The sequence below is a fragment of the Stegostoma tigrinum genome, chromosome 29, assembly GCF_030684315.1.
Source record: "Stegostoma tigrinum isolate sSteTig4 chromosome 29, sSteTig4.hap1, whole genome shotgun sequence".
In the NCBI taxonomy this organism is placed as follows: Eukaryota; Metazoa; Chordata; class Chondrichthyes; order Orectolobiformes; family Stegostomatidae; genus Stegostoma; species Stegostoma tigrinum.
In genome coordinates, this window is record NC_081382.1 from 35,637,194 (window position 1) to 35,849,247 (window position 212,054).

General features: G+C 40.1%; 1 protein-coding gene across 2 annotated transcripts; it reads right to left on the reverse strand.

The window, feature by feature from the left end:
- Positions 1-69,992: 69,992 nt before the first annotated feature.
- Positions 69,993-211,852, reverse strand: ass1 (argininosuccinate synthase 1). 2 transcript variants are annotated; one of them, XM_048559123.2, is made up of 15 exons: positions 211,718-211,852; positions 199,932-200,044; positions 190,902-190,970; positions 187,329-187,517; positions 174,544-174,600; positions 171,301-171,375; positions 152,467-152,537; positions 152,102-152,132; positions 137,186-137,276; positions 133,679-133,763; positions 124,054-124,118; positions 95,551-95,682; positions 86,419-86,575; positions 74,767-74,832; positions 69,993-70,174 (listed from the first exon to the last, which is right to left on the reverse strand). In XM_048559123.2, the coding sequence occupies exons 2-15, from the start codon at positions 200,037-200,039 to the stop codon at positions 70,123-70,125; spliced, it is 1,248 nt and encodes a 415-aa protein (XP_048415080.1). In that variant the 5' UTR covers positions 200,040-200,044; positions 211,718-211,852; the 3' UTR covers positions 69,993-70,122. The 2 variants fall into 2 exon arrangements, with proteins under 2 accessions (XP_048415080.1, XP_048415081.1); XM_048559124.2 differs by having other exon boundaries at positions 211,673-211,802.
- Positions 211,853-212,054: the final 202 nt, after the last annotated feature.

The window sequence follows — 212,054 nt, forward strand, 5'->3', positions numbered from 1 at the left end:
GGGATTCTATGATCTTAATTCTTAATTCATTGGAGATAAAATTTGGAAAATAATAAATAAACATAATTTACATCCCTCTTTCTGAAGGTGTTGCCAAATTTTAGAATCCATCCCCTCATACAAATTTAACCCTCAGTGCATAGCCCATTTTGATATTCTTTGTCAGCCTAGTTTTCATGTTCCACAACTGGTCTATATGTAATTTCATGTTGTTATATAGTGTTGAACATATTAAAATGAGTGATGGAAATTTTGATCCATGAGCTAGCTTTGGTGGAGTGGCTCAAAGGAGAAGTAAGATACAAAGTAGTTTAGGGAAGATATTTAACGGATTGTGTCATAGAAACCTGAAAACATTATTACTAATGCAAAAGGAACCAGAATTGGACACACACAGGTGTCTCAGAGCATTGCAGAGCTGCAGGAAGTTCTGTAAATTAGAAGGAATGTGAACAGAATGCTGAGAATAATGGCATTAAGGTATTGGTGAATGGAAGTCAGTGCAGGTCACCAAACACAGAGGGAATGACTAAGTCGGATTTAGTGTTAGTTAGCATACAGGCAGTGGAGTTTTAGATGAGCTAAAGCTTGTAAAGGATAGAAAATGGGAAGTTGACAAAGAATGAATTGGAATATTTGGATCTGGATGTAGTAAAAGCATTGATAGAGAAAGTAAGCAATTGATGCCTGATTCAGGGATGAAGACAGGTGATGTCACAATAGTGAAGGCCTTTATGGTACAAATGATATGGGGTCAGCAGCTCAGCTCTGACCCAAATAGGATGCCTGGATGATGGACAATGTGGCCTGAAGTGGTGGCCAGAAAGAAGGATATGATTAGTGCCTGCAGAATAAACATTGAGCTGGAGACATTGGAATAAAATAATGATGCCACCAACATTTTATGGGAGGAAATTCCAGCTACTGCAGGACATGATGTAGGACATTCAGTTTGATGGCAACAGTACATTAACAACTTTCATTTGTAAAACACTATTACAGTAGTAAAATGTCCCCAAGATATTTATTAAAATGGATTTGACACTAAGACACGTGAAGATATATTACAACAGTTGTCTAAAATCTTAGCCAATGTAAAAGTTTTAAGGACTACCTTAAAGGAAAATTTTCAGGGTTTAGTGTCTAGGTTGCTGAAAACATGGGCCATTCTTGCTGGAGCAATCAATTATGAGGATGCACAATAGACCAGAATTTGAGGAAATGGAAGGCTGAAAATGATCAGTAGGGATGAGGCTACAGATGGATTTGAAAAAAAAGATGAGAATTTTAAAAATTTGGCTTTGACAGAGCAAGAACCTACATGGGTCAGTGAGGCTGATAGGAGAAGATGTCTTATTAAGGACTAGGACATCAAATATAGAGGTGAGTGCATGGCTGAGAACATTATTAGCTACTGAAATATCATGGTGATTGGGGGGGCATATCAGATTCAAAACATTAACTTTGTTTTTCTCTCTATAATTGCTGCCAGACCCGCTGAGGTTTCTGGCTTTTTGTTATATTAGGGGAAATAGAACTTGGTCTCATTATGGCATAGGCAGCAATGTTTTGGACGAGCTTATGTTTAGGGACAGTACCAGTACAGGGGCCAGGAAAAAATTTTGATGATTTCAGTTGCTAAAAGATATCGATAAGGATCTCAATGGCTGAGCTGACACAAGGACAGACACATGACAGAGATGGAAACAGGTGGTTTTAGTCACGGGCTGCTATGTTCAAAGGGATAATTTTAACTAATCTGGCCTGCTGGGTAGATTTCTAAAGCATGCAGATCTTAGAAGACAAAGTTTACCCATGGACTGTGTTGTCTCACTGATAGGTCAAGACATCAGTCTGTGTGAAGGCTTTGCTTCCAAGCAGTGAGATAAGGAGCAGTAAAGAGGAGGCCACCTGTGTGGATAGCTTTATAACATAAAGAGTAGGTATGGGGAGAAGAAAAATGAGAGGTCTTCTCCCCTGAACCCAACAGGTATGTGCTCTGGCCCTGAGGTTGGGAGTCAAATCCTGTGTACCAGGCCACATTGGAAGACTGCATGGATATCAACAAACAGCGTGTCAACCAATTGGATGACAGTGGAGAGGCATTGGAAGAGGATGTGAGACAGCTTGAGAAGGCTAATAGATACAGCTTACCCCAGTCACAGTCAGACACAAGATGTCACCTGTGGCTTGATAAAGACTGTTTCAGTAGTCTGGAGGGACAGATGAAAACAGGTTTGGGAGGCAACAAAATGTTTAAGAACTTTGTAAAGGAAATGGATTTTGAAAATGGAATGATCAGTTGCAAGGAGAAAGATATCAAAAGTTTTTTTTAAGGTGAGGCATTTTGAAGGCAGATTTGAAGGGAAGAAGTATGTGAAGACACGAGATGTTGTGAGCGACTTGTAGTTATCAAAGCAGCAGTAAAGGAAATGAAAAAGGTGTCACTGAGATAGAGCTGATGTCATCAGTGTACAATTGGAAACTGATGTCATGCATTTGGCTGATCTCACGGACGGACAGCGTATAGGCAAGGAATAGGAAGGCAACAGGTTGTAGGTACTTATCCGACTCGGGGTTGGTGTGAGGTAAGCATTTAATCCAACCTGATTCTGTACCATTCTGATGTTGGTATAGATTTTCTCTCCAGCAGAGACCATAAGTTATTGATCTATAATGAGAAATCAAATTAATTGTTCCTTCCCTAAACACTGGAGAGTAAGGCTAATGATAACATCGCATCCTCACTTGCACCAACAATTCTGCCAATAGGAAGAATTTTGAAATCAATAAATGCTATCATTAACTCAAGTTTCTTCCAATGTGTGTACATTCAATTCATTCCATAATATTGGACTATGTCTCTCCTTGCTACATTAATTTCTGCCTAAAATGCATTGGGATTGATTTTCAACTTGCTGCCCAGGTTATGCCTATCTGCACTGTAAATTCTCCGCTTTGTTATTGAAACTATTCAATTTTCTTTCTGATAACAATACACAGAAGCATATGAAAATAATTCAAAAAGGATGTTAAATAAACTCATGTTTCTCTTTCACAAGAGGTAGTTTAATGGATTTGCTGAAGATGCCCTCTGTAAAAATACAGTACAAAGCCTGCCAAGTCTTGTTTATTCAGGATTATTTTCCAACTTTGTGCTACCCATGAGGAATCTCTCTCACAGTTGCTCATACTGGAAACTGGGGCATAAATTCCTTGCTGGACCAACTCAGAAAAGCTGACAAGATGGGTTAAAATCACCACAGAATGCCATCGGTAATTCCTGCACATCCTGAATGCTGCCAGGTATGGTGATGTGTTTGAACCTGGGGAAAGCTGGAAGTGGCTGTCATGGTTACGGTGGAGAAATACAGATTTTCACTACTCACTGGAGTAGCACACTTGAAATCAAGCCCCACTATTCATGGGATTGTTACAGAAGTTAAATATTTTAAAATAAGCACACAAACTCACTCAATTTACCTCATTTTCCAGATTCAGATTCATAGAATGCATGGGCCAGCCTTCTGTGCTTAAGAAGAACCATTATTCATTACAAATAATTAAATGGTAATTGTTGGTAAATGGTTGCAAATGTTACACACACACACACACACACACACACACACACACACACACACACACACACACACACACACACACACACACACACACACACACACAACATTGTTGCTCAATTGTCTTTCTCTTGATTCTTCCACCGGTTTTCAATACACACATCGTGACTTGTTCATTTACAAACGGTTGCATTTTTTAATAACTTTTACTGTACATTCTGCCCTTATCTCTCCTGTTCCTCCCTAAGACATTGATTTGGTAAATATCTGTCAAGACAATGACATTTGGAATGCAGTGAGTGGCATACATCTTCTGTAGGGCTCTTACAAATATTTTAGTATTCGTTTATGTCAGTGTTTAAACCTGAATCCATCTTGCCTAATAATCAAACAAGATGAGGTGTAAATGTCATTCATACATAAACAGGTCCATGCCCAAATGGGCCCACGGTAATTCCGGAAGTTCTGTATGAATGACAGCTTCCTGCCATTCACTACTGGTATTATACATGTGTTACAATAGATGACAAGGTCATCCAAATGTTTTGAACTCAAAGGCACAGTTACACAAGCAACTGCTCTGCATTTGGTTATGCAAAAATGCCCTTGGTGAATCTATTGAAGAATGTAATTCTGCAATGATTGAAGAATTACCAGTTACTCATTGATATCCAGCAAACTCTTGACAACAGAAAAGTGCTGTCCCTGTTTGAAGTAAGTCTTCAAGGCATGAAGTGGGAAAGGAGACCTGTTGAAACTTGGATGAAGCTTTTGCATACCATAATGCACCTAGAATCTTTCATTTGTTCTTTCTTGATGATATTAGGTTTGTCTGTCTAGGCCAGCCAAGATAACATGGTTGCCTGATGTAAGAGTGTACCTCAGCCCCAAAGGTGTATTGTTATATGTGAGTACATAGAGCATCAGCTTACATCAGATACTTGCCTTAGAAATGTTGACCCCCATAAGAAAATCTTACAAGTCTGAGTTGAAACCATTATATGTGAGGAGGCAATTTTAAAAAATATCTTTCTCCAGCAAGATGAGGCCCAAAGTGTAATCAGAAAGTTTCTCACAGCCCATTATAACCACTAAAGCCTCTTCCCCAATGATAGTGTATTGGTTTTCCATGTACAATAATGCCCCTGATGTTTAATATATGGGCCTTCAAAATCCTTCGGTTGTTACTGAGAATAAATCATTCCAATGCCTGTGGCAGAGACATGCATGGTAGTAATTGTGGGATGTGGTGGATTTTTATGAGACTTCAGTAGAAGTCAGCATGCCCTTAGTCCTCTCAAAGGCCATGTTTGTGGCTTTTTCAATAGATTTCTCAGGGTTTCTGTAACAGAGGCAAAATGTGTAAAGACTGAGATAACAAAGTGTGGAGCTGGATGAACACAGCAGGCCAAGCAGCATCTTAGGAGCACAAAAGCTGACGTTTCAGGCCTAGAACCTTCATCAGAGAAGGGGGATCGGGAGAGGGTTCTGAAATAAATAGGGAGAGAGGGGGAAGGTGGAGCGAAGATGGATAGAGGAGAAGATAGATTAGATTAGATTAGATTAGATTCCCTACAGAGTGGAAACAGGCCCTTCAGCCCAACAAGTCCACACCACCCCTTGATATATCCCACCCAGACCCATCCCCCTACAACCTTCACACCCCTGAATACTACGGGCAATTTAGCAATGCCAATCCACCTAATCTGCACAATTTTGGACTGTGGGAGGAAACTGGAGCACCCAGAGGAAGAAGAGGAGAGGAAACAGACAAGTTAAAGGGGTTGGGATGGAGCCCGTAGAGGTGAGTATAGGTGGGGAGGTAGGGAGGGGATGGGTCAGTCCAGGGAGGACAGACAGGTCAAGGGGGAGGCATGAGGTTTGTAGGTAGGAAATGGAGGTGCGGCTTGAGGTGGAGGAGGGTATAGGTGAGAACAAGAACAGGTTAGGGAGGCGGGAACAAGCTGGGCTGGTTTTGGGATGCAGTGGGTGGAGGGGACGAACTGGGCTGGTTTTGGGATGCAGTGGGGGAAGGGGAGATTTTGAAGCTGGTGAAGTCCACATTGATACCATTGGGCTGCAGGGTTCCCAAGTGGAGTATGAGTTGCTGTTGCTCCAACCTTTGGGTGGCATCATTGTGGCACTGCAGGAGGCCCATGATGGACATGTCATTCTAAAGAATGGGAGGGGGAGTGGAAATGGTTTGCGACTGGGAGGTGCAGTTGTTTATTGTGAACCAAGCGGAGGTGTTCTGCAAAGCGGTCCCCAAGCCTCCGCTTGGTTTCCCCAGTGTAGAGGAAGCCACAACAGGTACAGCAGATGCAGTATACCACATTGGCAGATATTCAGGTAAACATCCACTTGATGTGGAAAGTCTTCTTGGGGCCTGGAATGTGGGTGAGGGAGGAGGTGTGGGAGCAAGTGGTTGCAGGGAAAAGTGCCGGGAGTGGTGGGGTTGGAGGGAAGTGTGGGCCAGACAAGGGAGTCCCGGAGAGAGTGGTCTCTCCGGAAAGCAGACATGGGTGGAGGTGGGAAAGTGTCTTTAGTGGTGGGGTTGGATTGTAGATGGCGGAAGTGACCAAGGATGCTGCATTGTATCTGGAGATTGATGGGGTGGTATGTGAGGACGAGGGGTTTCTCTTTTGGTGGTTTTTGCAGGGACGGGGTGTGAGGGATGAGTTACGGGAAATGCAGGAGACACAGTCGAAGGCGTTCTCGACCACTGCGGGGGGGAAGTTGTGGTCCTTGAAGAATGAGGACATCTGGGATGTATAGGAGTGGTTATCCAATTGATTCGCAGTAATCAGAAACCATTGCAGATCATGCACCTACTTTGGAGTTGAGAAGTCACTGACTGACTTTGTTTTCTGGGGATCAGCTTTTATTCCATCCTTGCTGACAACGTGACTTTGGATCATAAGACTGTAAGACATAGGAGCAGAAAACCATACAGCCCAATGAGTCTACTCCATGTTTCAATGAGATAATGGTGATCTGATAATCTTCAATTGCAACTTCCTGGCTTTTCCCTATAGCCTTTGATTCCTTTGCTGATTAAAAATCTGTATTTCCAGTCCTTGAATATACTGAACAATCCCCTTGACAGTCCTCTGCTAAATAACTCCACAGATTCATTAGCCTCTAAGAGAAGAAATTCCTCCTCATTTCTGTTTTAAATGGATGACCCCCAACTCTGAGATTATGTCCTCTAGCCCTAGACTGTCCCACAAGGGGAAACAACCTTTCCAGAACTATCCTGTTAAGCCAACCAATGTCCATCTATTAATGGTCCCTATTGTCAGCTTTTCTTTCTTCCTGGCTCACCATTACGTATGGTATGGACTTTGTCTGTCTAACTGGTGTCCTCTGTCTCTGGGCTCCATCTCCACCTATTACATTTACCCCTCTTCACACCCTACCCATCCCCTGTCCTCAGCATATATATCACCTTTTAAAAGTTACTATTAGCTCTGAAGAAAGGTCACTAACCTGAATTGTTAATACTGCTTTCTCTCCATAGATGCTGGCAGAATTGCTGAGTTTCTCCAGCAATTTCTGTTTTATTTCAGGTTTCCAGCATTCCCATTCTTTTTTAACCCTGTTAAGTCCCCTAAGAATCTTGTATGTTTCAGTAAGATCACTTCAAATGCTTCCAAACCCCAATGAACACAGGCCCAACCAACTCAACTTCTGCTCATAAAACAGTCTGTCCATACCTAGAATTAGCCTACTGAACTTCTCCAAACCGTGCCCAACTCTGGTATTTCTTTTCTTTGGTACAGGGCACAAAAATGTTCGTGGTATTTCAGTGTGGCCTGTATAGTTTGAACAAGACTTCACCATTTTATACTCCACTCCCTTTGAAATATTGTCAATTTTGCTTTGCTATCTTTTGCTGAATTTGTATGCTAGTTTTCTGAGATATATGCATAAGGACTCCCTTCTGTGCTGTAGATCTCTGCAGTCTTTTCCCTTTCAAATAATATTCATCTCCTTTATTCTTCCTGCCAAAGAGCAAAACTTCACATTTCCTCACATTATATTTTATCTCCCAATTTTTTTCCCATGTGCTTAACATAATGTTTGTTCTCAAGAAGGTCACTTGACTCAAAACCTTAACACTGTTTCTCTATCCACAGATGCTGACAGATTTGTTGAATTTCCTCAATAATTTCTGCTGGGTTGGGAATAATTTGATTTTTGTTACTTGTGTTCTTCATCCTATAGTGCATCTTAGTTTCGTCTCTGCTAATGTGAGGTTTTGGAATCAAACCATGATAAAATACTGTAGCATGAGATTTCTTTGGATTTTGTTGTCACATGTGATATATTATTCATATGATAGCACCGTTTCCTCTGATCAGACAGTTTTTTGTGCTTTAATCAACATGCCTTAAAGAATGTTTCGTATTAAATGGAACTTTGCTGCTAAATGCTTCTTGAACAATTTTATAGACTGTGTATCCACTGCCACTTGGACTACCCATTCTACAGTAAGTTCTTCTTTTGATTGAAGAAGCCCAGTAATTGGTTTATCCAAGAGACATTGATAATACAGTTGTAAATTATCTCTTGCTATAAACTTCTGCATGGTTCAGACAGTACATACAGGTCATTAATTAAACTATTTTCAAATATTCTTGGAAGTTGATACCTGCTAATGAAGTATGGCCACACCAGTGTCCTGTTTGTTGTTAAGATGAAATAATGATCCAAAACTGTTAAGAGGCTATCATATGTAATTTGATTATTATGGATTCATGTCTATGTAACACATAATATGATGTTTTTCCCACCTGTAGAGAAATTGCTAAACTGCTCAGTATTGGATTTGATTTAGTGTTCAATCCAGAAATTCAATTTTTTGGAATTGGGCTTTCCACACACACCTGTCAATTCACTAATCTATGAAATGGATCCGAAAGCTGAAATTTTTCTGGTGACAAGATGGGTATAGGCAATTTCTGTTACGTTGTTTGATTGCTGATATGCATTTGAAATTGTTGATTGTTTTATTGACTTGGAAAGATGTTGCTAAGATTGTGATCTTTTAGTACTGTACTCATTCTATTGTTTTGTTATCATAATTTGAGTAAAGTTGTTGAATCCATCCTGTGGTAGAAGTTGTGTATATCTAAAACTGAAAATTGTTAAAGTTTCTGCAATTCTAAATATTGTTTTCAATGTAAAAAGTTACATTCCTTTGCCAATACTGTGTACCATTAGAAATAAATAAACTAGCTGAAGGACTTTCAAAGGATCTGTGTGCAAAACGTTCCCTAGGCTTCACTGAATAAGATTACATGATTTTTTTGATTATATCAGGTCTGCCATGGTGTCACTTGAGCTGCATTTTCTGCATTCAAGCTGTTTTTGTGTTAAATTTGACATAATGTGATCAGATTCGTATTTGTTTTCTTTATTTGAATTTTTGGATTTTAATGAATAAAGTTGAAAAAATTTAGTAATCATATAACACCTTGAATTTGTTGTTTTGCCCATTAAAATGATAAAGATTTCACAAACTTCATTGTCAGGATTCAGATACTTCAAATTGCAATAAAGATTTTTTCACTGTTTTGTCTTTTCCTATTTTTCAATGAATGTTCTTTAAATCTGTATCCAAATTATTATTTTAACTTGCTGTCATCATTAAGTGAATAATTCCGAAATTTGTTAACTCATTGTAATAAGGCTTAAGTGTGCTCCTCAGCAGCATACCATCTAACTTTCTTACTGGCTACGCAAGTCTCTCAGGCCCATGTGCAGTAGTGACTTCTGAAACTGTAATGAGCATGCCAAAGACAATTGCTGTGTGGAGAACATCATAGAATCCTTACAATGAGTAAAGAGGCTGTTCTACCCATTATGTCTATACTAACTCTCCGAAGAGCATCCCACTTAAACCCATCCCATCCCTATAACCCTGCATTTCCCATGGCTAGTCTACCTAGCCTGCACACTATTGGCAATTTTGCATGGCCACTCCACCTAACCTGCATATCTTTGAACTGTGGGAGAAAACAAGAGCACCTGGAGAAAACCCGGACCTGGGGAGAATATACAAACTCCACACAGATAGGGGCTGTGCATGCAGCCATATAGCTTAAAGGAAATGTTGCTCCTTAGTCTAGACTTTCAGCTGGAAATGAAACAGTAAGTCTCCCCAAGGGATCAAATTTGCTTGGAGTGTGCAGTAAACAGTGTCTTTTTTGCAGGCACTCAATCCAGAATTATCCCTTTAGCTGCTGATGGGCAGCTTTTTAAAAAGCTTGGTTCCTCTATTATTGGCTGCAAAAGGCTTTTGAGATTTACAGTATTCTGGTGGCTTCTCTGGAAGAGATGCTTCCCTCAGCAGCTGTTCTGCTGTGTGGTTTTTCTGGCACTTACGAAGTCTTAAAGCCACTGACAATTTCTTGAAAAAGATTTTTTGAATCCTTCTCATCTCTAGATGATCTCAGGTTTATTTCTCAATCTACACCACTACCACACTTGTCTAGGCATTGGATCTGTCACAGCAGCCATCTTTTACCATTTGCTTGATGCCGCACTATAAGTTTGGGAATTTTACACATTGTTTAAGAAGAAAACAAAATCGGGGACTGTCTTCAGGATTAGACGTCAAAGCAACCTTATTTGTCATACATGAATAAGAAATGCTGCTAAATAAGGCTTTGATCTTCAAGTTACATTAGGTGAGGACTAACCCACCTTCTTTTCATCTTCATGTCCATGTGCTATTAAGTCTCTCAAAGATCTGGTCTCATGTATTATAGCCTAATCAAGTTTGGTCTGATATAAATCTTTTTCTCTAACGTTCCATCCATACTCTGGTATTTATGCTCAATTATCAGAAGCTCTGTGACATCATTGCAAGGCTGCTCCAGGGTCTTGAAGCCCTAATACAACACTTGTTAGTCAAGAAACTATTCGCCTCTGCCCTAAAAGTATTTCATGACCCCACCTCCATTATTGTCAGGGGAAGAGAATTCCATAAGCTAACAACCATACAAAAGAAAAAAAACAGTCCCCATCTCCCTCTTAATTGGGAGTACCTGTTGACAGATGATTAGAGTTAACGAAAGTTAGTGGAGTTCTGAAGAAGAGTTACATTGGACACAAAATTTTAATTTTAATCCACAGATACTGCCAGACTTATTGAGTTCCTCCATCATGTTCTGTTTTTATTTCAACTTCTTCAATCTCTCTACATAATTAAACTGTGAGGAGTTCAGCATGGAACTCTGAAAGGACACTGGAAAGATTGGGTGGTTTGGGTGGATAGCTGCAGATGAGATTCCCTAGAGATATGTGAGGTGATGTACTTTGGTCAGAAGAACATTAAAAGATAATATAAAGTAGGGGTAAAATTCTAAAGAAGGTGAAGGAGCAGAGGGACCTCGCTGTTATTTGTATATAGATCATTGAAAGTGGCAAGACAGATGAAGAGAGCAGTTAATATAGCATACAATATTCTCAGCTTTATTATTAGGGGCATAGAGCACAAGAGCAAGGAGGTGATTTGAATTTTTACAAGACACATGTCACATTTCACCTGGAATATTGTAAATTGTACTGGGTGCAACATTAAAGGATGTTAACACATTGGAGAGAAATAATTTACAAGGATGGTTCCAGGTCTAAGGATATCATAGAATTCCTACAGTGTGGAGGCAGGCCATTTGGCCCATCGAGTCCACGCCAACACCCTGAAAAGCATTCCTACCAGACTCACACCTCCATCCTATCCCTGTAACCCTGCATTTCCCATGGCTAATCCACCTCACCATCACATCCCTGGACACTATGGACAACTTAGTTCGCCCATCCCACCTAATCTGCACATCTTTAGACTGAGAGAGGAAACCGGAGCACTGGGAAGAAACCCTAACAGAACCTATATTGAAAACGTTGGGACTATTCTTCCTGGAGAGAAGGCTCAGAAGAGATTTGATAGGAGTTTACAAAATGTAGGCTGAATAGAGTAGGTAAGGAGAAGTTGTTCCCACTCATTAAAGAAAAAAGAATGAGAGGGAATAGATTTAAAGTAAACTGGTGACATAAGGAAAAAATACTTTTTCACACAGGGAGTGGTTAGGCTAGGAACACACTGTCTGGAAATGTGGTGGAAGCAGGATTCAACAGAGACATTCAAGAGAGCATTGGATAATTACGTGGACAGAAATGGTAATCAGAAGTTTGTGAAAAAGACAGGTGATTGACACTAAGTAATAGAGCTGATACAGGCACAATGGGCTGAATGGCCTCCTTCTGCACTGTAACATTTCTGTGATTCTGTGAACTGTGCTATCATTGGTAGCTTCCAGGTAATCTCTGCTGTACTCTAATCTTCATAAAATGTGGTACCCTGTCAAGCCCTAGGCATGGCCAGCAGTCAATGCAATAGTTGTTTCCAGATCATTCAGGGAAAGCTGAACTAATTCTAAATGTGGCACTTACTTTGTCTCTCTATCATTCTTTCCAATGTTCTTAAAATATCTCCTGAAATTGTGCCCATGCTTATTTCCATAAGCACTGCCCATTCCCCACTCAACAGTCAAGTAGCCTTCTTCAGGCAAGCTTTGCTAGAGGATCTTGGTAAGCTGACTGGTTTGGGAACAATGCAGTTGAGCCTAATCTTGTGAGAGATAATGGGAACTGCAGATGCTGGAGAATCCAAGATAATAAAATGTGAGGCTGGATGAACACAGCAAGCCAAGCAACATCTCAGGAGCACTAAAGCTGACGTTTCGGGCCTAGACCCTTCATCAGAGAGGGGGATGGGGTGAGGGTTCTGGAATAAATAGGGAGAGAGGGGGAGGCGGACCGAAGATGGAGAGAAAAGAAGATAGGTGGAGAGAGTATAGGTGGGGAGGTAGGGAGGGGATAGGTCAGTCCAGGGAAGACGGACAGGTCAAGGAGGTGGGATGAGGTTAGTAGGTAGATGGGGGTGCAGCTTGGGGTGGGAGGAAGGGATGGGTGAGAGGAAGAACAGGTTAGGGAGGCAGAGACAGGTTGACAGGCAAGGGACCGCTTTGCAGAACACCTCCGCTCAGTCTGCAACAAACAACTGCACCTCCCAGTCGCAAACCATTTCCACTCCCCCTCCCATTCTTTAGATGACATGTCCATCATGGGCCTCCTGCAGTGCCACAATGATGCCATCCAAAGGTTGCAGGAACAGCAACTCATATTCCGCCTGGGAACCCTGCAGCCTAATGGTATCAATGTGGACTTCACCAGTTTCAAAATCTCCCCTTCCCCCACAGCATCCCTAAACCAGCCCAGTTTGTCCCCTCCCCCCACTGCACCACACAACCAGCCCAGCTCTTCCCCTCCACCCACTGCATCCCAAAACCAGTCCAACCTGTCTCTGCCTCCCTAACCTGTTCTTCCTCTCACCCATCCCTTCCTCCCACCCCAAGCCGCACCCCCATCTACCTACTAACCTCATCCCACCTCCTTGAACTGTCCGTCTTCCCTGGACTGACCTATCCCCTCCCTACCTCCCCACCTATACTCTCTCCACCTATCTTCTTTTCTCTCCATCTTCGGTCCGCCTCCCCCTCTCTCCCTATTTATTCCAGAACCCTCACCCCATCCCCCTCTCTGATGAAGGGTCTAGGCCCGAAACGTCAGCTTTTGTGCTCCTGAGATGCTGCTTGGCCTGCTGTGTTCATCCAGCCTCACATTTTATCTTGGAGCCTAATCTTGTGTTTGTCTGACACTACCAGAGCAAAGGTACTGACTAGAGAATGGATTTGGACTCAGATGTATTGTTTCCATGTTAAAATGGCTTGCTGGCCTTTGCTCTGGCTCATTATGTTGAATGTTATTGTCACCAAAATATAAGGCCAGAGAGGAGAAAGACAATCAGAGGGGAAGAGAGAAATGAGGGCCAGAAAGAGGGAAATGAGGGGTGGCACTGTGGCTCAATGGTTAGCACTGCTGCCTCACAGGGACTTGGGCTTGATTCCAGCCTCGCGTGACTGTTTTCATGTTCTTCCCGTGTATGCGTGGGTTTCCTCTAGGCCCTCTGGTTTCCTTCCACAATCCAAAGATGTGGAGGTCAAGTGGATTGGCCATGGGAAATGCAAGGTTACAGGAAGAGGGTAGGGGGATGGATCTGGGTGGGATGTTCTTTAGAGGGTCAATGTAGACTTGATGTGCCAAATGGCCTGCTTCTACACTGTAGGAATTCCATGAATGGAATTTTTCTTAAATTACTTTTTAGGGGGACCACCAGCATTAGAATCCTTCAACTCTGTTTGTACAAGTTTACTATCTAAACTTTTCTGCAAAGTGTCTTTGTTCCATGACCTCTGCTGTTCGCACTATTTGTTGTGGAATGATTTCCTGATATTTTCTCGGCCCTAGGAAGTATATTGATAGGCTTGTAATTAAAGGGTATTTAGTCACACTGACATGCTCATTGAGCACTGGGAGAGCAGATACAACCAGCAACTCAAAACTTGCTGAAACCCTATCCCTGAAACCAGACCTTCCTCCAATTGTCTGACAAAATAAGTCACTGAATCCTGCTGTTTCCTGAAGTTTTTTACATTAGGTTATCCCACAGGCTTCTCACTGTTTTCCAGAGGCCTGAGTGTCAGCAACCTCTTGACATTAGTAGGTACGCTCCATTTCATCTACATACCTGTTATTGGCTAATCTCTATAATTTTAAGAGAAAGGAGAGATGGGGATATAGACACTGTCTAAATATTAGCACTCAGTTGAAGAATGAATATCCTTTAGCAACACCAAGATGCCACCATTTTTAGTTTCATAAACCTTCTTGTGAACACTCAACCAGGCAGTGGGCAGCTTCCAGCTTCTTTATTTGCTCTTGGGATGTCAGCATTGCTGGCTGGGCCAGTATTCGTTGTCTGCCCTACTGGTCTTGAAAAGGTACTGGTCAGCAGCTTTCTTGAACCACTGCAGTCCACTTATGTATTACATTTGTGATGCTGTTAGAGGGGAGATTGCAAGATTTTGATCTAGCCATAGTGAAGAGACAGCGATGTAGTTCTGATTACCAATAGTGTGTGACTTGGAGAGAAATTTGCTGGTGGATCTGTTTTCATTTATCCACAGCCCATGCCTTTCTAAGTGGGAGTGATCATGGGTTTGGAAAATATTACTGAAGGAACCTTTGTGAATTGCTGCGCTGCACTTCGAGATGGTGAACACTGCAGTCACCGTGCTTTGCTGATGTCGGCAGTATATTGGTGGTGGATGGGGGTTGCTAATCAAGAGGCAGCTTTGCCCTGGATGGAGTTTAGTTTGTGGAGTGTTGTTGGAGTTGCAGTTAGCCAGGCAGATGGAATATATTCTGCTACAAACTTGAACTTGCAATTGTAGATGGTGGACAGGCTTTGGGGAGTAAAGAGGTGAGTTCCTCACTTCAGCAGTCCCAGCCACTGACCTGCTCTTGAGCCACAGTGATTCTTTATATGGCTGATCTAAATCGGTTTCTGATCAATGATAACTCCCAAGATGTTAATGCTAACCAACTTAACCCATATCATCTCAAATTGCAAGACAGTGAGTGATTTTTCACCCATGAATTGTCAATCATTTTGCAGTTCAGCTCTACTAATCTGCTCCAAAAATCCTAATTCAATGCTTCAACACCTCATCAAAATACTCCTGTAATAATACTTTTTCTTCACATTGTTTTTCGGGATGATATTCCCCAGTTAATCCAATCTTCATCCTCTGCCACTCCTGTTCTATGTGACAATTTGGAAACTTGACACAGTGGTAATGCTATTTCCCCAGAATTAGAGGTCACATGTTCAAGCACCACTCCAGAGCTCAATTGCATCGTGCAGATCTGATATTTAGTTCAGTGCTGAAGGACTGCTGCAATGTTGGAGGTCCCATCTTGTCTTTCAGATGTTCAGAGGGAGACAATGGTCTAGAGGTATAAGAATGGACTGTTAATCCACAGACTCAGGTCAAGCTCTGGGGACCGGGGCTTGAATCCTGCCGTGGCAGAAGGTGGGATTTGAATTCAACAAATATCTGGAATTAAGAGTGTAATGATAACCATGAATCCACTGCCGATAGTCAGGAAAGCCCATCTGGTTCATTATTGTCCTTTAGGGAACGAAACAGCCATCCTTCACTGGCCTGGCCTATATGTGACTCCAGACTTATAGCAATGTAGTTGACTGCATGGGCAATTAAGCATGGGCAATAAATACTGGCCTAGACAGCGATGACCTCATCCTGTGAATGAATTTAAAATGAAGGATTATTTCTGAACATTCATGCGGAGGCTGAAAGATCGACTGGGATCATGTGAACGAAAATGTTGACAGTGTCCTGCTTTCAACATTTCCATTTCACCCAACAGCATCAGAACTCTAGCCATTCATCTCCTTAACTCTGTGTGGGACTTTGGTGTGCCCCCTATTCGCTGTTGTGTGAAGCTATGGCGTTTAACAGTGTTTTCATAATCTGCTGCTTGCAAGTGCTTTCAAGACATTCCAGTGATGTGTCAAAATATGGAATTAATTTTCTCACAGAGTTGTTACAGCATGAAACGTGGCCATTCAGCCAACTGTGTCTATGTTGACTCTCAAAATGATTACTTAATATAATGCCATACTCCAGCCACCTCCATGTAACCCTTCACATTGTTCTTTTTCAAAGAAAAGCCAAACTCCCTCTTCAATAAATATAAGTCCTTTCAGATTATCCCTGCTCCCCACACTTCACCAATGGACTGAGTTCAACCATAGCTCATTAACCACTGCGGCTCTGTCTAAAATCAATAATGCAGTGGAGTTGAAGGCATAGCTCCCTTGCAGTGTCTCCACTCAACATCACTGTTCACATAAAGCTTACAATTTGATTTGATAGAAAGCTGGTGTGGAAAGGTCAGGTCCTTTAAAGATAAAGGTTATTGTGTGAAAAGAAATGGACAGTATTGAAGGACAGGACAGAATCATTGGACATAGTGTGAGCTTCTCTCACAGAACTGAATGCGTTTATTGATTGAACAGGAGCAGGGAAGCAACACTGTGAATGAAAGCCAGGTTAATGACCTGCATCAAACAGCAAACAACCAGGACGAGCGTTGTGATTGATTTTGCTCTGTCCCTTCCACTTGCTTTAACTGGTACCTGTAGTGTAATTACTTATTCAGAATGTTAAAAAAAAAGTTCATTCAGTTAAGAGCTGCTTAAAATCCACCTCTTTAACCAAATGTTTGCTCATATATCCTTATGCCTCCTTCTTTGACTCTCTGTCATTTTATTTTTCTCCATGCAATGCACATGATGCTTATTTCTGTAAAAGTTCTATATTCAAGTTGTTTAATGCTTGCATGTTACAGTGTGTTCTTCACACAATGACAAAGTGAACTTTGAGGTCACCTCAGAGTGGCTTGATAAATAAATAGCTCATCCTGGGATAGAGTTGAACCAATCAGATTGCAAGGTTTTATTTCCTACCGTTAAGACATTGGGAAAATTTCTTTCTGTGTTATTTTAATACAATTAATCCATTTATACTGAAATGATTAATAACTGGACAAAACAGCTTGTGAACAAACTCTTCAACTAGTTCATTGACAGAGATATAAAATCAAAGAAATCTTACAGGTTAGGCTTACAATCTTCAGAGCTTGGAAGGCTCTTATTGGAACATTGAAGATTCTGAGTGAGTTTGATAGGGTAGATTTTCTTTTGTGGGAAAATCTAAAACCAGGGAATTCAGTTTCAAAATAAGTGGTTCCCCCATTTATGATGGGCAGAGAATTTCTCTGTCAGAAGGTCATTAGTTTTTGGAATACTCTTCCTCAGAGGGCAGTGGATTATTACATCATTGAATATTTTCAAGGATCAGTTAGACGCATTTTTGATCATGAAGGGGGTCAAAGAATGGAGATGTCAGGCTGGAAAGCGGAATTTAGATCACAGTCAGATCAACCATGATCTTATTGAATGCAGAACAGGCTTGATGGACTAAATGGCCTACTCCTGCTTCTATTTCATATGCTCTTAGCCTTGGCTCTGGGTACTGGTCTCAGTTTGGGCAAGTGTTTGGAGTGTTATCTGTATGCTTCATTTCTTTACATTTCCTGCACAAATATTCTGTCCCATCTACACTTTCTGATATTTTTCAAAAATGAGAAACTCTCTCAGACTTCCTCTGAAATGGCCATGATGCATGTGCAAGGCTTGAGAGTGAATTCCAGTAGGCCACGTGACTACAAAGAACAACTTCACAGGCTGAGCATGAAGCTGATCCAAGGTATACAGGCACACACTTTCTATCAGGGGTCAACGTTTCCTGAGCAGGATCCCAGTTCTCGGGGACCTACCCCGACATCACTCTGGGGTGATGATGTTAACTTTAACATCCCAAAGTGGTATCTGTTAAGGCCTGGCCTACATGCATAATTCTACTGAAAATTGGATCAACTCACCAAGCCACCAACAAACTTCAAAATGAGCATTTTATGTTAATTTTTGTTTTGTCTGAAAATGCTCGGAGTTACTGCCTCCAGGAGGTGAGGGAAGAAGATGACCTTAAAATTTTCTGCAACTCAGTGGGTCCCCATTTAACATTGCAACAGATACATGAGAATTAACTCCTACATGTTGATCAAAGCAGCGAGTATTGCAGGGTCAGAGATATGAACCGTGTTTTTCTAGAAGGGGGATGGGTTTTGAGCACTTAACATCTGCACATCTGAATAAGGTAGGCCGAGGGGCTGAGAGCAAGGTAACTCTATAGTCATTTAGACCAGCTGTGTGCTATTTAGCTGCTGTAATGTCCAGGTGCCCTTGTAATGCATTCTCCCTAGGAGGGATCCCCTGCAGCAATATTTCTTGCAAAGATTTAACTCCTTCCTGGCCCATTGAGATTCTTTGAAAGTGCTGGCCAGGAATGTTTGGGATGTGAAAGATACAGAACTTAAACATTGGTAAAAGGAGACAGGAAGTTGAAGCTTCTCGTTTTGTACTTATCAGAACTGGGGTGAAAGAAACAGACTCAAAAGAAAGAGAGCCCATTTTGCACAAAATGAAATGAAGGCGATGGCTGGTTAGGCCATCATTGAGATGGAGATGAGTTCCATTTCAAGTGTGACATCAGTCATGAGGTTGTACCATCAATAACTGGCAGAACCTATGAAACAACACAACCCATTGACCATTTACAATGCGTGCTCAACCAACCTGCGTATGTAAGTCTCAGAAAAGGATAATTACCATTGGATATGATTCTGCTGTTTGCAATTATTCATTAGATCATCCAGACTGTGCTGAGATTACACTGGACATCAATTTAATACCATCGGCTGGGCCCACGATCTGATGCATTTGTGGTGCTTAGAGGCTACATATATAAATACACTGGACGCTGTTATATACAGGAAAAGTAATGTGGACATGCATTGCAACTTTTTCAAGAAACGAGTCATGGACATATCTAACCTCTACTGCATCCCCTTGGCAACACCCTGATCAATGAGATCAACTGCCTGGTCTGAGATTAAGATCGACAGTTAGCTGCTCCTGCTGCATCTTTGTGCCAAGGATGGCCCAACCAATCAGCACCTTCTTCCCACGCTGTGTAAAATGGTGTCCCTTTTTTGCAAGTCTCTTGTATCCTAGTCCTGATAAGCATAAGCCAAAAAGATCCAATTCTGAGTCTCCTTTTCACAATGTTTAAGTTCAGTGAACCTCAATTGAGATACCTGTCAGGAGTTGGGAATGTCCTGATAATCAATGTTCCATATTTGAATATATATAGAATAGAACAGAAATTTATTGTCACACGTACTTTTACATGAAGAATACAGTGAAATGTTTTAAAAGTTGCCATACCATGGCACCTATATAAATGACAGAAGTCTTACATAATATTTAAAAAAAGTAAAATTAATACAAAGTTCATCACAGTTCAATTAACAGCTCTTGGGTTCAGGAAAAGCTGGTTAAGGAACTATGGAATACCTGGAAGACACAGCCAGGAGAAGACTGGCATTCTGGGAGGAGACCATTTCAATGGGTAGCCAGAATTCTGGGTTGGAAGGCTCCACCAAAGAAGACTGCCATGCTGGGCCGAGGTCACCACTCCTGGATGTGACTACCTGCCGGGCTGCTGGAAAGCCTGGAAACCGATGCCGAAAGAGATCTCCACATGAGACCACCATTCCAGGACAAGACACTGGGAGGCTGCCACACCAGGTCGCTGGAAGAAACCTTGTAGCTGTGCCAGGACAAGACTTCCACCAAAGCCATTAGAAGGAGTTAAGGTGAATCTTGATAATAACTGATAAGTGGAAGCAATAAAAAAAGTAGTGAAATATAAAAAAGTAAAAGCAGACAAGGTAGGTAACCTCCAAGCTCCAGGGCTAAGAAACCCATACGCTGTGTTGCTCCTCTGCTGTCATCTTGTACTATATAATCTAGCAACCAAAAGGAACATGAACATCTCTGTGATCAGAGATAATGGGAACTGCAGATGCTGGAGAATCTGAGATAACAAAGTATGAAGATGGAAAAACACAGCAGGCCAAGCAGCATCTCAGGAGCACAAAAGCTGACGTTTCAGGCCTAGACTCTTCATCAGAGGAAGAAGAAGCATCAGGATCTGATGAAATGTCTAGGCCCGAAATGTCAACTTTTGTGCTCCTGAGATGCTGCTTGGCCTCCTGTGTTCATCCAGCTTCATACTTTGTTATCTTGAACATCTCTGTGCTAATATTCACTGCTATCCTCATGAAAGACTTTGATGTCCACTGATTTATTATTTCACTGGACAGAAAGCTTTTAGTTGGCCACATTTCACAGGTGATCAACAGCTAGTAGTCATAAAGCACCTTTTAGGTAATTAAACTTTCCAAGGCACTGTGGGAAAGAATGGAGGGTTGGCACCAATGGTGGAGTAATGATCAATAGAGGAGAGCAGTTGTCTCACAGGGCTGTGGTGCTGCCAGAGATTACAGAGGAAGTGAAAGGGTGGCCATGGATGGGTTTGAAATCAAGGATGAGAATTTTAAAATAGAGGCATTGCTTAATCATGCACCAACATGGGTCATGGGTTGGTAGAAAGTATTCAGCTATAGGAAATCCTTGCTGTGACCTGATACCAATACACGTATATGCCAGTTCAGGATCACTGGAGACTGAGTACTAGAGAAGTGGGTCAACAGAAGTAGATATTTATTTTTTGATGAAATTCCCTCCATTTTTCATTCTGCACCGTAGACAATTTTTATGGAAGTCAAAGGAAGGCTCCTATGAACTCTATGAACAGAGAAAGGTCTACGTAAAAGAGGGTTCAAGAGCCAAGTATTGGGTGTCATTCCAACCTGCCACCTCTGCCAGAAAAGAGTTGTCAGTTTACCATTTCTGTTGGTATTACCGTTCCTCCAGTGTTGCTGGATCAAACTCCTGATACTCCCTCCCTACCAACATTGCTGAAGTACCTACACCAATGGGCTGCTGAGTGTTTCTGCCTTGTCTCTCTTGGTCCAATCACTGCCCCAACTCCTTCAGCCACTTTCCCCCTCGTTCTCCTAGAATTCTCTCCCTTAACCTCACGTGCCACCCGTCATCTCCAGAATCCTCCTTAAAGCTGACTTCTTTGACAGAAGAGTATCTCTCTAAACTTCTTCCCACACGGAATGAAGGGCATATCTGATGAGGAGAGTTTGGTCAGGTTTGGTCTGTATCCATTGGAGTATGAGAGCCAATCTTACTGAATCTGATAACATACTGAAGGGGCTTGAGAGGGTGGATGCTGTGGAGTGACTAGAGCTGGACACTTTAGTGGGGTCTTCCAGTTAGGTAAAAAAAACTGCAAGGTACAGGAGCAGAGGTAGACCAAACAAGCCAAACAAGGTGTTCAATGAGATCGTGGTTGATCTGATAATCCTCAACTTTGCTTTCCTGCCTTTCCCAATAATCCTTGATTTCTTTACTGATTAAAATCTACCTCAGCCTTGATTAAGCTTAATGACCCAGCCTCAATAACTCTCTGCAACAAAGAACTCCACAGATTCACTACCCTCTGAGAGAAATATTCCACCTCATCTCTGTCTTAAATGGGTGACCCTTTATTCTGAGGTTATGTCCTCTGGTCCTAGAACCTTCCACAAGGGGAAGCAACCTTTCCACATAGACTCTGTCAGGTCCTTTAAGAATCTTGTATGATTCAATAAGGTCACCCCTCATTCTACTGTTTTCCAATGTGTGCAGGCCCAGCCGACTCAACCTGTATTAGTAACACAATTCCTCCATGCTTAGGATCAGCCTAGTGAACATTCTCTGGACTTCATATCTTTCCTTTGATAAGGAGACCAAAGCCATTCACAGTATTCCAAATGTGGTTTTACGAGTACTTTGTACAGTTTTAGCAAAACGATCTGCTTTTTCATGCCATTCCCTATGAAGTAAAGGCCAATATTCCATTTGCCTTCTCTATTATCCATTGAACTCGAATGTTAGCTTCAACATAGTGTGGAGCTGGGGGAACACAGCAAATCAGGCAGCATCAGCTCCCACGAAGAGCTTGATCAGTTCATCAACCTTACTAACATCTTTCATCCCAAAATTAAATTCACCTGGGCCATCTCTGATATCTCCCTCCCCTTCCTGGACCTCTCCATCATGATCTCTGGTAACTGCCTTGATTTCTATTTCAAGCCGCTTAACTCCCGTAGCTACCTAGACCCCACCTCCTCTCACCCACCTTCCTGCAAGAATGTGATCCCCTACTCTTAATTTCTCTGCGTCCTCCAAGCATTCCACTCCTGGACACCCCATATATCCTCTCATTTCAAAGGCTGCAACATCCCCCCTCCGGTGATCAAAAATGCCCTCACAGCATCGCTTGCATTTCCTACACTTCTGCTCTCAAATCCCCTCCGATCAATAAAAATAAAGACAGAATCCCCATTATCTCATTATCTTCATGTATCACCCCATCAACCTCCGCATCCAGTGTATCATTCTCCTCCACTTCCGCCACCTACAGTCCCACGACCAAAGAGATATTTCCGTCCCCATCTCTATCGGCGTTTCGTAGGGACCCACTCAATCTGCAACTCCCTCGTCCTCTCCACACTCCCCACCAACCCCACCACAGTGGGCACCTTTCCCTGCAACCACAGGAAGTGCTACACCTGCCTCTACACCTCCAACTCTCACCTCCATCCAAGGCCCAAAACAAACCTTTCATATCAAACACGGTTTCACCTGCACATCTGTCAACTTGGTCCACTGTACCTGCAGTTCCCAATGTGGCCTCCTCTACATCGGTGAGACCAAGCATACACTTGGAGGTCATTTCAAAGAGCATCTGTGCTCTGTTCACAACAAACGATAACACCTTCACCCACCATTTTAACTCCCCCTCCCTCTCCCTGGGTGACATGTCCATCCTGGGCCTCCTCCAGTCCCACAATGACAGCACATGCAAACTGGAGGAGCAACACCTCATATTCTGCCTCAGGAGCCTCTTGCCTGATGGCTTAAACATGGAATTCACCAGTTTTAAAATCTTACACACGACACCCCCCACACCCCACCCCAGCCTCATCCCATGTCCAACCCTCCCTCTTATCCCCACCTCCTTGACCTGACACACTGGTGCTGTCTGGCCTGCTGTGTTCCTCCAGCTCCACACTGTGTTGTCTCTGACTCCAGCATCTGCAGTTCTCGCTATCTTTGGATGTTAGCTTTTTGTGATTTTTACACAGAACTCTCAAATCCCTCTCTGCTGTAGATTTTTATATAATTAAAATGTTAAAAAATAAACTAATATCCAATTCCTCTATTTTTCCTGCCAAAGTGCATAGCCTCACATTTTGCCACATTATATTCCATTTGCCAAGTCTTTGCCTGCTCACTTAATCTGTCGATATCTTTTTCACAGATTTGTTGTGTCATCCTCACCACTTGCTTTTCCACCTATTTTGTGTCATTTGGAAACTTGCTATTTCCTCATCCAAGTCATTAATCCATATTGTAACTAATTTAAAATGAACATGAAAATGTTTTCCTACCAGAGGAACTTATTGTATGGAATTTGTTTCCCCAGAGAGTATTGAAGGGAATACCACTGAATATTTTTAATGCTGGGTTAGATAGAATCTAGACTGATGAGAGAGTCAAAGGATGTGGGTCGGACTTGAGAGTAGAGGCCAACATCTAAATCCTTTTCAAATGGCAGAGCAGGCTCAACAGGTTTATGAGAAAGGGTCCCGACCCTAAACGTCAACTTCCCTGATCCTCTGATGCTGCCTAGCCTGTTGTGTTCCTCCAGCTCCACACTGAGTTATCTCTGACTCCAGCACCTGAAGTCCTTACTACCTCTGTTTGAATGGCCTACTGTTCTGAAGAAGGGTCAATGGACTCAAAAGGTTTACTTTGCTTTCTCTCCACAGATGTCACCAGACCTGCTGAGATTCTCCAACAATTTCGGTTTTTGCTTGTTATTAATTTGTATGTTTGTTTGTTCATACATCCTCTTGGATAACTCCACCTTTCTTTACAAATACACATTACTTTGTGATTGGAACCATCCACATATATATGGCAATTATAAACAATTAATTGTCGTCTTTGTTATTGAATTGGTGCAAGTACTTATTCTCTGGATATTTTCAGCCAATGTTTCCAAGATTAATCAGCCCATTTTTATTGCTACAACTTCCTTGTAGTTACACTGTGATGAGAGTATATTATAATCAGTAGAGCTCATAATATAGTTGATTTATTCTTGTTAGAAGCAACACACATTCAGATGCAGGTGCCTATTGTCTACAAATAAAATAAGCATGTTCAAGCCCTGAGCTATTTTTGAATTACCCTGGAGTTTGAGGAGCCTATGGTTTCCTGTTACTTTCACCATGACAATGCCTCAGCTTGCTAATGTATCAGCATCCTTTTCTCCTGCAGTATAAATTACAGCGATTTTTTGAAATTTGGTTTATTGCATTTGTCTTGATGAGTGAAAGACAAAACACTTGACTTACATGTCTATCTATTCAGCAATATTCAAGTGTAACCGTTGTGTAAAGTGGTTAAGTCAGCTGAACATTGTGCAACACCAACAACTAGCATTAATATGACACCTTTAACTTTGATGGCTGAGTCATGGTTATTATTAATGGAGGGAAGGAAATAAGGAATATGGGAGAGATCAGTCAGATGCACATAGGGTTCTACAGGACATTAGGAAGCCTGTAGGTACCGGGGTAATATAATTTTAGAATTGAAGTATGAGTAAACCGGGTTTCAATGTGGGGCAGCAAGTACATAGGTGTTGGATGAATTACCCCTCCTCAAGCCAACTAGGGATGGATAGTCAATGCTGGCCTTGCCATTGATGCTTACATCCCATTGAAGAATCAGAACAAAAATAAACTGGAGAGAGTTATATAATGGACAGCAGAGTTGTGCAGCAAAACATTCCCTGCTGTGTAGAATACTTATGGAGCAGGTAGGCCATGAGTTTAATTCTCATCCCTGTGCTCAGCCGGTGTTGGTAAACTCGCTACACATTAATATTCAGTCAATGTCCTTGCTCCAGTCAAGTGTCAGTAATTCATATGAACATCAGGACCTGAAATAGACGATTCGGTCCCTCTAGCTTGCTTCAACATTCGATAAGATCATGATTAGCCTGACTGTGGTCTCAACTCTACTTCTCTCCCAACTCCACTTCCCTTCCTAACAAAGGGTGTCATGCTTTGCCTCCCTTGTTAGTCAAGAATCATTCTACCTCTGCCTTAAAAATATTCAAAGACGTGGCCTCCTCTTCTCTCCAGGGAAGAGAATTTCTGAAATATGACCATTTGAGAGGAAATGAATTTTTTCTTATCTCTGGCTGAAATGGAAGATTCCTTATGTTTAAATTGTGTCTCCAGATCCTCGTGTTTCTCACAAGGGGATCTTATATCTTTCAAATAAGATCGCCTAAACTCGGTGAATATAGGCCCAATCCGGCCAACCCTTCCTCATAAATTTTTCATGCTCTAAGTGAACTTCCTATGAGCTGCTTCCAATGCAATTTTGTCCTTTCTAAAATAAGATGACCAAAACTGTACTAGGTATTTCCCATGTGGCCTAAGCAATGTTGGAAGGTATATTAAGGCTGCCATTTCTGGTTGGCCATGTCCTACCCACTTCCAATTGTTCAGGCCCCAGGCTCCCACCATTGGTTTTCTGAGCTGCCCATTGTCACGGCAACTTTTCTTTCAAAGGCAACTGAAAAGATAGCAGATCCTTTATTATCTTATTGGATAATTCTTCACTGTTGGACAAATAGCCTTCTCTTCACCATCTGCAACACCACCCCCTGCAAGTTCCTGTCCAAGTCGCGTACCATCCTTACTTGGAAATATATTGCTGTTCCTTCAGTGTTTCTGGGTCAAAATCCTGGAATTCCCTCTGTTATGACCTTGAGGGTCAATCCACAGCAGGTGGACTGCAGCGGTTCAAGAAGGCAACTCACCACCACCTTCTCAAAGGCAACTCAGAACGAGGTGGGACTGAAAAGCAAACAAGAGATTTTATTTTAATCTGCAGAGATATAATGCACCATCTGTCAGGGAGATGGAAACAGGAACTTTCAAAAGGAGTATTGGCCATATATGTGAAAAGTATTACTCTGCAGGGTTATGAGGAAGAGGAAGAGCAGTGGAACAATTGGATAGCTCTGTCAAAAATCTAGAACAGGAATGATGGGCCAATTGGTTTCCTTCTATGCTGTATGAATCCTTGAGTCTCCCACTAATGGAGAAGCACCCATCCAATCAGATGGTAATCTGTTATTGTAAATTCATATTTACCATATATCTCCCCCTTCTTCCTTTTGCCCCCTGACTCTTTGCTGGTTACAGCTCCAGTAACACCACTCCCCCTCCCGAGTAAGGCTGTTCTGGCTCATTCATATTTGAATCTAGACAGTTTGGGCTGCTGCTAAACAAAGGGGGCATTGTAGACAGTGATCTTATCTAGAATCCACGCAGACCTGGTTTACAGCAGGGTCGCTGGGGATGAACTGCAGGGCCGGAACTCAGGTCCTGATGTCACTGCCTTAATGAAGGGAACCAAAGGAGTGGTGAAGATTTCCCATGTGTGCTGTTTACAATGAAATTAGAGACCTATTCTTAATAAGTAGGTTTACCAGTTCATTAAACACTGGAGGGAACAGCTCTCCTGGTGTTCATTAAAAGGGCCCACTCTGCCTTATATTGAACACAGCTCCCTCAGTATTGTGTCTGAAATGCTGGAATTGAAGTCTGTGCCACTGAGAACAACACAGATACTAGTAAATGGTAAATGTGTGAATCTGACAGAACAGGCAATGAGTTGCTGCAACAGTTAAGGACTGAATGTGCAACTGGGGCCTTTAAACACTTGCAGAAACAAATTTTTCCATGTTTAAAAAAAAATGTTTCTTAAACGGGGGTGGGAGGGAGGGGGATTAAAATTGGAAGATCTAATTTAGTTTTGACAGTTCAAAAATTGAATTGAGTTGTCAAAACTGGTGAAGGCGGCAGTAGAAAAAAAAGATTTCATATCCTGCTGGGTCTAAATATTCAAGAGAAGGCCTGGTTTGCCCTTCTTGGGTTTCAGGTTTTCTTTATACTAGTGCCTGCTGATAGTTTTTTTGATTCTCTCCCTTTTTCTTTTTTTTAACAAATAGCCCAATTACAGTCATCCCCATGGTGATAATCACAGATGTTTTCCAGTATTTTTCTGGCTTTTTTTGGACAACAGCAACTTCACTTTTAACATGATAAAGGCGCTGGCTTTCAAATCTCTTGACGATTATGCTGTGTCTCGCTGAGCGAGTGAGTAATAGGTAAATTGGTTTTCTTGTGCAATCATTAGAATATCGCCTGACAGAGTTATACCTCCGTGTTCTGGTTGTAATCACATCTTGTGATGTTTCCACATTTAAGCTACAGAAAGGAATAATTAAACAGAATCCATCAAATGTATTTGACAGGCCAAAGGGGGGTGAAACTATTCTCTGTCAGCAGTATGAAAGGAGCTCAGACCAAACTGGCAGATGATTTTTCACCATACTAGTCTTTATTTTCCATTGATTTGGAGAATATCGCCAAAGTTTTTATGATCAACCCAAGCAGAATTGACAATGAGATGAGGAAATAAGCCTGGAGGAAGAGTTTGAACAAGCCTTCACAAATGAAGATTGAGTTCAGTGAAAAAAAATTGACTGAAAATTCGATATGTGCTGGTTTCATGTTAGTCATATAGACCAATTTCACTTCCCCAACCCCCTCGAATCTCTTGCAAGCACAAAGTTCACGCTCACACGCAAATATATGGACTCACGCACAGATACACGCAAATTCACCCACATACAGACTCACTTTCATATAGACTCACACAGTCAAACATTCACAGATTCACACATGAACACAAGCACAGACATACAAACATGCACAAACACATACACACTATGAGTTGACTCACTTTTATGTATTAACATAGGCAAACCCAGGCTCACTTCTACATTGTCAGCCCTAGTCATACAGACTCATACTTACACTCACAAATATACATGCATTCTCACATATACAAGCAAGCACACACACAGATTCACATATACACAGACTTCACATTTTACTTCTGGTCTACTCGTATTAAGCCTCACAAGAGACTCATCGGAAGGCAGTGGTAATGCTTTAGGGATGTCCTCAAAGTATCTTTTAAGAAATTAAGTATCCTCACAATCAAGTCAAATCACAAGATGTGACGACAACCAGAATACAGAGGTATAACACGGTAAAGCAATATCCAAATGAACACACAAGGAAACCAATTTGCCCTTTACTCACTCACTCAGTGAGGGAATGGCTGATTCACATGGATAATGTGTATCAGGAAGGCACCAAACACATCAGGAACAGGCAGAGATGAATAGAGGCATTGGAGGGGAAGCACCAACTGTCCAGCATGTGGCAGAGTCTGTGGGTGGACTTAACTCCCATCTTAGAACCTATCAAACTGGAATGGAAGCAAGTTGCCCTGAAACCTGATGGAATCCCTAACAGAAGCAAAACCTGTACTGTGTAGTCCCAATCAGCCACAGTCTTTCTAGATTGGACTAGAAAGAAATTATCCAGGTTCCCAGTCTTCAATCTGAACCAGCAATGTTGTATTAGAAAGTGTTAATGTGTCTGGCCTTGTTGTATTATGGTGTCCCCTCCTCTAAGTGATGGTTGTGGGTTCAAGTTACCTCCCTATCCCTTCAGGAAACCTAGACTAAGGAACTTTTGAATGTGCTAGTTGTTGGATAAGGGGCAGGTTCCAAAAGTGTTAGTGTTGGAGACTGTATTAAGCTGCTCTGCACATAGACATCTGATGATGACATAAGGTTCTTTGGTGAGGAAATGAGCTTCTGATGGAATCAAATGTGCCATCATCTTCTTATTACATCCAGCTGATCAATATAATGTTCCTATTGCCACCACACAATAGCTGACATCTTATTGATACATGCCACTTATTAAGACTCGCGCAGGATTCATCGTCTAACATTGTTAACCAAATAGGACCTTAGACCTGATAAGGAAAGGAAGATTGAGAGCACCACTCTATCCCCGCTATTAGGTGGTAGTGATTGGTTCTACAATAAATACAAGGCTATAGCCAAAAATCTTTTTCAAAATTTTGTGGAGAAACCCCAAGTTAGCAGGACAGAAATACAGCTTTGGTACAATTCAGAATTGAATGCTTTAAAATAATAAAAATACAATTGTATTGGCATACTAGATACCAGAAAAGGCGCAAAATTAAGAAAAAGTAAACAGCTTTGCCAACTTGTGGTAAGAGAAGTCTTCTTAAAAAAAGATTAATTCAGCTTTAATTCAATAAAGAATTAAAAGCTTTAAATCCAAAAGTACAGCAATATTTAGATTGTACAAAAGTTAATACCACTTTAAATGAAGAAGAATACTTTAGGAAACAGAGGAAAAATAACACTGTTTCAGAAATTTAATATCAGAGATGAGCCACATAGAACACAGGATTGGACACGTTGGAGAAAACTGTTCTCGAGACACAGCAACCACCAAAACATGAAAGAAGACACAGATGGTTTTGAAGAATTTCAACAAAGTTTTAACAAATACTTTAACCTGAAAACAAACATAATTCTTGAAAGGACAAGATGTAACAGAAGAGTACAGTAACCAGGAGAATCCATAGATAATTTAATTAATAATCCCCACAGATTAATGAAAAGCTGTGACTATGCACCTTTGAAATAAGGAACATAATTCCTGTTTAAATTATTGAGTCTTTTTCAGACTATTATAGTCCAAAGAAAACTTGACTTTGGAGAAAGCTACTCAAATTGTTTTGGAAGAAAAATCAAAAAGACTCACAAACTAATCAAGAGGAAAGGATAACTTTCTTATTGGAAAGCAACAGAATCCATCTACTTTATGAGGTAAAAACATTTTAAAAGAGAGACGTGACAAGTCAACACAAAGATTAGGTGAAGGATCTGATTCTAAGAGTCACTGTCAGTGTTGTGGAATGTAAAGAAAACCTGACAGGTAAAGTGAGTGACAAAGGTAATACTGCATCTGTAAGCTACGGATCACTTTCACAGATGCGCATAAGCAGACATAATTCTGAGCATCAAAAAGCCAAATACTCATTCATACAAGCATATTCACTCATAGTACAATCACCATTAGGAAAGATATTTGTGGCATTCCAAGGGGAAATTGCTAAGGCAACTGACTCAAGTATGCCCGAACCTGTCTATGTTAATTGACATCTCATTGAATATATCAGAGGTAATGGGAACTGCAGATGCTGGAGAATCCAAGATAATAAAATGTGAGGCTGGATGAACACAGCAGGCCAAGCAGCATCTCAGGAGCACAAAAGCTGACATTTCGGGCCTAGACCCTTCATCAGAGAGGGGGATGGGGAGAGGGTTCTGGAATAAATAGGGAGAGGGGGGAGGCGGACCGAAAATGGAGAGAAAAGAAGATAGGTGGAGTGAGTATAGGTGGGGAGGTAGGGAGGGGATAGGTCAGTCCAGGGAAGACAGACAGGCCAAGGAGGTGGGATGAGGTTAGTAGGTAGGAGATGGGGGTGCGGCTTGGGGTGGGAGGAAGGGATGGGTGAGAGGAAGAACAGGTTAGGGAGGCAGAGACAGGTTGGACTGGTTTTGGGATGCAGTGGGTGGAGGGGAAGAGCTGGGCTGGTTGTGTGGTGCAGTGGGGGGAGGGGATGAACTGGGCTGGTTTTGGAATGCAGTGGGGGAAGGGGAGATTTTGAAGCTGGTGAAGTCCACGTTGATGTCATTGGCCTCTCTGATGAAGGGTCTAGGCCCGAAACGTCAGCTTTTGTGCTCCTGAGATGCTGCTTGGCCTGCTGTGTTCATCCAGCCTCACATTCTATTATCTCATTGAATATAAGCTTGATACAGGGCCATGTATCACTGTCCTAAGAGATGAAGTGTCATAGCCAAAGAAACCAAAACTACAGCCCACAGAGATTAACCCAAATGGTATAACTGGAATAACAGTTTACATTAAGGGTGTGCTGCTAGTAAAACTGCAACACAAAGAGTGAAATGGGGTTGAAAATGTATGCATAATTCGCAATAAATACTGAAATAACAAGGTGCAGAGCTGGGTGAGCACAACAGGCCAAGCAGCATCAGAGGAGCAGGAAGGCTGATGTTTCAGGCCTAGACCCTTCGTCACAAATCTTCACAATAAATACTGCTCACTTTGATCCTGGGCTCATTTCTTGATTCCAACATCCTTGAGTGAGCAGAAGGAGTTCGAATAATTCTAAGGGAACAGCTGGTCCAGGATTAATTCATCGTCAACCAACCAGTCAAGGGGCAACTGGCAGATGATGTTTTTTTGAAATTTTAATCCTCATCATGTCACCCAAAAAAGACATAAAAGAGCCAATTATCTATGTTGGCAGAAAAGAAATGTTTCATGACCTGAATTGCCAGCAAGCCAAAGGGAGCTCAAGAAAATTCAACAAGGACAAAAGAATAACCAAGACTGTGCTACCAAACCGCCATCTTTCAAGGGGTCATGTGGTAAAGTGGTAGTGTTCCTATCTCTGATCCTGGAGGTTTGGGTTCAAGTCCCAACTGCCCAAGAGGTGTGTAATAATATCTCAGAGCAGGTTGATTAGAGAGTATCTACAATACCCTCTTTTAGTGGAATTGTGAGTGAGAAGTGAGAAGCCATCTACCTCTTGGGCGGATGTAAAAGATCCTGTGATGTCATTTAAAAGGAGGGTCAGGGTATTTGTTTTGGGTACTAGTCAATATTTATCACCAAATTAGCAGCACAAAAAATACTTAGGGTATCTACTCATTAACTTCGCAGTTTGTTGGAGTTTGCTGTGCACAAATTGGTAGACCAACAAAGTCATCAGGGAGGAAGTTCAGGATTTTGACTCAATGACACCGAAGGAACAGCGACCTATTTCCAATTCTGGACAGTGAATGATTTGGAGAGAAAACAGCAAGAGGTGGTGTTTCCTGTGTAACCTCCGCACTTGTCCCTTTAGATGGGAGTAAATGTGGGTTTCAAAGGTGTTGTCTAATGAGCCTCGATGAATTTTTGCAGTGTATCTTGTAGATGGTACACATTGCAAATACTGAGCATCGATGCTGAAGTGAATGAAGCTGGGGGTTGGGATGCCAATCAAGGAAACTGCTATGTGGTGTTGAGTTCACTGGTAGCTCTCTGAAGCTCGCTAATAGAAGGTCCCATCATTCTGGAGTCCTGAACATTTACCATGTGTTGATTTTTAGTTTGGACAGGCAGCCTGTCATTTTATTAGTTCTGCTCTCCTGTTAGAGACTGCTTGCATGGCTTTGTCCATTTAGCAATCTAACAATGACTGAAGGAAAGGAACATCTCCACTCACACTGTATCATTACAGAATCTTCCAAGAGAAAGGTCACATCAGGGTTAATTCCAGCCATCCACTGTGACAGCAATGGCCTGTTTTATCCGTCAGTTTCTCCCAGAACTGCAGTATATTACTCAGTGGGTTCAAAGGGGCCTTAGCCCCCTTATAATTGGCATTTCTGTCTGTCCCTGTGGATTTAACACCCAAGATTTCAAACCATGTCCCCAGCTGCAGTATAAAGTAAAACTTGTTTTAATTCCCCATTCCTTGGGTGTCTCTGAAATGCTCTTTGCCATCACTTTGACTGACAGGTCACCACCATATTCTGTTGGCTCAATCATTTCCTTTTGATGGGTGTCAGTGGGGGACAATGGGAGACTTTGTATGTTTCAGGGGCCTCTGACCGGGAGTTTCAGGTCAGTTATGGCAAAGGCTAACGTAGAAACCTGATGACCCAGATACAGTGCACAGAGAGGTGTAGAGACAGGTGACTTTTATAATCAGGCAACATTAGATTTAACTCCCAAGAGGTAAATATGTTCAGCATTGATACATCTCAGTTCTGTGCCTGACACATGAAGCCTGCAATCCTATTCTAATGTATCATTGGAAAAGACCTTACTTCCTGAACCTTTGATCTTCGTTCGACAGCCATACCTCTCACCCATTTTTTTTTTCTCTCCCCCATCCTGGCTGTGTGAACCAGTGATAGAATTTATCCTTAGGTATTAGGAGCTCCTGTTTCTTCTCATGTGTGGGCCTTCATATGTGGGTCAGTAAGCTGTTGAACTACAGAAGGCATTACGGATGAGTCTCATGCTGACCTTTTCCAACAACCTCTCATCGTGCTTCCCACCTTTATCTAATGGGCCAATGGGAACTTTCCCATATGTTGTTTGTTTGAATACATCGAAGGCTGCACTGTGAGGAGGTAATCGTAACCCCTTATGCCTGCGCTCCCTGAATTAACTTTCTAACTGGCCCCACCTCCTCTGCCTTCTCACCGTTACGCTTGCAAATCCTTACTTTCCAATAATATCTCCCATTTATATTCTACTTATGCCACTATTGATCTATATTTTAACTGGAAACAAATCAATGTCAACCACTTTGCTGTGGGTCTGGAGTCACATGTGGGCCAGAACATGTAAGAGTGGCTGATTTCCTTCCTTAGTGCACTAGATGAGTTTCTTTTAAAGCAACAATTCACCATGGTTACAGTAATAGTTTGTTGAATCCAGTTTTTTTAAAAATTGAATTCAAACCCATGTGACACAGGGAGATTTGAACTGATGGACAGTAACCCAGAATTCTGAATTACTAGTCCAGCGATACTGACATTACCACTTCACCATCGCCACCTCCTCCCTTTTTTTTACTTCTGCACCTTGCAATCCCAGAAGTATACTCCTGTATAGGATGATCCCAGTAGAATGGTCTTGATCAAAATATTTCTATTTGTTTGTACATGAGATGTGATATGGGGAGACGGTGGCAGAATGGTACTGTCAGTGGGTGAGTAATCCAGTGACCTGGGCTAATGGCTTGAAGATAGTGGTTTAATTACCAATGTGTGGGCAATTAAATTGCATTTGTTTCAATTTGAGAAGCCTGACAGGTAAAGCAGATGAACTCTGGGCATGGTTGGGAACATGGGGCTGGGATATCATAGCGTTTGTAGAAATGTGGTCCAGGGATGGACAGGACTGGCAGCTTAATGTTCCAGGGTATAGATGATATAAGAAGGATTGAAAGGGGGTGCCAAGATAGGAGGGGGAGTGGCAATTTTGATTAGGGACAACAGGACAGCAGTACTTAGGAAGGATATTCCTAGGACTATATCCAGGTAAGTTATTTGGGTAAAAACTAAGAAAAAGAATGGGATGATCACCTCATTGGGATTTTACCCCACACTACCCAGTAATCAGCAGGAAATTGAGATGCAAATTTGTAAAGAGTTTTCAGTTATCTGTGAGAATAATAGGGTAGTCATGGCAGGGGATTTTAATTTTCCAAACAGAGACTGGAACTGTCATAGTGTTAAGGGCTTGGATTGAGAGGCATCTGTTGAGTGCGTACAAGGCCATTTTCAAATTCAGTACGTGGATGTACCCATTGGAGAAGGAGCAAAAGAAGGTGGTGCAGGACATCTTAAAATGCATAAAGGTGGATAAATCCCCAGGACCTGTTTAGGTGTACTCTAGAGCTCTGTGGGAGGCTAGGGAAGTGCTTGCTGGGGCCCTCGCTGAAATACTTGTATCATCGATAGCTGCAAATGAGGTGCCAGAAGGCTGAAGATTGGCTAATGTGATGCCACTATTTGGGAAAGATGGTAAGGAAAAGCCAGGGAATACTCAGGTGAGCCTGACATCAAGTTGTTGCAGGGAATCCTGACAGACAGGATTTACATGTATTTGGAAAAGCATGGACTGATTAGGGATAGTCAACATGGCTTTGTTTGTCGAAAATTGTGTCTCAGCAACTTCATTGAGTTTTTTGAAGAAGTAACAAAGCAGATTAATAAGGGCAGAGAGGCGGGCATGATCAATATGGATTTCAGAAAGGCACTTCTCAAGGTACTGCATGGTATACTGTTTAGCAACGTTAGATCACATGGAATACAGGGAGAACTATTTGGATACAGAACTGGCTTGAAGGTAGGAGACAGAAGGTGATGGAGGTTAGCTTTCCAGATTGGACTCCTGTAACCAGTAGTGTGCTGCAAAGATCGGTACTGTATCCACTGCTCTTCGTCATTTATATAAATGATTTGGATGTGAACATAGGAGATATGGTTAGTAAGTTTGCAGATGGCACCAAAATTGGATGTGCAGGGCACAGCGAAGAAGGTTACCTCAGTGTACAATGTGAGATGCTACATTTTGGAAAGAAAATCAGGGCAGGATGTGTACTCTTAATGGTAATTTCCTTGGAAGTGTTGCTGAACAAAGAGACATTGGAGTGCAGGTTCATAGTTTCTTGCAAATAGAATTGCTGGTAGACAGGATAGTGAAGAAGGCGTTTCTTATGCTTGCCTCTGTTGGTCAGTGCATTGAGTGCAGGAGTTGAGAGATCATGTTGCAGCTGTACAGGGTTTTGGTTAGGCCACTTTTGGAATATTGCTTTCAATTCTGGTCTCCCTGCTATCGGAAGGATGCTGTGAAACTAGAAAGAGATCAGAAAAGATTTACAAGGATGTTACCAGGATTGGAGAGTTTAAGCTATAGGGAGAGGCTAAATTGGCTGGGGCTACTTTTCCTGGAGTGTCAGAGGCTGAGAGATGGTCATATAAAATCATGAGGGGCATGGTAAAGGCAAATAGGCAAGGTCTTTTCCCCAGAGTGAGGGAGTCTAAAACTAGAGATTAAACTAGGTTTAAGATGAGAGGGGAAAGATTTAAAGAGCTCCTAAGGAACAACTTATTCATGCAAGAGGGTGTTGTGTGTATGGAATGAGCTGCACAGGAAGTGGTGCAGGCTGGTACAATTACAACATTTAAAAGGCATTTGGATGGGTACTTGAACAGGAAGAGTTTAGAGGGATCTGGGCCAAATGTTCGCAAATGGGACTAGATTAATTTAGGATATCTGGTCAGCATGGACGATTTGGGCCAAAGGGTCTGTTTCCTTGCTGTACAGTGTCAGCTGAGGAATTTAAATTCAATAACCAATAATTCTGGAATTGAAAGCTAGTCTCAGGAATGGTGACCATGAAGCTAACATTAATTGCTGCAGAGTGCTGTCTGGATCACTTTTTTAAAGGAAGGAAATCTGTCGTTCTGACCTACATGTGACCCCAGATCCACAGAAATATGGTCGGTTCTCAACTGCCCTCCATAAGGACACTTACAGAATGGCAACAAATGCCAACTTTGCCATCAGCACCCATGTCCCATGAAAGAAGAGTTTTAACAAAAGCATTGTTGGCAAGACTAACATTTATTGCCCATCCCTAACGGCCCTGAAGAAGGTGGTGGTGAGCTGCCTTTTTGTACTGCGGCAGTCCGTGGAGGATTCAGGGTTATTCCTACTGCAGGGAGGGCAGGAGTTCTAGAATTTTGACCCAGCAACATTGAAGTTCCCTATCCGATGGGCTGCTGGTTGAAAGCTGTATGGGGTGAGGTTGCAAGAAACTCTTGTTACAAAATACACTCCATTGCTTCCTCCTGGCCAAAGAAAAATTTATAATTGTATTGGGTTTTAGTGAAGCCATTTACAGGATGCGTATCTGAACTCTTGCACACAAGAACTGTGCTAGGCTTGAGGGAAAGGAATAAAATATAAAGCTAACTGGTTCTACTTGCAAGCTGCAGAAATAATCTGGCCTTGCAAGCATAGGAGATGAGAGTTCAAAGCTTGAAGTAAGTACAGGACTCAGATTGGCTACCTTTACTGGGAGAGCTCTAAAGTGTATATTTCCCTCAATAACAGACTGGTTTGACAGGAAGAGAAATTCTCCATGATTTTTTTTGTTCTAATGGAGTTTTAATGTTAGGGAGCGAGCTATGCCAGTTTAGTCAGTAGTTACTGAGCTATCTTGGTGACAGATGGGCAGCTCCCATAACAACAGTAATCCTTGCACTTCCTTTTAAAACCATGGACAGATTAACTCTTTCCTGATCAGAAATTGTGCCAGTCTTACTTACAAATTTCTGAGCCCTGGATTCCACTTCAGCGGAAGAACTTGCATTTCTATAGCACCTTTCATGACCACAGGATGTACCAAATTGTTTTACAGCCAATGAAACACTTTGGGAGGGGGGAGCAGTCACCATCACGCAGCAGTCAAATTCACATCCGGCAAACTCCCACAAACAGCAATGTGATATTAACCGGAAAATCTACCCTGGTGATGTTGGATAAGCTATCGAAGGAAAACCACAGGGAAAGGGTTTCAGCACAGAAAAGGCCATTTGGCCCATCATGCCAAGTACCAGCTCTTCAAGTGAGTGCCAATTTCCTGTTTTGTTGCCACATCTTTGTACATTATTTCATCTCGCTTTATGAGCCTGAGCATTAAATGTTGTTTGATAACTGCGTTTTTGAAGCATTGTAGATGTTTATATTGATGGCACTATATAAATGCAAGTTGTGGTTGCCCAGCCAGATGGTAACAGCTTTGTTTCCCAAAAGGACAGCAGTGAACCAACTGGGGTTTTTAAAACAGCATGACACCTTTGTGGATCCTTTCACTGATATTAGTTTTATCTTTCCCAATATTTTAAGTTGGGTTCAGATTCTCAAGCTGTCAAGGTAGGAATTGTAACATCATTTGTTGGACTGTTAGTGCAGTGACATAACCAAGTAGCTGGGGCGCACTTGCCCTTGTGGAGTTACAAACTCGATGGAAAGAGCCTGTTCAGGCTTGGTACTACAGACTGGTGTAGAATGACAGACCACTTTGTAGGCCCTTGTCTTGAGGAGGCAATCTTTCAGCTTTGATCATTTAGCTATTCTTCACCAAATGGAACTGTTGGACTATTCAACAACAAAAGTAATCACAGCTGAAACTGTTTGTTCCCTTACTGACTGTACAGTGATGCACTGCTTGTGTGGGTGTCATCCACAACAATGGAGTAGGAAATTCTGTGCAATGTGTCCATGTGTGGCGTACACTGGTGTCTATATTTGTGGGTCTGTGAGTGTGTATTCATGATTTAAAACTGAAACGCATTGTGTATCATTCCCACCCCTCCAACTGGGCATCATGGGTGGGATGACTCAACCTATTGGCAGGTCAGTCAAAGCAAGGAAGCCTCTGGCTAGATAAACATTTATTGCCCATCCCTAAATGCCCTAGGGAAAGTGATGGTGAGGTAGTTTCTGGAACCACTGTGGTCCATGTAACACAGGGACACCCACAATTCTGTTAGGGAGGGAGCTCTAGGTTTTTGACATAGCCACAGAGACAGAACAGTGATATATTTCCAAGTCAGGATGGTGAAGGGGTGGGAGGGGAATTTGCAGGGGTAGGTGTTCCCATGTATCTGCTGCCCTTGACTTTCTCGATGGGAGTAGTTGTGAGTTTAGAAGGTGCTGCCAGAGGACACTTGCTGATTTGCTGTAGTGCATCCTGCAGCTGGTACACACTGCTGCTACTGAGCATCAGTGTTGGACGGGGATGAGAAGATGGCGAATATGGTGATGGTCACTAGGCTTATATTGTCCTGGATGGTGCTGAATTTCTTCACTGCTGTCGACAACTATATTCAATTGCTAACTGCTTGTCATGATTGAAAATAATTGTATCAAAGGAGTCAACCAAGAGACAAATCGTAAACAAATAGTTATTAAAGTGCAGAAATCAGAAACCCTGAAAGAGTTAATATGATCTGGTTGAAGAGTGGGTATAAAATCTGTTCATTAATTTTAACTCTGGCCCATACAAATAAATATAGACCAATTACAGAGCCTCCAAAAGAAGTCATAGAGGCTAGGACAATTACAACATTTAAAAAGCATCTGGATGCGTCCATGAATAGGAAGGGTTTAGAGGGAAAGGGCCAAATGCTGGAAAACAGGACTAGATTTGTTTAGATATCTGGTCAACATGGACAAATTGGACTGAAGGGTCTGTCTGTATTCAAGAGGCACTTGCTTGTAGTCAAGATATGCCACTTGGGGTGGATGGGATCAAAGGTTATGGGGAGAAAGCAGGATTAGGCTATTGAGTTGGACAATCAGCCATTATCATGAAGAATGGTGGATCCAGCTCAAAGGGTCAAATGGCCTCCTCCTGCTCCTATCTTCTACGTTTCTATGTGTCTGTACTGTACCTGTCTATGACTTTGACTCTATGGCAGTGTCCATAGAGCAGTGACATAAACAGAAGTTGCTGGAAAAGCTCAGCTGTTCTGGCAGCATCTGTGAAGAAAAAAATCAGAGTTAATGTTTTAGGTCCAGTGACCGGGCCCAAAACGTTTACTCTGAGTTTTCCTTCACAGGTGCTGCCAGACCTGCTGAGCTTTTCCAGCAACTTCTGTTTTTGTTCCTGATTCACAGCATCGCTGTTCTTTCGGTTTTTCATAAAACAGTGGTTCTGCCCTCTAGTGGCATGAGTTACATGTACACCAATCAGAATTGATTTAAGAGGCAAGCAATGAGCACAATTCAGGGTTCACACTGTGCACACAAACAACTGCTTTTAGGAAATGATTCTTCTTTTGAATCTCATATTTCCTTATCAGCATACAAATGTTACAATTTGAACAACCTCGAAGTAAATCAGCCCAAGCACCAAAATGCAAAGTTTAGCAAGGCAGTACCAACATAAAGAAGGTCTTATATTTATGTAGCAACTTCGGGGTGTCTCGAAGCACTTCACAGCCGTTGAAGTAATTGGAAATGTAGCTGCTATAAAATATAGTTAAACCTAGCTGGTATACGCACAAATCAGCTCCCCCACACCGCAATGTGATAATAATCAGATTTTTAAAAATACGTTGTTTAAGAGATAAATATTGAGCAGGGTACAGAAGATAGTTTCCCCTTCCTTTCTTCAAAATAATGCTATTTTTGCATCTGCCTAAGAGGCCCTCAGTTTAATGCTTATTCTGAAAGACAGCACCTCTGACAGTGCAGCACTCTCTCAGTGCCATGCAGCAGCACCAGTCTCGATTCTTGTGCTGAAGTACTGGTATGGTCAGCAGCAGACAGATACTCAGGCATCATGTTATACTGTTGGGAAGTTGCTGAAATGTAGATGTGTCAGTCTTATTCTTTGTTAACTCACGAGCCAGAGTTACAAGGTCAAAGCAATCTGAAATAAGGAACACTGAACAGTAGAAGGCTGCTGATGAGCTGTTTCATCTGCTTTCCTAAATGTGTACCTGTTTAAATGCAATCTTTCACCAATCTGTTTTCAAAGGGATTTATGTTTATTTTGAAAACCACATTTTCATACGCTACTTGTGAAATCTAAATTTGGAAAGACAGGAGTCTTAGACACAATTCCTGCTGTTCATGTTGTTAGTCTGCCTGGAGTTCTCATTGTGATGTGGGCAAAGTGAAGGAGTGATACATGCAGGAATTTATTCAATCACTTTGGCCAGTGCACTAATGAACCAAGGTCATGAATGAGAAGCAACAACATTACAGAAACAGAGATACTGGCATCGGTTCATCTATGTAAGAGCTATGATTGAAGCTCTATTAAGCTACTATTAAAGGCGAGGTGCTGGCCTGGTGGCATTATTGCTGGACTGTTAATCCAGACACTCAGATGATGTTCTGGGGACCCAAGTTTGAATCCTGCCATGGCAGATGGTAGAATTTGAATTCAATAAATATCTGGAAGTAACAGTCAAATGATGACTGTGAACCCATTGTTGATTGTCAGGAAAAGCCCATTTGGTTCACTAATGTCATTTAAGGAAGGGAACTGCCCTCCTTACCTGGACTGGCCTGCATATGTCTCCAGACCCACAGCAATGCCCTCTGGGCAATTAGGGATGGGGTAATAAATGCTGGCCTAGACAGCAATGCCCTCAACCTGTGAATGAATAACAGAAAAAGAGCATGTTGGGGCACATGAAACACTTACTTTCTAATCTCACTAACCTGTTGCCCTTCACGTTACTCCAACTGGGAGATATCTGCACTCTTCTAATTCTGCATCCTTCATTTTAACCATTCCATCACTGGAACCTTTAATTCTGTACCTCTCTTTCCTCCCTTAAGACACCATTTTAAACTTACCTTATTCACTTAAACTTTTCTCACTTGAACGAAAATCTTATGTGATTCGTGTTGTACTTTGTTTTATAATACTACTGTTCATTTTATTACAGGCACTACAGAAATAAAACTTGTTGCTGTTGAGTATTCAGGGTGATGTAGTGTTCACTGAAGGATAACAAAAACAAAAGAAACAATTGGCAGGTAGTACGAACCTAATGTCCACAAATGAAGAAAGGTGACTCAGTTTCTCCAGGTTTCAGGCTCAGGCCATGATGCTGGAATCCTGTTACATGAAACACCCAGTTCCTGATTACGCAGGCAGAGGGAGCCCTCCCTGATACAGCAAGAGAGATTGTGAGAGCTGCAAGTCTCTGAATACAGGGAAAGAAAGAATGTTCCCAGCTCCTGGTACAGAGAGGGAGGGAATGCTCCCAGTTCTTGGATACAGGGAGAGAGGGAATGCTCCCAGCCCCTAAATGCAAAGATAGAGAGAATGCTCTGACTCCATGGGTACAGGGAGAAAGAGAATGTTTCCAACTTGTGGTCAGTCTTTAATAGAAAAGTCCAGAGCATCTTCCTTGGTGCTTTGTAAAACCAACACTCTCAAAGTAATAGGATGGAGAACCTTCATCACAGTGACTGCAATGGGAGTGAAAGCAATCCCTTTCCTCACTTTCTCAATGCCATTTAGGACTCGGCATTAACTGCTGATCCAATTAGTGATGTTCAGATCTTCAGAATGACTGAGAATGAAAATATACTTGACGTGTGGAGCTGTGGCACGTAAACAAGAAAAATATCAGGTTGACACCGAATGAACTGATTGGACTGGTGGGGACGATGTTGTCAATGGCCTCAGCATTTCCTCAGGCTATGGAGAAAGACCAAGCTACTCGATCCCTCCTGATTGATATCTACTGAGCCTGTGGAATTATAACGCAATTTGTAGCTCAGGACCAGGCCACTCAGCCTTATGGTCCATTTATGGTCCAGGCAATCCTCTGCTCTCCTACTGCATCCTATCAACATCTTCCTATCTCTCTCTTATGGATATCTAACCTCAGTTTAGCATCTATGCTAATAATCTTAAGTACTCCCTGTGGTTGTGAGTTTGAAATTTTAACCATTCAGTCTGATTAGCCAGCAGATTTATAAGAGATTTACGACTTCTAATTCTGGTGCCCCTGCAAATGGAAACATCTTCTCTACTTCAGCCCAATCAAACCCTTGCATGACCTTACAAATCACTATTTAATCACTGCTCTGTCTTCTAAAGAAGGGTCTCCAGCCTATTTAGCCTTTTCTATTAGTTTTAGCCTCCCAGTTTCCTATTGCAAAGTGCAAGTATTTTAGCATCAGGTATGATACTCAGCTGAAAGAATTGAGCAATATTTCATGTCATGGGCATATAGAAGTTCTCCCTTAGATAAGAGCCTCCTACAACTGCAGAGTTGACCCAATCCCAGTCAGTGACTTCTTTCGAGAAATTGGGGGAAGCGTGGGACAACTGGACAAAAATTGGGAGAGATAATGGGCTTCATTGCACTTGCAAGGTACATTTTGAAGCAATGACTTGGAAGAGTAAGTTTCAAACTCACACACCCATCAAAATGAGCTTTGGGAGAGAGAGACCTGTTGGTCAGTGAAGCATGAAGCTCTTTCATCTCTCAACTCTGAGCTCACACTGAATGCAGGCCACATAAATTAAAGGTTCTATTTGCTTTAGTGACTGTTCTTACTAAGAGATTTGGTCTGGATCAACTGGGGATTGCCATTTATTTTAAGAAACATTTGTTCACCACATGCAACGTGATGATATAAATGGCATGGAAACATAACACAGGCTGGTGACCTCCTGACACTATGAGGATCAAAATAACATAAAATTTAACTGTTTTTCCCATAAAATAAACACCCTCAAAATTTGCAATTTTGTTTTCAGAAAGGGAGCATAGCTTTACAATTCAGGGTGAACTGAGCTCAGAAAGCTATCACAAATAAGAGTTAAAAAGAATTATCACATGAAATAGAGGAAACAAATTGAGGTTAGTAGTTCAACTGAAAAACTTCTATCTCCCGGAGCTCAGAATGTCCTGATACACTCACAAGGAATTTAGGCTCCTGACTGGTGGCACAATGGATACATAGTTTGACTCTAGCCTTGGGTGACTGTGAGGAGTTTGCACATTCTCCCTGTATCTGCGTGGGTTTCCTCCCACAGTGCAAAGATGTGCAGGTTAGGTGGATTGGCCATGATAAATTGCCCAGAGTGTCCAAGGAATTGCAGGCTGGGTGGATTAGTCATAGGAAATCAGGGTTACAGGGATAGGGCAGGGGTTGGATCTGAGTGGGATGCTCTGTGGAGGGTCAGTGTGGACTTGATGGACCAAATGGCATGTTTCCACACTGTAGGGATTCTAAGACTCTGAGGCTGGACTGAGAACATGAGGTGAAACATTAAACAGAGGAAGGGAGAACAGAACCTTTAACAGACAGGAAAGAATCATCATTGTCTAACAGCCCCAGATGTCCCTTATGTAGACACCGAAGAATTTTCCAACATATGTTGATTCAGGTGGATGGCACAACGGGGAATAAATAATTCTCCAAAAAGCTCACTGGAATAATGTATCTTTTTTGAAATAAGACTAAATTTCACATACTCAAAGTTTTAACGTCATGTTCTGGAAACATGAAACATTAGCTATAACTTGCATTATAGAGGGTCTTCAAGCATCCTCGAGGGGCATCAGGAGTGTTATTGAGCAAAATATAACACTGAGTCAAAGAAAGACATTAATCTGCAGTCAAAAAGCATAGGTTTTGGAGTTTCTTAAAACTGGAGACAGATAACCATAAAGAATTAGAGAGGGAATTTCAGTGCTCGGCCAGGGCATCAGGAAACATGAATGTCAATAGTGGAGCTTGTAAAATCATGGGCATAGAAATGGGAAACTGCAGGAACAAAATCCAAAATCCTGGAATGGTTTGCATAGATAGGGAGGGGTGTGTTATAAAGGAATTTGCTAAACAATGATGAGAATATCACATTGAGGCATTCCTAATTGTAGGTCAATGAGGACCGGAGCTCTCTTTGTTTTTCATAGAATCCCTACAGAGAGGCAGCGGCGCTGTCTAATGGGTCACTGTGCTGGCCATTTGTTCACGGGATGTGGACATCTCTATCTGGGGCAGTAATTATTACTGCTCCCTAGTTGCCCTTAAGAAGGTGGTGCTGAGCTGTTTTCATGCAAGTACCCACAGTAATATTAGGAATGGTGTTCCAGGATTTGGACACAGCCACGGCAATGCAGAAAAGGTGAAATAATAATAGTGGGTGAGCTGGAATTTGTGTTAGGACCCAGCCAGCAGAATGTTGAATCTTAACAGGAGTGACAGTAAATGGAACTGACTGCTAACTAACAAGATTTTCTTGAATCTTGTTCGGAAAGTTTTGAAAAGTCCTCCCAGATATGGAAATGGATCATAAGTCTGGGGTGAATTAAAGTGAGTTATTGAAGCAGGAGAAAAAGAAGCTTCAAACAAAGGATAAAACAAAATATTTTGGAGCTTGAATGAACTACGGATGTTGTAAATTGGAAACAAAACCAAAAATTACTGGAAAAGCTCAGCAAATCTGGCAGCATCCAGGCAGAGAAATCAGAGTTAATGTTTTGGGTTGAGTGACCCTTTGTCAGAACTCATACTTCTGAGTAATGGTCACTTGACTTAAAACATTAACTCTGATTTCTCTTCACAGATGCTGCTAGATCTGCTGATCTTTTCCAGTGATTTCTGTTTTTGAATATATTTTGGGGCTGCTTTAGACCAGAGTGGTTAATAAACCGAGCTGAAGGTCATGGTTTGAATTCACAATCTTAAGAGATGGCAGTGATTGATCTGAGATTGGTGAGGCTACAAGTTCTGGCACATCATATTCTTCGCCTTTGATAATGGAGCTGTGATATAAGTCAGAAATATGTTCTGCCATGTCTCCACTCAACTCTTCAGCAACTTCCCAGAGACTGGTTTATATTGAGAATGTATTAAATTTGACACATATGGTCACTGATATTTTTCCCACTGTGGACAACATAAGATAAAAAGGGATGTCAGTTCATTCCCGATGACTGGAGTAATGATGCTGGTGGATGGAAGGAGGGCTATGTACTTCCACTCCAGTAAGTGTGTGCTGGGTCACAGTCTGGGAGCAATTCTCGTTCTTAAATTCCCATTTGTAGTGAACTGTCCTGACTGCACTTCATGCTTTAGGGACTGTGGAGCACTTCTGGACACCCTGAGGTGGCAAAAGGTGCTACATAAATGCAAATTCCATTATTACAAGGAGCGATCCCAGATGTCTGAGTATTATCACAACGCTGAAAAATTAGCCAGGGTGGCAGAAAACAGAAAATAAATCAAGGTACTGCTGAACTGTCAGAGAGTTTGGCTTAGGATGAAATATTAGACAGAAGTCCCACACATGCTCTCAGGTGGACACAAAGGTTACACACAAAAAAGGAAATTGGGTGAATACTTTAAAAGAGGAATAAAATTACACAGTGAAGCAGCAAGAGCTCAGAATTGGGATCAGTTGATTGTTGGGCTGAATGGCCTCATTCTGTGATTTTAACAATGGTGGTGGTAATGATTTTTCTATCTCTGCTACGGCCTGTGTTAGTAACTTTAAAGATTTGAAAGATTTGCATTATTTCATTGAAGAAGATACTTTGCTACTTTGTATTAGGTTGAGGAAGTTCTGATGGCATCAGCAATGATGAAGTTTAATGAGGCACACTAGACAGGTTCAGAAGGTGCTGACAAGGAGTAAGTAGCAAAGGAAAGGACAAGGGAGCTGCCAAACCAAATCTGTCTGCAGCATTATATAAGACAGACCACTTTGTTTAAACCCAAACATAAAAGATGTATAGTAAAATTTTAATAGCTCTGTATTGATACCCCACATATTCAATTACCCTTGAAGGAAAAAGAAGGCTTATCCCATTGTGTTTTTAAAGTCTTCCTTTGGACAATAGAGGACTTAGACTTAGTGAATTCATTAGATTTTGACTGTTACTTGTTAAAAAATACACACTCACAGAGACGTGCACACAGATGGTCACACACACACACACACACAAATGCACACGCAAAGATACACACACACACGCACACACGAATGCACACACAAAGATACACACACACACAGATGGTCACACACACACACACACACGAATGCACACACAAAGATACACACACACACACATACACACATGCACACACGAATGCACACACAAAGATACACACACACACACACACACACACACACACACACACGAATGCACACACAAAGATACACACACACACAAATGCACACACAAAGATACACACACACTCACAGATAGTCACAAACACAGACACATAGATACACACACTTTGACAGACTGGCATACATACAAACAGGCACACACATACACACATACACGTACGCAAAGATGCAGACATATAGACGTACATACATGCACATACAGATAGAGACACACACATGTGCATGACTGCATTAGAAGAGACTGGAGGATTGGGAGGGGGAAGTGGAATTGCTCAAAGGGGTTTTAATGATTTTAAATGGATGGAACCATCTGCCCCCTGAAACTCTCAGAGGTAAAAGTGAGACCTGACCAGCCATTAATAAGAGAATGCTTAAAAACACACTGCACACAGGAAATCTTCCAGACCTGTAATACAGCAGTTTGCTTTGACCAGTTGTTCAATTAAGCGCCTGATTTCAACATCCCCCCTCCCCCCATTGTATGTATCTTTTAAGCTTTAATGGAAGTTAATGTACTCAAACTGTCTTTATATCTGCCATAGAATTGTTATATCCCTCCCATCACCCTCACCCACCTCACTCTCTCATACTTTCTCTCTTAAAGGGATTTTGACATCAATATAAACCATTATGTTCCAATAGAAGAACCAGAGTGGAAGCTATACACGTGGGCCATCTGTTACAAATGTAAAGTACACACAAGGCTATTTTAAAAATAATTATTACTGCCCATTCAGAACAGACAAGATGTAAATATTTTACTTCTGCTTTTAAATATTAAGAGGCTGTGAATGCTTGTTGAGCATTATTGTGAAGCCAATAAAACAATCCCTTTAAATTGGCCTACTTCTGCCCTTGAGTGGTCCTGAGCGAGAATGCATTTAATAAACCAGAGTCGATTTAGCACAAGGTGTACCAGTCCTCAGAACAGGTTTATTGTGTTGTTATTATTGTGAGCAACAATTCTTTACTGAGCAAAGCATGCAGACTTCTCTTTTGCTTGGAGCTCGTAGAGATGGGGTGGGGGAGGGGGAGGGGTTGGGGGTATGCTATTGGGTGGTAGGAGAAGGAAAATTATTGTATGTTGCTCCCCATTAAAAGCACATTTGCTTGTAGTGTCTGTATATCTCCCTTTCTTTTCCTCTCAACGGTAAGAATGTCAGCTGTTTGGAAATTGCGTGCTTTAAAGCCAATGCATTCTCCATTGTCTGACTGACTCTCAACGTTCCACACACTTAAAACCCACTTAAGAAACACCAACCTAGCTCCATACAAACCATGTTTTTATAGACAGATTTTCCATTTGTAAATTGCAAATGGCCGCTCTGATTTATTTAGCTTAAATCACATTAGGCCTTTATCACTGAACTGTCCATCTATACTATCATATGTGCATTCTGTATTAGCAATGATGTGCTACGATGAATAAGAAAACAAAGTCTGGCATTTACTTAGTACCTTTTACAAACATCAGCTATCTCAAAACACCTAACAACCATAGAAAAACTTTAAAAGTGTAATTTAGAAAACAGAGCATTCAATTTGCACACAGCAAGCTCCACAAACATCAATTTTACAATGACCAGGTAATCTGTTTTTAATTATACTTACCTGCTTTTATTTTATCTTAATTTCTTTAACAGTTTCTCATTAGATTACTGAGCTTTTCATGAAATCCAAGAACTGGGGCAGGATTCAGTACTGTCCCCTGTGATATGATTTGGTGACAGAAGGGGTGTTCTATTGGATGGGAAATTGGTATGTGGGAATCCTGTAGCCTTCCTATCACCACCTAGATTAACTCCATGGCAGAAAAGTGTTTATGCGGACTTCTCAGCCTAATACTAATTGATAGTCCTTAAATGGGCAACTGATGCCTACCTAAGGGGCTCTTCTTACACAGGGCTTGCCTGAAAGGGGCCGACACTGGTGTGGGGTGGGACTCGGCCACAGGTTAGTGTTGTACCAGTGGCAGTTACCACATGGTGGCACTGTTGTTCAATAGAGCTACCAGTTTCTGATTGGCTGGCAGCTTTTGGTAGGTGGGACCTCTCCCCCAAAGACCTTTATCCCAGGGAAGCCCCCTATTTTGTTGAGTATCACCTAAATTGGCAGCCCTTCCCTAACAAACCGTGTACATACTGTTGCCTCCATTAACACCAACCCTTGGAATTTCAAAGAATGGCAGGTGATTGCATTCAGACATTTGGATTCTTAAGGGGCTTGGTAGGGTAAATGCTGAGAGGATGTTTTGCCTCGTGGAAGAATCTGAGAACAGAGATCATTGTCTCAGAACAAAGAGCCACCAATTTAAGACTGAGATAAGGAGGAATTCCTTCTCCCAGAGAAATATGAGTTTTTGGAGCTGCTTGCCACAGAGGGCAGAGTCCTTGTGTATATTTAGGGCTGAAATAGACAAGTTCTTGAACATTGGGGGAATCAAGAGTTATGAGGAAAAGGCAGGAAAGTGAACGTGAGGATTGTCGGATCAGCCACGTTCCTGTTGAATGGAGGAACAGGCTTGAGGGGCTGAACAGCCTACTCCTGTTTTTATTTCTTATAGCTTCCGGGTGTCCTGACATGTCTTTTCTCTTGGAGTTTGTCCCACACAAAATGAGATATTCCTTCTCCTTTGAGAAAAATCTAACAGGACAAAAATTGTCCACCAACACTTTTTGATGGCATGTAGCAGCTCCGCCCTAATAAGTGAAATTAACATCATGGAATAAATTCTGGATACATGTTTTTGTAATCATCCATCCACTTACATCCTACTGTGCAGATAACTGGAGCTCCAAGCTTTTCAATTCTTTGTTCAATTAAGCTTTTTCCATTATTAATACTTTAACCAGCATCATGAGTCCCCACAATGCTCCTTTACAGTATAGACCTCAACAAATGATGATCTTAACGGGGTCAAAAAGTCACAAGCAACAGCCGGGGCCTAATCTTTTATCACCCTCACTTTAGCACTTTGGCAAAACCTCTTGAGGAATATTGAGATTCGGAGATGAGTTCACCATCTCTCTAAAAACAAACTTGGAGACTGCCATCCTGGTCAATATTTAAAAAGTGAAGAGCAGGCTGTAAGCAGATGGCCACTGTTTCCTAAGTACAATCGCGTTATCCTCCTATGCCTTAGAGGCTATTAAGAATTCAGTTTACCTCAATCAATATTTCCCCCCAAGGTGTCTTTCTGTTCCCAGTGGTGTGAGATTTGTTTTAAACCAGTAGCCAACCTCACAGTGTCCACAAACAATTTGCTTCACTTACTAGACAAAACATAATGGTGGTGGTGGGGGTGGGGAATTTGGTTTTGCTTACCACACAGAAAGAGAGCATTTATTTTTACACTTCTTCACCCATCCCCCCATGCTTTACCGTGTGCAGAATGCAGTTACCCTTTCTAATACGCTCTGTGATATAATATCTTTAAAGCCTCCCTGCCTTGCAATGTAAGCTCAAATGATACAATAACATTGTTCCCACCCTCACACAACATTGTTCAGTAAGCACCATAATAACGAATCCTTTGAGGACTCCAATGCCTTTTCTTTTCCAAATAAGGTTATATCTTTATCTTTTTCTTACTGAGGAATGCATTAGATCATTGCTTCTCTGAACTCCTCTTTTTTATCCTTCTAAACTCTAACAGACATCTGCCCCTAATTGCCTTCTTACTGCGTTGAAATCAGGACTTGCCATTCTATTCTATCTTCTTTATCCCTATAAGGCTGGAAAAACCATTACTTCTTGTTCTAAGAACCAAAAGAACAGCAGATGCTGTAAATCAGGAACAAAAACAAAGTTGCTGGAAAATCTTAGCAGGTTTGGCAGCATCTGTGGAGGAGAAAACAGAGTTAACGTTTCGGGTCATTGCATTATTACGCTATTACGTCATTACGGACATTTATTATGTCATTACAAACATTATGTTCTGAGGAAGGGTCACAGTACACAAAACATTAACTCTGTTTTCTCCTCCACAGATGCTGCCAGGCCTGCTGAGCTTTTCCAGCAACTTTGTTTTTGTACTTCTTGTTCTATTTTGTTATTTCTCCTAGTCAACCTTGGAGTTAAACCTAAATTATGAATTGGTCATTTTCAACAGTGTTCTCAATAAAATAATCTCCACAAGTCTCTTGATAAAGGTCAACATGCAATCACACAGATTTAGGTTTAATCCTGGCCTGTGTTAAGATTTTTGATCTCATCTAACATTGTGGCAGAAGTGACAGAATTAATCTCATTGCTCCTGGCACACGGTGAGGTCAGACTATGAACATTCCTGTTCTTGCTCCAGATTCAGTAGCTGGGGGCCGTACAGATATCGAAACCATTGAGAACAGGATCACTGTCACTGGTATATTCTCAAAATCCACCTGTGAATTGTCGGCATCACTGGCAAATCCGGGCACTTACTGACCGTCCCTGATTGGTTTTGAGAACGCAGAAAATCAATGCAGAAGCAGGGCCATTCAGCTCTTTAAGCCTGTTCCTGAATTCAGTAAGGTTATAGCTGATCTTCTGGCTCAATCAACTCCATCTTCCCTTGTATTCCTCGACTCCCCTAATATCACAGAATCTGGTCACCTTGAATGTACCCAAAGTCTGAGTGTCCAAAAGTTCACAAAGCTTTAAGTAATAAGATTTCCCCTCAGTTGCATTCTCTGAGTCCTTTGCTCTGAGACACTTCCCCTCCACCCTGAGCCCTAGTGTTCTAGACTCCCCATTGCAAGAAAGAACCTCTAAGCATCTTTCCCAATGATCCCCTTTACAATGAGAAGCTTCAAGTTCATTCTTCTGAACTCTAGGAAACATTGGCTAAGTATCCTCACTCATTAGCCCCTCGTCCCAGAAGATGGTAGTGGCATTTTGTGAACTGCTGCAGTGCTCAAGGGGAAGTCGCTTCCATGTTGTGTGATTGGCTAGAAGGATCCAGGTTTGTACCCAGTGAGAATAAGAGATACTCACATGTCTAAGCTGAGGTTGTGTGTGACTTGTAGAAGGTTGTCCCCCTCCCTTCTGGGTTTGTGAGTTCAAGCCTCAATGAGCTGCTGGAGACACTAACACAAATGCCCTCTGTTTGAAACCAGGCCAAGCGAGTGGGACATCATTAAACCTTATCTTCAGCAGGGATGGGATGGAAAAGAAAGACATTTATATTGTATCTTAGCTCACTAAAATCCTCCAAAACAATGCACATATTCTGAGTAATTTTGGAGTGCAATGAGGTTGTGCACAATGAGGTGGATGAGATGAATGACAGGCTAATCTGTTTACCCAGATACATTCATTTAAATCTGGAATCTTGAAAAAAACCCAATTTTAATCCCTCCAACATCAGTTGCCATGCCTTGACCTGCCTGGGCCTTAAGATCTGAAATTCCCACTCAAAACCTCTCTAACTCTCTCCTCTCCGTTAACATGCCTTTTAAGATCTGCACCTGAACAAGTTTTTAGTCATCTGCACTATGTTGATTGTTGTCAACATTTTCCCTCGGCATTTTAGGCAGTCTGATTATGTTTAAGGCTCTGTGTTTGTTGCTTTTGATGATGGTGATTGGAGAAATAAAGGGACAAAAGAAAACAAACTAAGAGAAGGTGAGAGATGGAGTCGCTATCCTTGAAACCTGATTTAAATAGGAACCCATTTTTGTCATTTTGCCAAATTTGGTCCAAAATCGTTCCTGTAAGATGGTACTTATCACTCAGCACAAGGGGTTAAAAAAGACCTTTGAGGCATTCAGGAGCATCTTAAGACAAACTATTGTCTAGGTGCAAATATTCGATTTTCTGGAAAGTATTTTAAAATATAGCTTCAGTCAAAGAAAGAAAGGGAAGAGAAACAACATTGCTTTGATACAACCTCCATTCAACACAATGTGTCAAATCACAACAGGGTTGTCAGGACCTTCAAAGGCAAAAATATAGACATAAAATAAAAATTAAAACAATTCACACTGACTGCTTGAGAGAGAGGTGTATCTAAGAAGCCTGAAATAGCAGCCTGCTTCCCAGACATCGGCAAGCAACAATTTCATCAACAAATAACCCTGGGAGGGTGACAGCTGTAGCAGGAGAAATTACCAGAGAGGTAATTCTGACACACAGGGACCTGCCAGTTACCACTTTGGTAATGATGGTAATTATACTGCTGGTGGGTTAGGCTGCAGTAATAGCCAAAACAAGAAATGAATCACCGGCTTCAGTACAGAGCTCGATTCGTCTGTCAAATGAGGCAGGCTGAGAGGGTCTCTATCTGAATAATTCCCCCCGTGTTATGATAATCCCACTAGTATTTTAGTCTTTTGTCCTCTCCTTAGATTACTCATTCCCTCTTTAAACACATCAACCATTTATTTTCTAGTGCCTTCTGTTGTCTCTGTCCTGAGTTCAATCATTACAGATTTGCAATTTTTATTTTCTCTCTGGAAGTTCTGAGGTTGGGGACCCACACCCACTGCCCAGACCCTGCAACCTCACCTGTCATTTCATGTTCAATCACAGGTAGGGAGTGTTGGCAGGGAGTTCGATCACAAGGGCATCATATTAGAGGTTGCAGAACCTTTTTAGGCAGGAAGTTTGGTTCCCAGGAAGGATCCAGATTGGTAGAAAATCAGAAGGGAGAGGTGTGAAATGAGGGAGAATATGCTGATGCACTGAATTGTTCTGATTTCGATCATACATTGCCTGAAAACAGATTCAGTTTGTATCTTCCCAGGAGAAATTGGATGAATAATCAGGAACCATGAATAGGCTTACGGCTAAGATTGGGACTACTGCAATTTATTAGTCCTTTCTGTGACCTGCTCTCAGAGCCACTCAATGTATGTGACTAGTGCTGTTCAATTTCGGGTGAATGATAACCCTCCCCCCACGAGAATACTGATAAGGGGGCATTTAGTGATGGTACTACCACTGAATGTCAAGGTACAATAGTTAGATTCTTTCTTGCTGGAGATGGATATTGACTGGCACTAATGTGGCACAAGCATTACTTCTAACTTGTCAGCCCAAGCCTGGATATTGTCCCGATCTTGTCGCATTTGAACATGGACTGTTTCAGCACATGAGGAGTGGCAATTGATGTTAAATATTGTGGAATCATTGGCGAATATCCCCACTTCTGACCTGACAATGAAGTGAAAGTCATTGATGAAGCAGCGGAAGATGGTTGGGGGTAGGACGCTACCCTGAGGAACTCCTGCTGAGATATTCTAGAACTGAGATGACCTACCTCCAACAACCACAACCCTCTTCTTAAGTGCCAGGTATGACTCCAACCAGAGGAAAATTTGCCTCTAATACCTGTTGATTCCAGTTTTGCTAGGGCTCCTTGCTGCCACGTTCAGTCAAATGTGGCCTTGATGTTGAGATCTATCACTCTCACCTCACCTCTGGAATTCAGCCGTTTTATCTATGCTTGAACTAAGGCTGTAGTCAGGGCAGGAGCTGAGTGGCCCTAAAAAACTCAAACTGAGGGTCAGTGAGCAGGCTATTAGTGAGCATGTGCTGCTTGATGGCACTATTGATGACACCTTCTACCACATTACCGATCACCAGGAGGCTGATGGGGCAGTGAGTGGCAGGTTGGATTTGTCCTGCTTTTTATGCACAAGACAGAGCTGGGCAATTTTCCACTTTGTCAGGGAGATGCCAGTGCTGTAACTGTGCTGGAAGAGCTTGGTCGGGGTGGGGGTTTGGGGGGGGGGGGGTGCGGTGGGCAGTGGCACAAGTCTTCAGTACTATCGCTGGAATGCTGGTACTTTAGCCCTATTCCCAACCTTTGCAGTATCCAGTGCCTCCAACCATTTCTTGATATCACACGGAGCGAACCAAATTGGCTAAAGGCTGACCTCTGATGTTGGGAATCACTGGAGGAGGCTGAGATAGATCATCCACTCAGCAATTCTGGCTGAAGGTAGCTGAAAACGCTTCTACTTTCTCTTTTGCACCACTGAGCTGGGAACCCTCATTATTGAGGATGGAACCTCCTTCTCCAGTGAGTTGTTTAATTGTCCACCACAATTAATGACTGGGTGTGGCAGGATGGCAGAGGTTAGGTCGGATCCATTGGTTATTGGATCACTTAGCTCAGTCTACCACTTGCTGCTTATGCTGCTTAAGATGCAAATCATCTTAACTAGGTTGGCACCTCATTCTCAGATACACCAGGAGGCAGGAGGGCTGCTTGTGGTAATTTGCAGGAGGTTTATTTGCTCATATTTGGCCTGAAGCCATGAGACTTCATGGGGCCTGGAGTGAATGTTGAGAACTCCCAAGGCAACTACATCCTCACCATGCCTCCTCCTCTGCCAGGTCTGTCCTACCAGGGCAAAAGACATATCAGGGGATGGTGATGGTGTCCAGGGACATTGTCGGCAATGTTTAGCCATGCCAGATTGTTATTTTGCCAATCTAGACAGTTCTTCCAACTTTGGCATGATCTCCTAGGTGGTAGTAAAAAGAACGCTGAGAGGATTCAGTTTGTCATTGTAATTTCTGGTGTCCGGGTTGATGTCAGGAGGCCTGTCCAGTTTCATCCTGTTCTGTGATTCTGTGTGAGTAGTTTTACAATTTGCCAACTTGGTGTGAAAGGAGTTTCTATGGTTTGGCCATCCAAAAGAATTGAATTCAAACAGGGTGTTGATCGATGCTACCAAATTCATTTCCAGGCAACCGGTCAAAAACTTACTCCAGGCACTCTCCTGCATAGCCTCAATATGATAACATGGAGCAGAGCAGAAACTCTGACCATTCTAGCTCAGTATTACACAAAAGAATTATTTTCTAGTTGCAATCAATTAGAATATAGACAGTGCACTGTTTGTAAAAATGGACTTGGCTCTCTGTTATATGTTCATGCTGAACTGTTTTCTTTTAAATAATGACGATGCTATTTTATAAATTACGAACAAGGATCCTATTCACTATAATTTGGGCTCACCATTTGCCTTGGGACTTCTGCCCTAAAATTAGGGACAATTACTCTATCTACCTGTGCTAAGGCCTCAGGCACTGCACCATCTGTTGTCTTTAGCAATGTGGTTTGTTTGGTCAATAATCAAATAGGACGTTGATTTTGTAGTTTTCTGTGAATGAAATGGAGCCTGATTCACTGCTTGTTGTACTGTTTATATGGCCCACTTTGTAGCCCCATGGCCACTGGGGTCAAGTCTTACTTCAGGCTTTGAGCCTTAAAATCAAGGCAGATAGTTCACTTTGGTGCTGAAAGCGTGCTGCACTGTTGCAAGAGCTGCATTTCCAGATGAGACATTAAACCAAGCCTCGACAGAAGGAAGCAAAAAATTCCATGGCACAATTTCAAAGAAGCAAAGTTATGCCTGGTGCCCTACTCAAACTTATCCATCTATCAACGTTAAACCATCACACTGCTGTTTGGGGCAGGGGGCTTGTGTGTGCAAACTGGCTCCCGCAGTTTTTTCAACAATGTCTCCATTTCAAAAGTAATTCACTGGTTGTAAATTCATTTGACACATCTGGTGGTTCTGAAAAGTCCTATATAAAAGAAAATCTTTCTATATGTTAGTTGCAACTATTAAATAGACTGAGGCACTGAACTGTGCTGAGGAAAGGGTTAAAACATTAGCTGAAGCACATCATTCCATGAAGTTTAGCATAGCTCGTCACCCATTGTGTTGCCTGAAAAATCTAATTTTTAAAAGAATGCACTTACAATGCAATATGTTTCAAATTCTCAAAAGCACTTTTTTTTTCAGAAGTGGTATTTAGGCAGAAGTCATCAATACAGGGTTATTGTCCAATTCTTCCATTAAATGGCAAGAGATCTTTTCATTGGAGTCAGGAATCGATTAGAAAATCTACAATTCACAAAAGCTTCGTTCAGGGCAAGGCCAGTACTTTCATACAGAGCAGTCTCCTTTCCTGCATCTTTAAAAGACATGACCATTAACCCCTTTTCCTAACACATTTCTTTCTATTGAAAAGGATTCGGTGTAGCTCCAAGTCCCATCTTGTGTTATGTTGCTAAGTAGAAGTTCTTTGATATTCTTTATTTTCTTTTTAAAACATCCTTTTAAAATTGTTTATTGAAATGAAACAGATTATATTCCCTGGTTTTCCTAAATCATTTTATTTCTTTCTCTGGTCTTCCAATGAAATGTCATTATAATGAGTTTTATCAGGTAGGGTCTAAACTGATCTGTGTGTTTTGGGGTGGATGTCTACTTGTAAGGAGCTGTAGAAGGTTAAGTCTAAGTGAGATTAATCATAAGACCAGATATCAGACTGCCAGTAATTTTTACAGTCACAACCCATTTGAGCTCCGAGATGACCACAGTGGTGGAAGCCATGGAAAATAACTCTGATTTTAGATTCTGTTCAAATTCAAGTCTCACCTTTAGAGCCTTGTGCACACAGTTCAGGCTGACATCTGAGTTCTGATGGACTGCTGCACTGCCAGAGGTGCGAAGCTAAAAGCTAAAAAACTCATGGAATCACATGCCCGTTTTGGCATGTGCAATTTACAAATGCCTGTTCGGATTAATGCAAACAGAGCATAAATTTTGTGATGTTTTGAATGATAGTGGCTTGCAGCCAGCCCTGTGTGCACTGTGGCTTAGCAGGGGGCCCTGGTTCCCGTGAGACCAGTGCCACCTAGACACCTCTCAGCTTACACCTGTTAGAGGAAATATGCACTCTGACTACAACAGGTCCTGGAAGTTTGTTGGAGTTTGACCCACAGGAGGAAGGTGGATATTGCAACATGAGCAAGCTCCCACATAGGGTTAGCTACCCTACAGTGAGATCATTTGATTCAGTGAATGAGGCCAGGCTGCAGGAAGTGGAGAGAGAAGATATGTACTATTACCACAATTGGTCAGAAGGCCATCCAGGTAAGTGCTTGAAAAGAATGGAAAGGTAACCACAGAAGTCAACGCGAATGGTGTTACATTGGAAACCAACATGTCGTTCTGCATTCAATGATCACACACATGAATGGTCAAGGCCAGTGAATTCATCTGCCAATGCCACAGCAGTGCATATCGGAGGTTGGGTAGAATTTTGATAAACAGAACCTCTGGTTTACTTCCAGAGCCAAGTTCTAATGAGGGAAGGAATAACAGGATAGGGCAGTCAAATCAATGGCTGAAGAGGTGGTGCAATGTGCAGGGATTCAGATTCCTGGATCATTGGGATCTCTTCTGGGGAGAAAGATTACAAAGAGATCCTGATCAACGTCAATGGATTGAGGAGTGGCAGATGGAGTTGAATTTGGATAAATGCGGGGTATTGCATTTTCGTAAAACAAACAAGGGCAGGATTTATACAATTAATGGTACAACACTGGATAGTGTTATAGAACAGAGACCAAGTGGTTCAGATATGTAATTCTTCAAAATTTGCTTCACAGGTAGACAGGGTGATAAAAAGATGTTTAACACGCTTAACTTCATTGCTCAGACCTGAGTATAGGAGTTGGGTATAGATGTTGAGCTTGTACAGGTCATTGGTGATGTCTTTTCTGGAGTACTGTGTATGATTCTAGTCACACGGTTATAGGAAGGATATTATTAAGCTGGAGAGCGTTCAGAAAAGACTTAACAGGATGTTGCCAGGAATGGCGGGTTTGAGTTATAAGGGTAGGCTTTCTTCTCTGGGCCATAAGAGTTTGAGGGTGACCTCACAGAGGTTTATAAATTCATTAGCACATAGATAAGGTGAATTGCAAAGTTCCATTCCCTAAGGTGGGAGAGTTCAAAACTGAGGGAACATTTTTAAGGTGAGAGGAGAAAGATTTAAAAAGGATATGTGGGGCAAGAGAATGGTTAGTGTGTGGAATGAACTGCCAGAAGACGTGGAGGATGCAGGTACAGTCACAATGTTTACTAGACATTGGGATAAATTCAAGAATAGGAAAGGCTTGGAGGGATATAGGCCAAATACAGGCAGGTGGGACTAGTTTAGTTTGTAAACATGGTCAGTGTGTTGGACTGAAGGGTCTGTTTCCATGTTGTATGTCTCTTTGATTCTGTGAGCCTATGCCTGAAAGAAGTAGCAGAGTTCTGTGACAAGCAGAAACAATTCACACACCATTCCTAGTGTGGGTGAGGGTGAGAGAAATGCTCCTGGAAAATGATAGGTACATGAGCCCCCTCCTTTTATGGGCAACTTCTCTGTTTTTTTTACCTGCCTCTGCTCCAGCTCCCTCTCATACTGCAATGGCTTGGTGCATATCCAGCCTTTTGAATGTGCAGTAGGTGTCCGAACCTCATGACACAACTACTAGCTTCTCTTCATTCTCCCTGGCCTTTAACAACTTATAGCCAGCTGTGCAAACCCACCAGCACTTCCACAAACTCAGCCAGTGCAGATAGATTAACTTGACCAAACCTGAGATTGGTCAGTGTTTCCTTTAAATAGCACCGTTTTGAAGTGGGAGCTTGTGGTGCTGTCCCTCCCACTGCTCAATGCATTTTCACTCCTGAGTGTTGGAGAAAGTTTCTGGGCTGGAATGATTAAGTCAAAAAGCAATAACAGATGATGCCTGACACTACAACCAGCCTACAACACATTCTTCTGACCTATCACCTCATGCCCACATTAATGGCCTCACCTAGATACCATTTTTTGAGTGGCTGTCAGGAATGTACACCATTTTGGTGCTAACACGACACCGATAGTGGCAAAACTACTGAGCCATATCTAGCTGCAGCTGTGTTTTAGAATTTAATAGAACAGAATAGAAATTTATTGTCATGTGCACTTTTACATGAAAAACAGTGAAATGTTTTATGAGTTGTCACACCATGGCACCTATATTACTGACAAAAGTTATGCATAACAATAAAAAAAGTAAAGTTAAGACAAATTCCATCACAGTTCAGTTAACAGCTCCTGGCCTGGGTAAGCCAATGAAGGAATGCCGGAGTACCCTGAAGGTGGATCCAGGCCGCTGGAATACTGGTCTGGAAGCCTCTGCTGAAGATGATAGCCACTCTGGAGTGCTGGAAGCTACCTCGTCGCCGGACCAGAAGAAGCCTCCTGCCCCCTGTCCAACACTCCTCTTGCCACTGCTACTGATCCGCCATCTGTCCTTTTCACCGATGCGTCTGCTCCTTCGGGCACCCGGGCCTAGCTGCAGAACCTGGAGCCTCAGCCCACTCTGTGTGTCCAGGCCAGGGAAGTCATCCCGGGGCTTGGTCCTTGCTCACCGGGAGACCCCAGGGTGGGGTGGAGCTATGTCCTGGCATTGCTGCTACTGCTGCTGGAGGCCTCCTCCTTCACCCACCGATCTCCAGGCTTTAAAGAAAACTAAAAAAAACCCAGCATGGGTAAAATAAAGAGAAAAGAAGCGAAAGAAAGCCGATGGGAGCGGATGAGCCTTGGGTTCAGCTCCCCTGCTGCACTGCCATCTTGTTTGAAATGATGTAACACTGAACCTCAGATGAATGGAATGGAATGGAATTCAGTACGTATCTTAACTCCATCAGTTGCCTTTGCAACATGATCCTTAACACCTTTAGGTGGAAACAAATCTCACAAATCTCAGATTTAAATGTATTGACTGAGCCAGCATTTGGGTACATTTTGTGGGACAGTACCCGATTGTCCTAACCCACCCATTGCTTGAAGAAAAGCACCTTCTCTCCTAATTGGTTCAGCACTAATGTTAGGTTTTCATGCTATTATGCAGTAATTTAAGTACCATACTGCAGATTGAAGCATTTGAAATTGGAGGGAGTGAAGGGAAGTCGGATTAAACAAAAAGTCACAAACTCTCAGTGGTTAAAACATGAACAGACTGCTTACCCTGGGAAGATCAGTTAAGCTCTGTTATTGCATATTCCCAGGCTGAGCATTTGCTCAGGCGTTCAGATCGCTACCTGGGAAAAGGTGCTCCCTGAGGTCCTGCAGCCTGATACCATCCTGGCCAAACATGACAATTCTCAGCCACTAGGTCACAGAGGTCACTGCACTGTTATTATCCTAAATCTGTTCTGCATGGCTTGCATATCAGGGGTCCGCAGAGGGATGTGAATAGTCAGTGGTTTTGAATTTCTAAAGTCCACTGCAGTCACCTGTTCCTCCCCAGCCCGCGGCCCATGACTGCAGCTCATTCACCTTCCCTTTTTGTATTGTTGAATGCGGCCTTTTCAGATTGTCCACTCTGTAAAGCCAAGTAGTGGAATGGCCAGCAGGGTCACTGACCATTATTTTTTTGACCAGATGGGATTGCACTTTTAGAGCACTATTTGGTTTAGTTTTTTTTTGCTTTAGCTACATCAGTCTCCACTATCTGTCCCCTCAGGCCAAATGTCTTTTCCACCTCTGTGATCTGGGTTAAAGAGGGTCTAAGCCTCAGCCTGTGTATCAGAGAAAAATATAATGTTACCTTTCAACTTACAATGAAGCTGGGTCATAAAAACCGAGCAGAACAGGGGAAGGAACGACTATTTTGTACTTAGAAATGGTCTTACCTGTAAATAAAGGGTAATGGATAAGACCCACATAAGGCACTTTCTTACCTTGATGACTTATAGAAACCCTTATTGTATAAAACTCCTTCCTTAATTACCATAGTGCACTGAAGTACAAACAGGCTGTCGTACGTGGAGGGATTTGCCAAAATTAGTGTTAATGATTTTGCAACGTATAAATTAATAGCAATGTTCTGACCACTGCTACAACTGAATACTGGGTTTTATAACATTTAGTACACTTTGAGCAATGAGATTAATAGTTACATCACCACTACAATGAACAAAAATGTATAGTTTACTGAAATCAGGCTGTAGCTTGACAATAACTGAACTGAACCTCCATATGGTCAATTCTGGCAGCCTTCTGTCCTGTGAGACAATAGCTTGAGCCCCGGTGGTCCCTTTAGTGGCAGCAGTGTCTCAGGACCCCAGTCCTGTGTGTGACAGACCCTACTGCATTCACTGCAGAGGAAGACTGGGGGCTGAGAAGGTGCATAACTTACAGGTCTCTGTTTTCACGGTTGAACTTCCCATTTCCAACTCTGTTTCTCTCTCGACAGATACTGCCAGACCTGCTGAGTTTCTCCAGCACTTTCTGTGTTTAAGCTTTCGTCTTTCTAAACAAAGAGTGATTTGCCTCTTTCCAAAAACCTTCCAAACTGTCAGCTTCCTGAGGTCACAGATGTCAGCGTCTGTCTTCCAGTTGTCAGTATCAATATCCTCCACTTTTATACCTTGCTTGCTGCCATCCTTGCAGCAGAGGTTTGAAAGCTCAGGCAGTCATGGTGTAATGCCCAACTTCACATATATGGCCATTATCCACCCAATGAACAAGGCTGAGTAATAGAACCTAATAATATCACTCACAGTGGCAGAGGCTAGAGCAACATGAGGTACCTCGAGGCCTAATGGCTGTGACACTGTTCATTCAAATTACAGAAAGGATGTCATGCCAGTTGGCAGTGATATTTTCTGATTTCCAAATGTTTGAAATAATCACACCTTGTTTCAAAAGATGAGAGCTCTTTTGCTTAATTAAAACTTGCCATGTTGCCTGGCTCAGATTGATCACCACAGTAACAAACAGAAAATGCTGGAGAAACTCAGCAGTTCTCAGTATCTGTCAAGAGAGAAGCAGAGCTAATATTTCAAGTCCAGTATAACTATTTCTCAGAATGGTTGATTGGACTGGTGCATTTTTTTAAAATGACTTATTTTTCTAATCAAGCTATTTAGAGATGTTATCTCACACATCTGGAGGTGGTGGGACTTGAACCTGGACCACTCAGTGTAGGGTTGGGGAACACTGCCACTGACAAGAGCTTACAAGAGCTCCTTGTAAGGTCCTAACTCAACAGTGCAGCCATGAACGTAACCCCACTGGAACACTTTCACATTCAATTGGTTGATGGATGTTTAGTACCTAGTTATTGAGGGTAACACATTGTGTATTGATTAGTTAATAATCATTCCACTTCAACATGTAAAGGTTTGTTTTGTGACAAATGGGCACATCTGGAGTTGGGATGTCTTATTAACTCTTCTATTGACATTTTTTGTGATGAAAGATTTTCTAAATTTCCCTTGCTTGTCAAAAAAATAAATTAAGCCACAGCACTCCCTAGGGGCTGTATTATTTTGTTTACACTTGGTTCATTTGGTTTCATGCCGCGAGTGACTAAATATGGTAACTGGTGGGACCTACAATAGCTGGGGTGCCTTATTACCCCTTCTGAGGACACTTTGATTTCTCCAACTTTCTTTAAAAATATTGATTTATGTTCTGGTGCCCTTATGGGCTGATTTACTTTGCTTTTATTTGATTAATTTAACCTTCCCAAATGAATACCTAGATGTGGATATAAAGTGAAGCCAGCCAACCCGAGGGGGATTGTTTATAAAGTGGAAATGTAAACTCTGTGACAAGCAATAAACAGTTTTCCTGAAAGCATTCTACTCTTGGTATGTGCTTCACAAATGGCTTCGAACAAATTTCTGGCTAATTAGTTCCTAACTCTTTATACGCAATACAACATAAAACATGTGGCTAAAGTGGTCTGTAAAACTGTCTGTCCTTTGCATGCATTACACCTTCTTCACTGGCAAATTAGGGTTCATATAATGTGCATAAAACATAATTTTATAACCCCCACGTGCTGGGGCTTTTGCCTTAGTGACAGTGAAATTTGAGTGAGGATTTGGGATCATGTGTGGTCTCAGTGTGGAGGGAAAAAATGTTTAAATACAAAAAAAAATTTAAAACACCCAAATTGAAATCTCTCCCTGAATGGGAATACATTGCAGTGTGCTATATACATGTTAACACAAGCAGATAAGGAGGATGTTGTCATTTGCTCCTTTGAAGTTGCTCTGATGTTCAATGCAATGGTTTTCAACCTAAACTCCACCTTTTTTCTCTATCCCCTTAACCCTTGACCCCCTTTGCATTCAAAAGCAAATGATATGGTCATTAGCTCATTGCCCATTTGTGGGATCTTGCTGTGCATAAATGGGCCACTGCATTTCCTATGTTAAAAGACTGAATACACTTCAGAACACACTTCATTTGATGTAATGTACTTTGGAATTAACGTGAGTGCACAAAAATGTTGCATAGATGGAAGTTATCGTTTTGATCTGCTTGCTGAGCACACGCATCAGGGGACTGCATATCAGGTTGACAGTTTATACAAATTTGGTGGCAAACACCAAATCCAGATGCTGAAATAAAAATCCAGGACCAGGGCTCATTGTAAATCAACATAATTTTTAGAATAAAAAGATGTCCTGGCTCAGAAAATAATTTCTGTGTAAAGAGGCTTCAATCAAAAAATGAGCTGACTAAAATGTTTCCTACATTGCATAAAGAGTCATACAGTTGTACAGCATGGAAACACACACTTTGGTCCAATTTGTCTATGCCGAACAGATACCTAAATTAATCTACTCCCACTTGCCAGCATTTGGCCCTTATCCCTCAAAACCTTTCCTATTCATATACCCATCCAGATGGCTTTTAAATGTTGTAACTGTACCAGCCTCCACCACTTCCTCTGGCAGCTCATTCCATACACGCACCACCCTCTGTGTGAAAATGTTGCCCCTTTAAAATCTTTTCCCTCGAAACATATGGCCTCTAGTTTTGGAGTCCCTTGCCCTGAGGAAAAGACCTTAGCTATTCACCCTATCAATGCTCCTCATGATTTTTTGAATGTTGAGACGTTCACCTTTCAGTCTCCAATGCTCCAGGGAAAATAACCCCGGCCAATTCAGCCTCTTCGTACAGCTCAACCCTCTACCCCTGGCAGTATTCTCATAAATCTTCTTGAACCTTTTAAAGTATCACAACACCCTTCCTATAGCAGGGAGACAGAATTGAATGCAATATTCCAGAAGTGGCCTAACTGATGTCCTGTACAGCCGTAATGACCTCTCAGCTTCCATACTCAATGCATTGACCAATAAAGACGAGCATACCAAATACCTTCTTCACCACCCTGTCTACCTGCAGCTCCACTATCAACCAACTACGTACCCGTACTCCAAAACCTCTCTGTTCAGCAACACTCCCCATGACCTTATGTGTTTAAGTCCCACCCTGATTTGCATTTTCAAAATGTAGCACCTCACATTTACCTAAATTAAACTCCATCTGCCACTTCTCGGCCCATTGGCGCATCTGATCAGGATCCCATTGTACTCTGAGGTTTGTTGTCCACTACACCTCCAGTTTTGGTGTCATCTGTGAACTTAATAACCACTACCTCCCATGTTCACATCCAAATCATTTATATAAATGACAAAAAGCAGTGGGCACAGCACCGATCCTCATGGCACATTGCTGGTCACAGGCTTCTAGTCTAAAAAGCATTCTTCTACCACCACCCTACACCTCCCACCTTTGAGCCAATTCTGTATCCAAATGGCTAGTTCTCTCTTCATCACTGCTCAATTCAATTCTATATAGCTGATAGTAGACAGACAGTTAGCTCAGTTGTCTAAATGGCATGCAGAATGATGGTACAGGTTCAATTCCTGGTGCAGCCATGTGGTAGCTCACGGAGGGCTTGTACCTTCATCTGTTGCCCATTCCTAGTTGCCCTTGAGGAGGTGGTGGTGAGCTGCCTTCTTGAACTACTCTGGCCCATCGGTGGTAGAAAGACCCACAATGTCATTGGGGGACGGATTTTCAGGATTTTGACCCAGTGACATTGAAGGAACAGCGATATATTTCCAAGTCAGGACGGTGTGGGGCTTGGAGGGGAGCTTGCAGGTGGTGGTGTTTCCGTATAGCTGCTTCCCACTGTCCTTCTAGATAGTAGCAGTCGTAGGTTTGGAAGGTGCTATCTAAGGAGTCTTGTTGAATTTCTGCAGTGTATCTTATAGGTGGCAAATGCTGCTGTTACTGAATATTGGTAGTGGAGGGACCGAATGTTTGTGGATGTGGTGCCAATCAAGTGGGTTGCTTGTCCCGGATAGTACTACCTTCTTGAGTGTTGTTGGAGCTGCTCTCATCCAGACAAGTAGGGAGTGTTCCATCACACTCCAGACTTGTGTTTTGTAGATGGTGACCAGGCTTTGGGGAGCCAGGAGGTGACTTACTCACTGCAGAACTGTAGGCTCTAATTTCAATGAACGTATGGATATCACAACATTTTGGGAGTGTGTCCTAATAGCTAGCCCCTCTATTGCAAGATATTTTACCACAAATGTGAAAATTTACATAAAATTATGAAAAATCCCAATTTGCCTGATTGATTGCTACCGAAGGCAAAAACAAATCACTCAAGGTGTTGTTTGGTTAAAATAGCTCCATTTATCACAACATACCTAACTTTAACCATTTGAAGACACACACACACACAAAGATAAACAGACAGGACATAAAATATTATGAATAGAGAAAATATTAGTGAAATACAGACCCATATCATAGAATCCCTACGGTGTGGGGGCAGGCCCTTTGGCCCAACAAGCCCACACTGAACCACAGAGCATCCCACCCAGTCCCATTCCCCAATAACCCTCACATCACTGAACACTGTGGGCAATTTAGCACAGCCACTCCACCCTAACCTGCACAACTTTGGACTGTGGGAGGGAACCCATGCAGACACAGGAAAACGTGCAAACTCCACACAGACAGTCACCTCAGGCTGGAATTGAACCCACGTCCCTGATGTTGTGAGGCAGCAGCACTAACCCCTGTGCCACTCTCTATTGTTGGTCCAGATCACAGAAATTGGATCAGTTTCATTTCACCATGTCTGTTTTTTCCATATTTTCAGGCAGCAGTCCAAGATTTTAAAAAGGGGTCTCTTATCCTGAGCACGTGGCTAAAATTGACTGCCATGCTGCCTATGTTACTGTAGTGGCTGCACTTCAAAAGTATTTAATTAGCTGTAAGAAAGTTTGGGATGACATGAAAGGTGCTATATAAGTGCAAACTCTTTCTCTTCTTTCTGAGAAGATTGGGAAATTATCAGCATTAAGCATCAAACCTGACCTACTGTCTTCCGCAAACCTGAGACCTTGGACTGAAAGGAAGCAAAATTCTGACTGAAACACACTTGGTACAATGTTTATTCAACGATGAACAAGACCCTGAACACAGTCCACATATCCATACTCTCAGAGGATGCTTCAGCTTTTAAAAAAATGTCAGTGCTCGTAGCCATAAAGCTGGTGTTATCCATGCATACCTGCTGGGTGACAGTAGGTCTGGCAGAGATTACCCTGCTTCATGACTGGAGTCATTAAAGGCCTCGAATTGATCATCACTTCCGCTATAAGACTCAGTAGATTAGTTATTGATTCTGACGACCTGCAGGAGTCCCTAATAGTCAGCCAGGGGCCTCTACACATTAGTAACTCTTTGCACTGTGGCAACTGCTGGGTTAAGTCTTTCAAAATAGAATAGTGGTCAATATATGATTACTTTGAAGCTCTTCTGGTCTTGGGTTATCCTAACTGACCTCCTTCTTGCTGAGTTTCTAACATTATAAAAATTGGGGTCATACTAACTTGCCCCAAAGGATACATGGCTCTGACAAGGGGATTCAATCAAATTTTTTTCACTGCAGTGTACCACATGCTGGTTTGTCATTATTGTGCTTCAAAAGTTAATTTGAAACTTTCTGAACAAAATCATTAAACTTCAGAATATCGTATTTGAACAAAAATCAGACGTTTGATTCATTCATTGGTTCTCTTCAGTTCAGGTACTCCTGGTTTTGTTCTTTTAAATAACCACCACTAGCCCAAAGATCTGGAAGGTGCACTTACCTCACCTGCTACATATTAGCTAAATCACCCTAATCCAAATGACTAGATCCTACATGCAATATCTTCAATCAGAGAAAGTGCAGGCAAATCAAATTTTTACAAAATTGAGTTGAGTGTGTTCAGGTTAATCACTGCCCACTCTGACTGTCCATGCGAAGCCAGTGGTGAAGACACCTAACTTCCTGACTATCCATTAGCTTGCCTGGTCATTCGGAAGGCAGTTATGAGTCAACCACTTTTCTGTGGGACTGGAAATCACATGCTGGCCAGACCAAGTAAACACGATTATTTTCTCTTAAAAACATAATCTTGATAGCTACATTGTCGCAATTACCAATACATAATTTTTAATCTTCAGATTTTTCTAATCGACTAAATTTGTTTCACAACTGCTATGGTGGCATTTGAACAAAGGTAACCAAATGAATAGTCCAAAAGTACTAAATTACTAATCCCATAACATGTCACCATTATCTTATGCAGTACATCAAGTGCACTTATCAGACAAACATGAATCTGAACATGGCATCCATAAACACCAAATGGATTGGAACAAGGTAACCTCAAACATATAAGTTAGGGGCAAGAGAAGCCATTTAGTCCCTCATGCCTGCTCTGCATTCGAGAAGATCATGGCTGATCTGACCATCCCAGTCAAATCTATTTTCTTACAAAACTTTTTAAATCTTCTCTTTCTCATTTTTGAGGAGAAACTGAATCCTCTGCACCCATCTATGTTCCTGGATCCAGAGAATAAGACTTTTGGGATTTGGATGATCAAGGTTCAAATTTCATTTTTTTCACCGGTAGAATCTAAGATGGTGTCTCACCCACCAGGAGCGAAATATTTCTGAGGGAGAATATAGGGTTTTTGGTAAATTTAGTCTGAGCAGCATTCTAAACAAGCCTCAAAGGGTTGTGGGTCGGGATGATTGTTCAAGATTAGTCACCAGTGAACAAATATCTCCCAGCTAAAGCACTTTAAAGTGAATAATAGTGGGATGAAATTAATTTATTTCAGTATGGGTTCCTTTTTAAGGCTGCAGTTAACTTGCTATTGAGATAAGCATGTGTGCTTTACAAGCACAAGCTCTTATATGCAGATGGATGGAATATTTTGGCATTATTTAACATGGCAGACAAGAAGTTTCTGGTCAGTCTTCTTGGCCATTTTTTGGCTTCTCAATGGTACATAGCACCATAAAATTTGGCACTCCCTGAGCTAATCTAACCTTCTTGATTTCCATTGGTGGTAAATTTAAGTAAACCACTATGACAGGACTAATACATATTTTGGTAGTTTGTATTGTATCTGGATCTGAGAGGTTAATAATGCAGAATGCCATAAGCACCACCCACTAACATTCCCTGTAATTTTGCTTGCTGCTTTGCCTCTTAGGTCCCATTGTAATAAATACTTCTTACTCAATATATGAGCCTCCATTAGTTGAAATCTTCTATAAAGGTCATGGCTCTGAATGTTTGTGGATGTAGTGCCTGTCAAGTGAACTGGTGTGTTCTGGATGGTGCCAATCTTCTTGAATGTTGTCAGAGCTGTAGTCATCCAGGTAAGCAGTGAGTATTCTATCAAACTCTGGCTCGTACATTATAGATGAAAGACATTGAGGAATTAGGAGTTAAGATCCTGCTGCAGAATTCCTATACTCTAATTTACTCTTGTAGCTACTGTACTTATACGGATAGTCTTGTTCAGTTTCTGGTCAATGGTAATGTCCAGAGAAAATGGGGAATTCAGCAATATCACTGATTTAATCTTTGAAGTTCTGGTACAGTCCAAAACATCAAGTAGATATTTAGAGTCCTGAATTGAATATAAACAGTGAGGCTAAAGTCTAATTCAAGTTTTATACTGATGTAGCAGGACATTCAATCATTTGTATTCTAGTCATTTAGAATTAAAGAAAATTACTCCATTAGCCTGCAATCAGAGCTGTACCCACAGTTCTTGATGGCACTATAGGGAGCTGACAGCTGCTAGCCATCTGATTGTCCAGTAGTTTGCAGGGAAGGTATTCCTCCCAGGTGTGGTACAAGATTTGCCCTGAGCCTATTAATGATTTGGTGGACATAAACTTGGAGGAGGCAACCCTGCTAAGTGAATGTTGGCTCACCCCTGACTTTTTAAAATCAGGACTGCGACTGTTGCCTGTGTGTAAAATTCTGGTCCAAGTCAACAATTTGTCTTTACTTTCACGAGTTTCAACTTTAGCCAACAGTTTCTTATGAGGGACTAGACCAAATGCCTTTTAGAAGGAAAAAAAAATTCAGAGACTTTTTCATTTCCACTACTTTAGTGGCCTTTTCAAAAGCTGTAAACATCTTCATCAGGCATGGCCTATTCTTTTAAAATTCCATGCAAGACTTCTATCTTTCCTCCTTCTTACAACCTTCACCTTATAAAAAAAACCAGGGTGCCATTTTCTTTTTTGCACTTCAACAGTAAACTGTGTTATGGGTCTTAGACCTTTATTTAAGCTTATCGTAACATTAATCAAAATAATGTAACAAGTATATTTAAAACTATAAAATGTAATGACTTAAAACACGTTTAAGAGTTCTGAAAAAAAAAATCACTCAAAGTATTAACTTTAATTCTGTCTCCAAAGATACTGCCAGATCTGTTGCATTTTTTCAAATACTTTGTTTTTATTTAAGAAACTTCATCCTTAATTGTTACTTAAAGAAAACCACACAGAACCAAGTCAACCCTAATAGTTTTGTGTTCAATATGATTTATTTTATTTAAACTAAAACCAGTAATATACAGGGGAAATCCACACTTTGCTTTCAGAAAGTTTCATATCCTGTAAAATTCAAACATGTTGATGTCAAAGCTCAACCTCATTCACTCAGATTTTGGAATCGTGGAACTCTGGAGGCGATGGTATTCCTTCAGTCTGTTTGAAAACACAATGGGATCCTTAGCTTTTTATGTTAAAACAGAGAAACATCAAAAATGTAGAAATTTGGCTTTATACAGATAAACAGAAATCCACAAACTTCCACTCAAAACTCTTGCCAGTTCTTTCAAAAAGGCATGCCTGAATCCATTATTGGAGCTTTTTGATGTGAGCATGCTGTATACAACAAGGCTACACAGCTTGACTGATGTGATATGCTCTACTTTTGCACTATAATGGTGTAGTGACTGTAACAGGGTCAGCCAAGTGAACTCCACAGGATATGAGTTCCCAGACTGGGGTGTTAATCTGGTCCAAGTAGGAAGCCCTGGCTAACTAATAAAGAACAGGATTGCCAGTTTCTCTCCACGTGTAAATAAAGGGTGACCACATGATGGAATATTGGCCTCTGTGGAGGTATTTCAGTGGCAATGAGAGAAAAGCACACTCCTGAAGAAAATCGCTCAGGCAATTGTTTTTGAGTTGGGGCGAGCATTTCTGGCCATTATTTGGGAAGTTTGACTTATTCAATCCTGCCATCAAAAATTGGGCCTAGTACACGGAAAGAGAAAATTGGAACTGCAGATGCTGGAGAATCCGAGGTAGCAAAGTGTGGAGCTGGATGAACACAGCGGGCCAAGCAGCATATTAGGAGCACAAAAGCTGTCATTTCGGGCCTAGACCCTCCATCAGAAAAGTTTCTGAGGTACTAGACACTAAAATCTTTCAACACGTGATGAATTTAGACAAGGGATATTACAACTCTAAACCATCTCTAATTCTGAGATAACAAGGTGTATAGCTGGATGAACACTACAGGCCAAGCAGTATCAGAGGAGCAAGGTGACTGATGTTTTGGGCCTAGACCCTTCTAAAGGGTCTAGGCCCAAAACGTCAGCCTTCCTGCTCCTCTGATGCTACTTGGCCTGCTGTGTTTATCCAGCTCTACACCTTGTTATCTCAGATTCGCCAGCACCTGCAGTTCCTACTATCTCTAATTCTGAGATGCTATCAGTATTACCCGACAATTTGGGAACCAAGGGAATCTGTATTGAGATTTCTAACTAGGTTAAGACAACAGGCAGAGGCATGTGACTGGTTTAACTCTTAATAAGATACTGAGAGATGATTTGGAATGTGGGATTAATGATGTAACCATGAAAGTGCCTTCTGGCTGAAGCCTAGGGGCTTCAAACAAGCACTTTAACTGCCTTGGCACTGGAAAATGCAGCAAGTGGAGCATATGAGTTGCACGCTATTCTGATGAAAGTAGACACACTCACCAGTCCAACTGAGTTTGGGGAACACTATTTACGTGAAGGCAATTACATAGCCTGACTTAGGATATAACCTGAATTCAGGGATTCTAGGTCAGCCAACAGCAAAACCCCAAAACAAAGCCAAGCTTCGGCCAAACAGTTAAGTTTCTTTAGGATCTGGCTTGGCAATCTATCATAGCTGTTGCTGGTATGTGAACTTGAGATGGCAAAAAGAGAGTCCCAAAGACCAAAACTGAGCAGGACAACTCAGACCAGTATCCACAAGAACGCACACCCTGGAGCGTCCACCTACATCTGGTTTGGAACAGTTAAATTGCTTAGCAACATTCAAATCAAAACCAATCAAAATAAATGTCTGGTTAAATGGTCACCTAGTTCTAATGGAGGTTGATGCCGACCTGGCTGGTTCAGTGATTGCTGAACCAGTCTTTCTTGATGATCTGCTAATGTGATGGAAGATGTCATCAACAGCATTATCAAGCAGCACCTGCTCAGCAATAACCTGCTCAGTGATGTCCAGTTTGGGTTCTGTCAGGGTTACCCAGCTCCTGACTTCATTACAGCCTTGGTTCAAACATGGACAGAAGAGCTGAATTCCAGAGATAAGGTTGACATCAATGTTGTAATTGACCGAGTGTAGCATCAAGGAGTCCAAGCAAAATTGGAATCATTGGGTATCAGGGGCAAACTCACTGGTGGTTAAAGTCACACCTGGCACAAAGGAAGATTGTTGTGGTTACTGGAGATCAGTCATCATGGCCCCAGGACATCTCTGCATGAGTCCCTCAGGGTAGTGTCCTTTGACCAACCATCTTTAGATGCCTCATCGATGGCCTTTCCTCCATCGTAAGGTCGGAGGTGGGGATGTTCACAGATGATTGCACAATGTTTAGCACCATTCATGGCTCCTCAGATACTGAAGTAGTCCATGTTCAAATGCAACAAGATCTGGACAATATCCAGGCTTGGGGTGACAAGTGACAAGTAACTTTCATGCCATACAAATGCCAAACTATGACCATCACCAATAAGAAATGATTTAACCATGGCCCCTTGACATTCAATTGTGCTACCATCACTGAAACCCCACTATCAACATCCTTGGGGTTATTGCTCACATCCCACAGATAAATATGAAAATAATCGCTCTGGACTTCAACCCTTAAGTTTGTGCAAGGCCTCAGCTAGACTGAGAATCTGTACCGGGAAGCCTTTACAGATCAAATGTATAACTTCAGTTCTGGTCTCTTATAAGAAGCAGCTGGTTCAGTTACCACTAATTGTGGTAAAAGATCAGGCTCATGCTTGATGTTCATAAATCTTTCAAACTATAATATGCAAATTCTAAACTTTGTTTAGTGGCACATACTGCCCCTGGCTACTGACTGATGATAGTGGGGGAAGTGAATATTTGTGGACATGGTGCCAATGAGTGGGCCGCTTTGTATCAGATTATATCAACCTTCGTGAGTATAGCTGTAGTTGCACTCATCCAGGTAAGTAGGGAGTTGGAAAATAAGAACAGGAACAGGCTCTTCAACCCCTCAATCCTATTCCACCATTCAATATGATCATGGCTGATCTGTGGCCTAACTCGAGATAACTGCCTTCACCTATATCCCCTAATACCTTTGTTTAACAAACAAATGATCTCTCAGATTGCAATAACTGTTCTAGCATTCACTGCTATTTGTGGGAGAGAGTTCAAAGCTCTAACATCCTTTGATTTGTTTATTAGTTAACAGACAAGGGCATTGCTGGGTAAGCAGCATTTATTGGCCATCCGTATTTTACTAGATGGCAGTTCAGAGTCAACCACATTGTTGTGGATGTTGAGTCACATGTAGGCCAGACCAGGTAAGGGTGGCAGATTCCTTCCCTCAAGGATATTCGTAAGCCAGATGGGTATTTCCAACAATTGACAAATGATTTATGGTCACCATTAGATTGTTAATTCCAGATATTTAGTGAATTCAAATTCCACCGTCTGTCGTGGTGGTGTAGAAGTGCTTCCTAACATCTCTTCTGAATGATCTAGCCCTAATTTTAAAACTATACCGCCTGGGTCTAGAATCCCCAACCAGTAGAAATAGTTTATCTCTATCTACACTGTCTTCTTCTGTTAATATCTTGAAGACTTCAATCAGATCGCCCTTTAACCTTCTAAACTCTAGAGAAAACAGGCCTGATCTGTATAATTTCTCCTCATAACAGGCTGCAAGGACTCAGTAAGTGGATTATTTAGTACAGGATTTCTTCCATCTGAACTGTTCTTGATGCCACTGTTTTATATGGTTGGTACAGGTCAGTTTCTGGAAAGTGGTAACACTCAGGATCTTGATAGTGTGGAATTCAGTGATGGTAACATCACTGAATGTAAAGCGGCAATGGTTTATTTGAGTCTTGTTGAATATGATCATTGTCTGGCATTTGTGGAGAGTGTGTGTATGGTTCTTCCCCCTTGTCAGCTCAAACCTAGATATTGTTCAGGTCTGGATGCATTTGAATATATGAGCTGCTTCAGTATTGAAAGAGTTACTAATGTGCTGAACATTGTGCAATCATCAGTGACTATTCCCACTTCTGACCTTATCAGTCAAATTCAGCCTTGATGTCAAGGGCAGCTACTCTCACCTCTGAAATTCAGCTCTTTTGTCAATGTTCAAACTAAGGCTGTAATCAGTCAGGCGGTAAGTGGCTGTAAAATCCCAAACGGAGGAGTGTCAGTGAGCCGGTTATTGTTCAACAAATGCTGCTTGATATCACTGTTGATGAAATAATTCCATCACTTTTTACTGATGAGCAGGAGTAGACCGATGGGATAGTAACTGGCTGGGTTGGACTTGCCCTGCTTTTTGCTCACAGGACATAACTTGGCAACTTTCTACATTGCGAGATGTAACTGAACTGAAACAGGTTGGCTACAGGCATGACAAGTGCTAGAGCATACATCTTTAAACACTACTGCCAGAATGTTGTCAGGGCTCATAGCCTTTACAGTAACAGTGTCTCCAACCATTTTTGATATCATATAGAGTGAATAGAATTGGCTAAAGACTGGCATCAGTGATGCTGGGGACCAGTGGAGGAGGCCGAGATGGATCATCTGCTCAGCACATCTACACTAAGAAAATACAGACAGACAAGTCATATTTGTATCCAACCATTGGCTAGTAAGCTTTTCAAACCTTTGGCTCATAATTTATAATCATATCCCGACCATAAAAGAAAAATGAGAAACAACTATTGATATCATAAAATACCTGGGGTAGAAGTTCCACTTTTTAAAAAAATTATAACGTCACTCACCTCAAAGAGCAAATCTTGATAAACCCGCCTGCATCAGTTGGGTTATAGTCACCCTGCACGTTCATGCTAAAAAAGGAAAAAAAAATTAATAAAACACATTTATCAACTGTTAGTATTCTTTTGCTACATTTTAGAACATTTAAGTCATGTCAGTGGGCCTTTGCCCAAAACAAAAGGACCTTCAGTCATCACCTGCTGATGCTGTATCCTAAGCGGTTTGACTGGCAATTTTCTTTTATATAAGTTGTAATTTTCCACTGCCTTCCACTCTCAGGGACAGGACAAAGAATAACGCTATTGAACCCTTTCCATTTGAGTTATTCTAAACCACACATGAGCTATTTAGCCAATTGAACTAACCAGCATCCCCATTCAAGTGTTTTTGTGAAATCCAAATGTAACCACTACTTTAATGCAGTATCCCACCACATTGTTAAAGGTTTGATCTCTCCACCAAGCTCATTTTGAGGCATTTAGGAGAACAAAGTGCTGTACTTGGAAGAACATAATGGAAGTTTATATCAGTCATTTCCCTACATACTAAACTTTAATCTTTGCTCCATTGAGATGGGCTGGCAAACAACAGCAAAAATGTGTGTTGCAACAATGCATTTAAATATATCCAATGGTGTTTTAGATAAAACCAGGCACTGGCATTGTGGTTAAGGGAGTGTTAATGAATATTTTCTATCAAATGCCTTCTGGAAGTTCACAGCATACTGCAGAAAAAATAATTAAAAAATGAAACAGCACAGAATTCTAGGTATTCTCATTAACATGGGTTGATTAGGTAGGATACAGAGAGGTATTGATAAAAGGAATGTTATCCCAGTTACAGGTTGTGATAAGTAATGTTTCCAGGATCTGCACTAGGGCCATAATATACATTTGTAACATCTGACATAAAGGATCAGAGAGTTAGGAGTCCAAATTTGCACACGACACTAAGGAGGTAGCTAAGTTATTTTGATGGGTGCGCAAGAAAAAAAGGACAGAGATCAGGTGAATAAATAAACACACACATCAAATTCAAATCAATATGTGGGGAAGCTTGAGGTCATCCGGTGTGGATCAAAGAAAGGTAAATTACAACATTTTCCTGATGGCAAGTGACCAAGAACTATATTTTGGATATTCACATACTTGCATTTTTAAAGATTAATGGTCCTATAGAAATGTAATCAATGAAATATTTGGAAAGGAGGGTCAGTTAGAATGCAAACATGTGAGAACATGATGCTTTACTTGTAAATTAGCTTGGTTAGCCATCATTAGGAGTTCGGCATTCCATTTTGGACACTTCACCTGAGCAAAGACATGTGTCCTTAGTTGTGCCCATTCATTCACCAGAATTTTGGGCTTAAATGGAAAATTATGGTGACAAGTTAATTTATTTGTACTCCCATTGGTGTAGCAGGTTGAAGGGTGCTTTGATTGAAGTCTTAAGAATGATTGAGATTCGCTGCAGTTGGGGAGACTATTTTCTCTGGAGAGGAATCCAGAAAATAAATAAAAATTCTTACAATTAGGGTCAAAACATTTTGGAATTAAGTCTGGAGGCATTTATCACTCAGAGGATAGTAGGAATCTGAAATTCCATCTCCCAAAGAAAGATGTGGTTTCTGGACTAATTGCAACTTTCAACATTGGGATTAATATTAATTAGATGGGGACAAAAGTTGGGTTAGCATCATTTGAGATGGTAGGGTCAGGTGGGGTGGGGTTTGGGGAATTAAATGTAACCAGAGGTACAGAGTAATCTTGATCTAGGTGAATGGTCTGTCCCCTTGTTCTGAGATGACTGAATCAGACTTATCAGTATTGAAGAAAAATGGGAAAATATTCATAAGGAAGAGATGGGTGTTCATAGCCTTGCAAGAAAGGTTATAGGATTTGAAGTAGTAGCAAAGACTTTAAACCAAGGCCAAGAAGATACAAGGAATCAATGCAAATTAGTTAGGACAGGGGTGAGAGGTAAGTGGGAGTTATTATGGAAAATGAAAAATGCTAGAATTTTGGATGAGTTGATGTTTATGTAGATTGGAGGATGGGAGGACTCAGGATAGTACTGAAAGAGTCAAGTTTGAAGGCAGTGCAAATGTGAATGTGCATTTAAACAGTAGAATGAATCAATTAGGTGCTGAAATAGTCACTGATATATCAACAGAATTCAGGTGAAACTTCTTTACTCAGAGTAGTTAGAATGTGTCACTTTGGACTAGTTAAGGTAACACAGGTACCCTTAAGGGAAAGTTATATTAGTAAATGAGGGAGGCAAGAACAAAATTTTCAGGTTGAGTTAGGTGAAATAGGATACAGCAAAACCATATGCAAATACTAGTTAGGCTAAATACAGTAGTCTGTTTCTATACATTAAATTCTATGCAATTCCATTTAACATTATTAAGTGATATCATACATCTTTGTGATGGAAAGGATTCAGGATTGGGAGCTCATTTTGAGATTGATTTGGACTGTAAGATTATGAAAAGTTTAAGATAATGAATGAAGGAAGAATGGTTTGGAAGTAACCAGATCAGGTGGTAAGTAGCTAAATCAGTTTGTGCCAGGAACATTTCAAGTGTGTGTCCGTTGCACCTGAGGAAGCAAAGGCTTTGTTAGGGACAAAGTCAACGATAGAGGTTAAAGAAAGTTTGAGCAGATTGAGGGCTGCAGAAACAAAGTACGAAGAGAGGCTCAAAGGCTAAGTAGTTGAAAGTTTCTAGATATAGTTGTGATATGGAGAAAGAGTTTCTTACCAGGCAGGTGCAGAAAGAATGTTGGTTGGAAGATTTGTGGAAGATGTTACTAGTGAGATGGGTAAAAGGAATGCTTGGAGATTATACTGACATGATCTTGATCACAAATGAGGCTCATGCGAGAATATATTCCCTTGTAGATAGTTACACTGGGAAATTGGTAGAAATTTGTAGACCTATGTGCAAAAATAACTTTGAGGGGGAAGAATGGCTCTCCCTCCCAAGTTTTAGTGAATGAAACTGTAACGTTACCATGAATTTTTACATTTTACCATTATTTACACTGCGTAACCATCAGTGCATATTAGACAGAAAATTATAAACTAATATTTCAGTAGCAGTAAATGATACAGTGAATTATTCACTTAGCAAGCATGCACACTTCACTACACAGGTGAACTCAAGTGGTTTACAATGCATGCAGTGCTACAAAATACAATGTAATGAGCAAACCCATTGCTTATTTTAAAAGCTACATTTAACTTCTCTTGCCATGAATACCATATGAGCAAATTGATGATGTGCGTAACTCTCCAGGGTACCTAAACTCCTATGGTATCTACTGTTTACTAAAGAGTGTTTTTTATCCAAGGTTTTGCCTACATTAATATATCAATCTGTTCTACCCTTGCTAAATGTTGGGTCAATTGCTTCAACAGATAAATCAGGATCAATAAATGGTTCAAGGATAATGTAGGTTGACAGCAACATGTCCATGAAACATGCATCACATTAATTTTACTCTTCAGACCTTTATTATAGTCTGTTAGAAGTCATGTCTAAAAAGCCACAGCATATTGACACAGCCTTTTCAATGGAAAACATTTGTTCAACAAATTGATTTTTTTTATTATTCTTTGACACTCAGGGGCAATAAAATGAAATCTCTCAGTTAAACCACCAGAGTTTTACTTTAAAAAGAAAAATTAAAAAGCCAAGTTATTGTTCTTTTGTTGACCTAGAGTATGCAAGCTGCACTGAACGCCTTCGTACAATGGGAACTTAACAACTAGAGAACATTATCAAAAGCAGCTCTGGTTGCTAGTTGTAACCTGACAATGTCAAGCATGTAGAGAACCATCAAGGCGACCTGGCCAATTAAATACACACACAAAATAAACTAGATTCTGAGTGCATGAGTAGTACAAAAATATATAACTTTTATATATAGGCAAGGTATCACTTCACCATTCAATATAATTAAAAACTAATTAGGTCACATGGTTGGTACAGTAGTCCTGCATCTCAAGCTAAAGTACATAACAAAACACTCACTTAGGTGTTTAACAAAGTAAAAAAATGCAGGAGAATCCTGCCAGGTCACACTAACACACCTACAAGTGGCTGCTGGAGCACCACTGGCATTGATCTGGTTTCAGATTGCCTATTCATACTGACAGCTGCAGATTTTCACAATAAAAATACATGCTCTAAACTAAAGTACTCTTACACTGACCACACAGTCCAATTACCACAATTTACTTCTGTAGGATAAATTTAATACCTTAGAAATCAGTTCTCAGTACAACAAACTATGGAACAATGTATTTCTGTCGCAGGATGGTGAGGCAAAAGTGTGAGGAGGAATGGAAGGAAAATATACAATTCTTCAAGATGAATAAAAATTGCTAGTGGAAATACTTCTATTGGTGTTGAAGAAAGCAGAGTTAATGGATGGAATTTAATGGTTTCTCCTAAGGCAATTTGGAAGTAGGTGACATTTAGAACAAAGAATAGTACAGCACACAGGAACAGGCCCTTTGAACATCCAAGCCTGCGCTGACACATTTTGCTCTTCCAGACTAAAACTGCATTCACTTAGAGGATCCGCATCCCTCTATTCCCTTCTTATTCATGTATTCATTCAGGTATTTCTTGAAATGCTGTTATTGCAATATCATTACTCTACCAACTCCTCTGGCTGCACGTATCAGGTACTCACCACCCTTTGTGTGAAAAACTCACCTTGCATATCTCTTTTAAACTTCTCCCCCTGCATCTTCAGCCCATGTCCCCTCATAATGGACCCCTCCGCCCTGGGAAAAACCCTCATACTTTCCACTTTATCTATGCCATTCACAATCTTATAACTTCTATCAGGTCGCCCCCTCAACCTCCTGTGTCCAGTGAAGACAAACCCAGACCATCCAACCTTTCATCATAGCTAAAACCCCCGTACCAGGCATCGTCCTGGTGAACCTTTCTGTTCTGTCTCCAAATCATCCACATCCATCTGGTGGTGTGGTGACCACACCGTACACAATGTTCCAAGAGTGGGTTAACTTTCTATAAAGCTGCAGCATAACTTACCCATGCTTATACTGAATGCCCCTTCCAATGAAGGCAAGCATGCCACAGGCCTGTTTTACATCCTTAACTACCTGCACCGCCACCTTCAGTGATCTGTGGACCTGGACACCCAGATCCCTCTAAATATCAATACTCCTAAGGGTTTTCTGCATTCACTGTACAATTTTCACCTGCACTTGACCTTCCAAAATGCGTCACCTCACATTTGTTCAGATTAATCTCCATCTGCCATTTGCTGGCCCTTGCCTCCAACAGACCTATATCCTGTTGTATCCTCTGACAATCCTTCTCACTATTTGCAACTCCACCAATCTTGGCATCATGTGCAAACTTACTAATTAGGCCAGCTATATTTTCCTCCAAATCATTTATGCAGATCACAAACAGCAGAGGTCCTAGCATTGATCTCTGCGGAATACTGTTAGTCAGAACCATCCATTCTGAACAGCATCCTTCCACTGCTCTGAAGAAGGTTCCCGACCAGAAACATCAACTTTTCTACTTCTCTGATGCTGCCTGACGTGCTGTGTTCCTCCAGGTCCACACTAGTTGACTCTGACTCCAGAATCTGCAGTTCTCAGTATCTTCGATCCTTCTACCACTACCCTCTGTCTCCTAGTTACCCTGTGACTAAGCCAGTTTTGCATCCATCTTGCCAGCTTACCCAGATATTATATGACTTCACCTTTTGTACCAGACTGCCATGAGGTACCATGTCAAAGGTTTTACTGTGGATAACATCAACCTCAATCATCTTCATCACCTCAAAAAACTCAATCAAGTTAGAGAGGCACAACCTCCCCACAAACAACCATTTTGTCTATCACTAAAGTCCATTTGTTTCTAAATACATATAGATCTTGTCCCTGACAATCTTTTCCAATAATTTCCCTACCACTGATGTGAAGCTCACAGGCCTGTAATTTCCTGGATTATCCCTGCTACCTTTCTTAAAGAATGGGACAACTTTGGCTATGCTCCAAACCTCTGGGTCCTTAAATGTGGCCAAAGGGGATGCAAAGATGTCTGTCAATGCTCCAATTTGTTTTTTTGCCTCCCTCAATATTCTGGGATAGATCCCAGAATTTAATTATTTAAGAGGATGTAAAATGGAAATCCCTTCATTTTTTAATATTAATCTGGTGCAGCAAGCAGCTAGACACCCTTCCCACTGTTATTCAAGCAGTGAGGAGTGAGGAAACAGTCACCACATTAAAAAGCTCCCAGGAGTTGGGGTGGATCTGATTGATAATAAAGGGAAGTGGAGATTATAAGGAGAGTTACCTCCTTGGTCTTTCTTTTAAAACCTGTGCCCTCTAGCCAATGAGCCCTTGTCCAATCCTCACTCACATTTTGCTGCAGTCACTTGTTGATTCTGGGCCTTTGGTGATATATCCAGGCTCCTCTGAACAATAACATTTACAAATTTTATGGTATATTACAATTTTTTAGATTTTTACGGTAATACCTCTCACTACCCACCATCTATCAAATTGCTGTTTACCTACTCAACCTCTTTACAACCTATTTGTGTCCATCTCACAGCTTGCATTCTCACCTAGCTTTGGATCACCAGAAATCTTAGATGCATTACTCTCCATCTCTGTTGAAATCATTAACTCTGATTGTAAATAGCTGAGGTCTGTGCATTTAGGTGTACAAGGTAACAAGAGGCATGGATAGAGTCGATAGCCAGAGACTTTTCCCCAGGGCAGGACTGACTGCCACGAGGGGTCATAGTTTTAAGGTGTTAGGAGGAAGGTATAGAAGAGATGTCAGAGGGAGATTCTTCACCCACAGAGTTATGAGCGCATGGAATAGTTTACCAGTGGTAGTCATGGAAGCAGAGTCATTAGTGACATTTAAGCGACTGCTGGACATGCACATGGACAGCAGTGAATTGAGGGGAATTAGGTTAGGTTATTTTATTTTTGGATTAGGATTAATCCACGGCACAACATCGTGGGCTGAAGGGCCTGTACTGTGCTGTACTTTTCTATGTTCTATCAATCCTTGCAACACTCCACTAGTTACAGACTGCCAACTTGAAAATGTCCTTTAATCCCCAGTCTTTGTCTCCTTTCTGTTAACCAACCTTTTATTCATGTCAATGTATTACTCCCAACTTCATGAGTCCTTACCTTATGTCTAAACTTTGCATGGCAGCTTTCTGAATGCCTTTAGGAAATCAAAAGTGTAATTGGATTCCCTTTACTTACCCTACAAGTTATATTCTCAAAAACTCTAACAATGCCACACAGTAGCACCAGTTCGTAGAGATCAGAAGACATTCAGTTTTATTCCTAACTTGTGTATATATCACTAAGGCAGTTGCTGGGGAGGGGGTGTTTCAGTGGGTGTCAGTGTTTTTGGACTGAAGAGTAAGTTATGTATCCACAGATATCAATGAGAAAGGAGTAGATGCAGATATTATTCTGGATGTGAGTTTGTTCACTGAGCTGGAAGGTTAGTTTTCAGACGTTTCGTCACCATTCTAGGTAACATCATCAGTGAGCCTCCGACAAAGCGCTGGTGTTATGTCCCGCTTTCTATTTATCTGGTTAGGTTTCCTTGGGTTGGTGATGTCATTTCCTGTTCTTTTTCTCAGGGGATGGTAGATTGGCTCCAAGTCAATGTGTTTGTTGATGGAATTCCGGTTGGAATGCCATGCTTCTAGGAATTCTCGCAGATATTGTGTAAGACTGGGTCTGGTGATCCCTCCCAAATGATGTAGCCTGACAATGCTCACTATCTAGGCTACTGCATGTAAATTGGACAATTGGATGAGGTGTCAAGATAATTGTAATACTGACAAACACACAATGTAAACGTCAAGAGAGGATGGAAGAAACCCAAAAACTAAAATTAATACTAATCTGTCACATCTCACACATTGCCCCTACAAGCTATCCAGTCTTGCTCATTTAAGAGCATATTCTCTCCATAATGGCTCACTGTTGTGCACCCTCTGTTCAAAGTATAAAAATTGCTTCTGACAACTCTGTACATTATTACACTCTGCAGTAGCTGACATCAGAACCAATCACAGGTCTGATGAGCAAAAGAAGTATTTATATTTACAGGGGAGTATTTCCATTGAGCACTACCAAAGGAAAAACTGTAAATGCACACTTTATACTTCAATAGCTAACAAATGAAATCTTCTGTCCAGTTTTGCTCTATTTTAAATAAAACAAATAAGAGGCAAAAACAAAAGAACGTGATTGGCTCCAGTTTATTAAGGATGTGTAAATATTGTAGGCACCAGTCCCCAAAGTGTTTAATACAGATGGTGAATGGGATACAACCTCATTTAAATAAACATTTCTAGAATCCTGTCTGACACCTATTTCTAACAATGGTCTCACCTCTCACCTAATCACATTCCCCTATCCCCTGGTGCTTCAAACTTATACCAGTTCCTGGATAATCAATTTAAAATTTTCATGCCTGATTTCAAATCCTTCCATATCCTAATTCCACTGTATTTTGGTAATCTCTTCCTTCCATCCCTCAGTTCAGGGGTTGTCTAAGACCGGTTGCAAATGCATTCCCAATTATCATTGCTCCATCATCAATGGGCATAGGCTCTAACATCTGGAATACCACTCCTACAACTCACTTATCTCTATCAAGATATTTGACCAGGTTTTTGGTCAACTGACCTAAAATCTCGTGTGTCTTGGTGTCAAACTTGGGTCTGTGGGGATGTGAGCTCAGAGCAAAAGTGATCCAAGACTTCCTTAACCAAATCAAGCTTGTCTGTTCCTCTTGGCTGCCGAGAACTTCCAAAACTCTGCAACACATGAACTGACTCTTGACAGTTTTCACCTGGCAGGATGACACTGCTTCAAAGTTGGGCTTCCAACTATAATTGAAGATCTGGTCCTGATAACATAATTGGATTGAATTTTTATATTTGAAACGAGATCACAATGCTTTTCTATTGATATTATACCCTATTCATCTGCTCAAACATCAAGACATGTAATGAATGCCTTGGCTTTTAAACAAGTTGGAGTGTTACTGGGTCACGAATTTTGAGAAACTACCTCATTGACTCTTATAAATCATATTACTGTAAGTTGGTGATAATCAAGTGCCGTATAATGAAATTAAAATTATCATGTGGAAATATTCTTGTTAGTCATGCCTTTCTAACAATCATTGCCCAGCAAAAAAAAAACTATTTTGATTTGTAGAGCTGATTTTTGTATTTCATTTTCACATGACATCTTGAGCTACATTATGAGTTATATACTATTTAGGCCTGGTTTCCCTAGTGTTGTGCAATTAATACAGAACCAAAAACCTCTCCTCCTAATTAGAGCTGCTTAACACATTGGAGCACAAGCACCAAAATGTTTGGTACATGTTTAAAGCTACATCTTGTTTTGGAAGTACTGAACTGAATTCTGACACCCTGCTCTCACAGGAATGCAAACAAGGTAAAAAGATTGTTGCAAAAATCCTTATATAGATCTCTTAGCAGCAATAGACCTGTACTGGTAATGGCTCAGGAGAAGGTCATCTCAGCTCTCAGTAGTACATATCCAGAAAAACTAAACAGAGCAAATTCAGAAAAATACCCTAATTTAATTCTTTAATTGTATTTTTTCCCCCGTTTTAAACTTATGCTTTTAGATTTTCTGCTTCTTAGTTTCCCTCCACATAGGTTTCAAAACACCACAGCAGTTACCATCCATGGGATTGATGAATTATTTGCGAGAATAAAAAAACAAGCAATTTGGAAGAATTTACAATGGTGCTGGATGTCTCTCCAGAATTCCATGCCTTTATTTTTGTGCAGTCGAGTGGGCTGTATGCCGTATAATTACATTACTTTATACCTACTGTGACCAGTCACTTCCAGCCTCCTGTACTGCTTACTGCTATTCTTTTATTAGTATGATTCCATCATCATTCAAACATTTTAAAGGCACTGATGTAGAAATTGAAAGAGAAATCACTTTGGAACTGACAGGGAATAAATGCTCCTGATTACTTTTACTTTATTCATTTAGCTCCTTCTGTGACTGTAAGCCATAAAGAAGGGGATTATTAAGGGTTACTCTGCACACATTTTGCCTACAAAAGAGATAAATCAACTGAGGTATTTATCCTACCCGATACCTTTTTTCTCAGGGATAAAAACATTTCAACGTCTTTACAATTGCAAAACGTAGCTTTGAATAAGAAAGTAAACTGCATGTGTAACACAATACCATTCTAACTCTGCATGAGTAATTGTATTTACTTATTTAAAAACAAGGATAAAGGACACTGTTTGTTGCCTTTTGAGTGGACTACAAGAAACTTAACACAGATTTGTATTCATCCACTGAATGGTACTATGGGTTATTGATCTGTATGTGTTATTGTTATCTTTTGTGTTATTGTAATTGGTGGATTAAAATCAATAAAGATTACAACATTGTAATATGTGCATCAGATGTGGACATTTTGAGTCATGAGACCGTCAATAACGATTTTCACTGTACCAAGAGCATTGCATTGCCTTTCCATACAAAACATCAACCTCAATACTGCAAACAGATTTTTTTCTGCTTGTAATATCTAATATTATACATTGTACACAGCAAATGTATGGATGAATGAGTCAGAGTTAAAGGAAATAATTTCATCTGAAGGGTCAGGGTAGCAATATAAACCCCAAAAGCCTGTAACTGCTTGACACGAAATGTTACTTCTTTTAAAACTCAATCCTAAGTATAGTATATTCCCATTAATCAATATATTTCATTGAGAGAAACCAAAGGAATAAGAAACAACTCACTTTGCCAGTTTTCATGTACTATGCAGTTATAAAAGCTTCAGAGAACTCAATCAACAGTTGCGCATCGAAAGCTTCAGTATGCTTCATACAACTTTTCTTCCAATCATATCAGAAGAATGGGATTTAAAGATTCTAATCCAAAGTTTAAAGTCCCTTTTATATCATGTAATATTGTGTTGTGAAAATGAAGTTTATGAATGAGATTTCAGACAAGTAAATCCACCAATTTTGGCGATTTAAAAATATGATCTCAAGATGCTCAGAATGAACTTCAAGTCAGTTTGCATCTGTGGCACCCTTCCACTAGAAATCAAGTGCTTAAACTGTTAAGAGACCTTTTAAGAGGAGCTCTGTTCTGATGTGACCTAACACATAAGGAATTTCCATTTTATCTTTCACAGCAATTACAAATTTACAGTGACATGATTTCTAGCTGATCTTCTTAGCTAAAGATACAAATCTTCTGCCACAATTGTATTGCTCTTATTTTAATACTTGGTTTCTTATTTTGGCATCATCTTCAAACTTGGCACACTTTGCTCAATATACACTAACGAATCATGTCTTTAATATCCGAAATGGCCTGACAGGAAGAATTACTCGGGTCCTAGATTTCTGAGAATAAAAAGCTAGATTTTGATTTCGAAATATCTTGTGGTGGGCATTTTGGAATGCAACCAAAAAGAATGAAGAATCTTAAATCAGCTGAGCTGACCTTATGGCAGGAGTTTTCACACTATCGAAACAAATTGGAGATCAGTTAGTGAGGAATGTGATGGTACATACCTGACAAGATCCTGGTTGTACAAGGAAGTAGGTGATTCACGGCCAAGAATGTAAACGTGCCCCTTAAAGACAGATATTTGAACTTTCCCTGCAACATGTTCCTGTGATTTGTTGATGCAGTGTCGTACAAATTGACACTCAGGGCTGTCCCAAAAACCTATCAAAACATGAAGAATGAAATTTAAACAAGGGAACAAATATTGAGTAAATAATCTGAAATGGTTGCAAAAGAGTAGTTTCATTGGTTAAGAAAACATCATAAACCATGATGACAATAATCATGCAATTCATAAATACCACCCAAATCTCAAAGATGTACATAACACAAACAAATTCAAGTTCACTTTGAAGATGCAAATGTATCTGCGCTGCACTCTGAGGTAGTGAAATGATAAGGCTCCAATCCACACAACACACCAACTATGGTGCCAAATATCTAACAAAATGTTTTAATGATCTGGTTATTGCTACATTTAGAAAGCTATGAGTTTATTTCCATGATTTTTAAATACATCAATGTTCACTCTTCTCCGAAAGTCCTCACGCTCAAAGCAAAGTTCATGCAAAGCTCTCTGATTAATAGACAAAGCTAATTTTCATGGTTCCAATGTATCAGCAGTAAGAACGATTGCAATAAAAAAAAATCTAGGTTTTTTTCATCCAAAGTAAATCATGATCTCTGGACTTGCAACTGTTTTCTACCAAAAGACAACATTTGTGATCATATAATAATGTTGCAGCATTAAAGTATCACCCATACCAGGTATGATATGAAATGAGAACACAAAGTCTAACACCACTAATAAAAGCTGGTGTCCGTAAACTTAGAGCGTCTACATTTTTCTCTATGAATATTGTAACATGTCGTGCATAGTTAATCAAAGCCAAAATTCCTTACTTGCTCGGTTGTTACTACAATGAACAGTGTAAGAAGTTCCAGCATAAACACTCAAAGCTAAATGGAGGAACCATGCAGTTATGGAGTTGCTCACTGGTGCCAACATGCATTTTCCTGCATGGTTACAGGGAGATGTCAGTCTGCAGTGTTTTTTAAATTCATTAACGGGATGACGCCTTGTTGGCCAGGCAGCATTTATTGCCCAGCCCTAATTGCCCAGAGGGCAGTTCAGAGTCAACCACTGCTATGGTCTAGAGCCACATTTATACCGGATCAGGTAAGGATGGCAGTTTCCTTCCTTAAAAGGACATGAGTGAACCAGATGGGTTTTTTGACAATTGACAATGGATTCATGGACATCATTAGATTCTTAATTCCGGATATTTATTGAATTCAAATTCTACCATTTGCCGTGGCAGGATTCGAACTTGGGTCCCCAGAACATTATCCTCTCCACTGTTTAACTATAGCAAAAAAAAAGTGATAAACTCAGGGATAATGTGACGCTAAGTCACAAACACAGGCTATCTTGTAGAGCCAGTAACATGTTGCAATAAGATTCAATTTTTAAAAGAGGTGTACAGTTGAATACTACTGTAACTCTTACAATTGGGCTTGCATAATACATTCCATCTAGATCAAGTATTCACAAACAAACAGCTTCATGCTGACTTCAGAGCTCAATAGGTACAACTAACCTGATTTATAGATAAAATGAGAATTAACCAGGAAACAGAATAAGGTAACTTGCAAGATTTAGATTTTCCAATCCATTTGGCACAAATTGGAAAGGCAGGCACAGTGGCACATTGGTTACTACTGCCACCTCCCTCTTGAAAGTTTCTCGATCAAACTAGGAAATGCTGGAAGAACTCAGCAAGTCTGACAGCATGTGTGGCAAGAGAAACAGTGTTAACGCTTCGAGTCTGAAGAAGATGATTCCTATCATACTCAAAACATGTGTCTTCATTCACTAATAAACCAGAATCTTTTCATTTAGTTTAAACAAACACTAATTATTGTGCAACTTGAACCAGCTATTTGAATCCATTATTTTCAACATGTTTCATTTTAAATTATTTATACTTTTTATTTACATTTCTGAGGTGGGGGTTACATTTGTTAGAAATGACACAAGAAAAAAAATTCATAACCTGTAGCATTTCGAAGTCATTACAAGGAGAGCCTCTCAAGAAAGAAAGGGCTGAAAAATGGCTTCTTTCAACATTATAAAGTCCTACCACCCCGAACAATGAATGAAGTCACAAAGGCAGTTCAAATTCATCCTGCAGCCCTTTGAGCTCCAAATGAACAGCCTGGCTTGGCCTCCTGAACAGTCCCATAAGGGGCTTCCCAGACCTTCTAGTAAATCTAACTGAATAGCTGAGACCTGACCCAGTATTTATCAGGATTGGAATCAAAGGTCCATATGTTTCATTCTGAAACATGCACGTTTTTGTTGCAGCTCACTGGTACTCTCTTTCCAAAATAAGATCTCTAATCAAAGCTCAAAAGAACTGACAGTCTCCAATTTCTCTCTTTTTTTTCTCTCCCTCTGTACAAGAAGCTGTCACTGTCAGATCGGTCTATTTATCTGGCTCAAGTACACCTTGGTAATGTATTCTCTAGTGTTCAGCTCCCTAGAGGCAGAGACAATGCAATTTGTTTTTCGTAATATCATAGAAACATCAGACAATGCTAACAATTATTCTGAGCAAGACCATAGTTTTCACATGTTATCTTTGATGCCACACTTCCCATTAAAAAGCAGTAAATAGATTAACAATGACCTAGGTATTTCTCATTTAAGCTAAAATGGATTTCTACCTTGGAAAGGGTTCTGCTGATAATGGTGGGAAAATCCATCCACAACTTTCAATAAACTAAATGTAAAACTCACTTTTGTTTTGCACTCAAATTGAGGAATGTTCATGCTGGGAATAGAACAATTTCTATTCTTCTCATCCATCAAGCACTTTTATAGCAGTTACATGCAAATACAAGTTAAAATTAAGTTCAAAACAACAACATTTACTTAGCTAGTGTGAGATTTCAATTTCCCACATCACCTATCATTCTGATTGGAGTAAAATTGACAAACTGTTTTGTGTTACAGACACAGGACCAGTAAGGGAAATGATTATAAATTATTTCACTTAAGACTTTAGAGCTTGGAGAACTACAGCAGTTTCTTCTCAGTAGGATCATTATTCAAGCTCAAAACCTAAAGCAAATGACATTGTGCTTCACATCAGGTGAACTCATTTAATGCAGAGTGACAAACCAAATTCTACCACTCTCGGGTTCCAAGTTATATTAACATGGTGCCTTTATTAAACAGTTAAGTTTCAGTTGACCACAGCAAAAGATAACAATTGTTTTTGTGACTTAAACCTTAGTTTTCTATAGTTTTGACCCTGCTCCTAAGTAGAAACACTGGTTAGACTGAACAGGGAATCTCTGACAAAGAGTCTACAGAGGCAGAACATTAACCAGAGTACATTCCATACACCTGTAAACACCATTCCTGTCCAGTCTGCTGTTACTAATGGAGAAAAGTAATTAGGTATTTAGTGTTCTTTAGATAATAAAGGTATGCAAGGTGCTGCCATTCAACTAACCTCTCATATCCTTCAATGACCCACTTAACCTTTAGAAATCATGACATAACCTTTTCCTTTCATTGTTTTCCACAAAGGGGAAAAAGAAGCCAATGTGTATCAGCTTAGTGCAGTTGAAATCCAGGTAAGTCTCCAACTCTTGGCTAAATAAATATGGGACTGTCTCAACTCAAAACCTGAGCTTGGTGTCCAGTGCAACAGGCCCCAGGTATTGACAGAAAATCTGTAATTTCAAGCACAGATCCTCTGCTAAATGAAAGAAACTCAACGATGTAGTGCAGATATAATGCTAAGCATGGGTTTATCAGGAAAGGGCAAAAGAGTTTATTTTACACAATTTTGTACTGAATATCAAAATGGAGAAAAGTTTTATTTCCCAACAATAGCAATTATAAGGACCCAAAAGGTATTTAATCTTTTGCAAACAAAAAAAAATGTTAAAATTAAACTAATGAAAACACTGCACTATTTTTTGACAATGAAAATGAAAAGAACTTGCAACCGAAAAACAAACTTTGGGCCAAGGATACTGGGCGGTGCTTTTGACATCAAGTGAATCATGCGGGGGGAAACAAGGAAACCTTCTAATTATCACTGACAGCTCTACATTGAATTATAACCAATGTTTCTCAATGCGGAACATAGACAAGAGAGCTGAAGAGTGAATTTGGCAGAGTGCTGTGGCACAAAGCCTTTGTATAACTGAATTCAACAGGTGTAAGGAGGAAACTCTTCACTGGTGGGACTGATACCTAGTGCAGAGGAAGATGGTTGAGATTGTTGATGGTTCATCACAGTCCCTAGACATCTTCTAGTCAACTTGTTCAGAGACGTTATGACACACATCTGCTGCAAATGGGTGTTGAACTCAGGTCTCCAGGCTCACAGGTAGGGATACAACTGCTGCACGACAACATCCCTAAAGTGTATGTCCCTGGATTGTCTCAAACCACTAACTTATCGATTAATAGCTGAATGTGCTGACCAATTGTGCCACAGAGACTGTCATGAGTTCCTCAGGGTAGATTTTTAAACCAACTTGTTCAGACATATTAAGATACAACCCTGGGACCAGGATGGTCTTGAACCTTGACTTCGGCTCAGAGGTAGGGACACTTTCACTGAACCAAAAGAGCCCCATAGTCCCTCAATGTAAAAGTCTAAAGTCCAACCATCTTCACAAGCTTCAAAAATAATCCTTCATTCTACTTGAGGGTTAGGAGTTGGAATATTCACTTACAGGATTCAATACTATTTGTAGTTCCTCAGATACACAGTCTGTGCCTGCATGCACACAACCTGAACAACATTCAGACCTGGACTGATGTGGCATAAAATGTTCCCTGCCATTTAAGTGCTCGTTATTGGCAACCTCAAAGAAGTGAGAATCTGCCAATCTCCTCTTGACATTCACAGGCAATACTATGCTGGATTCTCTACCATCAACATCCTGGCGGTTACCATTGACCAGAATTTAATTGATCCAACAACATAAAAACAGTGGCTACAAAACCTGATGAGACAATAACTCGCTTCTTGATTTCCCAAAGCACATTCACTGTCTACAAGGCAGAATATTTCCACTTGCAGTGCAGCTCCAATAGCAACTGAGATGTTTGTTACCCAATTGAAAACAAAGCAGCCTGCTTGATTGGCATTCTATTCACACTCTAAGGAGAGTCACACTCTTCATCATTGTTGCACAGTAGCAACAGTTTGCACCATTTACAATATGTATTACTGTACCTTGTCAAAGCTTCTTCAAAAGCACTTGTCAAAACTATGACCCTTACTAGCTAGAAGAACACAGGCAACAGGCAAACGGTTACACTATCACTTGTAAGTTCCTTCCAAATCTCTCACTATCTGGACTTCGAATCATACGATGTTAGTTCAGTGTCTCTGGCTCTAGATCCTGGAACGCTTTCTCTAACAATACTGAAATGTACCTACACCAGACGGACTGCAGCAGTTCAAGATGGCGGCTTATCATTGTCCTCAAGGGCAACTTGGAATGGGTGTTAAATGTTGATTTTCCTTGTTACACTAGCATTGCATGAATAAATAAGAAAAAGTGTATAGGTTGTGAGGCTGATGCATGAGAATATTTAACTTTGTGAGGAGATGCTACCTCTCAAGGTTGTACAAGCCTTTATCAACTACCCAGAAGCAGGATAGGGCACAAGATTAATCCATCGACATTATATCATGACTTTACAAATGTCTTAAAGAAAAGTCATTTCTCTTGGATTATTATTCCCCCAGCAAGAACATAGAGCAGTAGCAGCTCACTGCAGTAGAATGATTGCTTCATTATAATGAAAATTGTGGAGGTGGGGGGTGTGTGTGGCTTATTTACAGGTACGGAGATTATGTTCCTTTTGTCTCCAGGTCTAAACAAGTTATTTCTAATTATGATCTCACCTTTCTTTTCCGAGACTCGTGCTATTTCTTTGTAACCAACATCCAAACATTAATAAAAATAAATCCTATTAACTTCAAGCAGCTCTTTAAAAGACAATAGGATTAAACACCTCAGCTAAACCCTAGAAGGAGGATTTACCAGTTTAAAGCTTTTCAAATTATTCACTTCAAAAACAGGGAGCACTGACAAAAGCAAATAATCCTTGAACTAAGAAGTAAATTGTGGCATTTTAAAAAATTTTCTCGTGGGACGTGGAAGTCGCTGACTGAGCCAGCATTTACTGCCCGTCCCTAGTTGCCTTTGAGAAGGTAATGGTAAGCTGCCTTCTTGAACCACTGCAGTATATTTGCTGTCGGTAGACCCACAATGCCGTTAGGGTGGATATTCCAGGATATTGACTCGGCAGCAGTGAATAAATGGCAAGTTCAGGATGGTGAGTGGTTTGGAGGAGAACTTGCAGATGTTGGCGTTTTATGCATCTGCTGCTCTTGTCCATCTAGATGGAAGTGGTCGTGGGATTGGAAGGTGCTGTCTAAGGATCTTTGGCAAATTTCTTCAATGCATCTTGTAGATAATGTGCTTCTTTTCTCATCTTGCCACAAAACGGACAATCTCACATTTTCCCACTTTATACTCCATTTGCTACATTTTTGCCCACTCATTTAATCTATCCATATCCCTTTGTAACCTCCTTATTCCTCCTTCACAACTCACTTTCCTATCTATTTTTTTGTAATCAGCACATTCAGCAACCATGCATTTAGTCCCTTTATCCAATTCATTTATATAAATTGTGACAAGTTGTGGTCCCAGCACTGACCCCAAGGGTACACTTTCATCACATCTGGCCAACCTGAAATTTGTACATATAGGCTTACTGTCTGTCTCCTGTAGCCAGCCAATCATCTATCCATGCCAATATTTTACACTCTACTTGATTTTTATTTTCCACTATAAATTTTGATGCAGCATCTTATCAAATTATTTATTCTTTTGTGGGATATGGGTGCCACTGGCAAGTTGGGTACTGGGTGTGCATGCCATATTGCCCTGGAGTCAGAATGGCTTGCTAGACCATTTCAGAGGGCAGTTATGAGTCAACCATGTCACCAAGAGTCTGGGGTCACATGTAAACCAGTTCCAGTCAAGACAGAAGACCTCCGTCCCAAAAGGAAATATGCAAAATCAAAGGTTTTCTAAAAAAAAATTGAGATGGCATCATGTTTACCATTATTACCACTCATTTTTATATTTCAGCTGCCATGGTCAGATTTGAATCCATGTCCCAGGAGCAGTGGGAGAAATCAAAAACTGCTGTTGCTGGATTCAGAGACAACACAGTGGGGAGCTGGAGGAACTCGGCAGGTCACGCAGCAGCAGAGGAGCAGGAAAGTCGACATTTCAGGTCAGAAAGTTCTGAAGAAAAGTCCCAGCCCAAAACATCAACTTTCCTACTCCTCTGGTGCTGCTTGACCTGTTGTGCTCCTCTAGCTCCACACTACATTATCTCCCAGGAGCAGTGGCCTGGCTTTCAGATTACTAGTCCAGTGACATGAGCATCACACCAGCAGATTGCCATAACTCTTCTGAAATGCCTTCTTGTAATATGTAAATTCACTGATTCCTCTTTATCCACAGGACATGTTACTTCTTCAACGTTCTGACATGTGTTGGATGATGGATTTTAGGAGGTCTAATTAGACAGATTTTTCATATATAAAACTGCTTATCTTCCTGTTGTGAGGGTACCACTCTGAGCTATTCTAGGCCAATTTTTTTTTAAAATATGAAAAACATGGAGAGGAAAAGAAATGTGCAAATATTCTTCCACTAAAATTCCAAGTCACCACTCAGTGTCTTCATAAGATTATTGCACTGCTTAAGGCCAGAACTGACACATGGGCTAGGATTTTAAAATTAAATGGGATCCATATCAAGGGCAGGCAGGCTCAAAATTTGGTGCAATCTGCCTCTGTGATGGTTCACTGCCATGATCCCCACCCTGAGCTAATTTCCATGAGGGCAACTGAGGTCAATTTTTGACAGTTACTGCGCAATTCAAGCCCATCTCTCATGCTAACTTAGATTCTCAATTGGCAATGGTCCAGACATCATCGTCCAGATCAATGTGATGAGCTCAGGCCAAGAAGGGAGAAGGATCACCTGAGGGAACCAATGTCCACTTTTGATCAACCATGCACCCATAATTTTATTTGGGCTTCCTCCGTTTCTTCACCACCTCCCCATCTTCACTTCAGAAACTTCCAGCTCAGCTGGTCGGACAGCTAATCAAAGCCTCTCACTGCCTGTTACATTCATGGAGTATTTCCTGCATTTTCTATGTTTATTTCAGATTTGCACCATTTGCAGTATTTTTGTCTTAGCTGCTTTCCTCTCCTTGACAATAAAACATTCTGTTCACAACCTTATCATATTTGACCTCAAGATGTAATCTGAGCATACATACACATTCTGTCTAAAAATGTTCAACTCGTCTCTGTAATATTGCCCAATTTCACCCCTCTTTCAGCTTATTTGCAACCAAAATCCTCATTTGTGTTTCTGTTACCTCCAGCCTAGAATACTCCAATGTACTCACAAATTAAACTCCACATAAACTTGAAATGACTCAAAATTCTACCATCTTATCATGTCTTGATTTACAACAAGTTATAATCCTATCACCGATATTCATTGTCCTTCACTGGCTCCCGGTCAAACAATTCTCATCCTTCAATTCATCCATGGACTTGCCCCACACTATCTCTAATCTCTTCCAATCAAGTTATCTACGTTTCTCTAAGTGTGGCCTCTTCAGCATCCCTGAATTGAAATACGCCCCTACGTTAGGTTGCCTTGGCCCCAAGGTCTTAATTACCCTTCTTATAACCCCCCATCTCACTACTTTTTACTCCTTCTTTCAAAGACTCATTATGACCTCTCGCTTTCAACAAGCTTTTGATCATCTGACCTGATATGTCCTTATTCAGTTGTATTTGTGTGTGCATATGGTGCGCACATGTGAGACAAACTCTGAATTCTATTTCCTTTGCATTTCCACTTGAATCTCTCAAATAGATTTCAGAAAAAAATACATATCAACAGAACTGAGATTCAAGCAGCTTGACTAGTCTCAAAAGACTTCCAGCCCTTAAATTCAGTGATTTTCCACAATTTTCCGTGCTTACCATTGTACAGCTGCTCAGAAAACTTCAGTGACAGTTGCTGCTTGATTTTCCTCACTTCCTTGTCCATGGCGAAGGCCTCAATGTCCACATGAGCTTCATGCAGAATCATCCCACCTGGGGTCTCATAGACACCTAACCATTTACCGAGAGAAGAAAAAAGAAAAACAGCACAAAAAAATTATTGTTGAGTGACAAAAATAATCACTTTTCTGACAGAAACAGAGTTAGGCACCATTCAGTCCCAGCTTGCTCTAAAATGCATCTGTCATTATCTGCTCACTGGGACTCAGACAGTCCACTTCACACCTTGCAGTGAAAATTTCCAGATTCCTTGTTCTATCTGCACTCATTCTGACTAAATGACAGGGTTTAAGCACTGATCCCCTCAATGTATGCCCAGTGGCCTCCCTGAAAGCCTGTAATTAAACAACTGCCAGTGAGCAGAGAGAAACTCAGCTGTGAAAATTAAGCTGTCACCAAGTCCTCAGAGCAGGATTTCCTCTTTATCCGTTCAAAGGGAAAGCTCTTGGAAAAATCTGATTAGGTTTGTAAAATACAGCTCTAAACTCCTTCCTATGTTTGCAGTCAGTAGTGGATAAGGAGATAAAACAAAACCAAGCAGTTTTATCTCTTGGTATGGAAAGTTGTGACAATACCATTTATTTAATTACCTTAAATACTTACCAGGTGCAAAAGTATAAAAATATTTTTCTGCTCTTTTCAATCCTGATGCTCATGATTTAAATATAAAAATATGTTTACATCCCACATATCAATCTGTTAACTTTTGGAAACTCCTTTTGATATTTCTCAACATTCTTGTATATTCTTACTAATAAAATATTAACTGCATTACAACTAAAGTTCCTGAGCTTGTTTTTGATCATAACTTTTTATTTCTGGCAGGTTCACTATTGTTTGTTTATAATTAAAGGATTTTTAAATGGCAAGACGACTATTACACCAGTGTATAGGTTGTCATAGATAAAGGATTCATTACAAATTTCAAAACCAGACAGGATTTTTAACCCCAACCTAAAGTTATTGGCTTCTTGTTGAGATATACTTTGATTACAACCAGTTCTATGATATCTCACCCAACTGACCATTCAATGTGCGTGAACTTCATTTGATAGTGTCAGCATAATATTCAACTGTGTAAAGCATCACCAATATGTACATTTCTGTCCTCATTCACACTCATACATTACCAACAAAATCAACTGTGCATCGTCAGGAACAAGCTTTGCAGAAGTAACAACATATAGTGTCAAACATTTTCAATTCAGATCACAGTCACCTTTACTACCCTTTATCCCAATGAAGGCAGAAAAGGGGAAATAAAGAAACACAAGCTAGAATAAATGCTTGGGACTGGCTCTAACACAAAATTCACATTCTATGTTCATTCTCAAAGCCGATATTTAAAAAAAAAGAGAGCTACCTTGCCTATGTCCACTTGGTAATGAGGATATTGTTATTATTATTTAGAAATTTGATTGTTCACTTGATAAATAGCACAGAAAATTTAAATGCAGTAAGTACATTGCTGCCTAGTTTACAGTGAACCAGTTTCCTTTGCGTGTCTTAAACGTGAAACAAACACTAGCATAACCAAGCCTAAAAGCTATTTTGTGCAATTCTAGGGATGCTTTAACCACATTGAACTGTTGTGAATGTCGACATATTTTTGATGATCAAAACCAGAAGTTACTGGAAAAGCTCAGCAGGCCTGGCAGCACCTGTGAAGAGAAATCAGAGTTAACGTTTCCGGTCTGGTTCCAAGGAAGGGTCATCGGATTTTGACTTCTCTTCACAGATGCTGCCAGACCTGCTGAGCTTTTCCAGTAACTTCTGGTTTTGTTCCTGATTTACAGCACCAGCAGTTATTTTGGTTTTTATTTAGTGTTTTTGACGATGTTTGGATCTGTGACATTGGATTCCTAAATTAAATCTTACCGTACCAGGTTTTCTCCAAGACAACAAATGCAATGAAATTCAATTTGAACACATTGAATTCAGATACCCTAATAAAATGGACTATGTTGTCATGACTCAAAAGTGGTCACGGCATTAATTTAAATTTTTCAAATATCCCAATATTTCAAAGATTCAGGAGGGTTAACATGATGCTGATGATAAATTATGCAACATAGAATCACATTCTATAAGCTACAGTAAGAAACAATCAAACAGTCGAAACTCAAATTGGCAGAACAGTGGGCGATCCTCACTTACAGTGGGACTTTATAAACTGTGATTCATTGTACAATGCAAATTGGATCCTCTCCTACTATTATTTACAATTGTAAGTGTTACTTCATAACCACTTTGTCTTTTCAAGCTGAGACCTCTGGGGGCTTGAAAGCTTCTGCATAATACAGGAAATGTTAGCTTAATAGAAAGGTAACACTTTCATGATAACTGTATGTTATTTATAACCAACACTGCAAAGACTTTAACATTTTCAGCCCATTAAGTGGGAGGTGTATAAGGTGCTGCTCCATGGCGCTGAAACGCAGGTCATCAAAGACTGACCTACAACTCAACAAAAAAAAATCTAAAAAAAGTGACTTGTAAAATGATTTGTAAAGTACTATTTCTATAATAATCATGTTTCAAATTTTTTTTAAAATTCTATTTGAAAATGCATTATTCTCCCCCTGATGTAGGAAGATTTCATACATAGCAAAATCACAAGCCAGTTAAATTTGTTTACAATTTCATGACACACAGCACAGGAGGAATTCATCCCCACAGATTTTAAGTCCCCTCCTTCACAACCCACATTCTCTGTCTGAGAGCATATTCAGTCTGACAGCCTGCTCTCAAGATAGAGGGATATCTTTGTAATCTCTCTGAGACTGGCAATTTAGTGCCAATTTTGTACTGAATTATAGGCAGTTTTGCAACGTGGACCAGTAAGTACAAGGAACTGTGCCGAGACAGCCCAAACTCATTTCATAAAGGACACTTACAGCCAGGTCAATGAGGAAATTTTCTTCTTTTTGATCTGTAGTCAATTCATACCAGAAGGCCACACACCAGGAGTGAAATTGGTATATGCTTAGTAACACAAAGTGGGCAGATAGCGAATTGGCAGCCACCATGATGCTTTTCCATTTCCATCACACAATCAATAATCAGTCTTAGGAACGGCCTCCTGAATAAGGTAGTGAAATTGGAAACCTTCAACTCACTCATAGCAATAGGAATAGGCCAATCAGCCCCTCAAGCCTGTTTCACCATCCCTAATCTCATATACCTGCCTTTATACCAAAAAAACAGTCAGTCAGTCAGTCAGTCAGTCATATTGGTACAATGGGCCTGAGGAGATTGATAGTGTTGCACAATTTTAAGAAAGAGAGAGTGTTAGAATATTACTTGCCCTAAATCTGGCCACATGACTGAAGAGTGCATATGACTGATATAGAGGGTGGGAATTAATGAATGCCATGGGGGTCCTGCCCACTGGCTGGAGAGCAAGAAAGAGCCCTGTCTCTTTCTTTGGCAATTACATGGCCAGCAGCAGGCCTATCCCAGGATTAAAGATCCTGGAGTTAGATGGCCTACCGGCAAAAAATTTCCAATAAAACAGACCCTGGCATCTCTTCAAGATTGATTGTGCCTTTGGGAAGGTGGTGTCTGCTACTGATGTTATACTAATCTTAGGTCTAGGACGACCACAGATCCAAACACAGGTGAGTTGTAGAAAGGTGGTCAAATGGTGGGAGATTTGGTTGTCAGCAGAAACGGCATGGGGTGGATCCCGCTGAGCCCTCCTTCCTGATGCTTCTTAGAAGTCTGCAAGTAAACATGCCAAGTTTTGCTTTTTGGATTTCTCACTTGGAGTGATCCCCCAGTAGATATTAATTCCCACAGACCTCACCTGCAGAGGCAGGAAGGTGACATGGTAGCAAGGTACCCATCCGCGCCCTCCTGCCAAGTGTCCCTCACCACCAAATCTGCCAGAAGGGACAGTATCCACTTCCACCCAGATTCACCAAACTTGAAAAGTCTTTCATTCAAAATGGCATCCATTTCCCTGATGAGCATAATAAATTCAAAAGTCTTAAAACAATGGGACTTACTGTGGCTTTGACAGGTGAGGCAGCAATGCCATATATAAAAGTTTTTAAAAAGTACATGCTTTCCTAATATCAGTCTTATCTAACACTACAAATTGGGGTGAATCACTGTAGATATACACTAAAGACAGTCAAACATTCTAGGAAGAAAATCATTTGTGTGAGATTGTTTGTTTTTGAGTTTCATTATAATATGCTGAAAGAATTATTATAAGCTAGTGCAAATAATTTTCCAACTGATCTTTTTACCTGGAATTCCAAATATTATGTTTCAGGCTGAATATTTTTCACATACTAGTAATGCTTTGTAAAATCAATTATTAGTTATGGGTTGAAATCCAATACTGTGTTAAGGCTTAAAGATTGTGCCAGAGACAATCAATTCAAGGTATTATTCCTTCATTGCAATACTGGAGTTCTTTTAAAATAACCTTTTCAGTTAAGGATAGTTTGGTCTGACAACTGGGGAATATCTAAATGAAGCTTACCAGGCACTCAGACTCTAACAGAATATTATTCAGAAAGGCAACATGAGTTAGTAGAGAATGGAAGCAGATTGAAGGCAGTCATTGGAAAATGCCATCATTTGGAAGAACTAGAATTTATTTTCCATTTCCTTCCAATTTAAAAAAAATTTCTTTAATGCTTAGAAGGGAAAATTCTGCCAACTGCCATAGTAGCAATTGTTTAAGCAGTTTTCAGCCAAATTTGTCACATCTATCACAGTTGACAGAGCATAAACAATTAATATTCTATTAAATTGTAGTTTTCTTACCCATTACACTGAATGAATCTGACAATTATTGGTGGATAAACAAAAAAAAGACATAGATAAGTAAACTTTGGAAGCTTGTAATCTTCCTACATTTCAGTCTAAAGTATATGAATTCTAGCCTTCCATCAGGAAATGAAGGATGACACGTGTAAAAATTAAGTAATTGCCTGTCAGAACCAAGTCAAATAATCTGTTCACTTCATGCTGATAGGCAGTCAGCTTTATTGCAGATTTGATGCACTGCAGGTCCCTAATGTTCTCTAATGAGCAAGAATATAGTTAGACACCAAAAGCTACTAGAATAGTACCTAGTTTCACTCAATTTTTCTTAAGGAAATAATTCATTAAATTCATAATTTTGGCCAGGGAAACAGAAGAAATTGATTCAGAAATATAACAACTAATCTGCTTCAAATGCCTCTCCTGTCGCATGAAATTTAATGATCTTTGAAAAAAATAAATGTGCAAGGCCAGCATTTGTTGCTCGTCTCTAATTGCTTTTGAACAGGTAATAATAAGCTGCTTTTGAGCTGTTACACTTTGGTTAAGCAATCAAGCATGCCAATAGTCAAGTCCGCTTCTTTTTTTTCCTCCACAGTTTGAGTGAAACATATTTTCACCTTCTCAATCAAGACAATACATCTGCTTGACCATTTTTAAACATTAAATTAATAAGAAATATTGCACTTTTTACTTTCACAACAAATAATTATGCAAACACTTGTGTGTGTAAATATGTCAGCAAATGTCAACCATATTGCAGTCACATGCAAGGCAGGTAAGCAGATTTGCTTCCCTCAGGCCATTAGTGAACCAGATGGGTTTTTATGATATCAGTACATGGTCACCATTAGACTAGATTTTTAATGCACAAATTCATTGAAATCAAATTTGACCATTTGCCATGGTATGATTCCAATCCTCGTCCTCCAATGACATCACCAATATGGTGCCAACTCCACATTATTAAACCAACGAATATAGTGAAAATAACAACTCATAAGGTTGACCTGACTAGGAAATGTGAAATCTATACTAAAGATACACCTCATACAGCAAAGCATTATTCAAGACTTTAAAAAAGTTTGTACTTTTATTTTCAGAATCCACTTTTTTCTCTTCACAAACTTTTGTACTGATCTCAATTTTTGGATGTGGCCAGCTCTTTTCTGTACCTTATTTCTTTGTCCTCTGAAGCTCCTACATTGCTATCTATTCAGTTTCTCATATTAACTTGATTTCCAATACCCTGATATTTTCTCTGCTCTTTCAGGTGTACTGGGGCTGTGGAATTGGGATTCTTGATATGGAAAAATAATCTGATTGTTTTGATTTCTGAAAGGAGTATACTAAGTACAAAAATGTCCAGATAAGGTCTCACTAAAGAAACTGAGCTAAAATGTCTGACTGAATCAATGCAAGGGTAACAGAAAACCTGATCTGTTCACGTGCCTGTTTATCTTCCTTGGGAGGATGGAAGTTGCAATTAAGATGCATCATTAGGGGGATCTTGACATCAACCCTGCATTGACAAATGTGATCAGGGTATCTTAAACACTGGTAACAAATCTCACTACAGCAAAACGCAGAAGGAAATGTTTCCATATAATAGGTTCCTATGGTTAATGATGTTATACATTCACATCATGAAAACTGTGCAGTTTAGCTAAATTTATATTGAACTATAGTTAAACCCATTTACCATTTATTGGAGAGTACACTTTTCTGATTTAATGACTGAAATTAAGCCTGGACACACGACTAATTTTATCAGAGATGTTGACATACGGAATTAAAGAAATTAAATAAATATGGAAGATTACATGTGAAATTAAGATAAATGTAATAATTGAAAGAAGGTAAATGATCGTTGGTAGATTTAATTCAATGCAGAAAAAAAAGAAGTTTTTTAAAAAGATGGTAAGATTCAGAATGTAAGATTACAGAAACTAAAGCTATAAAGAATATGTTTTGAAGTACAGGTAGAAAAACACATACAAGTACATTGTCCCTTACTCTTGAGCAGCAAAAATAAAGGAATGAAATTATGTTGCATTTGTACAAAAGATTGGCAATATCATTGTGGGAAATTGTGTAGAGCTATAGGCACTCTATTGTAGAAAAGATAAGTATTCCAAGTTATAACTATGAAGAGAATTTATGTTTTCTTTCCACAGCAACAAAGAAAGTAAAAAAAAGGAAAAATTAAGAGGTTTTCAAAGTTACAAATAATTTTTCCAAGAATAAATAATGAAAGATTTGGTAGTGTTTTAACAATTGATAGTAACATCAAAGGAAGAAGCTTGAAGTGGGTTCACACAGGCTGTTATTAGAATACGGGATGTTTTACCAGGAGTGGCTGCAGGAGCTCAGCAGAGGGCATTTAAAAGGAATTTGTGCAAGTACTTGAAAAAAAGTAAATGAAATGATGCATGAGAGAAATGGAATTAGAGTAGATAACTCCAATTTGAGGAACTAGCACCAGCAGAGACACAATGACCTCCTTCTGTGCTGCAATTTCTATGACTTCTAAATTGAAGTATTAAATTAAGTATAGCAGAATTAAGCTAAATATCATAATAATGCTAAATTCTATGGTTTTGCAATACTAGTCCCTAGTCAGGGATAGGGATCAGGATGTAGGCACATTTTGCTTTGACAGGGTTTGATGCTGAAAGCTTGTGGATACAAATCTGACTAGTGAATACAGGGCTGCAAAGGCAAAGTGTTGGCAACTGCTTATCTGCCTCGTAGATGAAATGAAGTCTGACATTTCAAGGATCTTTTGCCCTCCTGTTTATAAGAACTCAGAACAACAGCGACAGCTCTTAAACCACAGGTACAGACAGCAGATGCCCCCTTGGTAACAATCTACCTATTGTTCATAAAGACCTGTTTTATTGGTTTACCTTTTTAGATCATGCATCACTACTTGCCATTCTAAACAAATTAGTGTTTAAGTATTAAGAAATTCTTGAAAAAAATCCCAATACATGTAAGCAATTCCTGCTCTAATATTGGAAACGTGGCTTTTAATTTGATTATCTTACAAACAGCATTGGCATAAATGATCAGACAATCTGATTTGGTTTTGGGATAAATGTTGACTGGTTTTTTGGTGCTTAGTATCAGAAGTTCTTTAAAGAATAAGTTTTGCCAGCAAATACTAGTCAACTAAAAAGTTGCCTCTTTTGCATTTTATGAATTTCTATCATGGCCTGCATCTGTTATCTTCTGAAAATATATAGTTTTTATTTCTCACTTGATCATGGGTGTGCTTTACAAACTGCCAGTCAAATAGCGGTCATGACAATATTCAAACATCATTGTGCCTGTGTTTTAATGCAGCTCATAATTATCTGCACAAACTCAAACAAAAGCTCCAACAAAAATCAATATGTGACTATTATTTTCCAAAGTAGCCTTGGAACATCAGAATATCTCCCTATCCACAAATCTTGTGTTTGTCAATTAACAATTATCTATAATGGGCCTAACAATTCTTTGATAATCCTGACACAATGTATTCATAGATGCATTTTATATGAAGTGAATTTATCTTTATTAAATGAATGATGCATCAAGTTTTAAAGTGAGGTTGCAGATAAAAAGCTTTTTAATTAGGGCTTTTGTTTGACTGGCACACAATGAAAGAACTCTGAAGCCTGAGGTGTTAATGCTAATTTTTGGATTTGTTCACAATTTCCTTTTTTTCTAATCCAGGAAAGAACAGGAGTAAGGAATACAAAACAAAATAAATTGAATACAAAATATTTTGTTTTAAATGTCATGCCTGTGTAAACAAAAGCACAGGCGATTAAAATGTTAATAAACACAGAAACTCATTTATGACATTGTTTGTCTATTCACAACTGCATAACAATTTGGCAAAAGGTTTAAATGGGACTGTTTACACAAACCTCACTTCAATTGTAACAAAGGAAAGCTATCAACAGTTTCACCTGGCTTTCTCATTCCTTTCCTGGGTTCACGTCTATGTGGTACTTGTTTTTTTTTTAAAATAGTCCATTTATTTATAGCTGGTCCTGCTTAAAAGTCAGAAAGAAATTGTTAATGTGAATAACCACAACTAAAATGGACAGTTTTTCTTTCTGCTTCTCTAGCTACCTTGAATAGTAACATAAATGCCAAATGGTTTGCTGTCAGAAGTAGTCAATATGTCCAAAAGGGCGGTCGAGTGACCACTGTGACTTTATCAGTTTCTGTAAAGGGTAGGAAATCCTTTTTATGTCACTGCTTTTACAGATCCCTCACTGCCTTCGATAATTGTTGTGATATTGAACAAAGTATTCACTATTTAAAACTTTGTGGGAATTGCAAATGCATTGTGATTGAGTTACTGAAAAGTTACTACAGTATGACAAAAGGTAGGATTAGGAACCAACATTATAAAAAACTGTTCCAGGAAGTATTCCATAAATGGAAATATCAGCATGATTAAATGTTTTGCTGGCCAGTCTTCTTCCTACTTCGCTTGTCCTGATGCCAACAACTCCTAGCTGAAATATGGTTCAATGCTGCCTACCTGCCCAAGTAATCATTATTCATGAGTAAGGGCCAGCCTTCAGCTGGTTAGGTTATTCATCAGTTTGCAGGGTGTTTGAGCAAGGTTTGATTGATATATATTTGCATCCTAGGACAAGTGTCCTAGCTGACTTTCTTCCTCCTTGCTTTGGTCAATTGTAGCATCCTGACCCAAACCCAACAACTTCCTGGTTTTCTGGCACAAGTCATGCAATCAGCCAAAGGATCTCTTCAGGAATGAAGGGGTGCACAAAGAAAGCATTGTGTAGGCACCACAATAACTTGTCAAAACTCCTTGAAAAGCATCTATATTATCTACGAAACAAGGGCAGTAGAACACCACAACATGCAAGTTAACCTCCAAATCTCTCACACCAGCCCTACTTGGAACTGCACTGTCATAGCCTCATTGTTGCTAGATCAAAAAGTTAGAATGCCCTCTTAATATCATGTGAATGTACTGCATCACATAGAATGTTGCAGTTCAAGATGGCAGCACACCACTGCCCGTTGGAAGGCAATTACAGAAGGACAACTGATACTGGTCTTACCAGTGGGGTCATATCTTAACCAAATAAAGAAACAATTGACTATCTTTGATGCCTTTTCTATGTAGACTAGTATCTCATTCTTTCACTACAATCTTTCCATCTCTTTCAATTTAAAAACGTGATGCTACAATGTCAATAGATCTCAAACTTTCTTTAATAGTTCACCCTTAGCTGCACATACATCTGCTTACACACACTTCCTCTTACATTGATTAGGTTGACTAGTGAGCTATCTGGTATAAAATTTTTTCTTTGTACCTCCAAAATGTGAAACTCTTCATTTTTGAACTTCCTTTCCCTTAAAAATTTTAACCTTTGGCTTGGTATTACTCATTGAATACTTCCTCTTACATCCAATTTTCTTTCCTCCTGCTTTCAACTTTGACAGTGCCTTGTTCAACCCCTCATTTGATTTCCTCAAATGAATAGAAAAAAGTTCCTTAGTTCATTTTTCAAAGATCATCACCAAGAATATTTCCATAGCTAGCCCTATTATCCTTTGAGAGTGTGACTACCCATCCTTTTTTTTACTCCCATTGTTTTACTTTCTCTGATTAAAAAAGAATGGCTCACAAAATGCAGCTCATTATGCTTAGTATACAATTAATGGGACTTATGAAGGGATGTAAATTATCCCATTAGGTCTTAAGAAGCTTTGAGAGACAGTTAATTATGGTTTTCACAGTTGTTATTGGATTTCTATTTAGCTCTGATTACTAGTTAAATTATTTCAAACTCAGGGCCCAGAAGTATAATCAGCTGCTCTTATTTACTCTAGTTCTATAACAAACATTCCCAAAATAAAACAAACATTCCTTCCTATTTTTTCCTCATCTTTGGGGTTATTGCATGGCCTTTAACAGGCTTTGCATGTAAATCAATCAAGAGGAACACGGGTGATTTGGCAATGGTAGTTAATAGATGAAAAATATCACAGGTGATTTGATGGTGAGTAAAAAGCCATGTGGTCATTTGTGATAACAATTCTAGATATAAAAGAAAATAACCAAACATCCTTTGTGCAACATGTCATATTATTCTATTACAATTTCATGTAATTTTTTTTTACAAAAACAGATAATGCAGTTTGACTCTAGTCTCAGAAGAATTCTAATTGGCTGGAATTGAATTATCCATATTAGGGACTGGAATTTTTCTCTGGAACCAGGAAGAGAAATTGAGTTTCCGGATCCTGAACCTGTCCTTATGGGGGCAGTCACTTATTGGCTCCAATTTTCACTGGGTTCTCCCTTAATTGGCCCAGAGATGGGTTTGGCAAACAAATAAGGGTGGGCTTTTGAACTTGAAGAACTAATACTCCAGCTTAAAAGGAACAATAGATGATCAGTAAAGGAGAACTGAAATGTCTTGTATTACAATGGGTAGCGTCATTCTCTCTCAACTAGATGTTCTGAGTTTGAATCCTACTTCAAGGCTTGATGGCCAAGGCAGGTGTGTTCATAATAGGGCTTAATTGGTCGTGTGTCAACCTACAAACTCTTCCCTCACACCAATGGTAAATGCAGCAGAAATTCCTGATCAGCCACATAACAGAATGAAAGTTGGAACATCTACTGTCGTTATTTATAAATCTGAACTACCATAAGAAGGCTTCTTTTTTTATTTACTCACGGAATGTGGCTGTTGTTGGCATTAATTGCCCATTCCTAATTGCCCTTGACAGGGTGGCAGTCTTCTTCAGCAGCTGCAATCTATTTGGTGCAAATACATACACAATGCTGTCAGGGAGGTGTTGCAAAGTTTCAGAGCGAGCAATATATTTGAATGGAAGGAATGGCAATATATTTCCAAGTCAGTATAGCAGGTGGCTTAGATGGAAACTGGCAGATGGTGGTGCTCCCCTGTATCTGCACTATTGCAGTAGCGGCTGTAGGTTTGGCGGGTGCTATCTAGGAAGCCTTAGTGAATGTTTGCATTGCATCTTTTAGATGGCACACATGGCTGCCATAAATGTTCATGAATGCAGTGTCAATCAAACAGTTTGCTTTGTCCTGGATGGTCTTAGAATTCCTAGTGTGGCAATAGGCCCTTCAGCCCAGCCAGTCCATAACGATCCTCTGAACAGCATCTCACCCAGACCCATCCCCTTACCCTACCCCCGTAACTCTGCATTTCCCACTGCTAACCTACACATCCCTGAACACAATGGGTAATTTAGCCTAGCCAATCCACCTAATTTGTAAAGTTTTGGACTGTGGAAGGAAACCTGAGCACCCGGCAGAAACCCTTGTAGACACAAGGAGAATGTACGAACTTCACACAGTTGCTCAAGAGTGGAATCGAACCTGGGTCCCTGGTGTTGTAAGGCAGCAGTACTAACCACTGAGCCACCAGTTTCTTATACATTAACAGAGATGCACTCATTCAGGGTAGTGGGGAGGATTCCATCACAGTCCTAACTAGTCCACATAGATGATGGACTGGCTTTGGGGAGTCAGGAAGTGAGTTATACACTGCAGGTTTCTTAGCCTCTAACGTGTGCTTGTAGCCATAGTATTTATATGGCTAGTCCAGTTCAGTTTTTGGTCAATGGTAACCCTCAGGATGCTGATACCAGAAGAATCAATGATGGTGATGATGTTGAATGTCAAGGGGCATTTGTTAGAATCTCTCTTGTGGGAAATGGTCAATACCTGGCACGTGTATCCTACAAACGTTATTTGCCACTTGTCAGCCCAAACCTGGACATTTTTCAGGTCTTGCTGCATTTAAACATGGACTGCTTCAGTATCTGAGGAATTGTGAATGTTGCTGAATGTTGTGAATACACCAGTGAACATCCCTACTTCTGACCTTGTGATGGAGGGATGCTCATTGATGAAGCAGTTGAAGATGGTTGGGGAATTCCTGCAGACATATCCTTGAGCTTAAATGTTTTATTTCCAAGAACCACAATCATCTTCCTTAATGCCAGACGACATGTCTCTAACAGTTTCTCCCCTAATTCTCATTGACTCCAGTTTTTCTAGCACTCCTTGATGCCACAGTTGGTCAAATGTGGCCTTGAAGTCAAAGATAGTCACCACTGCTGAACCTCTGTAATTCAGTTCTAAATATTTGTACTAAGGCTATATTGAAGTTATGAATTGATTGGGCCTGGAAGAATCCAAACTGAGGTTCAGGCTGCATAGACTATTTGGTCCATCAAATCTACTCTGCCATTCAATGATAATACTCAACTCCACTTTACTGCTTTTCCGCATAACCCATGAACCTCTGATTTAAAGCTTAAATCTTAAAACTCCATCTTAAATATACTTAATGACACACTCTCTCTGCTAATGAGCTCTACAGCTTCACTGAAGTGCAAAAAGAGACCTGGGATTCTAGTCCAAAACTCTCTCAAGGTAAACTTGCAGGTTGAGTCAGGAGTAAGGAAGGCAAATGCAACGTTGGCATTTATTTTGAGAGGAATGAATATAAAAGCAGAGATGTACTACTAAGGCTTTATAAAGGCCCTGGTCAGGCCACATTGGGAGTATTGTGTGCAGATTTTGGGCCCCATATCTCAGGAAGGATGTATTGGCCCTGGAGTAGGTTCACAGGAGGTTCACGAGAATAGCCCCAGGAATGAAAAGCTTAACATATGAGGAATGTTTGCGGGCTCTGGGACTATACTTATTGGAATTTAGAAGGTGGGGGGGAATCTAATCGAAACTTACAGAATACTGAATAGCCTGGACTCAGTGGATGTTGGGAAGATGCTTCTATTGGTTGGACAGACTTGGGCTCGAGGGCACAACCATAGAGTAAAGAGAAAACCTTTTAGAATGGGGATAAGGAGAAACTTCTTCAGCAAAAAAGTGGTGAATCTATGGAATTCACTGCTAGAGAAGGCCGTAGAGGCCAATTCATTGAGTACATTTAAGGCTGAGATAGATAGGTTCTTGATTATCAGGGGGATCAAGGGTTAGGGGGAGAAAGCAGGAGAATGGAGTTGAGGAACTTATAAGCCATGATTGAATGGCAGCGCGGTCTCAACAGGCCAAATAGCCTAATTTCTGCTCCTATGTCTTATGGTCTTACCCTCTGAGAAGAAATTCTTCTCACCTTCATCAAAACTGAGTGATCCCTTACTGTGAGATCCTGCCCTGTGGTCCTAGACTCTCCACAATGGGAAACAACATGCATGGGACTAGAACATGCATCTTTGCTCAGCAAATCTGAAATCTTCAGTAATGAAGGTCAGTGGGCTGAATGGCTGACATGGATCAGAGTGATGCCAACAGCATTGAGTAGTTGAAGGGGGTTTGGGACTTAATGCCTCGTCCCAATAATGATTGAACTTGCAGCATTTTGTGTAGGATTTGCCTTCAGGGAAAGAACACAGGCAACTCGCTAAATTTTTTGAAGTTAAGACATTAAGTTACGACATAGTTAAGACACAGTTTTTGTAGCCAATTCACCATTATAGTGAGGGCATGAGATCCATTATAAGGGCTTCCAGGCTTTCTGCAGCTGTTCCCCAGTCTGCAACATTCAGTGTGCTTCCTTTACTTGGTCTCAATAGGTTCCTAACAAGCAGTAAATTGAAAGCAAAGTATAATGGATGCTGAAGATCTGAAACAAAAACAGGAAATGCTGGAGAAACTCAGCAGGCCTGGCAACGAACCAAATCAAACGTTTCAAATCTAATGGTCAGGTAATCTTACTACACCCCATCCAGGGCTGGTATGAACTGGGAACTAGCACACTGGGGCTATTTCTCATGCCCAACTGCCTGAGCCCTAAATTTCAACAAATATTTCTTCCTACATATATAAATTATTAAAGAAATATTGAGATGAATGTTGCCATGAAGTGAGTGCAGACACATTTGGAGGCACGTGGCACTCAGACAAACAGGGACTTGGAACAGCTCTCTGGTCTATCCTGCCTCTGGGAAAGTTTCCCAGTGACAGGCTGACATGGGGATTGGTAATTTCTTCCACCGAGGCAAGCAGCCAATTAAGGTTACTCTTAAGGGCCATTTCCCAAACCTACCAGCATTTTCCTGTCACTGGATCAAACATCTGCTGAGGCCAGAAACTAGAAATGTGGCGAGGTCTTCCAGCAGAAGGTTGGACAGCCATGCATGATTCCTCTCACTGGCCCAACTTACGAGGTACAGTATGAAAAGGCCACAACCACGGCCACGGCCACACCATTCCAGTAGGCTTTCTTCAGTTTTAAATTTATAGCAGGTTTCTAAGAACTCCCTGCACTTACTTTTCTATCCTCAGTAGTGCCTGTTGCTCCCAATGGTTTACTGAATGGCCAGTGCTTGGAGTCCTCTGAATTTCAATTTAGGAGGCCCACTCACCTTAATTGGATGGCAGGTGCCGAGAGATCCACTTAGGAACCTGCTTCATGAAGTTGTGCTGCTGCTGGTCTTAATGAAAGTTGTAGGGTCAGGACCCATATTTGACTGTGATCTGAGCTTCCCACTACTATGGGGAAAATTCAACCAGTAAATCTAAGTTGAGCAGATTGAAGACCCCGCTAACTGTTCTGCACCATGGACCAATGCATACCAATAACGTAACATCTATGTTTCTTCTCAATTGACTCACCTGACACATTACCTGAAAAGAAAATTTATGAAGAGATGTCTGCCTTGCAACCTAATGGAAGCTATTATGGAGGTTACTTTACACAGAAATGAAATTTATAATTGTGGATGTCTTATAGACATGTGACATTTTAATAACGGATAAGGTAACCATTACAGTTCAACTGGTTCACTACATGTCACTGCACAGCTGCACTGGTGTTAATGAAAAGTTAACATTCCCTGCTGTATTAATAGGAATCAAATAGCATACATCATTTCCACTGAGAAATTCATACAACTGGTCTTCAAACTATTCTGTCATGGAATGATCAAAAACATTGAGAGACACAATGGAGCTTACATTAAATGCCACCAACAGGATAGACTAATTAGTGGTTGAATATTAACCACAATTTACTGAGGTTTTCTTCTATCAGCTGTTTACAACAACATTAAAAGATCCCAGCTATTATCAGTTTAAAACCACATTTGTTTGTTGAAACAAGCCAACAAATTAAAATTCCAGCTCCTGTCTGGTGCCCATCAGCTGGGCCTCCATTAATGTTTTGGCTGCAAATCCTCATTCACTGCCAAGAAGTGCTGTGTTCGTATCTGTACTATTTGTAAAGTATGGAAAATTGAAACAGCTTTTTGTTCAAAGCTGAAATTGTGAAATTCAATGACAGCAGTATATTTCTTGAACCAGAAGTGGATAACACAAATCACTGACGAGAAACAGACACTCCCAAGCCCTCCAGTAGCCTAGTATCAGACCCAATGGATACTGAGGCCAAGAACAAATTTATTTGATTCTAAAACTTGTACTGCTCCCAATGAAAGCACATAGTCATAATACACAAAACCAGATTTTACAGTGCATTTTCCCCCCATGAATTACACTAAAATCTACAGTAGGTTCATAAAAAATGTGAACAGATACCTAGGAATTTAAAAACATGCTCACGCTATGACTTCAAACAAATATAAAATCTGAAATCATTCAATATTAATGGCGTTTTAACCAATTGCAGAAAACAAAACAAAGGGTAATGTTTTTAGTCCTTTGATGCATTTGAAACAAATGGTGATTAAATAAAATTCTCTGTGAAACATAAAATGTATTCAATTGCAATAATTCTGGACAGTGTATGGTTGTGAAGTTGAAATTCCAGTAGGCAAACTTTCACTTCAATTGAGGCACAGTGTTCCAGAAGGTGTATGTGTGTTGAAGGAAATAATGTAGCTTTATTAAAAGTTGAGGGGATTCCAGCGAACGCTTTGGGCTGGATTTTTGCTTCAGTGGAAGGTAGATCAAGTTGGGAAACTTCCCATCTTGGCAGATCCATTTCAGTCTCAAGTGATCCATTAGACTAATTTTTGCTGCAGGAGGTGAGGGCAGATTGGGTTGGGTCTACTGACTACAGAAGCAAAGCTTTGGTGGATACAGGTGTGAAGAAGTGCTAAGGCAACTGGTTAGAAGTCCCCCCAATTTGGTTTAGAGATACGACCAATTCCAGTTGGTTTAGATATACTCTAGCTGTCAAGCTTCACACATGCTTTCTCTGTCCTTTGACTCCTCCATTCTAACATCCCACACTCACTCCTGTGCCTTTTCAATACCCCAATAATATCTTCATACTAATTCATAGCCCCTGTCCCCTTTCATTCCCATCGCCAATCAATCACTCTGTGTCACCATAAGCAAATCTCAGGAGCATATGAAGATGGCAGAAAGTAAACTTTTAGCAATCCAATCTAGTTCTAATTCCTACACACCTGACAGTGTTAAAAAAAAAACTATCATCATTTAAGAAACCCATTCAAATCTGAAGTGATAGATCTCTTACAAAAAAACAAACTTACAATTGTCAATCTGTCTTTGGTATGATTTCTAAGAGTCTACTGAAGGAGTCTATCAAACTGTGAACTAGAAATCCCTGCTTAGCCAAGCATTCATAATGGCATGATAATACCCTCTGAGGAAACAGCTATAAAAACTCTAATGAAACTGCATGACCCAATGGAAATTCTTTTCCTAACCTACACCAGATGGGGTATCAATTGAAACGTCCAGCAGAGGGATTTATTTTATTCTTATTGATGTATAACTGCTCTATTCGGAAGGGAGGAACAAAACATTAAATTGCAGACCAGTCAGATTGATGTTTGTCATGGGAGATACATTGGAATTAAACATTACAGCAATTATGGTTGAGCATTTAAAGACACTGAGTAATCAGGCAGAGTCAGTATGGCTTTGACAAAGGAAAATCATATTTTACTGTAGGAGCTCTTTGAATAAAGAGGATGAGAATAAAGTGGAGCCTGCAGGCATACTGTACTTAGATTTCCACAAGGCATTTTTTAAAGATGCAAGCTGAAAGGTTTTTGTGGAAAATAAAAACACATGGGACGAAGTGTACCATATCAGCATAGAGAGAGGATTGGGTGCTGGCAGAAAACAGATAGTATGCATAAATGAGTTTTTGTTTGATTGGCCAGACGTGATGAGAGGAGTTGTGGAGGAGGCTGTGCTGAAGCGTCAACTTCTTACAATTTATATCAATGACTTAGATAAGTGGAGCAAAGGCTTTGTAACTAAATTCACAGATGACAACAAGATAGGTAGAATGCATGTTGTGAAGAAGATACATGGAAGTTGCAGATGAATGCAAAAGGATTGAGTCAATTGGCAAAAATCTGGCAAGTGGAATATAACTTGGGAAAACGTGAACCTGTTCACTTCGGCAGGAAGGATGAAAATGAAGAAAATTATACAAATAGAAAACGACAGAATTCCAAGGTACAGAAGGATTTTGGTTTTCAAGGAGTGACTTGATTGAAGTGTATAAGGTCCTGAAGGGACTTGGCAAGGTGAATGTAGAAAGAATGTTTCCTCTTGTGGGTCAATCCAGATTGGGGCACTGTTTCAAAATTAAGGGCTGCCCTTTCAGGGCAAATGAGGAGAAACCTTTTGTGCAACTATGAAACTCTCTGTCCCAAAAGGTGGAGAAGGAAGGTTATTAACATTTTAAGGTAGAGGTGTATTGATTCTTGTCAAGTAGAGGGATCAAAGATTATTGAGGACAGTTGGAAATATGGAACCAAAAGCACAAGCAGATCAACCATTATGTCATTGAATGGTGGAAAATGCTTGATAGGCCAGATGTTCCACTTACGCTCCTATTTTGAATGTTTGTAGGTTGACAGTATGAGACTGTTCTTATTGTGCTGAAAAGCAGGGACTGGAAAAATCTCAGATGATAATACATAACCTTATCCACACTCAGAGTATTTAAATCTACTTCATCAATTAGTGACTTCCACATCGTGGTAAGGGCCTTACAACATCAAAACTGAGGTCTGTTTGCACTCAATATTAAGTCCAAATGGGTCTGTTAGATTTAGCTTCCCCTCGTGTGATTCACGTTCAATTTCTTTCCTCTTGTTAGAATGCTGCAGCAATTTCTTTTTATTTATTAACCTTTCCCTTTTCTGTAAATATTTGTTAATCTATTTCCTGATATTAGCAATAAGCACTGACAAATAGCCACCAACTTCCACTTGTTTTTGTTCAGATGTTTCATCATCATGCTAGGTCACATCATCAGTACAGCTTCAGGAAGCGATGTTATTCTACTACACTTGGAATTTATACCGTCCGGTCTGTTATGGTGAGTACTGTCATTGCCTCTAGGAATTCCCATTGTGTCTATGTTTGGCTTGGGCTACCAAGCCTGTGCATTGCTGAGCGCAGGGCCGTATTTCACACTGCGGGGCAGTACCTGGTTTAAAGTAACCACAGTAACCCAAGCCATACATAGACATGATGGGAATTCCTAGAGACATGGTTCTCCACCCATACTTCAATCAACAAACATAGAATTGGACCTCAAATATTAACTCATACAGATCAAAATCAGAAATGACATACGCCATAGCGGACCGGACAGTATAAATTCCAAGTGGAGTAGAATAACATCGCTTCATTTGGAGGCTCCACTGATGATGGCACCTAGCGTGGTGACAAAACATTTGAACAAAAACAAGCCAGCTCGGTGAGCAAGTCAACAAACTCATCCACAATCCAAGCTACAGATCTTTGCTAAAACTTTAAATTAATTCATAGTTTCAAAATAATTAAGTATTATAAAAATGTAAATACTTTAAATATATTTGATGTAATAGTTTTCCAGAATCATTGTTCAGTGTTCATCGCTAGCTCCCTTACCATTATACACAATGCAGAGAGGGGACAAGTATCAGTGATGTCAACATTGTATCATTGTATCAGCCTATGATGGTACACATAATGCATATGGCCATGTAAAAGCTTCCTTAAGGCAGTATTATTCTCTATATAATCAGTTAACCAACATCATGCACTTACTCAAACATTAAAATGTATGATGTCTGCTAACACATATCTGGATGAGTTAAGTCGAGAAAAAAAAGATTAATTACATCTGATTACAAGACGGAGACTCAAAATAGACACTGTAAATCAAACAAATTTCTAGAAATACATTGCAGATCTGCAAATACTTAAAAAGAAAAACTAAACAAGCTAATATTTCAGGAATATAAAATGCTTAGACAGTTAAGTGGTCTTAGATCTTTACTGACAAGTCCTCAAGTATTTTCCTCCATTTTCTGACTTACTTTAAATCACAGATTTTAGGATTTTTTTTCTGTTTTCCACTTATTCACGGTTTGGATAAAAATAGAGAGGAAGGTCACACTGATAGCTCACACTCTGTCTGAAATAAGAGCAGCAGATCAGACAACCTTGCAGCCTACTGAAAGATACATTGGATTGAATTCTTATAGAGTTGGGCTGACTCTACAAATCTTTAAAAAGTGTTGTATGGAACATGATTCCTGGATACCCAGCACAAGCAATTTTTTTTCCAATAAGAGATATGGGTGCAGACAGCCATCTTGCACTTTTAAACAGGACAGGTCCATAGGCAGGGATAGGTATATCAGACCACTTTCACAATTTTCATGGATTTGGGCTAGCTTCAAGGAGACTTGGTTCATGCCCCAAAGAATAGTCATGAGTATACTCCGAATTCAGGAATCTTTTGAAATATGGAGTTGTTGATTGGTTTTCGTGCAAACTTAATCTTGTCCAAATAAACATACAGATACAGGGCGGAAGACAGGGCAAAGAAAGGGCAACTTATTCTGCGAACTGTAACAACAGAAACAGATGGTAGTATAATTGTCTCTCCAGATGATCATGTCATGAATACATACACAAAAGCATACACTGGGTTTAAGCTATCGGGCTCAAGTGAATCCCTAGATGACTATAAAAAGTGTAGGAGCACACTTAGCAGGAAAATCAGAAGAGCAAAAAGAGGGTGTAGGATGGATTTGACGGATAAGGTTAAAGATAATCCCAACAGGTTCTATATCTAAATGAAGAGTAAGAGGGTGGCTAGGGACAGAATAAGTCCCCTTAAAGATTAGCATGGCAGTCTGTGTGATGAGCCACTGGAGATGGGGGAGATTTTTAATGAATATTTCTCTTCAGTGTTTACCAAGGAGAGAACCATGGCTGCTAAGGAAATAAGGGAAACAAGTGGGGATGCTTTGGACCACATACGTATTACCAGGGAAGAGGTGTTTGTAGCCTTAAATTGTGTAACAGTGGATAATTCCCCTGGGCCTGATCAAATCCATCCTTGGACGTTGTGAGAGGCTAGGGAAGAAATTGCAGTGCCCTTGCAGAGATTTTTGCTTCATCCTTAGCCGCTGGTGAAGTTCCAGAAGACTGGAGGGTAGTTAATGTTGTTCTATTGTTTAAGAAAGGTAGCAAAGACAAGCCAGGGAAGTATAGGCCAGCGAGCCTGACTGCAGTGGTAGGCAGGTTATTGGAGAGGATATTGAGGGACAGGATCACCCAACATTTGGATAGTGAAGGTCTGATTAAGAATAGTCAGCATGGACTTGTGCAGAGAAAATCACGTCTGACAAATCTTTTAGTTTTTTTTCAAGAGGACAGATGAAAGTAGGGCAGTGAATGTTCTCTGTATGGACTTTAGTAAGGTCTTTGACAAGGTCTCACATGGCAGGCTAATCATGAAGGCTAGATCACATGGGATTCAGGGAGAGATAACTAATCAGGTTCAGAATTGGCTCAATAGTAGGAAGCAGAGAGTGCTGGTTGAAGGTTGTCTCTTGTAATGGAGGTCTGTGACTAGTGGTGTGTGCCACAGGGGTCAGTGCTGGGAACTTTGTTATCTGTTATTTATATAAATGATCTGGATGTGAATGTACAAGGCATGATTAGTAAGTTTCTAAATGATACAAAATTAAGGGGTATCATTGATGGCAAAGAAGGTTATCAAAAATTACAGAGGGGCCTTGATTAGATAGTAAAGTGGGCTGAGGATTGACAAATGCAATTCAATACAGATGTGTGTGAGGTTTAGCACTTTGTAAAGTCAAACCAAGGTAGGACTTTCCAGTAAATGGTAAGGTCCTGAGGAATGCTGTGGAACAGAGGGACCTAGGAGTACAAGTACATGGTTTGTTGAAAGTGGCGCCACAGGTATACAGGATGATGAAGATGGCATTTAGCTCGCAGGCCTTCATCGATCGAGGCACTGGGTATAGGAGTGGGGATATTATGTTACTGTTGTAAAAGTCGTTGGTGAGGCCCCACTTGGAATATTGTGTACGGTTTCAGTCACTCTGTCATAGGAAAGACAGTTAAACTAGAAAGTGTGCAAAGATTTATGAGGATGTTGCCAGGACTAGTAGGCCTGACCTACAAAAGGAGAGGTTGGCCAGGATAGGATTTTATTCCTTGGATCGTGGGAGAATGAGGTATGAAGTTATTGTGGTGTATAAAATCATGACGGGCATAGAAAGGATGAATGCATATAGTCTTTCTACTAGGAATGAGGGATTGAAAACCAGAGGGCAGAGGGCATCGGTTTCAGGTAAGAGGGGAAAGATTTTAAAAAGGGCCTGAGGAGCAACCTCTTCACGCTGAGAGTGCTGCATATATGGAATGGGCTGCCAGAGAAAGTGGTTAAGGCAGGTATAATAGCAACATTTAAAAAAACATTTGGATCGGTACATGGATGGGAAGGTAGAGAGGAATATGGACCAAATGCAGGCAATTATAACTAGCTGAGCAGGTACCATGGTGGGTATGGACCAGTTTGGGCTGAAGGACCTGTTTCCATGCTGTATTACTCTATGACTTTAGAACTTGACTGAGTTCCAGGACTCTCAAATGGATTAGCTCAGGTGGAATCAGTTTGCAAAGTCTGGAGTGTTAACTTTGATTGACATTCATATGTGGTTAGAATATATTGTGCATTTAAAAAATATCAAACAAGTGAGTGTTAGGTGGACATACTAAGCAGTATGAAGCAGGATTAAGCTTTCCATATTGAAAATATAAAAGGGTCAGAAATCACATGACACCAGGTTCAACATATTTATTTGAAAACACAAGCTTTCTGAGCTTTGCTCCTTCTTCAGATATTAGTGAGAGAGGTAGTATCTAGCACAAAATTTTTAAGTAAGAGATCAAAGGGTCACACCACTGATGAGGATATATTAAACAAACCTAAGATGCTGTTAAATCTTTAATCAGTTTAGAAGGTTTTAATTGATTAGAACGTAAGTAAATACCTGAATTCCTTTCAAGTCACTGTGCTGAGAGAACTAAAGGTTTTATCGATGTAAAGAAGAGGTGACACTTTTAGTCAGACAATGCATATTAGGTGTGAGGCCTTGTTTAGAATCTGTTTGTGTCTTGGTTTGGAGTCAGACTGGTTTCATTTCTAAAGTAGGAATTTATAAAACACCACATTGACGGACTATCTGTAAATTGTGTGTGTGCGCGTGTGTGCGTGTGCGGACAGTGCAACACGAACCCACGATCCTGACGTGAGGCAGTCTTCATGGGTACTGAACCTGGTTTTCAGCCTCAGCCCGGCCACAACACAGATCCTAGGCAAGGCCTCACACCTAACGTGCATTGACCTAAAATGTCACCTCCTCGCCACTGATAAAACCTTCAGTTCTCTCAGGATAATAACTTGAAAGGAATTTGGGGATTTACTTATACACTTGAATCAACTAAAACCTTCTAATTGAAGACAAGTTTAGTAGAATCTTTGGTTTGTTTAATACATCCTCATCAGTGACATGATGCTTTGATCTTTTACTTACAAATTCTGCGTTGGATGCTACCTCCCGCACTAACACCTGAAGAAGGAGCAAAGCTCCAAAAGCTTGTGTTTTCAAATAAATCTGTTGTACTATAACCTGCTGTCATGTGATTTCTGACCTTACCCACCCCGGTCCAAACACCAGCACTCCTACATCATGGAAATTATGAAATGCAGTACCTACCAGTTCTATCAGGTTTCAAGAGTAGTACATTTCTTCAAGCTAAAAATGATTTTCAGAACAGATTTCTGATTGAATGTTTTCTCATGAGCATTTCATTGTTATTATATGACTCATTGGTTCCATTCATTGTATACTGAGTGAGGGTGCATGGAGGGGGCTGGGAAGCAAGAAAAACAGTGAATCTGGGGGTCATTGATACAGATATGTCAAGTCAGGACATTTCCTGATTCAAACTTCTTGTCTCTTTTACAAAAATATACCCATTATTGCTTGCTTAACCACAAAATTCAATGATTTGTTGGACTAAGTACAGTCTGATGAGATGCACTTTTTTTGGCTTTGAAGTAGTTGGAAAATTCTAATACAGCCAAACAAACAAGTGAAATGCAAACTAAAAAGTTGTATGAGATGATTACATTTTAACCTCACTTTTAAAATTTAAGAATGGTACAGAAGTATCACAGAACTGTCACAGTGCAGGAGGCCATTCAGTCCATCATGGCTACACCAGTCCTCTGAACATTTTGCCATATTGTGTGTCTCCTGCTTTTTACACATATCCTTACACATAAAAGTGATTATTTGAATAGGAACAATGGCTTCATTACCTCAATTGAGCCTGCTTCCATCACACTTCCAGGCAGTTCTGAGGAAGGGTCACTGGACCCAAAACGTAACTGATTTTTTTTATCCACAGTTGCTGCCAAACCTGTTGAGCTTTTCCAGGAACTTCCATTTTTGGTCCTGATTTACAGCATCCACAGTTCTGTTTTTATTTAATATTTAATTCACTGCCACTTCTCTTCTAGGCATGCCAAACCTGAAGTTCCACTCCTCCATCCGACAGGATTTCCATTCCATCTTTGACCAATTATTCCACGTTTGATCAATTATTTGCAAAAACTCATTTCCACAGCTGTATCACATTTTAAAGTTCTGAGGAAGGGACACCAGACCTGAAACGCTAACTCTGATTTTCTTCTTCACAATGTTGCCATACTTGCTGAGCTTTACCATTAACTTCTGTTTTTGTGTTGTTTGCGAGTGCATTTTATATCCTACTTGCCGTATGAAGAAGTCACAACTTACATCTGCTTCTTTTGCAAAACATTTTAGATCTGTGCCCCTTGGTTCTCAATGCTTTTACAAGCACAAACAATTTCTCCCTCTTTTGTTCTGTTCAGGCCTGTCACTATCTTGACAAATCCTAGAAAATATCCTCTTAGCTTTCTACCCTCCAAGGAAAACCAGTCTCAATATTTAAGGTTCTTGAGTAGATTTATACTCGGCTGTGGTTGGTTCACTCACTGAGCTGATTTATTAGCTCGTAGATGTTTCATTATCCTGCTGGGTGACATCATCAGTGCAGCCTCCAAAGAAGCGCTGTTGTAATTTCCCACCTGGTATTTAAACCCTGGGATCCGTTGGAATCTGTTACTTCATTGGGTTTTCTTCACAGTCGTGTATATATAGGGTCTAATTCTACGTTTATTGATGGCCTTCTTGGTGGAGAACCAAGCCTCTAGAAATTCCCGTGCTTGGCTCTGTTTGGCCTGTCCTAGGATCCTGACGTTGTCCTAATCGAACGTGACGTTCTCCTTATCCATGTGAATGGAGATGAGGGAGTACTGGTCATGCCTTTTTGTTGCCAATTGATATTCATGAACACCATGGCCAGAATGTGGAAAGATTGTAAAGAATAAAGGGTAAAAACTCACTTTATTCTATACTGCCTTTTTTTTCTTTGTACCAAAGTGTATCATGTCTCACTTCTCCACATTGAACTTCATCTGTTAACTGCCTGCCCACCCTACCAACCTGTCTATGCAGTTTTGGAATTCTACACAGTCCCTCCCACAGTTTATAATGCTTTCAAGTTTTATGTCATTCATAAATTTGGAAATTGTTCTCAATAAACTAAGATCTACCGGATTTTTTTTAAGATCAGGAAGAGCAAATATACCAATGCTGACCCCAAGGAGTACCATTACAAATCTTGCATCCCGAAAAATACCAATTAACCATAAATCTTTGTTTCCTATTGCTCAGATAACTCAACTAATTTTCCACTATCCCTTTTACTGTTTTGGCTATAACTTCTACCTGGAGGCTATTGTGTGGCACTGTATTCATTGGTTTTTGGAAATCTACGTACACCACATCAACAGCACTGCCCTCATTAATCCTCTCTATTACCTCTTCAAAAGATTCCAGCAAAATAGTCAGACACAACTTTCCCTGAACAAATCCATATTGGCTTTTCATAAGTAACTCTTATTTTCCCATGTAACTATTAATTCTATCTCAAATAATTGATGCTAGCAGTTTCCCACCAAAGTTAAAATAACAGGACTGTAACTGATGGATTTATCTTTACAACCTTACTTTAATAACAGCGTAATGCGTGCAATTCTCCAGGAGCCCCCTGAATCCAGGGAAGATTGAAAAGTTATCAGCCCTTCTGCAATTTCCCCTCTCTCACTTCCTTCAACATTCTTGGATGCAACTCATCTGGTCCTGGCATCTAATGAACTTTAAGTACCAGCGGCTTACCTCTCCTTTTCATCAACTTTAAACACTTCTGACTTCAGTTTCATCCCCTGTCATCATGGCCTAGACATGTAATTAAGTTGCTTAATCTTAGAAATTGAAGGGTTGTCTGTGCCAGTGTTCACAACCAGTCTGAGGGGAATGTTAAGAATCAAATCATTAAACAGCGCAAGGCTCCAAGCAGTATTCTGCTCCTAAAATGGAATGGTCTTCCTTTGAAATCACAAGGATGAATTACACTTCCTGATTATTAACAGTCTAGCTCCTCTTTTGCACACCTTAAAGTCAAATTTGTCATATTTTTGAAGCTTGGCAGGTGATTATCAATCCCCAGTTTTCTTAAATCAGAAAGACCAGTAGGAAATGTTTGTCTTTTTCTCATTCTTGGAGATTGCTTTCCATCGGCAAAAAATGGTAAATGTTTATGGGATGTTATCCAGAGTAGACGCTCCAATCATACATGAGCACTCATATACCTTTGTAGACACTAACAGTCACCTCACTGAAAGGGCATGGCGTAGTTGCTGAGATGGAGTTCCATTTCGTAGTGCATAAAATTTCTGATGAAATCAGATGCCTTACCAGTTTAATTTAAACCAATTAATGACCATTCTCACTAAATATATTTCTGGTCAAGAGCAACTGTCATTTGGATATAGCTGATCCATTTTCTGAGGTTGGATTTTACTTCCCTTAAATCATTACAAAATTCCAATGACGAGTCTGTGGGTATATCCAATGGAGCATCTCATCTCTATGATTCAGAAAAGTCTCATATTCTATCATGTAATAGGTGCAACTGACTTCAGGGTTCCTAAGCCTTTGTTGGGAGGGGGGGGGGGGGGGTATGTGTTGGAGGGTAGTTAATGAGGGAAAAAAAACCCAATCAGTTTGGAATTCTGTTGTTTATTGCAGACCAGTGACCTCTGCTGGTAGTGCATGCGCATGAATCTCAAAAAAAAGGGGAAATAAGTTGACATATGATGGCCCCAGTAGTCAATTAACCTGCAGGTACTAAACATCAAGACTTGAAACTGAAGAACAGATGTATGGTTGCAATACTGAAGAATGATCACCATCTGTTGAATTAAACTGAAATAAGTATTCAACCTTCATAATAGAGTGCAAGTGGAAATTTACAGGGCTATTTTCTTTAAAAATGAAGGTATTTTGTCTACTCTAAGGTCATTGGTTTCCACAAGCCATGCATCATCCTGGCTTTTGGGTAGTCTATCTGCTTGACGGTTTACACCAATGTTGTTGTAAATTTTGTTGGTAGAACACAAATGAGAGGCACAGCTTAGCTTGTTTCTTCAAATAGGAAGTGGGTGGCTGTCAGTTAGCATCATTCTGGATGGTATGCCATAGATAGGTAATTCATTCTCACCATGTTGACAATCATTGTGACCTTCTATTTCAGTATTCTACCTTGCACTACATGAAGTCATTAGTTGTGGAGCTCTTTAAATAATCTTTAATAAATTCTTGTCCTAACTAATTTTAAAGAAAACAGGCAATTTAGACTATACTCTGATTGTTTGAGCAACCTAACTCACAGATCAGTCAATACCAAAAAGGATTGGTGGGGAGAATGTGGAGTTTAAGCAAATTTCAATTGTAAACTAAAGCAGAGAATAGGTGCTTAATCAGGCTTTACCTGTAAAGCATAGTTGGAACAGTACTTCCTTGATAGCAAGATAATTTTTCCAAATTGAATCAATGCAATGCAGAAGTGAAGGAATACAGTCTGATCACAGGCCATTATCATTTGGTGCATTTAAAGCAATCCATTTGAAACATTTTAAGGAAACAGAAAGACAAACTTCAATATTCTGTGGAATTTTCTGTAGATTGCTCATTCATGTTTTCATTTAAATGCATACCTGCAGGTAAATATGGCACCATTTGATTGATAAATCAATCTCTGGATGTTGCAGGCAGACAAAGCCTGTCACAACATCGGAAAACATTGATGTATCAACTTGACTGCTATTTAAAATACAGTACTGAAATGGATTTAAAAATATTAAATAAAGCACATGAGGAGTCCCTTACCACGCGATTTCATGCCAATGAAACGATTCTCCACGATGTCTATCCGTCCAACCCCATGCTTACCTCTGAAAAAGGCAGAAGACGAATGATATAGTTCAATTTCCTTTTCAGGCGGGTGAATCACCCCCATAAAGGTACAACAGGGCATTAAGTAATTGGCTCAAGTGATGTAGACATTAATATGGTTGAGGTTAAAAAGGGCCAGTCAACTGAGAGACAGTGAGATAAACTCACACAATGAACATTCTGCCTCATTAAAGGATGTCAAAATTTTTTAGGATGGCTGCACAATTCCAAGGCACACAGCCTGGCACTTTGTCGGGCTCTGAATGGGAGTGAAGTCAGATTAGAATAAAATGAGACTGATCTTTTCACACACTTTGAAGGGAGACGTCGAACAGTGCACAAAGAGGCAATTCTCCAGGTCGACAGCATGCTGTTGGAGCTGTGCAATATGAGGAGCAGCTGATTAAATCCGGAAGAAGACCTCCAAGGCTGCCACATTCAGGATACACAGACAAAAATCCATGCAAAATTCTCACAGTCCAGTCTGCTATAGGCAGGCACTCAGGACCATCACAGTAGGCCCGCGGGAGAAAAAAAATACAGTAAATCCAATCTCATTTATATATGTCTATTCAGCATCACATAAAAACTCATTGCAATGCAAATCCTGCTTTCATCTTGCAAGCACACAGCACTTAAAGTGGCTTTTGAGGAAGAATAGTGACTGAGGAAGTTGACAATTAAAAGTGACAGTAACCAGGAGACAAGATTTTTTTAAAAAAAATAAACCTTTTTAACATCACAGCTGTATTCATACAAGCCTCATTGTGTGTGTGAAGTCATTTTGCCCAATCTTTTAAACACCAGTTTAAAAGGGGATAAAGCGAAGTTTTATATCATTGTACTATTTTGTCCCAATACAACACATAATTGCTGTGTCACGCATTCTTTAATGAACAAAACAAAACAATGAAGTAATATCTAAACAAAACTCAGTTGATACTTGTTTTATTTAACACTGCATAAACCTTTTCCCAGGCCTTTTATCCTTCAATAGACTGAGCCGACATTAAAATCACATCAGTTTCAAATGGACACCAACTGAATTTTAAATTATATTTTGCTATTCTAAAATATACATATTGGATCTAAAAGGTAAATAAAGTGAAAAAATCATTTCAGGAATACAGAGATCTCATACTAGTGAATATTTCCAGTTGAATTTTCCCAGTCCCTTAACCATGTGAGCAGCAGCATGGCAGTTGGGAAAATAATGTGAGATATGTGAAAAGAGATTTTCAACATCAAGAAAATAGTCAGATCCTGTAATAAGTTTAGAACTGAGAGTTGAGAATCTCACTAGCTGGCAGTGAAAGTCCCATTTGCATGTATTTACATGTCATTACAATTTGATCTTGCCTGATTGATATGCAATTTACTATTCACCCTAACAATGGATAGAAACTAGACAGAGACAATTCCTGACATGAAAGGCAAAGTGGGTACTGGGCAGCTCAAACTCACCATTTGCTTCTCCAAGCCTCTATCAAGGACAGCACTCACTATCATCTCAGTGTATGCTCTATACCCGTGCTCCCACACCCCATCCAAGGTAGCTGGCATCAGACAAGTAAAGCCCTTACCAAATCATCCTGCCACATCTCCAAGACACTTGGAACGCAGATCTCCACTTCTATACTGCACTTTGGACAATACCAGCACTGTGTATTGTAATGTTGCTGTCAGCCCACTTTGCCCACAGTAACAACACCCAGCTCACTGACTAGACCAGTGTACACCTCAGGAGATCACTCACTTGGTCTCTTAGCACTCACTCAATTTGTGTCTACTTGGATGCTCAAAACACCGCTGCCTTCTTTGCCTTGCCTTTTTATACTTTACCACCTCATTCTGAATTTGGGCCACAGTACTTCTACTTTGCCTTGCTGTTTAACACAGTCACAAAGCTCATCGTCGTTGTCAGTGATCAGTCAAGAGGTGGACATGTTGCTGTTGGGCTATGTCAACGTCATACATTCAGCATATGCAAACATACCTCAAAACGCTTTAACCAAATGGCCATGTCTTCAAATCTTAGAAGAGTAGTCCTCAGTTAAATCAAGGAACACTCTCATCAGTCAGGGGGTCCTACCACAGTTAGTCAAGCACAACATCCAATCTTGGTCTAGAGGCTTGGACAGGGTAAGTCATCTGCTTAGAACGATCTGCTTTAAGACTTCACATCACTACAGAAGAAGAAGGAGTGAGCCAGTCGGTCCTGCAGCTCTAATGCAATCAACTGAAGAAGTCAGTCTGGGAGCTGCACAGAGAACAGTCAAAGTCTAGTCTCTCATCATTCAGGGGTGTCTGTTCAAGTCAACTGCTCAATGAAAGTCAAGGAGGGTTATCAAGGGCAACTGCCATGGTAGAAACTGGAAAGATAAGTTAAGGGGATTGGAGGTAATTACTGGGATGCAGAAGGAACAATATTTTTGAAAGGGCAGGATGCAACATACAGGGGTCGAAGATTATAGTGCACTGGAGGATATGGGTTACTGAGGTGGTATTTGTGGTGTTGGATGTCATTGTCTGTCACAACCAGCTTCACAATTAAGCATGATCGTTGGTGTCACTAAGTTGTATAACTGGGGCTCAGGGTGTAATGTTGGGGGATGAAGTTGTAAATGAAAGAATTTGGTGGGAAAATCTGCATGCTCAAGACTGATGGCTCAACATAAAGTGCAAGAAAGCAAGGTACATAGAGGTCAGGATGGGCTCCTTGATTGGGCTGAGCCTGCTACTAACTCTGATATCTGACTGTGTTATCACTGACTCTGATAATAGATCACAGAATCATAGAATCCCTACAGTATGGAAACAGGCCCTTTGGCCCAACAAGTCCACACTGATCCTCAGAGAATCCCACTCAGACCCATCCCCCGATAACCCACCTAATCTACACATCTCTGAACACTACAGGCAACTTAGCCTGCACATCTTTGGACTGTGGGATGAACCACAGCACCTGGAGGAAACCCATGCAGACACAGGAAGAACGAGCGAACGCCACACAGACAGTCGCCCAAGGATGGAATCGAAACCAGGTCCCTGGCACTGTGAGATTGCAGTGCTAACCACTGAGCCACCATGCTGTCCAATTGTGATAATTGTGATCTATATTTTCCTTCCTTATTTATTCATGAGATGAAGGGGTCACTGACTAGGCAGCATTTATTGCCCAGAGGGCAGTTAAGAGTCACCCACATTGCTGTGGATCTGGAGTCACATGTGGGCCAGAACAGGTAAGGATGGTAGTTTCCTTCCCTAAAGGACATGAGTGAACCACTGAGTTTTTCCAACAGTTGACAATGGATTCATGGTCATGATTAGACTTTTAATTCCAGATATTTATTGAATTCAAATTCTACCTTCTGCGGTGGCGGGATTCAAACCTGGGTCCCCAGAACATTATCTCGGTTTCTGGATTAACAGTCCAATGACAATACCATTAAGCCATTCTCTCCCCTCTGGTATGATGTCTTCCAGTCTCATGCAAATCTTAAGTACACTATAGAAATGCTGTATCACACACCTAGTGGGTGGAGTAAAGTTGTTTTATCCCCCTCTGTCTGAGCACCCAGGCTTAAGTTGTGAGCAGTGCAAGTAGCAACTGGGTTCATCCAAGCCTTCCACAATACAGGTTGAAGAAGTCTGTAATCACAGTGCTCTGCACATGAAATACATGCAATATCTACCTGTGCACGATACAAATCCACAAACAATCTTGACCATGTCAGTGGTCATTACAGATTGTTCATAATCATCAAGGACAGTGGCTTCAACAAGATGTTGCTCAGTCTCCAGGGCGCTGGCTATGAGGAAAGGTTAAAAAGTCCAGGATTATTTTCACTGGAAAGATGGTGGCTGAGAGGAGACCTGATTATGGCCTACAAAATTATGAGAGGCATAGGCTAGACGGAGTAGAAGTATCAATTACAAAGGGGCATAGGTTCAAGGTGGAGGGAAAAACTTTACAAAAGATGTGCGAGGAAAGTGTTTTCGTGCAGACAGTGGCAGGAGCTTGGAATGTACTGCCAGAGGAGGTAATGGAGGCAAGCAGGATGGCAACATTTAAGAGGCATCTGGGTGGTTACATGAATAGGGAGGGAATAGACAGGTATGGACTAAATAAGGGCAGAAGGTCTGTTTCTCAGTTTAGTCAGGACCTGATGATTGGCACAGGCTTGGAGGGCTGAAGGCCTGTTCCTATGTCATACTTCTCTTATTCTTTTTGTTCTTTTGCATCTCTGAGAAGTAGCAGTAATCAGAGGTGATCTTAAAATTCTCACCTGTGGGCCACAATTCACAAAGAAAATCCAAGACAAAACAAGAGCACAGGGATGATTTCGCCTCATCTTGAACTGTACGTATTTGCCAACATTCTTATATGCAACAGTCTTTCTTTATGGGGGAGGGGAAGGTATTAGTTATCCTACTAAAATTATACAATTCTTACTGTAATTGCATACATTGGAATAAAGTCCCTATGTCAAAGGTCCATGGAGAGGTATTCCATGACCCTTCTTGTCAACATCTTCCTTGTCACACTGCATGGAGAACTATGCTAAACTGTCATTTTTGTGCAATGCAAATGCTGACTGTTCACATGACTAAGAAAATGGTCCATTTATGATGTTGCCACACAGCTTCGTTGGACTGTGAGCAATGAACCCAGTCACAGCAGGGATTATTGCTGCTTTTGTCAGGGTGATACAAAGATGCAGAGAAATGGAGGAGGAAGCCCAAGACGAGCATCAACCCCTAGTGGATGCCAAACAGCCTCCACATGAGCAAACTGCAGCTGAAGGTTCCCTTCACCATGCAGAGGAGGTAAGGGAGAGCCAAGAGTCTATTGTTCTCAATGCTATTACCTCCTATGAGCAAGGTGCATTGCCGCCACATAGTCAGGCTGTCCCAAGACACCGTCAAAAAACAATGTCAAATTTTGGCGCAGGACTGCAACCCAAAGGGGTGGGTGGTCATCTTATATTTGTGATTTTGAGGAGACAGTTGTGCTAAATTTGTATGCAACTTGCTGCTTCCAATCATTCACTGGAGACCTGTGCTTGTTTTTATTATTTATTCATGGGATGTAAGCATTGCAGCCTGGGCCAGCAATTATTGCCCATCCACAGTTACCCTTGAGATGATGGCGAGCTTTCTGTAGGGCTATTCCCAGTGCCACTAGGGAAGGAATTCCAGGATTTTGACCCAGTGACACTAAAGGAAAGGAGATATTTCCAAATCAGAGTGGAGAATGGCTTGAGGGGGAATTTGCTTCCCTTGTCTTTCTATTTAAAATGATCATGAGTTTGAAGGGTGTTGTCTAAGGAACTACATAAATTTTGTAGACAGCACATAAAATCCGAAAGAACTAGAGATGCTGTAGATCATGTTTTTGTAGATGGTACACACCGTTGCTACTGCACCACTACTGTCAATGGTGGAAGGAGTGATTGGTGTCAAGCTTCTTGAATGTTGTTGGAGTTGCACTCGTCAAGGCAAGTGTAGAATACTCCATTACCCTCTTGACTTGTTCCTTGTAGATGAAGGACAGACTTTGGAAAGTCAGGAGGTGAGTTACTCACTGCAAGATTCTGCTCTTGTAGCCACTGTATTTATATGGTTAGTCCAGTTCAGTTTCTGGTCAATGGTCACCACTAGGGTGTTGACAGTGCGTGATTCAGTGATGATAAAACTCTTGAATATCATGGGGCATTACTTAGATTCCCTCTTGTAGGATATTGTCATTGCTTCGCACTTGATGACTTGATATAATCCAAGTCTTACTACATTTGGACATGGACTGCTTCAGTACTGGAGGAGTTACAAATGGTGTTGACATTGTTTGCTGAAGATTGTGGACTAATTTGACCTAACATTGAATCAGCTGAAGATGTCTGGGTCTACAACAACACCCGCATGCCGAGATGTCCTTGAACTGGGCTGACAAACCTCCAATAACCATAATTATCTTCCTTTGTGGCAGATAAGGCTATAACCAGTGGAGGAATCTTTCCCCAGTTCAGCTCTTCAGTCCATGTTTGATTCCAGACTGTAATGAGTTCAAAATTTGAGTGGAAGGAGCACAAACTGAGCAGGTTATTGTGCTCCTGAGATGCTGCTTGGCCTGCTGTGCTCATCCAGCCTCACATTTTATTATCCAGGTTATTGATAATGCTTGGTGGCACTGTGCAAAACACCTTCCACGCTTTACTGATGATCAAGAGAACTGATGGGTGCCAATTTGCAGGTTGGATTTGTCCTTTACGTGTACATATAATGGGGCAATTTTCCACATACACTACGGTATGGAGCTGGAGGTACACAGCAGGTCAGGTAGCATCAGAGGAGCAGGAAAGTTGATGCTTTGGGTTTACACCCTTCACTGGTGTAAACCCGAAACATTCTCTTTCCTGCTCCTCTGACGCTGCCTGACCTGCTGAGTTCCTTCTGCTCCGCAGTGTATTGACTCTGATTCCAGCATCTACAGTTCTTGCTATTTCCCAATTTTCCACATTGTTGGGTAGCTGTACTGGCACTGCTTAGCTAGGAGTGCAGCAAATTTTGAAGTAGCATATCTAGTACAATTGCTGGAATTTCTTAGCAGAAGAGAAAGTTATCCTTCAATTTAAAAAAATAGCAATTATTTGGTCGAATAGTGGATCAAATGCATTGCTTTAAAATATGCTGGAAAAATATGGATTTTAACCAATCTGATTGAAGCAGAACTGTGCCAATGTATTAAAAGAGAAACTAGTTAAATATTTAAAGTCAGACAGAACAGAAGGCATTGCGACAGGTATATTGTAGGCAGGTAGTTGAATGCTTGTGTGAACCATAAGCAGAAACCTGTTAGGCCAGGTGGTCTTTCCTAATCTAAGGGATAGAAAAACAAGTTAAAAAGGAAGGAAATGTAAAGAAGGAAGAAACAAAAATTTGAGAGCACCAACAAACATTATTTTGGCAAACTCCAACTATTTGGCTACAGAAGCCATTAGAGCTGTTGAGTCGAATCCCAAACTTAAACGCTCCTTTTCAGACAAAGAATCTTTAGCAATCAAGGCCAGCAGCGGTAACAGAGACTGATCACATTTCCAACTTTTATGCTTATGTACTTTAAACACTGTATCTGTGTTTTGGCTTTTTATCCTTAAATAACTTTGAGCAACAGTTCTGTAAAAGCTAACTTTTTATCTCCCTGAAAGCAGAAAGCTGTGCTACAGGTTATTTTTACATTGAAACACTTAAAAACAAAGATCAGGCTAACAATGAGCTATACAAATTTGCAGCTCATGGACCACCCTGAGGATACATCTGGTGTAATAGCTGTGACACAGCAAGACAAAACCTAGGTATAACTGCCAGTATGACATTCACTTCCACTGTTCCCCCAATTGTAGTTGGTGGTTTTCTAGCCTGTCTGACCCCTAAGACCCATAAATTTGGAAAATTAAGAAAATATGAACTATTGTTCAAAATCCAGACCACTTGTCTAACTTGGGATTGTCTAACCTGTCAACAGTTGGATGCAATTCCTCAGATCTAATCTTGCTATATGAATCTGCAACAAACAGTGCTGAATTACATAAGAGTTAGGGAGAAAACAATTGAGTTGGAAGTCTTTTAACTACATGTATTCTGCAATATTACAAGGAATTTTTGATTGAATTAATACAAAAATGCACTGAGTAGAATTTGCAAATGCAGTTTATTAAATTGTGAATGATTGAGTGAAGCCATCTTTACCATGTCACTGGAGTGCCAGCTAGTAGGTGCACTGTTGAGAAACTCCATCTTCTAGAAAATCTGAGAAATTGCAACGATCTCACACAACCAATGACATTTTCCAACAACTGCAATATCCCACGGCAGTTGTGATAGGTGGTCAATAAACCGGTCCCCACATCCAAGTGCCTATGATGCAATTTCAGTTAAAATTTGTCCACTTGTCCCTTGCTGGGTATATATTTGGCACCTGGCACTCCAGAGGCCATTTTTAAAAAAATGTAATTAACAGACAACTAAGTTTGTTACAAAACCAATGGCGTGAATATTAAACTGACCACACAATATCATATGGTTGGCTTGGGCAGATGAGCTGGATTTGGATAGCCATTTTTAAAACTCAACTGGTTAAAAAGACAAGAAGAAAGTTGGGGTCATATGTCCCTTGGTCAGGGGATCATCCTACCAGCCACTTCTGCCCATCTGTTATGTTCCATATCTTAGAGGGAAAAATCAGTTTATAAAAAAAGTAATATTCTGGTCATTCTGGAGGTCCATTTTGAAGTATACAAGATTGGTTGAACCAATATGTTTCATTTGCAAGTTTTACTGCATTCTTCTTTTGGGTTAGTTCCCAAAGCCAGACCCACCCTCAATCCTGCTGTTCCCAATCCCTCCCTTTGTTATAGCTCAGACTCATTTCTCTCCTGGATTCAAGTTAACTGTATCCTAGGGCCTAAATAGAGTCCTTGTAGCACCCACAACTGAGTTCTGTCCCCATTGATTAGTTGGTAGTGGGACTTCTCTCAGTGACGGGTAGAATTCAGACCCTCAGTTCCTTGAGGCTACCTGAATTATGTTAGGCTACTCCATGGCCATTTGGTAATGTCGGTAAGTTCATGACTGAAGTTTTTTTTTCCTGGGGAAAGGGGGATAACTAGTATGGAAACCAGACCCCAAAGGGAAAATTCGGTGCACAATTTTTGGCATATGGTATGAAGTACACTGGGTCAAAAAATAATAAATTTAACTTTTGAATCAGTGATAGTGGTTGCATAGCTGGTTAGATGATTTGACCTCTGCAATCAATTCTGAACTGGAAACCCTATAGTGTTAGGAGCTTTTTTTTTTTTACACAGGATATTTAAAACTACCCTAACATTTATGAATCAAACTAAAATCTTTTGTTTCTAACCCTGTTGTGGCTTATAAATTCAACAGTAAAATGTTTAACCTCTGCAATCTTCCCATCACTCCACACCACTCAAGTCTACCATTAACTATTTCTGGGTTCTAATTCTCAGCTGACAGTTACCCTTATTAAAAATTTAATGCTCTGGTGTACTGAGTTCTCAGCCTTCATTCTTCTCTCTGCAAGTTGACCTACGGCTCAGAGTAAGCCAGTGACCTGTTCCCACATACAGCTTTGTCTAGATTTTCCTCACTGTTATGAGGATTGCACCAGCAAATTGCTTACATTATCTATTTTGCCTCTATACCTTTCATTCATATCATAGGGGCCTTTGTCAGGTATCATACTTACTGTAAAAATTATTGATTTTTATTGATTTCAAATATATGACTTAAAATATAATGCACAGAAACTTGAAAACAGTGTTTCAAATCTTAATTTTTGGAACTTATTCTCAACCTAGTTTACCACCTTTGAGAGTGAACTTACAATTCACTGGAGCACAATAACAATGATATTTCACATGAAATCCAAAAAAAATTAAATAAAGTCAATCAATTATTTTATTCCCAAAGACGAGGAGTCAGTTTTCTGAGAACAGTAAATTGTTGAGGGAAATAAATTTTACAATACTCTTACCCAATTTCATTGAGGTACATGAACAGTTCAAGGGGCGAGGTGTGAATAGTCTTGTCACCCAGGTTGGTGACCTTGACAGGGACACCTGCAGCAAAGCAAAAAAAAAAGGAAAGCATTTCAAGGCAAAGCATTTCTAACTTCATGGCTGTTGCATTAAATGGGGCTGACATATATGAACTATGAATACACCCTAGTAACTAAGAGCACTGTGGGCCTTGGCTAAGGAAGCTGCTCGAGAGACATAAAAACTCCTTTCTTTTGGGCCGTGAAATCATGACCAAGCCCTTTACTAATTAAATTTCACACTTCAGTATTGTGTATGCCACAGCACCTTCTGTCCCACCAGTACCTCATGCAGGCTGGACAAATGAGCGAATAGAATGGGCTTTTTCAGGCTGATAAATGGAGGGGAGCGCACATTGCACGGTCGGCATGCACACATGCTCCACATTATCCTGCCCTACAAAGGTGAATGTCTGTAGTAGTCCATCAAGAGGAATAACCCCATGAATTAATCATTGCCCAAAACAGGCAAAAAAGGAGATGTCATTGGCCTTCTTATTAGCTGCACGAAATGAGCAATAAATGAAACAGGAAGCAGTTGGGGGTGTGGAAGGAGGAGAAGCAGAAAGCCAGTCTCTAATCTCCTTCACATCCATCTGTCTACCTTATTAGCATATAGCACAGCAATCAGTTGCCAATCAGAGTAAAATAGCCTTTTTAGCCTTTTCTCTATTAAATGTAAGCTCCACATTAATGATTACTAAACCCCGACAAATTTTTGCGCCTGTTGTATTGTCCTCCGCTCAGCCTCGCGAGCACCAACATAGTCATTCTGTTGTCCAAAAAGCTACTTAAGTCTGAAAATAGTTAATAATTAGATTAAAACTTCAAATAAATTAACTCTAAGATGAATAGTTATAGCAGGGGGGCTTAGTCCACTACAGCCATTAAAATGTATTAGATTTTGGGGCATCTATTCCCAGACACAAAGGGCCGTTAACACAATAGTGCTGTAGAAAAGCAATCCATTGCTTTTTTGAAATAAAAACACAATAAAATGCAGTGTTAAAAGAAAAAGCTCAGTAATGAAACCCTTAAGATGTATATCTATTTCTGTTTCACATCATTAATCATAAAGATATACATAATGACAATACTATCATTTATATTGGATACGTTGTGTCAACATTATTTTCACCAAATACAAAGCAGATATTGTAACTCAAGAAAATCTGTGCGACAGCATTTGGGCCTGGGTTATCCGGTCATGTAAAAAACTTTAAGGCTGTGGTTCCTGAACCCATGTAAGGGCATCAAGGCAGGAATCCAGAATAACAACAAGGAGCTCAATAAGTGTTAGAACTCAGATCCTCAAGAATGTTTGAAAACATGAGAATAATAATGGGGGCAGAAAGTGCAAGGGCCAGGACTTAGGACAAAACGGTGAGGAACTGAAATGTTGCAGTTGGAATCCTCAAGCTTACCTCAAGAAAATAGTTCGGTATACACCAAACTATGTGAAGTAATGGAAAGACATCCAAAGCTAAAGTGCCCTGGTCTTACGAAGTTGTAGTCTGTTTTTCTTTAGTGCTGCAGAGCCTGCAATTGGCTTTGCAGATTTAATAATCTACATACCATTGTCATTGGATAGTGAGTCTGTCCTCCATCCAGTTGGTTGCCAATTTAGAGAAATTCGCTTATGATTCACCAAACAGTATGGGTTTCTTACTTCCTTTTGACCCATAACAATAGGGTCCTGAAATCCACAGGGAAAATATTGCATGAGGTGTATATGCACTTTTAAAAGTGCTGGATTTTAAAAAACCTGCGTGGATATGTAAATAGCCAAGTGACAGGAAGCAAGAGAGTATTTGTGGAGAGACAGAAACTGCAGATGCTGCAGAATCTGAGCTAACAAGGTATACAGCTGGATGAACACAGCAGGCCAAGCAGCATCAGAGGAGCAGGAAAGCTGACGTTTTGGACCTAGACCCTTCTTCAGAAAAAAGTTAGTTGTCTGTGTTTTAAATTCCACATTCTCATCTACCAATAACCCTTGATGACCCTGCCGAACAACCATCTCTGTCTTTGAATTATTCAATCACTTCACCTTCACCACCTTGTGAGGCAGAGTGTCCTAAGGTCATTTGACACTCAAAAACAACTTTTCCTCATGTCTTTCCTAAAAGGATGACACCTAATTTTAAAACAGTACCCACTACTTCAGGATTGACCCACAAGGAGAAACATTCTTTGAATATCCAACTTGTCGAAACCATTTAGGATATTACCCACATCAATTAAGTCAGTTCTCACTCTTAAACTGCAGAGAAACCAGCCTATCCAACCTATTCTCATAAGATAATTTGCATTTCCAGGTGTCAATCATAAACTTCCAAACTGCCTCCAATGCATTCAAAGAGAATAAAGCTGCACACAAAATTTAAACTGTGGTTTCACCAATGCCCTTCACAACTGACACATAACATCCAGAATTTTATATAATTAAACCAAGAACCTCAGATGCTGGAAATTTGAAAAATGAAACACAGAGTGCTGGAGAAACTCAGCAAGTCTGTGGAGAGAAAGCAGAGTTAACATTTTGGGTCCAGTAAGCCTTCTTCAGAACTTAATTTTATGTTCAATTCCACTCATAATGAAGAATAACGTCCCATTAGTCCTCTTGATTACGTGCTGATTCTGAAAATTAGCTTTTGTGACTCATGTACCAGAGCATCCAAATCCCTTTGCAGTTCAGAATTCTGCAGGTGGTCTCCACTTAAAAAATATTCTGCCTTTTTTTAAATTCTTCCGGCCAAAGTGAACAATTTCAAATTTTCACATAGTACCTGATCCGCCACATTTTTGCTTACACAATCAATCTAACTATAACCATTTTCTACTTCCTTGTCTTCTTCACAATATACTTTCCTAACCATTTTGGCACTGTTTGCAAATTTAGCTACTATGTCTTTAATCCCCTCATCCAAATCATTGATGTAAATTGTAAATGCTGAAACCCGAACACTGTCCCTTGTGGGAATCCACTCGTCGCATTTCATGGATCTCAAGGTTCACATATGCAAATCTTAAAAGATGGCAGCACAAATTGAAACATTTGGTGAAAAGGCACATAAAAATCATTATCTTTATAAATAGAGGTATACACACACTACAAAAGCAAGGAAGTTATTCCAAAAACTTTCATAAATCACAGATTAGACCTCAGTTGGCGTACTTTATGCAATTCTGGAAATTTTACTATACAAATGCAAATTGCAGTTGTTGCTATTAACTTCAAAGGATAGAAAATCATAGTCAATACATGCCAAATTTCAAAGTGGCACACCCACCAGGCAAATATTCACAAAAATAATGCTGTTTCATTCTCCAGTGAAAAAGGAATAAAGCTAATTTGGATCTCACAATTCCAACATTTATTATACCCAACTGCTTCTTGGTTGCATTCATGTCTTCCTCTATTACTCATGAAACAGGGCTTACCATTTTTGAACTCAATCTCCAATTCATCAGCAGTGTTTGGAGACTTCGATGGGTCAACTGTCATCATAAACATTCCATCTGGTGCATGATTCTATCAGATTATTGAAAAAACAAGAGAATCAGTTCAACTGCTCGTTGCAAAGCGTATTTAAACTTATTATTTAAATACCGATCTGTAGCATGATATTAGTTGTTGCCTGAGCAGTCCTGAGGAAGGAAGAGTGATCGTCTGTTTGTTTTGTCACGTTCTTCCTCTATGGAAGGCAACATGAACTTGTTTGGTTTATTCAATAATTCACATCTGCATAACATAAACAGAAAATGTCCATTCTCCAATATGAAAATTGTAAGACTTGATCGGGGCTAATTTAAATGAAAATCTTGCTAATTTCCAGTTTTTGAATAATTTACCACCTGTTATCTACACCCTATCCCTGCCATTAGAAATAACACATTTTGCTCTTCAAAGGGTATAAAAGGGGGCCAGAGCACAGCTCAGAAAGAATGAATGCATGGGGAAAAATCTTCTGCACTTTTCCAATTCACTTGCTTCAGAATTTAATGAATGAATCCTGTTCATTTTTATGAAACTATTTTATGAAAATTTGAGCACAAATATAATCAATCATTCACAATGCAAAGCTTAAAATGGATTTCAGTAATTAGAACTTGCTTTCAGTTTTGTGTGCTGGATTAGCTGATTTCACAATTATATCCTGAGCAGTGACCTACATGAAACCTAAACACTGGGTAGTGGAAGCTTGTCACAGTCTGGGTTTATGTACAAAATGTAGTGACTGTAGATGCATCATTCAGAAGCCTTTTACATCACTTGTGGTGCTGCTGTGTTCAAAATAAAGCCAAAAGTAACAAAACAACAAACAAGAAATGCATTTATATAGGGTAATAAATTAAATTTGATTCCCTATGCAATATAAGTTCTACTAATATTGCTTCGCACCCTACATATAGTTCCTTAGCATGCTGAGACGCAGACTCATATCTGCAGTTATAAAGAAGTGAAAAATTCAAATTTCCTTTTATTAAGAAAGCCTGCATATTTCCCAAGGAAAAAAAGGGAAAAGCTACTGTGTGAAAGAAAATAAAACAGGTAAGATGGGAAAACTAAAGAAAAGGGAAGGAGGACAGGACAACTGAGAGTAAAATAAGGGACATAACGAGGAAATAAAAAACACCCACCAGGTTGTTCTACACCTCCATAGCAGTGAGCCTGAAAAACAGTGCTGTCAAAGTCTCAGCAGAATTTTTGCCCTTTACTGAGGCATTGTGACCTAGAAAGCTTGGAGGAAATAATTATGCACCTTACTACAACCATTAAAATTGGAAGGGGTGGGGTGGGGAAGCACACTTTGTTTAATTTAGTAGTATAATCCTTACTCAGTTGTGATCTAGTGACAATTTTTTTTCAGAAGACAGTAGAAATAAATATGTAGTAGTTGAAAGACCCATTCCTAGTTTAAATGAAATCAGCTAAAACAAAAAACACATTCTTTTGAATAAAATTCTCTGTATTCTTAGGCTTCCCACATCAGGATACTACAGCACTGAAACTAGAGAACAGATTTAAACATATCCCAACTGTGTACTCTGGCTTTTAAGTTCTACTCTTCAATGAAAATTTTGTCAGCAGGAACAGTTTTCAATTGTAGAAGGCAGTGGTCTAATTACAGTAGCACATGCATTGACTGTACTCAGCTAAACTACAAATTTTGATTCATTGGTTTTAGTTCCTTTCAAATTAAAGCCTTAATTATAGGAAGAAAAATCTTCATTGCAGTAATTCTGGGGTTACTGCAATTTAAAAATTATACTGTAGCACCCCTAGAAATAAGGGCCATTGGTGTGAAATACAAATATAATTCATGGCACTTTGTTTTAAAACAGAGAAATGAAAACTTTATTTTTGAAAAAAACTTAATCATCCATTCTGAGGACATTGCCTTCCCTGTCAATGTGCTCATAACAAAAGCAAACAGCCTGCCTCAAGCTGAAAATATCTCCGAATATATCAGTTCTAAATTCTAAAAATAAATTGTTTCTTTAAAACTGGTATCCCTGTGCCATTATTAAAGGCCACAAAATCATGCCTTTAATTCCCCTCAAGTTGATTTCATCTCATTCTTTGACATGTTCTCAGCTGGAGTCAGAGTAGTCTTAGAGGAACAAGTCAAGCAAGAAGCAAAGACTGCAGTTGACATAAAATTTGAGTTGATTTGGTATTGAATGAAAACCAATGCAGATCTATGACCTTGGCAGATGTCTGGCCACCACACTTTATTAGAAAAAAAGTGGGCACTTTGTGCGACTCTGATAGGACATCAAAGATGAAGCCATTTAGGATAGAATGTGTCACAGGATAGATTGCTTTATTTAAGGTAACAACATCAATCACAGCACGGGGGATGGACCATCTTTAGAAAAAAACTCTAATAGCTTGACTATTTGGGATGAATCTCCACTGTGAATGGTGTCAAACACGAAGCAAATATTAAACATCCTTTCATTAGCAATGTGTTTTAATGAAATGACTGGGGAATAAACAAAGCAATAAAATAATAGGTGATAATGAGCATTTTAGGAATTCACTTAAAACTAAACATCATCTTCAAAGTAGACCTAGAAGAACTAAATAATTAAATTGTTTAAAATGTATTGACAAATAAAGCAACTTTACACAACAAAATAAACTGTGGATGCTGGAGACCTGTTTCAAACAAAAACCAGAAATTTGTGGAGAAACTCAGTGGGTCTCATAGCACCTGTGAAGAAAAAAAAAACAGAATTAAGGCTTCGAGTCCAGCGAACCCTCTTCAGAACAAAACCTCTGTTCTTAGAGTTGATATATTGTAACAATTCCAGTTGCTCTCTGAAAACGGGCATTAATAGGCCTTTAACACTAGACCCGCCCACTCTGATTCTGGCTCTGGGAAGATGGCCCAGGGTGGGATGGCACCAATAAACTGTCACACCAGCCAGCAGCATGTAGGTTCAAAGCTGCCCACTTACGTAAAATTCTGCCCTTTCCATTAGCTGAGAAATTAATCTTCAGCTTGATTTCACATATGAAATCAATGGTGTTCTTGCACAGTAAAATCTGATTCATAAAATCATTCATACAGCTGTTCCTCTAATTTGTAATTAATTTCAGAAGGTTTCTGAAAAGTACACCAGGATTCATATCATTCTTCAATATTTAAGGGATACAGAAACATGAATATTTGCAATTCATGCATTGTACTTTACAACATAACAGAGCATGAATTATTCCTAAAGCTGGTCAATTATGATCAAGGACAGGGCTTTTCTTTGGGGTATGGTTGAGTTCCAAGATCCTGAATCTGTCCTTTGGGAAGAAACAGCCACAGCACCCAATTTTCACAGTATACACTTATTAATTGTTTAGATGATAGAATGAACATCTAATTATTGGCAGTGGTGACAGGAATAGAGGTGGCACTGCATGTAAGTGAGTTTGTCTTAAATCTGGCACTCTCTGAATACCCAGAGCTGTGTCCAATCTCCAAAAGACACACCAGCCGAGTAGCCTGCAGATGCAGGCTGCTCCTGAAATGGGAGAAATGTGTGACCAGGAAACTTCGAAATCTCTGAGCAAGGCTTAAAGCCGCAGTACTGCTGAGCAACTGCTGCACTGATACGTGCAGCTTCCGTACTACAGCCACCAACACTGGCTGCAAAGGAGAACAATGCCTTGTCCTTGCTGTCACAAAATAAGGAGGTCTGTAAGGGGCTGAAGACTGGAAGAGTTCCTTACCCGTGGCATCACCATAATGAAAGAGGGAGACACAGAAGATTACTGAATAAAAGCAATTTGGGGAAGGGCAGATGAGCATCTGTGGATCAGATGGCCATTAGATGCTACAATGCATATACATTAAGTGGGTTCATTGCACCCCAGTGTATCCAACAGCATATTGAAGACTTAGCTGCCCTGGGAAACATCAGCACTGCAGAAACGTTTACTCTTAAAAAGGTTAGTTCTTGTGATGTCTTCTGTCTTCCAGAGGTACTAATGCCAAGGGCATTACAACTGACTCCATCATCACCGCCCTAAGTGTTTCGAAGCAGAGATCAGACCAAGTGGCACCATAACCTATAAGTGCGGCCTCCACTAGCACAGATACTGTCACTTTAAGTGGCACGGAGTGATAGTCACATGAGTATGCAGGAGAGTACGCAGGAGAATGCAAGGAAACTGGAGGACTGCTATGGCTCTGCTCAGCTGGGCAAATACACAGGGTTACTGCAGTCACGGGAAAGCAGGCTATGCATAGAATCATCTGTTTTAACTGCCCCAAAACCTCTGATGAAGGGTCACAACCAAAAATGTTGACTTTCCTGTTCCTCAGATGCGGCCTCACCTGAGCACACAGTGTTGACTCTGACTCCAGCATCTGCAGTTCTTGCTATCTCTGCTTAGAACAACAGCGGGAGATGTGCTCCCATGTCAGATTCCCTGAATCAATGCAGAGTCATGGACCGCGTATGGAGGAATCTCCCTAGCTCATGTGCATTACCATGGCTGACAGCTTTGAACACATAGATCCTCCATTGACAGAATGGCCAACATCATAGAGGGACAAAGCAGCAGCAATTGGAATACATAGAGAAATTTCACACTAATGTTCACAGAATACATGCACAAAGTTTGCCTTGAAGCCTCACTGGTCCTCCTGATGGAAAGGATTTTAGATAATATTCTATTTGCACCCCATTTAGCAGTCCCATCCATCCATGTGAAGTGCCATCCAAAGGCAGAGGCAGTCACGGAGACAGATATGGTGTTACCCTTCACAAAGTGTAATTATAATCAGCAACATCTTTCATCCCTCTGAGGGGCATCGGTGCAGCAAAGTCCAGTGGTGTCTCCCACAATGGCAATTTCTGGAACTTCTGCAGTGTGCCTACAGCCACTGCAATGGTGAGGTGGATTACCATGTGCTTTTCAGCACAATGTTCAGACTCTCCACTTCCTCAGAGGGCACACAGGGAGCAGTTAAAACAGATGATTCCTCATATTAATGGCTTTCTCAAGAGTCCTGGAGTTGCCTATGCTGCCTAACCATTCTGGACACCAGAAATGTATCTTTAGAGACTTGTTCAGTGTTTGTCATATTGAACAGTTTGCTATTGTCATGTGCCTTTGTGTCAGGTTCCTGCAGTGGAGTGAGTAGCCGTCTCTTCAATTGAAACTAAAGGTTAAGATTCACAGCGGATCCTTGAAAGAAGCCAGAGGTGAAAAATCTCAAGTTTACAGTGACTGATTCTTATCAACAAGGCACAGTGCACAGTAATGCAAGGTGCACATCTTCCACTACAAGGCATAAGTTTGTGACTATCTTTCTGGAGAGGTGCAGTCTCTTCTCAATTATGTGAAGATAGAATCTACTTCTGATGGTCTCCATGCTTATTGTACCTCATCCATATACTCTGCCCTTCCTGCAGTAGATGTTGGTCATCATTGTCGCTGGACCCAATATCTGAGAGACATGTTACCATTGCCTGGTGTTTGCATCCTTTTGCAAAGGTGAGCACCCAATTATTTATGATAACTTTGCCTTCTCCTTTTATTCCCATTCAAATGTCAATGTCAGAAAGATAATGATTTGCTTCTTTCCTACAAGCTCTGGATACCCAATGGCAGCAGTGTGCCAACAGCTGATTACTCCACTAAGCCGTTCTCCCTTTCATGGGGTCTACCTAATTTGTTGGAGCAGTTACAACTGGCTACCTGTCAAGTATTCATCTCACATGCTTCATGCTGCCTCACAGTCTACACGCTGCCCATCTGTACTAACAGCATCTAAACATGGCTATCAATGAGTTCTCAATAGGCTCTTTGACAAACTTAATTACCATTATCACTGAATCAGGTGGGCTTTCAGGGTTGGTCTCCCACTTCCCTGATGAAACCTGCCAGCAATAGCAAAGGGAGACTGACATGGCAACTGGCATTGTTATTTTCATTCCCTGCCCATGATTATAAACGTTCTTCCACAGGTCTTGTAAATAAGACTCATTCTCAGAATACATTTTAACAGAATCTAGCGCTGCAGCAAATAAAATGCAATCTGAATTTTCAAATCAGCAGGATATACTGTTTGGAAAACATAATCATAATGATGAATTCAGAATACTTCTCTCTTATTGTTTTATGTCAAACTTACAAGTGTTTCATTGGTAAACACCGAATTGCTGACATCACAGAAGGGCTTATAATTTAAAAGGATCGATGGCTTGCGTGTTAGTTCAATTTGATTGTATTGTTAAGCTCTAGAATTTAGTAAGCTAGCACCCTCCACTATGTCCTTGGCACTTGCAAACTGAACTGTTTGATTTTGCAATGGACAATAATCATAATTCTTTATAAATATCCTGCTTAAAAATGGTTACCATAATAAAGACACCCTCTAAATAAAAAGGATTAAATGACTATATCACAAAACTAGGTTACAAATCTTTTCCTTCAGGAAATAATTTTTAAAAAAAGCGATGGTTCTGTATGCCTACAACTCTCCATTAGAAAGCCCTTGATCCTAGCCACTCAATAAAAGAAGGAGAACAAGGATAAGATGCTCCCTCTCTTGGCTCTCAGGCAAACAAAATACATGGAGCATGCATCATTAGAGTTTGCTCAGGTTTTCTCTCCTGATAGCAAGAAAAGCATCAGGTTTGACAAGGAAACTTTGTGTAACACAATATAGAAAAGTAGCGGACATAACATGTTTCGTTTTTCCTTCTCTAGGCATTCCTGCATCATAACTATAGAAGGAGGGATGTTTATGATCAATGCAGAGGCTGATGTTATTATATCTGAATTGATTATGAAGAAACATACAGAAGTAACTAAGGTACATCAGCTGGAAATTTTTCCTCCCCCATTATAATAAGTGGCTTCTGCTTCATGACACTTGATAATGAAACATGTCAAATAATTGGTGTCAATTAGGGAGGAGATAGCCTAATGGTGTGATCACTGGACTATTAATCCAGAACGCCACGTAATGTTTTGGGGACCCAGGTTTGAGTGTGAATTCAATAAAAATGGGGGATTAGGAGTTTAATGATATCCATGAAACCATTGTAAATTGTTGGAAAAACCCATCTGGTTCACTAAAGTGCTTTAGGGAAGGAAACAGCTGTCCTTACTGGTCTGGCTGACATGTGACTCCAGACCCACAGCAACGTTGTTAGCTCTCAAGTGCCCTCTGGGCAATAAATGCTGGCTAAGCAAGCAACCCACATCCCATAAATGAAATAAAACAAAATCATAGTTTTATTCCTCAGTGTACTTAAACAGAAGTAAAGCCACGTTTACCAGAGACAATGGTTTGATTTTAAAGCTTGTGGAAGGGAAATGTCCACCAGCTTGAGAACAAGTGCCAATCCTACCACAGCCAGAGTCAGGTGGCCCAATAAACTTTAGTCCTATTTGGGCAGCTACTTGAACAGTCAAGCCTCCAAAGGAATCAAGTTCATTGTAAGGCAGAAATCCGATCCCCAAGAGGCGCTGGATGGTAACTTACCAGCAGCTCCCAATACCAGCAATGCCACTAAAATACTGATTAATGTCAACACTGCATGTGGACTTTCACCACTGATTGATACTGAACCCTGGGGAATGGCACATGTGACAAGGTTGGGCCTGAAGAAGTGAGATCTGGTGATGGCGGAGGATGTGGGGGTTATTCAACAGCAAAGACAGGGGATTACTTCCTGTATGCTGCTGATGCCAGGTTTCTCCACTCTGTATCAAGGATACCACTGCCCCTTCCCAGTCTGCTGCAGGAAAACCTGCCTGCTGCAACTAGAATGCCAGTAGCTTTTTGCGGAGTTCAAATAATTTCCAAATGGGAAGGCTGCTCTCAACTCTTACCAGAGCTTGGTAATGGGGAGCTGGGAAGATGGTGGTTACACCAAGGGTGCCCAGGTAGTTCCATTAAATTTTTCCCCAAAGTACCAAATAAATCAGAAATAGCTCCAAGATTATGCCTTGAAAAGTACCTTTCAATTGAAATGACATGCTGCTGTTTTCCTCCTACTGGTTCAGTTCCTTTCTACAACTTGACACTAACTAGCTTTCTTATTTTCTTCTGAGATATCCACTTCCCAACTGTTCACATTTTTGACATTATGCCAACTGCAGTAAGCAACGCAGTTATATAAAAAAAAACACCAGCATGCATGTTCAGGTTAGCAACAGAGTGTCATAATTTGTTTACCTGATGTATTTTTGTAAGGCAGAAAATGAATAAAAGGTACAGAAAAGAGAAAAGCAATTTCAGTAAATATCATGTTACAAGTCAGTGTGGCAGTATCTAAATTTAGAAAAGTTTACCTGGATACTTTAGACCATCTTGTGATTTCCATTGGATTTTCTAAATTGTTTTACAGATTAGGAAAATTGCTAGATAACATTTTTAAGTAATGTAACGTTTAAAAAACACAGACCAGGAATAAAGTGGGAAAACAGTTTCCTTACTCAGTTGATTGCATCAGTTTAAAGTTCCAATCTATCATTTTATGAATGTTACACAATTACTATCCATGACCTTCACAGGCAAAAAATAGGGTTAATGCTACCATGTACTGAGCCAAGAAAAACAAATTAAAGAGAAATAATGTGAACATATTGAATTGAAATATATTAGACATACTTTATATTTTGTTTTATTTAAACATGATAACCAGTCTCTTCCTGCATACACTAAGCTTACTTAAATTATTTTTTTCCTCTTTACCAAACATTGAAAGAAAAATTCAGATCATCTCCAATTTGAATCTGACCTCAACTACTTCTTAAATGAGAATATACCACCGCTCGATCAGCTTTCCTTGATTGTTCGGTGTTCTGCTTGCTCTAGTTCAAAAAAAAACAAATCGTTTTGTACACTATCACTGCGTTCCATTTAGCCCTCACTGTAGGAGGCCAGACTGCAATGTCAGCCTCAGAGAATCTGAAGAAAGTCTACCCAGAAAGGGGTGAAGAGAAGAAATTGGAGGCAAATGGGCCGTGAACTAAACCATCATGTAGAGCTATCGATGCTGATAACATTTATTCAATCGCCTGATATTGTTCAGCTTGGCCTGAATGAAGTCTTTCAGAGTGCTGCATGAAGTTAAAGCAAGTAAATTTCTATCTTTTTCTGCATTAGCTGCCTCATTGCCCTTCAATCGGCCTCACAAAAGCAGAAAATGGTTATACCATCTGCTTTCAATTCTCTTTAGCCAAATGTTCTTGTTGCGCCACTGCACACATTCAGTCCAGTTTCCCCCATCACCCTGTCTCCAAAACCCACCAAGTATTAGTCTTCTGGGTATGTCTAATGTCCTGCTGCAAAGTAAATAGGCCTGACCAAAAGGTGTTTATGTTTATAACAAAAATATTAAACTCCATTTTTAGGATGAATTACAGCTGAATTTATAAAAGTATAAACTATTTAATTCCACTCTTTTACACCAATAAATTTAATAAAAATTAGATCTAAAATGGAAGCAGACAAGTGCTTGGTGGCAGGGGTGCTAAGCGCAACAATTTCTCCATTAAGACAGGAGCTTAATTGTACTCATTTGTACTTGGACCAGCATTAATTACAATTCTTCCAAACTGTAACTGTGACTGGCTTTTAAATCTAAACAGAAATTGAGGGCAACATACTAATTTCTTTTTAGAAATGATCTTTTGAAAGATGCCTAAAATTTGAATGTTTATATCTGAATAGTAACCAAATATTTTGCAATTATATGGAAACAAATAGATTAATAAAATGTATATGTGGGGTGAATTTTTAAAAATTGCTTTCTTTTCCCCCCACAAATTCAGATTAACAACTGATACCATAATAAGATTAATTAGAATCAAACTACTGCACAAAATAATGAATCAGTGATGACAAAGAGTCACTGGACTCCAAACATTAACTCTGTTTTCTCCACACAGATGTTGCCATACTTGCTAAGTTTGTCCAGCAACTTGTTTTGGTAATGAATCAGTAACTGTTTATCAATTTTCAGATCCAGCTAAACCTAGACGATTTTATAACTGGGAGAAATTCCAAGCTTTGCACTTTTACAGCTTTAAAACATTCCAATTTAAAAATGGGATGGGTATACATAGAACTACACAAGCACTGGCTGCATTGCTATATATGTGGAATCTGTTCTAAGGTGATCTTCAAAGACTTAAATGAAAGTCTCAACACCCGTTAACTACCCTTTTCAAAACTTGATGACCGGGGAATGCGTTGTGCTCAGCCACAATGGAATCTTCAGCATTCCTTGTATCCACCAATCGAAAGCTAAGCTGCAACAAACTTAAGTTAAAAGAAAATGTTCTTGTGAAGCTGCACGTGATCACCTTCTGCTCCACCCTGTAGATACTCCAACACTGTGGTGATTCATAACAGAAATTGGGCAAGTTTCATTTTTGACGAGTCTAATCAAGGTTTTCTTTCAAAGTGCAAGAAAATCTGCTTGACCATCATTCGAAACTTGCTTCACTAACTATGTACCACACCACTATAGTGTACAGTTCTGCTGATGCTAGCCAGATTCTGCCACTCACTATAGGTAGATGTACTCACCACCACGGAGGCATCTGACAATTCTTGGTGCCAGCACCACAGTTAAAAAAAACACTGTGCACCTAGTCAAGCCCTGTCAATCTGGACCTATCCTGCAAGGTTTATAACATTTACATTAGACATGCCAGATAAAGTGAAATAGGCATCCCATTTTGCAGACAAGGACCTCAAGGACTTTGTGATTGGTGTTAAGAAGAGAAGGGCCATCCTCTTTCTCCAGAACTGGCAGAGGAAGCCATGACACCAGATTCTGTTAACCTAGTCCAAGGTTTCCACCTGGGTAATGAGGTTTCGATCTTTGGAAGAACATCCCTAAGTGGAGAAGGAAGGTGAAGGGTTTTTCTGATCTGCCAGGGTAAGTGCCACTATGTTTTCTCTGCAATCTCACACTCACTCTGCCAATGCACCTCCCTCCTCCCACCATGATACATGCTCTACCACTCTCACTACTGCATGTAACATCTTCCCTCTCTGGAACTCACCTACCTAACCCCACCATAAAACTAACTCTGGATGGCCTCTATGTTGTTTACGCACTCACTTGGAATACCTCAGTACTTTAATCCCATCTGCATCAGCACTATCATTTGCACAACCATCACTTTCATCTCACTAATCCCTTCTTTTGTCTCATTCCATGACGGTGTCAAAGAACAAGGATTCATGTCGGCATGCCCAACATTCAACTCCTCACCGCTGGACGAAAGAATCCTGACCCTGACTGCCCCAAATGGCTGACTGACTGTGCCCACACACCCAGACTGACATCGGATACTGTCCTTGACTAACTGTGCTGGGTGCGCCTGCCTGAAGGGTGTCTTCCTTGTCTTCACTGAGGACCAATCACTTGGACTTTGAAACACATTTGCTCAACGCATATGCAATATGTTTGCCGTAGGTGAGAGATTGATGTAGCATGGTGCCATACAGCAACAAGACTACTCCCTTCATGGATGACTGCTGGCAAACATGACAAGCCACCTGGCTTTGAGTGTGCACCAAAAGCAAGTCAAGATAGAAGTACTATGCGCCTGTCAGCTCTGACTCAGAGGACAAAACATAAAAAGATTGGGCAAGACAAGGTAAAATAGAAATGCTGTGAGTATCCAAGTAGTCTCAAAATAAGACAGCAAGCACTAGGAGTATAAGGGAGGATCCCCGAAGTGCACGCTGGTCTAACCTAGGAGTGTCTTGCACTACGTACATAACGTCCCTGGAGCAGCATTGTAACGAAGTGCCAGTGCACTCCAAACTGCAGCACTAAAGAGCCGAACAGTTTGCAAGTAGATCGGGGATAAGCTATGTTGAGCCTGTTATGTGTCAGATGTCAATGTCTGAGGACAGGCGGTACATCCAGTCACTGCCTATGGTATGTGCCCTGAAATGTTGGCATGTGGCATTCGAGACAGAGGTCAGAAGGAGAAAACAATGAAACCGTTTCCAGGTAACGGTTTTGACTTTCAAGGCTGGAATTCACAGCATTGAAGTTATATCCAGCTGATCCTGAAATGGAAAACTGCACATTAATGAGGCAAAATTAAATAATAAACAAAACGGATAATGAATGCTAATAGACCTCTTGCCATTCAATAGCCTGAAATTCATCGCGCCATTCAACACTTAGGTGCAGAAGGGGACTGTACGCTTAATGTCAAGAAGCTCCTGACTGGATTTCTCAACCGATTTCCCAACTTTTTCGCCATGGCCCACATTATTCAGGGGCTGGGAAGATTCTGCTGTCTGTCTCAAATGTTATCAGTGGCACGCTAGAAATTAATGGTTATTTGTGGAGCTAAAGCCCTTAGTAGGAGCTTGTGTAAAACATTGTGATGAAAGCACAGGATTAATTTCTTTTGATTTTTGGCACTTTTGCTTTGGAAAAGTGCTGATAATGCATCTTAACACTACACTTATTTGTGCTACACCCATTACACAGTAATTCCCACCTACCTTCAAGTGATCAGGCCTGTGGGGTGCAAGAGAGTCTGAAGGCTTCTTTGTGAGGCCTAGGTGAACAATCCTGCCATTTGTGGTACGCAGGGAGTGCTGAAGCCCCTTTGTTACTTGTGGACATGACAGTTCCCACCTTAATTTCAATGCAGATTCTCCTAAAACCCTTGTAAAACCATGCAAGAGTATAAATTTCAATTCGGGTTCCCAGTGTGCTACGGAAGCAATATTAAAATATGTTGTCTAAAAGTCTCACCTCTTCACAGCAGAACAATCAGATGCTTCCACATCCATTGCTGGTACCATCAATAATGGTAACTGGCGCCATGCAGCAGATTGGAATCATGTTCTGTACGTTTCATTTTTACCAGAATGGTAAGAAAGTGGCATCATGCTACCACAGGAGTAGATTGACGGGGGAAAATAGATAATCACATTAGGCTGAAAGTTACTAAAGCATGTGATGATGGGATTAGATAGAAAGAGGTGTGAGGAAACTTGTATGAAGCAAAAGATGACAGGTGGAGAGAAGACAGACAGGTCAAAGAGGTGGGGATGGAGCCAGCCCCTTTGACCTGTCTGTCTCCTCTCTACCTATCTTCTCCTCTATCCATCTTCTATCTGCCTCCCCTCTCTCCCTATTTATTTCAGAAACCCTTTCCCCTCTCCCATTTCTGAAAGGAGGGTTTAGGCCTGAAACGACAGCCCTCCTGCTCCTCTGAGGCTGCTTGGCCTGCTGTGTTCATCCAGCTCTACACCCTGTTATCTTAGATTATAATCTATGTCACTTTCCTCTTTTGCACGGTCCCGGATATATATTTCCATGGATCAGTCAACTTGTTGGAATTCTGTGCAACTATTTTCCTAGGTGACATTTGTCTACATTGTATTTAATTATAGGTGACATCATAGCCAAACTAAACCCAGGTCCCAAGTAGTTGTACTTACACCAGCAAAAACCGACTTGTTAGAAACCAAAACTTTGGTTGAGTTTCAGCTTATTAACTAGACTGAAAATTCTACGTTAGCTACAATGTAGTTTTAAGTCCCAAGGCCAGACTGAGATTCGCTAACAAGACACAGAATCAAAGTGATGTGGGATCTTTACAGCCTATTTGATAGCTTCTTTTGAATTGATCAGTCAAACTAAGATGTCAATTGATGGTGGGAAAACAACTTTGAGGAGTCCAGTAGTCCACCATCAGATCAGGTGGTTGAGGTCTATTAGGACAGTATACTTAAATCCCTTAATGGGTTACGGCTTTTGTTCAAATAGCAAACAAACAAATTCAAAGGCTACTACGAGTGTAACATTTCACTATACACCAGCATAGATAAACTTCTTATCATCAAGAATTAAGGTCAGTAAAATAAATATTGGAACTATCTTTTCATCAAATCACACTGCACAAAAGAAACTTGACAACTGTCACCAGCAAAATAAAAGTGAAAAATCAGTAGTTTTCTCTATGTTAGGGTATATTCTAGACTGATGTGTTTCAAGGCAAGAAAACATCTCAAGGCTGGAATGACATTAAGCCATTCAAGTTCACGTTTGTGTTTTGCAATATTACATCAGCTTAGAGATGAACTCCTCTAACATAGTCTCGATTGAGCATGTGCATATAAACACAAACAAACACAGTTCTTAAACCAAGTGCCTTCCCATTAATTTTTGAAGTGCGGCTGCACAGACCCACAAAGTGCGTCACACAGACTTGGATGTAAAAACCATCCTTAAATGTTTAATGATCAAAAGACAACATGTTACACTATTTGAGTTCAAACTTAACATTGTAAATTTTTCAAGCAAATTTTCATTAAAGCAAATTGTACTTTCCTCCAGATTATAGAAAACCCATCATTAGCTACCCTTCTCTAATATAAATGAGTAAACATGCTAGTAAAACCGGATAAAAGCTTGTAGTGAAGACATGAAAATGGCTAATGGCAATGGAAAAGCCAGTCTATTGGCTGCTACTGCCTTTGAAAATTGTATTAGTTCATGACCTTCGATCAAACAAGACCCTACATTTCACAATGACAGAAACCACTGCTGCAAGCTGCCAACTTTGAAGCGCTCCTCTGTGAATGTGGCTCATCTGTCTAATTGCTTCTTTATTGTTTCGATGTGACATTGTATTGTACAATGTCACATAGAATGTTTCCCTCCCCATTGATCTCAGCAGCAATAAAAAGCTTTAAAACACAAATGATAATACTATCAGGGCTTGGCCTTGCCATCCCCCCTACCCCCATGAAATTTCAAATTATGGGTCACACACATAACACATTATAACCTTAATGGCATATTTGAAAGTATTTTAATGTCATGATATATTACCTTAGGGTTTTCCAGGATCCCAGACTCATAGCTGTGGGAAAATATAAAAGATAATTTAAAAAAGTAAACAATGAAATATTTAACATTCAAGAAAAAGACTATATTAAGATGACAAGCACTTGGAATATTACTCAGTATAGATTAAAAATGAATGACGAAAATATGGGAAAACCTAAAATTGTTGGAAATACACATATGGCCTGTTACTATTTGAAAAAAAAAGTCACATTTTTGGTTGAGTTCCATCATTGACCAGGTCCTGCCAAAAGAGACTTCATACCAAATGTAAAATTGTATTTTCTCATTCAGATATAACTGGACATGCTGTGAAGTCCCAATTTTTACTTCACAATTCAGCTTATTACCTGATATGCATGATGTTGGCGTCCATACTCCATGGGCTTTTGGGAGTTACAGGAACAGGAATGCCATGTCTCTGTAATCCAAAAAGCAAATCACTGATTATTTGGGATATTTTAAGCCATCAACCACTATACAGTCCTGTATATGCAAGTAACATTCTATACAAAAAAATATTCCTCAATGTTTCTACAACCCCAATTACAGATGTAGAAAGTGCTCATGGGAGAAAAGTATTCAATTTCATCGCCGTTTAAATAATGCTAATGTCTTCATTTTAAAAAAGCAGAGGAACGTCACAAACGTTTCACACTTTTGGTATCTTTGCAGTGTCACTTCGGCACATAATTGACCGTAATAAGCATATTGAAAAGTCATAATTTCAAGCTTTTATCTCACCTTGGTAGTCCCTATGGTATATATTATCCCTTGTTGTTGCTTATTTTAGAGTTTTACTACCATTTTGATATCACCACTTCAAACAACAAAAATATCTATGATATTATAAAATTATTATAACCTAAAGCACAGAAACAGGCCATTGAACCCAACTGATCCATGCCAGTATTTAACATGCATACAAATCTTCTCACACCTGACTTCATCTAAGCCCATCACTGTGTTCTTTTAATCTTTTCTCCTTGTAATTATGAAGCTTCCCTCTAAATGCATTTGGGCTATTCACTTTGCCTTCACCATCAGACAGCAAGTTCCTATATGTAGATAAAGGAATTTCTTCTAAATTCCTTGTTACACAAATACATCGAAGATGGTGTGGGCATAGATTTAACATCATCTGTACTGCACCTAGTCACTTGCTTTTCCATCATGCAGCATCTTGTAGAACTTTAACTGATCAAACTGACTGGACTACTTTTTTTTTGTGGATGGTAGTTTTGACTAATTGTTCGGCATGTGCCATTTCCAGCTGTCAAATTAAGCTCAGTTTTAAAAGCCACACACTGCTTATCAATTTCCCCTCAAGGCTCACCGCTGCGCTGGGAACAAACTAGTAAGAAATGATCAACAAATTAGAGACAAACTTCAAGACTGAACAAAAGATTACACATGGGAGCTTAATGTGTGATCAATGCATTAAAGAGGAATCTTCAACTGAATTATTTAATATTTCTGGTACTTCAGACTCATTTTTATACAAACGTAAGGGTAATTTAAGTTCCTAAGAGCAATATCTGTATGCAGAGATTGAGGCACAAAGGTGACGGAAGAGATGGGAAGAATTATGGGCAGGGGAAGAGATAAAAATAAAGACATGATGCGGAGGAGATGAGTATCTATTCTTGTGAACTGATATGATTCCCCAACCTCCAACTGCGAGACTCCTCCTTCAGATCACACACAATACACTGAAGCATAGAAAGCAAACAACACCATGAAGTAATTCATTACTTTAGCCCAATTATCTCTAATCACCTTGACAGAACAGTACCCTTGATGAACAGGGCCATCAGCTCCTGAAATTCAGTCTTGCAGAAATGCCACCAGCTACTTAGGCCAATGGAAAGAAAACCTTAGTGTGGAACTTTTCATGTGAAAACAAGCTCCAGCAAGGAATAGCTCTCAGAAACTACTTTAAAAAAAATACTATTCTTAAGCTCGGTGTTGAAATAAAAAGTATTTTTTTGTTTTCAGAGTAATACAATTCTACTCAAAAATACCCTTCCGGTGACTTTTCTAAACTCACTGACCTCCGAAAATAGGCTTCACTACTTAGGCACTTGTGAATTTCTTTTATATGTGGAAAGTCAAACGAAATTTCATACCCTGTTAAAGCTGAAATATTTCCAACCTAAACATTCTATAAGCTAGTTGGTTTGCTTCCTTTGAAATAAATCAAATTTATTAAATAGAGGTTTCTTCACAAGATAAAGAAGTTGCTACGAGAAAGTGTACTGATGGTTGCTGCAGCATCCTTTCTCTTCTACTGATGTCATACACAAATGCAGCCAGTAGGGAGGAGGCATTGGTTTTAATTTGGCTGCATGTACGCCTAATATCACTGCTAGATGAAGCACTGCAGCGTTATGTTGTCTAAGAATTAATAGATGTTGTGGTTATGGAAACAAAGGGCTTTCTCCTACAAGAACCGAAATTTCAACTAATATTATCTTATTTTCTATACTTCTCTTTAAAAAGTACACTGGTTGTTTGACTTCTCTTGTCGGCCTCTAAAAATATAGTCAGATGATACCTGCCATTAAGGAGTTTGGGTTTTCACAGGCCCAGAAAAGGTGATATGTCTCAAAAGCTTTTGCCTCTGAATAAAGTAAGCCTGTAAAATCACAAGCCAGTTGAACCTAATTAGATAAACCTGTGTAATGAAGCCATGAACTGTTATTCAATGCTAGCAAGACACCATAGTGCAACTGCACATGTAGATAGATCTAGACTAGTTTTCAGAACATACAAAATAAAAACCAAAGCAACTGCAGATGCTAGAAATCAGAAACAAAAACAAATTCCTCAGGGAAAAGTCACTGGACCTGAAATGATAACTCTGATTTCTCTCCACAGATACTGCCAGACTTGCTGAGCTTTTCCAGCAATTTCTGTTTCTGTTGTTGAGGGCACACACAATGAACACATAGCATGTTGGTTACAGGAAGAACAAAAAAAAGTATAGTTTTATCTGATGAAGGGTCTAGGCCCGAAACGTCAGCTTTTGTGCTCCTGGGATGCTGCTTGGCCTGCTGTGTTCATCCAGCCTCACATTTTATTATCTTGGAATCTCCAGCATCTGCAGTTCCCATTATCTCTGATAGTTTTATCACGTTGTCTTGTTTGGTAATGAATAACTTTCCTTAGAAACCTTTGTTTTATACAGTTTAGTGCAATACACATTATAGTTACCCAATGAGTAACAGTTTAACAAATCAGTTTTACCTAGTTACATCAACATATAGATATAACTATTATCTCTGCTGAAGTGGTCAGACTGCGGGTCCAAATCTGTTTGAAATTTTAAGATTCCAATTTCAAGATTCTAAATTCGATTATCTACACACACACGGAATTTATTATTGATACACTTAAATTCTTCATCAACCAAAAATCATATCAGAGTCTGCACAAAGCTAATTTAAGCACCAAAACAACTTCATGGCCAAGTCTATGGTCAGTGGAGGAAATTTACAGTTATTTTTGGAAATGGTGAGATGGTCAATTTTAAAGCAAGAGAATGAAGAGACACATGGTATGAATGAATACTAGAATGTTTCCACTAATTGGTACTAACAGGATGCAATGATGCCCTTACTGCCCTGGATGGTTAGGAATATACATTTTTGAAAAAGGAAAACTGAAGAGTTTGTGAACTACTGAAAGTTGCAACAACACACAGGGATGGATCTTTGATCAAAAAAAGTTTACTTTCTCCATGTTTCAAAAACAGTAGTCTAATAGATACTATACCATTCTAAACCATTGCAAACCCCTATTCCAGGTGTCTCGATTGTCAGCTTAGTACTCCCACATTGTTGCAAGCAGAAATGTTATTTCACAGTAATACAGAAATGAAATAAAACCATAGTCTACGAATAACACAGAAGCAATAAAGTGGCCTGATTGCAGTCACCAAGGAAAATGCTCTGCTTCTAAAGGGATGAATTCATGTTAGAAATGGTTTTTGTTCCCCTTCTACAATTTAAAGTGGAAAGACTCATGATTCATATTCATTTTCCCCTCAGCAATGGTTAATTGTTCAGTTCAAATCAAAAGAAGTGTAATTCTCTCACTAGATGTCCACGTTTGCACCCCTACAACTGACTCTCTTAATCTAAAATATACATCTGTAAACATGTAAAAAGTGGATCTTTGCTGTTGTTACCAGAACAATATATGTTGTGTGATTTATACCAGGACTGCTCAAAGACAATGGAATAGACAGCACCATAGTTATCCAGGAGAGCCTTGCGATTTAAGCTTCAGTGGGCCTTGCTACTGTGAAAGACTACATAACTCACTTGCTGTTATGGGTTGTTTGCACTCATGAACTCACTTTTATAATAAACTGCTACTGTCAGTAATATCCCAGATTTGTTCTAGAATAAACATGAAAAGATAAGGTCATTAATGGCTAATGAGTTGTAGTTAGAGAAATGCAGTTATGTTTTATTGTTCCTCAAAAATAAACATTAAATTAGTAGCTAATTGCTTGATGCTTTTACCTGGCCTACATTTTTCTTCCCTCAAGCAGTTCTGTATCAGCCCCGAGCAGTGTCAACAGGTTACCCACTGTTACAAAGTGTCTTCCTCATGTCACAAGAAGATGGAGCAATCATTAATGCTTGAGCAACCAAGCCACTGAATGGTTCATTAGGTTTCAAGAGGTTGTTTTTTCATTGAAGCTAAAAGGCATTCAATGAGTTGTTATCATTAGCACAGGGTGCAGCCCCAAAGTGGTGGTCTCAGGCCTAGCGTGGACAAAGTCTGGGGAAAGACTGTTAGCAGTTGCTTACACCACTTTTGCTCTTTTAAAAAATGCCAACATCCAGTTTCTGTAATTTTCATTTGTTCTATGTTTTAAAGGGCAATGTGGACTATTGTAACCCATAGGCGTTCGACACTTCATAAATTCCATTTCATTTTACATTTCAAAAGAAAATTCAAAGAAATGCAAAATAAAACAAACTGGGAATTATAATGAATTTGAGTACTAGAAAACACTGAATTTTTATAAGTGTATTTAAACATGATTTTAAAAGACCCTAACATTTGTATTCCCAAATTAAATTAAATTCTCTACTTCCTCACCCATTTGCTCTTTAAATCAGTAGACTACACTTCAGAGTGAACTCATAACACATGAAATTCCTTATGACATTCTGAAAAGACACAAGACACTATAGAAATGAAGGTTCTTCATTAGAAAAATTATTTCTTTTACAAAAGCATTGGCACATTTTAGCTGTGTTTCTGAAATAGAAAAATTAGTTAAATGACAAATCAATGTACAAGTTTAGCTCTACTATTTGGCATTCATAATTTTTTCTGTGCAACTTTACACACTGTTTTCATTTCACAAATTGCTAGACAGAACACAGGCAACGTTATAAGGTTCAAGAGCAAATTAAAAAGGTAAATTTAATTAAAATTGTAAGCTGGTTGAGAGACAAAAAACATCGAAAGTTGAAACAAAAACTGTAAAATCCGGATATGCAAGATCTCTCCAGCACTGAAAATGAACAAGTGTAGAGTCAGACTTCTTCAATGAAAATTATTGCTGGATATTTTTAAAAGCTTTTTTCAAAGAAAAAATTGCATTTCTCTTTCTTATTCCAAATTTTCTTTCTCTTTCTACTTTTTATGTGTGACTGACATCAAATCCAATATTCTAACTGGCAATCGCTGATTGAGACTCTGTATTTTTCACATACAATTTTTAACCTGATTGTTTAAAAGGAGCTATAAGTTGCTTGCCTGGGTTTATATCGGTCCCAAAAATTTTGTAGAAGCTATTGCTCTTTTTGGATCATTGGCCAACAATGACATGCCAAAAGCATAGTTTACAGGAAAGTGCAACTTCAAAGCTGTTGCTCACGGTAAAATGAAGTGCTTTTAGTTTAAACACTTCTACATACCAGGAAGCCACGAGTAAAACAGTCATTTGTTCCATTGCCATTGTTCACTGTACTCCAAACATGAATTTTATTAATGTCAAGGACTGTAAGACCAGCCTTTTGTTAAGTTTCTGCACACTAGGACTTCTTAAATTATAACGTTGTCAGTAAAGACTCTAGTTTCTCATGGATCTACCTCATGCATTCAACTAAACTTTATGGGCTAAAACATTAAGACAATACAGATTTGAACTTTTCAGGCCATAATATTTATCAGAACATACAGATTACCTAATCATTATCTGATAATAATACAAGTGTGGCATCGGCAGCACATTGTTGCAAATCCGCCAGGGACATCACACACACATTGATTTCTCCATTCACCTCTTTTACGCTAGCAACTCTTCACTCATCACTACGAGTGTTCAGAATGGGGATCAACAGGTGGCTCTTCTTGTGATTTTCAGATAGAAAGAAAAACAGGATATTGTAAGGGTGAGAGATAACTCAGTGCGGAGCTGGAAGAACGAGGCAGGCCAGGCAGCAGGAAAGCTGACATTTTGGATCGGGACCGATCCCTGACTCCAGCAGCAGCAGTTCTTACTATCTCTTGTAAGGGTAAGATATTTGAAGTAATTACCCAGAAATTAAAATTAAGAGAGAAATCTGAAATTGGTGTGACATCACTACAAGTATCTAAAATTATGTTAGAAATGAAAGAAAACTTGAATCAGAAGATAAGAGAGAAGATAAGAGAAATTTAGTATGTACAGAAAGAAGAGAGTAATGGGCAGAGAAGAAAAAAAAAGTGGAGAAATGAAAGTAAGAAAACTTGAACCTGCAAGAGTGGAGAAAAAAAAGGCAAAGAGAAATGGGAAAAGAGGATAATGACAAAAAAAAGACCACTCTTAACTCTCTTAGTTAGCTACAGACGGTACATCCTTCCCATCAATTCTTTCTTAATGTCAATATTTTTACTGAAAGTTATAACATAACGGCTTAAATGTGTCTGCCACTAATTCTCTACCATTTTACTTTTTAACCTATTTTCCCAGTACACTTCAGCTAACTTTGTCTGTGTACTTTTGCAATTTCTTTTATGCAAGTTTAAAACCCATTTTTTTTTTACACCCTCAAATGGAAAAAAAATTCTGTCACTTTATGATAACCCTTGCCTAGAGGATCTTTCACCATTAGATAATTAATGAATCCTGTATCATTACACATTACCAAGTCCAATAAAGTTTCCTCCCTGGTTGATTTCAAAATGTAGTGTTCCATGAAACTGTCCAGAACATGCTATGAATTCATCCAAACATTACCTTTGCAAATTTGAATTGTCTAAACTATGTGAAAATTAAAATTATCAGTTATTGCAGTACTTTTCTTATTACTACCTAATATTGTTGATTTACACTCAGAAAACAAAAGTACCAATGTTGATCAAATCTTCTCTCTACTGGCAGTTGAACTAACTACCGCCACATCTTCCACAATACCAACTACAACCGCTTGCTTTTTCATAAACAGCATCATTTAGCAGGTCATAACATCACGACGTCTTTGGCCGGTAAGGAAGTAAAAAGGGTAACGGCAGATCAAAACATGTTTCTGGCAGTTTACTCATGCAATGGTTATTTAAACCAAAATGCTCAGTTATTCAATCTCTACGGTGGCATATTTATATGTTACAAAAGGGTTAATTTAGAAAATACATGGCAGCTTTCCAAAAATTTAATATGTGGCCGATTATTAGAAATAAAGAATGTTATTTCAACTCTTTATCAAGTATTAATTTTAATCCCCAGTGATGATAGGTTATGTTTATTTAGTAACTAGCTGAGCTATGCAATTTTTTTTTCTTGATTCATTAACAGGATGAGGGTGTCGCTGGCTAAGCAGCATTCATTGCCCATCCCTAATTGCTCTAGAGGGCAGTTCAAAGTCAACCACATTGCTGTGGGTCGGAATCACATGTAGGCCAGACCAGACAAGGATGGCAGTTTCCTCTGCTGAAGGACATTAGTGAACCTGATGGGGTTTCCCCAACAATCGACAGTTAATTCATGGTCATCATTAGACTCTTAATTCCAGATATTTTATGGAATACAAATTCCACCATCTGCCATGGCAGGATTTGAACCTGGTTCCCCAGAACATTACCTGCGTTTCTGAATTAACAGTCCACCGTTAAGGCCACTAGACCTATACCTCCCACAATAAGTCTTAAAAAGGGTCTCAGACGCAACTGGTGCTCTAACACAGCTAATCCAAGTTGGAGTGTGCTGAAAACAGTTGTCTGATTCACTGCCCTATCTTGAGATGTTGTGACTCCTTGCACATGGTGCAATTCTACTGTAGCACAAGACAAAAGATTTTACCAATGGCGTCTTAAACAAAAATAATGTTCAAGAGCACTCATGTCACAACTGTGATATTTTTATGTCAAACCACCAGTACCTAGCATCTTTGCTCATTCAGGAAGAATAGCTTCTGCAGTGAGGTATCAAAGACTAAATGCCATCCAAGAAACTGTACTTCATTGAGGAGGAGACCAGAGTTTAAAAGAAGGTGCCAAATTTAAATCACTGTTGAAGACAAGCTCAGAGGAGTAAACAATGTTGTGTTAATGAATAACATTTTAAAATTACCATCATCGTTGGCAGTCCCTTGCAGATGGTGATGATTCTCTTCCACTCATCAGGGTGAATCCATAGGTGGCTGTACAGTCCAATGCGGCTTCTGCAGGCTCTGTTACATTTGGGGCAGGCAAAAGGTGGTAGATGGGGTGTTGCAGGAAGGGGTGGATGGGTGTTCATACTGCAGCATGCTCCTTACGATGTTTTTGCCTGGCTTCCACTTTTACCTAATGGTAAATCTTCAGGTGCTTGATGCCTTCCTGAATGCTCTTCCTCAGCATTGGATGGTCTTTACCCAGTGATTCCCAGGTGTTTGTAGGAATACAGCACTTGGCCAGTGAGGCCTTAAAGGGTATCACCAAAGCACTTCTGTCCACCTGGGGCTTGCTTGCTGTTTCAAAGCTGGGAAGAGAGCACCTGCTTGGGGTGTCTCACGTTGGTCATGCAGACAACGTTCCCAGCTCATCATAGCTGGTCAGGGTGGTCAATGCCTTGATGCTCGGGGTACTTGCCTGGTTGAGGACTCTGGTGTGGGTGTGTCTGTGTCTGTGTCTGTGTCTTTCTTCCCAACAGATTCGCAGGATTTTGTACAGGTAGATTTGGTGATGCTGCTGCAGCTCCGAGGCATCTGCTGTAGACAGTCCACGTTGGAGAGCCATATTGGACAGCGGGAACTACCACAGCTCTGTAAACCATGATCTTGCTATCAGATCTAATATTGTTGTCCTCAAACACCCTCTTCCTCAGGCAGCCTAAGGCTGCACCAGCAAACTGGAGGCATGCTGAATTAATAGCCACTTTGGCCGATAGGACATTCCCCAGGTATTGGAAGTGGTCAGCGTTGTCTAAGGCTTCCCTATAGATATTGATGTTCAGGGGTTGGCTTGTCAATGCCACACAGGATTGGTGGAGGGCCTTCATCTTGCAGATGTTCAGGATGAGACCCATGCTCTCATTGGCCTCCGTAAAAAGGTGCTGACAATGGTCTGGAAAACCTCCTCGGAGTTTACATATACCCAAGCATTATCTGCAGACTGTTGCAGAGTGACACTGGTTGGGATGAGATAACAAGGTGTAGAGCTGGATGAACACAGCAGGCCAAGCAGCGTCAGAACAGCAGGCAGGTTGATGTTTCGGGCCTAGACCCTTCTTCAGAAAATCAGTTGGGATGACTTTGGTTTTTGCTTGAAGGGGGCGGAGGTTGAATAATTTCCCACTGGTTCCATAAGTTAGGTCCACTCCAGTGGGGAGCTTGTCAGCGCTCAGGTGAAACATTGCAGAGAGGTGGTTTGAGAACAGTGTTGGAGTGACGACAGTCCTGCTTGACACCACTCCGAATGGGGAATGGGCTGGTGGTGGAGCCAGTTGTCACTACTATGACGGCCGCATAATTGTGAAGTAGGCAAAAAAAGATAGTGACAAACTTCATGGTGCAACCAAAATGGAGATGGAAACTCCATAATGCTTCCCGATTGATGGTGTCAAAAACCGTTGTAACCGCAAAGGCGGCCAAGTACAGGGGTGGGTTCTTTTCTTTGCATTTCTCCTGCAGCTGTTACGCGGAGAAGTTAGTGTCCATTGTCCCCCTCCATGGTGGATAGCTACACTGCGATTCTGGGAGGAGTTCCTCAGCCACAGGGAAGAGACGCTTGATGAGGGTCTTGGGAATGACTCTTCCAACAGTCGACAGCAGCGAGATTTCCCTGTAGTTACCACAGTCAGATTTGTTCCCTTTTTTTAAAAAATGCTCACGACTATCAATTCAGAGCTCTCTTGGGATGTTCTCCTCCTTCCAGATAAGGCTGACAAGTGCATATAGATGCAGAAGTTCTTTGCCTCTGCACTTCAATGCCTCCCTCAGCAGGGATACTGTCTGCTCCAGCAGCCTTGTTGCTCTTAAGCTGGCAAGTAGCCTCCTCTATTTCATGCAAGGCTGGGATGTTGCGGAGCTTGTTTCAAAACAGTGGTAGTAGATGTCCAGTTAGGAATGGAACAATGATGGGATAATGAAGCGTCTGCTCCTGCTGCTGCTGCTACGAATGCAGTTGCAACCATTTAATTTTCAGAGAAAAAGATTTTGTAGACCTTCAAATTGCCCATCAATTGGTAAACTGAGTGAACTCCTCACATCTTTATCTTTGCAACCTCCACACCACTTTGCCCTCTTTGGCACAGTATTTCTATGGACCCAAACATTTTACAAAGAATTCTATTTTCTGTTCCATTCTATGCCAGATACTTATACAGTTCTTTTGAAATGTTGTTCATTGACAGAACATTAGCTTTTCTGGTTGGAATATTTTAGTTCTCTGTGCTCACTTCCATTACTTCTTTAATAACAAGCTACCAGTAGAATTGGTCTATTGGGAAGAGTGGTTTGGGATATGTTTCCTTTGACATTAATAGCTTTATGTTGGTGGCAGAAGCACTAGATGAGCATGCTGCTGGCTACACTGAATATTTTTGATAGCCTTATTCAACAAAAATCTATTGATCTCAATTTTGAAAGCTTCAACTGAACCAGCTTTCACTGCCTTTGGGGCAAGAGATTTCCAGAATATTACTATTCTTTGAACTGCTTCCTGACTACATTCTCAATGCCAGGCTCTAATTTTAAGATTATGACATCTTGGTCCCGTTTCCTTATAATGCTTTTGGAATTTTACATACCTTGATTAGAGTACCCTTCAACCTTCCAAACTCTAGGGAAATACAAACCAAGTTTACCTAACCAGGCCATGTAATTTAACCCTTTAAGTCCCAGTATAATTCTGCTGAGCATGAATTGCATGCTCTCCAAGGTCAACAGATCCTTTCTGAGGCGAGATATTGAAACCAAATCCAGCACTCCAGGTTGCAGATATCATGATACGGTGATACGCAAAGGACAATTCAACATGACTGGAATGGAGTTTTCTGATATGCTTATGGATACTCATTTGTTGTGCATCAATGATCATTAAGTTAGATTCAACCACATTGTATCTCAGGATCATTCCACAGCCTATTCAGTTGTACCTCCCTCATTTTTTGAATGCTACTATTGAGTTGTATATTTATAAGATTATCGCTAAAAATTGAACTGAGTTAGGCATATGATTGTATAAAGTACTCTCCTTCGTCAAACTTTAAATTGTGTGAGCAAACATCTCTTTCACTTGTCATTCTCATCTTTGATTTTAAACTTGTTTTGTCACATTATGATTCATCAAAAGTTGCCTAAATAATCTATTACCCATTTCTTCACTGTTAATAAATTTCTATGCAAACAATGTCCATCATCTCCTTTTCTAAAGTTACAGTATCTCTTACCAATAACATTAATCCTTCGCCTAGCTCAGCCGGACTATCTTTGTCAAATATTTCTACCCTCTCCTAGTTCTTCCTCTTGTCCGTCTTCTGCTTGCAGCCATGTTGTATAGTTCAGTATATTTGCCTTCAAGTAATTTATAAACATTCAACGTTAGAAATTTATGGAAAATATTTTCATTCATTAGCTGATCAAATGCATGTACTTCAAAGCAACAACTAAATCCTGTTACTATAATTCTTAATAGCTTGAAAAATCTTTTAACAAAGTTGAATCAGACAATGCCAGCAATGTTTTTCAGAAAATAATGTATATTTCAGAATGATTATTGATATAGTTGAGACAGTTTTTGAATTGTATACACCTTTGAGCGAGTTACAAGCTATAATCAATCTCTAATATATTGTTTGTGTAGAAAACAATGGACTTCCAAGAGTGACTGAAAGGCAGTGAGTGAATTCTGGGGTAGAGTCTCGAAACAGGGAGGAAAGCTTTAGCAGTTTATTCTAATTAACTAAAATTTCAGTACTGAAATCTTTTTTTTAAATACTCTACATATTCATACCATACATACACATATGCACCATTTGGGCAATTTTCTATTTTGGGCTCTGCACACTGTCGAGTAGATGGGTGACAACAGGCAAAATTGTAAAGAACCCTTGGAGACATGGAGTACAGTTTTGTCTGGTTAGCTTAATGGCACATTTTTTTTTGTCTTCCCAGGATAGTGCAGGAGATGGGGTGGCAGCAGGGCTAGTTACTCAATCTGCCATGACAGGTAGGAAATTCACCTCCAGAAGGGTTCTATACCAGATAATTGATGCCACATGGATTTCCTAGCTGGCAGATCAGTAGGCACTGATAAGCTACCAAGAAATAGACAGCTCTCAGTGGCAGACCAAGCTGTAGGCTCTATCCAATCAGGGAAGAGACTAGGCTGAAACACTGTGCAACAGTACCTTTAAGAAACAGGGGCAGGGGCTTGGAGAGGTTGAGGATGGGGCGCTGGATGTCCCACGTGAATGCTGGCACTAATCCTTTTGTCAGTCATTTCTCTAATTTGCAACCAGTAACCAGGAGTGATGGGGACTTCACACCACCTTGTATAATTCAACAATGCCAACCATATAGTGAGGTTATTAAGTATTCAGTGTTTGGTTGGCCCTCCAGATCTGGGGTGCTGACCACTGCCTTTGATTGGCCAGGGCAGCTATTTAATTAACTGTCGCCTCTAAAATCACCCTCAGGTTTACACCACCAAAATATCTAGGTTTAAGCTCTGCACTTCATTCCAACATCAAGGTCAAAACCAGAGAACAAAGGTTCTACCCAATGAAAACTAATGAGAATTAGTTTTTTTAATGTAATCAGTATAGATTGAGAAATCAATAAGAAATTCTGCATTTACTGCACTTCAACTAATATTTGGGAAACAGATTACAAAGTATTAATTTGCATTTATATAGTGCCTTTAACTCTGTAAAGCATTCCAGGGGAGTGTTATGAAACAAAAAGTTTGGTATCAAGTCACACAAGTAAAGTTTAGGACAGATGAAAGAAAGCTAGGTTTTAGGGAGCATTTTAAAGCAAGAGACTGAAAAGTTGAAAGAGCAGCTTCCAGACCTTCGGACCAGGAATGTGAAGGCACAACTACTAATGGTGAAATGGTTAAATAAAGATCAAACAGGCAAAAGGCCAAAATTGGAGGTGTACCACTATCAATAGGATATGGAGTTTGGATGAGTTACAGAGCACAAAAGAAGAATGGTCATGAAAGGTTTAGAAAACAACGGTGAGTATTTTAAAACATGGGCATTGTCACAGCAGCAAAAGTCATTACTGTGGGTAATGGACAAGAGAGTTTTGAATGAGATCACAGTTTATGCTAAGTGGAAGATAGTTGATTATCTACAAATGCATCAGAATAGTCCGTTCTGAAGAAGACCCATACCAGACTCAAAACATTAACTCTGTTTCTTTCGACATATGATGCCAAACCTGATCGGTTTCACCAGCATTCTCTATGCTTGTTTCAAATTTCCAGCATCTACAACATTTTGTTTTTATTTACTGCAACAGTGAGGTTTAGAAGCAAAGGCCTGAATGAGGATTTCAACAGCAAATGAACTGTGAAAGGGTAGAGAGGCTATATAATGAAAAATGGAAGTAGGCTGGTGGCAGAGCAGACGTATGGTATGGAGCTCACTCCAAAGTCAAATACAACATCAAAAATACAAAAGGAATCTGGTTCAGCCATAAGCAGAGGCCATGGAGAGAGATAAATATACACTCTTCCCAATTATCAGTCAGGAAATTAAACAACAGATTATGTACAACACTGTACAGTATTTGAATATGGCACAACAAAAAGCATCCCTTCCCTCACCTTAATTAAAATGAAATTTAAAGTAAACATTGAAAATGTAAATTCCCATGAATGAAACTATTTACTGCTTGTGAGTTTTAGCATCAATTGTTGATTAGTCAAATATTTTTAAGTATCTGATGCAATTCATGTGCAGATTGTTGATAGAACTCTTGGGTTCAAGTCAAAAAACGCTAAGGCCACAGTGAAATTGTAAAGAAATTTTTTTCAGATGACAGTAAATATTTGATACAAGGGAACAATCAGATTTAGCTTAGTTCTTTTTCACCACAATTATTAAGGGATGGGTGCATAATATACATGATGAAGATGCATCAGCATATCAGATAAATGAAAAAGTTTCAAGTAAAACAATAATAAAGTAAAATGTTATTTAAGAAAACTACATAGATTTCTGTAAGTCAGAGGTTACTAATGTATTATTTGTAGCAACTGGACATTAATAAAAATATGGAATTGTTGTGAAAGATACAAAAAAGACAGGCAATACTTAAAGCAGACCCAGGTCTTCACTGAATAAATTCTACATTAAATGATGTTCCCAAAATGTTTTCCTTTCCATTGTGGATACAAAAACTTTTAGCAACAGATGAATCAACATGGCATGACAACTTCATCCAAGTCTCAAAAAAATGTTTTCACTCATGTCATGGTTGAGAATAGTGATTATTTTAAGTAGGTGGTTTATTCTTTGTTGGCATTATGAATAGCTGAGTGCTTGTGATTCACACATGACTGTATCTACAGTATGCAAGGGAAAGGATTACTAACATTTAAAAATAAGTATTCTGCCAGGCCAACTGGTGCAATCAAATGCCTGCTTCTGCATAAAGAAATAGCAACAGGTAAACACAAGTGGATATAAGAAACTAAGTCTAATGATTGGTTCCAAAATTACAACAGAAGTAGTTGATTATCACCTGAACCATGCTGAAATCACCATCATTAATATTTCTACCTTTACTGTTGTGCAATATAAATCAATAATATACTTGTGTCACATGATTCTTGAAGATTTAATTTGTAAAAATAGGAATTTAATCAACGGTGTAAAATAACCACAAACAACTCACTTTTCTCTCATCTTTCCCTTGTTAGGTGAATTGTACGTTACCTCAAGTCAGAGTCATACAGCAAGTTGGCCCTCTTGTGACTTTCAGCTCTTACTGCAGCCATACTGGACTGGATTTGAGTATTTTGAATTAACTCGCTCAATCATGTTGTGACTGAGACAGGTGGGATTTGAATCAGTCCTTCTAGCCCAGAGGCAAAGGTGCTACCACTTTGCCACAAAAGCTGTGTGGCCTGGATTTAAGAGAGGCATCAGAGATCTGAAGTCCAGCTGAATTTGTCAATCAACTGCATTGTTGTCAGGATGCCATTTTGACATGTGATGGCCCAAAAAGGCAATAAGACAGCAATTAGTGGAGACTTGTTGGCAGCTGCCACTGCTTTACTGATTGAAATTGGCAGCTTATCATTTAGCCAAAACATTAAGTGTGGCCATGGAGGACACGGGTAGGATTAGCAGCCATGCTGGCACCAATTGCACCCCAATTTTGAGTAGAGGCCAACTACAAAGAACCTTAATTGACCCTACCCACACACCCCCTCACTTTTGATGGTTTGCATTGTCCATAAAGGGATTTGTATGTAAATTTCTAACTGGCTGTATGGTTTATTACTGGTGCTGGTTAATATTTAAAAACAAAAAAAAATCAGATTTATCTGGTTGACAGGGAAATCTATTGGTTGTGTGTAAGATAACACTTTTAGAGTACAGAAAAGGAAACACAGAAGTGGAGAAACCTAGTTACACTTGGCAGCAATTCTGACAACAAGGCTAGGTGGGCTCACCTGAGCAAAACATTGAAAGTTGCAGCATCAACAGATATGTGCTTCATAACCAGTTCTTTCAAAGCCTGTTAGTTTTAAAAAAGCTTAAAAGGAGCATTAATAAGGAATTAAGATATTTCCAACTTCCTCTCCATCCTTTTGAAGATTCAAAACTGTTCTGGAAGTGTCAAGATTCTAAGGTGACCTCTGGGATTGCAATTTTGAATTCCAATCTGCAATGGGTCATCAGGCCATCAAGTCTGTTGAATTTGTATACTTTTAAAGCAGTTTTAAATGAAAAGTCTCCTGCAACACATCTATGGTTGACTATTTTAAGATCTAAGAGAATAGTCCATTACATTAGACATTGCACATTGATCATTTACTCACTGTTCCATTAAAATCAATGAAATTGCTAAAATATTTTAGAACTAGATGACAAGTAATATCTAGCAATTTGCGCTTGTTCAGTCACAGTGCCACACCCAATGTTATACTCAAGGATTTGGAAGAAAGGGAGTAGTTCAATACATCTAGCTGGAATAAGGAAAAATGGCAAAGTAAACAAACTATCACGGCCTGTCTTTTCTCCCTTTGGATACTGACTGACATGTAGTTTGATTTTGGCTTGAGATTGGTCAGATTAGTAGTGTTACTCGAACCAACAGTATGAAGTTCGAGAAATACACTCTTTCTAATTAATCATGCTTGATTCTCTGTACTTAACATACCATTACCAGCTTTTAATAATGTTGCATTTGAGCAGCTGATGGCAGCCCTAAAGTAAAATTTCCAAATTTGCTTGGAAAACTCTAGCTTTAGGTAAGAACTTCCTAACCCCTAACTTTAGCAAAGTCAGCAAGTTGGACTTCACTAGTGTTTGCCTAGGTCTTGCACATCAGGATCCAACAGCACCAACATGGCAATTAAAACAAAATAAAGGTAAATTAAAACTGTTACATAGCTGCTGTTCATTCAGATTCAGTAATTCCTTTGAGTAATTACACTATACTGTGACATCCAAACTCCGTTCTTAACCACCATTCAACAATTAACCGGCATTGAAAGAGCAAGAAGATTTATTGATTTTCGTAACCATTATTTGAGTTTAAAAGGCAATAACAAGAATTTTTGATCGGTTTATTCATCGTTTTGAAAACAAAATCAACCAGTGACAGAATGTACAGCGTATAAAATGTCCATAACGAGTGGTCAATTTTATACACTTTTGTTTTTTTTTCCTAAAATGTCACCATTTTAGCAAAATCATATTTTACCTAAAAGAGGTTTATAAATTGCTGCCCTCAATATGGAGCCAAAAGCTGGTGTAAATAATGGGGTTTGAAATTACATGGAATACAGCCTGTCCTGCTGCTTTTATCTAAAATAATGATATTGCAAGACTGCTGGCCCAATGCACAGAGATTTACACAGAGACCTGCACAACCAGCCCAATGACCAAGCAAATGGGAAGATCAAAAAAAAAATGTGGTCAGTCAACATCTTTAAAAAGAAAAAGATATTACCTATCAGTTCTAATAACCCTGAAGCATTAATTTGTCTTTTCTCTTTATTGATGATGTGTGACCTGCTTCACGTTATAGCATTTTATGTTTTTAGTTCAGATTTCCAACATTTGCAGTTTTTAATCATTTTTACTCTTTCCAGTTTTTACAGAACCAAATAGCTCTTAATTTTAATCCTAGAGGTTGTTTTATTAGGGCTTTTTGGTTTAAACCAAAATTACTTCCTATAATTTACTTGCAATCTAATGATGATTCTTTAGGAATCATCGGCTTCTGGTTCGCTCCAAATGTACCCTTATTTTCCTTCTACAATTTGAAACCAATGTTCAGTAACATTTTTAATTGATCCAGCACTTGACATCACAACTTACCACATTTGTGGCCTCCTGAAGAAAGTGAAAACCCAATAAGCACCTATCTGCTTTATTTAATGAACTGACCTCTCTTTACAAACGTTAATTTTGACAGGGTTTACAGCAGAGGCAGGCACTCGTGCAGCAATGTTGAATCTATAGATTTATAACCACTTTTAACCATATTACTAACTTGAGTTCTATGCCAAAAGTTTGTAACTCACTCGGAGGTACCAATTCTATGCACACTAAGAATTTAGACTTTAACTCAAAACACAAGAGAAAAATCAAAACTGACTAAAAATTTGTGCACAGTACATTTTCTCGAATTTGGTTAATGCCCCTACTAGAAACGTACCCATTCATTCATCAAGAACAAGAATGTCAATTTATATTTTCTTATACTTTTCATCAAATATCATTGTTACCATGACTTAGTTACTGTACAAATTAGTTGTTGAGTGCAACATTCTGTAAGTGCCCAAAAACCACGACTTATGTACAGTAATGTGCCGTTTTGGTTTTTCACATCAAATAGGCTTATGGATTCTTCAAGTGAAACTGCCAACTAGAAATAAAACTATAGGCAGTCTTCGGTTTAAAACTACACCAATGAGCAAGTGATAAATATCAACCAAATTGTATCAAATCTAAAGATAGTCTTGAGACTAAAATCCACTCAAGGTTTTAAACGTACACTGCTTTTTAATTACTTTTCCATTAGCAAAGTCTCTACACAGGAACCCTTCAGTCATTACTAGGAGAGCAAGGCAGGGTACTTCTGCACTAAATAAATAAAATCTAAATCCAAGCTAGTTTCTGATTTTAAAAAAATTGTTCAGAGAATACAGGTATTTCTGCCAAGGCATTTATTATCCCATCGCTGATATGTGAGGGCCATAAGGCAATCACGATGCTGCAGCTCTGGATTCAGATGTAACTAAACACGATAAGGACTTTCCCTAGAAAGGACATTCTTGTACCGCATGGGTTTTAATAACAATCCCAGTTGTTTCATGTTCACCATGACTGATTCTGGATTTTTTTAATCCAAACTTTTATAATTAAGAGAACTTAAATTTCCCAGTCGCTGTGATGGGATTTGAAATCACTCTAGGCCGCTGGATTATTAGACCAGTGATAAAATTGCTGTGCTAACATTCCCAAAATAAAATATTCTGCAATTGTTAGCATTCTAACAAACCTTTGCATATTCCATCAAGTCAGTGCGGCCCATGAATCGATTGTAAAATTCAGGTAACCTCCATGGTGCAATTATCTGTAATGAATGCAAAGGAAAAGATATAAAAAGAAAATCAACAAAAGTTCTGTGATACTTTTCAAGTTTGAATTAATCAATGGGAAGGATCCTGGAATTCATCAAAAACTTTCCTGTAAGGAGTTATGCCTTTCTATATGAACTGAATTTTGTTTCCTGATTCAGTTTGCCTCTAATATCAAATTATGTAACAATTACTGAGCAACTAGAGTTGTTGAGGCCTACGAGCTCTAGAAAAAAAAATGATCAGTTTACAAAAGCAGCTATCTTTGCAGCACACATCTGGGTTCAAGTAAATCAATAGCAATTAGTATCTGAAGCATTTCGCTCCCAAGAAGCGCAGAGACAGGATGTTTCCCAGCTCTACAAGTCTAAGGGAAAAAGTGCCTTGGAAAATTGGATTTTTGCTTTGGCATAGCAGGAATTCTTGTGTTACAGGACAGCCAAACCTCAAAATAGAACATGGCTGCTCATCTGCCTCCCTGCAGCGGGACAATATCTCACTTTGATTTTTAAAAAAGCCCAAACACCTACATACCCAATGTGCCATCTATTCCATGCCCATGCAATCAATACAGTCTGTGTCATCCTATACCCCTCATCAAAATCGCATGACCCATACTTTCTAGGAATCCTCCAAGATCCCTTTATTCCCGATGTCACTTATAAGGCTGTTTCCATCAACCTGGCTCTTTAAAAACCCCATGCTAACCTGAGCACCTGTATTGATAAGCATGCCCTTTATAGCCCCTAAGCCAACTCAAGGCCATTCCGTGTTCTTTCCCCACACAGCCCTTTTCCTTCTGTCCTCCTTGCCAACTCACGTAACATGCAGCATAGGTAAACCTCAGGAGCCAAGGTGACATTGTTATATGTTTATTCAAACCATTACGATGTGAAAAACACACTCCTGATTCAAAAGATTCAAACCATTGCAACTCTTTCAACAAATCCCTCACAGTAGCAAATATTTGTTTTCTAACCTGACAGTTCTAATGGGCTTAGGTACTTTATATACTTATGTCTTTGTCTACTTTTTGTAATCCCAAAGGGTAGTGGAAACCAAGCCCTACGACTCACCACAAAGCAAAAAAGTAAGGCACTCTGGGTGACAGACTGGGAGGATACTAAAATTCAGTTTTAACCAATATTTTCATGGCTAACTGTCTCGAAACCACATGTGAAACCTGACAGCCACAAACCTACTTCTATAAAAATTGAAACTGACATGTACAGGGACAGATCTTTGGGATTTTTAACAATTTCATTCACTGTAGAGACACTCTGTCATGATGAAAATCTGGATCTTTAAGAATACATCCTTATAAAATTTGAAAAATAACTTGCTGCTGCACAATACAACCTTCAGCTGATTGATAAATTGCATTTATTTTAAAATATCGACCTTTTCAGATACAAATGCTTACTTCTTACACTCCAAAGAGCAAATTAAGTTATTTCAACCTCTTGTGAACTCAATTTCGGCAAAGTAGGACACTCCATGCAGAGGTCCTCTGCTCCGCCTGTTCTTGTTCTTTTTTCCCCTCTTGTTTTCGCAGACCTGGAGCAGCATGCAGGGAATCAAGTTCCAGTGCAACGTGACGGCAAACAAGTCCTGGAGCAGTGCAACCTAGCTCAGTGCAGCAGAGTGCTAATGTGGAGCAGACTGGAAGCTTGGAGCGGACTGGGACAGTTGTTGGACAGCGAGCTGGCCCAAATGGTCACACTACATTCTGAGCTGCTGCAATTTGCAAGTCTTTATCAGACTATAATGTCCATCCTTTAACAATGTTATAACTACCTTATTTCTAACTTTTTTTTAAGACACTAAGTAATGCTACTACTTTGCCTTTCATTTCTCTTCTGTATCCAAGATTTGTACCTAGGTGCTTGTACCTCAGAGGTACCTTAGAGGGAGCCATTGTAAAAAACTTTTCACTGCGCTCCTGTGCTTGACTACTCATGACAATAAAGGATTTTCTATTTAATTCTTTGTTAAATTTAAAAGTAGACATTTTAAGTGTATGTAAAATAAAACTTTATGTAAAAGTTTGTGCCAATTAAATGGTAATACGTCACTGCCTCTCATTCCTCTTATTTCAGCATTTTAAAAACCATGTGTTGGTTTATTGCTACCTTATACATTATTTTTCAACAAAAGTTGGGTATCCTGCAGAATTGTTTTAGGTCTGTTGCCTTAATTTCTCAAAATGAAGAAACACAGCAGGCCTCAAACTTTCTCATTTGAATTTAGGAAAAAAAACTAAATGTAAAGAAATCAACCAGGAGGACAAAGTATGTTTTTTTGTCTGTTCATTTACGTGGCTCAGGTCTGGGGCACTGATAAATAGACTTCACATTAGTTTCTAGCTCAAAGTGGGATTGTCAATCCATTTTGTAAAAACTAAATCCAATGAAACAAAAGGACGATTATTCAGGCTGCAAGCAGAGCTCATCACAACCCATTTTAGTCCGAACTACAAGAATCTACCATGTCAGCAATTTTCAAATTTGAGTGCCAGGCTCCATTGTCTTAAACTTTATTAGGCGAGGTTAATAAAAAGTGCCCCCAGTCCTGAGCCTCGTAAATGAACAGACAAAAAACATACTTTGTCCTACTGGTTGATTCCTTTACATTTAGTTTTTTTTTCCTAAATTAAAATGACAAAGTTTGAGGCTAATAAAAAAAAAAGTGTTTCAGCTTCTCATTATACACAAAGGAAAACCAAGCAGGGGTATATTCTTCACTTTCCATCATCTGACAGTCATTCTCCTTTGCTGTCTCCCAATATACAGAAGTAACATTTTAAAAAGCCGACTGACTTAATGCAATATCATTGTAACCTAAATAAATATAAATAATTGCCCTTAAAATTACAATTTATTCATTTTGCATGAAACAGCAAAAAAATAAGAGAATAGATTTTTAAAGCTAACAAAACAGGCTAGAGTTTCACAGCAAGACAGTCAGCATTTGACAGAAAAAGTTTAACATTTCACCAGCCAATTCTAATGTAGGTTCCCAATCAACTGCCTTACTGTGCATTTGCAACATTTTCATCACTGTTGGTATTTGTAATTCAACTTTATCCAGGGAAAATTAAATTAAGACGCAACAACACATCTGATACGGAAACATGCAAAAACAGCATGGAACAAATATCTTACCTTGACTTCAGGATACAGTGCATAGCATGTCAACTCAAACCGAATCTGATCATTTCCCTGAAAAACAAAGGAATAAAGCTTAAAGTTTAAAAAGAACTGCACACACCAATATTCAACTTATTCTACAGACTTGCAAGCAGCTTCTTATGTCTTGCAAACTGAGGAGTGTAATTGCTTACTCATAACTAAAAAAATTTAGGTATGAAACTGCTATTTAAGATTGTAGGAAATTTACACAATGGCTTCATGTGGCATTCCTTTTTTGTTATTTTAGTGCAGATGTTAACCAGTATGGTTCCACTTGGTGGTATTACTGGTCGTCAGATTTCAAACTAAAACTTGGCTTGGTAGACTATAGTTTTAATATTACAATTTGCTTATTGTAGTGGTCAATCACTGAACATATTCATAAAAGGCTACCAATGTGCCTTAAAAAAGAACAAAGTTTATTAAATATGAACGGAAAAGAAAAAGTGCCAACCATGGGGCAAACTTTCCCAGCCCCTGAAAGACAGAAGCAATGGGGAGTCTATGGCAAGTTTGGTAAATGCAATTATTGATGGCAAGGAAAGTCCAATTCTGCAATCAAGTTTTGAGTAGCAAGATGAGAATCACATTAGTGAGCAGCAAAAGGCCTATTTGCAGCCATCAGCACCTAATCTCACCTCATAGATCTGCAGTTTCCTAGTCTCTCATGCTGGATAGAAACGAGATGGCAACAATTCCTGACAACAAAGTCAGAGCAGGTACCTGTTGCCTCAGTTCACTATTCACTCCTCTGGGCCTCTCTCATGGATAGTAGTCCCAATCATCTCAAGGTATCATCCATGAGCAGAAACAGTCTGCAACCCTGACCATGGTGGCTGGCACTGGACAAACTTCAGCCTCACCACATCATCAACCCACTTAGGATACAATTCTTCACCTCAATATTGCTATTGGAGTGCACTGATGCCTTTCATTGTAATGCTTCTACCTGGGCATTTTGTGTGCAGGGATGAGCAACCACCTCATGGACTGGACCAGGGTGCACTTCAGGCGTCTTTGCTTGGTCTCTTAGTATTCATTCACTTAGCAGTTATCGGATCCTCAAAGCAACTCCAACTTACTTTTTTATACTTTCTTGCCTCATTCAGAATTTAAAGATTCACAGTATTACCATCTCGCTTATCTTTTGCACAGACACAAAGCCAGGTCACTTATAATTGTTTTCAATAGTGACCACTCAAGGGTGTGGATATGTTACTGACTTTCCCCAGATGCAGGTCACTACTGACAGCACATAAGTCACATCAAGACTGTCATATCATAATAGCAGATTTTATCAGCACTTCATTTCACCAATGCACAAGTCATCTTCAATTATCACATCTTAGACATCTGTGCCAGGTACCCATGATACCTACATTCTCAAGGACTCTCATGTTCCTACTTTGTTTCAAGGGTTGGGCACACTATAAGGACTGTTACAATGGAGACAAAGGCTACACCCTGGAACTATGGCTGACAATTCCATGACTAAGGCCTCGACTAGATACGCTGCAGTTCACTCTTTGACCAACGCAGGCCTGCAGAAGGTGATGTTCTAATGCTTGCATCAGTCTACAGGGGAGGGGGAAGAATGCAGTATAGTCCAGAGTGAAAGTGTTGCATAATTCTAGCCATGCTTGGCACTACTGGAGCAAGAAAACAGGGGAAAATGGACACTGAACAGCAAGAAAAGCTGCACTCTTGTGAGGAGAAAAATATGGACATTGAACAGGAGAAGGATTGAGCAGCAGTGCAGCATCGGATTCCTGTCAGTCCCCAGAGTAAATGCAGCATCTCCTTATGCTTATTTTCCTGAGCTTTGTCGTTATACAATAGTAGTCATTCAACATAGAATCAGAACCTTCAGCCCAATTTGTCCAGCCAACCAGGTTTCTCAAACTAAACTGGATCCACTTGCCTGCTTTTATCCCATATCCCTAAACCCTTCCTATTCATGTACACGTCTAAAAGGTTTTTAAATGTTGTAACTGTACCTGCATCATTCCATAGTCAAACAACCCTCTGTGTGAAAAAGTTTCCCCTCAAGTGACTTTAAAATCTTTCTCCTCTCGCCTCAAAAAAAAAGTCCCCTAGTTTTGAATATTCCACCCCAGGGAAAAGACTTTGCTATTCTCCTTATCTATGCCCCACATGATTTTATAAATCTCTATAAACATCATCCCTCAACGTCCTACACTTCAGTGTAAAAACGCCTCAGCCTATACAGCCACATTGCAGATGATTCCCTTTCTTCTCTCTAAATTTCTTGGTCATACTTGCATGGTTATTACAGGTTTCTACAGCTTTCTTCTTACTGACATTCAAGCACTTTCAGAGCAAAGGCACAGGTTTTTTATACTCTCAGCTTCCAGAGGTTTCCTGTGTCTGGATGCTTTCTTCTCAAATTACTCAGTTCCATTTCTACTGGCCTGAGTATTTTGGAGACTGATAAAATGCCCACTGATGTTATAAGCCTTTTCTTACTGAATGACCTACCCCACTCCGAAAGAAAACTGCACACTGTACTTGACTTTCTGGATGGTTCTGTTTGTCTCTGTCACAGAACACCCTGTTGATAGCCAATAGCAGTTTATTTCTCTCACCTACCTTTGTTTCTAATGCACTGACTTTTCACCTCAATCTCTACTCCAAAGCTGTATATTCTCATTGAAAATGCATCCATTATCAAACATTAGACATCCCAGTACAAGAAAAATGCCCCAGGACTTACTGTTGACGTTACTGCTGAATGACAGGTGAATGGCCTGCAGCTGGGTTAATGTCAGTAACAGAAGGATGGGGAACTTCTGCGGTCACTAAATATCCACATAAAACAATTAAAATTGGTGGCAGAGCATGAAGGTTGATCATGGGCTTTCCCACTCATAATTCTGACAGAAATAGGAAGTCAGTGAATTTTTGGCATCTTAATCCACAGAATCCAAACAGTGTCAAAACAGGCCATTCGGCCTAACAAGTCCACACTGCCCCTCTGAAGAGCACCCCACCCAGACCCATTACCCTACCCCTATCCCTGAAACCCTGCATTTCCCTTAGCTCACACACCTAACCTACACATTCCTAAACACTATGGGCAATTTAGCATGGCCAATCCACCTAACTTGCACATCTTCAGGCTGTGGGAAGAAACTGGAGCACCTGTCAGACACACACACACACACACACACACACACAGACAGTCGCACGAGAGCAGAATCAAACCCTGGTTCCTAGCACCGAGAGGTAGCAGTGCTAGCCACTGAGCCACCATGCTGCCCAAACACAATTCACCCATGTAAGTGTTTGACATGGCAAAGCACTAGCACCAATAGCAGCGGTGGGATTCAAACCCAGCCCTCCAAAGAGGCTGGAGCCTTAAATCAAGTGCCTTTGACTGCTCAGCTATGCTACCCCATTAAAAAGCATCTCACCCAGACTGACACCATTCCTATAACCCCGCATTCCCCATGGCTAACCCACCTAGCCTGCACAGCCCTGGACTCTATAGACAATTTAGCCTGGCTAATCCACCTAACCAGCGCATCTTTGGACAGTGGGTGGAAACCAGTGCACCTGAAAGAAACCCACACAGACATGCACAATATGTGAACTCCACAGACACAGTTGCCTGAGGCTGGAATCAAACCCAGGTCTTAGTGCAGTAAGGCAGCAGTGCTAAACACTGATCCACCGTGCCCCCAAAATAAATCAATTCCTCAGAATCACATTCCCTACAGCATTGGCACATCAAGTCCACATCAACCCTCCAAAGACCATCCCAGCCATTCAACTCCCCATCATATTCCTGTAACCCTGCATTTCCATGGCCAACCCACCTAGCCTACACATCCCTAAACACCATGGGCAATTTAGCTTGGCCAATCCACCAGATCTGCACATCTTTGGACTGAGGGAGTAAACCGTCAGAGACTTAAGGGAGAATTTGTAATCTCCACACAAGACACTTGTCCTAGGCTAGAATCGAAACCGAGTCCCTGGTGCTGTGAGCCACCATGTGGCCCCAAAACTCTAATTCACTTATAAGCTCCCCATTTTACATACAATCAGTCCTGAAATTAGGCTTGAACTCACAACTTTCTATGGCAGAGGCAACAATGCTACAATCTACTCCCCAGGCAAAATCTGCTTAGTTACAGAATAGATTATAACTAGTCAACTTAATTAAAATCCTTCCCAGTTCTAAGCTCAGACCCAAAGGCTGCAGAACATTCCATCTATTGCGACCTCTCGCTACATAAAACCCACAATCCGAAATGTATTTGTTTTAACTACTTTCTCAACCTATCTTGCCACTTTCAACAATTTGTAAATATAGATCTGTGAATCTTTTTGCTCTTGCACTCCTTTTAGCATTATATCCAAGAGTTATTTAATCACAGGACAAGTAATCCAAGTATCCACAAATGCTGCAGCTCGATTTCTCAGTGAATTTTAATCTGCGCTTTGATTAAACTCACTACCAGTCTGCAAATTCACCATCCTCTTGCACTCTCCAACTTAGTCTCCAAAATTAATTCTCCCAAGTTTGTAACCAGCCCATCTCTGTGACCTATCTGCACCCATTCTCTCAATCAATTTTCGAAAATACTATATCCAGCTCTCACAGATAGTAGGAACTGCCGATGCTGGAGAATCTGAGATAACACGGTGTGAAGCTGGATGAACACAGCAGGCCAAGCAGCATCAGAGGAGCAGGAAAGCTTGATGTTTCGGGTTGGGACACTGGTTTCGCAGCAGGGTTAGAATTGTTACAGGGATAGTAGGAACTGCCGACGCTGGAGAATTTGAGATAGCACGGTGTGAAGCTGGATGAATACAGGTTTCACAGCGGGGTTAAAATTGTTACAGAGATAGCAAGAACTGCTTGTTACAGAGATAGTAGGAACTATAGCAGGAAGCAGTAAGAGACAGCAGGGTCTTGACCCGAAACGTCAAGCTTTCCTGCTCCTCTGATGCTGCTTGGCCCGCTGTTTCATATCCAGTTCTCACACTGCTTTCCTATAGTCCCACTACATTCATCCTGGAAAAAAATAAACTCTCTCCCAGGTTATTTATATTCACATCTTAATACTTCCAAAATTCACCACTTTAAGTCCTCATTCACCATGACAATTCTTCAGCTGCCAACTTGGGAATATATTCCCTCAGCTCAATTTTTGATTCTCTTGCTCCCCCAGCAAAACAGTCAGTATCTTGCTCTTGTTGCCTCTCTAGAGCATTCAGGCACACAGTCTCCAAATTCATTTCCACAAGTCTGTGTACACATACATGCGTGTTGTTAGTGTATAACAAACCTAGTAAACTGGTAGAATGAGCTTTACCCTATCAAGCGCTACCATGCTTAAGTCTCCTTTACTTAAAAGGGGCAACCACTTCAGGACCTTACTGAGCAGTAGAGTTACCACTAGCTTCTTGTTTCTAGAACCAGTTCTCAGGGCCTATTTTCCAAATGCTTAACACATTCGAGAAGCCTGTGCATTTGCTCATTTACAAGATTGAGACTATCAATATGACTGCTTTCACTATCCTCCCCTTGCCTGGCTACTCTTAAATTAAGTCTCTCCAATTCACCAGTTCCAAACTCCCTTGCTCTGCAGTTCCTCCTCAACCTCCTATTTCCTTCAACCTCATCTGATCAATGAAATTTAAAGACCAATAAACTCCCCTTTTTCTGGTTCCCATGGTAACTGACGTTGTCTGTAGTTCTCAATTGCTGGACAAATGATAAATTGTGGGTTGCCAGGAGGGGAAACAAAACCTTAGAGCTGTAGGGCTGTCATTAAAGTAGCACTAATTCACAAACGCCTTTGCCTAGCTGGCCTTATGATGAAATTTTAGCAGTCTGTGTAGCACGGGAGAAAAAAAAATACTGTCCAGAGTTTCCAAAATTCAAACAGCACAAAAAGAAGCTTTATGTGAAGTTAATCATTATTTAGAAAATAAACATAATTGAAGCAGCAGCAATGCAAGAAGCAGGTTACCTCTCAGCCCTTAGCCAAAGCTACTTTGTACTCAAGTGAGCAGCTCACGGCCGACTCTAATTTTCTGCATTTCTTTTTCCTTTTCAGTAAATGAGTGAGAATGAAAGCAGTCAGCTTCTGGTCAGTGTGACATGTATCAGAATGGTTGGGACGAACAAACCAACTTCAATCAGGCCATTTCAATGAGACATGAGTACTGTTTGTCCAAGGCTCTGAAATTACACTGTGGAATACTAGTGTATAAAATGGTTATAAATTGAAATTACTCACTCCATCACTTTAAGAGAAATGGGCACCCACTTATTTTAAACAATTAAGTACTCCATGGATATAGCTGGAGATCCAGGTACCAGCCTCCTGCAGTGTAATTTTAGGTCCTAGGTATTTAGCTGATGGAAGAAATAAGCAATGCAAACTCTGGCCTCACCTGCTGCACAGCACATGATAATTAGATAGCTTCATCTGTTCAATAGTTCATTTGTAATATATTCATTAATGCTGAATGGTTAATAACATTGGCAGCATCAGACTTGTATCATTGTTCTTTTTATTTTTAGTCTGTAGCCAACTTGTTCAGCATTGTATGTGCTTTTAGTAGAAAAATAACAGCAGCTGACACAGAGGTAATTTGTTTTCTTTCTCTGCAATGTCCCAAAACAGGTCCATTTGCTCCTTACAACGCACCAACACTACAGATGGAGAAACTCCTTACGGCAAAATCATTCACAGCAGCCTCAGGACAGTTTACTCTCATTTTATTACTGAAGAATGCTTTAGAGAGGACAGACATACCTGTTGGTACTGGGCTTGGTGAGTGAGGATCAAATATATTTAATATAATTACTCATTTCGGGGAAAAAAAGCCCCGCTGAAATTACACGTTGGGAGTATACTTCAAACAGACATATTTTGTGGGATCTTTTCTCATCTTTCCAATACATGTTCAAAGTCAGTGTAAATAGACAGCAAGCAGAAAACACAAGACTGAGCAGTATTTTTCCCTTTTCCCTTGATTAGATTCAGTAACTGAACTACACAGTGAAATAATATCCAAAACTATGCATTAATAGCAGTGGTTAGCTTCAGAATATGCCCTGATACTTAAATTAAGGAACTTCTGGTGAGATTTCAGTGCATTTATTTATTTTGAATTGATTAACTTCAATACTCTTTTGCTTGAATTGATGTATTTGCATGGTTTAAAACGCAAGTGTCAATTTTGGCTCAAATATGTTCTGATGCAGTTTAGACGGATACAAGCAGTGCTAGCTCTTACCACACAGATCTCACAAATTCCATTGCACTCAAAGAAAACTTGCCAGGATTCACTAGGGTTCACACCCTGAAAGACTAGCAAGTTTACTTCCACTTTAATTTGAGTAACTTTGGGAACTGTCACACCTCTTGCTCAACTCCAATGCATAAGTCTCTAGTGTCAATGTATACTGAATACTAACCTACCTTTCTAAGCCTTGTCCTCATCTATACAAGCACCTAAATAAACAAGACCATGCCACAATATTAAAGCAATACAGCTGCAACATGAAATATTAAACCTTCAGTCATGACTTCTTGATCCTAACTACGTACAGGAGATACCTACTAGACAACAAAAGACGGGCCAGGCCAGGAGGATTGGGGGCAAAAGGACAACGTCACTATCCTCAATCAACCTAAAGAATTTCAGATCATCAGGTCATATAATGTTCATGCCAATGTATGAATCAGTTGTTAAGTTAATCTGCATTGCCGTGGCATTCTTTTAAACTCCAAGGTCTGAGTTTTCCCATTTTCAGGCAAAGCATGTTGCTCACAGCAACTTTTCATGTGCAATCTTTGGCTCATCATCCTGCATCTTGGCTCAATGCTCACCACTGCTTGAATCTTCCAGTGCTCATGCTGCTGGTATCATGTGCAATCTAGCAGCACACTGCTTCAGACATTGAAACCAGGAACTGTCTTTCCTACTATGGTGCTCACCCAATATGGCTAAGGACATGGCCCAGAAAGGCAGGTTAGCCAGTTCACCTGGAGGCGCTGATGGATGGGGTAATGGAGCAGAGAAGTGCTGCATCCTGTAGACTGGCAAAGGAAGTCATGGCACCTGATTCAGCTAGCCTGAACTAAGATAGTGGTTGAAACAGCTGAAACACAATGCATAGCAGTACCGGAAAACCGTTTATGATAAAGATAAGCAAGAATAAGTTTTCACTGGCGCATACCCATCTAATCTCCCCAAACTATAAAACATTTCTGTCCTCTGTGTTTCTATTCACGGGGGGACACCATATCACTTCTCCTGTTCATACTAACTGTTCTTTCATCTACTTTCATCATACTCAACGCTTACTTTTATCTCATTGCAGGAAAAAAAATGCTCAGAACCAGACCAAAATGTGCCATAAAGACCCTCATGCCACACAAAGAAAAACTTTTCAATAAAGCTAGAGAATACTGAAACCATTCATTCACATGGGGACAGGGAGGCCTCTGTGGGTAACCAACCCAGGAAACCTCAGCGTACTATGCTATTCTGCTATCTCATTCCCACCACAGCTGATCCATTCTTAACCGTAAGCTTTCACCCCTCTGAAACAACAAATTATCTTCTTTTTTCATACACAGGCACTAGTAACATCCAGGAAATTTCCACTGCAAGTGGTCAGCACCAAAGACCTTCAGTTCCACCTGGGCTCCAGCAGAGGATGCATCAACAAGGTCTTCTTCTGGATCCTCCACAAGCTCACAGGCTTTCACCTTCATGGATTCTCTATCTAGATTAGACTAAGGAGCAATATCTAGTGAGCACATAACTGACACATATCTGCTAGTTGAGGAAGAAACGCTCCAGGTCTCGGACACTATCAGAACTACAGGAGACCTGGCAGAACATAATCCCATCGACTTGGCCATTAATGACTTTGTCAAAATGCACTGAAAAATACACAGGCAGCAAGGTGATTTGTGAGGGGCAACTGGCAAACTTCACTGAAAGAAGGAGTTGTCCACAAACACTATCTGTATCATGCTGGCTTCAATATGTGCATGCCTGACTGTCTCTAAGGAGGATTCTCCGAAGACGGTTGTCAATTGCCATGGAAAAGCAGGTCTCACACACTGTGTCTGGGAATATGCTCCAACAGCAGTATGATGATATAGTGGTTTGCCAATGCTAACTTGTAGGGACAATGGTTGGAGGAGGATGGTGTCAATGGAACATGTTGGGAAATTTTGAAGAATACAGAGTTGGATGAAGGATACAAGCACAAGCTGCTGCTGGCAGGAAAATCATTCTGATTTTCTTGCTGGGAACTGGATTCTCAGGGAAGGAGCAGAGGGTTGGAAGTGGGACATAAGTATAGTGACTCAGGCTAATTACAGGATGCAAATACATGGAACCAAGATAGTCACTGCTTGAAAGTGAAAATACTGAGCTCATCATTTAAAGCTTAAGGAGAACATCAGAAAATCATTTTCTCAACATCCATATTTTCACTTTTGTCATATTTTCCAAACTATCCTGACATTGTCCGTGTTGCTCAAGGATATGAAAAATTCTGTCCCAAGTGTTTTAAATGAGTGGCTGGTGATGGTAGTGGTGGTGGGATAGTTCATAACTCACCTGTTGTGGCAAAGAAAAGAGCATGTCTTTAACCACAAAAAAAAATTGTTACATTTTAAAGATTTATATTGGTGGTAGTCCAGAGAAGGATCACTGGGCTGATCCTGGTAAAGGAGGGACTGTCTTAAGCTTGAAGCTATACCCATTGGAGTTCAGAAGAATGACAGGCAACTCTTAGGTATTAACAGGTCAGATGTGGAAAGGTTGTTTCTCCTTATGGGAGAGTCCAGGATCAGAGGACATAATTTCACAGGAAGGATCACCCATTTAAGACAAATGAAGAGGAATTTCTTCTCTCTGATGACAGAGAATTTATGCTGCAGAAGTCTGTCAAGCCTGGGTCATTATTTGCATTTAAGGCTGAGATAGACTGATTTTTAATCAGTTGGGGAATCAAAGGTTATGGGGAAAAGGCAGGAAAACGGAGTTGAGGATTATCAGATCAACCATGATCTCTTCAAATGGTGCAGCAGACTAGGTGGGCTGACCAGCCCATTTCCGCTTCTTTGCTTTATGGTCTTAAGGTAACTGGTGGGCTCATGTGCATTCTGCCTTAGCTACCTGCCTGAAATGAACGGAAAGCATTGGTTGGCTAGGGATAGATTGGAAACTTGTCACCAAAGAAAGGCTCAATGTGGAGAATTAAGTTACTGGAAGGGTTTGGAATCTTGGCAACTGAGGCCTTAACATTCCTTGTGGGACCCAGGGGAGCAGATCTTTAATCATGTTAGTCTGCTTTTAGCTGTATTCATCCGGTGATAAAACTGCTGAATTTATGATAGTTAGATTTTAATCCTAAGGCCACAGTTAAAATATCAGTCAAGAAGCCCAATGTTATTAATGGACCAAACTGTCACAGCAGCTTCCTGTAGGTGCTTTTGTTGGTAACTTAGAAGAGAAGGTTAAAATCAGAATCAGTGAGAAGAAAGAAGGAAGCTGTGAAACAGTGCCCAGTGGTTGAGTTTTAACTTCCTCACTCCAACCAAAATATTTGTTTTCTGATGCAATTTTAATCAGATTGTCATTTATTGGCTGTTAAAAATTTGTGTTGTTCTGAGGACGCAATGGGATGCAGCTCTATAAGCCTGGCATTTCAATACATTGGACACATACTGCCACCAAGTGGAATGACAGAAAAGAGACTGTGTCTTTATCATAACACTACCCACCAGCTACTCTACAGTAAAGCTGTTCTGTGTACTCTGAACTAATTTACAGGCTAAATCCACCAGTCAGTGAGAAAATAAAAATTCAATGTTTCGTATATGATGTTTGGCAAGTTCTTAATACAGGGTAATACGTTTTAATAAAAATTGCCTACTTTTGTATATGTAAAAGGGACAGAGGCAGGTATCAAATTGTGTGAGAGTGGGCAGTATTGTCTTCTTTTAGGTCTCTGGATCTCAAATTTTGGTTGGTGGAAGATCTTTCAATTTTCTGTGCATCCATGCTCATATTCTCCATGATGTTTTACCATGTTAAATAAGCTAACCCATGGGAGTTAATCAATGTCTGATGAACGAATGATCATTAGACCATTGTCATTAACATGACAGAATAAAGCCCACCAACTCCAGAATCAAAGTCAAAGGAGGGATAGGTGAGAGTGTTGCAAGCCAGTTGTAGACAATCTAGTTAGAAGGTCCACCTCAGTTCTCTGGGACTTCATTCCAGTTGTATTAGAAATTTTATCCAGATCCACCGACCATTTTTAAAAGTCTTCCTGACGTTGCAAAGGTCTGACCCTCAGCTCCGAAAGGTTGACGATCAATTCATTTTAAGTTGTCATGAAGAACACTGACAGCTGCATTAACTTTTAAATGGAGGTGTCAGCAGTAAAAGATCTAGAGTCCTAACTTATTGCAGATTTACAGTTTAACATTCATTTGATTTACAAAAATCCCAGAGAATGCTTTTTAGTAGGTATAGCTATAATTTAAACAAGAGAAAACGCTTCTGTTGAAGACTGAGAAAGCAGTTAAAAAGAAAGCACTTGGAATCCTGGAATTTATAAATAGGCCATAAGGGTATAAAAGCAAGGAAATTATGATAAACCTAGATAAAACACTAGTTTAGCCTCAATGGGAGTATTCTGTAAATTCTGTGAACCAGATTTTAAAGGAGGGTCTGAAGGCAGAAATGATTCAGAGGCAAGGAACGTCAGTTATGCAGACAAATTAGGCAAATTGGGATTAGTTTCCATAGAGAAGGAAAGGGGGGGGGGGTGGTTGAGGAGATTTGATGGAAGATTTTTAAATCATAAAGGATCTGGCCAAAGAAGACAGCAAAAATTATTCCCATTGGTGGCAGGATTATTAATGAGAGGACTCTGATTTAGGCAATTAAGAAAAACAACAAGGACCGTTTTTATTAATAGGACAACAGGTTAGCCCTCAAATACTGTGGACATGTTTGCCCTTTAGTTCCAAAGTGTGTTTTTCAAAAGTATATTGCTACAGAGGCAAAAAGACGGCAGGTATAAATTCTGTGTTTCAAAGGAAATTATTCTTTGTGAGAATGATGGAATGTGATCTCTGAAGGTGTCAAAGAAGCTTCAAACAGAGAAAGAACAACTTGATATAATAAGGGGGGGGGGGTGACTATTCCAACTCATCTTTCAGACATTTTGTGGTTTTCCCTCTACAAATGTAGAAAAAAGGATTAAAAAAAAGAGAGCTTCAGATTCATCTCTTACTTCTAAACTGTATGTAGCATTATTACTTCTTCTCGCATGTGGCAATGAGCAAACTCACTCTTCTTGTTAATTTAAGTCTGGCTACTAAAACAAAAACAAGCCAGCTTGGTGAGCAAATTAACAACCTCATCCACAACCCAAGCTACAGATCTTTGCCAAAACTTTAAACAAACCTGTGAAGTTCAGACTGGTTTCTGACCCTATCATCTTACCTTATCGGATGAATCTTGTTATCTATATGGTTCAAGCCCCTTCCCCAATAAATTTTGTCTTTAATCCTACTTAAATAAATATTTTCATGAAAACCAGCTGTAGTTTTACTAAACAACAAGTATTTTGAGCTATTAGATACTAACATAGATAGATATAGTGAAAGATTACTTTGAGGAGAAAAGTGAAGAATAACATGTTTCAATATGAATTGACATCAACTCACCTTCCCTGTGGCTCCATGGGACACAAACTGAGCTTTCTCCTGTTTTGCAATCTTAACCTGGCCTCTAGCAATACAGGGTCTAGCCAATGATGTTCCAAGGAGATATCTGTCTTCATAAACAGCATTTGACTGAACCCATGGCCAGATGAACTCTTCCACAAGCTCCTTCCGTAAATCTTCAATAAAAACCTGTAGCCGAAGCACAAAGAGCACATTGTAACTCTCAATGTATTTTTTTTATAAGAAAAGCCTAAAGAGAAGAAAACCTCCACCCCAATTTCACTTTAACAGATAAAATAGTCATACCAATTTGTTACCTTGGAACAACTTGCTATTACCAGGTAGTAAGGCTCTGTCTGTGCTAGCAGGAATTTCCTGTAAACACTGTATAAAACCCATTGGCCTATGTATCACAAAACGAATGCCTGCTTTTGACCCATAATGATTTCTGGGCCACAAAAACCTAGAAAAATTGACTTATTGTTCCATGATCTTGGAAGGGCAAGGCCTTATATTTAAAAAAATTATCTGGTCCTTCTCTTTCTTTCTCTCCATGCTCAGATCACTATTCTGAATCTGGCTGCTGGGAATGCAAACAAGTTTCCCAAAATGATGGTCTTTAAAGCATCAATTGCTAAACAACATGTTACAATAGAACAAAAAATTGAGGTATGTATTTGGAAATACAGTTTTTGTTCACAAGGACAGAAAGTCCACCAGATTTCACTCCGGGAAAAGAGATTTTCATGGAAGAGAGACTGAATAGAGTGAAAATTTTAGAAGAATGAGAGGTGATCTCATTGAAAAATATTAGCAGTGAAACAGCTTAACAGAGTGGATGCTGAGGGGCTGTTTCCCCTGTCTTGAGTGACTATGAATATTTGAACTAGCAGCAGGGAGTCAGCTATTCAGCCCTTCAAACCTGCTCCATCCTTCAAAAAGATCATGTATAATATGGCTATGGCCTCAATTCCACTTTCCTAACTACCCCAATAATCTCGGGCACTTTTGTTAGTCAAGAATCTATCTACCACCTCCTTAAAAATATTACTTCCGTCTAAACTTCAATGGATACGGCTACTCAAACTTTTCTTGTATGATAACACCCCCATCCCAGGAAGCAGTCTAATGAACCCTTTCTACACTGTTTCAAATGCATTTAAAATCTTGAATAAAGTGATGAAATTTTACTTACTACGCAAGATGTGTTGGGTGGTAAGATCACAAGTGGAACATAACATGTGTATTCTTATTTCCCTTACAATGAAATTAACAGTCCATTTGCTTTCCTAATCACTTGCTATACCTGAGTACATTAGAATCTAGATGTCCTGTTGCATGAATTACAGAGTTCAGCAACTTCCCTCCAACTAAAATGAAGCTTTTCTATTCCTCCTACTAAAGTGGACAAGTCTGGATTTTCCCAAATTATACCATATCTGCCAAACTTTTGCCCACTCATTTAACCTGTCTATATCTCTTTGCAGACTTATCTGCTTTTCACAACTTACTTTCCCATTTATCTTTATATCATGAGTAAATTTAGCAACTATACACTTGATGCCTTTATCCAAGTGATTGGCATAAATTGTAAATATGGTTGATGCCCCAATACGGATTGCTGTGTCACTCCACTCATCACACCTTGCCAACCTGAAAATGGCCCATTTATGTTTACAGTTTCATGTTAGCTAATCAACCTTTCATCTGTGATAGTGTCTTATTCCCTATCCCACACGTTCTTATTTGGTGTAATAAACTTTGATGTGGCACCATGTCAAATGTCTTCTGAAAATCCAGCACTTCGCTCATTCAAGCACAGATTCCCCATAGTTTACATTTTTTGTTTCTTCAAACAGTGCCAATAAGTGATTTAAAAAGGATTTCCCTTTCACTAAACCATGCTGACTTTGCCTGATTACATTGAGTTTTTCTAACAGCCCCATTATAATGGATTCTAGCACTTTCCCTGCAGCAGGCATTAAGCTAACTGATCTGTAGTTTTCTGCTTTCTATCTCCACCCATCTTTTCCAAACTGTAGGAGCCTTTCTGGAATTGTGGGAATTTTGGAAAATTGAAACCAATGCATCCACTAACTCAGCAACCACTTCTTTAAGGATTAAGTTCGTGAGGATCTGGAGACTTAAATGTCACCGGAATTTAGTTTTAATAATTTTCAGCATTTCTTTGCGATTTTAGTTTCTGTAGCTCCTCATCCATCTTTCATCTCCTGATTCAAAATTACTTCTGGATGCAATTTAAATCCTCTCTAGTGAAGACAGATGTATAATATCTTTTCAATTCATCTGTATTTACTTTCCATTATTAATTCCCCAAACTCACTTTCTAGAGGACCAGTGCTCACTGCTACTACGTTTTTCCTTGTTAAATCCCCGCAGAAGCTCTTGCTGTCTTATTTTTAATACTACTAGCCAGCAGTTTGTCATCATTTTTTAATTTGGTTGAATCTTCTGATGCGATATTCATCTTGGTAGACTTACACACCTATAATTTTCAATTTCATTTGATCTTTAACTTTCTTCGTGGGCCACAGATTGTGATGCTTCCTTAGAGCCTTTTATTCTCTCTGAAAAGTAACTTTTCTGAATGTTCTGAATTATCTCCTTAAAATGTCACCTGTACTTAGCTCTGTCTTCATGCCTCATAATTGCTCCTGTGCAAGTTCAAAAGCACTACTTAGAGTTCTTGGACTCTCCCTTTCATGCCATTCAAACTCTTGAGCCTTTCCGGTCTCAATGTTTTTGAGGTGTCAGATTTCTGCCCTCCTGCACTATTTGAGGGCTCTTATACATGAAGGTTTTAATATCAGGAAAAAAGGGATTAGCCATTCAGGACTAGGATGAAGAAAAATTTCTTGACTGAGGGATGTAAATCTCTAACCCAGAGAACTGTGGATGCTAACTTGTTGAATATATTCAAGAATGAGATTGATATACTGTTGCATAAAAAAGGAATTAACAGATAAGTGGATACAGGAAGAAAGTAGACTGATGTAGGGTATCAGGGATGACATTCAATTTCTGAGCAGGTTCAAGGAACAATTTGAGCTCATTCACCTCCTATTTCACATGTACTTGTAGAAACAAATGCCTATTCTACCATCCATAATGCAACATACTTAAAGCACCAAGTTACTGTCACAAAAGTCATTCTATTTTGAATTATTGAAATATGACATTGTGATAATGGTAGCACAGCGGTTATGTTAACAGAGGCCTGGAATAACTTTCCACAGACAAGCATGTTAAATCCCATTGTGGCAGCTGGAAAATTAAATTTCAGTTTAGTAAACATACCTGGAATAAAAAGCTATCTGACTCACTATTGTACGTGATGAGAAGAAAATCTGTAGCCCTTATTGGTTCTGTCTTTGAGAGACTCCAGGCCAACAGAAATGTCATTGACTCTTAGTGCCCTCTGAATTAGCATAGCCTATCTTCTATGTTTCTATGTAAGTCACTTCATTGATTTCAAAAGAGGTGACACACTACCTTCTTCTCTAGGGCAGTTAGGAATGAGCAAAACATGAATGAATTTTTTAAAAAAAATACCTTTTTAGCTCCCAGCGATACTGCTTTTGCTCGAGCAGCCTCAAAGTCTTCATCCTGTCCTACGTTAGCCTATTTGTGATGAAAAAGAGAACAGTGGTTTATTTACTTTTATTACAATTTACATAAAAAGAGATCAGAAAGTTTGTTAAAGTTGCTTCTGGTAATTGAATAGATAAAAGTGCCCATTGAAAAATCATTAGATTTGTGGTTTTAAGCCATTCAAACTCATCCTTTAGGAATATCAAATCTGCCAACTTTCATTCGAACCTTGAACAATTTCTCATCAGCTCAATAGCCTGGGCCCTAATCATTGTAACTGACAGCTGCCTGGAAGCACACCTTTTTATTCTATACCTACATCCTAAATTTCCTCATATTGCATTATAAAAAGTTACATTTTAAATTGGTAGACTGGCCTACAAAACTGTACTGTACAGTGGATTGCATGTAACAAATGACACGTAAACTAAATATAGCACTGAAAACTTTAGGCTCGATTTTATCAGAACAATGGGGATCTCAACCATATTCATAACCACCATTGATGATAGAAGTCCTATTTACCGAGAGCTGCCAGTCAATAAAAGCCAGGAAGCTCTATCGCTTTGAACTCAGAAATACCATCTCCTCTGCAAATATGCTGGAAGAATATTTCATAAGATGCATGCAGTTTCTACATCAGGATTTCTTAAACAAAAATCTGAATTAATTTATATAAAGAACAAGAGCCTGTCTTGAACTTTGAATCATCGTATTCTAATAAGGATAGGCTGGCTGAACACTGGTGTTCTATTATTGAATCTGCTCAACTGACATTGTGTACTAGGTGGCAGCCTGGTTACTTTTGGAAATTTGCTTGCAGAGTGTATGGCGCAGTTTCCAAAGCGTGCAGTGGAACCTCATCAGCAGAATTATTCTCAGTAATCCTTTTCTAAAGATAATCATATTGTTTTACACAACAGACAAAACAGTTTTCTGCCTGAAAAATGCCATGTATTTATGTTTTAGTGACTGCCACATGCATTTTAGAATATAATTCCAAACAGACAGAAAAATTTAATGTTCAAAGCTCCTACAATATTTTTTAAAATTCATTCATGGGATGTGGGCATCACTGTCTAGACCAGCATTTACTGCCCATCCCTAACTGCCCAGAGGGCTGTTAAGAGTCAACCACATTGCTGTGGTTGTGTCACATGTGATTCTGGGCCAGAATTGCAGTTTCTTTCCCTAACTGACGTTAGTAAAGCAGATGGCTTTTTCCAACGATCAACAATGGGTTCACGGTCATCATTAGATTCTTAATTTCAGATATTTATTGAATTCAAATTCCACCATCTGCTACGGCAAGATTCGAACCCAGATCCTCAGAAGACTATGTGGATCTCTCAACTAACAGCACAGTGATAATACCACCAGGCCTTCAACTCTCCTTCCAAAAAGAAATTTCAGGAATATATCTTGTACACTTTTTAGCTTATAGTTGTTCGGTGGCTTCTTTTGAAAAATCTTATGTTTTTCTCTGACCAAGAGGATATTAAGTTGCCATTTCCTAAATTGTTTTCCACATATAAACTGAGAAAAAAACCTGAATATTGGTATCAAGTATTGGGATATAATTAGGAGAATTTTTTTTAAAAATTCTGTCATGGGATGTGGATATCACTGGCCGGGCCAGCATTTACAACAATCCCTAGTTGCCCTTAAGAAAGTGGTGGTGAGCTGTATCTTGAACTGCTATAATCTATTCACTGTAAATAGGCCCACAATGCCATTAGAACAAGAATTCCAGGATTCTGACCTAGTTTCTTCTTGTAGGAAGTGGTCATGAGCTCGGAAGGTGCTGTCTTAGGAACCTCAGTGAATTTCTACAGTGCACTTTATAGACATACACACTGTTGACGGTAGATGGAGTGGAGGTTTATGGATGTGGTGCTAATCTAGTGGGCTGCTTTATCCTGGATGGCGTCAAGCTTCTTGAGGTACCACAATCCTTCCTAAAAGTGGTTACTTTGTTTTTTTTAACCTCTAGGGATACCTTGACCCCTTCAGTAGGTGGAAAGAACAAAGAACTGCAGCAATGTCAGGCACGAAAACCTTCATTTTTTATAAAATATACACTTGGGAGGTCCATATCTATCCACTTGAATAGACACCAAGTGTCAGTTTAATATTTCATCTGAAAGAGGTGTTTCCAACAATATAGCACACCTTCATTATTGCAATGAAGTCAAAAGATATTAATTCTGAAGATATATTTTTAAAATAGTTTGCAGTTAAATTGGTGTCTAAGACACACTTTCAATCTACAATTACAGGGCAATATAACCCCCCCTTCCTGAACACAAACCTGGTGAGGTGTAACGTAACCTGTTGGATTTAATTCTTAATGTTGTTTGCTGTGAGTTTGGGTTTTTGGTTTTGGAGTTTACAACTGGTGGGTTTTGTGCGTCTTTGAAGTTAAAAATTAAGTATTTCTGTAGCCATAATGATTTCTCTTAACAAGTTTTAAGATATGGCTTTAGAATTAATAGGTTTTGTGCACTACAAATGGACTTCAGTTTATTTAGATTGCTTTGTAATATAATATGGTAACAGGACCTCAATGTTTGTTATAAGCGTTATGGAACATTTTATTGAAGCAGCTGAAGGGAAAGTCCCGAAGCGAAGAGAAATAACTTTTAGCTTCCTTTCAACTTTGAGTAGGGCAATCCTGTGAAGTCCTTGGAAGCTGATGGCTCTGTAAAGACCTCCTGAGAAAGAAGGCTAAACTGTGAACTAAAATAAAATACTTTACACTGAAAAAGGTATTATTAACATCAGACCAGAAATGTTGCAATCAAACCCTGAACAGATTACTTAAAGCTGAGTACATTTAAATAGATGTGTAATAGCTTCAGGAAGAAGATGTCTTCAGTTCCAGTCTAAAAATTGAAGTTACAAGTGATTTAAAACCTACCCGGGTCAGATACAGGAACGCCAATGTATGCATTATAGGAGTCATGTTTTGGGTACTGTACCAGTGCTGTGCTTTTGGTCCTATACAAAAGCGGTTTTCATTTTCAGTTCATAAAAGGAGCGTTTTGGGATTATTATTTAATTGCACACTTAATCTTTGAATTTGTAACTAGATAGTTTGGATTATTCTATTTTGCCTTAATTTCTATTGTAAAAAATTCTGTTTTATTGTTAAAGCAAAGCCTACAGCATTGCATGCTTATATTTTGGGTTTTGTTAAAATCAATACAAATAAAAACACAAGCTATTCAGCTAGGCTTCTGCCTAGGATCTGACTTGTCCAGCAATAAGTCAGCTGGCACCATAATAGGGTGGCAGTTAAAATAGTGCAGGGATTAACCCATTAGATTCCCACCCCGATTTGGCCCGGATTTGAATTTTAAGAAATTCCGAAGAAGAATCATATTGAACTCAAAATATCAACTCTGTTTCTGTCTCCACAAGTGTTGCCACACCTGTTAAGCTCCTCCAGCAGTCTTTCCATTTCTTTCAGATTTACTTTATCTCTAAGCAGTTTTAAATTAATGGCAGCAAACATATCATTCAAAACCAGTGAGATTCTTCCTTAACAATGTGATCATATCTTTCAACACACAAGTGTAACCATTAGGAGTAGCTTCATAGTCAGGCCAAAGATCTCAGGAAAGAAACCTAGGGCCAAAGATTTAGGGCAAGACAGTCTGACATTTTACTTGTGTTAATGTAAGCCAGGAGGAATCAAGGTGTTCCTCTCGTACTTTCAAAGAAATAATGGACTTTCACTGTCTTGCATCCGTGCCCGGAACCTTCTATTTGGTCACTGGCAGCAGCCCCACCTGCCAACCATCGTTAAATCGGCAGGTAGTTGTAAACTCAAGATATTAGCTAATGGCTGCTAACAATGGCCTGGCTTCAATATCTACTGGGTATCCCTGCTGTCAGCTGCTCACTCGATGTTTTCATTCAGCAATTAAAATCACTGCTGCTACGTTAGATTTAAGATAACATTGGGGGTCTATGTTCCTCAAGAGCATGTAAACTGAAGAGGAACCAAAGTCAGAGAAGGCTGTATTAATACTGGGAATATTCTTGAAAACTTGAAGGCTCGAAAACAATAATTTCAAATGAATTATTTCTCATACTCATGCAAATGTTTATAGATGTATTGGTTGAGATTATTAATAGCAAAAAAAATGCTGGTGACTTACATGAGTACATCTTGAAGCATACACACCAATGTGTTATACTTAGCCAATATTCATTCAAAAGGATCACATTTCGTTTCCTCGAAGTGCTTGTATATTAAGAATGTAGATATACAGCTAGTGAATTAACATTAGAGAACTAACTAAACAAATTTCAGTCTACCAAAGGAGCAAGAAGAAATTAAGAAATCATTGAGCCTAAATATTTACTTACCATGAATAATCATTTACATCATATTCTTCATATTTTACAACCATTTCTAACTAGAGTCGTTCTGATAGCATATCGCTGACAAAGAACCTTCACCACACTAGGCACTTTAATCTTAGTACTTTAAGATTCGTTATTAAATCTTTGTACAAATACACACATTGGGGACCTAAAGTACTACTTATGAAATATTTCATTAATATTTCACCATATTTTTCAAAGAAAGATTGCAGATGGGAGATTATGGGATAAACAAATTTAAGGATTAACTTTGGAATTCTAATGTCTTATTTCATCAAATAATGTTAGTCACTTTCCGAAGCTCCATGAAGAACTCTTTTCTCAGCAAGATTTGCATTCAGCGGGGATAGTTGAAAAGATTAAGAACATCAGACACAAGGAGACTAGTCAAAGCTTTACTGTTGAAGTAAAATTTGAAGGAAGATTTGCTCCAGAAAAGAGCAGCGGGACCAGGAGAGGGAAACATTCAATCTTCAGTAAGTAGTGACATACAGATAATACGAATCCTTCCACTACAGCGATATCACAGAAAGGGTTTCAACCGAATCAATATTTTCCTGAAAAACCAGTTTGGCTGGCCACGAGATGAAGGCAGGGGCACAGTTGAACAGTTAGGGGCATTTCTTGGCTGGCATCATGCCCGTGGCTCACAAAAGTTGCCACATGAGAAAGTCATCAACTGCAAGACAGTAGGCTCTTTGCTGCTTCTTGAGGGAGAGAGACAAAGTCAGAGATTCCATGGCCCAAACAGGAGGTCAAGCAATGCCTCAATGCTGCACACACCCAACCACCCTGGCTCCTTAGCCCTAGCCAAGAAAACAAATCTCTGCACAAAGTGATGGTGGCCTCATGTTTCCGTTTGCCATAACAATAGCCATTTTCCCACTGACATTGCTGCAGAGCTCTTATAACTCTGCTAGGGCTAGCAGTGTGGAATTCCTTTCTACACTTCTTAATTTAGAATCCCCCTACCCACTATTCATATATTCACAGCAAAATTGCTGTTTTACTTAATCCTCTTTGCCTAGCCACAATACCTGTTATGTATCAATACTGTTGGCAGTAAAAAAAAAAATCACTCCATTTAAGATCTTCCAGAAAATCCACCTGCTTAGGTAAGGTCCTTTGGGGAAAGACATCTACAGCAATTGTAGTGATTGTAATGAGGTCAACCAGATGGACTTCATAGAATGAATTCCCAGAGAGGGCCTGTTAATCTTGTCCAATCAGGGAGCCTTGTCTGACAGATAAGAGGAGGAGAGCTGGCTCTGAGGAAGCTGGATCAGTGTCAAGGACTCTCCACTGCAAATAAAGGTTGACTGCCACTCCTTACTGTGCCCTACAAGCTACAGGTTCTCCATACATAGCATGGACTGCACAGCATCTGCCGGAAAGGCGAAGGATGGTGGAATATGCTTTCTGATCAGTATCATCTAGTACTCAGATATAGCAACCCTGGCAAGCCATTGTTTCCCAAACCTACAACACCTTACAGTAAGATGTCATCCCTACTACTTACCATGACAGTTCACCTCGGCCATCCTGACAGCAGTCTAAATACCGCTCATGCAAATGTGAAGAATGCCCTCGATAAGATTTACATCACCACAAACAAAATTCCCTGAGGCACTATTCATTGTGGCCAGCAACTTCGACCAAGCCAACCTTAAGCAAATAATGCCAAAGTACGACCAACACATCTCCCTCCCTACCGGGGATAGAATATTTTGGACTACTGCTACATAACCAAAGATGCCTACTGCTCCATTCCCCCACCAACACTTCAGAGAATCAGATCACAGCGCTGTCATCCTCCTCTCTGCTTATAAGCAGAAGCAGGAGAAATTTTCATGAAAACAAGTACGGTGCTGGTCCGAGGCAGCAGAAGACCACCTCCAGGACTGCACTGTGCCCCAATGTTCAGTGGAAAACATAGACGAGTATACCACCACAGTCATGGTCTTCATTAGCAAAGTGTGTAGAAGATTGCAAACCAAAGAAGTCAATCTGAATGTACCCCAGACATAAACCTTGGATGCGCTAGGAAGTCCACTCCGTACTGAAGACTAGGCATGCAGCATTCAAGTCAGGTGATCTAGATCAATACAGGAAATCCAGATATGTCCTCCACAAAGTCATCAAGGATGCCAAGAGGACCACGCTAGATGACCAAACAGACTCCCACTGCCTATGGCAAGGCCTAAACAACATTACAGGATACAAAATGAAGCAGTGCAAGATAGCCATCAAAGACACATCCGTCCCTGACTGCTCAAAGATTTCTATGCTCAGTTTGGGCAGAATGCCAGTGGTGCAGTCATGTTTGCCCCGACGACCCCAGACATGCCTCTTTCCTCCATCACCACTTCAAAATGTCAGATTGGTCTTCCTAGGAGTCAACTGAAGGAAAGCAACAAGTCTGGATGGTGTCCCCAGCCAAGCACTCAGATCCTCCGTGGTCCAACCTGCAAAGGTATTCACCAACATCTTCAACTTCTCCCTCCTACGAGCCGAAGTCCCCACCTACTTTGAAAAGACCACCACGATCCTTGTACCTAAGAAAGCACTAGCAATGTACCTTAATGACTCAGTAGCACTGACCTCAATCATCATGAACTGCTTCGAGAGGCTGGTCATGGCCCACATCAACTCCAGTTTCCCAACCCACCTCAATCCTCTACAATTTTCCTGGCAATGTAACAAGTCTGCAGAGAAAGCCATTCCCCTAGACCTGCACTCATCCCCGGAACATCTGGACATCAAAGTTACCTATGTCAGACTCCTGCTCGTTGACTACAGTTCCGCTTTCAACACCATTATCCTCTCCAGTCTGATCTCAAATCTCCGTGACCTTGGTCTGGGTTCTGCCCTCTGCAACTGGATCCTCAACTTTCTGACCTACAGGATGCAATAGTGAAGATAGGGAACTGCACCTCCTCACAATTACACTCAACAGTGGAACCCCAAAGATGTGTCCTCAGTTCCCTACTGCATTCCCTTTATACCTGTGACTGTGTTGCCAAATTCTGAATGAACATCATCTACAAGTTCACTGACAACACCACCGCAGCGGAATGGTTTTCTAACAACGATGAGTCAAACTACCGAAGGGAGATAAAGGGCTTGGTGATGCAATGTCTCTCAACATCAGCAAAACTAAAGAAGTGATCATTGACTTCAGAAAGAAAGGAGAATATGCCCCCATCTACATCAATGGAACTGAGGTTGAGAGGGTAAAGAACTTCAAGTTCCTTGAAGTCACAATAACTAGCCTGGATTGGCCACACCATTACAGAAGTCATGGACATTCCATCCATGGACTCCATTAACACGGCTCACTCTGTGGAAAGGCTGCCAACAAAGACCCATCGCACTCCAGTAATAATCTTCTCCAACCTCTTCCATCAGGCAGAAGATATAGAAGCCTGAACACACACACGAGTAGGTTCAGGAACAGCTTCTTCCTGGTTGTTATCAGACTGATGAATGGACTCTCTAGCCTTAAATAACGCTGACCTTGCAACGTTGATCTCACCTAGCACACACCCTGTTCGATGTAACTTGTATGCCTCAGTCTAAGTCTTTTTGATCTATAGATCCTTTGCTTACAATGATCTGCCTGTACCACTCAAACAAAGCTTTTCACTGTATTTCGGTACACAGAACAATAAGTCAATCAATCAAATGACCAGTAAGGCATACAGTTCGCAATGTACTGGTAAGTCACTTTCTCAATGGCAACTACAGATGTCCCTTAAATGAATTAAAAACAAACACTTTGGTCCATAAAGTAAACGATGAAAAGTCTATAGTTTCATTCCTTCAGCTGTGAATTACTGGATATTTTCTCATGACAATCTTTTTCTTCACTTTTCTGTCTTTTTAGCTTCTTTATGTGCACTAAATTCACCACTTAGTTTGTTCTCAGCTGATTTTTCAACCTTTTAGTCCCATTTGCAACAGAGACTTATTGTTTGTCATTCACATGTATACTGGATGCCAATTGCTATAGCTGTATCATTATCAGCTCCCACATCCAGCAACTTATATGGCACTTATTTTAAAGAGATAAAGGCTGTAGGGAAATGCCTAACAAATCAGAAAAGGACTAACTGACCAGGCATACTGTGAAATGAACCACTCCAGAAAATTCTGTGCTTTGGCTTATGAATTGGAATACAAAGTGCTAAAATAACAAACACCACAAGCCATAAAAGTAATCGATCTGTAGATTTAAGTATTGGTTTAGTGATTTTCAATGATCAATGCCAAGCAAATACAAGACCAATGACTCTTGTAATCTCATCGCAAAACCAACTTTACACTTCAGGGTTTTAAAATCTAGATAATCTGGCATCAAGAACCATTCACAAGTGAACTACAAACAGATCAGTATTTATGCTTTTGCATTCAACTCCAACCACCATCCTCTCATTACCTATCAATGTAACGTTATTCTGCAGTAGAGTTGTTTAACTAGCAGAACACAACAGTACGATTTATTTTTCAGTCAACAGCAAACAATTCATTATTTTAAAATGCTGAACACAGCAGTAAATTACAGCCTACTTTTTAAAAAAAATTCCAATATTTTACCAGATATGCAATAACTTCATATCCTTGTTCTTTCAGCCAAACCAGAATACATGAGGTGTCCAATCCACCGCTGTAGGCTAAGACAACTGTACCTTTAGACTGTGACATCGTGCCTGTAGAAAAATGGAAGATATCAAACATAAAGGCATTACACATTGCTGCAACTAGCATGGGTATTACACAAGATAGCTTCTTCTGAAAATATTCTTCTTATTTAACTTGCTTGGACACTAAAGGAGAAATCTGGGTAATTTGAGAAATTTTTATTCCATTCAAGAATGTTAATTTAAAATATTAAAAGTATAATTGAGAAAACTTGCTTTGAGAATTTAGTGAACCAGATAAATTTGGTGCTTTGGTTGGAAGGATGTACTGAGTGGAGTCCTGCAGAGGTAAGTGCTGGGGCCTCAACTTTTTACAACTTACATCAATGACTTGGATGACAGGGGGCATGGTAGCTAAATTTAGAGATGATTTTAAAAAAAAGACATAAAGGAGTGATATAAAAATCAAACAGATAGGTTAAGTGAACAAGCAAAAGAATGTCAGATGGAGAAGAATGTGGGAAGTTGTGAAGTTGCTCATTTTGGCATGAAGAATGAAAAAGTAGTGAGTTGTTTGACTGGAAAGTGACTACAGGAATCCAAAGTGTAGAAGCATTTAGCTTTTCTACTTCATGAGTCACAAAATGTTAGTATGCAGGTACTGCACCTAATCAAGAAGACTAACAGAATGTTATCCTTTATTATGAGATGAATTGAACACAAAATTAAGAATACTATGCTTCAGTCACAGGACATTGGTGAGAACACATCACGAATATTGTGCGCAGTTTTGATCTCCTTATTTAAAGGAGGAATATAATGAATTGGAGGCAGTTTGGAAATAGTTTAGTAAATTGGAATGAGAATGCTGTCTTATCAGGATAGTTACATAGAAACACAGAAAACAAGAACAGGTATAGGCCAGTTGGTCATTCAAGTCTGCTCTAACATTCAATATGATCATGGCTGCTCATCCTATTCAATACCCTGTTTCTGCTTTCTCCCCATACCCTTTGATCCTTTTAGTCCTAAGAATTATATCTATCTGCTTCTTGAAAACATTTGGCCTCAACTGGAGACAGACGATGGAAATGGTGGAAGGATGTTTTTCAAAATGAAGAGTCGTGACTAGCTGTCTTCCACAGTATTGATATGCAGAGGGATCTGGGTGTGCAGGTCCACAGATCACTGAAGGTAACAGCTCAGGTAATTAAGGTGGTTAAAAAAGGTCTATGGCATGGTTGCATTCATTGCAAGGGGCATTGTGTACAAAGGTAGGCAAGTTATGCTGCAGCTTTACAGAACTTTAGTAAGACCACTCTTGGAATATTGCAAACAGTTCTGATTACCATACTACCAGAAGGACGTGCATGATTTGGAGAGGGCACAGAAAAGGTTTACCAGGGTGTTGCCTGGTATGGAGGGATTTCAGCTATGAAGAAAGGTTGGATTGACTGGGTTTGTTTTCACCGGAAGGCAGAAGGTTAAGGTGCGACCTGATAGATGTTTATGAGATTGTGAATAGCATGGATAGAGTGCAAAGTATGAGGCTTTCTCCCAGAGTGGAGGGATTAATTACTAGGGGACACAAGGTCAAGGTGCTGGGGACAGACGTGTTTAAAAGAGATGTACAAGGTATGTTTTTCACACAAAAGGTTGCAAGTGCCTGGAACACACTGCCAGAGGAGGTGGTGGAATAGCACAATAGCAACATTCAGAAGCACTTGGACAAATACATGAATAGGAAGGAAATAGAGATACAGATCCTGTAAGTGAAGACAGTTTTAGTCTGGAAGGGCAAATGTGTTGGTGCAGGGTTGGAGGGTTGAAGAACCTGTTCCTCTGCTGGATTGTCATTTGTTCTTTGTTCTTGCTTTCTGTAGCAGAGAATTCCACAGGCTCAACACACTCTGGGTGAAGATATTTCTCCTCACCTCAGTCCTAATGGTCTATTCCTTATCCTTAGATTATGGCCCATGGTTCTGGGCTCCTCCTTCATCAGAAACATCCTTCCTCTCTCATTCTTCTAAGCCCCAATGAATATAATCCTAATTGATCTGGATTCTCTTCAGACATCAGCCCTGCCATCCCAGGAATGAATCTGATAAACTTTCGATGCACTTCATCCACAGCCAGAGCATCCTCCCTCACCCTCCAATCCACAGGAATTGCTTCAGAGTCAATAGAAACTTGAAAGATGACCACCAATGCATCCACTATTTCTAGGCCACTCCTTGGAGAACACTGGAATGTGAATTATCAGGCCCAGGGGATTTGTTGGCCTTCAGTCCCAACAATTTCCCAAAGCCACTTCGTGACTAATGATACCGATTTCTTCCATTCTTCTCTCTCATTAGACCACGTGCTCCCCATCATTTTTTGAATGTTATTGTGCCTTTATGCAGGCAGAGTCAAAAGATATATTAGTTGGTCTGCCAATTGCTTGTTACCCCTTATAGCTTCCTTTGTTTCTGATTGTAAGGGACCTACATCTGCCTCACTAATCTTTTTCTCTTCACATACTTATAGAAACTTTTACAATCAGTTTGTATGTTCTCCACACGCTCATTCATGTACTCCTTTCAATTAAACACCTTGCGCTCTTTCACTGAATTCTAAATTGCTCCAATCCACAGGACTGCTACTCTTTTTGGTCAATTTGTATGCCCCTTCCTTGGATCTAATAATACTTCTAACTTCCCTTATTAGCCATGGCCAGACCACCGTTCCTGTTTTATTTTTATGCCAGACAGAAATAAACAATTATTGTGGGTTGGACAAGCTAGGCTTGTTTTCATGGGTGCTTTGCATAGTGTGGGGTGACTTAGAGTGCATAAGATCCTGAATGATCTTGTCAAGGTGGATATGGAACAAATGTTTTGTCCTGTTTTAAAACAGAAGGATGCCCTTTTAGGACAGAAGTGAGAGAACTGTTTTTTCTCTCAGAGGGTTATGTGATCATCCTGCAACCATGTCACAGTAATGGCTACCATATCATAATCTCTAATTGGAATTTGCACCTGCCACTCATGTAATTTAATCCTCATGCTACATGCAGTTGTGTAGATCTTCAATTTGGCCATACACTGTAACTCGTCACTCAGCACTGATGCTTTATTCATCAGTTTATTATTTCCTTATGACCTCTGAATTTAGCCTTTCCAAATGACATTGGTCCCTTACTGGTTCAGGTTGAGTCTTTCCCACTGGTATAGGTCCTTCTTGTCTCAATACTGATGTCAGTGCTCCATGAAATGGAACCCCCCTTTCTGGCATAACTCTATAGCCACGCATTTGCTTCCCTAACATTCTTAACTCTATGCCAATTTGCACTTGGTTTGGGTAACAATGCAGAGATTATAATCTTAGAGGTCCTTTTTTTTAAATTTTGTTCCCTAACAGGCCTTCTTGCCCACTTTTGCTTATTTTGTTGGTCCAAACATAGATCACAAAACTGGGTCCTCTCCCTTCCATCCAATATCTTTCAAGCCGGTTCGAGATGTCCCTTATCACAGGATCAGGCAGGCAACACACTATAGGGCTCTCAATCCTGTTTACAAATAAATAATGCTACTTGCGCTCCTACCAATACCACTTTTTCTCAGCCCAACGTTACCTATGAAAGAGATTATAAGTCAATGTTAGCTGATTTTGACAAATCTGACACAATATACTAAACTTCAAGGGGAAAACATTTCTAGCAGTATTCTTAGCTTGAAGTTTTTTGTGTTGGTACATCTTCATTCGATGATAATAATCTAAGGGAGATAATATCTGCATACTTTAAAAAAGGTGGCTAATGTTAAGAATCTCATTTTTATTTTTTAGAACTTGATATCATACTTCAAAGTGGAGAGCTTCAAGGTTAACTAGTCACTTACGTCTTATCTCATTTTGTATTAATATATCTCTTGATATAATGTTTAAATGTAGCACATCCATTGTTTAAGTAAAAGATTTTTAACAATGGCAGCAACATATTAGCTAGTTTCATTCAGTTATCTATTCAATATCAAAACATAATTCATCAATCCCTATACACCCAAGCATACAAAATATAATTATGGAAACATCTAGTTTTTCCAAATGAATTGACTAAATTGTATACAAAATTTGTTTGAAATGTTATGCACGCTTAGCATTACATTAAGAAATAACAATTTTCGAATACCCAAAGACAAAAGCAGGAGATGGGTGAGGCCAATGCTTGCAAAATATTTTGCTAATGTACAAGTACACTATCCAATCAAAAACTGTATGTGCAATCAGGTTTCTCTGGGTTTAAAGGTAAAGGTTAAATATTTTAAATACCATTATGTTTTGCTACATTTCTTACAACAGGATTTTTTGCATTTTCATTCCTGAAATTCAAAAAGTTCATTTTAAATTGAACATTAGCAACCAGTTAGTTATACTGTTGCAACAACTGATACAGTTGGTTGCTTTAACTAATTCATATTGTATCAATTTACAGCAATGTGCAGCTCAAAAGAATCCATTAAATTTTCAAGTTTCAATATATTCTACTTCAAATCCGTAAATTATCATTCATACGCCATTCTTCCCAAAAGGTTAGAAGGTGGGGGATGACCTCATAAAGAGTTTGTAGAATCGTGAGGGGCATGGATAGGGTGAATAGCCAAGGTCTTTTTCCGAAGTGGTGAGTCCAAAACTAGAGAGCATAGGTTTAAGGTGAGAGGGAAAAGATTTAAATGGGACCTAAGGGGCAATTTTTTTCACACGGAGGGTGGTGTGTGTATGGAATCAGCTGCCAGAGGAAGTGGTGCAGGCTGGTACAATAACAACATTTAAAAGGCATCTGGATGGGCATGTGAATACAAAGGGTTTAGAGTAATATGGGCCAAATGCTGGCAAATGGGATTCGATTAATTTGTGATCGAGTTGGATCAAAGGTTCTGTTTCCAGCTGTTCAGCTCTATGACTCCCTGTGTGAGTCTCTGCTTTGAGTCTGAGCCAACGAATTCAAGCCCTATTGCAGAGATTTGAGCAGAGGGAATGCAGAATCACCAGAGTTAAAATCATTCCCCACATATTATAGTCCAGAAACAAGCCATGCAACCCAAATAGTTTATCATGTTATTATGATCATCTCTATTCTAGATCTCCTTCGTTAGCACATCTATTCGCGCCTATCTCTCTCATGTAGCTTCCCCGTAAACACATCTATAGTAACTGATTTACCTCAACCACTACTCATTAGGTTGAAAATATATTAAAATGCCAACACAGAAAATGTAAAAAATGTTTGTGGTTTTCTTAATTTCAGATTTACAGCATCCAGAGTATTTTGCTTTTGTTTTATTAAAATGTTACAAAGATTTCCCTACTCAGCTGGCCAAAGATATTCCAGCACGATTCAAGTGAGGTCAAATTCTTCCAACTTCTTTGTCTACACAGATTCCTCAGCTAAAGGCTAAAATAGATTATTTGGCTGTTTGTGGGATCCTGCTGTGTACTATTTAATTCTGACTTTCCAACTGTGTGGTGGCCAATACTGGAGGTCATTAATTCTTGCATGCTAACACTTGTCTATATGACATAATCACGTGTGAAGTGACACCATTACACACAAAGATCCAGTGAGGGATTGAGACAGAAAAGGCTAATCATAGGTAAGTGAAATGGGATAGCATGAGATGGGATGAGGGATTGCAAGACAAATATGAAAAGAAATATTTGTTTTCTGAGACAAACTGCACTTTAAGATTAGTGCAGACGAAGTCCAGCCCTGGGCCTTGGGGCAACACGGTGTATCAGTAGGTCAGCACTGCCGCCTCACAGCATTAGGGACCCAGACTCAAGTCCAATCTCAGAAAACTGTCTGTGTGGAGATTGTACATTCTCCCCATGTCTATGAGGGTTTCCTCCAGGTACTCCAGTTTCCTCCCACAGTCCAAAGATCATTTGCAGGCTAGATGGATTAGCCATGGTAAATGTAGGCTTACAGAGATTGGGTTGGGATTTGGGTCTGGGTGGGATGCTGTTCAGAGGGTTCAGTGGGCCAAATAGCCTGCCCCCACACTAAAGAGATTCTATAACTCACTGCTGATGGTTCACTGAAGTAAGCGTACTAAAGTATAAAATATGGGAAGGTGATGGTTTAGTGGTATTACCGGCCTTCTCTCGGCTGATGAATTTGTACTCCTCCTTTTTCCATTTAGAGGAAACACTCAGGATGACAAGGGCACAAAATCTGGATTTCAATGTCCATTGCCAACAGTAGCTCGGCAGCAGTACTACTGATCAAGCCAGTTGGTTCTTAAAAGACTTGACTGCTCGATTAGGTCTGCAGCTGCTGGTGAGGCAAACAACAAGACTGAAAAACATACTTGACCTCATCCTTATCGATCTGCCAGCTGCAGACGCATCTGTCCAAGACAGTGTCTGTAAGAATGACCACTGCAAAGGCCTTGCAGAGACGAAGTCCTGCCTTCACACTGAAAATAACCTCCACCATGTCGTGAGGCACTGTCACTGTGCTAAATGGGACAGGCTTCAAACAAATCTAGCAATTCAAGACTGGGCATCCATGAGGGTGCTGTGGGCCACCATCAGCAAGAATTGCACACCAACATAATCTGTAATCTCATGGTCTGACATATCCCACACTCAACCATTAACATCAAGCTAGGGGATCAACCCTGGTTCAATGGAGCGTGCAAGATGCCATGCCAGGAGCTACACCAGGCATTTCTGAAAATGTGTCAATACAGTGTGGATCTGGAGGAACGCAGTCAGTCAGGCAGCAGGAAAATCAACGTTTCAGGTCTACTCCCTTTACCAGCACCATGGAAGCGGAAGGGAGCTCAGAAATAAATAGAAGGGGGAGTGGGGCTCCTACTTCAAGGACTGTAATCTCACCCCTCTGGTGTTCATAATGCCTTCAACTGCATCTCTTGCATTTCTCACACTCTGCCCTCAAACCAACTCCCCCCTGCAAAAATAAGGACACAGTCCCCCTGGTCCTCACATACCACTCGAACAAACTTCACATCCAGCGCATCAATCTCTGCCACTTTCGCCACCTCCAATCCAACCCCAACATCAAAGAGATAGTTCCCTCCCCACTCCTACCTTCCTTTTGTAGAGACCACTCACTCTGCAACTCCTTCATCCTCTACACACATGGCACTTTGTCCTGCAATTGAAGGGGAAACTACACACCCTACACCTCCCCTCTCACCTCCATCCACGGACGAAGCAATCTTTCCAAATCTAACAGGAACTCACCTGTACGTCCTCCAACCTGGTCTACCATATCCGTTGCTCCCAATGTGGTCTCCTCTTCATCGTTGAGACCAAACGCAACTCGGTGACCAATTCGCAGAGCATCTGTGCTCGGTATGCTATCATCAATGGCATCTTCCGGTTGCCAAACGTTTTAACTCCCGCTCCCACTGCCTTTGTGACATATTCATCCTCAGCCTCCTCCAGTGTCACAATGATGCCACATGTAAACTGGAGGAACAACAATTCATATTCCGCTTTGGGAGCCTACAGACTGATGGCATCAACATAGAATTCACCAGTTTCAAAATCTCACCCCAGCCTCATCCTATGTCCAACCCTCTCGCTCATCCCTGCCTCCTTGACCTGACACACCTTGTCCATCTTCTTTCTCTCCTATCAGCCCGACCCTTCCCATGACCTATCTACACAAACCCCCACCTTCATCCAACTATCACCATTCCACCCACCTACCCCCAACTCCATCCTCCTCCTTCTATGTAATTTCCAAGCTCTGTTCCCCCTCCCGAGTCCTGACAGAGTCCTAACCTGAAATGTTGACTTTCCTGCTCCTCTGATGCTGCCTGACCTGTGGAGTTCTCCAGCTCCACACTGTATTGATTCTGACTCCTGTTATCCAGTGCTTGGTATCTCCGATACCTGAAAATGAGGTGTCATTGTGGTGAAGCTACTAAACAGGACCACTTGCATGCCAAAGCATAAACAGCAAGTGATAGATAGAGCTAAGTGATCCCACACCCAGTGGATCAGATCTCAGCTCTGCAGCCCTGCCACATCCCTTGTGAATGGTGGTGGTCAATTGAACAGCTCACTGGAAAAGGAGTCTCCATAAATATCCCCATCCTCAATGATAGAAGAGCCCAAAACATCTGTGCAAAGGATAAGGCTGAAGCACTTTCAGCCATCTTCAGCCAGTGCAGAGTGAATGATCCATCTTGGCCTCCTCCAGTGGTATCCAGCATGACAGACCAGTTTTCAAAAATAATTGATTCACTCCATGAGGTATCAAGAAATGGTTGGAGTCTTTGAATACTGCAAAAGCTATGAGCCTGACAACATTCTGGCAATAGAACTGAAGTTCTGCACTCCAGGACATGCTGCTATCCTAGCCAAGCTATTCCCATACAATTACAACACTGACATCTACCTGACAATGTGGAAAATTGAAGATAACAAAGTGTGGAGCTGGATGAACACAGCAGGCTAAGCGGCAACTCAGGAGCACAAAAGCTGACGTTTCGGGCCTAGACCTTTCATCAGAGAGGTGATGAAGGGTCTAAGCCCGAAACGTCAGCTTTTGTGCTGCTGAGATGCTGCTTGGCCTGCTATGTTCATCCAGCTCCACACTTTGTTATCTTGGATTCTCCAGCACCTGCAGTTCCCAATATCAATGAGGAAAATTGTCCAGGTTTGTACATAAAAAGCTTGATAAATCCAACCCAGCCAATTACTACCCTATCAGTCTACTCTTGATCATCAGTCAAGTGATAGAAGGTGTCATCCTATCATGCAGCATCTACTCAGTGACACCCAACTTGGGTTCTGCCAGGGCTACACAGCTCCTGACCTTATTACAGCCATGCTTCAAACATTGACGAAAGAGCTGAGGTAAGAGTGACAGCCCTTGACATCAAGGCTGCATTCATCCGAGTAGGGCCCAAGGAACCCTAACAAAAGTGGAATCAATGGGTATTGGGAGCAACTTCTCTGATGGTTGGAGTCATATCTGGCACATATGAAGATGGTCATGGTTGTTGGAAGTCAGTCATCTCAGGGCCAGGGCACCTCTACAGGAGTCCCTCAGAGTACTGTCCTGAGCCCAACCATCTTGTATGCTTCATCAATGAGCTTCTCTCCATCACAAAGTCAGAAATGGGGACATTCACCAATGATTGCACAATGCTCAGCACCATTCTCAATTCCTCAGATAGTGAAGTGGTCCACGTTCAAATGCAATAAGATCTGGACAATATCCAGACTTGGCCTAACAGTGGCAAGTAACATTCATGCCACACAAATACCAGTTACAACCATCACAAATAAGAGATATCTAACCACCACCCCTTGATATTCAATGATGTTACCATCAATGAATCCCCCACTATTAACATCTTAGGGATTATCATTGACCAGAAGCTCAACTGGTCTCACCACATAAACACAGTGGCTATAAGAGCATGTCAGAAGCTGATATTACTACGGCAAATAATTCACCTCCTGATTCCCCAAATCCACCATCTACAAGACATAAGACAGGAGTGTGATGGAATATACCCCACTTGCCTGGATGACTGCAGCTCCAACACCAAAGAAGCTTTACACCATCCGGACATTTGATAGCACCACATTCATAGGCATCCACTCCTGCCACCAACAGTCAGTAACAGCAGTGTGTACCATCTACAAGATGCACTGCAGAAATTCACTAAAGATCCTCAGATAGCACCTCCCAAACCTAAGACCATTTGCATCTGAAGGACAAGGGCAGCATGGGAACACCACTGCCTTCAAGCTATGCTCCAAGTCACTCACCATCCTGACTTGAAAATATATGTCATTGTTCCTTCAGTGCCACTGTGTCAAAATCCCAAAATTCCTTTCCTATTTGCAGCGAAGGTCAGTCCAAAGCAAGGTCGGCTAAAGCGGTTCAAGAAGACAGCTCAACACCACCTTCTCAAGGGCAATTCAGGACTATAAATGCTGGCCAGTCAGTGACACCTGCAGCCCCCAATTGTCTTTTTAACAATCACACAAGACATCCAGTACTGGACAGTGGCAACTGAAAATCAGCTTGTCCCGTATAAAACTGAACAAATGGACTCTTCAAAAGTACCTCAGTGCCTCCAAAACATTTTGGAATGTTCTAAACTAGTAAAATGCACCAAGTAGAATGCAAAGTATTTCTGTCATATCAAAATTGTAGATTTAGAAGGAATCATAATTTATTAAGTTAAGGATACACTCATCCATCAACCATATCATATTCCAACTTGCTGTAACGCAGTGTACAAAATGCAGCTACAAAATTCACTGCAGCATCTCAATAAGGGTCTTTTCACACCACCTTTTAAACAAGTGACCTCTACTGCCTAGAAGAACAAGAGCAGGAGGTGCATGGGAACACCACCACTGGCAAACTCCTCCCCAGCCACATGCCACTCTGGCTTAGAACTATAATCAATGTGCCTTCACTGCCACTGTGTCAAGATCCTGGAAAACCCTTACCTGACAGCACTGTTGCAGTACTTACGCCACACACTCTGCAACAGTTCAAAAAGCTGCTCAATCACTAGTTTCTCCCTTGAAATGTCTTACATGAATTTTTGCATATATTATCTTAAAAGTTTTATCACTAGCTGGTTAAGATCCCTCCCCTGTCTCTAAGGCAACCCTTTTGCTTGTGCTTCTCCAAATTCTACTCAATTTGACTCTTGGAATTTGAAAACATAACCATTGCCAGTTAAAAGTTTAAAATCCATTCAGTGTCATATAGTCATACAGCGCAGAAACAGACCCTTCTGTCCACACAGCCAATGCTAACCAACCACATTCCCAAACTAAACAAAACCAACCTGCATGCACATGACCCATATCCCTCCAGATATGTTCTTTTATTTATTTATTCAAATGTCTTTTAAACATTGTAGTGGTAACCACATCCATTACTTCCTCTGGAAGTTCATTTCACACATAAATCACTCTGCGTAAAAACACTGCACAAGTCTTTTTCTAAATCCTTCATCTCTCACCTTAAAAAAAATGTCCCTTTGTCTTGAAATCCTCCCATTCTAGGGTAGGCATCTGCTAATCACCTCATCTACAGCCCTCATGATTTTATAAACCTCTACAAGATCACCCATCCACCTCCTACACTAGTGACAAAAGTCCCAGCCTATCCTTGAAATTCAAACCCTCCATTCCCAGCAATATCTTATCTCTTCTGAACCTTCTCTATCTTAATAATATTCGTTTTGCGGATCACCTTTTCACAAACGCAAATGTTTATAAAAGTATCGACAACGCTTTAATGATGACAGCAGTCGGGTTTGCAATCTGGCTGTAGGAAACGACCTGCAAATCTGCCATTGGATCTGTTTAAGCAACACAGGATGGGAATGTCATCATTCACTTCTAAGATAACACACTTTTCGATTTCACTCCGAAAGGCACTTTAAAAAAGTTAGGATAATTCTGCAAAAGACTTAAAAACAACAACAAATCCACAAACTTTACCAGAATGTTGATTTAGGAATTGGTACTGAACCAGATTGATTTACGAAATAAAAAAAAATTACAGATAAAAATAAAAGTTTCCTGAGTTAAAGAGAAGTCGAGGTATCAGCGACAAGGAAAACGGCAGAAACTTTTTGTTCTAACACTGTAATGTATAAATGTTCCTGATTGCTTCGGTCCATACATGCGGTTTACCTGTGCACGGAAAGACCCCTCTTTCTCTGCACTGCGGTGTCTCACCTGGGTCACTCTTGCCAATTGATCACTAACGGCTGAACCTCGCAACTGCACCGCTCACGCTGGATGTGATTCTGCGCACAACCTGCCGGCTAGCGGGTTATAAACAGAGCTCGGCGTCAGCGGTCTCAGTCACGGGTGGAGTGGAGGAGAAAGGAGGTGGGGCGATGGGGGTGGGCACGATGTAGGCCTGTAGGGACGAGTGTGGGAGTGGTTTGGTGCTGGGGCGGGGACTGTGAGGACATGAAGGGTTGCTTTGAGGGAGGGGCAAGGTGTGATGCTCACGTCCCTGGAGCGGAGACGGTGCGGGGCTTTTGTGGACGGGTGGGGAGTGGGATGG

What these genes read in the sequence shown, in the direction of transcription:
- ass1 (XM_048559123.2), bottom strand. Translation starts at nt 200,039, where the DNA reads ATGTCACAGTCTAAAGGTACAGTTGTCTTAGCCTACAGCGGTGGATTG. An exon ending in TATCGCTGGGAGCTAAAAAG is followed by an intron (nt 187,518 to 190,901) that starts GTATTTTTTTTA and finishes CTTCGGCTACAG; the next exon opens with GTTTTTATTGAAGATTTACG. An exon ending in ACTTGATGGAATATGCAAAG is followed by an intron (nt 152,538 to 171,300) that starts GTTTGTTAGAAT and finishes TTTGGATTACAG; the next exon opens with AGACATGGCATTCCTGTTCC.